Genomic DNA, 288,358 nt, shown 5'->3' on the forward strand with positions numbered 1-288,358 from the left:
TTTCCAAATATATTGCCTTTATTATCTTTCTTTCTTCATTTGTTCTTTCATTCCTTTCTTTCTTGTTTCCTTTCTCCCTACTTCCATTCATTTAATATTTATTGAACTGTATAAAAGGAATTGCAGAGTGGTTCATGTTAAGACAAAGCTCCCATCAGAAAGATCTCTTTTCCCCTTTAGCTATTTCCTCTGTTCTTATAGAGAGTATAACCCTCCTATTAGTTTTTGTTTTGGCTCATTTTTACTTTTGCCTATGTGACATGAATATGATTGTGCTAATATTAGCTGATATTTTCATATGGCTCTGGTCATCCTATGCACATCTATTAATTAATCTATCCTTTCATCTCTCCATTTATTCATTCATTCATCTGTCCATTCATTTATTACAACTTGCCCGATTTATTTGAGATTAGCTCACACGTTTAATTTTATCACTGCTTCTTATAATTAGTTGTCTTTTTATCCACAGGGTAAATAATACTTTTGAGGTATGCATGATGAAGGGCTGCCAATGCGAGTTGTTATCCTTGTCCCTCCAGGACAATCATTTTGTTAAGCTACTTCCTCCGTCATTTCTTAAAACTATAAAATGATATTTTAAAATAGTACCATATAATCACATCTTCACAAAACACTGGAAAAGAATTAGTAAACCTCTTGAAACTTGAGCCTTCATGTTCTTAATGGTTGCCCTCTTAATTAACAGCTTTGAGTTCCCACCTGCTGTCAAAATAATTGTTCCATTTTCTCACTTAATTTTTATACAACCTCAAAACCTCCCAGGTTTTTTATCCTTGGAGCTTTGTGCGGCTTTTCACCTCTCTTTTCTCATGATGTGTTTCAATACACAATTTAACCGAAGGAGGACAGGGAAGAAAAGCTGTTTTCTTTGTGAAGACACAGGAGTCTTTTTGGCAGGGAGGGGCTAGAAAATAAAGGGAGCAGGCTGTTAAAATGCGAGCTGTGCTTGAACACATCCTAAAACGATTAAATTGTCTGTTCCGGATATAAATTATAAGCTGAGTAATTTAACGCTGACTCCCACTGACTATTAAAGTGGAAACTGTTGAGTTAGGCCAGATCATAGCTTTCTGTGAACTGCCTCTTTATGAATCGCATTGCTAAATGTTCAACCCGAGTGACAGTCAAGGAAAGTCAGATTTAAAACCTGCCTGGAGGATACATGAGTCACAATAATTAAGTACTCTAGTCCTGCTTCCAGATAAAGTCAACTAGTAAATTATGGGCATATTAAATGTAGCTACTTATGCATTAACACACATTGAAGCAAAACAAAACTTGGAATATCTCCTCTTCAGCCTGACTACTGCAGTTCAGGCTGGATGACAGATACCACTCAGCTGCACCAAGAAGATATATCTATTTTTAGATGCAGCATCAATAACTACAAGCTGTATATTTATTTAAGAATAAGGCATCAGGGGCTGCAGAGATGGCTCAGCGGATAAGAGCACTCTCTTCTCCACAGGTCCTGAGTTCAATTCCCAGCAACCACAGGGTGGCTTACAACCTCTATACTGGAATCTGATGCCCTCTACTGGCAAGCAGGCACACATGCAGATGGAACACTCATACATAAAATAAATAAGTAAAATCTTTAAAAAAAATAAGTTACCAGTCTCAATACATTTCCAGGAAGACCAGTTCTTATAAAGTGCTAAATTTTCCAAAATGTCAAATAATCTATACCTCTAAGAGAAACTATCATGTGCTAACAAAAAAAGGGCAAAGGTGGCCTCCTGATATTTCATATAAATGAGAAAAAGTTAAGAATTCTGAAGAGTCTGATTTTGTCTGCTCCCACATGCTGATTAAATGTGTCATTGCTGCTTGCTTTCCTGCTTTCAGCCTTTTTTTAATTTTGAAAACCATGATGAGGAAAGGCTGTGCTCACCTTTGCTCTTTGCCACATCTGGAAATCTGAAAGGCAGTGTGCAATGCAGCAGTCTCCAGGGTGATGACTGGACGACCTGTATTACACGTCAGCTATTGCCTCCAATTCTAGCTGTGAGACCTTGAGAAAGTTGCTTAGCATGCTTATACTTCCTCATTCACACATGTAAAGTGAGACTACTAAACCAAATGGCGTGTGCAGAGCATCTCCTAAATGCTTTAAAGATGGCCCCAGAGGTGCCAACATGCATTGGTGTCACTTTAAGGAAAGTAAGCGCAGCACTTCTCTTTGGGTTACTTTGACCAAGAGTCAGCCTGTGTTTGAATTCTCCAATTTTCTCCCTGTATTTTCCATCTGTCTCTATAGCTTTTCTGCAGCCTATGTGTTGCGTGTGTCATCTCTGGTATCTGTCTCTATTGCCTGTGCCTTCTAAACAAAGAGCATTGCTCTGCATTTATTGAACCGCACAGAAAGCATTGCATGGGGAGGAATAAGGGATTCTCTCCGGCTGACCCAGCTGATTCAGATAACAAACAACACTGCAAACATACTGTTGTCAAGCCGTTCAGATTTTCTCTTCCTTCCAACGTCTGTGGAGGATATTTGTTATAAACGATTTCTTCTGACCCTTATGATTATATGGTACATGATTACCACAACACTCACACATACACACATTTACTGCTCTGAGTCAGGGCATGGATGAGTACATCAGAAATCCACAGTACAGTCTGGATAGGTACAACTCCCAGTGGTGGTATATAGCTCAAAAGCGTTGGCTTATATGTACCGCTAAAACCAGAGGAGTAGGACCTGGAGAGATGGCTCAGTGACGAGAAGTTTTAGCTCTTGTGGAAAATTTGGATTTGATTCCCAGAAACAAAAGGCAGCTCATCATCTGATCCAGGGTATCTGATTGCCTCTTCTGACTGCCAACGGCCCTTGCATTCAGTTGGAGCACTTGCACACACTTAGGTGTGTGCATGCACACACACACACACACACATCCATTAAAAAATAAAATAAATAAATAAAAACAGATAACTTGGCTTCCATTCTCATTTTCAGTGTTTAACTTTCTACTATGCCTGACCAGAGAAAACTAGAAATGGGGTAGCATCTGCTCTAGCAGACTAAACTAGGTCTTCACGCGACTATTACAGAAGAGGGTGTTTTCCAGCCAGAGTTGCAGTCTCCAATCACTCTCTCAAGTTATCTTGACTGGTGACAAACCATGGTCTTTTGACAAAGCTTTTATGTTCTGTTCTGTGTCCTGTCTTCTAAAACCTGCTTCTTCTTCTTCTTTTTTTTTTTTTTTTTTTCCTATCTCCTCAAATCTAAGTGTTCTGCCTGCCTGGGGAAACCTCACTGTCCCTCTGTGTCTGCCCAGTTCACGGGCCTTATTTCTTGCCTGTTCCACCACCCGGCGTGCCCAGTGCTTTTCCCACAGCTGGTCCAATCATTCCTAACTCCTTCATTATTAGCACTATTATATACTTTCTCTCTTCTTCATCCCTCTATCCCTCTATGTGACACTGACATGATATTGTCCTCTACAAAGCCCATGTTTCAGAATCAAGTTACCAAACAAGTCCACATTATTTTTTGATACAGAGTCATTTACTGACTCTGACAAGTGTCCATTCAGCTAGATAGCCTGGCTAGCAAGCCCCTAGAATCTACCTCAGCAGTACCAGGCCCATGCCATATTCTGCTTATTTATGTGGGTGTTCTGGATCAAGCTCAGGTCCTCGTGCTTAGATGACAGACATTTTACAAACTGAGCCCTTCTGGGTGTTTTAAGGAAGTCTATGATTCCTGTTGAGCTCCATTCATATCTACCCCTGGGACATGCAACCCATGGGCCACTGTTTGAAAACACTTAGATCTATCTATCCAACAGAGAGACAGTAGAAATTCAAATTCCGTGTAGACTAATACCTTAATCACTAGCCACACGTGATTGATGAATGCTTAAAATGTGAATTCAAATTTGATTTAATTATCACTCTGTAGTGTAGGGATTATTAAAATGACCCCCAAGAACATTAAAAAAACAGAGATTTGAAAAGCCCCATTCTTGGAGTTGCTAATTAATTGATATGGGCTTGCATCTGAGCATGAATCTTTTTGAAGTGTTTGCCAATAGATTGCAGTAAGCAGTCAGGGTATATGTAATGTTGCGCTAATCCATACCTCACATTTCTATCCTCAGTGCTTGTTTGATACCCCAGAGACCCCACAGAACAGGCCACATCATGAGAGTCAGCATTTCTTTCTATATTTACCTTCAGGTTTCTGAAATGTTTCTCTTTCATCCACTGAACTAACACGGAAAAGATAGGCCCTGGGTACAGTGTATGAGTGCACTGTTTTCACTTACTACTTCTATGTATTTGAGATAATTCATACTTCATTTTATAAGCTTTAAATGAGGCTATTCCAGTGTGTTGGTCAAAACTATCAACTTCAATCAAAGTTGCATATTTTTAAGATTTATTTTTCTTGTTTAATTTTTTTAATATTTATCTATTTCATTAGTTTACATGTATGAATTTTTTGCTTGCATGTATGTCTGTGTGCATGTATGTGCCTACTGAACTCAGAAGAGGGCACTGGATTCCTTGGGACAGGAGCTATGTGTTATGGGTCACCATGTGGGTAATGGGAATTGAACCTGTGTCCTCCTGAAAAGCACCAATTTCCCTTAACTGTTGAGCCAGCTCTCAAGCTCTAAAGTTGTATATTAACAAAAGGGTTCTGGGTTGGTCTGCTAAGCTAGAGAGGGCAAGCCTGCCACTATTTATTATGCTACCCACGGTGCTTAGTACCTAGCACGTCACAGCGGTAATAGATTAATTGCTGTTTAACGAATAATTTATTTCCAAGAATTTAACAAAAGAGTAAGTACTTGAAAATTGCCCTGAACATGATATCTGCAATTACCCTTGCAGAAAGTACCTACATTTTCAAATATCAAAATGGCCAACCTTCCTGGGATGAACTGAAGAGTGCCATGTGTGTCACGCGTGCACGCCGTGTGTGCAAGCATGCAGTGCACCATTTGCCCTGAGCATCTGCAGGAGAATCCAGGGCTGGCGGCACACCCTACCGGCGCCCGCAGCAGCTCCTGGCTGCGCGCAGCTGGGGGCCCTGATCTCCACCGGCAGCATCCTGGGAAATACGCTATGGAGCTGAGAGAGCAGATGGCGCAGGGTGTGTTCCCTGAGACAGTTTTGCCAGGAGGTAAATTTATGCTTTATAAATGTACTTCAAAACTGTGCTATTTGATTTAATCACTTAATGCAAAGACAGCTGCATACTATATTTGCCTTAACTGCGGTTATACGGGTTATCTGCCAATCTGTTAATTATAGTATTTTGAAAGACTTTCGGAGAAAAAAAAAAACAACAAAAAACAGTAATTATACAGATTGGGGTGGGGGAAAATATTTTTGAAGCCTAAATTCAGACATTTGTTTCAGCTAACATAAACTTATTGATGCGTTAGAAAACCTGTTAAGAATGTGGGCATCCATATCATGGCTTAGCTTTGAATTACCTGTGTGTTCTCACTGCATCGGTTACCATGGGTGACTGGGGTGAGATGGTGTGGAGTGATCCTGAGGCAGGCCAGTGCACCAGCCTGCCCTCTGAGGCCTTCTGGCAACTGCTCAACCCTTTCAAGGAAAGAGGAGGAGGTTCAAACTTGATTCTGCACTAGACATTCTCATATTTTCCCACACCCTGTTCTCTCTGTCTTCCATACCCGTTTCCTCTGCCCAAAGTTACAGTAATGATTAACCAGATTTAAGTAACACTGGACTGGGGAAGGGACACATTTTAAGCTTAGTCTCACAGCTTAGTCTTACTCCATTTAAGATTTATTTAAAAAAAAAAAAGAGAGAGAGCTTGCCGAAAACGCCATACATTTGCAACAAAGTCTGGCCCATTTCCCTTGCCCACTGGGAAGTCATGTTCAATGAATTCCATTGTTTGTTGATAATTCCTGTCTGTGGACAATACTGGGATAAAAGGACTGAATCAAACTGTAGATCAAAGAACTGTGAGAAAACATTAGCGCTTATATAGTCAAAGCCTCTTTAACAGGTGAAGAAACTGAAGACCCAAACTAATTTTTTCGAGGCTGTAATTTAATTATAACATTTCTGCCTGCCCTTTTTCCCCTTCAAACCCTCCCACCCACTAAAGGATTTTCAAAAATCAACTGTTATTCCATGCTTATGTGTATTTGTATATACATACACATTCCTAACTATATCCTATTGAGTTCATATAATATTAATTATATGTATTTTTTTTTTACAAGTGACCTTTTCGCACTGTAAAACTAATTGTCTTTCCTGGGGAGGGCCACCTCTTTCTTCTGCTCTCAGTTTCCCCAGTAGCCTCTGGTTCTTTCTGTAGGTTTGAGGTGTTGTGGGCTTTCACCTTCAAGTTCGGCATGTTCATTAGTGTCATCCTTGTTTGGCTCACATTTGGGTAGTCATGTTGGTGAGGCTTTATGGGTACAGCTTGTGCTGTTGTTACTAAGAGATGCAATGTCACAAACTCTCTATTCCTCTGTCTATCTCTGCCTTCTCTTCAGCAATGTTCCCTGAGCCTTAGATGGAGGAGTGAATGTTTTGTAGATGTACTCATTGGGACTGGGCTTCACAATTTAGCATTTTTATTGGCTGCGGTTTTCTTGTAATGGTCTCAGTCTGTTGCAAAAAGAAGTTTACTTAATGAGGGGTAAAGGTTACACTTATCTGTGGGTATAAGGAGAAATGTTTAAATGGTTGTTAGGGATTGTGCTGGCTTGATAAATTTGTGATTATAGATTGGCTTTCTATATCAGGTGAAGAAAAATGAGGACACAGCTCTCAGTTATTCCCTTTAATAGTCTCGATAACTGGCTGGAGCTTCCCCTTCCCACAGCTTCCAATGCCACTCAACTGAGAAGAGGGGCCCTGGGACAAGCGTCACAACCTGAATGGACATTGGCTGCCTACTATGCCTCTAACAGCTCTTCCAACCCCCCCCCCCCCCCATACTTTTTACCAACTCTCCAAGGCCCTCCTTCAGATCATGTTTAGTAATTTATGACTTGTTACTTTTGGGCAATCCTCTGCCTCAGAATTCATCTGATGAATATGTCATAGGTCTAATACACAATGTCCAACAAACCCTAGCTGGTAAGCTGATATGAGCTTAAAACAGGTCAAAAGTAAACAAATTCTACCTTCTTCTTCACAGGAGGCAGGTGCTGCCTTCGTATGAATTAAACATGGGAGCTAATGAGCCCAGAGTGTAACTCCACCTTTTTGTGTAAGCCAGATGAAAAGGATATTGGCAAATAGAATTAAAGAGGCTTCTGATGCTTCTCCAATCATCCTAAGTGATTGTTATATGTAATCTATGTGACTTCTATCTTCATTGGTACCTAATAGTTCCATGTCCTTTTAAGCCAATTAAGATCAAAGCAGGCCAGGCAAAGTGGTGCACACCTTGAATCCCAGCACTCAGAAGGCAGAGGCAGGTGGATCTCTCAGTTCAAAGCCAGCCTGGTTTACAGAGTGAGTTCTAGGACAACCAGGGCTACACAGAGAAACCTTGTATCCAAAAACAAAACAACAACAAAACAAAAGCAAAATAAATAAATAAATAAATAAATAAATCAAAGCAGAGCCAGTAGCAATCTCCTTAGGCCTTGATTTCTCTGCTTGAGACTTAGTTACATAACAAAGGCAAATTAAAATTTTTTATTAACTTTTATTAAGTTTTGTTAACCTTCTAACCTGTACACCTATGTTTAGGCACAATTTTCTTGCTTTGTGTTTTTTATCAATAGCCTTTGGATTCCATGCATTTATGCTTCCTTTCTGACATTAGTAATACTGGCAGGTTAAAACAAAACAAAACAAAACAAAAAGCCCAAACAAACAAACAAACAAACACACTAGTCACCTGCAATGAAGAGATTTAACTTCGATCAGCCAAAAAGAAAAAAATCATGTGTTGGATGAAGGTCACTGTGCCAAAACGAGAGAAAGACTTTGTGATTTCTGCTGAAATTTAGATAAGAAGTACTATGTAAATTTAGATACAAGTACTATGTACCCATAGGAAATAAAAAGCTACCAAGGGAGATCTGTTTCTTCTTCAGTGCCTATTCTGCTGTTGAAAACATAACTCTCTCCTAGAAGGTTAGGTCAATGCTGAAGAATTTCACAGCCCCACAGAAAACATCAAGGCATCTCCTGGCCTCATCCTATTCCTCAGCACTGCATAGCAACCATCCCCAAACACCATGATTTCAAATGTTTTCCAAAGAGTTCCTACTGTTATCAGGAAAAAAAAAAGTCTGTCTTTAGTTATTCTATTTTTGAGGGTGATGGAGTAAAAGAGAAAGATAGTAGCTATCCAAACAATGAAAGACCAACTTTACACATTGAGATTTTTTTCCCTATATTTCACATTATTTTTAAAATTTACAAAATGTCACTGAAGTGAAAGACAAAATATCACACTCACTCAAATACAACAGAAGTAGTAAAGTCAAGCAAAGGCAATTCAAAAAAAAAGGACAGTTATTTTTTCAATAAAAAATAATGAAAATATGTGTATCCATGTGTAAGATATAGTTCTAGACAGGATTTACACTTTTCTCAGAAAATAACCCTTAATAGGCCACAATTATAAATGTGAAATGTAAAACTGGAAAATGCTTAGAACACAACACAGAAAAGAATGTAGATGAGTTTTTACATATGACCTAAAAATAAGAGAAAAAGAAAAAAAAAATAAAACTAATCAAGATCAATAAGAAAACTATTAACATGAGGAAAAGTTTGAAAAGATATTCAATAAAGATGATGTACACATTAGCAATATTATATACAACATTAGCAATATTTTCATACATAATATATATATTTAATTTTAATTTTTTTCTTTATTAATTACACTTTACTTACTTTGTATCCCCCCTGTGGTTCTCTCCCCTCCTCCCGTCCCAATCCCTCCCTTCCTCCACCCTCTGCATGCATGCCCCTCCCCAAGTCCAGTGATGGGGGAGGACTTCTTTTCCTTCCTTCTGATTCTAGTCAACTAGGTCTCATGAGGAGTGGCTGCGTTGTTTTCTTCTGTGGCCTGGTATTTATATATAGTAATAATATTACAAATTATCAGAAAAGAAATAAAAGGAGATAGAAGCCAAAAAAAAAAAACAGAAATAAAAATATTTGCAATATGTTGGCAAATAAACATAGCAAAATTCTTTTCATATTTCATGTCATTAGAGAAATTAAAATTTAAAATAATTATGAATTAACACTAAACAAATATTAGAATAGAAAAAGTCAAAACTGCTGGCAACATAAAATATAGAGAAACAGGAACTAGATTTTATTTCTTGTGGGAATGCAAAATGATGTTGCTGCTTCAGTTTAAAATTTTTTGTTTCATATGTATATATATGTGTGTGTGTGTGTGTGTGGATATATACATATGTATATGTATATATATATATATATATATATATACATATATATATTCCACTGATTCCATTTCACTTTGCTCTAATATGCATGTTACCAGGGATGATCACTTGGGTTTAGACCAGTTTGCCCTGGGAAGAGATTGATTCTCACTGAATCGCTATAGCTCTTCATTTAGGGGTGGGACCAGGAGGAAATGCCCTTGTCCATGTTGGTATGTCAATGAGTATTGTCATTGTGCTGATCTTGTTGTGCAGCTTCTAGTAACCTTCTCTCAGCAGACTTCCCAGTTATCTGGCTCTTACAATCTTTTTTGTGCCTCTTCTGCAATTTTTCCTGAACCTTGGTTATAAGTTTGCAGTGGAACTGTATCAGTTGTGCACCTGATAGTCACTTACTCTATTTGAGCAGTTGCAGATCTCTGCAATAGTCTCTATCTACTGAGACGGGGGGGAAGTCTCTGATAAAGAGTAAGAGCTACACTTGTCTGTGCACATCAGGATAAGTATTTAGAACACAGTAAGACTTTATATTAGGAAAATGTCATGAAAAGGTTCTTCTCAAGTCAGTGACATCTCCAATCACATGTATTTGGCTAAGTTCACAATACCAAGCATGAATTTCCTCCTGTTGTGTGAACTTTAGTCCAACTAAACAACTATTGGTTACCCCAAGTTTAAAGTGGCGCTACTGTACCATTGTGGATATCTTGCCAGTCCAGGCATTCTTGTGGACCAATACCAATTGCTCTTCTCTGTTGGCAGCTTGGATAGCAGCTGTCTGAACTATGAGAGCCAGTACTCAGCGAGCAGGTTTCCAGGAAAGCTCCAGCTCAATTCCTTGAAGTCCTGTGTCTGAAGTGTGTGCTATCTTTTGCAATCTTTAACTTGTGGGATGCAACCAAGGGCAATGTCAGTATTGTTTTGGGAGTCTCTTAGAGTCCACTGACTGACCCATCCCAGGGGCAAGTTGAGCAGGGTCTACCTGAAAGAGGGAATGGGAATGATAGGGACAGAGACGTGAAGAATGGAGTCAAGACTCGTTTATTAGGCACTCAAACAGCTCTTTTAAACCAAAAAACCACAAGCAACTTTCTCATGATAACAGCTCATCTGCTTCACTTGGCAAAACATCCAAGGATTCACTCAAGGTTACACAAAGTTTGTCATCTAGTTCTCAGGCACAGAGCACCCCGCTGGAGAAGCTGCCAAGGTCAGTTCCTGAGAAACTGAACTTTAGATTAAACCCGTATCTGGGAAGGCCAAGAGGCAAAATTCCATTACCAGACACCTTCAACTGACCAGCAAATTACAAGGAGGTTTCCCATACCTGGTACCAGGTTTTTTGTTAGTTAGGCTATGATTTTTGCATAGAGTACCCTCATCACCCAAGTGGCATCCCTTTACTTAATTATAAATGTGTACAATACATACATATATGCTGTATTTGTATTTTAAGTAAACATAACATGATGTTTTATGTTTTTTCAATCACCTTAAGTGGTATTTATCCCTCTCTATCTCTCAATTTTTCTCTCCCTTTCTTTTTCACAGATAAATCCACCCCCTACTTTTTCCATTCCTGCCTTCATATCATTCATTTTCTTCTAAACCCATGCGTAGCTTCTAAGTGAAAGAAGCCAGCTTAGAATGAGCAGAAACAATAAAATTTCAATAATTCAAATTATTAAAAAACCTCAAAAGCAGTAAAAGCTTCAATGGTTGCAAGACGGGAGAAATAAATCAGTTAAGCACAGAAAATTTTAGGGTAATGAAACTACCATTTGTAATGCCATAAAGTTGAATAAATGACATTATGCATTTGTCAAAACACATAAGACTATGTAGCATATAAAATTAACTTTAATTCATTTGTAGAATTCAGTTAATCGCATTAGGATTTTATTCATTAAGTGTGCACTTGAGGGGCTGGTATGATTGCTCCATGTTTGAGGTTGCTTGTCATCGAGTTTGACAACCTGGATTTGGTCCCTGGAACCCACATTACAGAAGGAAAAAACGGACTTCCGTAAATTATTGTCTTACCTCCATGGGTGTAGCGTGGTGTGGGAAGCTGCTTCTGGCCTGGCTATTTTGGCTTGACTCCAGCTCAGCCGTTTTAGAGATCATTGCCATTTTCTTTACTAACCAAGCTTATAGTTTCTGTTTCTCTGCCAGCTAGGACTTTCCCGTATAGTAGATGACAGGCTGTTGCGTGGGAAACTTTAGGAGTTTGGTACTTGGAACTCTGCTTCCTGGCCTTGGCAGATACGGGTCTAATCTAGAGCTCCGGCACTGTCCTTGGCGGTCCTTGGGAGAGCGGTGTTCTGTTCCTGAGAGCTAGATGGTTGGTTCCGTGCAGCCTTGAGTGAATCGTCGGATACCTTGCCAATTGACGCAAATACTGATAGTGTGAAAAGATTCATTTGTGATTCTTTGCTATGTAGGTGTGTGCTTTGCCTTCTATAATCGAGACTTGATCAGACTCCTGTCTTGTCTCCATCCTTCGTGTCTCTTGTCCCAATCCATTCTCGTCCCCTCTCTTAGGGTCTCGTTCGACTGACCTGCTGACCTGCGGGACGGGTCAGCATGGCATATGCAAACACACACACACATTAAAAAATATTAAAAGTAAAAGAATATCCAGAAGAAAAGGCTCCAATTCCCTCTGCTGTGCTTGGCTATACAAGACCTATACCAGAACAAGCCAATAACATTCGAACATGGAGGGGATGGGTTTATATGGCTTCATCCCTCAGAACCTATTGAATGTTGATACTGTTAGGAAAGGGTGTCAGTTTTCTTTAACATTGTGAGCTCTGTTAGGTCCATTGTGTGCCATTAGATGCTTCTAATCCCATGAATATATGGACAGCACAGATTGGACTCAGTAGATTATAACATATTGAGAACATGAAGTTGGGTAGGTTTCTGTGAAGGGTGTTCTAGGAGGAGTCAGAAAAGAAGTGGAGGACGAATATGACTAATATAAAATGGTGTGTTTATATGAAAGTCTCAAAAATTAGGAACAATATTATATATTTAAAAGAATTAACCTCACAGAAGATATTGGCTACCATGAAATAATGGTAGAATGAGGGACAACAGAGGAAGTTAAAATAGCTGAAGTAACGTCTGTTTACATATAGAACATTTCATATTATATTAAATAACTATGTTTCCAGTTTTAAATTTCTTTGAAATGTTCAGGCTGACATTTTCTGTTAGAACATACAAACTATTCTCTGCTAAATTACAAAAGGAAAGAAAGAACAAAAGAAAGAAAGAAAGAAAGAAGTTATACATATCAAGTAACTTTGGGGTGAGACACCCTGCTGATCAGTATGCCCTGGGGGCAAGATTACATATCTGTGTTCACAAATCATCTCTTTCTCATACATTCTTCACACAGAGACATGCCTTCTGTACTTTACACTGCCCTAGACTACCACCTATGCCTGTATACAGAAAGACTTCAAATATATGACTTAGAAATGGATTAAGCCAACAAAGGCTTTACCCAGTGCATGCCTGTGGCTGTTTGAAATTCATGCTAGGGCAGAGTTTAGGAAAAGGATTCTGTCTGAGTAAGCTACTACGTGTCCAGAAGCAGGAAGACTATCAGAGGGAACATCATTCCTTTTTGCAGAGAAAATGATGCCCGGCCTGGAGTTAGAAGAACCCCATGTGTGTGTGGCTTAAAGTCTTGAGAAAGCAGCTTAACCCCAGGGCACCCCACTGGATGCTTGTGACGGAATGATGATGAAAGTGCAAGGTTCGGTACACACTCCAGACCAGGGTATATCACTGTTGTGCACTCACTGATTGTCTCATTTTTCTGCTTTTTTTTTTTTCCTTAACTAGATGAAAAGTTTTTCTAGTCAAGTGATAAGCGTAAACACTTCACAAGCACTACATTATCTTGACCACTATATGCTGAAGAAATGCTTCATGGTTTATATTTTAAGGAACTGCATATTTTCAATACATGCTCAAGCATATGTGAATACAGCTATTGGAATGCATGGTCACATGGAGCTCTGAGGGACACACATAATTTGTACAGTAGTGCTAATTCACACTTGTCTTACTAAGTCAAACGTACTAAGTCATACTGGTCTCATTTACTAAGAATAAATGACTCAACTAAAGCAGTTGAGAAATGACTGAGAAATGACTCAGAAGAGTGCTAGCTGTTCTTCTAGAGGACCCAGGTTTGATTCCCAGCCCTCACATAGTGGTTCACAACTGTCTATAACTCCAGCATTAGCACCCTCTTCTGTCCTCTCAGGTACTAAGCATCCATGTGGTACACTGATATACATGCAGGAATCAAAACATCAGGAATCAAAAATAAATAAATAAATAAATAAATAATTTAAAAACAGAATTGTTTTGCGTGAAAATTACCTACGTTAAATTAAATATGTTATAAAGTATGGTAATATATCATCATCTTAAAAGAATGATAAACCAGTTACCTGAAATGTTTCAGAAATTACAGTGATGGTGAAATTAGCAAAGATTGTAAGTAAATTATGATAAACACTAAAGCTATAAATGCAGTACAATGTCATGAAGAGCAAAGTATGAGGTGTAAGAATATTAATCCCAGAACTTAAAAATATAAGACAAAGAATTTAAAATTCAGTGGACATCATGAGCAACATGCACTGTCAAAAAAAAAGACACTAGAATTCAAGATTAGGGTAATGGAAACCAGAAAACTGAAACCAACCAACAAAAACTTGAACAGGACTCAACTATCCATGGCTTAATATCAAGTGGTTTAATGTGCTCATAGCTAGAGTCTCCCCCTTCCCCTGCAAAAAATAAATGTTATAATTACTTCCCAAATAATAACTTTTTCTTTTAAAAAGAAAAAATACTTTTTCTTTCAAATTTGGTAGAATCTACAAAAAAAAATCAAACAGTATAAATCCTATGAAATTATCAAGGTAAACCTTAATCTACATGCAGCAAAACCATCAGAAAGCATAATTCCTACCTATCAGAAGGGAACACAACAGACACACAGAACTTCAGGCACTAAAATAATGTCTGACTTGTCAGAGGCTGTGAAAGCTGTCTGCAGTTAACCTGCTCTGGCTACTGTTACTGGCTCTTCAGAGTACGTGGCTACAATGACAGAAGTGTATTACTTTGTAGTTCCGGAGGTTACAAAACATTTCTGAGGTTTTTGTTTTGTTTTGTTTTGTTTTTCAAAAAAAAAACCTTTTTCCTGTACAGTGATCATTTTCTTTTCTTAGAGTTTTCAGAGAAACCAAACAAATAGGATAGGTTAGCTACGTACAGTAAACATGCTGTTCTATCTAACATGAGGGCACACTGTGTGATTCTGTGTATGTAGGTATCCATATTGGGCATGCCTATTCATGAGCCTGTTGGCACTTTGGTTTACATGCTATGAAGAACAGGCTGAAAATCTGCTGTCCGCTTCCTGGAGTTCCAGGATGCTATGATTAATTTGTAGCTCAACAGCCTAGAAATAAGGGGAACTGATTATGTGAAACCAGGTCCAAGGACGTAAGATGAGGTGTGTCAGTTCAAGAGTAAGGCAAGGAAAAGAGAATTCCTTTCCTTCCACATTCTGTACTAACAAGGTCCGTAACACATTGTCATCAGCCATATTGAGAACAATCTACTTTACCACCTCCCCCATTCAAATGCTAATTTCACCCCGAAATATCCTCAGATACATTTTTACACCCTCACATTTCAGATTAATATACTCAATTACACCTACAATACAAAAAAATAATGAAATAGCATCTTTACTTCTTTAATATTAATTTATTCATTTTTACATCATGGTTATAGCCCCCGCCTTTCTCTCCTTCTGGTCCCACCCTCTCCCTGTTTCCTTTATCCCCCTTCCCTATTCGTCAGAGAAGGGGAGTTCCCTCTCTGACCCCCAGCATATCAAGTTGCATCAGGACTGATGTGGCCTGGACCAGTAGCCCCACCAGGGGAAAGTGATCAAAAAGCACCAAGCGGCCCATCTGCTACATCTGTGTAGGGGGCCTAGGTCCAGTCCATGCAAGGTCCTTGGTTGGTGCTTCAGTCCCCACAGGGTCCCCCTGGACCCTGTTTAGTTGGTTCTGTTTAGTCTTCTTATGGGACTCCTGTCCCCTCTGGCTCCTTCTAGTCTCCCTCCAATTCTTCCACAAGGCTCCCTTCACTCCAAAGATTGGTGGTGGGTCTCTGCACCTGTTTCCATCAGGTGCTGGGTGTAGCCACTCAGAGGACAGCTATGATTGGCTCCACTTGCAAACACAGCAGACTATCATTAACCACGTCAGGGCTTGACTGTCTCCCCTGGGGTGAGTCTCAGGTTGGGTCAGTTACTGGCTGGTTGAAGTTTTTGCGTGTGGATTGTTGTTCCCCTCCCTCTGTGAGAGTCTAGTTAGAGGGCGGCCTCTTCAGGGTGGCCTCCATGACCCCTGTTACCAGGAGTCTCGCTACAGTCACCCTCATATCCCTTCAGGAGTCTACCCTGTGAAAGGTCTCCAGCTTATCACAGAAAAGTCCCCGCCCAAGGTTTCTCTTCTCTCTGCAAGCTCCGTCTTCCTGCACCCCGCTCTCCTCGGCTCTGATATAGACCCTCATTTCTCTCTAGTGCCCTTACCTTGTCTGCTTTCTTCAACCGCTCTTGCTGTCTACTCTATTTCCACTTCTGAGTGGTAATTAAGCATCCTCCCTTTGGTCGTCCTTGTTACCTATCTTCTTCGGGTCTGTCAGTTGTAGTATGGTTATCCTCTTTAAAAAGATGAGTAAGTACAAGTTAAGACCTTTAACCTATGTTGCATGGTTCAAGTTACAAAAGTAACCAACAAAAGTGTCTTCTTCCAGAATCTTCACAAAGTTTTCTTTCTGTACCCACTTCTGTCTTCATGTAAGCACCAGTTATATTGGACTGTAGTCCACATACACAACATTATTTTACCTTAATTACCTTGTAAAAGGCTCCATATTCAAACATAGCTGCATTTTTATTACAGGAGTTAGGACTCCAATATATGAATATCAGGATACAATTCAGTCTGTAACATCAGATAATAAGAAAGCATCTTTTAAATGACTAGTGAAAATAAAGTGTTTAAGTCTATATATAGATGAAGATTTAGAAGTCTGAAGTCTAAGACTAGGTGGCCCATTAGTTTGGCCTAGCATGAGAGCATTAAGTGACTGTCATAAAGTCATGGAGAGACGTAGAATGAATTGCCACATTTCAAACAGGAATCCAGAGAGAGAGAGAGAGAGCTGGGTGAGACTAGGCTAATTGCTTATCACAGCCCTCTTGTGAGAACTGCTAGGAGAGAGCATGAAATTTGCCTTAATGATAAATACATGGTACGAGGATTGATACTGACTGGAGACCTGGCAGGATCATGGACCCCGCAGGAGCCAAGCCACTGGGCAGGCCTGTGAGAGATCAAGATTAGGTTAATTGAGGTGGGAAGACGAGTTTAAAAAGCATGATCCATCTACTTATTGTATCTACTGAGCACACACCTTATCATCAAAAACAAATGCAACCTTGGGGTAAAAGGGTGGGAAAAAAGTTTTCTAAAGCAAATGAAATCAGAAAGAAAGCTGGGATCACTATTTTTATATCTCACAAATAGATTTCAAACCAAATTATTCAGATGAGATGAAAAGGGTCACTATATACTAATTAAAGGAAAAATTCATCAAGAGGAAATTACAATTAAAGCATCTAGGCAACAAACACTGGTGCATCTAATTAAAACACACCACTGGATATAAACACAGAGTAACCGCAACCCAAATATTACAGGTGATTTCAATTGTCCACTGTCACCAATAGACAAGTAATTCTGGAAAACAGGACAAAACAAAACAGAGAAACATCTGAACTCAATGCCATCATAGATCAAAGGGTTAACAAATATCTACAGAACATTTCACCTAAAGACTGCAGAATACACATTCTTCTCAGCAGCCCATGGAACCTTCTCCTAAACAGATTATAGAATCTGATACATAGTAAGTCTTATCAAATACGAGAAAATTAAAGTATATTTTTTGTATTCTACCTATTCATAATGGAGTGTAGATAAAATCAATATAAAGAAACTACAGAATATACACAAATCCATGAAGGCTGTATAGCAGTGAGTGATGAAAATCTCATCAAGGAAACTAAGAAGAAAATTTTAAATTTCCTACAATTGAATGAAAATTAAATACAGCAAATTCAAACTATGGGATATAATGAAAGCAGCACTCAAAGGGAAGCCCATTGCTATAAATGTCTATACCAAAAAATCAGAGATTTCCGAAATAAATAACTTAAGGGCCCACTTTAAGAACTTAGAAACAGGGACACGGCTGGGATACAGAGTTAATAAAATGTAACTGATAAAAAAAAATAAAATAAAAATAATAAAAAAAAAGAAAAAAAAAGAACTTAGAAACACAAGCACAAGAAAAACTTAAAATTGATAGAAAAAAAGAATTAAGGCAGATCAGGGTAGAAATTAATGAAATGTGCATGAAAACTAAAGTAAATCAATGAAATACAGAGAAGATTCTTTTCAAAAAATGCAACAAAACTATAGCCAACACTGCAAAAATGTCATAAATATCACAATTAACAAGATTAGTAATTAAAAGGTAGCTAGTACAACAGGTGCCAATGAAATTCAGAAAGTCATTGGGATATGTTTTAAAACTTACATTCCACTAAATTAAAAAATCTAGAAAAACTGGTGAATTTCTAGACCCAAGTGATGTACCCAAATTAAACCAAGAAAAAGTAATCAACTTACAAGCAATAAGATTTAAGCATCAACTTAAAATTTCTCAACTAAAATAAACATAGCCCCAGATAGATTCACTGCTGACTTCACTCAGATTTTTAAAAGGAAAATGGCACTGATGTCCCTAGCATAGTCCATGAAGTGGATAGGAAGAGAACATTTCCATGCTCCTTCTACAAAGTCCAATAGCAAAGCAAGATAAAGATAGGACAACTGCAACAAAGGCTATAGTAATCTGATATACGATGAACACGGATGTAAAAATTCTCAATAAAATACTTGCAAATAGACCTACAAGACAGGATAAACATACTAAAATCTGTACACCTACAGAAGATAAACAAGAAAGAGGACCCAGGGTAAGATGATCAATCCTCACTTAGAAAGACAAATGGGATGGACATTGGAAATAGGAGAAAACAAGTAACAGGACAGGAGCCTACCACAAAGGGCTTCTGAAAGACTCTACCCAGCAGTGTATCAAAGCAGATGCTGAGACTCATAAACAAACCTTGGGCAGAGTGCAGGGTATCATATGAAAGAAGGGGGAATTAGTATGACCTGGAGAGGACAGGAACTCCACAAGGACTAAATATATCTGGGCACAGGGGTCTTTTCTGAGACTGTTTCTCCAACCAAGGACCATGAATGGATTTAACTTAGAACCCTTGCCCAGATGTAGCCCATTGCAGCTCAGTATCCAAGTGGGTTCCCTAGTTAGGGGAACAGGGACTGTCTCTGACATGAACTCAATGGCTGGCTCTTTGACCTCCCCCAACCCCCCACCCCTGAGAGAGGAGCAGCATGGCTAGGCCACAGAGGAGGACATTGCAGCCATTCCTGGTGAGACCTGATAAGCTAGGGTCAGATGGAAGGGGAGGAGGACCTCCCCCATTAGTGGACTCAGAGAGGGGCAGGAAGGAGATGAGGGAAGGAGGGTGGGATAGGGAGGGATTGAGGGAGGGGGCTACACCTTGGATACAAAGTAAATAAACTGTAATTAATATAAAATTAATAAAAATTTAATTTAAAAAAAGAATTCAAACTTACCAAAATGTCACTCAGCATGAATTACATAGATTCTTTCCATAGATGCAGAAATAGTTCATAATACATGTTCATAACTGTCTCCTTCATGTTGAATGGATTAAGGACAAAAGTCATATGATCTTCATAGGTTCAAAAAAGTTTTTTGACAATCCAACATTTCTTCATGATAAAATCCAGGAAGAGACTTGGGATAGAAGGGACATATTTCAACTTAATAAAGCTATATACAACAAACCTGCACTCAATCTTATATTAAATGGGTAAAAACTGAAAACATTTAAATTAAAATCAGGAACAAGACACATGTCCATGCTTTCCAGGTTTTTTCCTGTTCTTTATTTTTACTTTTATTTTTTATATTAATTACACTTTATTCACTTTGTATCCCAGCTGTAGCCCTCTCACTCATTCCCTTCCAAACCCACCCTCCCTCCCTCATCTCCTCCCTGCCCCGCTCTAAGTCCACTGATAGGGGAGGTCCTATCTGGTCTCATCAGGACTGGCTGTATTGTCTTCCTCTGTGGCCTGGTAAAGCCTGCTCCCCTATCAAGGGGAAGTGATCAAAGAGCCAGCCACTGAGTTCATGTCAGTGACAGTCCATTCAATATAGTGTTTGAAGTCTTAGCCAGAGCAATTAACAATAACAAAAAAAGAATAAAAAGGAAAATAAGACAAAGTATCCTTATGTGCAGCTAATATGATGCTCTCTATATATGACACCACAGAGACTCCAACAGAAAACTCTGAGTGCTAATAAATTCTACAAACTGGCAATACACAAAAAGCAACAGCCTCTCTATATACAAAGATCAAGAGAGAAATTCTGAAAAATCTCCCATTGAAAATTGCCAAAAGCTAAACAACATAAAAAACTACATTAGAAGAAACCTAACCAAGAAAGTGCAAGAGCTGTACAATGAAGACTTTACCAAACCAAAGGTAAAAACTGAGGAGTATGTTAGACTATAGAAGCTCTCCCCATGCTGATGGAACAAGAGAATTAACATTATAAAAATGGCTATGGCATGAAAAGTAGTTTGCAGCGTCGACATGATCTCCACAAGTATTCCAAGACCATTCTTCACGGAAATGTATTTTACAAAACTTAAGATGCATACGGAAGCACAGCTGAGCAAAAAGGTCAATGCCAGTGGTTTCACTGTCTGATAACAAGTTACACTACAGAGCCAGAGCAATAAAGAAGCATGATAGTAACACCAAACAGATCTACAGATCAATGAAACAAAACAGAAGACCAAGACATACACCCACACAATAGCCACACTAGTTTTTATAAAGATGCAAAAATATGCATTGGAGAAAAGATAGTTTATTTCATCACTTGTGCTGGGAAAACTGTATACACACAACATAGAAGAGTTAAGCTAGGTCCCTGCCTCTCATCGTGCACAAAATCAACTCCAAAGAGATAAAAGACCCTAGAATAAACCCTGGAATCCTGAAAATGATAGAGGAAAAAGTAGGCAAAACCCTTCAAAATAGAGATAGATCAAAAGCTTTCTTGACATAACTTAAGTTGCTAAAGAAACAGCACCAATAAATGACAAATGGACTTCATAATGGTGAAAGGCTCATTTTGGTAAGAGTCCCTTTGCTGTACATTTTCAACATAATTCTATTCTGAATATTTAAAGACTTCTTTTGCAAAATTGAAAAACTGATCCTAAAACTTAACTTAAAATGAACAAGGCCTAAAATAGTCAGAACATTTTGAACATTAGAACAAGGATATATTTTTGCTGCACATTTTAAAGTATAAAATAATTGAGATAGCATATTAGTATATACAGACAGAAAAATTAATCAAAATAAATAATCTTAAAACTATGCAGACAAATGAATGTCCACTAAGGCACAAACCAAAGCAACAGAGAAAGGGCAACCTTCTTAACAAGGACACTAGAGTGACTGGCATCCACAGAGAGCACAGAAGCAATAAATACTTGGATATATATCCCTCACAACATACACAGAAGTTACTCAACATGAATTACAGGTTTAAAAACAAAACTGCTATCATTTTAGAAGAAAATATTGTAACTTGGATGTGGGCAAATTTTTCCTTAGATGGTCTTCAAGTTAATGATCCATAAAAGAATAAAGCAATAACCAATCTTCAAACATCAATCTCCATTCTATATGAGAAACTGGTAGAGGAGCAGAGAATTGTGGTTTAAGCCTGTCACTCCAACTTAGGAGGCCGGGGCAGAAAGATCAGGAATCCCTGCTTGGCTGGGCTATACCCTGTTTCAAACAAAACTCCAGGACTGGAGAGAGTGGTTAGTGTTTAAGGGCACTTGTTGCTCTTGAAGAGGACTGGGGTTCAATTCCCAGCACCCACATGGAAGCTAACAACAATCCTTAACATCTAACCCTCTTCTGGTCTCCACAGGCACCACACACTCTTGTGGTACATATACATACATGCAGGCAATGCACTCATACACATAAAATAAAAGTAAATTTATATTTTAAAGACGAAAACAAAAACCATAAACGACAAGAGAATAGATACATGATCTGATCACCCTTACACACGCTCAGCAATCAAGCCAAGTTTTTTAAAGGGCAGAAGAGGTGTGGATAGCTTTACAAAGTGTGAATAGCTTTACAAAGGTAATATATAGATAGCAACAAACACAGGGAAGGAGGCCCAACAACATTGCTCATTATGACAGAAGCCACTATGCACCATTATGGTAACTGAACTCAGAGGACTGACATTACCAAATGTCAATAGGACACCGAAGCCCTCAGACTTCACCAGTGGAAATTTAAGACTTCAGTGGCACTACTGAAAGGGCTGAAAATGTCTTACAGAGTCAAAGATATATCTTTGTTCCCACATAGAAATTGTACTAGATTCGTCTAAAGGGAAGTATGGGCTACATCATCTATAAGAAAGCTTTCATGCGTTGTTAGCAGGTATATTCATGGTAACTGAACACTTGAAACAAAGGTACATTGTGCCAACGGTTGGCTCTGGAAAGTCCAGGAGAGAATCTGGGATGGGATGCAAAATCCAGCATTCGCTTTATCGCTTTTGGTTACCGAGCTGATGGCACAGGCAACTGATCACAACAGAGGACCGAAAGAAGAAAGAGGAGAGAGGGAGCCCCAGATTTCTTCTCCAGTGACTCAGGACTGGCTGAGCTGCTGCCAAGGAGAAAAACTTAAACTGACCACAAAAGAATGCTACTCAGGAGTAGATTAAGGACACGATTTAGACAATCTCCATAGTAAAGGAAACCAACGCAGATTAACATGATTTTGTGATTTAGTAAGTGAGAATTTCTTTTTCCCCCCCAGAGCTGAGGACTGAACCCAGGCCCTCGCTCTTGCTAGGCAAGTGCTCTACCACTGAGCTAAATCCCCAACCCCTAACTAAGAATTTCTAATATGAAAAATTAATCTATAGTGATAGAAAACAGCATAGCTTCTAAGTGTATCAAGCAGCCACCATGACTGAAAATGGACAATAATCAAAAGGGAATATGGGTTCTATCTGACTGAACATACATTAAGCCTGTTCAAATTGATGTTTAGGAAGTCTAGACTACGGTCAGGGACACGACTGCACAGAGAAAGCACTTGCCTGTGTTAACAAGAAGATCAGAATTTGGAATGCACAGGCTCTGTGGCCACTCATAACCTCAGTGCTCAGAGAGCAGAGACAGTTGCCGAGCATGGTAAACTGGGTTCAGTGAGAGATTGTGCCCCAATTAATCAAGTGGAGAGGAACTGAGAAGGACATTGTTGCCTATCTGCTGTTTCTAGTTCACAGGCAAAGCACACACACAACACACATGCCAAAGAAGTCTAAACTATGATTGGCTAACATCACAAAACATCAAAACAGCACAAGCAGCAAGATAAACTCAATAATCTATATCATTTGATACATTTACTAATTTTTTTATATTTCTTGTCTTTTATGAGGAAGGGAGAGATGGGGAAGGGAAAGGTTATTTACTGGAAATAAAAAAAAAGGTGTGTGGGGGCTAGAGATGTGCCAACTTGATTTCAAAACAAACATTTATATAACTAAGATTAAAATGTAACCAGCCCCTTTCAGCAAGGCAGATAAGGATCTAGGCTGCCTGAACCTGTTCTGTGCTCTGTAAAAGAGCTGAAGTGCGGCTGACCCTGGGGCGGGATCCTGCAGCAGCTCCTGGGTGAGGGCCTCTGCGGAGGACCGAAGCTGGATCTGGAGATGCTGTTAGGGCGTCCCTGCCTTTGTTCCCGGCTGGTGGCAATGACACTCTAATGTGACCTCTTGCTTCAAACATTCTTGCCTCAAACACCCCCAATACCTGTCGTGAAACTTCAACTACAGTTTTGCCCCAAATAGAAGTGTTTATCAATTTCAAAAGACACAGCCTTGTCACCTTCTTCCTATTTACAGTGGAGCTCTTGACCAGCTATTTAACTAGAAAATCATTACTTTGGTCATCTGTGGATGGATGGAGGTGGTTATTACTAGTATTTCTGGGTATTCATATCCAAAATGTATAAGAGAGGATCAGGGCATGATAAGTGCTGAGTGAATGACAGTTGAATTATGAAATCATAGTTTTTTGCAAAAAGAGAAAAAGCTGACATGCTGTAGATTCCCCCCACCCCCATACCAAACAAGAACTGGGAATCTAAAGAGGGACAGCATCACATAAAAAGGATTAATCGACTATTATTTGCAGGTCAGGTTGCTCCTTGTGCACTATAGAAGGAATCTTGGCAGCACATGCTTGAAAGTTACCCAAACTAGATTAATAGTGGATTAACTAATGTCACTAAATTTCAAGCTTCACATTGTCAGTGATCTCTTTTCCGTATGATTGTATCCAATGGACAAGAAATGGCACCTGAGAAGAGAGCTGGTCCTCAAAGAACGGCTTTCATAGTAAAGCTGCAGGGTGAAAGCTCTCTGCTGTTCTTGGGGAAGTTGGGACAGGTTTCCATTTCAGAAAAGCCACAATGCAAATGCAGGCCTTCGGCAACTGCCTCAAGACTCATGAACATTTCTTTTGCTCCAAGGAAACAAAGAAAATGTCTTTGCTGTTAACATAGGCTGCCAACCAAAGCAGATTCCAAGACAGTAGGAGCCCATGGCTGGTGGAGGCTTTCCAACGTAATTCCTTTAAGGATGCCATTGCACCTTTTAGACATGGGTACAGAGGGGTTTTGTTTATTTTTTGTTTTTTATTTGTTTGTTTGTTTTACTATGGTATTCCTGCAGTTCCCTAAAGATCAGTGTAGATTGAACCTCAGCATGACTAACAGTTGACTTACACATTCAGAGAAAAAGCTAAGCCTAGCCAGGAGCCCTAAGCTTAAAATGGGGTTTCCACAAAGCCTTCCAGGAAGTTGCCCTTGGCTAAATGTACACACAGCAAGCCTTTAATCCCTCAGTAAAGGACAGAGCACCAAGATCAAGGGGCTACCAAAGAAAAATTGGAAGAACACAGAAGGATTTTGTAGAAATGCATTATTTTTGCTGGGAACTGCCAGCACTGTTTTGACACAGTACAGTGTTCGCCATCATCTCTGTTTAAAAACCCTATCCCCAGCTGGTTCTCTGTACAGCAAGTGTCAGGAAGCACTCTGGGAGGGCGGGAGACTTTAACAAAAACTAGGCAGGTACCAGATACTTATTAATTTAGTGACCCTTGGGCTCCTACCAGACAGGGGTAATATGCCTTAGTTTTCAGAATTTACTATGTTCAGTGGATAAAAATTACCATTAAACAAAATGAAATCTACTTTGTGACCAGCATTGTTTTTGGCATATACATAGATGTATATCTCAAGAAGCAGGCTAGAATATAGACTTTCTATTAAACAAATGTTCCTCAGAGCATTCTCTTCTACAACAAGAAAAATCACTATGTTTGATCAAACGTATTCTAAGTGTCCCAAGCTAAAGATGCCAGCTAAGCTTACCTCTGTCTGTTCCAGACATGGAACATACCAACAAGATGCTGATGGGCAGAAGAGAGGGGGAGTAGCTGAAACAGCGCACACTCATCTACTGCAACTTAAGAAATAAAAAATCAACCAAATTCCATTAGAATGAGAGCTTTATTAAGAGGGCAGGAGAAGAAACCCACAAAATGTAATTTTAACGTCGTTTTTAAATTCGGTCAAGTAGCAGTAATATTAATAAAACTCCTGGCTCTGAGCATTGGCACTTAGTGTGGATTTTGTTTTAGGTTTCTTACATGGAATGTTTCCTTTGGAAGACAGTGAACTGCATTTTTAAAATTGTCTTTAGAATTGTCCGATTTTAAAATTAGACTGTCATGAAGAAGGCGTTTCTTACAAATTAGCTGATTTGGTGATTCATTCCCGCCCCCCCAAATCAGTACAAGCCTGTGGCTCTGTCCTTTTTTCCCCAAACCAAAAACCAGTTTCACAGAAACGGGAACAATGTAATCTGCAAAGTGCCTACTTGATTTCTGCTTTTGTACAAGTCTCTGGGGAAACTGTAAAATACTGGTACTTTAGAAATGAGAACGAGCACCTTTTCCGCAGAGACCCTTTAGCTAGTCCAGGCTGTGGGCCTTCGGGCAGGGTCCTGTGATGAGGGGCTCAGTGAGGAGGGGACTGTCGCAGAGCAGAAGTAGCAGGGCTCTTCTGCCCTCTAGTGGTTACACCTCAGTAGTGCAACTTCCTTAATGGATTTCTTTAATTCTCTCTCCTGGGTTTACTTTAAGGAATTTCAAGTACATTTAAACAAAGACAGCTTTCTGTAGTTATCAGGGATGGTTGAGATCTGGTCTTCAGTCACTTAGATTGTCGAGTAGAGCATGCTAAATAGGGTCAGCACTATAATAACACTGCTAAGATCTCACCTCCCTCCTTGACACACCCAAAATACTCATATTTTGCCTAATTGCCTGTATCTCTCCCCTTTGTCCACCATGAAAGGTAGAGAAGGAGGAGAAAGCATGTCTAGCGGGGCCACTGCTTCATTGCATGTGCCCAAACCAGCGATAGCTGAGGCTGGCAGTTCCCAGTGAGCCACACATTTTAATGTGGGTATAAGACTTTCTCACTTATTATTTTTATTTACTGTAGATAATTCTAACTTTTCAGTTTCCAACTTCTCTTTCTGAAACTTACATTGCAAACTAACATGAACACAGTAACAGTGTTCAGCACTGATCTTAAATTCACCCCATTCTTTGCTGTCCCTTCACTTAGTGGATTGCTTTCTAGGTACAGACACTTCAAATGATTATAGTGGACACATGTTTTGTATGCCACCCAAACCTTCAATTAGTTCAAAACCTGATGTGGCAAGGACTATTACACAAATATAAGACATGGAATCAACGGTGTGTTAGCATATCAATAGTAAACACAACAGTAATTGAAATGCCTCTTTCGTTTAGTCCCCCCCCCTCCAAGTGTCCCAAGACTAGCAGGTGGAAATACTCTGGCCACAAGAGCAACTCTGTGTCACAGACACAATTAAGAGCCTCGGAGAGAGTTGCTCACCTGCAGGGGCCTCCTCTCTGAAGACAGCAGAAGCTGAACGACCTCGGGCAGCCTCCCGGTGGAAATGTTCATATTGATGGCTGGAGGCTGGGACCGTCTGACGTCTGGACCGTGGAGAGTTCAGCCAAGCAGCTCATGACAGCTGCAGCTCCAGTACATCCACCCCTTCACCCCAGCGTCCAATGTGTGTGCTTAATAAGTCTCTTAGCACAGAACATGGTGAGATAATATTACATTATTTAATCCTTCAAAGAAATCTACTTCCAAATACTTTGGTTAAATTAAAAACCACCTGCTAGAAAGTCTGGTTTTCAGTGGCAGCTTTTACAATGGATTGTTGACTACTTTAAAGACGACTCAGTTATAAAATTAGAAAATTCTTTCTTTCTTTTTGAGACAGTACTTTGTTGTGCAGCCCCGGCTTGCCTCAAATTCATGATTCCCCTTATTCAGCCTCCTTACTGTTGGAATAGCAGGCAGGTGCCACCATGTTCAGCCCAAACTATTTATTGACTGTGAAGAATGTTCAGGCCCGACAATTACTTAGTTTGGAATATTAGCATATTTGCCTTATAGAATATAGCCAGTGTTTCGGAGAAATCTGACAATAAAGAAAGCAGAAAACTATTATAAGAATTATATAAATACTTTAATGTATACTTTAATTTTATATTATGTATATTGCACAAGAATGTACAACGTGAGAGGAGCAACACAGGGATGATCAAAGGACTAGTTTGTACCCTCACTCCAACTTTCCCACATCAATTGATTTACTTGTCATAACTTAGTGAGCAGACAAGCACTGACCCATCATTTTCTTTTCTAGTTCCCATGCATCATCAGTGTCCACACCACACTGAGGGTTTCCTTATGCTGCTCCATAACTCAGTTACTACCTTAAAAAAAAAAAGCCTGCTTTGCTGTAAACTATGTCCAGGTTCTATAGGAAAAGACAATGGCCCACCCTTAAAAAAAAATGAAAAGGAAGCATGTGTTACAGTTTGCTATGTGATTTAATTGCTCTTATTTATATGAATGCAAGGAGACCCAGTTCTTTCTTGCAGAAGCTGAGGCTGTCGGAGACCAGGACATGTGGCTGAGCATTGGATGAAACCCACAGAGGTGGTTTTCCTGAAACATAGTGCTCAGAACTTTAATCCCTTCAGAAGTTTTATCAAAGAGATTTGGAAAATGATATCTTCACTCAATGAAAAGTTAGTATGATAATTGCTGTTTGATGGTTTCCAAAAAACGCATATCTCTGTGTTAAGCCAATGTTCAAGCATTTTCTTTTTGGACCATATATAATTTTTAAAAATTTTAGTAAGCAAAAATATATCAGTATGTTGTGTTCATTATATTCTGGGTACTTTACATGTGACACACCTCATTGCATATTATTTCATTAAGCAGAGGACATTTGCAAAGGAAAAGATTGCAGGCAGAGGGTCTGAAGGAGTGACTAACAGTAGCCTGGGAAGGAAAACAGTCCTAGAGAAAGGCCGTATATGCCAATCAGGTAGTACAAAACCAACCAACCAACCAACCAACCAAACAAACAAACAAACAAACAAAAAGACCAAAGATTAAACAGAACACTCAAAGTGAAGCAATAGGTGTTCCTAATAGTAAGACAATAATAGCATCTGTTAGCCCTTCAATCAGCAGCCTAGGGCAAGTGGCAACAAAAAGTGGCAAGGCTGAATAACTGATCCCATTCTTTCTCAGGGACACACAGCAAGCAAAGGAGAACTAAGCTGCATCAAGGGATGGACTGTTAGGGTTATAAAGAGCCTCTGCACATTCACTCTAGAATGCCCACAGCCCTTCTAGATCTGCACACATGCTCTGCTCAGCCTCTTCCTTTATATGCGGCTTCCCTCAAACACATCCAACCCCCCCCCCCCCAATTCTAGCTTCTCTAGGAAGCTTGATTTCATCAGGATACACAATAGCAGTGTTTGCTATTCAATCAGCCATAAAAAAAAAAATTTAATCAATTTTCTGAGCCAACTTTTGGGGATGAGACTAAGAAGATCCAGAGGGATTCAGTAAAAGAGCAAAGGCGTCTTCTGCTTAGGAACAATGGGAGCCCCACTGCTAGTGTCAGAGGACAGGTAGAAGGTGTCGGTGCAAGCTAGGTTTCTAGCCCATATAAAGAGGAACCAAAGAGGGAGAGGCTGAACAGTTGTACCATTTCCAGAGCATGGGCAGATACTGGCCATACTAAAAAACACAGGCCATACTCAAAAATATAAAGGATGTCACGTTTCCGTGCTTGTTGAGGGCTGCTTTGGACATGTGAGGGAGAGAATGACTTTTCTTTCATAGATAGATAGATAGATAGATAGATAGATAGATAGATAGATAGATAGATATGTATGTATACACACATACACATATGTATGTATGTATGTATGTATTCATTGAGAATTTGGTAAGTGGATAGTTATGGGAAAGGGTGGCAGGACAAATAGAAGTATGTTTTACAGGTAGCACACTGGGGAAATTTACAAAGACCTGTGTGCCAGATTTCCCATGGTGCCCCTTTCTTTGAACTAATAATGCAAATTTCCACTCAAGCTCAATGGAGAAAAGTTATTTCCTTTTCAACTCCAGCTATACTCAGAACCTAGCCATTAACTATATCAGTGGCAAATTAAGTTCCAACTTCTATCTTCAACTACCATGCCCGTTGTATTAGTCAACTTTCCATTACGATAATGAAATCCCAGAGGCTGAGGACATTATAGAAAAAAAAATTTTATCTAAATCACAATCTTCTAAATTGAAGAGCATGACATCTCAGCTGTGCATCAGGTCAACATGGTAAGGAATACTAAGGACCACACAGCACATGTCATCCCAGTGGCAAAAGCAGTACATGCAAGAAAGGGAAGAGAAGAGACAGAGAACACACAAACACACACACGAGAGAGAGAGAGAGAGAGAGAGAGAGAGAGAGAGAGAGAGAGAGACTGGGTCAGGTATACTCCTTTATAAAAACCCTGTCATGAGAATTAAACATGTCTGATGAGAACTCCATCAAGTCCTTCCGAAGGCAGAGTTCACAATGGTTTATTACTTCCCTCTGTGTTTTTCCCACTAAAAGGGTCAACTATCTCATAACATTGTTACACTAGGGACCAGGCTTCCAACACATGTTTAAGTCCTAATTTGCATGAAAATACTTAAGTATTTGCACAAGAGAAAGAAAAATGGCCACAGTCCTGCTTGCCTGGCTTAGAGAATATCCCAACTGAAATGAAATGCTACCCAACTCCCAGCAGGCATTTTTAAGGCTTCATTGTTGCTGTGGTGGTTTGTTTGAGGCCCATATTTCTAGACTTTCCAGGCTGTTCTAGAACAGCTGGGCTCCAGTAGACCTCATCTCCAATTTCCCAAGTACCTGAGGCTGCAGATGTGTGTGTGCCACACACCCAGGCAGCCACACACCCAGGCAGCAGTTGAGAATGTTTTCAATGTTTTCCCCGTGTGACTAAATCCACTCAATTAATTCACTCCAGAACAGACTGTTTTCTGCGGAGTTTGTAAGTGACTGCTCTGCCAGATGGCAGGTTATATACCAGCAGTGAGGTAGAAAAAGGGGCAGAGTCATAACATCTTAAATCAACTGCAAATGAGCCCAGCAACTGGAAATTATCACTTACGGACAACTTGGGACAAGCTTTGTTCCCTAGCACCTACAGGGCAGAATTTCTTTTCTTTCCTTCCTCCCCTTTCCACCGAAAGTTCTTCTGTTCCTTCCAGATCTGTGCTTTCCCCTTCACCTTTCTGTTCTGAAATCCATGGGAGAGTGAAAGCACTTTTCAACAGGAACCCAAATGTCATACCTCTCTTTTTTCTTTTTTTTTTTTTTTTGCTAGATGCTACATTGAAATTTTGTTTCATTGATAGCTAGGAAAGATGGGAAATAGATTCTTCGATTTGAAGAGAGAGAGAGAGAGAGAGAGAGAGAGATAGCAAAAGGCACACATTCTTGTGTGAAGACATAGCCGTGAGGCAAGCCTGTGCTCTGGCTTATACACACTCACTTGTGCTTTTCCCATCTTCCCTAGCCATAAGTTTTCCAGCTTTTTTGGGGGGAGGGTGCAGAAGGGGAGGAGGACAGAATCTCACTAGGTAGCTCAAGTTGGCCTTGAACTTATGATCCTCCTGCCTCAGATTTTAGCTTTCATTCACTTTTTTGCTAAATCTACTTAACAAAAATGGTCATAGCAAAAAATGGTCCTGGTGGAAGATGAAGAGTAGTTTGTGTCTGTTACAGGTAAAGAGTAACTGCATGCCTGCCATGCAGAAGTGGCTATGGCTGTGGGAGGTTGAGGAGAGACTAGGGCAACACATGACGTGAAGAAAATGTAGTGGCGTGTCCTGAGCGAGGATGCAGTTCCACACCTCTTCTCTGAACGTGGCAACCTAAGGACATAGTAAGTGTAGGCTTATAAAGGTTTAACAGCTACGATTGATTTGATAAAGACGTAGATGCTACAGTCTTTTCCTTGCGTGTCTGTGTGAGTTTGAATTGAAATTATGAACAATGAACTTGTTATGCCTTGCTGAGAAGCCTTTGACTTTGGCTCCATGAGGTAAAGAGTTTACAGATGCAAGATTTAGGAAAAAAAAAAAAGCTAAGGTGAAAATGGATGAATAGTGACAAGCAGAAATGTACCAGTGGACACTCTTTTAGGAAACGCGCTTTGCATCATTGGCCATTCTAAAGAAAATCCAGGATTAACCAAAAATTTTTTTTTTTTTTTTATAATAGAAAATCACTTTAATGGTTATTTTTCTTTTTTTTTATTTTTTTTATTTATTTATTTTTATCAGTTACATTTTATTAACTCTGTATCCCAGCCATGTCCCGATCCCTCATTCCCTCCCAGTCCCTCCCTCCCTCCCTCAATTCTTAAGAAATTATCTATTGACTGGGCATGGTGGTTCACGCCTGAAATCCCAGCACTTGGGGAAGGCAAAGGCAGGCAGATCTCTGTGAGTTCCAGGCCAGCCTGGTCTACAAAGTGTGTCTAGGACAGCCAAGTCTACACAGAGAAACCCTGTCTTGAAACAAACAAACAAACAAAAACAAAAAAAAAAAACAATAAAGAAACAACAACAAAGAAGTTATCTGTTGGAAAACCTTTCCATAGATATATAGAACCCATAGCATAAATATGTAAGAGGTCCCCTTACTCTGTGCTTCTGAGTCTCAAAGACACAAAGTATATAGAAATACCCCAATGCTTAACCTGCAAATAACCTTGTCTACAGAATTAGAGGACCCACCCTTAGGAAGCCAATGTAAATGACAATGTTCCTGTTAGGGGGAAAAGGCACATGCCTCAAATGATAAGGCTGTACTATGCAAGCCACCGCATACTGAGTTCTCGAAGATGGTCTTTGGTGTTGGGGTGGGTGAAGGTAACTTGTTGTAACTTCTCAGGACACAGGCCCTCAAAATAAACTTGGCTTTATTCTAGGCTTGGTCTCCATGGTGTTCACTTTAAAGGAGTAAAAATCATCATGATTTACTACAGAAGATGAAAAGTTAAAAAGGAGGGGAAAAACTTCTGTGGTTGTACAATCACTTGAAGCCCATAGTCATTGGTTTCTTCTTTTGTTAAGAAGGGGTTAGAGACGGGTGAGAGTAGGAAAATTCTGAGAATGATCGGTAGTTCTCTAACTTTTGCAGTTAAACAGTGAGCTCGAACTGTGGCCCTGCCCTGTCAGCCTCCCATTTTCAGCTCAGTGGGCAATTCTTGCTTATCATCAACTAATTATACTCCACTTGCAGGAAGGGGTATTGGTGGAAGTTGTTCTCCCTATGATCAGAGCAAGAATACAGACAACCCCAGAGAGAAGCATGCTGGGATTACAAGGAAGCTACTGCAATGCCATATGAACGACATGGTAGCACAGTCTGTCCACCAGGGCAGTTTGGTTGGTGAATAAGTGTATGGAGGAACGATACTATCAGTGCTGTCTTTATAGTCACTAGTTTGTTATCTGTTTCTGGAAAATTTTGTCTAAAATGTTCATGCAAGATACAGGGGGCAAAATGTTCCTCAGACTAAATGGCTGTCAACTCAGATACAAAGTTCATTGCCGTGTATGGTCGGTATTTAAAACTCTATTTTTATTATACTTGTAGCCAAATGTACACTACAGAAATGTTAATGAGGACAGGTCAATGTGGTTGGCAGCTTAATCTCAAAAGTGTTATCTGGATAATCTAGATTTGGGCTTTACTTCACTTCTCTCATCCCACTTGCCATGAGCTTCTGAAAGTCTTTAAGTTTCTAAACCGAAGGGCAGAGGGCAATAGTGGCCATGAGCCAGTCTGGAGACCACTCTCCTACTGCACCACATCAAACTGGGCCGAGGGAGCATGCAGAGTATGGGATCTCCTTACGATCTTCATCTGAGATGAGCTCTGATGATCAATCACAAGGAAGACTGCCTCAGTCTCCATCCATTTTCTTCTGTGGGACCCATTAAAGTGCCATCGGGACAGGGAAACCTGGTTGCTTTCTTCACTGGGAGCCCCTTACACTCTAGGGAATCTTTCTCATATTTCCTTGATCAGTCTGTTTGCTCTGCTCATTCCATGTCATCATCATCATCATCATCATCATCATCATCATCATTATTATTATTATTATTATTATTATTATTCCTGGATGTGAGATATCAAACTCAAAAGCCCATGGTAGCTTTGGTGATCTCTAATGGTCTGGAACCCAATTGTCCCAAGGGAAATTCACCAAGAGTTGATTGAGGCTCTCAAAAAAAAAAAAAAAAGGATCAGACTATTGTGATTATCATTAATATTGTCCATGGTAAAGATCAAGGAGTAAATAATACCCAGATGGTAATTTCTATAACGATACCCTCTCAGTAGATGCTGCGCTTACTTTGGAAAGCGGGTTTAAGTAAGGTACACATCACACACTTATTGGTTTTATAATCAAGACCATCTTGGAAGCAGATTTAATTCAGAACAATTGCTATTCCGAAGGGCTGGAACCATGCTGCCAGCATCTGCTTACACCCGTGTGTTCACATGGAAACCAGCTGCTGGGCAGCGCTTCTGGAGTCTCTGCAATAAACAAGCAGCAGTTGCTTTCCGAAACTCAGATACTGAAGACAATGCTCATTTCCCCCGTTTCTCCACTGTGTGAGAGATACCCATGACATACCACCATTCTCTCAGTTTTCTCATAAATTAAAAAGTCTTTCCAAATAAGTAGAAGAGACAGCAGATGAAAACTATTATTGGTCCAATTTGCATTATTCTTGGATTTTTTTCTTTTCTTTTTCCACTTCCAAGTCTGTCCCCAAATGACGCCACCATATATTTATAACCTTTGACTGACATTCGTTGTTCAGCAAGTGTTTGTACAGTTAGTAATTATATGCAAGATTTTAAATTCTGCCTTCCATCAAAAATTAGAGTCAGAAAATGGGCTCGCCCAACTGGCCTAGGAAGTCCACTGGTAACTTTCAAGCCTGGGGCAGAAATCCCAAGAGTAGATTTGCCTTCCTCTAGCTTCTCTTGCTTCTCCTTTTCCCCCTTTATCCCTTTTCACCTCCTGCCACCAGTTCCACTGAGCAAAATTCTTCCTTTAATATTGTTCCTAATGTAGGAAACTGAGCTCATGATGTAGATAAAAATAGTAAAACATGTCATAAAGCACCGATATCTAAGATAGAGGATTGATAAAGACAATAGACAGGCCATACTACAGGTGGATGAGAGCTTTTTGTTCAATTGGTCACTTGTGATATTTTTTTAGAATTATATACTCATGATGAAATATTTTGTGATACTAAATATGATCCTCAAGGCTAGAAGATGGCGAAGAGGAATGAGGGATGACAGAAGTCAATCCGCTATCGCCTACTTGGAGGCTTTATTCCTGGATGCAGGTCAGAACCTCAATGTGAGCTCCAGGCCGGTGACTAGCAGGGCCACATCACTGCTCAATCAGATATCAAGGCTGTTATAATCTCAACAAATCTGCAAGCCATAGGGTAGCTTTCCTTAGGGACTGTCCTCGTCCCTAAACATTTCCTGATTCACCTATCCCACCTTTCTGCTTTATAGCCATTTGTAGATTCAAGGCAAACAATGTTTTTTTTTTCTCCCTCTATTTATTTATTTAGGTTTTGAGACAGGGTTTCTCTGTGTAGCCCTGGCAATCCTGGAAATCAGAGATCTACCTGCCTCTGCCTCCTGAGTGCTGGGATTGAAGGTGTGCATCACCAGCACCTGGCTTTCTTCTATGCAGTTTTGTTACAAAAATATGCTCAGCGCCCATGCTCGTCAGATGTGCTTCCCATGCCCAGCTCTTCTGCTGGCAGCTACAGAACCCATCCTGGGCCTGCTCCTTTCCTTGCTGGAATCTAGAAAGGGCTCAACAAGCCCATTCACACCAGAGAGCCTTGGTCTCCAGAGTTCTGGCTCAACTACTACAAAAAGTTATATTTCGCCTCCTATTTTTGCAGAATTATATGGTATGCTATTTGTCAATCACTGCACCAGCAGTAAGATTTTATTTCTAGAGTATAGAGCAGGAAAATGACAGGCAATATATATGTAGACTGTGCTTTGTCAATGTTATGATTTTTAATCAAACTAGCTATAAACACACAGTTTTATATGTGCAGTATATACATACTACACCTGTATGAGCAATGACCAATATCTACAATGCTTTAATGGACCACAGAAATGATCCCAATAATATAGTTATATGCTGCTTTCAAAGCTCACATCTCCTAGGGGCTGGAAAGATGGCTTGGTGGTCCTCTGCTCTTGATGACCTGAGTTCAGTTCCCAGCTCCCACGTCAGGGCCCTCGCAATCATCTGGAACTATAGCTCCAGGGAATCTGCGGGAACCCCTTAGGCTCCTGTGCTCATGCAAACACAGCCCCCCACACACACACAATTAAAACTAACAAAATCACATTTGTTACATAGTTAGAACTCTAAAATCTCGTGGGCTTGTATTATTCCCACAAAGAAATATGTTTAGAGAAGGCAAACATGATCTGTGACACTATTGTCTTTTTTTCCTATTAAATCCGCATGGTCTAAAATATTCTTTTGCAAATTCTTTAGCACATGAAGACTCTGAACTATAGAAACTTCACGTTAAAGAATTTCTACTTACCTTTTACTTTTTCATTTGAAAGTTGCAAATAAATGAGCCTCCTAGGTAGCAAAATCACAGTAAGTATATCATGCCTTTGCAAACTGTGGCTAGAAAGGGAAAAATTCCAAAGAATTTCATACTTCAGAAATTTGTATTAGAACTCTGACATGCACTCACATCTAGCTGCACAGGAACACAGCTGTCAGCAGGTGACTGTTCCACCTGTGGGGCATGTGCGCATCTTCAGGACCACGTATCTCTAATGCTTTGAAAACATTCTTTGTCCTTCATTGCTGTTGAGTATCTGAAATGCATGGCTTATTTTACAAATATTCACAAAACACCTGACTCCCAAGGAAGGGTCAAGACCGATTTATAAATCTAACCCATCTAGCATCAGAGCTAGAAAGGTGGGTTGTGGGCTATTTGTCTTCTGCCTGGAAAGCTGAGGATGTGACCTGCAGAGCATGCCAAGGTGGTCATCATTAGAGATAGACATAAAGTCCTCTTTACCGTTCTCTACTTTGTTATCAATCTGCAGAATAAAGCACCCTAAACAGGCACCACAAAAACCCAAAAGGCCTCAGTGTCCTTTGAAAAAGTACCTAATGCAGGAGAAAGCAGACATTTGGCAAACAGTTGGATCTCACTCAGTATCTAGAAGCCTATTAAGTCGAGCAATCTGATTTCCTCAGTCTCCCTTACTTTTGCAATGACTGTATCTAAAAAAGACATGGAAATGGATCTGTTTCTTCTAATTAATCTGACACAGAGGACTGGAAAAGCGTAATATAAATGAAACACATCACACAATTTCCTGGTTAGTTTGAAAACTAAGTATCTGGCTTATTATGTAAGTACTGACACTTCAATTATTGACAAAAAACTCTTGCTGGGTTTAAGAAGCTCCCATTGAAAGCAATTCTTTCTTATAATACTAAGGCACATTCATGCAGCCAAGGGAGGAGGGCGCACTTCTCTGTCTGGGCTTCTTTGTATTTTAGCTTCTTCCTCTTCTAAGCAGTAATTATGAAAAGATGGGACAAAAATTAGGCGAGTGCTTTGTAGGTCACTGTGAAGTCTGGGCTATAATGAATACTAGCGTTAGCACACTGCCTCAGACATGTCCTGCCATGCCATTCAGCCTATCACAGCCCTAACGCACACTGGCATTTCGGGAGTAACAGGTGCAGACATTGATTCTCGTTTGATAAAAACAAAGCACGAATGCTGCCCACAGTCCCATTTCACAGACAGGCACGAATGCTGCCCACAGTCCCATCTCACAGACAGGCACGAATGCTGCCCACAGTCCCATCTCACAGACAGGCACGAATGCTGCCCACAGTCCCATCTCACAGACAGGCAGAGCTGCCTTCTAGTAAGGAGCCAAGCCAAGGGTCAGAGAGCCAAAAGTCTCCCTCTTCATTTTACTTCTGAATAATCTCCAGTTCCTTTAGCATAAGAAATTTAGTAGGTATGCGTCACAATAAAAAAAAAATGCAAACACAAGAAGGCAAGGGTTGGGCGAGTATGCTAAGGACACCATTACTAAAAATGCTGTAATGTACAGACAGGAAAAACTTCAGAAAAAAAACTACTGACTAGAAAGAACGAAGCATCTGCAAACAGATGTGGATGATGGGTTACTCTTTATCCAAATGGTAATAACTATTATGAATTTTTATTAAATGTATAATTTAGTAAAATTAGAACTAAATGCCCTGCAAGTCTCCAAACATATCTTTTTTATTATAATTATATTGTTCTTTTTTATTATAATTTATTAAATTTTATTTTATGTGCATGAGTGTGAGGTTATCAGATCTCCTAGAACGGGAGTTACAGACAGTTGTGAGCTGTCATGTGGGTGCTGCGAACTGAACCTGGGTCCTCCGGGAGAGCAGCCACTGCTCTTAACCACTGAACCATATCTCCAATGCCCCACTCGTTCTTAAAAAGCACCACAGTCCTTTTCCGTAAATGCCTGATGGCACGTTCTCTGTTTTGGTGGAACATCCCATAAAATCCGTATACTCTTGTTAGCTGTTGCTGTGACAAAACACTTGAGCCACAGGGAAGGGAGCTTTATTTTGGCTCAGGGTCTTGCTGGTCTCAGTCTGTGGTTACTTTGCCCCACCGCTTCTGCGACTGTGCTTAGGCACAGTGACATGGTGAGAGCTCCAAAGGAAGGGACAGGTGTTGGTACAAGTCTCAAAGATATTCCTCAAATGATTTAGTTCCCTCCTGTTAGGCAGGACCTGGCTCCTACCACAGACTGGTAATCAAGACTCCATACACAGTTACTGAAAGACATCTAAAACCCAAACCATAACACTTAGCTTCTATTTAGTGCTTCACAGCTGAGTGTCTGCACGACATCTTTAATGGAGCTGAATATTTAACCCAGAACTTACTAGTGGGGTAGGCTTGCTGGCCAGTGATATCCTGAGGATCTGCCTGTTTCTGCCCCCACAGGGCTGGCACTGCCTACGTGTACAAACACACCTGCCACTTACAGGGTTCTGACGTTCTAGATGCAGGCCCTCTTGCTTTTGCAGCACTTTGTGGACAGAGCCATCTCCTCAGCTTCATCTCCTTTACTTTGAAGATGTCGGTGAACACATATATCTAATTATAAGAAAAATAAAATGGCTGAATCATTATTCTGAAATTGAAAATAGAAGTGAGTGGCAGTGTATGTGTGTGTGTGTGTGACATGCATGTGTAGATTCAATGCTCAGTCTTTTTGTAGTATCTGTAGCAAACCATTGTCTATGTACTTAATCATAATTATTGCAATATATTTTTTAGAAAAGTCACTTGTTAAAGAATTGTTTATAAACATGTTAGCAATAACTGAGTGTAGTTTAAATGTAGAAAATTAACTTATTTAGAATTCTACTAGCAAATTATTTCTTTTAGTAATAATTTGCTTGCATTTAAGCACTTTCTTACTGGCTTGAGGGAAATCATTTTTAGATACAAAACTCACAGAAAAGACAATGATTGCAATGATTTGTTTTAAAAATCACATATTTATCTCACTTAAATAACTGTTTTTTTGTTTGTTTGTTTGGTTTGGTTTTTGTTTTTTCATAAAACAAGGATTTGTATCTTGGCTGCCTCCCTCAACCTTTTCTGGAGCCGTCAAGTGAATGCTATATACTCAGCTGTGAGATTATTTTTTGTCAGTACACTTAAAAGCAGCAGGGTGCATAATTAGGAATACCTGCCTTCTGCAGCGCCCTCTAGGTGCAAGAGGGTATTTGCTTGACTGAATAGTACCATAGCATTAATTTCACTTTATTAATCTATGTCATTTGTCCTTTATTTCAAATTCAGATTGCCAAAAGTACATCAACAGATGTCATGTCCTGATCCATTTTAGTGAACATCTTACAGCGTCAACAGTAGTAAGGAACCTTTAAAGCTTGGAAATGACTGGCTAGCTTTTACCCTGAAGGAAACTAAAGTGCTATTAACATATCTTCTTTGCATTAGAACAATTTTTAAATTAAATTTTTATTTTTTAATATTAGTTACAGTTTATTTACTTTGTATCCCAGCTGTAGCCCCCTCCCCCAATCCCTCCCAATCTCACCCTCCCTTCCTCATCTCCCTGTCCCTCTCTAAGTCCACTGATAGGGGAGGTCCTCCTCCCCTTCCATCTCTCCCTAGCTTATCAGATCTCACCAGGAATGGCTGCAATGTCCTCCTCTGTGGCCTAGCTAGGCTCCTCCCCATAGGGGTTGGAGAGGTCAAAGGGCTAGCTTCAGAGTTCATGCCAGAGACATTCCCTGTTCCCCTTATTAGGGAAGCCACTTGGACACTGAGCTTCCATGAGCTACGTACGAGCAAGGGTTCTAGGTTATATCCATGAATGGTCCCCAGTTGGAGAATCAGTCTCAGATAAGCCCCTGTGCCCAGATTATTTAGTCCTTGTGGAGATCCTGTCCTCTTCAGATCTTACTCTCTCTTCTTTCATATGATTCCCTGTACTCTGCCCAAAGTTTGGCCATGAGTCTCAGCATCTGCTTTGATATACTGCTAGGTAGAGTGTTTCAGAGTCCCTCTATGGTAGGCTCCTATCCTGCTTCTTGTTTTCTCTGACTTCCAATGTCCATCCTATTTGTCTTTCTAAGTAAGGATTGATCTTCTTACCCCGGATCCTCCTTGTTTAGCTTGTACAGATTTTAGTATGTTTATCCTATCTCATAGGTCTAGTATCCACTTATAAGTGAGTATGTACCATGTGTCTTTCTGCTTCTGGGATACCTTACTCAGGATGATCTTTTGTAGGTTCCACCATTTGCCTGCAAATTTCATGATTTCCTTGTTTTTAATTGCTGAGTAGTATTCCATTGTGTAAATGAACCACAATTTCTGTATGCATTCCTCCATTGAGGGACATCTGGGTTGTTTCTAAGTTCTGACTATTATGAATAAAGCTGCTACAAACATGGTTGAACAAATGTCCTTGTTGTGTGCTTGGGCATATTTTGGATCTATGCCTAGGAGTGGTATAGCTGGATCTTGAGGAAGCAGTATTCCTGCATTAGAACAATTTTTCAAAGGCGGAAACACATCACTTTAGGTGGCCTAGGAGCTAGCAAATACAGAATCATGGAAAGAAAAAAAATACTCAAAGTTTCTTAAGTTGGGACAAGTTTCCATTGAGTTGCTGATGTCAACAATGACGGTACTTCCTTACTAAGGAAAATCAGGGCTCAACTTAAGACTGTAACTCCTAGGTATTTTCGCCTCTATTATTTGGTATTTATTTTAAGTCATGCTGACTTCTCAAAGTAGTGAGATAAGCTTCCTCTCAAGACATTTAAATTGAATGACTGTCTTAGTCAGGGTTACTACTGTGGTAAAACCATGACCAAAGCAACTTGAGGAAGAAAGTGTTTACTTGGTTTATACTTCCACATCACTGTTATCATCAAAGAAGTCAGGACAGAGATTCAGACAAGGTAGAAACCTGGAGGCAGGAGCTGAGTCAGAGGCCATGCAGGGGTGCTGCTTACTGACTTGCTCCACATGGCTTTTTCAGCCAACTTTCTTACAGAACTAGGACCACTAACCCAGTGATAGCACCACCCACAATGGGCTGGACCGTCTCCCACCAATCACTAAAAAAAAAAAAAATACTCCATAGCTGGATTTCTCGTATATATTTTCTGAACATACATGGCAAGAAGAAGGAAAGAAAGGGTCACAGAATATTTGCCAATGACATAACAGTTGAATGAACTTAAACACACTTGAGTGATATCCAAGGACACAAAATTACACAGCTGAAATAAAATGGGACAAAGATAATTCAGGTTTGGAAAACTGAATTCCAAATACTGAAGAATGCTGAAGCTGAAATGAAGATGGAATTGAAAAACTCAGTAACCCAGTTAGAAACTCAGTGGAAGGCCTTACTAGAAGCTAAGAGTATTGAAAGATACTTATAAAGCAGAGGAATTGGGCCACACAAGCAAAGAACACAAGAAACTTACACACAGGCACACACATACGCATACATGGGGGAGCGGGGGAGGAAGGGAGAAGGAGATAGATAGATAGAGAGAGAGAGAGAGTGAGAGACAGGGCACGAAGCAACTTCAGGGTACCATGAAAAGAGAAAATTATAGGTATGGAAAGTCAATGGCATGGACCAACAGGATTACAGACACTATCTCCTCAGACATAATACTGAGTATGAAAACAAGGAGAAACTTGCTCCAAAAAGACTGCCTAAAGCTGTCTAAGTACCATGCTTTAAAATACACATATTTTCAGTGGGACAATTCTGAGATTATAACCACAGAGTCACCTCTCTGATAGAATTTCTTTTAGGGCCTACTGTCAAGTTTCAGTACTTGGCTTAGAGTTAAATGATTACACAAATATTTTGTCTTCAGTCTACAATGAAGCGGACAATTTGGAATCCTTACATCTTGAGGCAAGAGAAGCTGCAATGTAAAGCACACAGAAATCACTTCAAGAATGGTTATTTTCCCTGAACTTCTTTCTCTTTTATATAGACATTTTCTTGGCACCAACAGCTTTCTTTTTTATCTCTTGAAATAACGAAGGCCAATCTAGCCTTATAAACAGCTCCCTTTCAAAGGGCAAAGTTTAACATTAATTCCTAGTAGACAAAGTGCAGGGACATCTCTGCGCAAATCAAATGCATTCCAGATCTGTCATGAACTGGAAACAACACAGCAGGGCTGCGGAAAGCATGCGATGAGAGCTCTGATGTTCCCACACTGAAAGCACAAAGCCCATTCCTTCTGTCTCTCTGCAGGCAACCTTTCAACTCCCAGCTTCACTCTGAGATCTGAAGAGGGTGGTTGGCACTCAGACAACAAACTACCTGAGCAAATCTAAACGGGCTTAGTGCCATCTACCTCAGACAAGGCAAGCGCTCCCTTCCCTTCCTCATGTCTGTCAACATTTGCTTTCTCAGGATTCTTAGGTGAAGAAAAAGACCTCTTCTTTTTGTCTTCTCCTTCAGGATTCAGTCTTCTGATACAGGCATTCCACAGACTTATTATGCCCCTCACTAGCATGTTACAAATGAAGTTAACACATCATTACTGCTATAATTATCCCTCGGCAGTAATGAGGAACAGCACCAGAAATCTGTGGTGGTTTCCAGTTTAACTTGACAATAACACTGAATTTATAGGCAACCATTGTGTGTGTTGTATCATATAAAACATTAATACTGTAAGATTAATTTTAAACTAAGTGTGTTCCTCTTCCATCACTTGTAGAAAATAATAAGAGGAAGCATGTCTTTGCTTCTTTATAGAATCTACATTCTTTTTATTTTCAGGTTTTAACTCTGATTCCTTTTCCTCATGTTTCTTGTTTGTTTTTCTTGTTGCTTTTTTTTTTTTTAATTTTTCAAAACAAGGTTTCTCTGTGTAGCCTTGGCTGTCCTGGACTGGCTTTGTAGACCAGGCTGGCCTTGAACTCACAGAAATTTGCCTGCCCATGCCTCCCTCAGTACTGTAATTACAGGTATGCACCACTGCACCTAGCTCACCTCATGTTTCTTAATAGCATCTTAGCAGCACATAAAATTAAAATAGGCCATTATTTACCTAGTGATTCCTTTATAGAGTACTGCCAACCGGTGGCTTAAGACAGTGTAAAGTTTATTTTCTCATAATTCTTTCAGTCAGGAACTTGAAATCAAGGAGTCCCCATAAAGGGCTTCATCGGAATGGACCCTTGCCTCCATAGGTTCCTTGGCTGATGTCTTTGCCTCCGTATTCATATGGCCATTCCTCCTTTGTCCCCTGTGACAGGACCCATCCTAATCCAGCCAGGCTTTCATCACACTGGCAAAGATTCTATTTCCAAGCATTACATTCTGAAATTCAAGTGGGTATGTATTCTTAGGACAACACTATTTAAGTGAAGACAGGTACATGCCTGTTCTTTTGTGTGTGTATGCGTGTGTGTGTGTTGGGGGCTGTTACTCTGACATATTGTCTCAAACATCAATTAGATTGCTTGATTTTTTCCCCAGTACTGATACTAATATTCCCCTATAAAAATCTTTTAAACTTCTAATTTGCAGAAGTAGCTAAGTTCAGCATACACAGTATCCCATGAAAGGATTCAGGCATATCTTTGTGAGAGAGGGTCATTTAAAGATGTCCAAAAACCAACAGGTTACCAGCAAACTGATTTTGTTAATCAACTACTTCAACTGACAAGGACTGACTAAAAATTTGTTGCAATTTGCATTTTGGCTAATTCCTTTTGAGGATTACATGGACAACTAAACTCACAGGATGGTTATATGAAAATATTATCTTATATTTTAAAAATTAACTCAAAGCTTTTCAGTGAAATGAGTTATCATTTTATAGAAAAAATAGTGAGAGAGAATGCACATTCTCATTAGCTAATTTGAGACAGAATCTGCAGACAAAGCTTTCTTGCTCAGTTCTCCATCCGGACTTGGCTTGTTCAGTAAGATAATTTCCATCTGATGCATTTTAGTTCTTCACAAACCTTACTGCATCTGTAACATCCCTGAAAACCAATGTGGAAGCAGAACACTTCTCTTCCTATGCCATCTTCCTCAGCGCATAAGGAACCTAGCAATCTCTGGTGCTAGAAAACACTGTGCAGGTGAAAACATGAGGTTTGCATAAGTATGTTTTCCAAATTTCTTCTAATTGCATATATGATGAGACTCAACAATTTAAAACAGTAAATCTTGAATAATAAAGCTTTTCCCCAATAAAAAGAACAAAGAAACATCTGCTTGTTTGTTGTACACCACAGAAACTTATTTATTCACTTTAGTTCTGCATTTGCACAAGAATGCTATAATAAAAGATATGTACACTACTTCTGGTACAAATACAGATAATATTTAAAGTGACTTTATATATTCTAATGTAGGAGTTTCACGCTCTAAAAAGGGATTGAACACATGATGATTCCTCACCAGTTGTCTCAGTAAACAGCTCCATCTGTTTCCCTTAGTCTTAAACTATTGTATTATGAGATGTTAATCTAAGGCAATGAAATGAAGTTGCATTAACCCCCTTAATTTTTCTGTCAATTTATTAATGGCATACAACCAAAACAATTACTAACCAATTGCGTCTTTCTATGCCATTAAGATTAATACTAATGGAAAAACAATAGCACAGTACACTAACATATTTTCAATGTTGTATCAGTCTGTTAAATCAGCATTAGAAGGTTCTGGGCTCCTCCTATGTCTTACACAGTTAGATAGCTGTTTTCTAAAATAACTGCAGCCAACACAGGATAGTATCATTATTTTACTTCATGAAACATGAAGAAACATGAAACAACATGAAACATAGCAGGTCAAAACCTGAAAATGAACACCAAGATATGCATTAAACGCAGTTTCTTTTTAAAGCTTAAGAAGACTGCTAAAAATTTTAGCAGAAAAAATACACATTACAGGGAAACACACCCAATATGCTGCAATGTTCACAATTTTAAAACATTAGACTATTAAAAATTATTGTGAATTTTTTTTTTTTTTTTGGACTGCAGGATTGGGGCACTTCTATAAAACTCAAGACGACTACTACTATTTCCTCCTCTTCTTCTTCTTCCTTTTCCACTTCTTCTTCATAAATTTTCACTTTTTAATCCTAATTTTCTGAAGCTATTTCTTTTGGTTAGCTTTGAATTATCTTGTTTCCATACTAACAAGATGAACATATGAAAATTTTGTCCATGTGACAATAAATTGTTAGATAGCTTCAAAATATAAATTGAGGTTGACTTATACAAAAATTCCTTCTCTGAGTTTAGGACCCATGAAATACAAGGGGAAAGAAAAAAAATGTTTGGTTGTCAGTAACAAATCACTAAATGTTCGTCTTCCCCCAAAGAGCACAGCATAGGAAGTCCATATGGCAGTTTCACTCTGTTACAGTCGGAGGTGAGCTGGTTCAGCTCTGACAGCCAGTTCAAGAGAGAACCATGAGGGTGACAGTGCCTTTTGTCCGCTTAAGGATGGCAACTGCCTCTTCATGGGTTACCCCTTCTAGAGTCTGCCCGTTGACAGCAATGATCTGATCGCCCCTTTTTAGACGGCCGTCTTCAGCGGCTGCTCCCTGCAATTATAAAGTAGGTTTGTTTATTTGTGAAAGAATTCAGCCTCACACAAAGAGAAAGAGCTGAACAAGAATGCAAATTGCTCTGCATGTACACACACATTGCTCCTGGCACCCCATACCATTAGGCATGATGAACACACACAAAAGACGCCTTTCTCCAAAATGGTTTTAACACTGAGATTCCAATCTGGGAGTGAATTTAGCAGTCATCAGAGTAGCTAGATGTTTTTTTGGCTGTTTAGTACAGCAGTTGGTGGCAACTAAAATTAATAAAGAATATTTGGGCATCTGCCTAGCAGGAATGGTTTCATAGAAACTAGACTTTTCTAGCCTGTAAAGAGGGCCTCTGGAAAGACAAAAGACCAGGAAGGAGCTTCATCAACAATGCTATGAGACTACAGAATCCACAGATTTGCAGAGAGAGAAAGCCCACATGGAGGCTGACCAGGGTAAGGCAAAGTGATGATTTAAAAATCATTCCTGTGCTGGGGAGATGCCACTCATGCAGTGTCTATCCAGTATCCATGAGGCTCTGAATTCCATCTCCAGCATACACCCCAGGGACAAGCTCCTTCCTCCCAACACACACACACACACACACACACACACACACACACACACACACACACTGCTAAGTGTAATTCTTTCTCAGCTTTGGAAAGAAAGACTGCTCAAGTCGTCTTGGTTCTTACTGCAAGGGTAAAGAGAGCCTTCCTATTCCTATAGGCCCTAAATAATTATGATTAAACACAGACATAGCTATTTAAAAGAGAACTAAAGGCATGCACATAGAAGATAATTATGCAATTAAATATAAGATTAAAAATATGGAAAAGTTAATGAGGAGCGTATAATGATGAAATTCTTAAAATATGTTCTAACTAGCATGCCTTAAATAAATTGTTCCTAGGCTGAGGAAAATGATTGCATGGAGCTTCTATTCATTGGCAAATGCTGTCTATATTTTTAGATATACCAATAACTTAAAAAAATCACAAATTAAGCTAGTTTGCCATAAGAACAGCACTTTAAATTGGTTGAAAATAGTAGTATTTTTCTAAATAATAGAAATTTCCATAAAATTAAAGGACCATGGCACTTAAAGTGCCCGAATGAAATCTTTACAGGCCTGACATTCACTTTGCTCTTTTAGACTGTAAAATACAAGATTCTTAGTTTTCTTCTGGAGGAAACACTGTTCGATTTTATAGTCTTTAAAAAGAAGTCTTAACAACAAAGTTAGACATGATATGCATTTCCGTTATTTTAATGATTTCATCAAAATTACAGTCTCTTTATTCTTATTCTATACATTCTTAAGATAGTTTGGTAGATTTCTACAACTATATACAGCGCTTTCTTTACAAAAGTAATTGAATCCCTTGATTGCAAATGATGCTTTATTGTAGATAGCAGGTCTGCTCACCACTCCTCGAATTTAAAATATCTTTTCTTTTCTTCAATGAAATTAAACTTATAAACACCAAACATATAAACACTTTAGTCATAATTTGGGATGCATTTTATGCATTTTTCTGTACCTACTTTTGATTTTACAGCTACAAAAGAACACAGAGGAAAACACACTAGTCCTTGACAGTAGATATATTATTTTCAAAAGATCATCATGTATGACTTGCTTTTAAATGAAAAGCACAGGCCTCATTAATTATTTCATGTTCATTATTGCTGAGAGTTTCAATTTCAACTATTTTTCTTTAAACATATCTAAACCTCAAAAATATTTAATGACATGTTTCTGCAGGGAATTTAGAAAGAAAATATCACCATTAACCATTTGGCATCACCTCAGGCCATAAACTAATAAGCCAGCTGCTGACCAGGACTAATTAATGTTTATTAGGGAATAGGATGGTTAAAAGTTGCAAGCTTACCTTTGCAAACACTGTTTTAACATAAATTGGTAAGTCTCCATGAGGGCTGCCATAGCCTCCGACAATGCTAAAGCCTAAGCCATCTGGTCCTCGGTCTAGTGTGATGGTCTTACACTGCGGAGGTCTGCAGAAAAGGGAAGGAGAAAAGAGGTTTTACACACACACACACACACACACACACACACACACACACACACACAGACACTGTTGCCTCTCTGTGCTTCATGCATTACCTGACTACAGCCAGCATATTTCTGTATGTTATTTATTGCATGTTCTCATACCACAGAAATTCTCATTCTTTTTCCAGTTTATGAGGAGAGGGTGAAAGTCCAGAAGACCATAATGGAGGGTCATAAACGGTAGTCTCAGCTTCAGACAGAACAATCAATTGTAAATAAGAGAGGGTAGCATCAAGTGAGTTGAAAATTTAAATGTGCCTCTTCTTACTCTTCCTCTTTTCTAGGGCTTTTACATTTAGTGTTGTTTTCCAATCTACTCGATGTTTTCAATCAAAGTTCAATGAACAAAAGCAATATTCCTCTCAAAAAATAATTCAAAACTGAAAACTCAGGAAGTGCAGTAGCGTGAAGAGCTGTCTATAATCTAGCCATCCCTGACCAGGCAGCTGTTCATAATCTATCTACTCATCTCTGATTAGGTAACTGTCTATAATCTATTCACCTCTGACTAGGCAGCTGTCCGTTAGTCTAGCCTTCTCTGACCTGGCAACTGGCTTAATATTTTTACCTCTAACTAGCTGACAGTTAAAAGTATTTGTGCTTTCTACTTCGCATGTCCTCTCCCATTATTTTACCTCTGTAAGAATGCTGGAAAGATAGGACAGAAACTAAAACTGTCCGGACGATTTGGTTTGAAAGTAAGAAATGATATACTACCGATAATGTACTGCTTACCCTAAATCATCCGGAAATATACTGCTTGATGCCAGCCCAGTAAAAGCAAGACAAGGACTGGCACGCTCTGGCTGATGCCCTGTGACCACACTCACGTCTCCTCCAGCAACTACCTGTGTGGGCAAAGGGAAAGAGAAAAACACACGGTCATCTAGCTCGAGAGACCCCAAAGGACTTTTCTCCAAAAAACAACGAACTTGGATTAAAATGAGTGTTTTACTGCCTACTTAGTCACAGAAAAAATATTATTAAAAAGAAAGGAATTTCACAATGCCCAGCTACCTCTTAACTGTCTAGATAGTAAAAATATCCCAAATTAAATTCTACAATTATTTTTGATGTTTTAAAATCATGACCTCATGCGCAGTTATTTTTCAAAGATGTTTAGAAGACATGATACTCATAGGGCACACAAGATTCTAACAAACGTTGGCTGCTAAGGTGCTGTAGTTTTCCCTTTAGATATAAAATGTGGAATAATAAAGGCACCAGGATGAAATGTTACAGAACATGTTTCGTAATGCTTCTTTGGAGCTCTCAATTTAATCACTGACCTTCTAGGGATATATTAAATAGAACAGCAGCAGAAGATTGAACTGTTTTACTTAGCACCAGGGCTCCTGTGTCCTCAGGCTCCCTATGTTCTGAACAGTGCTTGGGATAGATCCTTACCTGCATCTCAATGGAGCCAGAGGCATTTTTCATCAAGTTAACGGCTTGCGTATGAGTCATCCCCTCAGTGGATGTGCCACAAATGCTGACAATCCTATCCCCGACCTGCAAGACAAACAGCCGCCCTGCAGATAGATGGACAGGCTACCACAGTCTTCTCTACCACTTACACCACACCCAAGTTGCCACCAGCCACTGAAATATAACCATGGAAACCACTAGCTCAAGTCTAAGAAGCAATTACAGAAAGAGATGGCCAGGGGATTTGAAAGTTCTGGGGAAGGGAGAGCAATGAGAACAAAGTCACTCTTCCTTGGACTACTTTCCTCCTGGGTAAGAGATTACTTATTAAAACCATAAAGTACCAGTGTCATTTGGAAGCCAGATTATCTCTGGACACTATCACCATGTTAGATGAGACCATAAGTAAGAGGTTGGCAAAATAAGGGCAAGGGAGCCAAGTTGGCACAGTGCCCACTTTGGTTAATCAAATGTGGTTGGAAGACAGCATGCTTCCTTGCTTGGCTCTTTCACAGAGCAGAGCTGAACAGTCGCAGGAGAGCCCTACTCCCTCGTTTAAAGTGTTCTCTGCTGTCATGTAGGAAGTCAGCTGACCCCATGGCACTAGGGAATAACCAGTTTCTCAGTGTCCATCGTAGATGTGGAAGTGCAGGATCATTCCCAAACCTGAGGTTATTTAACTAAGGTATGGTTCTTCTGGAGGCCTTGTTTTCAGCTTGGGCTTAAGAGATTTTCCTCAGAGACAAAGCTGCCACCTACGGGGTGCTGGGCTCTCAGCGGGGTTCCAGCACAGTGCTGGACATTGAGGTGATCCCTTAGCCTTGAAGCAAATGTACATGTGTTACAGTATTTGAGGTCATATTTGCATTAAATGTGTCAGTAAAATCTATAATAAAATAAGCAAAGTTTTCCAATTTGGTATGATCAAGTCAGCATCTAAGCGGGTAAAACACGTGAAGGAAGTTTCCCTCTGTACTTGTGCTCTGAACACACTCTGTTTTCTTCTTAACGTGTTCCAAGGTTGTAATTTCCTTACAATCCTGCAGCTGACAAAGATCATGTTCCCTTCTGTTATTCTTTATCTTTATTCAAAGTAAGCCCAGCCATAGCTGTATTTAAAGGCAGATTGAAACCCACCTGGCCATTGTCTGGACTGGGAGGTGGAAACACCTAGATTATCTAGACCCACCCTGGTGAGCAGGAAAACTTACTCTGAGTTTCTGTGTTTGAGCTGCAACACCATTTGGGTGCATCATTGCAATAAATATAGGAACATCACCAAGTGGGCTGCCCACTCCTCCAGCAATGCTGATTCCCAGTGAGTCAGCAGGCCCCTGCCATGGAACAGACATATCTTGGTCAAAGTAGTATTTTAAACGGACCTTTTGTTTGTTCTTTGACACACAATATTCTGTCACCAGTTAGGACCTCCTAGGTATGAGGGTGGAAAACACTTCATTTGACACATGTGGTTTAGGGAAATAAACATCTGTTTGAGAAGTAAAGCAGTCGACACATAGTAAATCCTGTTGAGATTGACAAAAGGCAGGCAAACTCAGGAGGTGAGAAGACCAGTGTATAAAACCAGTAGGCCCTTGTTCACACTCAGGACCTTACACTTTCTAGTGCAAGGCCTGGAGCACATGCACAGCCCCAGCACAGCTCTGGGTCTCATGGGTCTGCAATGGACATGAAGCATAAAACAATGATAACATCCACTGTTAGGGAGACTGTATACGAGGTCTCAGCCATGTCCTCTGCTGCACATGCCTATCAGGCCATGTGTCCTAAATACATGCTCATTCATCAACACAAGTATGAGGCAGAGAAATAGTCTGTGTTGGGGCAGAGCGATACCATTTTTGACAATATGAAAAATATAATTAAGGATTTTTCATTATGTTTAAGAAATCTGTCAGTGATGGAATTGCATTATTTGCACTGCTTACAATGTACATATATATTTTTCAGATGGGCACTATAAAATGTTCATCAGGAAAATACAAACAAAAAGCAATGTACAAGACAGCAAATTACCTTTTTTATTTCGACTGTTCTTAATCCCTGAATTTCAGATGCTACTGTAAAGGCAAAAGTAGATAAAAATTCGGTTGTTAAGACATGTTTACGCTTACTACCGTTTTAGCCAATCCATGGAGCTGAGTGGCACTGCCAAAGGGTACACTTGGTTATCAGCAGTGCGCATGATTAAAGCCAGCACACTGAGGGCTCTAGTTCCCCAAGTGGAAAAGCATGCATGCCATCCCGTTCTTCCCTCCTGCGTCAGCTCTGATTAAAAAACTGCACAGTCCACCCTGACTGAATTAAGAACAGACTATGCGCTGGATAGAGTTGCTCACACAGCAGAGAGGAATAGTTATGGATGATTTAAAAAATCTAGAATATTAGTCACATTGCAAATGGTGACTGCCATTTGCCAATTTTCTTCAGTTTGAAAAACTTTCAACCAATGCACCAAGCCAAAAATCCTCTGTGCCATGATTTCATGTAATTAAAACGCAGGAGGATTGTGTCAATTTTTTCAATTTTTTTTTGTAACTTTATGAAAAAAAAAAAAAGAGAAATCTTTGCTTAGTGGTATTTTCTGATTGACTGGAGTTAGAAATAAGGAACAAAATCAAATACAGAAATCTCCTTGTAAGATAAAATTACAGATGCACCTATAGCTTGGGAAAAACTGTCATGGGGCATGCTTCATTTGCTCAGGATTTTGGCCAGGGCATGTTTTATATCTGCATTAGGATATGGGATGGTTTGGGGGAGGAAATGTGCTCAGTGGTGAACAATCCAAAAGAACAAAAATCAGTGTCAACATCCAAAGCAGGTAAAAGTTAAGCCAGTCTTACATGCGTTCTTCTTTGCATTACTTTCCAATGATTCTGATGGATTTATTCCAGAAAGTGGGAGAGTGAAGGATGACAGGCTACTGTCACTCACCTAAAATAATTATTACACAGTTTAAAAAATTATAGTTACCCAAAGTACAAAATATTCCACAATTCCATTTGTTTATCTCATCTAAAGAAAAACACTGTTAAATAGCCCTGGTATCTGGTATTTTTTTTTTTCTCCTGCCTCAGTTTATTGAGAGCTTTTGTTCTTCTAATCTTAAATTTCATCCTGCCCTCAGAAAGGAAAGGAGACTGAGTTTTCAATGCCTAGGTGGGCTAGGTGGGCTGTGAGGGAGCCCCATCCTCCGAGATCCAACATAGGGAAGCAGCCGACACTGAGGCTTGCAAGCCCGGAGGCTCATGAAAAGAATGAGGAAGGAAACCTGGTGGAGAAACTGTGCCAGCAAGTGGCGCCTACAGTGTCGGCCTCTGGTAATTTTAAAGACCTCTTAAGCACGTTATTAGTTGTTTTTTCTTTTTCTTTTTCTTTTTTTTCTGTTATAAGAAATAATACACCTTCAGCAAAGTGGCTGGATACAAAATTAACTAAAAAAAAAAAAAAAATCAGTAGCCCTCCTGTATAAAAAAGACAAAAGGGCTGAGCAAGAAATTAGGGAAACACCATCCTTCATAATAGCCACAAAAGACATAAAGTACCTTGGTGTGAACCTAACCAAGCAAGTCAAAGACTTGTATGAAAAAAATTTCAAGTCTCTGAAGAAAGAATTAGAAGATATCAGAGGATGGAAAGATCTCCCATGCTCATGGCTTGGCAGGATTACTATAGTAAAAATGGCCATCTTACCAAAAGCAATCTACAGATTCAATGCAATTCCCATCAAATTACCAACACAATTCTTTACAGATCTTGAAAGAAAAATTCTCAACTTCATATGGAATAACAAGAAACCCAGAATTGCTAAAATAATTCTCTACAATAAAAGTTCTTCAGGAGGTATCTCCATCCCTGATCTCAAGCTGTACTACAGAGCAACAATACTGCATGGTACTGGCATAGAAACAGACTGGTGGATCAATGGAATCGAACAGAAGACCGTGAAATAAATCCATACACTTATGGACACCTGATCTTTGACAAAGATGCCAAAACCATTCAATGGAAAAAAGACAACATCTTCAACAAATGGTTCTGGTCTAACTGGATGTCTACATGAAGAAAAATGCAAATGGATCCATACTTATCACCCTGCACAAAACTAAAGTCCAAGTGGATCAAAGACCTCAATATAAAACCAGATACACTAAACCACTTAGAAGAAAATGTGGGGAAGAGCCTTGAACTCATTAGAACAGGAGACAACTTCCTGAGCAGAACACCAACAGCACAGGCTCTAAGATCAACAATCAATAAATAGGACCTTATAAAACTGAAAAGCTTCTGTAAAGCAAAAGACACTGTTGTCAGAACAAAATGACTGCCTACAGTTTGGGAAAGGATCTTCACCAACCCTATATCTGACAGAGGGCTGATATCCAGAATATATAAAGAACTCAAGAAGTTAAACAGTAACAAATCAAGTAATCCAATTAAAAAATGGAGTACAGAGCTAAACAGAGAATTCTCAATAGAGTAATATTGAATGGCCAAAAAACAGTTAGAAAAATGCTCAGTGTCCTTAGTCATCAGGGAAATTCAAATCAAAATAATCCTGAAACTTCATCTTACACCCATCAGAATGGCTAAGATCAAAATCTCAAGTGACAACACATGCTGGAGAGGTTGTGGAGAACGGGGAACCCTCCTCCATGGCTGGTGTGAATGTAAACTGGTACAACCACTCTGGAAAGCAATCTGGTACTTTCTCAGACAACTAGGAATAGCGCTTCCTCAAGATCCAGCTATACCACTCCTAGGCATATATCCAAAAGATTCTCAAGTACACAATAAGGATATTTGCTCAACCATGTTTGTAGCAGCTTTATTTGTAATAGCCAGAACCTGGAAACAACCCAGATGCCCCTCAACTGAGGAATGGAAACAGAAATTATGGTGTATCTACACAATGGAATATTACTCAGCAATCAAAAAAAAAAAAAAAGGAAATCATGAAATTTGTAGGTAAATGGTGGGATCTGGAAAAGATCATCCTGAGTGAGGTATCCCAGAAGCAGAAAGACATATACAGTATATACTCACTCATAAGTGGATATTAGACATATAATATAGGATAAACCTACTAAAATCTGTACACCTAAAGAAACTAATCAAGAAGAAGGACTCTGGTTAAAATGCTCAATCCCCATTCAGAAAGGCAAACAGGATGGAGATTATAAGAAGAAGAAAACAGGGAACAGGTCAGAAGCCTGCCAGAGAGGGCCTCTGAAAGCTCTACTCTGCAGGATATCAAAGCAGAATGGCCAACTTTTGGGCAGAGTGCAGGGAATCTTATGAAAGAAGTGGGAAATAGTAAGACCTGGAGAGGACAGGAGGTCCACAAGGAGAGCAACAGAACCAAAATATCTGGGCACAGGAGTCTTTTCTGAGACTGATACTCCAACAAAGGACCATGCATGGAGATAACCTAGAACCCCTGCACAGATGTAGCCCATGGCAGCTCAGTGTCCGAGTGGGGTTCCCTAGTAATGGGAACAGGGGCTGTCTCTGACATGAACTGATTGGCCTGTTCTTTGACCACCTCCCCCTGATGGGGGAGCAGCCTTACCAGGCCACAGAGGAAGACAATGCAATGCAGCCACTCCTGATGAGACCTGATTAACTAGGATCAGAAGGAAGGGAGGGAGGACCTCCCCTATCAGTGGACTTAGGGAGGGGGAAGGGTAGAGAAGGCGAAGGGGTGGAGAAGGGGGAGGGAGGGTGAGATTGGGAGGGGAGGAGGGTGGGGTTTTCGGGGGCATACAAAGTGAATAAATTATAATTAATAAAAATTAAAATAAAAATATTACTCAAAAAGAAATAATGACATAAAAATTAAAGAAGAAAGGATAGTTGAAGTTGATTTTAACCTATTTAAAATGTTAGTAGTTTTCCATAAAACCTTATTCAAGACTTAATTCTCTTTGAATTTAAACTACTACACAACAGGTAGAGCTTAAAACTATTTTATATTGTCCAGTGAGCTGGAAGAAAATAGCATTAATGAAGGATGTTAGTAAATGGTCTTTATGAATACTCATGAAAATGAAATTCTGTCTTCAGAAGATAATACTGAGAAAAAAAGCTTTCTAAGAATCTTGCATTTATTATACAAGTGTGTGTGCATTTTCATGTATACATGTGTAGGGAGGGGCCCTACATGAGCATATAAGGATTCAGGAGTCTGGAGGCCACAGGCCTACCTTAGGCACCTTCCTCAGGAGGCATCCACCTTGCTTACTGAGCCAGGCCTTCTCACTGGGACATGGGGCTTGCCAATGGGGTAAACAACCAGGTCAGCAGGCACCACGCTGCCTTTACCAGCCCCGAAACGGGATGGAAAGCATCAAAAACACTGGCTTTCTAATGTGGGTTCTGGGGATTTAACTTAAGGCCCTCAAGCTAACGCTGCATGAGCTATCTCCCTAGCCCACGAATCAAATTATTTTAATATCGTGTTTCTATACAGGGATAGTTTGCAATCACCTACCTGGAACTCTCCAGTTGAATACTGACTGATGTTTGTTTGACAGTGTGTTAAACGTATGTTACCTTGACTGGATTTGCCTACCCCGACTAGAAGGCTATGTTTTGAGACTGTGGAAGAAGAATGCCAGAAACAAAGTCCCGCCCGAATTTCCAAGAGCCCCCAGTGTCCAGTGGCCCTCACTGCCAGGCTTCTCTCATTCTTCCCTGCCAAGCTCTACTCAGTTCCACACTGAGGGCTGGACCGGGTGTCTGAGACCACAGGCAGACTCTCTGGGGACATTTCTAAGCTCCCCTTTGCACCTGGACTGGTTTGCTTCATGAACTCCACAGGACGCACCTGGCTGCTTTGAGAAGGTCTCCGCTCTGAGTGGAACGGACCAGCTTTGATTCTTCCAACTTCCAGAGTTACCGTGCCTAGGGAACACTGAGGGAGATGGTTTACGGAAACGTTAAAACAAAATTCTATAATATAGCTCCAGGCTGGCTTAGGCTACATAGTGAGTTCTAGGATTGTCTAGGCTACATAGTAAGATGTTATCTCAAACACCAAACATCTGCTTCTACAAAAAAGAAACAATTCTGGTCTCTTTGTTTTGATGACTTTTATAAATAACAGATTTAATGTGTGTTCCATTAATAATTAATGATAGTGATCCAAACCACAGTGGTTAAGGTGGAGCTTCAACCTAGAAACGGCCTCTAGGAGTCCAGATTGAGAGGTACCCAGTGGCAGCAATGCCCAGCATCCCTACCAGCTGGGGAGCAGACATACTCAGGTTCATGTTCACTCAAACCAAGATGTGAGAAATAAGCAATGATAGTGTTTTCAAGTTCACGCTGAATTAAACTTCCAGTAAAAGAAACACATCAGGCAAAGAAGATGCAGTCAGTAACTCACTTATAATACGCTCTTCTCTAGAAGCTGGGCCATTCCTACCAGGGAAGCTCTACTTCCCACAGGTTGCTTTCTGGTGAGTATTCTGTAGTTCACAGCTTATTTTCAGAGATGACTCCACCCTCCAACAGAGAATGGTTCTTCACAAAGAGCTTTCTCTTGAGGAAACCTACTTCACTGTGTAAGAGGCACTAAAGCTCTAAGTCAGTGTTTTTTAACATGTGGGTCATGACCCCTTTGGGGTCAAATGACCCTTTTACAGGGGTCAAATATCAGATATCCTGCATATCAGATATTTATATCGCAGTTCATAACAGCAGCAAAATTAAAGCTATGAAGTAGCAATAAAACAATTTTATGGTTGGGGTCACCCAACATGAAGAAATGTATTAAAGGGTCCATCACAGTAAGTCCTATGCTGGTGCAAAGGGAGATTCTGTACAGAGCCCTGTTCAGTGCTGAGGGTGACCCACCTAAGAAGAGTTTTACTCTAATGTAGAGAAACGGTGTTCAGTCAGATGGGATGTAGGCTATATACTCCTGTGGGTGAAGCAGAGTGAAATTTTCCCTCTAGGGGTGGGGTCACAAGACTAAATACCAATTGTGTTGTGCCTAGAAAGAGGGTCTGGAAAGGGCTGAAAAGAAAAAGCCAGAAATTATGGCATCCTGAAATGCTGTGGGGGCTCTGATGGCTTTCGAACACTTCAGATGACAGACTTCACTTAAACCAAGTTATAAGAATAAATCCAGAAAGAAACAAAAAAGAGTGTATGCCGAGACTTTCGTGGTCTGAATATACATTCTTTTTTTAATACTCACTTTAAAGATTTGCTACTATGCATGTATTTAAGTATTCATGTCAGGAATTCTAACAGTTATTAAGCAAATATATAAAAACATAATAAAAGTTATAAATTTACTGTTTGGAAATACGGTATCACACTTGTTTTTATCTGAGATGACAACTAACATATACAATTACTATTCAAAATTAGGTTTTTCACTTGATCTCTACCTTTAGGAGGGCGGCGACGGCTTCCTGGGTGGCATTGCGGACATCTTCTCCATTCACCATTAAAATCTGGTCCCCCTGCATCAGTCTCCCGTCGGCATCAGCAATGCCTCCTTTGACAATATCTGACACAAATACTCCAGTGTCATTTCTGCAAGGAACAATGAATTTCAGCATTAAATCTGGTTCTCAGCTGCAATGATTGCTTATGTAATCAAAAGCTGATTTATTCTAAGTGAATCTCATGTCCATTTTTTAGAGTTTTTATAGTTTTGTGTAATGCTGGGGCAGCTTTACCAGAAATGAGAAATAACTGTGATTTTTAACTTAAGAGATTATCTCATAGATTAAAAGTATCTCTCACAGGCATATCTAGTCTTTTTCAGGTATGGACTCTGAACAACTGAGTACCATAATTCTTAATTTTATGGTTTACACCCCTAGAAGATGGTAAAAACTGCAGCCTGGAGTCAGGCGGTTGGGTATGAAGTGCATGTTTTTTCTGCACCACACAGAAGTTTTCTATGGACACTGTCTTGTAGTCATTTGAGCATGCTGAGGCTTTCATCAACATCATTAACATTATTTAAAATAAATAATAGCTATGTACCGCAACAAACTGAGACTCTGTTACTTACAGCTTAACCACCATTACTATGAGGTCTTTTAGGTCCTTTTAGCTAACTTTTGCATACAACAGATTTATCCAAAATAACTAAACATTAATTTTATCCCTATTGTTTCACAAAACTAAAAGCAAACTCCTGTAACAAAACAATCACCATCGATCAATTTAATCCTCAGCTTAGACACATGTTTTCTTGAAAACATTCACCAGTCCACTTTCTTAAATAGGGAAATCAGTTTGTCCCTTTTCTTCTCTAGCTACCCCAATGTGCCTCTGTTTCTCTCAATAAATTCATTTGCTACAAGAATTAAGAGTCTCTTTCAGAAGACTAATTTTTAAAAAATGTTTAAAATTTTAAATCTGTATTATTTTTAGTGTGTATGCCACTTGTGTGTGAGTATCTCCTCTGATGAGAAGAGCATACATGCCCTGGAGCTGTAGTTACAGAAAGTTATAAGCCACCTGGTATGGGTGGTGTAAAATAAATACCACTGTGCCATCTCTCCAGCTCTTTAGGATAAATTTTCTGAGGTCAGGAACTATTTCTTACTTAACTGATCCTCAAGATATAATGCATGTCTTGGCATACAGCAGATACTCCATACCAAATGGCCTTCTGCTGAAGACTATACAACCCTCCAATACCCTGACTTACAATGTCTACAATGACAGAGCATAAACTATTGATACACTCAATTCAAGCTATTATCGGTTTCAAAGGGGCCCTAGGTTTGCTCTCTCGAACCCACCTTTTGCCAACAATACTCAACCCAAGGCCTTTGCCAGGCCTCTTCTGCAGCTCAATGGTGAAAGTATCACACACATCCTCCTCTTTGTATGGGGCCTCATCCCTGTAGAGTGTCAGCCGTACTCTTTGTGGAGTCTGTCTCAGGACATTGATGGCTTCATCATGTGTAGCCTTTCTCAGGTCAATCCCATTCACCTGCAAAGAAATAGGGTGCCAATGGTGAGGAGCTAGGTGATGTAAGTGAAGGAAGGGAGGAAAGGGGAAGAAAAAGGATGAAGGAAGATAAAGCTCATCACCCGTCATCTAAATAAGCATTTATACCTCTAAAATCTGGTCTCCAGCCCACAGTCTTCCATCTTTACATGCTGCTCCCTCTTCATAAACTTCATGGATAATAATAGCACCCTAGGGCCCAAACATAACATACCAACATGTTACCATTCTCCCTAGGAATGCTAAGAAGAAAGGAATCCAAAGCCACTGTACTTTGAGAGACAGCTAAAGAAGTTCATATGTGAGCCACACAACAGAATGTCACGAAAACAACTACTGAGAAGATTTTTGTTAAAAGGCTCAAAGAAGCATATACTTTTTTTTCTAATTATTGAGAAATCTGAAAATAAAACTCATAAAATTTATAAAGCATCCATGAATATAAGAGAAATAAAGCAACACTCCTATCTACAAATGTACAGACTTTTAAATGTAAAATTTTGAGTATGTATTTCATACTCTTGTCAATATGGGGCTGAGATAACCTGGGCATAAGTGAAAACAAGCTAAACAATGCCAAGGACCAGCGGAGTGATCCAAGTATGCTGAAATCTTATGTGTAACAGAGTCTGTTAAGTCAGTCTTGGCTTAGTCAAAGTCATAATCCTAGTTTTTGATACCGATGATACATTTTTCTCAGCCTTTACATCACATTTAATAAAGTGATAGGATTCTCCTCCCCGTGGTCATGGACCACCTGACAGCTCCGGTGCTGGGATGCCTCTGGGTGAGGTGCTTACCAGCAGTGTGTCTGAACCCCCAACAATACTCAGTCCCAGTCCTGTCTGTCCTTTGGAAATCTCAATTGTTGTTTCGCAGCCGGGGATGATGGGGCAGGTGGCAGGGTCAGAAGCAAAAACTGCTGGTGTTGATGACCTGCTTGTACCTAAAAAAGAGTTTAGAATGAATGAGCCCCGAATAATAATTGTTTAGAAAGAACACATGTCAAACTCAGCACACAAATTGCCTTTAAGGATGGAGAAGGAGATTAGGGAAAAGGCAACTTAAAATCTGTCTTGAGTATTTTAGCTATTTTGTATTTAAAGTATAAAAATAGTGTGTAACTCATTCATCAATAAACTGGAGCAAGGCGTACAATTTCTTCCTTGTTTTCAATGTTATTTTGTATTTATTTTTAAGTTGCTGGAGGTATAAAGGGAGGAAAACACGCTAGAGCTGGGTTGAGCCTGTAGCTTTGATTCAGTAGCCTACACTTCACCAAAGCCAAGCATGCTTCTTATGGAAGAAGCATTCATCACACTCAGAGACCAGCTGGCCTGCACAGTCTCGTAGGCACACTCAGTGGAACAAAGCTCATCATTAATTCTGGTCATGGTGCTGTGCCACGGTTTGACAGTTTTTATTTTCTTTTTCTTTGTATCCTCAAGCATCTCTTCTTGTGTAACTGATTCTGAGCATACTTGCACATCTATAAATTCGTGCAAAAAACATTCACTTTATTCTTTTCTGATCTTTCTCCTCGAGTCTCACTTGGTAATTTTAATATACTTTTGACATCAAATCCTGCTACATACCTTTCTGAATTGGGGAGATAAGAGCACAGTATGGAAAAATAAAGAGAACAGTCCCATGACTTTTTTTCCCAAGCGTGCACACCACACGTGTAAGGACAGAGGAAAAAGCAGGTTTTAGAGAGCTACTCTTGTTGAATGTGTGTTGCAGACAAGATGTTCTCTTTTCCGGCAATCAGAAACAGACTTTGCTTTTACTCCAGAAATGGTAAAAGTGGGTGTATGATATTTTTTTTTCATTTATGCTAAGTTGTCACTGAAATTTTCATATTTTAAACACAATGCTATTTAGGATTCAACGTTAAATGAGAAAAATCTTCATTAAAATATTAATGGCACTTCAGTGAATTTCCTAGCCCTTCTAAACACAGGGTTACTGGTAACAGAGATATTTTACTTTAAGACTTTTTGAATAGGTGTATTATGAATGCTTTCAGCCCATTTTTCCTTAACAAACTATCAAATGAATGGAATATTTCAGTTTGTATTTAGGCAAAGAAAGTGTCTCCTCCCTTCTCCACCCTCTGCAGAACAGGCAATGTTTAAATTATTTCTAAGTGATGCTTTAGAGAATCTGAGTTATTTATTATTTTATTATCCTCAAGTATTCCTTTTCTAAAAAGCAAGTCAAATAATATTTTTCTCCATATATTAAATTGTCAGTTGAGTAATTCAAGAAAGCTTTGCCCCTCACTATCTCATCTGAGGTGACCTTCCCATACCACATGAGCTACCAACACTGATCTAGCACGCATGCTGTAGTAGTAAGAACTTTAAGGGTAATAGCATCCTAACGGTGAAACAATATCATTGCGTATTCACTTCATAGAATTGAAGTTAACAGCTCCTTTCTTATTCCACCAGCAGAAGTTACAAAATGGCAGCTCTGATTCCTCCTTGGATGCTGCATGTGCCCTTAACAAGAACTTGAAAGCAAAGGCCACTCCCTTGGTTTAGAGAGGAAGAGGCAGAGGCAGGCACCTGCAGTGACTTCCTGAGGTATCACAGTTGGGTAACCCATATACACAGGTCTACTGTCAGGGATCACACTTTCCTCAGTTATGCCCCCTTTAAGCAAATACTCTTTGACTTAATGCTGTTGAAGCAGTGTGTGCAGGCCTGCTCTGAAGGAAGACCCTCTATTTGGGTTGTCCTGTGTGCAGGAAGCTCATCAGCCAGCCCTTACTTGGGATGGGTTCCAGGTCCAGAGCTGGGACTGCAGGAGTCTGGGAGCTGTCTTTCCTTTCTCCATTGGCTGCAGCAACTGCTAAAGGAACAGCTTGGCAACCTGGATTCACAGTTCTAACAGTCAGCTTTACAGTTGTCTTTGCTGTCTTCATAAGGCTGATAAACTGGCCGGATATTGATGTGAAGAAGAACAAAATTGAAAGACAAATGAGCAAACATACACAAATAAAAGTCACCAGAATTTCTGGGATCTTTTTTGTGTATTTATGTGTTTAGGCATACCCATACTTACGTGTGAACATGTTTGTGTGTGCATAGGTACATACAACTGGGCATGTGGAGGGCATAGTCTTTATCACTGGTTTGGTGCTCACTGATCAGGCCCTGATGGATGTTCAGTGAGCCCCAAACAATTTCTGGTTTCAGCTTCCTTTTTAACAGGATTATAAAAGCTGTCATACCAGCATCCAGCTTTTTCTTTGTGTCTTCTTATCCTGCTCCTTCTTCTTATAACATAGACTCTTACCATTCAACTCAGGTTGTTTACTTGTGTTTTAAAGATTTATCTATCATCTATCAATCTACCCCCTTCTCTCTCTCTCTCTCTCTCTCTCTCTCTCTCTCTCTCTCTCTCTCTCTCTCTGTGTGTGTGTGTGTGTGAGAGAGAGAGAGAGAGAGAGAGAGAGAGAGAGAGAGAGAGAGACTCATGTATATAGGTGCCTGTGGAGTCCAGAAAAGGGTGTCAGATCCTTTGGAGCTTGAGGTGCAGATATTGTAAGCTATCTGATATAGATGCAGGACACAAAATTTCCATCAGCTAGATGCACTATTTACCATTGAACCCCAACCCTAGCCCCACAGATTCAGATTCTTAGGCACTTCATTGGCAGAGCTTACTCCCCACATCCAATGTTGTTGGTCTCTAACTCATATGTTATAAAGAAAGAAAGACACAAATGATTTCACTGTGGTTCCTGGAGAGTCCAAGAAAGAAATGCCTCCTCTAGTCCTTCAATTGTCCAGTGAGATTATGGCTATGGCTAACTTCTACTCTCCTTCTAGACCAGCTTTGCAAGATTCTTTATGTTAGTATAATGAGGGAGTGGCTTTCAACTTATTACATTTTTAACCACCTTTAACCTTGTGATTTTCCTGGATTCTTACAACACAGATGACACAGAACACATTTTGTCCACTTTCTTGTTCTGCAAGGTATCTGGTGCAGCTTTTACAAACTTTTCTAACTAGACAGGAGCATACTGACAAGCACATGTGAAAAACAGGGCAGCAAACATAGATAGCCACAGTATAGTGAAGGCAAATCTGAAGTAAAAATCGGATCTCTAGATTAAAGAATTCAAGCTACATAGTCATTACAAGTAAAACTGAGAGATGGCTCAGAGGTTAAGAACGCTGGCTGTTCCTCCAAAGGTCCTGAGTTCAATTCCCAGCAACCACAGGGTGGCTCGTAGCCATCTAGCATGAGATCTGCTGGCATGCACACACACATGCAGGCAGAATACTGTGTAAGTAATAAACAAATATTTAGAAAAAAAAAAGAAAAAAACAAAAGCATTAAAGAGGTTTTTTTTGTTGTTGTTGTTTCGTTTTGATTTGTTTACATAGATTTAATCTTCTTGCTGGCCAATGTAGAAACTGATTAAACCCTAGAAGAGGGCAGGGAGCTTATTATATCCCAAGGAAAACAAACATTTTTCCTGGCATTTATATACAAATACCATCACTGAAACTCCTGATAAAAAGAGGTATTCAACACCAACAGATGTCAGACATGTAAAGGCTGCATTTTCAAATCTATTTAATAGCAATTTACATAACAGCTACGTAACAGTAAACATTCATAAGGAAATATAGCCTTATTCTCAACAAGAAATGAGTTTCTGTTTAGTAGTTACAGGTTTCTCAAAAGAAACAGAGACAACATTGATTAAAAATAACAATGAAAACTGAATAATTAATCAGCCAGACTCATAACATCATTTTGATTACAAAACAAAAAAACGAGAGCAAAAAAGAAAACAGAAAACAAAAATTGAGAAACCTGAGGAAAAGCCTCTTTTTGAAAACAGTCCTATCTACGTATCTGCCCACTCTTAATTCATGTGCCCCACTTGAGCCAGGCCAAAGGATAGGTTGGCTGAGTCACTGCATTTATTGGAAAAAATACCTTTTCAATAGGACACCCAGCAACAACTTCATCATCAACAGCCAAGATTTGATCTCCAGCCTTGAGCCTTCCATCCTACAGTGAAATGTAGACCTGAGTAACATTTCAGAGCAATTCCACCCCCTTCCACCACTTTTCAAAGACAAGAAAGCTAGAGTGTCACCTTGGCTGCTCCCCCGTGCTCAGTTAGACTCTTGATGATGACTCCGTTGAGTGTTTCTTCCTCACTGATGGCAATGCCCAAACCTCCTTGATCCTACAGAAGGAAATTATACCAGTCAGGAAACAATTACAACTCTTTGTAATGACAGAAGAAATTTGTACTGCAGGCTCTGTCCCTTCGGGGCACAACTCTCAGAGTCTTTTCTCAAGAGAAGAGTCCTCATCTGCTGCAGAATGAGCACACACACCTTTGTGCCTAAACTATGCCCCCATATTGGCCATGGCTGCAGAGTCAACACCACACGGATCTACATTTTTTGACATTAAAATAAAATCAAGCTCCAAATGTATAATAACAGTGACTTTTACCTTCCTTTCTGATTACTTTAATAAAATTAAAATGGGAGTTTTGAGTTTTTGTTCTAGCCAGAGCTAGTCACTTTTTGCATTGTAGTTGTCATCCAGACAAAATTCATACAAAGTCAAGTGGAGAAAAGGAAAACATGTGTGGTCCTTCAGGGGCACACACCTCAAGCCACACTTGCCATCAAAGGGTGGGTTTCTAGCTTTGAATCTACCTTCTACCTATGCGTGTCACCGTATCTCTAATGCTCCTACTGAAGAGGAAAAATCAAAGCTTTCTTATCTAAAAAATGAAATTATAACAGCACTTTCCACTTAGTGGGAAATTGATTTTATTAACAAGGCTGGTTACTGAATACCTATTCTCACCGCACCCTAGGTAGTAATGAGTGCATTTTAATTAGCACACCTAGTTCCTCCAGGGACCAACTATACCAACTGGCTCTCACTCTTCTTCCATCTTCCTCACCTTTACTCTTTCTCTCCTCCTTTTTTTACTCCTTACTTGTGCTTTCGATGGTGACTTTAAAATACACATACACAAATCTTACTATTCCTCCCATTAAAACAGTGCACCTAGGCGGATGGGCTAGACTCACTGACTTGATTCTAATGAAACAAGTGACAGAATATAATTTCATAGCTGGGTTACAAAAGACACGAAGGTGGTGAGAATTTTGGTTTCTTAAAAAACTCAGTTATAGTATATGAATATATTTTTGTTTTAATCTCAGGTGTGGGATATGGGCCTGCTTCAGATTGACCACAGCAGCTAACCACAATATGCCTCGTGCTCTGTCAGGGGAGTGATTTGTGTCAGCTGCAGACAGTGTAATTCTGAACTTTCTTGAGAGGGTATAAGTATAAAGGAGAGAGTCCCAGCAGGGCCTGCTGCTCTCCCTGCTGCTCTCCCTGCTGCTGCTGGTTTGTCCTGCTGTGTTTGCTCTTGCATTTGCTATTGCTGCTTTTCTGGAGTGTTGTATAGACTGATGATGAAGACTGGACTCACCCCAAGGAACTACATCCATACTTAACAGGAGGTAGCCTATGGAGATCTAAGCTTCCTTTCCCCTCTAACCTTCTTTCTCTCCTACCTAGTGTTGGGAGGTTGGAAGAGATTAGGGTAGATAAGGGTTGGAAGAGAAGTAGAGGCATAAGAACCCAATACAGCAGTATAAATCAAATTTGGCTGCATTAAGGCTTGCTGCTTTCTGGTTATCTTTGATCACTATTTATGTGGGAAGTCTACTGCCATAGCAAGGGAATACTCAGATGTGCCACAGAAAGGAAAGCAGTTACTTGCCTACATTCATTCAATGAAATCACCTTGGAAGTAGAACCAATTGCCACCCACAGTGCAACCTCCCAGTAACCGACTGGCCATTCCTGGCTGTTTGTCAGGAACTATACAGGAGGCTCTAAGCCTGAACATCCAGAAGACCTGTTCCAAATTCCACATTCACAGGAACTGAGATATAGCAAATATCAGTTTTATGTTAATTGGGGTTTGTGGTAATTTTTTTATGTAAAGAAAAGTAAGTAGTTTCAAAGATGGAAATTGAGTAACGCCAGTCAATTCTATAGTTGATTCCCATAGCCATCACTGGCTGGAGTATGCACGTGACTTGGGCTGGTGGTTAGGATGGAGCTTGTGACATTCAGGGAACAGGAACTCTCACCTCTGCCCCATCACATGTCAATGGGGTGGGAGAGACCGGAACTAAGACTGGCAGCCAATCTAGGCTATAATGAAGAGCAGCTTTGGAATCAATAGACACTGGGCATGACTGTGCAGAAAGACTGGGCTCTTGATGACACAAGTGAGTCTTGGAATCAATTGTGCTTCAAGACTAAGTCCAAAGCTCTTCTTTTGAGCCTGATGGAGTTAAGATTTCTCCCGTTTGCTTCTTTTTTGCTTGTGTTTTTTGTTGTTGTTTTCAATAGTAGTTCCAAAGGAACAGAAAGCCAAACTTCTTCATGTATATTATGTCCTAACCCCACTGAGGACACTACAAAATTAAGTGCAAATATTGCAGACAAACGGTATCAGAGAAGCAGGATAACACATGCGAAGGGAGTATGATGTGCACATGCATTTTACTGCTAACTCTCCAACTCACTTCCTGCACAGCCTACGAAGTCCTTCCACAGCAGGAGAGGACATAGACACTGTCCTGAGCTAATTTCAAATGCCACCATGCAGTATGGTTCTGGAGGGATCACAAAGTTACACAGCCAGAACTGTCAACAAGAATTACAAGTGAGACAAGCTGAACAAACTACTGTTAATACCGGAGAGAGAACAGCTTTCTAACACTCAGAAGAAAAGGCTGTAACTCTACTTGAGGATTTCTGTATAAAATCATATGAATATGAAGTTGGTCTCTGGCAGTAGCTGAATCTGTTGCTTGCTGCAATGTATAGTTACTTTTCTAGGATAAAGAGTACTAAAAATAAATTTCTCGTCAGTTTTTTAATTAATTGAATGAGCACCACAGAACGCCACTGAGACTGTAGATTATATACACAAGAGCTTTATTTTATGTTTATAATCCCCTCACTTTTTAAAAGAGTAGCTTACAAGGGAAAAAAAGGTAATAGAAACAGTCAATGGTGTTTCTACAACAGAACTAGAAACGGCCTGTTATGAGGCTCCCTGCTCAAGTTCAGAATAGGGGCTGGAACGGCAGAGCACATAAACACCTCAATGAGGTGGCCTTGGGTAGGAAGACAGCAGCAGTGAAGGATGGGGCAATGATGGCAATCTTTCATGGTTATTAAGCAGTAGCTGGCATTATGAACAGAAGTTCTATTACTATTAAATTACTTTCAAAGGACAAAATTTTAAAAATCCTGGAGGATTAAGGGACAGAGGACCTAAAGTGCGCCATAGTGTGAGAAGGCTCTGGTTTTTGGCTTCCCTGTATTTCAGTCCCATGCCATCATCACAGAGTGAACTGTGCACAGGCTTGGCAGGATCTATTGTCCTTTTTAGTAAAGATCTCTACACAGGAAGCTTGCGAAAACATATTCTACAGGCCACTCATAACCTCACAGGTTTAAAAATGTTTATGAAAACAATTGTGGGAACTCGCATGGTGAGAACTGTTTTCTTTACATAAGTTATTTCACTTAACTCCGGAATAGTTTCTCCAGTATATTTGTATACCCTGTAAAGATAAGGAATGTGAACCCAAAGAACTTACTGACTTAATGTTCATAGTGAAAATCCTGAAAATAATGACTCTTTGCCTATTTGTCTAGCTTGTTTTAAAAGATTCCTAAATATTCTCTCTGTGTCCTTTGGTAGTTAATAAGAGAAAGCATTCCACTTCTCCAATATTTTACTTTACCATAAAACTACAATATAAGTGGAAGATTTTGTGGACAATGCATTGATCTTCTCCAAGGTCTTGGATTTTCAACAGAACAACACAAGGTTCCAGTCATCTCCACAGCAACCTACCCCCTCCCCCACTAAATGAAAGTTTAAAAAACATACAAACAAAAAAAGTAAACAAAACAAAGCACAGAAAACATCTCATTATGGAATAAAAAGTTTTTTTTTTTTTTTTTAAGACCAAGGTCTCTTTAAAACAATATCAATAGACATCTACGACTAAATCAGCAGAGGGGTAAAAGGCAAGATACCTTGTATGTTATAGGATGAAGGAATCTTGTTAAGATCTCTTTCAACACAGTGATCCCTTTAATCCTGGGACCTCCACTACAACTGATGATACTCCTTCACCAATGGCCACGTGGCCTATGGTGGCAAGCCTCAGCTTCTCCATGACCCCTTCAGGCTTGAGGAGCTCCATTGAGCTAAGACTGCACCTTCGCCAATGGTCTGCCCTGGCTCTCCCAATGCCAAGCTTCAGTTGGTATTCAAGACCATTTCAACCTTGTAGTTTTTAGGCCATGAAAAAAAAATCAGTGACATATAGGTGATGACTACACATAACTAAGTCTGACTGACAGCTTCAGATGCAGCCTTGGCCATCTCTGGACCACAGCTTCTGCATAATGACCTTGAGGACATCCCCAGAGATTCCTCCAGCTTTTCAAAAACAAAGCTCCAAAATGCTACAGTCCTTTAAAAAACCAACACGGTCAGATTCATGACAGCAACACCCCACACTCCTAATATTAATATTGATTGTAAAATTGACAGGATCTAGAATTACCATGGAGACAAGCCTCAAGACATTCCTGTGAGACACTACCTACATGAGGTTAGCCACTACATATGCCAGTTAGGGATTATATGTATTAGGTTAACAGAGGTGGGAATAACCACCTTAAGTGTAGGTGGCAGCATTCCACAGGCTGGTGTCCAAGACAAAATAAAATGGAGAAGCTAAACTGAGCACCAGCAGTCATTTCTCTTTGCTTCTTGACTACACATGCAATGTAGCCATCTGTTTCCTCCAACTCCTGCTCCAAGACTGACCTGAAATGACAGACTGTACCCCTAAACTGTGAGCCAAAATAAACCTATTTTCTTTAAGTTGCTTTTGTCCTGGTAATTAATACAAAGAAGCCATGTGCTGATTCACAAAATCTGCCCTAGGTAACAGCTAGCAAGGAGGAAGTCTAGGACTCTGCTGCAGGTGGTTGGGCTTTCTGTCTCTGCTCTCAGCCACTATAATGTTGTGTACCTCAGTCATCTACCATGCTCGCTTTCTAGCCTTCTTTGGCACCTGTTTATTTTAGCATACATGAAACATGAGGAAATCTATTAGAATTGCTGCAAAAAGGGGACATGCAAGACATTTACCATATTTTCAATTTTTCTAGAGATAAACATAAGCTGAAAAATTCATTCATACCAAAATTTCAGCATTCATTTAAATGCTTTCTAATTAACTATACTTAAGATATAGGTAGATAACTGCATTATTAAATAGTGGCTTTGATATTTAGAAATTAAAAAATAACTAAGCCTTGATATCTGGACAAGAATACAGAGGTCATAATCACTCTGACAGGGTAATGGGGGATTCTCAACTTAAAAAAAAATGTATGGATGCTTTCGGCAGGAAGGCAAAGCTTTTAATGACTTCTGTTTCCTCTGTCTAAAACAAAATAGTTCATAATACAAACTTCTGTTTTATACCCATAAGACCTCACAGCAGCTGTGGCTTCCTGTACAATTTCAAGCATCCCTGCATTGGTGGTGGTGGTAGTGGCTTAAGGGTGTGGTTCCTGGTATGTCACCCAGGAGGATGTGGGTGGCACAAGCTGAGGGAGGGAGGGAGGGAGGACATGAAGTTGGGATGGAAGCAGATGGTGACAGAAAGCTCTTAAAGGAATTGGAGGGAAGTGTTCCGATATACTGTTGCACATCCTCAAAAAGGTAATAAAATATTAAAAAGACTGAAGTAGCCCACCTTTGTACAGGTCTGTTTCTTTACAGAAAGAAATAAAATCAATACAATATGGATATTTTTCCAATAGTCTGGCTGTGTAGTAGGAATTATGCTATAATAAGTAATTCATTTACTCTTCATGACTGACTTAGACAAAAGTACAACTATTATCTTCAAATTACAGAAAGAAACAAGTGCAAGAAAGCTCATTTCTGGTGACGACCAGGCACTGTCCAGACAGAATGATCCAGGCTCAAAGGATCAGGCTGCCAGTGCCCCATGGCTGGAGGAAATGGGCTACTCCAGCCATCCATGTTTGCAGCATTTCCTGTATTACCCTTCTGCCACTTCCTTCACCTCCAGTGGCTGAACCCTTCCTTCTCTGTTCAAATCCACCATGTGCACTTGCTTTTCAGTATGAGCTGTCATGGGTGAAAACGCGTTGTTTTTCCTCAAACCACTTCAGTAAGCAATACTTGAACCTGAAAGTCAAACCTTTGCCAGACAAAGCTCACTGAGCATCAGCCTGTTAGCTAAACTTCTAGTTAGTTTTATGAACACTGGAGATTTTGACTTGTTTATTTTAGTATCTTCTGAGCAGGATCTCAGTAAATGAATCAAGGAGAGACAGCACATTTCCTGTCCTCGAATAACAGTAAAGCCAGGAAAAGCTGTACCACAGGAAAGGACTGAACAGCCCAGCAGTCTCCAGGCTTTACTGTGCAGTGCAATCAAGGTGGCCTATTAAAGCAGACTTCCATCCCATCCCCAAGAGCCCCTCACTCACAGAGGCCTGGGTGGATCCCAGCACTTGCATTTCTATCAAGACCCCAGATGGTACAGATGTTGCTCTCTGGAGACCCTGCTTCAGGGAGCTAGTAAACAGGACCAGTGGGTAGGGTACTCAGTCATTTAGCTCCCAGTCAAAGCAGATGTACCTTGGGAAGCTCCAGGTGGTACACATTTGTAAGTGAGCCGAGATCCACAGCTGAAGCAGAAGTTGTAATACTTGGTTCTACCTGACAAAAGAAAAATGTCCAAAAGGTAACTGTTAGCTATTTTTGTTTGCTTAAATGTAAGAGCCACTTAATCTGAATTATTTCATGTTATATGTTACTTGCATTTTAATATCTGCTGGTAGTTATGTGTGTTTTATATCAGAATGTTTGGAGCATACTCAGGTGGCTTGGCTGTCACCTGGGTTTACTCCACACTGCACTCCAGCAGCAGCCTACACTCAAAGAAATGCTGCGATGCATCAGTCTTACCCCACAAGTTATGACCGGTATTCTGAAATCATGAAATGCTTTCCCTAAAATTACTAAAATATAGTGTTTCAGGGGCAAAGTTGGTACACTGTGAAAACACAAGCTTGCCATCTATAACTTACTCAACCTTAGGTACCATGAGGAAACAGCTTGAAGCAGATAATTTCTGTATCTGTCTGATATGTATATAAGCACTCTGCTCAAACATTCCTTGAAGGAAGAATGAATTCCACCCTCATCTGCCACATGGCTCCTTTAGTTTTAAGCTCTTCTGTCTCTGCTGTCTTCTTTTATTGTCCTTAGACAAGAATCCAAAGATTTCTAAATTCAAACAAAAAAATAGCACCAAACATAATTCTTTGTTAACCTTTAGAGGCTGCCTTTCTCTCTTTCTCTGTTGTCGTTTGGCTTCTCATCATCACTGAGTTGCAGAACCAAGGACCTCCCTCTCTGCAGCATCTCAGACCATAGGATCCACTTTGAAATCCTTCGCTGCTGTCCAAGAGTGTACTGTTTCTCTTCCTCCTCGTGATTTTTCTTTTTCAGCTTCCTCAACATGTCCACATTGCACAAGCCTCCTTTTGCTTTCTTCTCTGCTAACGTTCTCTGTAAGCCAGTATTTTAGCCTCCAGGACCAACACATGCAATATGCTCCCTGGGAACTTGGGTCTAAACTTCAGAGGGCATATCTGAATGTTCACTCCATCAGGCTTCCTTACCTGCAGCCTGCTCAATGACAAAAGCAGGAAAAGCACAGCCCCAGAGAAAGTACAAGCAGTGCACACGCTGGCTGTACAGCACTTGCCAATGGGCATCCCAAAGCAGCCAGTGCTATGGTTATGAAAATATCAGCTTATCTCTTGTAGTTCAGTTAGTAAAGTAAGATATATGGAAGAAAGCCTTGTACTTCCTTCTATTTTGGCCACTGTTCGTTAACCAAATCATCAAATTACTCTAAAAATGTTGAAGAAAAATTTTACAACTCTTTTTTTCAGTAAGTACATCTGTGTGTGTGCGAATATTATTGGGTGGGTCTAAAACCTCTCTAGTGACCATTCCTTCTTCCCCTGTTGTACTGTATGTAGGTCCTCAGTGTCTTTTTTCCTGAACTGTTTCTGTTGTTTCTCACATTTAATTTCTCTGCCGTGAAATGCCTGATAGTAAGAGTCTGAAAGTGTAACTGTCATTCATTTATGTAGAGCGCACAAGGTCTTTCTGTTCACAGACAAGCACTAGCGAAAGCAGGAATGTGAAGCATGCGGGCTGTCTCTTCAAGGGTGATGTACACCTGCTTTACACCCAGAAATATGGGAGTTGGTGTTGTTAACTGCCTGGTAGATTGTACTATCTGTAGGGCCAGACTATGATGTTTACCCCAAACTCTTCCTACTAGACCTTCATCTTCAGTATTACTTCTTAGTCAATAAAACCTATCCTTAGAGATGGCGCATATACTTCATGGCCAGTGACCTCTAAACAATCTTGGTTAGAGACCACATCAGATCCTAGGTACTTAAGCAACAGAACCCTTCTTCATGGTAGAGGTCACATGTACTTTGCAAAAGAGTTTTGATGTAGTTATGCCTTAGGCTTTATGGTACACATGGATTAAGGTCACTGTTACCAGGAAACTTTCTTCGAAAATTGTACTGTACTTAAATATGCCTAAAATAAACTGGCTGGGTTCAGAGCCCAGAACTTTGAACCAGCCCAGCTAACTAAGTTGTGCTGAATTGGGTTTCCTTCTTGCCTCTTATGGTTTGCTTCTTTCCTGGCAATAATATTGCACAGACCCCGACACATTTAAAAGAGAATTTTCACAATGCTGGCAGTTGACAGGTTGGGCTTCACAGTGGTTCCTAAGAGCTGAGCACATTTTCTTTCTCAATGACCCTTTCCTGCCACTCCACATTACTTTGCCCATTCCCTTCCTTAACATTGTAGTTTCAGCAATAAAAAACAAGGAAATCATGAAATTTGCAGGTAAATGGTGGGAACTGGAAAAGATCATCCTGAGTGAGGTATCCCAGAAGCAGAAAGACACACATGGAATATACTCACTCATATAGACATATAATATAGGATAAACCTACTAAAATCTGTGTACCTAAAGAAACTAATCAAGAAGAAGGACTCTGAAAAATGGAAAAAAAAAAAGAAGAAGGACTCTGTCTAAAATGCTCAATCCCCATTTAGAAAGGCAAACAGGATGGACTTTAGGGAACAGGACAGGAGCCTGCCACAGAGGGCCTCTGAAAGGCTCTACTCTGCAGGATATCAAAGCAGATGCTGAGACTTATAGCCAACTTTTGGGCAGAGTGCATGGAATCTTATGAAATAAGTGGGAAATAGTAAGACCTAGAGAGGACAGGAGCGCCACAAGGAGAGCAACAGAACCAAAAATTCTGGGCACAAGGGTCTTTTCTGAGACTGATACTCCAACCAAGGACCATGCATGGAGATAACCTAGAACCCTTGCACAGATGTAATCCATAGCAGTTCAGTGTCCAAGGGGGTTCCATAGTAATGGGAACAGGGACTGTCTCTGACAGGAACTGATTGGCCTGCCTTTTGATCACCTCCCCTTGAAGGGGGAGCAGCCTTACCATGCCACAGAGGAAGACAATGCAGCTACTCCTGATGAGACCTAATTGACTAGGATTAGAAGGAAGGAAAAGAAGACCTCCCCTACCAGTGGACTTGGGGAGGAGCATTCATGGAGAAAGAGGAAGAAGGGAGGGATTGGGAGGGGAGGAGGGAGGGAACTACAGAGGGGATACAAAGTAAATAAAGTGTAATTAATAAAAAAATTTAAGAAAAGAATGAAAAAAAAAACATTGTAGTTGTCAGGTTCAGGTAGTTGTTGGAGTGTGTGCTCTTCCTTGCCCCATGTATCCTGGCAAAAGACTTCTGTTTCCTAACCTTCTACTACACTGTTCACACGTAACTCCTCCATAACATCTCTTTCCAGAGCAGAACCAAACATCCGTCTCCTCTCATAACCGCATATGCAGGCTTTTCAGGTATCCTTTGCAAAAGTTGTGTGTCTATTCATGAAAGTGCTGTCTGGTGATTATCTTTTAATCCCTGTAATGTTCTATAATGGTTAACTAAGTTAATAGTGATATCAATGTAATCTTCCTCAAGAAATAAAAATATTACAGTTACCTCCTTATTTTGAGGACTCTCTGAGGCTGAAGGCAAAGGGTCTGCTGCATTTCCAGGACAGACAGCCATCTGGTTCACTGCATCTTCATTTCTAAAAGAAGAATGTATCAGTCCATCATATTATTATACTATTCCCATCCTCTTACTTGAAGAGTCATAAAGACTATTAGGAACAAATTGTCTGTCCCCAAAACCATAAATCCCACAGTAGACATACATATAACTGTTTTCTTTTCATTGAAAATGATTCAAAGGTGAAATATATTCAGTAAACCAAACAGAGAAAATGCTCACCTGATAAAAATAATTTTTACTTTAGATGGAGCACATTTAATGATTGATGAAGCATTCTGATGACTTCTGCCATACAATATTTGGCCATTGATCTATGAGGAGCAAGTATCATTAGTTAAATGTAAAATTCATTACTTTAGTTTTTTATCATCCTGTCTAGCTAATAAAAAGTGAATTGCTCTCTTTATCATGCTATATACATCTTTCCTCTTCAGAACACAAACCAAAATTTGGATGATGAATATAGAAGATCTCATGTTTAAAGCTAACATTAAGATGATATACATGAATTCTGATATATCTGGACAGTCTGTAGGAACACAATTTTGACCAAATAAAGAGAGAAGACAGCCAGCTTCCTGACAGACAAGGTCTCTGTGGCCTGAGGAGAACACCCGGGTAGGCCTTGGCCATAGAAGCATGCTCTGGTAAACAGGGTGCTCAAAGTCACTCCTGTGAGCGACGTGGGGCATGGCGGCAGACTATTTTTAAGCAGCACAGCGTTCTACAGAAATGAAACTGCCATCACAGATGTCCAGTCATGGAGCCACCGAAGCCAGAGCTAGTCTAGACAGCAGAGACACTGCACTACATGGAAGAGTACAAAGGCAGTATGAAGTCCTGCTGATCCTGCCTCAGGAGGCAAGGAAAAGCAAACAAAGTCTAAACACTATAAAATATGGTCTGTAGATCTATTTTGGTTGGCAGGCTGAGATACTGCTTGCATTAGTTTTGACCTCATCTCATCTCATCTCACCCCCAATACTTACTTCTTTAGGGATTTGACCTTCAGAATGTCCAGTGGGTCAGCATCATTACTGGGGAATGCTTGGTCATTTGGCATGTCAAAAACTCGCAATAAAAATAAAGCACACCCAAAAAATGGTTTTGAAGTGTGATTTTTATTGCTATCTTGGGGAAAAAACTGTTTCTGGTGATGCGGAGTCATGACCTTAAATGTGAGTTAATGGGACACAAACTATGCTGTAGAGATTTGGTATTGAGTCAAATTTGCTGCACTGAATCAATTTTATTAGGCAACAGACAGTTTTCTTAGTCACCATACAGTGTCTGGGTGACTTTCTGGAAACTGGGGTTTCCACTATCTGATACAATAGCAAATTCAAAACTGTCTACCAGCACCTACCTCTAAAAGCTCATCGGCAATCTGTAGTCGGCCATCTCTCCCTGCTGCTCCATTGGGATCAATCCCCACTATAAACACACTCATTCTGCTTCGATCTTTGTTCCCAGCAAGACTCAGGCCCAAACCGCCATGACCTTTCTCCAGCTCAATCATGTGGAGCTGGCCTGTCAGAGTTCCATAACGTTCTTGGATATTTTCTACACATAACAAATGCATTTACAGTTAATTCACAGCCAAATGCTTTAATATAAAAGAGTATTTAGATTTATCTTAAGGGACATTATTTGCTCCAAAATAATTTCTTTGGCAGTTAAAAGTCAGACAGACTGGCTGGTCTGGACATCAGGACTGTTTTCCCAGAATAAGCAAACCCTGAGGGAATTCGCCACATTAAGGGTAAACACAGCATACTGTGAGGCTAGCCGCTTAACCGTGCTAGCAATGGGTCCAACAAAAGTGATTCAAGTTTATAAATCTCAGTAGACTATGATTAAACCAGAAAAATCAAGTAATCACTCGAAAAGGAGGGCAGAGCCAGAGTATCCACAATACTTTTGTTCACTGGGCAGCGGAAGCTTCTCCAACAGAGGCAAATCTGTCCATCATGATAGCCAGCTATCCACAGGGAAGAGACTGGTCTTCCCCAGGGTACACGGCCATCAGGTCAGGACAAGGCAATATACTTGTCACAGCTTTAAACAATCTGTCCTGGCTACATGATAACAGATCTCCTGGTCAATAGTTTGTCCTCCCACTTTAATCTGAGAGGTTAAGGACACAAGTAGGTGGTCAAAGCAAAAGCCCATGTCAGGCTCACTGAAAAGCCCAACCCTGCTGCCTATGCCAGTCAGTCATCTTAGAGAAGTAGAGCCCTGGTGAACATGTCAATCATCCCATGTAAGTGGTCATAAGTTTTTATTTTAAGCCATTATGCTTTATGGTAACTGGTTTAAAAAATAAAGGACCTCCTGTAACATTCAGATAATTTTGCTTAGGTGATCACATTTGACAAGTCACCTCTTAGAAAATTACTCCAGGGCTGATGCCCTGCACTCATGTGGACTCTTTCCTACATCAGTTAACTGAACATCTCTGGCCTCATTTCACAATCAAGCAGGGTAACTTTCATGTTCCATGCATTCTAATTTTTGTCAACTTCAGCTTCCTTAAAGCAAACAATTAGGATTTTAAAATGAAAATTTTTGAGAGCTGGAGAGGTAGCCCAGAGTTATGAGCATTTGTTGCTCTTGCAAGGAGCCCATGTTCAGTTACCAGCACCCACAAAAGTAGTTTACAACCACCTGTAACTCCAGTTTCAGAGCATATGAGGGCTCCAGGCACCCATGTGGTATAGACACATATATTCAGGTAAAAACTTTCTTCCTTCATTTTTATTGAAGAAAAGATCTTACCAAACCTAAATCCAACAGGAACCTAATATCCAAAATACATAAAGAAATCACAAACCAAATAACCCAATTAAAAAATGGGGTACAGAGAATTCTCAACAGAGGACTAGGAAATGATGGAGAAACATTTAAGGAAATTATCAACATCCTTAATTATCTGGGAAATGAAAATCAAAATTATTCTGAGATTCCACCCATCAGAGTGGCTAAGATCAAAAACTTAAGTGACAGCACATGCTGGAGAGAATGTAGAGAAAGCAGAGCACTCTTCCTTTGCTGGTCAGAGTTCAAACTTGTACAACCACTTTGGAAATCAATTTGGCACTTTCTCAGACAACAGGGAATAGTGCTACCTCAAGATGCAGCTATATATCTAAAAGTTGCTCCACTATTCAACAGGGACATTTGCTCAACTATGTTCATAGCAGCTTTATTTGTAATAGACGGAATCTGGAAACAATCTAGATGTCCCTCAACCAAAGAACGGATAAAGAAATTGTAGTACATTTACACAATGGAATACTATCCAGCTATTAAATACAAGGAAATCATGAAATTTGCAGGCAAATGAATGAAACTAGAAAAGATCATCCTGAGAGAGGAAACCCAGAATCAGAAAGACACTCATGGAATATACTCACTTATAAGCTGATATTAGTCATATAATCTACAGACCTAAAGAAGCAAATTTACAACGAGGATCTTAGGGAGGATGCTTAATTCTCATTCAGAAGGGCAAACATAATAGACATTGGAAGTGGTCGAAGAGAGGAAACAGGATAGGGCCTACCATAAATGTCCTCTGAAAGACTCCACCCAGCAGAGGATTGAAGCAGATGCTAAGACTCACAGTCAAACTTTGGGCAGAGCTCAGAGAGTCTAGGAAAGAGTGGTTAAAGAGAAGGACCCAGAGTGGACAAAGAGCTGCACAAGAGGGCCAACAGAGCCAACATATCTGGGCTCGTGGGGGCCTGCAGAGACTGATGCACTAATCAAGGGCCATGCATGAAGAAGACCTAGACCCCTGATCAGATGTTGCTGATAGGCAGCTCGGTCTCTATATGGGTTTCCTAGTAAGGGGAACAGGGGCTGTCTCGGACATGGACTCTGTTACTTGCTGTTTGATCATGTTCCCCTGGTGGGGCTCCGTTGCCAGGCCACAGGGGAAGAAAATGCAGGCAGTCCCAATGAGACTTGATAGGCAGGGATCAGATGGTAGGGGAGGAGAGCTTCCCCTTCTGAGAAATAGAGCTAAAGGGAGGGAGGGGCTACAATCGGGATATAAAATAAATAAATTGTAAAAAAATAAAATAAAAGCCAGAGGAAGCCTCATTTTAAAAACGCTTTCATCCACATAAAATCAAACACATGAATCTAAAACAATTTTTTTAAATTAAACATTCATGACTTTTGCCTCATTTTTGCATTGGACACTATGTTAGCATAACTGTAGATGTTACCCAATACAGTAGTAGTAACCTGATAAAACTGCATTTAAAACTGCATTTGCCAGATGCCCAAAGAGCTGATTTTGATAATTATAATGTCACCATTAATTTCAGAGGTTCAGGACATAATAACAATAACCATCAGATACTACAAAGAGGAGTCTAAGGCCTGTAAAGGGCAGTGGTTGTTCAAGCTAAACCCATATTGGATTTTAAGAGGATGTCTTGATGGCTGTAACTGTCATATGAGAAGCAAGAGGGCTTTATGAGAAACGTGCATTTAAAGTAGAAAAGGAAAGTGATGTCATGCCTTAACAATGCAATTAGTAATCAAGGGAAACAAACAGTAGTTCTACTTACAACTGCAGTATATATCACTAAACATGAATCATTTGTTCATACAAAATGAACCCAGAGATATTTTAATACTTGGTATAATTAAGGACATCTCAAACACACAACTTACTCCAGCTGTAACCAAACTCATCCTCTTTGTCATCATCTTCTAGGACTGCAGATGGCTGCACACAATCACTACCCATCTCTGAAGGAGAGGGGGGAGGAACATCACACAATGCAGCCTTCTCTGACTCAGATTCTGACTGGCTGGGAGCCTGTGGGGACAAGAAGAATTCAGTGGGCATGTGCCATCTCATGAGAACTTAGAAGAAAACAAATAAGAAATAATTCCAAAACCAATGGCCAGCTCTATAATGTCCTCCAAATAACAGAAAGCTTGTATGTGCACACAGAAAATGTTAGGAAGGATTTGGGAATCAGCACAATTCATGAAGGTGTTATTTGCTAATGCAAACCAATGAAAAATTCAATTTGAAGGTTTAATGACCTAAGGAAGAAATATATTCAAATTTCCCTGTTTGGGAAATAAAAAAGTAAGGATGCATGTAAGATCTTATGGGACATTTAAGGCTGTTAAAAAAAACAAACAAATAGAAAGCAAATTAACAAAGAACATATCCCTTACAACTTGTTAGTGAAGGCCACTGAGATGGCTTTTTAGGTGCAGGCACCTGAGCAAAGTCTCAAGGCTTGAGTTCAATCCCTGGGCTCCCACCATAGAAGGAAGGAACTGACTCCCACAAATTGACTTATGACCTCCACATCTGTAATGTAGACCATACATGTGCATGTCCACACACCCATACTAACAACATAAATAAATGTAATAAAATAACAACAAAACCTGTGAGCAAGACTTTTTCTGTAGACCTGGGGACTGCCCCAGGATCCTGAATATACTAGGTAAGTGTTCTTCTGCGTCACAGCTCCAGCACTATATGAACAATTTTTTGTTGCTGCTTGACTCCTCTCCCTGAGTATCTTTGAACAAATCCATAAGAAATAACACTACCCATGTAGGTTGCTGTCTCAGGACAGCCTGCCTGTCAACATAGAGCCCAAAGCCCCGGTTCTTTTGTGTGGGGGTAAGATCACCTCCAAGTTTTTAATGCCACAGGGGCTAACAAGGGATCCATTAAACAAAGCTAGGTATGACATGCCTGTTGTCACTCAGGAGCACTGCTACTATTTAAAAGTTCTTATATGAGTTATTATCTGGCAGCGGGTTAGAATTTGAAAGGCCAGTGTGTCTCATTTATTTTGCAGATGAACAAACTAAGACCTGTGAAGGAAAAATCTTGCTTAAAATCCAGTGCTAGTCTTTTTCGCAGTTCTTTTCTTTTACATTTATTTATTTCCCATATTAGTATGAGTGGGTGATTAGGAGTACGCGTGCTTCAGGGTGAGTGTAGAGCACAGAAAAATAGCTTGCTAGAGCCGGCTCCCACACCAAGACGTTTCTAGGGACTGAACTCGGACCACTGGTCTTGGTGGCAAGCACCTAGAACTACTAAGTGACCTTGATAGCCATTTTCTGTTTAGCTCTTACCACAATGCATTTTATGTTAAAGCTTGCTATCTTCTCCAGCTTCCACAGTAAGACAGTACCTGTGTCTCAAGATCAGGGACAATCAAACTAAGTACTAACATCAGGCAGTCACTCAGGTTTTCAACCTACGTATTTTTTTCTATCATTTATGCAACCTTTGTGAAGAAAATGAACTCCCACATGACCTGTTGTAATTTTTGTGTATATTTATTCTTTTCTAAAATTAACCTGTTTTAAAAGAAGACACTCCTAAACACTTCAGAATGTAGGAATGCCTTGAAACAGATCAACACCAGACTTTCACGCACTAAATACAATCTTTTTGCAAACTCAAAATGCACAGTTTACCAGCAAGGTGACAGCATTAGCCGACAGATTCAGGGCAACTGATTTTCAGGCATAGAATTTGCTGTACTAACAACGTTCAGTTTACTCATCATTGGTCAAATAAATAAAAGTTACAAGTACCAATGAAATCCCTGCTGTCTTTCAGAATGCTGTGTTATAAATCTCTCAAATAATATACAGATAAAAATGTGCCAGCACACCAGAAACTTCACTTGATCCAACCAAAATTCAGACATCATACTAACAAAGACATGTACATAAGAAGCTTTCTGGCAAAAGAGAAAATTTCTTCTCTGTATCATCAAAAAGTATTATTTGGCTAACATGAAGTAATTTAGGTCTCTGGATGTGTATTTTTTAGTTCTTTCTACAGTTGTTGTTGATATTTTACTTAATAATAAAGAAAAATTCTTCTCATTTCAAAATCTATCAGTGCTGCATACACAACACTCTGCATTTTAAATTGTAACCCAAGCCAACTGACTGATTGCAGAACTAATATTTGCCTTCTTCCTGAAGGAGCAATTAAGTCTTCTATTTGTATGTATCAAGATCATGTAAATGGCTTGCTATTGACACTTCTTAAAATCTGTTAACAAAAATATGTATTTCACAAAGGTCATTTAACTTTGTTGGTAGAAACAAAAATGCAATAGTAATCACCCAAGCTTCTGTGCACACGTCAAGTAAAATTAACATGCATGTCAAACAAAAACACTCCCACATTACACATGTTGCGTGGAGACAAACCTTAAATGGTGTGGGAGCAAAAGGGTCAGTTGGGGAACAATGGGAGATGACTGTACTTGAATGTTGTAACTCCTATAGTAACAGAAAACATATCCCTTCAGCTACAGCTTCTTCTCTTATCCATGACACAGTAAAATGAAAATCCAATGAATATTCATAAAGTGGTTTCTAAAAGAAAACTACTGACAGCTTTCTTCCTTTCTATTACCAAATTATAATAGAAAAGAATTTCATAAATTTTTGTTTTAAATTTGGTCTTATAATTTTATACTATGAAAATGCCCAAGTAAAAAGTGATAATCATAGAAACAGTTATACTTCCTGTTCTGATATTTATATAGACTTACTCTATGAATATTCAGAAAGCATTGTCATGTACACACACACAACACACAAAATTATCTGCAGAGTGACTAACTCATAGAAGAGATTTTATGATCATCTTATACAAATCTGAAGATGTTTTAAGACAATGCAAGGTTTAAGAAAATTGTATTTAAAGTATTTTATATAAATGGCAACAAAAATTTAAACATAAAAATTAAATCACGCTAAAATGCAGGAAAACCACTGAATTCTCTTTTTTAACTTCAGGTAAAAAAAAATTCTCTGGCAGAACAAAATGCTTAGAAAGAACTTGCATGTCCACTCAGAATACACACTGGTTGTTTTCTTCGTTTTTCTAACTAAATGTAGTAAACAGTGAAGTGGGACAACAGCACATTAAAAACAACAGAACATTCGCAAAGGCAACGACAAGACAATGGACGTTATCCAACCTTGTCAGTGGTGAGCTGGAGAGAGTCTGCAAATGGGTTAGTGCTGCTGAAGCTGTACTTAGGGTAAAGGCTGTGCGGCAAGGAAGGCAAGGGGGATTTCTAAAAGGAAACAGAAGATGCGCTGAAGGCACAAGAAATGTACTGCAAACAACCCAACCCCCAGAACAAAGTATTTAACTCCTTAGAGCTCCCCATGGGAAACTGAAGTCAGTCACAGTGGCTCACAGCTTCTCCTTCTTAAACAGCTACGGATAGTTTGTTTCTAATGACACCCGAGTCTAATCACTCCAGAAAGAAAAACAGATTGACGACTGACCTGACATTTCTTCCATTTTTCCTGAAGGATTTACTAACATGGTGCATCTACCCTGCCCTTGTTACACACTAGCTTCAGATTCCGGAGCATCCGCACATGTATTTTGGAAGAAAAGCCACAACCCTGATCTTTCCTTCACTTTTAGAAATGAGTGCCATGACTTTTCAATTGTTTGCATAGAATGCACATCAGTAACTTTCATTCCTTTACATTGTCCCCCATTAAGGAAATTGCCCTGGGACCAGCCAGCAGACACCGATTTAGAACAATCACATTTTTAAACTTTAAGAAGTGGAAAAAAAAAAAAAAACCAGTTCATTCATTATATTGGGTGTTCTACTCCTTACCACTTTCTGTGGAAATTTGACAGAGTCATATTTTAATAAAGGAAAAGAAAAACTCTGACAATATCTCTTACATTATTGAAGAATTTAAAGCTCTAGATAATATTTGAAGTCTGTGTTTAGTATTTCTCTTAGATTTTGTAACTTGACTGTAGTAGGCCCCTAGCTGGGACTGTTAAGGCTGAATATACATATTAAAGGCAGGAAGTCAGCCAAATAGAATTTAGCACGTTCATATTTAAAAAGAAAAAAAAAGTAATTTCCTTAGCACAATAAATTCTTCCTTTCACACCCGCTATCTTTTCCTTCTATTGACTGGATCTTTCAAAGAAAATTGCAGACATTTAAAATTCATGTTGGCTCCAATTAAATGTTCCTGTTACTTCTCTCTGAAAAAGCCCGATTGCCAGGCATGCAGTGGAGGGGCTGGTCACGTGACTCTACGCTACCCGGGAGAGCATGTTGGAGACACTGTCCCCCAGCTCCAGCATCAACGCTTATGCCACATTACCCTTTCAATGTGTGCTTCCTGCAATGTTTTCCCCAAGAGGCAAGGCAGGAAAAGATATGGGTACAATGACATTTCTGTTCCTCTCAACTTCCTCCCTGCTTTTCAGTTTAAAATGTCAACTCCTGCTTTACTCAAGAGGGGAGTGTAAGTGCCAAGAAACATGACCACTTAGTAAGATGAAAGAAATGACTGGGCAGTGCAAAACACTGGCGTCCTGGAGGTGTGGGTAGACAGTATTTCTGGTCATCAAGCGTGGCTGACTCAGGGCCTGTCCTTTGTGACTATGTGGAACAACAGGACTGACCCATGATGACAAGACCTGCAACTCCGTGAGGCCTCTAGTTTTCAATCTTCAGACCTTACAAGATTTCAGTTTGGTGCTGTCTGAGGAGGAGCAATGCACATGGAATGGTAGGTCACTTATATCAATAGGGAAATAATTATAAAACTGATAGGTTGCTAAACAAAAAAATTCAATGATAAAATTTCCCTAGGGAATTAAAGGGCCGGTGAAGGGGCCCACCCAGGAGTCAGAATGTACACAGCCCTAACTCAGTGTCACACTGAAGGGATTACAAGGGACATGCTGGGGAGTTCTCCTTGAATAGCCAAAGCACAGAGGGACAGACTGGCTTCTCAACTGCACAGCATTTTCCTCAGCCCACAAAGAGAACTCCATCCCACAGGGACTCCTTGGCAAGAGCATTTGTGGTGTTTTTCCTTTAGCTAACCAGAGGCCTGATTACTTCCATTTGGAAGTAAATCATGACTAACAAAGAATATCTCATTTTACATGCAAAATTAATTCTAGTTTCCCAAAGCAAAATGTGCCTAACTTGACTAAACATGTCATTTCTGAGCAAGATTTATCCTGGAATAATTGCTATAAAATTAGGTGTCATTATGCCTCAAATAAAAAAATAAGAATATTTTCCAGGTGTATGAGACAATATATTTCCAGCTCATTAGAAAATGTGATTGGCGTTGAAAGAAATGTTTGTAGTTTAAGTGTTCAAAGTAATATTAAGAATCACTATTCAGTAGTTTATAATATTATCCTAAATGCTATGAGTTAGAAATTAAAATAAAACAAAAAAGGGAATTAAACCCTCCCACACAAAAAAATAGCTGTAACTCAACTTAAACAGCCATTTACAATATTACCATGCTGTGTCTATGTTTAACACAACAAATGTTAACAAATGTAAGAAGATTTGTAGTTATTTAAACAAACTCAATAGCATTTGCAAAGAATACAGAGTGAGGCAGCCCTATCATTTGGCAGATTTTCTATCTGAATGGATAATTATTACCTAACAATAAACAACTGAATGGCTAAAAACTGCAGATGTGATGAGAACTGCTTATATTAAGAATTACCACATTTGTTCCACACTGTGAACCCCAGACCAGAGCCACACCTGTCTTGACAGCAAGGAAATGGACCAGTGACTTAAACCTGGGTGCTGTCTAGGGAGGCCAAAAGCCTCATTCCGCTTGTCTCACTGCCCTCACAGGTGCTGTCACTGTGCTTCCATCACTTCAATGTTAATAACATCTTAAATTCTGAATTCTCTAAGGTAAAATTCGTGCACTTTGCATTTACCATCACGTATTTTAGGTTTCACATGATGATTCTGACTGTACTCACATATACGAATATTTTTCTTTCAAAGCCAACCAAACTTAGACCTGCCAGTCAGCAGAGCTTCTGGAAATGGGTGCACAAGCTTCTACACCCAGAAACAGTCTCCTGGAGCTTCAGGAGTTTGATGAATTTCAGGAAATTAGTATTAAGAAAACCCCACTCTGAGAGCATCTGGATGTCTGAATAACTTTCTTGGGACTATGTGAAACATAATTTTAATAACTACTCCATATGAAGACACTTTTCAGTGAAGCATAAAGAAGGAATTAAAACCTACATTAAACTAGTGGCAAAATGTTCACCTTTGGCATCACTAGGGCAAATCAAACATACTAAGCTGCAGTTTGTATCCTGTCTATTGATAATAGCCATTGATGTGCTTATATATTCTTAAAGTTATTTTCATTCAGAGTCTCACTACATAGTACTAATAACATTAAATTTGTAATCCTGTCTGAGCCTCTGGACATCTATGATTGCAATACACTGACTGGCTTCTAAAATATATTTTTAAAATACTTTAACAATGATGACTGAGGGTTGAATGGGGTAGTAGGTTTCTGTCTCCAGTGATTTATGATGACCTATATATTGACTCTAGCTAATAATTAATTATGAAATAATTTGTTTATAAGCAGAATGTACTCTAAGAGCATTCTGTATCTAGCGGAATATGTTAAGATCTAATGATGTGACCACATAGATAAGAGGTTCAATTTAAAAATAAACTAAGAAAACAATGAAGTCTTTATGGATTCCAAGATACACAACCAGAAATAACTGGTGTTTAACCTATTTTTACATTATATTCCTTTCAGGAATTTGTGTATTTTTTTTAAACCAGAATGAATACTAACAAGATATCAACTTGATATAGTAACAAATTAATTCTACTTTCATATATTTTCAAGTCTTCATAGATAGAGGAGAAGAAATTTACGGGCAGCTCAATGTTTCAATACAGCATAGGAAACCTTTTGTAAACACCTTCTGAGTCTTAGGTGCAAAATGCAGACAACTTGGTCCTCACTACATTAGACTCCAAGTTGAGCGCTGTTTCAGTATGCCTACCTTGCCCTTTGTGTTTGCTTACCCTCGGTCTGTTTATAATGCTCTGTACCATAAACACTACAGGGTTGCCTGCTTTCCGAATGGCTTCCACAGCTTGTTCATGGCTTGCATCTCTGAGGTCCATTCCATCCACCTGCAATGGAAGGCCTCAGCTTAACATTTCATGAAGCTAGAGAACAAAGGAACAATTTGGATCAGGAGTTCTGAGGCTCCTTGAGATCCTGGGAGATGTGTTTCAGTGTCAAAAATAAAAGGAGTCAGGCTTGCACAGTTGTCATCCCTCCAGTGGACTCGGGCACCTGGTTTGAATGTAAATTCTGCTGGAGTCATAACCAATTGGAGTGAGGGTTCTCCTTCTGCATTCCTCATAGCACTAGCTGCTCTTTTGTGTTTGTGAGTCAGTTTTTTGGGTCAGTGTCATTAAGGAAACAGTCTAGAGAGACTGCATTCAGGGACCCTTCAAAGAAGTCCATGCTATACTGCCAATTTTTCATAAAGTGACCCACTTAAGACATGGTGGCAGGAGCAATTCTTCATGGGTTTCTCCTAGGGAAATTCAAAGAATAAACAAAATACTGATATTCAGAAAGGTCAGACTACTGTAAGGTTAGCTTTGCAAAGGAATCTGCAGTAGATGTGGCAGGAACTGGAAGCTGAGAAATGGTGTTTGTTTGTTAGTTTCTTATATAAATAGCTTGAAAAATGAAAGTCATTTTATAATGCTTTGTGAGTGATAATCAGGCTCAGCCTTTACACTAGAGGGTCAGGAGAGAATGTAGAGAAAGGCCAAATGCCAATCCTGCAAGATAATTGTGGATGGTATCACTTCCATTTACCAAGTAAAGCTCAGAGTGGACACAGTTTCATAGATGAAAACCAATCATTAAGTCCTAGCATAGAATTATATACATTTAGTTAAAAGCCTTTCTCAGGTTGATACTTTGCTGATATAACAATATTTTCCAGTTCATACTAAAATGGCCTTTAATGTCTCTAACAAGTCAATATTCATGCCTACTGTATGTCAACTAGACACCACTGCTCAAGTCCAGAGCACACTAGTTCAGGCCTGTAATGGAATCACCAGGCCTATAAAGGCCTAGGCTTCCTATTTTCTGGAGAATCTCTACATATAATGTCCTGAAGAAGCCACCACTAACCTACGTGCAGGTATTTTACAACACACACCAAAACATCCTTTCTTTTCTATTTGAAAGGAAGGTTTTAATTAGTATGGTTCATTCTTTACTAATTTTAGTTAATATTTTAATTGTTTTAAAGAGCATTTGGGGGCAAACAATACTCAATAATGTCTAAAGATGAATGCAAATAATTTTTATTTTTCTCTTTAGCCAAAAAGTACTTAATAGTTAAACATAATATAAACATCCTAGTCACAATTTGAGTTGAAACTTTTAGATGGGGTTCTAACTCTGAGAAAGAATTGCATTAATGGGGTTAGTATTTCATTTAATGAGAATAGGGCAGTATGTCCTGTTATTTGTTCTTATAGATGGTCACAGAAAAAAAGAGAGCCACAAGATGACTGTTTCCTCTCAAACTTTTTTATCTCTCATTTCTTCAGGCTCAGAGAATGAATGAATAGATGAATGAATGAGCAACCCAATTCTGAAACATTTTATGTTCGCTGTCCAGTTCTGGGGGAATTAAGCCCAGCACCTTGCATGCACTTGCGGTGAGCACCCTGGCACTGAGCTAAACACCAGGCCAAAGTAGTCATTCTAAATTATGACTGCTATGCAACAGGCAACCTTCTGAACTTAGCGTGTAATTCTTACAGACTGAGGAAATGAGACAATCACTTTTGTAAAGTAAACACAATGCCCACAACATTCATAAACATCTTTACCTCTCAGTTTCTCCTTTCTTCTTACGATGTAAGTTAGGAAAACTGGCTCAGACTCCCACCTCTCAACATTCTAACCCTTCTCTAATTTGCTTCCTTGTGGCCAGGCAGCTACAGTGCCTTGTCTACTGTGGACACTAGGTCCTGGCCCAGCAGCAGGAACACAGTGGCTGCTCGTGAAATACACATTAGTAAGTGCATGCGTGGCTCTACTGTACCTGAGGACTCTGCAAAAGATACCAAATGTTAATTAGGGATGATGTGGGATTTGACTATTTTTCTCTCTTATGTATAGCAAAGTATACACCATGTATGTGCACACAGGGCCTTCTGTGGTAAAGGGGCAAAGTGCTAAGGAGGAGGCTCCTAGCTTTTATGAAACATTCATTTAAAAAGTAATCAAGTTCTCAATAATGAAAATTTTAGAAAAAAAAAAAGACTCTCTTAGAAAAAAAACCCCATTCAACAAAGTTTATCTACATTGAAATGACCAATAAACTATTTCTTGAAATAACATCTTACTGGAAAACTTAACTGTGAGATGTATGTTTTCCCTCCCTGTGAATATATGATGTTAAGTATTTTAATTTTCTCCTAAGAGAATTTCTTTTTTAAAATTTATATTCTTTGGGACCAATACTTTTAAAATTGTTTCTCTGTATCTCTAAAAAGTTTTTACACCAAACATATAATTTGTCATCACATCCTTACCAAAAAAAAAAAAAAAAAAATGGGAAAATGCTTGAATGGCAAACATTTGACTCTAACAGGGGGCAAGGAGTGAACATAAGAATGGCAACTCTGAAGAAGGGGGAGGGAAGGTGGGACTGAGGGGGGGATACAAAGTGAATAAAGTGTAATTAATAAAAGTTAAAAACAAAAAGGAATGGCAACCCCCTTGGTAACGAGAGTAGACAATGGGGACATCTTGAACACAGAGCTCACTGGAGGTTACCTCAATTATTCTGTCTCCTGGCTTCAAGGTTCCATTTTTGCCCGCTGGACTATCTTCAAGAACATGTTTGATGAAAATACCCCTCATCACTTCACCATTGCTCAGCCGGCTCCCCATCCCTCGACCACCAACAATGCTGATGCCCAAGGACTTGCTTGGTTCTCTCCAAAGTTCCACCCTATAAAAATAAATAAATAAATAAATAAATAAATATATATATATATATATATATATATCCACAGAGAATACATATATATATATATCCACAGAGAAAACGCAAAGAAAAAGCTCCCTGAATTTTAGAATTTTCTGTAGATGATACTGTCTTACTTAGGGTTTCTTTTGCTGCAATGAAACACCATGACCAAAAGCAACTTGAGGGGAAAAAAAGTTGATTTCAGCTTATACTTCCACATTGCTGTTCATCATCACTGAAGGAAGTCAGGACAGGAACTCAAACAGGACAGAGACTTGGAGGCAGGAGCTGGTGGAGAGGCCACTGAGGTGCTTCTTACTGGCTTGCTCCTCATGGCTTTCTCAGCCTGCTTTCTTACAGAACCCAAGACCACCAGTGTAGGGATATCACCTCCCAACATGAACTACCCAACCCCACTGATCCCATTTAATTAAGTAAACCCCATTTAATTAAGTAAATGCCTCATAGCTGGATCTTATACAGGTTTTTTTTTTTTCAAATGAAGCTCTCTGCTCTCTCATGACTAACTTGTGTCAAGTTGACAGAAAGATAGCCAGTACAGACATAAAGGACATAGGCAAATTGGAGCAGTCCTGTTAGGCCACAGAGGAGGGCTTTGCAGCCAGTCCTGAAGATACCTGATAAAACAGGATCAGATGAATGGGGAGGAGGTCCCCCCTATCAGTGGACTTGGAAAGGGGCACGGTGGAGATGAGGGAGGGAGGGAGGGACTGGGAGGGAATGAGGGATCGGGACACGGCTGGGATACAGAGTTAATAAAATGTAACTGATAAAAAAAAAAATAAAAAATAAAAAAAAAAAATGAGAGGAAAAAGGCTTGCCCACAGAAGGAAAATGAGATTTGGAAGTCACACATCCAATAAAGAATTAATATCTAGAATGTATGAAAATGCATTTACATATAGATTGAAATTTAACCAAGGGTTCAAATAGACATTTAGCTACTTGTTTATAAATGTTTTATAAACACATAAAACAATGATTAACATGTGTAGAGACACAATCAATATCCAATAGTACATTACCTCACACCTATTAGGATGACAATTATTAACGAAACCAGAAAATTATTAGTGTCTGTGAGGATAGAGAGAAACTGGAACTCTGTGCATCGCTCGCGGGAATGTGACAGGTTACAGCCACAACAGAATATTAAAAATACCACTACCGTACGGAAACAAAACCAAAAGATACAAATCAGAGTTGTGAAGAGATATTTTGAATGCTTGCATCAGAAAAGCATTATCTAGAGCAGGTAAGAAGGTGATGTAAACTTTATGTCTCTTAGAAATGACTGAATAAGGGCTGGCAAGAGGGCTCGGTGCACAAAGTAGTATCTGTGTAATTCTGATTACCCAAGTTTGATCCCTGGAGCCTACAAAAGCACAATGTGTTGGCTTACATCTGTAATCCCAGCACTCCTGTACAGAGATGAGAGGCACAGACAGGAGGGCTGCTCAGAAGCCCACGGGCAGCTAGCCTGGTGTGCACTGAGCAGCAGAAACTGCAGTCATCTTGCCCCAAATAAGGTAGGAGATAAACCAACCTCCAGAAGTTGTCCTCAGACCTGCATGCACATACACACCACAGCATGAAAATAAATAATTTTTACATTTAAAAATAAGCGAAATGATACATAGCTTATTGGAATTTTATTCTGTCTTAAAAAGGAAGAAACTGCCGAAACATATTACAACGTATACCAACTCTGAGTACCCTATGCTATGTGAACTTGGCCAGCTAAATGAAGTAAAGGCCAAATGCCTATGGCTGCACTCACACAAGGTCCAGAGCAGACGTATCTGGAGATAGGACACAGAATGAAGTCTCCTCTGCGGGGAAGTGAATAGGGAGGTATTGTTTAGTGTACACATTCTTAGGTTTACATGACAAAAAGTCTTCTATAGATGATGGTACTATAGTTATAGCAAAGGTTTCAAATTGCACACTTACAAATAGAATAATATGTGTTATCACCATGGAACTCTAGTCATAAAAGATCATTGAAATACCTTCCAAATTATGTGTTTACTTGGTATTAATATTGGACTCACATTGTAGGCTAAAGTGCAAGCCAGTAAGAAGTCCCATTTTGCAGGAGTGTTAATAATACAGTCATTAAATGATCAGGAGATTCAGCTATCACTGAACAGATGGCAGCTCCCAGGTTTAGCAGCCAAATCCAGGGAAAGAACACTTTTTTCACACGCTAATCAGAAGCTTGCCTCTGTAGGAGTCTTTCTTGCCAGAGCAGACCTGGTCATTAACAGTCAGGGCATGAAGGGCAGTTGTTGAAAATATTCTACATGAAATGATCCAGCACCTTCTGAGATTCCCTTATCTGCTTTGCACCTTCCACTCCAGGAAGCACAGTGCTCCTTGCTGTTGCATAAGATGATTTCATATGCTACTAACTTGGGTCCTTATCACGTTATCTATCATCTCTTCTTATCTGTGCCATAAGCACAGAACTCACATAAATAGCTGCTAACAGCTAAAGGGTTAAGGACAGAGGCTGAGGATCTAACTGGTAAAGTGACTGGTGTGTGTGTAAAAACCTGAGTTTTGGCTGGCTCAAGCACTAGAAAAGGGAAAAGAGCTAAGGATGGATTTACAGGACCATCTTGTGAAAAGGGAGGGATGCAAGAATGAGGTGACTTTTGGCAAGGAGTGTTGACAAGGTCCTGCATGTATTTCAGAGCTCCTGGAAGACAATGATGTGGACACTGAGGACAAGAAGATGGCAAGGTCCAGTGTGTCCTCAACACTGACATCTGGGTTGTTCAATGAGAAGAACACTGGACTGCTGTCAAGGGAAAGAAGAGGCAGAAAGAAAGGCCGCTGTGCGTAACAGATGAAATGCGTGACACAAACATTTCCCCTTTGGTGAGGACGCTGTGTTAACTGTAAATACGTAAGCCTAGAAAGCTCATCTGTTTAGTTGGAAGGAATTAGTTGAAAGAAGTTGAACAATAATTTCTGTGACTATAACAAGCTAAAATATTATTCAATATTTTCTCTCTAGGAAGTTTATTAAATCAAATAAAGCAATGTCCTTTTCTATTTTTTACATTTACTGTATATGTGTGTGCCTGTATGCATATGCTCACATGTGCATGTATCAGTTTGAGGTATACACATATGCATATGTAAATGTATATGCCTGTGCCCATGCAGAGGGAAGAGGAGGGGACTCAGCCCCTCTTTGCCATTTCTTAAAGCAGTTTTTACAGTAAATTGTAAAACAAAGAAATGCAGCCAATGTATGCATATATTTTAAAAGCCAGATAGGACCCTTGAGCTCATAAGAAAAATTTAAAAATGAATGATAGGAAATGTCTCCCAAGACTGCTCACTGCCAACTGTGAGTTAGAAACAATTCCTGGAGTGACATGAGTAGCAAACTATAATAAGGGTTAGGTGTCCCAATCCCATTCTTCCAGGGAGCTGCTTTTTTTTTTTTAACTTAATCCTCATATCAAGCCTAGGAGGTACAGATTCTTTCGACCCTGATTCACCATGAAAGGAAGAATTACGGATTCAGGAACTTTGACAAACAGCACTGGGCATTCTAGCTGGTTGCGAGGTTTAAACAGCCTGTTGTGATGTACAGTCTGTGAATCCTTAAACAACGCAGAGTACAGCCAAATGATCAGAGGCGAGACGCTAGGCTGTTTGGTCCTTAGACAAACATGGTGGCTATCTCTGGGAAAGAAGGACATCTAGAAAGGGACACTTTGCGGAGCATGAGCTGGCTCTGGGGCCAGACAGCTGGGTTGTGTGAGCAGAGTCCCTGCCCTGCTTTTCTGCTATTTAATTACATGACACTAGGCAACCTACTTAGTCTCTTTGTCTCACTTATCTCAGCTGTGAAATGGAACCAATAAGAGTCTCTAATAAAATGGTCTTATGAGGAATTAATTACTTAATATATAGTTGCAAAATGAATGCTTTGGCAGCAAAGCAACAAATAAATCTATGATAATGATGATGAGAGGGCGATGATGAGGGTTGGTGGTGGTGGTCATCATGGTGGTAGTGATTTCCACAGGAATAACAGGTAGTATAGTATTCTATCCACATGACAACTGAGCAAATGGCATCCACCTCAACAAGCCTACACAGTGTCATTTTCCATCTGTTGACAGAATGCTTTAAAAAGGTTACACATGTCATTTGGAGGAAATTCATGTATTGAAATAGAAGTGCAAACTGCTATGATCACCATTAAAAGTAACTTCAAATAAAGTTTTAAAATACATATAAGTCTATAAGCCAGTAATTCTGCTTCTGAATATATATATATATATATATATATATATACACATCCTAGATAAGACCTCATGCACATACACTAAAAATATACACATTCACTGCACATAATTGGTGTAATAGCACTATTAGCCACTCAAGTATTACCTATGGCCTGAATCAGATCTTTAAGTAGCAGTATGACACGGATCTCCAAAGCACAAGCCAAAAAAAAATGTAATCAAGCAAGGTAAATAATATACGTGGAAATCACTAACAAAAATCTATTTATGCCTGTTTCATAACCTGAATTTTATAAAATGATTGCGTATATATGATGTATGTGCAGAAGCACCCATGCCATGGAATGCCTGTGAAAGTCACAGGGCAACTCTGTGGAGTTGTTTCTCCCTTTCCTCCTTTTGTACGGTCTGAGAATTGAACCCAGATTAACCAGGTCAACTTGGCTTGAGAGTCTTTACTGCTGAGCCCTTTCATCAGTCCCATTTTACAATCCTTAACACTTAGCTAACAAGTGTCCTCTATTTCAACACAAGTCCTTGGTGACTTTGTTTCCAGTGCTGGGAGGTGAGCCTTGTTTCCAGAAAGCTCTGGCTGTGCTGGTCTGCTTCTTCATCATCACCTATGGACAGTCCTTGGAGTGCTTTAGTGCTTCTCTACACAATACTGAAAGCCTCTGTGTAAATCATCACCACAGAGGGAATTCTTAGGCTGATGTAAAGACGAGACAGGAAGAGCAGAGCATACAAACTTTCCAGACCCAGGGATACATGCATCTTCTTCTCTAGACTGCTTCCTTTTGTTTAGCTACTTGTGACAAACACACAGCCTGGACCAGGTACTTACTGAGGACTGCCCCCTGCCATGTGGGGGCTGTTTAGAGGCAGAACTTATTGAGCCCTCTTCCGAATTTAAAAGATTCCACAGCTAATCCCATTATACAAATGAAAAGCTTTCACATATATCCTATTCTCAATGTGGATAATGCTGTAGAGAGGCAGCAAGCTAACTGGCTATTGAAGAAATTGAAACTGAAAACTCTTGTTAGGGAGATGCTTGGTTTCTCTGAAATGACATAAAATAGTCTTTTCTACTATTGCTATAGGTTAAATCTCACTTGTGAACAGGCAACCTCACAATGCATGGCTCCATGGTAATGGTTAATTTTCAAACAGCTTGAGGGGCTAAACCATGATTACTAATATTTGATATCCTACATTGTTCTTTGCTTCACATATCTCAAGATCTTGCCTGACCAAAGACAGTCTTACCTTACCCAGAGGCAGAATTTATGTCTTAGACTTAATTCTTGGTTATACAGCAAATTATCAACTTTGTTTCTGGGTCCTACCAAAGCCTCAGTGAACCCCATTACACAGAAGCTGACTTAACTCAGCAAGAACATGTTAGCATGTCCTCATGTTACAGTGTTTTCACCTGGCATAGGCAAGGTCACTCTTCTTTGCTGCACAAGAACCAGTGCCAGCATATGTAAGGCTTTGAACAAACTCAGCTTGTGAGAACAAAGTTTCCTGCTCACATTTCTGTCTCTCTCTCATATTTACAGTTAATATATGTGTGTGTATGCTAATATATACAATTTTAAACGTAAATAAGTATATAAGCATAATGTTAAAATGTAAACAAACATTTGGCACTGTACCCAAAACTGTTCAGAACTTATTTATTCCAACTACCTATGCATACTTTCCTCTAGATAATTGTCTTTAGTCTGCTACAAATCGTTGCATATAAGTTAGTTTTAACCCTGTATGATAAACATTATTTTCTCTAATATACATATGAAGAAATAAAGAGTTAACACTGCTTTTATAAAAAAAAGTATCTGGTGCCATAAGAAGCAATCTATAGGCCAGTGTGTAGACCATAAACCCTTCCTCTCTATCTCTCTAAGCATACAGACCCACTGAATGGGCCGAACACAGAAGCAGTCCTTACCGCCGAGGCTGACTCCAGCTGCTGTAGGCTGCATTCTGCAGTTCACTTTCTTCCCCTTCTCCTTCTTCTCGCTCTGGTAGTTCTGGCATGTCTCTGGTTAAGGAAACATATAGTGAGAATTTGGAGTAACACTTTCTTAAACAGGCAAGCTAAAAAAGCAGAGCTGTCTGAATTTTCATTGTACCTACTTACAAGTTTCTAACATTTCCCCGCACGGGGAAAAAAAAAACCTAACCGAACAACCTCACACTAGAGACGGCTGTACACAAAAGTCTCAAGAAGCTGCCGAACACAAAGTCCTGCCTGGTCCATCTGCTGACGAAACGTGGCAGAATAAAGGCAAGGAATGGGGACATTTCAACAAACACTGGTATTCTAAAGGAAAAATATTCAGAAACTATTTCTCTGATGAAAGAATTCACCATCAGTTGACTTTATAGAGCTAAAAAGGCTAAAGAAAACATGGATTCCAATTATAGCCATTCTTCACTGATAGGAATCCTGAACTCGTTCAGATTATATGATCTTCTCTTTTAAGACCAATGTCAAGTGGCCCAGTGGATCTGCACTTCAACATGATTCACAGTGCTGACAAGCTGTGTCCAGGCTCTCTACGAATATCCTTTTCTTTGACCTGAACATTGATTAAACATTGTTAAAATGTAATTTACCTGCTACAGGAACTACCAGCTGCTTTGTACTTGAAGTCCCCTTTTATGTAAACTAAAGAAGACAGATCTTAGACAAGCTGTGCTTTTAGAGTCTAAACCGGACAGTAGCCCAGAACACACAGCAGCAGTTCTACGAGGTGATTTATAAAAGTGATAGCAAGGAACCAAATGAAAAAGAGTTCAAATGAAGCCCTTATCCAGAGAACAAAAGCCAAGAAGATAGGAAGGAGATGAAGAGAAATGCAGGTTTAGAAGAAAGAGTGAGAATGTGAGCAGCTGCTGTAACCTCTACTGACAGCCATAGGTTTCTCTGCCCCATGTCTTTGGCAAGGATATCTACGCACAAGAAATGCAGAAGCAGTCCTGGCCATGCTGTACTGCATACCTGACATCTGAGCTAGAAGACAGTCTTAATCCTTTGATCCACAGACCCCAATTTCTTCAAGTGACTTTAGAGTGTTGAATCCTTTCACTAACTCATACATATGTCTCTAAATATGTCTAGTATTTGTTCTCTACCTTAGCATGTGGTTTCAGAAGCTCCAATGTCAGTTACTCTAGAGTAAAATAGAACAAGCCTTTTCTTCCTCCACTCAAGTAGCCAAGCAAGGATTTAATTGCTTTCTTCCTGAGAATTAAGTGTTGTCAATCAAACATTTCTATAGCTATCACCATTACCTGCACCCACATCTAAGTGCCAGTAGAGTTACTGGGACAACGTCACAGTGTAAAACAGTGAGACTGAACCTGAGCCACCTAGCACTTACTCTCTGTGCCACAATGTTTCTTTGTTCTATGGACTTGTGTAATTCTTCCTTTGAGTCAATGTTCAAGATCTTAAAAGTCTGACTTATTACATCCTAAGCTTGACTTTGAAACTAGCTGTGGGACTCCAGGAAGTTAAGCTCTTGCTGCTGCAGATTCCTCCCCCATAAGATGCAAACAGCTTTTTGTAAGCACCCCATTGTTAATAACAAATATGCTTTCTCCGTGATGAAACAGCTAATCACTGCAATGAAAAACAAGGCCATCTTCCTCTGTGCTGACAGTGAAGAACAGCAATGAAGACAGCTCTTTCTTTCTAAAACTTTGGAATGTTTTAGATCCCATGAACTTACTGAGGTGTTTGCTGGTCCTCCATTTGGACAAAAGAAAGATGGTTTTTTCCTGTTTTTACAGGAGGCACTGGGAAATTACAAACAACCCATGCTACAATGCCTAAGATAAGACTTCTGATGTGCACTTGGGCCAGCTTGTGTACATAGTGAGGTAATCCTGCCATAAATATCATGAGGACCAAAAAACTATAATTATCTTTCTTTTTTTTTTTAAATCACAGTTCATGATTTTCTATTCCAAACTACTCTCTGCACACGATGGCCTTGTATAATTTGCAAAGGAAGCAATGGTGCTATGTCATAATTCCTTCAGGGCTGCTGGGAACCAGGGCGTTCTGACACCCTTTGTAGAGGTAGGACTTTTCTGAGAAAGCCTCCAAATGTTTGTGAGGCTCTATGCTCTGCAGTATGCTTAAGAGAAATCTGTTATCCAACTGTCAGTGTAACTACAACCAGCAACCCACAGAAAACAGTACACACTTTCAGAGAAAGCATTCTGACTTTCTCTCCTGCTGTGAACTCAGTCAGTATTATCACCAAGCCCCAATTCTGTCTTTTTGTAAGGTGAAGAAAACTCCATTATTTAAATGTTCTTAACATACTGTATAATAAGAGCCTTTTTAACTGTATAAAAAGTTAAACACTGTTTCCTACGGTCCCTATGTACTTAGAGTCTTAGCCTATGAGTCTCCAAATAGAAGAAGTATATTTGTTAAAAAATGTTTCTGATTGAGTTGTTTGATATTTCTAGGAAAAGTAAAAATATTATATAAAACCATGAAAAATGTGCCATCTAGGTAATTAATGAAATAATATTCCTAGTTGTGGAGAATTACAAAAACTTAATGTTAAAGTGCTATAGCAGGTAGGTGAATGAAAGATTATTTTAACTTACTGATCTGAAAATTCATATATATCCCAAATTTTCAATTCCAAATAGTAACTACTTGAGAAACTGAGACAAAGGAAAACTAATTTCTTAGAATCTTCTGTGTCATTTATTGTAGTAAGATTTATCTGCTCACCTGCCAGTATATGAAGAAAAAATGTCCAGTGCCATTATACCTTCAGATTGTTGACCAAAGCTTACTCTGAACTCTTCCAAATGTTCTGCAGGCACATAAGTGATTCTAGAAATAAACATAATCCATGAAAGCAAAAGGAACAGAGTTTTGTCTATTATGGAAGCCTGTCAAACACAGAAAAAAAGTCATATTGCCCATCATGTCTGGACTTCATATGATATTTGGAATGAGCACATTCAACAGGCAGTTTGAATTTCAAAAGACAAAATACTCTACATGCAAACACAACAACTGAAATTAAAATTGTAAATGCTACTGAAAAAACTACTAATGTTGTAACAATCATACAGGGAGAGAAAAAGGATTATTCATTTCTCCAAACAAGAAAGCTAATGTAATTTTTTTTTAGATTAGGAAACTCTAAAATTTGATAAGATAGCTAGGGAGGCAGTTCAGGAGCAGAATACTTGCATGTTAAAGCTCTAAGTGTGATCCATTTACTACAATGATGAATGGATAGATGGATGCATAAATGGATGGATGAATGAATGAATGAATGAATGGGACTACAGTTATAGCTCAATTGTGGAATGTTTGCTTATCATGCCTGGGGCCTAGGTTCATTACTAGTACCACAAAATATATATGTAAGTAAATAAATATCCCAGTTAATATTTTTTGTCATAAGATATTTAGATCGCCTAGCAGACATAAGTTAGGTGTACTTTATTAAACACTAAATATCTGAAACTTATTGTTGCCCATAATAAATGGTTAAGTGTTCTCATTAATTAGCACAATCAACAATTTAGTGAATTCTAATAAATTAGAAACTTAAAAGACTAAAGTCTGAAGCTATCATTCTTAAGGTTAAGGAAATATTCATTAATGTGTACCAACTTCTTTACTTTTTTTTTCTCAAAGAAATCCAACTGTTTCACTTGAAAGTAAGTAAACTCATAAATTGAGTGTTCATCATTTAGAAGACATTTCTTGAGATGTGGAACATAGCTGTGAGCTTAGAAATCAACAAGTTCAGATTTACCACTATTCTGTAAGGCTAGTTACACCGCTGGTAAAATTTGTTAAGTAGGTTGGTCAAGATCCTCAAATTAGTCAGTACTCAGAGAAATACTTACTTGAAGTCAGTAGGGCAGACATGTTTGTGCAATTATGAAAGAGAGTAGATATAAAACATGCTCAATATAGAAATCATAATGATTCTTAAACCAATAACATATTCATTAAGATAAGTTCTCTGAGTGAGGATTGTTCATCTTACCCATGGTCCTCCTTCCTGCTTAGCTTCTTTAGGTGTACAGATTTTAGTATGTTTATCCTATATTATATGTCTAATATCCACTTGTAAGTGAATATATACCGTGTGTGTCTTTCTGCTTCTGGGATACCTCACTCAGGATGATCTTCTCTAGTTCCCACCATTTCCCTGCAAAATTCATGATTTCCTTGTTTTTAATTGCTAAGTAGTATTCCATTATGTAAAAGTACCACAATTTCTGTGTCCATTCCTCAGTTGAGGAACATCTGGGTTGTTTCCAGATCCTGGCTATTACAAATAAAGCTGCTACAAATGTGGTTGAGCAAATGTCCTTGTTGCATAGTTGGGTGTATTTTGGATATATGCGTAGGAGAGGTATGGCTGGATCTTGAGGAAGCGCTACTTCTGATAGTCTGAGAAAGCGACAGATTGCTTTCCAGAACGGTTGTACCAGTTTACATTCCCACCAGCAGTGGAGGAGGGTTTCTCTTTCTCCACAACCTCTCCAGCATATGTTGTCACTTGAGTTTTTGATCTTAGCCATTCTGATGGTTGTAAGGTGAAATCTCAGGGTTGTTTTGATTTGCATTTCCCTGATGACTAAGGATGTTGTACATTTCTTTAAGTGTTTCTCTGCCATTTGATATTCCAATCCTCTCATAAAGGCAAATGGAATAGACATCAGAAGAGGGAGAAAAGAGGACAGGAGCTTACCACAGAGGGCCTCTGAAAGACTCTACCCAGCAAGGTATCAAAGCAGATGCTGAGCCACATAGCCAAACTTTGGGCAGAGTGTTGGGAATCTTATGAAAGAAGGGGGATATAGGAAGAACTGGAGGGGACAGGAGCTCCACAAGGAGGGCAACAGAACCAAAAAATCTGGGCACAGGGGTCTTTTCTTAGAATAAAACTCAAACTGAGGACCATGCATGGACATAACCTAGAACCCCTGCACAGATGTAGCCCATGGCAGCTCAGCCTCCAAGTAGGATCCCTAGTAATGAGAACAGGGACTGTCTCTGACATGAACTCAGTGGCTGGCTCTTTGATCACCTACCCCTGATGTGGGAGCAGTCTTACCAGGCCACAGAGGAAGACAATGCAGCCAGACCTGATGAGACCTGATAGGCTAGGGTCAGAGGGAAGGGGAGGACCTCCTCTATTAGAGGACTGGGGAGGGGCATGGGAGGAGATGAGGGAGGGAGGGTGAGATTGGGAGTGGATGAGGGAGGGGGCTACAACTGGGATACAAAGTGAATAAAATGTAATTTATTAAAAATAAATAAGTAAAATTTTAAAAAGATAGGTTCTCTGATCCACTGCTTTGCAGTTAGGACAATATATTTCAGCTCCACTGATGGTACATAAAGATGTTCACCCTCGTCTTCAAAGTGCAGTCTTCTGGGTTTGAGGTGCTCTTACGGGAGCCAACACTGCCGATGCTCCCTCCACACACTCAACCACAAGTGTGCCATCTTTCACAAGGCAGCTATAAGTTATACATTACCATAGACAGTGAGGCAGGATTTTTTTTCACAGCACAGCTTGCTATACCACAGCCAGCCCACCAAAAGAATACTCAACCCCCCCTGGGAATCTCCTAGTGAAATTTCTACCCTAAGAACCAAACTTTGCACAAAAAGCACTGGTTAGGGAAATTCTCTTAGGCAATGTTAAAGCATTGCCTTTTCACTCGCCCAGCTTAATTTATTCATCTATTGAAAACAAAGAAAAAAACCTTTAGGGTGTTACAAAAATACTGAATAGTAGATCTGCTGTTTTCTTTTCAAATTTTACGAGCCCAAACTGTGTAGTATTATATATTATGTAATAATATAACATAAATATTAGTATATCATCTAAATGGTAACAGGATTTTTAAAAACCCTATTTTGAAAGAACTTTAGAAAACCTAAGTTTGTGAGAACTCATATAAATAAACCCTTGAGTCAAAATCAAGAGAAAATATGTGGGCGATGTAGCGCATGAAAGCAACAATACTAGTAACAAACATCGCCTATTTTGTTTATTAGCCATCTTGAAACCTCAAGTTGGATTGAAGAGCTGTCACCTGTATTTGCTGATTTTCTTCCATCAGAGGGTAATAAATGAGGGCTTTATAAATATTTGTTTGATATTCTGTTGAGACACCTCTATGGTCATTTGTCCCAACATTGGCAGAGGCCACCAGAAGAGGTATCCCACAATGGAACAGCACATGCAGAGCAGTTCCAGCACACAGCCAATCACACAGCCCACAAAACCTCCATATAAACCAGAAAACAGATAAGCTGAATGACAAGCTGCTGAAACACAGGGAAGCAGATTATTTGGGAACTGCATTAAAACCTTCTATGTAAACTAACATCTGGTTACACATATGGTGAAGGAAAGGAAATTCACTTTAGTGATGCTGACATGTGACAAAAGGTACAAATCCGGGTACCACGCCTGCACATGCAGACAGGATCAGCCTCACAACAGAGCCTGGAAGCTTAGTGGCTGGAAAACGGGATTTTCAAATGAGTTCACCATCACTGCAACGTGAAAATGCAGCAACTGCATAGCTCTGCTGGAATTGATGCTCTCTTATAAATGAAGAAAAAAGCCAAACTGCACACACTGAATCTAATATGAATCTATTCCTGCACTGTGATGTTATAAAAGCATGAAATGGTTTTCACAGACAAGTTGTAACACACAGCCATAATGAGCTTTTGAGTCACTGATACTCACACATAAAAGGGGGCTCGATCATCAGCAGGTGCTGTGGAGAATCTAGAATGTGAAGCATACGCCGCGGCATCTTTTTACAATGGTGTTAACAAATGTCAGTGTCTTATGCTGAATGTGAGACGCATACATATGTAGTTAAAAGTGGATGCTCCTGGATATTTCCCCCCTTTCCACCTCCCGCTCATCTACACCTCCCCCAGAAAAGCATCTGCTCTTTCCTGGTGTCTATAGCGGTGATTATTAACAAGCATGGAAAAATGTAACTGCAATCAATCTTTTATTCCTTGATCAGGAATTCATCCCACACGTTGGGTTAAGGCAGGTGAATTCTGATTCAGCTCAGTAATTATCTGGCAGATGTTATAAGCAGCTGCTGCTAAGCACAAAACCCTGGCTATTATTACAGTAATGTGTAAGAGCTCCTGGCAAGGTAGAGTGAAAAGAAACAGAATGCATTCTGGTGAGGCTTCACATCTGGCTTTCCATGGGAAACAAGGAGGCCCACAACTTAACTGGCTGTTCTTGAACTCTGGAAACTCAAATCATCACTTAGGCATGCATAAATGCACACAAACTTCATAGTTATCTATCAGTGGGAGGGAAAGGAACACACACAATGTCTCACAAGCAATCCTTTCCCTATGGCCAGGCAATTGTGTAACTGAGCCAGTGACATTTATTTATTTATTTATTTTTACACAGTTTCCACCACTCCTCATTAATAAGCAATATAGGAAAAAACTGGATAGAGCTCAGAGCCAGGCAGTAACTACAGAGATGAACTGGTCAGAGGTGGTGATATGGTTCCATTCAGAATAAAAGAATAACTGGACATCCCTTTGGGAAAATGGCCACTATGACCTCAGGGTAATTAAAAAAAATCCCCTTTTCATGAAATGGAAGTGAGCCAAGGGGGATAGAGCCAAAAGCACTTCACAGAAAACCCAAAGAACCCTGCTCAGCAGCCCTGCTCAGGGTGATTCACATAACGTGTTATGTTTCTGAAAAAGGACTGTGGGAGAATGAATTAAATTTCTACCATTTATTCGGTGACCACATACAGTCATCTGAGTTAGCAGTAGTGGCCCTTTAAGAAGAAATGGTATTTTTTATGAGCATGTTGGAGTGTGCATGTGTGTTTGTGTGCTAAGACTGCACATAAGAGACTGTCTAGCATGTCTGGTGTGTGTGAGAAAGATTAGTCAGTGTTGTATGTAAGAAATACTGGTGTGTGTGTGTGTGTGTGTGTATGTGTGTGTGTGTGTGTCTAAGACTGACTAGTGTGTGAGAAATACTAATTGTATGTGTGTGTGTAAGAGAGGGGAGAGTGAAAGACTAATGTGTGTGTGAGGAAGACTGACTAGTATGTGTGTGAGATAAATACTGGTGTGAGAGAGTATGTGAGAGAGAGTATAAGACCGGCTAATTTCAGAAGAGGACAGATTTTCTTCTCCCTGCTTTACATATAAATGTCACAGTGTGCTTTGACTTCTGAGATGTGATAGCCATGCTCAGTGAGTTAACCCTCTAGTTATCTTTCAGTTGTAAGAAAGTTGCTGCTCTCAGGGAATTGGGGGTTCTTGGCTAGATTGGTAAGAGACACAATACAAATCATTAAGAAATGGAGAAAGGGTGTTTTGACTTTAAATCTACTCAAAACTTCTCTGCAATTAAGTAATACAGAATCTACGCTTTGCGGATGTGTTTGAAGGGGAAGTCCAGCACCAAGTATGGCTTCTGACGCTTCATGTGCCCAACAGGAGTGACCCTGAACAACAGCTGAACGCTGAGTTACCAGACTATTTGCATTTCATACCATGCCCAGTCATCCTGCAACAAACCATTTCCATGTGATCTGTATCATTTACTTTTAGGCAAAATAAAGACTTGCCACAAGCAACAAGAAACAAACTGAGAAGTTGCTCCACTTGTGTAGCATAAGTACTGAGTTTTAAAATGATGTTTCCCTGTACTCTTGTCATTAAAAAATAGTTAAGAAATGGCCACATGATCTGAAGATCCACTCTACTATCAAGTCAAAAGCAGGAGCTGCTTGCAATGGGACATGCTTACGGCTTATATATGGCAGAGTAGAAACCACATGGAAACCACATGTTAAGCATACATGGTCAGTATGCTTAAACAGTGCTTATTCTGCCAACAAATGCCATTTGAAAAATATACAAAAGTAACCTCACACTAGTAATCACTACCAATTTAAGGTAAGCAGTCTTCCCAAGCTCTGATTTATGCCTTGATCCCTTGTGCAATAAGTACAAATAATCAATGATGAATGTCAGAGGGGAGAGCCACATTGGTGAGGTTTGGCAATAAAGCCTGAGCTGTATTTTATGTTGGCTCAAAGAACATCTAATGAGAAAAAAAAATATAAACTATATGTGTGTGTGTTTGAGTGTATGTGTGTATGTGTGTGTGTACACATATACACATGATGTATAGAACATTATAGACTTATAGGAAAATTCAAGCACTTCCTGGCAAAATTAGCAACAGGACCTATAAGCAGAAGTTAGCACCCAGATCAGTGACACTCCATGGGGCACAAGGGAGCTCAGGAAAGCTAAGGGTAGTTCAGACAGGTCTTGTACTCTTTAGCCCCCTTCATGACTGGCACTTTAAAGAAGTGATGCAGTTCTAGGATTCTTATGGGGGTACAAGAGCAGTATATGCTTCTTTATACTAAGTCAACATGAGACTGTGATTATAAGATGTCTGACACATAAGATATCTCTCACAGCTAGGCTTCTCAGAGAAACATCAGAGAAACAAAATCAAATATAACATCACACTGTTAGCAAAATTCAACCTTGGCAAGACTTTATCCAATATCAAGAATGATCATAGGGATACAAAGTGAATAAAGTCTAATTAATTAAAAAAAAGAATGATCATAAATAAAGTATAGAGTAATTTACATGAAATAAACATGATAATTCTGTGCATCAAATAAAAATATATATTTATTAACAAGATGAAATTCACTAATTCTCCAGAACAAATGGGTCCAGATGACACTTACTTTATGTCAGGTCCAATCAGAGCATGTCTTCTCAGCATGGCCCGTGCCTGAGCATTGGTTAAACTGATGGTTGATTCTTCGTTAATGGATAAAATGCAGTCACCAACTGCAATCCGGCCATCTCTACTAATGGCACCTCCATGAATAATGCTTCGCACAATCACTCCCAGGCCATCTTTATTAGCACTTACTGTCATTCCTACGGGAAGAAAAACATGCTGACAAGGACCAGAGACAAGATTTTCAAACTCACTCGAATTCAACATTCTCTTACAGATTTATAGATAAAAGAATATGAACCACATTTTAATTCCTAAAAAGTTTTTTTCTTTAGTCTTTGAAGTTGATTTGATCAGTCACAGCTGTGTTTGTGGCATGTGTGTGTGAGTGTGCCGTGGTGCACATGTGGCTGACAGAAGGCAACTTTTGGTCACTTCTCTTTTCCCACTATCATTTCTGGGGACTAGGCTTAGGTCATCCAGCTTGCATGATAGGCATTTTTACCCGCTGAGTCATCTTGCTGGCCCATAATAAAAAATTTTTAGGTGACTTAAGATGTTAGTGAAATAAAGATAAAATATTCCACATTTAATACATAAGAGATTAAAAACAGTTAACACTATAGAAGCAAATACAATTTGGACCATTTGATATGGTCCATCTTTCAAGATAAAAGCTCTCTTAGAGAAAATACCATAGAGCATCAGACTATTTTTTAATAGCAGTTTGTGTCTTCCACATGTAACAGAATAAACAGGATTCCAAATGAACAGCCTAAGATGGCAGTTACTATTCTGTGTATAGGTCACCCATTCATCTCTATCTCTATATACAGGTGGCTGCTATGTGCAAAATCTTACACATGTTGCTCAAGACGCTAATCACAGAGAATGGAACTCCTAACATCCCACAGTCTGTGCTAAAATCTTGACTCCCAGACTGTATCCTGTATTTGAATGTTGTCTATTGACCCAAATCAACAGAAACGTCATCTATTCCATTTTTTGTCTCCAAACTCTATCAGGTCTCAATCTGGGCATCTAATGCCTTCCTTACATGGTCCTTGCATTTCATACCACACACATCTAATGCCTTCCTTACATGGTCCCTGCATTTCATACCACACACTGAAATGTGACCTTAGTTATTATAACACTGTATAACTTCTTCACTTCCCCCGGTTTCTACAGTCTTCTTCTTCTTGGTAAAAAGGCACTGTCATCCTGTCACAGTATCCTCCATCGTTCAATGAGAAACACTGGAGTTGTTCTTCGTGTGTGTGCCTGTGAGTACATGTGTGTGCAAGTGTGTGGGGAGGACAGAGGACAACCTCAGGTGATGCTTCTCAGGCATCTTCTCTATTTTGACTGAGATAAGGTCCCTCACTGGTCTGAAAAGTCACCAGGTGGATTAGGCTAGCTGGCTAGTAAGCTGCAGGAGCCTGTTCACTCACTTCTGTCTCCTATCTCATCATAGCTGGGCTTTGGAGTAGAAGTTTTGGTCAGCTTATGTAAATATGTTTTTGTTGTAATCTCAAGTATGGGGTGTGGGAATGCTTTATCATTGTTGATAACAACTCCATGAGAGGCGACTAATCTTTGTCAGCTGGAAACTGCCTCATGTGGGGGGCATAGTTTTTGCCAGACACTCCGAGAGAGAAACTCTTCAAAGAATGCTTCACGGAGGTTGCTGCTGCCCCTGCTGCTGCTGGTGGTCTTTGTTACCACCTTTGCTATTTCTAGATTACTAGATTTTTGCCAGTTGAAAAATATCCTGGTGCAGACTCTGAGAAGGTGTAAATAGGAGCCGAGAGAAACAGACAGAAAGAGAGAGAGAGTGCTTCGCTTTGAGACACTCCTAGAGAGAAATGCTTCCAAGAATCCTTCAAGGAGGTTGTTGCTGCCCCTGATATTCTACTGTTGCCTTGTGTCATGGATCCTGTACTTGTGTTTTGGACTTCTTGGACCAGCCTCTTCGTGTACTCTAGCAATTCCTTGATGGGGTAGATGTTGGAGTGGGTCAATCAAAGCCTGGGATCTGGGCCTGAGAGATATCTGAGCTGGTCAGCCCATGGTCTCTCCTTACATTTATACCCCTGCAACCAGGGACAGCTCTATCCTGCTGTCCAGGTGAGGCGCAGGGCCCGCTCCCCCAATTGTTGCAGCTAATAAGGGACAGGACCAATTCTCCAACTCTCGTGACCTTGGGGCCAGTTCTCCTGCCTGTCATAGATGGTGAGGGATGAGGATAGAGAGGAAGGCATCTCTACCTCGTCTGTTCACTGCCCATCACACAAAAAGCAGGGACAGCTCTCCTGCACTCATACTCCTGTGGCTGATTCACCTGCAACCCCTACATCCAGGCTTGTTCTACTGTGCTGTCCCAGTGAGGTGCAGAGCCTGCTCTCCCAAGTGCTGCAGCAAGTGAGGGGCAGCACCAGCTTTCCTGCTCTGATGACCTCAGGGCCAGCTCACCTGCCTGATGTAGGTGGCCAGGGGTGAGGTGGGACATTTCTACCTCACCTATGTTCCCATGGGTGAGGTCAGCTCTCTCATACTCATGCCCTTGCCAGCAGCTCAACCACAACCTCAACATCCAGGACTGGTCTCTCGAATACTGCAGTCTGTGAGGGCCAGGGGCATCTCTCCTGCTTTCATGATTCCAGGGCCAGGTCTCTCACCAGCTGCTGGTAATGAGAGGCAAGGAGGGAGGAGGGCATCTCTCCCTTGTCCGCGCCACCAGTGGTACAGTAGACAAGTGGTAGGTCTTGCTCTCCCATGCTCATATCCTCCAGGCCAGCTCACCCACAACTGCTACCACGTGTGGACCACTCTCTTGAACACTGTAGCTGGCTAAGGGTCGGGTCAGTCTCTTTCTCTCATTCCTCCAGGGCCAGCTCTCCCAAGATGTTCAGGTGAGGGGTAGGGCCACTTCTGTATGGCCCTCGACATCAACATGTCCCTGGTCAGCAGCCCAGACCAGGGAAATCTACCTGGCCTTTGGTGGTAACATACCCCAGCTGCTTCAGGGCCACAGATCCAGATGTGTCAGCATGGTCCCAGGGGGCATCACCATCTACTGACATCAGGCCTTTCTTCACTACCCTCAAATTTCTAGTTCTGCCTCTCTTCATTGTACCCATATTCTTCTCTTTCTCTTCCATTTCTCCACCACTTACTTGCTCCTCTTAATGGCACCTAGGGTGTCTGAGTGTCTGGGGTCATCTCAGGAGTGGTCTCAGTAGAGCTATGCCTCACTAGTGCATCATTGCACCCAGAAGGGTTCATCTCAAGTGTCTGGGCCTGCCTGATGCTGGGCTGGCGGTCATCTCAGGCTCACTTTTTTTTCCCCCAGGGAATGAACCCTCATCAGATACTCCTATGAGGAACACTGAATGTAAGCACCCCCTCTCTCCTCTCTGCCACTTACTGATGCACATGAGAGAAGGCAGCCACATCTGCAACAACTCTGAGAGCAGTGTAATATTTTCTCCTCCATCAAGATTGCATGAATACATATGACAGGAAGAGATAGGACACTATCAAGTTTTTTTCTTATTCCTTATGTTTTCTTTTCTTGTTGGTTGAGTGTTTTTGTTTTTGGTTATGGTTATTTCAAGTGAAGATTTCACTATGTGACTATGGCAGGCCTGAAAGTCACTGAGCAGAATAAGCTGGCTTTAAACTCAGAGAGATCTGAGTGCTTGTTGTCTCCCAAGTACTGGGATTAGCATGCTGGGATTAAAGCCAAGAGACGCCACACCTGGTGCTTGCCATTGTAGTTGCTGTTTTCAACAGGGTTTCTCTGTGTAGCCCTGACTGTTCTGGAACTCACTCTGTAGACCAAGCTGCCTTCAAACTTAGAGATCCTGCTGTTTCTGCCTCTGGAATGTTGTTTTTTGATTTGTTTTGTTTGTTTTTGAGACAGGGTCTTACTCTACAATCTTGACTAGCCAGGAACTTGCTATGTAGACCAAGCTAATCATGAACTTATAGGAATTCTCCTGCCTCTGTAACCTAAATGCTGAGATTACTGGTGTAAACCACACCACATTGATTTTTTTTATACAGAAACTTTGAAAAAAGTAAACACTTCATTATTAGGTTATTTTCATATTAAAATGTATTTTGTTATCTATCTAAATATACAAAATCACATATTTGTATATTTGATGTATACAAAATCATATATTTTTTAAATATTTTAAAAAATGTTCCCAGTAATATTTATGTCCCAGTACCATAGGTCTGGATATGAAAAATCAATTGTTTTATGGTTAAAATACTAAAAACCTGCAAAAGAGGGTATTAAAAACTGCAAGAGAGGGGAGCCAAAGGCAGGCATATCACGGTAACACCAGATCATCTGATAGAAACATTTAAAGCCAGAAGGACCTGGAAATAGGAATTTCAAGCTTGGAAAGACCACAATTTCCAACACAGATCATTATACTCAGGAAAACTCCCTATTAAAATTGAAAGAGAAATAAAAACTTTCCATGATAAAAATTGACAAAGGGGGCTGGAGAGGTGGCTCACAGGTTAAGAGCACTGGCTGCTTTTCCGAAAGTCCTGAGTTCAATTCCCAGCAACCACATGGCGGCTCACAACTATCTACAATGAGATCTGGGGTCCTCTTCTGGGTGCAAGTATATTCAGACAGAACATTATATACATAATAAATAAATCTTCAAAAAATTTTGCCAAAGGAATTTATGAACAGTAACCCAGCTCTAAAGGGGATGTAAGAAGGAAAATTTCCATCTCAAGAGAAGAATAAACGTATCAAAGATGCAAGAAGAAATAAACAATACATAGATATTAAGAAAAAGAGATGTAGGAAAAAGCTCCAGAAAAGACAGGAATTGAGACACATCTTTTAATACTAACTCTAAATATTAACAGTCTCAATTTCTCCAATAAAAGCACAAAAAAGAACTTGTTTCTTTCTTCTGCCTTCAAGAACACAGCTCAACACTATATCACTTTTGGATAAAAGGACTGTAAAAGTTATCCCAAGAAAATATAACCAAGAAACAAGCATGTATAACTATATCACTATCTGACAAAACAGAATTCAAAACAAAACTAGTCAGAAGAGATAAGGAAGGAAGATTACTTTCTAATCAGAACAACCGTTCATCAAGAGGAGACAATTTTAAACATATATAGCATATTTCTAAACATATGCAACATATATAAACATACAACATACATTTCTAAACATATTTAACATACACAAACATATACAACAAATTTCATAAAACAAGTTCTGGGAGATTGAGAGCCACAAAGCCAGTAGTGTGTAGATTAAGCCAAACTGCAGGTATGAGCATATCTTATGGAAGCTCACTAGTTAGAAAGCTAATTTCAAAATATAACTAAAAATAAAGTTCTAAAAGAATTGCCCTGCATGAGTGGACAATACTGGCGTAAGAAGATATGAGTTATTAAAGTACAGTGCAGGTAATGAGATAACTCCACACTTGTTATTGGTCAGAGATGCCAGAGGTCTCCCAAACAATGCAGGTTATTGTCACTGCCCTTGGTTACCCTCTGTAATTACAGAGTAAGACCCTGCTGGTGAAGACGCCACACATTTACAGCACTCAGTATGAAACCGACTAGGACTTCTCTGCTTTCATACGCTAGCAGCAGACCCTTCGTGCTGCAACACTATCATGCCAAGCTATATGGGCCATTGGTACAGTAGTGGCATGATTTTCTGATTAGATTTGTGGGCTGCTTCCCAGGCACAAGGGGGTGGGATTTCATGCCTGGCACTGTAAACCTGGTCAGAAGCTCACAGCTGAGGGGGTCATGGTCCTAGAAAGAACCTTTATTGTTATTTTCCCCAAGGGTCGTGATTTTAAATTGCTTTCTAAATATTGACATTTATTCTCACAGACCTGGGCTGCTGTCAGTCTTTGTCAGAGAAGCTCATTTTTGCAGGGGGCAGTAGTTAATTGATATAGGCTTAACTGGTTAAATGCTGAGAAAGAGACTCACTGTTTAGCATCTTCGTCGCTCCCTGTCCCCACCAAGACTTGGCAGAAGGGGAGGAAGAAAGAATGTAAGAGGTTAAAGCTATGGAGGAGTGCTACGAAATTCTGTCTCATGGACATGGCATGGCGACTGTACTCATGAACGCACAGCAGTTGTGGTTACCTGCACAAATCCAGCTAGCCAGCCAAAATTCTGGGAGAGATGGCAGTCTCTCTCCTTACCCTCCTAATGAGGAGATGCTGGCAACTGCCAGCTGTTGGGGAAAGGACAATCAATTATTCTTTGATGGTGTTCCCCCTGGTGGGTCTCCCATGTTTTAGTGAATGGCCCCACACATGCACATATTGCCAGCACTAACTGGACTCAGTGAGGAAGGAAGAGGAGGAGGTGGTGGCGGCAGCAGCAACATGCATTGAAAAGGAGACATGGTGAAGGGCACGTAAGGGAGGAAATGAGAAACAGACAGGATCCTTTTTCATTGTGTACACGTATGGAAAACTGTAATAAGAAATAAATGTCTCTTTAATTACAAAAGTAATAAAAAAAAGAGTGGTGAGTGATGTCACTTGTCTCAGCACATGAAAGACCAAAAAAGGAAGGTGGTTGTAGATTTGAGACCAGTCTGGGCAGTTCCAGGACACTCAGAATTACAGAGTAATATCCTGTCTCCAAACAACTCCACATAAGCTACAGTTATATTTTATCTTTATCTAAACCAAAGCATATTGCTTTCTAAAACAAGCCCAAATCTTTCTTTAGCACATTTTTGTTGCAGCAGTTATAACGTTGCGATTCTGAAAGCTGAGACTGTAATAGCCAGAAACAGGTAGACCTGAGTGCTGACCCCACACCTTAACATCTGAGAACGACTAGACATCTGAGTCTGTCTGTGTTTCCATACCTTGTCGATAAAGGGAATGTAACATCCTCCTTTGCCTTTCAGTCCTCTAAAATGTTTACTTCTTTACTTCAAGGCCAAACACAACATAGTTAGCCAATCAACTTCAGATCTACCAAAAATCAAGATCAGAATACACACACACACACACACACACACGCACACACGTATAAATTCTAATGTCTAAGTCTGAAAGGACTAAGAATGACCCACTGGGCCTAGTGGCATATGCCTGTAATTCCAATCATGAATTTGGGGGCAGCCTGAGACCCTATCCCCAAAAAGCAGTATCAAAAACTGCAACACCAAAAATATTTTGTAAAATCAAAGCAAACTGGTGGTGAGAACTGTTACAGAAACCTGTCATTTATTAATGATTTGCTTCCGCCGTCACTAGAAAGAGGTAACCTATCCAGAGAAGAAAGGCTGCAACCCTCAGACAGGCTGCGGGCAGACTAGGGGCTGAACAAATGGTAACTGCACACCGATGAGAACAAATTCACTCTGTCAGATTTCCTACTCATCACACTTCTTGTTACTTTAGCTTACAATGGAAATATTTTCCCACATTAAATCTCAGCTATACATACTGAATTATTTTAATATTGATGTTAACATAGATTTTTTAAATGGGACTTTTTCAGGGTTTCCTTCCATGTTAGTACTGTAGAAATCTGAACATGGAACATCCCCTGTCACATGAAATATTAAGAAGATATTCTCAATATAACAATCTTGGAAATTGTAACTCTGAAAAGTTTAGGAGGCATGCTCAAAATATTGAAATTGTGTCATAACATCATCTATAACATTCACACTCAAGAACTCAACCTTCAAGTTAAAAAGTCACAGTGGAATACCTCACAATGTTGAGGTAACTTTACAATTTCACACTGGACTGTAATCACAACTGTTGCCAGTTGCACAGAGCCAAATGCGGCTCACAGACCTCAGGCTGGATACACCCGTAAGAGAACCTTGCTGACTTTCAAGGTATCAAACAACCAGGGCCTAAGCTTATAAAAATATCATGGGTATGTAGCCTAACTCTGATAGTGAAAACGAAGCAAAAATAATAATTAAATAAATAAATACCAGTACAACTGAAAGGCTCTTACACTCTGACATTGTGGCACAAGCTATAAGATAATATGCTAGGATTTCTAACATCTACTGGAGTTTACATGAATTTCCAGATATGATGAAGGATACTTTTAACCCTTACTGTTTTTTTTTTAAATAGGATCTTAAATAACATAACATTTTTAAATAAAAATTTAAAAGATACCATGAAATAAGTTCAAATGACCATCAACAGATAGAGAAAATGGAATGTTTACCTACAATGGAATCGTATTTAGTCTAAAAAAGAAGGAAGCTTCTGATATATGAGATTTAAAGATGTTCTGCTATGTGAAGCAGTTTCAAATGGTTAAGTGCTGTATAACCCCCTCCCCCCCCCACGACTTACAGATAGAGCAAAAACATAAGCCTAAGAGAGGAGGTCAATCATCACATGGCATTCTAAAAGCACTGAAGCATTACATCTGCTATGCTACTCATACACAGAACACTGAAGGTCCCTCTCTGAGTGTGGACAGAAGAAGCTACACTGTAGTATCTCTGTACAGTGAGCCCCAGATACAAGAATAGCAACTCTTTGGTGATGGAGTAGATAGATTTCCACAGTTTTATAAATGAGGTTCTTCTAATGTGAGTTGTTTCACAAGAAAAAGGCCTCTCCATTTCTATAAAAGTCAACATGCTACATTCCACTGTCACTTCTCACAGACCCACACTACACAGCAGCAACTGTTGCATGGACAGAGGATCTTACATTTGCCACATCCCAAAACATGAGGCACTGAACTTACTGAGAGCCCTGTTTAACACCTACAGAGTGAGCACAGAAGGATGGCTCCAGGAACTCCACGGAGGCAGCACTGGAGCTGCATCGAAGTCTGTAAAACCTGCTTTAGATGAGTGAACTTATTAAACATGTTTTATTGAATATGTAATATGAATATTTAATGTATTCATTGATTATATTTACATAGTATGCATGTTTGATACATTTTTATATATCCTACTTAATGTACATGTATCTTATGAATAAGATGAATAGAAATGTGACTCATGCAATTTTTTTTTTCTTTTTTAACACGCAACTTGTATGCAGTTACAATGATGCACATGGTATCCTACAATTCTCCCTCTGGCTGGTATTGGTAGGTGTCTGGCCATCACCAAACACAACAAAATCTAGGAACTTCTGGGGTTCTAGGACTCTCTTCTGAATCTCAGGTTCAAGAGGAAACCAGGCCCGGGCACAGGATACTGAAGAGAGCTTGCTGGCTGGTCACGGTAGGAAGACAGTCTTGGATGTGAGCTAACACCCGGGCGACATCTGGGCATCCTGTGACTCTGATGGCTCATTTTCCATCAGTCCTGAGCAGCAGAGAGCCTGCCTCTCTCAGTGTGGGAACAGGTGCTGTGTCCCAGCAGCTCTACCTGCTGCCACTATGGCTTCAGCAACTCAGTAAGTGTTTTGTGATTACGAACCTACTGAAGCCTATTGTGAGTGGCAGAGGACTATCTCTGCGGGGGCTTCCTGGGCAGATTTCTTCCAGGGACTGATGTAGGCTATGAATAACCTGTATTTATATTTTGGTAGTGGCACACCTGGCAGTTGTTAGTCTTTCTATGAGTGAATGAAAGAGATTAAATACAATCTGACTCTCGCATAAGTAGCAATATTCAAAGACAGTAATAATTTATTTTCTCAAAGAATTTAGAATCCCAATTGCCGACTTCTCATTTTCTAAGAATTCCTTTTATGATTTGCTACTTTCCAAACACACACAATTCATATAACTTTTACTTGAATGTAAATGAGATTTTTGAATACTTGAAATTAAGAGAATGAGGGATGTAAGCTAGTATGAAATTAACAAACCTGTCCCCATTTCAGAAAAATAAAAAAGAAGCAAAGAAGAACATTTCTAGCATCTATTATCTGCAGATAAAAATGATGTTGAAACCGCTGTTCTCTCACAGCCCGAGGAGCAGCATTGTATGGAAAGTGAACTTACCTAGACTGGAGCTGCCTTTTGCAATAGTAACTGTCCTCTCAAAACCTTCCTGGGACATACTCTGCAGGGTCACAGACTCAGCATCAGACGCCAGAGAACTCTGTTCAGTTAAATACTCGGAACCCCAGAAGAAAGAAAAGACAAAGTCACATGGGAAGAAAATTAGACTTTGGAGTGGTCATTTCAACATTACACATGTTCCCTCACGAATTGTGCTTTAGCAAGAACCTACAATCAATCAAGTTCATAGGTCACCTCACAGCCAGACCAGCACGCATGCCGAACTAGAGACTCGGGATATAATGCTTCTCTCTTCCGTCCCTATCGTCTAAGCAGTCACAACCCCAGCTGCTAGCTGCAGGATGGTACCTGTTGAGCTACAGCAGGCAGCGCAGGAGCAAGCTCTGTGGTGCGCAGGCCATTTGGCAACTGTGAGCGAGTCCACGCTACTGCGTTTGCGCATTCATAGTTCTGTTCAGCAGCATCTGCAGATGTGTAGTCGCTGACGGCAAAGTCAGGGGTAGCTGCCGTGCCCATGCCTGAGGAAGGAGAGCCAGCATGCGGTCTTTGCAGGAGGTTCTGCGTGTACAGTTCTTCCAGGGACAAATGCAGACCAAGTACTACGTCAGGACTGTCAGCCACATTCTGATGACGAACAGACAAAGCCACCAGTCAAAATTGAGGTGTAGAGCTATTTCAATTTATTTATAAGCCACTTCTTACTACTTGGTTAAAAATAAGATATACTTATTTGTTATTTTAAAGCCGTATACACAAAATTCTTCACAAAGTGTGTTTTTTCCTGCATATTTTAATTTCATATATCTTTTTATCACATTTCTTGCAAATCTCGTATCTCATGTCCTACTGAGTTACACTTGTAGACTAGGCCAAATATAAGATAATTTTAGATATAATATTTCATTCTAGCTACAAACAGAACAACTGCAAAAGAAGCAAACAACTCATATTTCCCAATCACACTTGGTGGAAGCTGCTGTATACTGACAGTACCAAGTGTGACAGCCATGGATCTGGAGTCCCAGGACCCTTTAGAAGCAAAATATTAACAGGCATCTACTGGTCCTCATACAGAAGACCAAAAAGCCTCATAATTCAGATTACTGTGCAGGAATATTTTTAAGATCCAAGAAACAATCCTAAATCAGAGAGCCATAAAAACCTATGTTCTAATCTAGTTTTCAATACTAGCATCCTGTGTATCAAAGAACCTGTCCCGATAGCTACATATTAAAATTTTTCTGCAATTACTTGAAAATTTAAAATTCTACAGACCTGTATGAATGCACCTATGTCCTCACAACAGACACAGTTTAGCACTTACACGCTTAGGACAACACAGCTGTTTTACAGACTGCTGTTAATAAGTGTACATTTCCCTTAGAGTCTCCTATCAAAGATTTTGTTTTCTTTCTGATAATACTGGTGATCAAACTCAGGACTTTACACACACTATGAAAGTACTGTACCACAGAACAACACCCATAGCCCTCTCAATATTTTTAAAGTGCAGAGGTCTTAAGAACAATCCATACATAAAAGATTCATGTTGCACAAATATATCCTGTTTATGGACAGAGAATATTATGAAAGTACTTGCTTGTTCCTGTGTCCATTTACTTCCCCAAGGCATATGTCTGGGATCACTTAGATATTTATCCACCATTTTTGTGTATTTGCATAATATTCATGCAAGTATCTTTATATACTCGCACATGAAGTTACTCTCTTATAATATAAACAGAATCATTATTAAGTGGTATTTTCACTTGTTTTTCTCCACTGTCTTTATATCTTTATTTCATTGTTTAAAGTTCACTCCATCCTGTGAGCATAACTACTGCTGAAAGGCAATGGTGGACTGGCATTCTTGAAGACTGCACTCAGATACTGGTTTACAATTAGCTCAAACTTTGGCAAAGTTCACAATGATCACCCTCTCTGCTTCTCTCACCTATTTCATGGGGAAATAGCAGATTCTAGTACAGGACTCTTGCGGATGACCTAATAAGAAATGCCCAATAGCCCTTAGTTACTACAGTGTATGTTACTCAATGTTCTTCTGCCAAACCATGCGTGAATTAGTAGCGCAACTTGCTCATCTGCGCCAGAGTTCTTGCACGGAGAGACAGCGGGGTGCCTACGAACTATTCTTACAAACCCTGGATTTATTTGAAAAATATGATCTGGAAGGAGCAGCGTACCAGGCAGAGGTTTAGCAGGGACCCTCCTGAGGATCATCACAGGTAACCCTGTCCCCTGGTGTGAATGCTCTTTCCCCACACCTTCACGCCCTTTACCAGGTGGCATCCACTGTTTGTCTTCAGAATATGAACTCCAGTAATTGAAAACAATCTACCAGGGTTCTAAGTTTGTATTGAACATGTTACCATGATAAAGTTCTTTACATAAGCAAACTTGTTATTTTAGGGGCTCGGGGCTTCATGTACTACTCACGATGGCACACAAAAGAAAGGTGGCACTTTTAGAATTTTTCTTCTACAAACAACTGCTTTACATAGCCATCTAGGATCTACTTCATATGTGGAATGAGATATGGGTCTCTTCCTTTTTTTTTTTTTTCAATGCAGTTTATTCAGGAACCTTGAACAATCCTTGGACCCTGGGGAAAGCCAGCCCACAGCTTAAATAGCCTCTGGGTAGCCAACCCCAGCGTGCCACGTGGGCAATGCAAATAGGTCCACATACATGGAAGCAAGCCAGATCCTCGGCCTTAGCCAAATGTGGAGTTGTTCGTGACAGAGAGCACTCACCATCGGGAAGGTGGAAGGCGGAAACCAGCTCCATCTTTAAGGCATAGCATTCCGCAGCTCTCTACAGTTCCCCCTTTTTGTTTTAGACACATCAGGCAAGAGTAGAGGTCTGCTCTCTGATATTAGAAATAAATTGGGACTTTGTACAGATGTTCATTTAGGTGTCATCCACCCAAAGAGCATCAGACCCGTCAGATACCTTTTTCTCAGAGGCGAGACCTGGGGCATCAACCCGCATGCAATCAGACATGCTCTTCTCTGGGTTCAAAGTGGCTGACCCTGAGTGCAGTGCTTAGCCTCGCATCCTGAGCGTATCATTTTAGCTTTTATGGTATCCAACCATGCTTGGGGAGAATGTCCTGCTTCAATGGCTGTAAAGGCCTGAATGATCATGGCTGCATCACACTGTTGTGAGACTCTAATCTTGTTTAGACAGATTTGCAGCACAGGAAAAATTCTCATGTTGTATGCTAGTGACACAAAGTCCAGCACACTTTCATTGACAGCCAGGTTGAGCGATTTGCCATAGGGTATCAATTTGCTCCTGCAAGAGGTCAATCCTCTGATTGAACACCATCAAGCTTCCTTTTAGTTGAGCATTAATTCCTTTATGTACAACTAAGGCATGAGCTCCATTGGCTAAATGATTATTCAGGGTCTGAGCAGTCTGCCCAGTATGACTGCTACTCTCGTATTTCTGAGATTAAGGCGCACTTCCTTTACCGTTGTCATATGGACCCTAACGGGCTAAGGGCAACACCTTTCCTTCTTAGGAGCCAGCAATTCCTTAACTGACCCTTTACAGTTGTCTTCAGCCTTCTGGCTCAAGTGCCTCAGTTAGTTTTCAAACATCAGCTCTTCTCCAAAACCATCACAAAACAGATGTAGCTATAGAGAGACAGTATCACATGCTACAGGATTCCACAAAGCAGAGATCTGGAGGATGCATGGACCACTTTTTTCTAAAGTGGAATCCATTAGTTGTGGTTGGTGTGTAAAGTAAACAAAGGTTTATCTAACCAAACAGACCTTCACCCTGTACTAGAACACAAAACATTTCCTGAAGAACTAGTCAGTCGAGAAAGACAATTTCATCCCTGGTGGCATAGAGCTATTAAATCTTTAACAATTGTTTCATGAGGTTATTTTTTTTTAAGCAAGGATTTTTTTAATAGAAACTATGTTGTGCATTTAAACAGATATATCAACTTTGAGTAATTTAAATCTGGACAATTTAAATTTGACATTCAATTCTGGAAAACAATTATTACTGCACTTCTGTAATGATTTTGGAAGCAATAAGAAAAATGGAATAAATTATTTTTCAAATTGCCCCCCCCCAAAACTAAAATCTATGACAACAAAAAAAGGACAATGGCTACATCTATGTTGAAATAAAAATGTACCTTTTGTTTATTTTTATTTTCTGGATTCCTTGAGACAGGCGATCACTGTATAAGTCCTGCTTTGCCTGGAACTCTAAATCCTCCTGCTAAAGCATTGACTTGCTTGGCTGTGTGGCACAGGCCTTTAAACCCAACACTGAGTGGGGATGGGGCAATGATAGAAAGAGCTCTAAGTTCAAGGCCAGCCTGGTCTACACTGCAAGTTCTAGGCTAGCCAGGGCTACAAAGTAAGACTCTAGCTCAAAACTATAAATAAATAAATACTTTTTAAAAAAGCCTGCAAGATGGGGAGGCCACCTAAAGAGAATTTTACTAAACTGACTATAACACAAATAACACAGCAATGGATAATTTAAATTTGTAACTACTAGTGAGTAAAATTGAAGTGTAATATATACCCTCCCCTGCCAGACTGGGAGACTGTGTGAACAGATGCAGCCACTCCCAGCTGCTTGGCCTGCTGCACAAAGCTCAACTCTGCTCTGAAGCTCAAGGTTTCCCCGCAGGGCAGGCACATGCTCCAACATCAGCACCTGGAGACCCCAGGGGCATACCCGGCCACTCTGGAAAGACACGTCCGCACGGAGGTGAGCGCCATTCCAGCCTCCACATACTAAGTCAAAAACTGCAAGAAAGGCTGAGATCTTAGGGCTCTGCTTCACCATTCTTACAAATGCAAGCAAGTGTCTTGTTTTTCTTCAATGCCCACATGTATGATATGTTCATATAGTGTACATAACCACATATACTTGAATAGCCGTAGATGCTAATGGCTTCTGTTTATTAATTGGAAAGTCCTGAGCTAAGCTTTCATTTTTACCAAAAGGTCAATTTTGAATCTCTTAACAAATCCTGTATGGTGAGCTCAGTACAAACAATTTTACTCAGTTTTTATAAATTTATTCCCAGTAGAGATCTAGGTACTAAAATTCAGAGACAAACAGACAAAAGCATAACACACAAAAATATCAGATGCAGAATTTAACTTAGAAAACAGAAATCCCAGAGGAGGTTTAAACAGCCTCATTATTGTCTTATTTGTTGCTTTTTAATTTAAATATTTCAGTTGTCAGGCCTGCTTGCCAAACTTTGATTCAACAAAAGAGTAAACTGCTTAGAAAAAAAAGAGGCAGACTTCAGTAAGTCAGTATGTTGTGCTGCATAGAGCCAGTGTTTGCCCCGTAAAATATATGCTTCTCAGTATGCAGATTGTGTAATCCCTGTAAGTAATAACTACTCCACTAAACAATGCAATCTGTCCCATTGGCAAGAAAAAATGTGCGATGCTACGGATTCAGATTCCCCCGAGGAGATGGAACCAGCTTCCAGCCAGAGGCAAGTCAGGGATGCACACAGTCCAGACAGGCTGCAGCCAGGGACCTCTAGTGTGCAGGCGAGGAGCGGCTGTTCACTCAAGACCTAACCTTGCAAACAAATCCAGGAGGGTGCCTAGTGGCATGGGCAAGGGGACAGCTGCACCTCAGACATAACACAAAATGATCTGCAAATGTCCTGGTCCAAACTAACTGTTGATCAGCAAAAGAAGCAAGCAAAGCCAGACCTAATGAAACAGGCTTCCAATATCCTCATGTCTGGGGCCCTTTCCCCCTGAATTCAATGAATGAGGAAAACACAGAAAAATTGTCCTCAAGTCTCTTTATCCCCATGTTCATTTACTGTATAGTTCCAACAGAGAAATTATATCCACACACCAACTGCCTAGACGCCTTGCTCGATACTCAGTCACTGTTGGACACAACAGAAAAATCAGACAGTGAGTAGCATCCAGACGCCATGGTTTTCTTCAAAGTAACATCTGTCCGGAACTTATAAGTTCCACACCCACACATTTCAGGTTTTTCTCTAATGTGTACACATACACACACACACATACACGCACATATTTGCTTCATAAATCATTTCTCAGAGATTCTAAACATAGCAACAGAATAAGCAGCCAAAATAAAATAAAAAAAATGACTGAAATAGATGTAGAAATCAATAATAAGTGAAGAACAAATGGCTAAAATACAGAGAAACACACAGTCTCTAGCTATCAGAAAATCCAAATTAAAATACATATCAACGTGCCTGTTTGTACTTAAAATTTTGCACAGGTTTTTAAAATGTTACTTTTGAATGTTCTAGGTAGGGCATATCACCAAGAAATAGGAGAGTATGAGCATGCACACTAAGAATCCGTGTTTAAGGTACAGACAGCAGATGTGTCACACGGTGACTATGATCTGCACTTGCACCCACTGACATACACATACACGCCTTCCACCACAATCTTTATGTATTCTCAGATATCACATTACAGAACTAAGTTTCAAATAGCTAGTAATTGTTAAATTACAACAAAAAGTTTTACTATCTCCTTTTGCATAACCATCAGTTAAAAAAAAAAAGGCACAATAAAGTCATTTTACGTTTTCCAAACAATCAAACAACATAAGTGAAACTGTACTCTGATCTGATGTGAATCTGTAGCTGGAGAGATCTGACATCATTAATATGTTATGTGGTTGTTTGAAGGAGAATGGCCTCCATAGGCTCACATATTTGATTGTTTGGTTCCTAGTTGGTGGACTGTTTGGAAGGATTAGGAGGTGTGGCCTTGTTGAAGGAGGTGTGGTGCTGGGTGTGGGCTCTGAGGTTTCAGAAGCCCATGCCAGGTCCAGTCTCACCATCTATCTGTCTCTTGTTTATGGATAAGATATAAGCTCTTAGCTACCACTGCAATGACACACCTGCCTGCCTGCCTGCTGCCATATTCCCCGCCATGATCATGGACTAATCCTCTGACATTGTAAGCAAGCCCCCAGCTAAAACCTTTGTCACGGTGACTCTTCACAGAAAGATAACAGTAACTAAGACTTGCTACTCCTACAATTCCGAGAAACTCTGATCTCCTAAAGGATACACACAGACATTTCTCCAAAATGAAGTAACATTTCTGTTGTACCTTGGGAGGAGATGATGGGAGGGAGGGGCCGTAGTTGATGGCATCACTACAACTGCTATCATGAAGAGATAAGGCAGAAGCTTGAGTAGAGTAGACACTGTCGTTATCGGGAGACGATGGAGACTCAAATCTTGATTCAGCTCCTGACTCGGCATCAGCTGCATCTATCTGGGAATAAAGTAGGACCAGCTGGTTACCGCACCCTATCACACATCACTGTCACAACTTGAGCTAGAAGGTACAGTTGTGCCTTTGTCTGTTCTGTTTTCCGCATGGGCTTTCCTCCTCTTAACTGCATGAAAGATGCACTGATACAGCAGCACAAGATTTCATCCCATCAACTTAAGAGCTAAAGGGAACAATTAGAAAGGGAATTAATCAACTCTAAGTTTAAATAGTTATATAAGCAAGGAAAATACATAATGTTTTATGATGTAAAGAATTAGGTTATCTTTCTTCATATTCAACTAATAAACCATCATTCATAAAGGCAGCTATGTGATTGTCTATTAGGCTAAGATGGAGAAACCAAAGAGAAACTTTATGTTTGAGGTAGAATCACGCTAACATGGAAGTGGCCAGATTCTGGACTAGTTACCGGAGGTAGTAATAAACATTTTAACACTAGCAACCTACATTACTATGAAAAGCTGTTAAAATGCTGCTAAATATTTCAAAGTGATTGTCTTAAAATATAATTCACAAGCTGATAATATATTTCAAATATTTGTTCAAATTCACTAAAAAGTCACTATGTAGAGATTATCTATACATTGTATAAAAGGATCTGGGTGATAAATACTTAGTGTGTGCTATCTAGACAGATAGTATTAACTGAAACTTATGCCAGCTTAAAATAGATAAAGGTTTGTTTTAAAGTAATACTGAAAAGAATACTCAAATAGAACTTTTTTCACTATTAATGATGCCTTTAAATCTTAAGAGATTCTAAAATTCAGTTACTTTAATTACTGTACAGATGAAACATAAGATCCCAAGAAGTTGAGTGACCAGTTAAAAAAACCAAAACAAACCAAAACAAACAAAAAACAACAACAAAAACAGAGCTCTTTAGAAAGAGTGAGGACTCTTGTGACTATTACAAGGAACTGAGCATCCATGAGTATGGAAGTAATTCTCAATTGTCATTCATTTAATGGGATTCAAAAATGTCTTCTAGACCCTAGAGAAGATATTGCCTCTTGGTGCTCTTTAAAGACAATGAATTGAGTATGACTGCATATGGCTTTAATCCCAGAACTCAAGGGCAGAGGCAGGTAGAAGGACGCCTGTGGGTTGCAGACAAGCCATGGCAACATAGAGACTGTCTCCCAAAACAAAAATGAATGAAAAAAGTGAATGAATGATATCTCTGTGTCCTGAGATGTTTCAAAATGAATTTCTATGGCAAGGTATGACTTAACATCAAAGCACCTCACAAAGTCCACATCACTCTAGATTATAATGCCCCTAGAGGGGAAAAAGTCACCTCATATTTTAAGTATGTAAAGGTATTATACTTACAGTAAATACACCCAGACTTACGAAAAATAGCTATTCAAGAACTTATAATTTTAAAACACTATCAAAAAGAATTATCTCACTTCTAAATTAGTATTGGCATAATATATAATGTCAAAGACCTACTTCACTCTCCAGTTTAAGGCAATTTTTGCACATTGAACTTCCATAAACACGGAACAAACAATTCAATAAAACTGCAGCAGAATGAGTTTTAAAAGTAAAATTTCTAAGAATTTAAAAAGAAGGCTTGATTGGTTGTGGTCACTAACCAGAGCCAAGTCGGCCCTGAAGAGGGCTTTGTCAGGCAGGCCTGGCTCCTTGCAGGAGGGTGGTGGGCAGAAAAAGGTATCCTCCTTAGCAGAAACATATCCTTCTTCTGGTGAAATCTGCAGGCATTGGTGTGGAGAATGGGTTTTCAGGAAAGAAAGAACAGCAAAGAGGGCGGGAAAGGAGAAAAGGGCATAAGCGAAAGAAGAAAAAGGGATGATGAGCCATCAAGTGATAACATATGACTTCGGTATAGAATGAAAACTACAAAGTTAAGCAAACACTGATCCCAATCATTTCATTTAAAAGGATTCAGAGGCCTTTTTCCTAGCATAACCACCAACAATTAGATGAGTATTCCTTTCTACTATTTTTTTATTCTTCTTACAAATGATAATAAAATCAATGAATTTTATAATAACTTTATGGTCATATTACTGATAAATATTCTGGCTAAATAATGAAAGGCAAAACTTAAGTATTAAGACTTTAAAACCTGCAAAATAAAGTATTAAAGAAAATCAATGCTGTGCTCTCTTTGTCAAGTGCTATTATAAAGGATGCAATTTACTTGAGAAGGAATGTTACTGAGGACACGGTGCTCTCATCCAACTTCTCTATAATGAGAGCACCTTTTCCTAGGTAGTCATTAGAATTCCTGTAAGAAACTTTGAAAACACTTAAAACAATCGCTTGCTCCCTACAATTCATGGGGGCACAACTTGTGATATTAAATCCAACACAGCTTACAGGAGGACCAAATAAAACTCAAGTGTTCAGAGGTGCCATCTGCTTGAATGCTCCTTCTGAACTCACCCTGTGAGTCAACTAAGACACTAACAACTCCACACTGGTATTTTACTTTCTAATAAAAAGGGAAAATGCCAGTTGTCTTACCATGTCACCTGGTGTTAGTAACCCATGTAGAACTTTTATACAAAAAAATATTGTATTTGCTCACAAATTTAAGATTATTATTTATTGAGCCCCACTTAAAATGACAGAAATACTCAGATGTTTCACTGCAAAGGGAGTATGAAACATCAAATATTGTTCTGGAACTATAAGAAGACTTTGACTCTAAGTGACTATTCTGTTCTCCCAGCCATTTCCTTTGCAGATATACAAGAAGTCTATAAAATCCAAGTCCTTACAGGCAAAGGCTTGGCCACTCCTATCCGCACCATCCCTGAGGGCGCTCCCTTCAGGGCTTCCACTGCCTCTTCAAGGCTGCTGTTTTCCAGGTTAATGTCATTGACAAACATGAGTCTGTCTCCAGGAAGAAGTCGGCCATCCTTTTCAGCAATGCCACCAGGTACCAGAGAACGAATGACTATCACGGTGCTTGCTGGGTCGATGGGGTCCTAACAGAGCAGGATGGGGAAGAGCCGTCAGCTCAATCAGACACAAGAAGTATATTTTACAAGTTGCCCCCTCTAACTGCTTCAAGTGCATTAAGGTTTTCATATGAGGTTCTAACAAATACTTAGGACAAGCTAGTATCTATTTCAATTTAGAAAGGTCAAAAGAGTTCAGCAGAAACAATGGAAGACTCATTTACTACTGTTGTTAAATAGACCTCTAGATAAGGCTAGATAACTTCAAGATGGAATTTTAACTTTCGGACACTGCTAAGGTTTTAAGCTACAACTTGAAGCTAGAGGTCAAGGGCATTATTAGTAACAATAGCATTTGAAGAGTGGATAGTTGCACTTTGAAGTAGGTCTTCTCCTTTAGGTATGAATAAATACAAAAAGAAGATATACAGCATTTGTGCTACAAGCACATCGTCTGGAGTCATCAGAAACAGCTTGTGTTCAGAACTTTTAAGAGTAATACCTGCGTTCCATCAGACAGCATTTAGCATTTCCACATTTGCCCAGCAATAAATAGATAAATATATAGATATATAAATCTCTCTCTCTCTCTCTCTCTCTCTCTCTCTCTCTCTCTCTCTCTTTCCATGGAAGGGTGAGGCTGCACTGAGCCAATTTATAAACAACCACGGATTTAGTAAAATGACAGGAATGCTATGGTATTTATGGTATATCCAAGTATACATTCATCTACATATTACATAAAAGAAACAAATAGCTAATATTTCATGGCTTGCCACTAAAATGAAAGCCACAAATTAAGAACATGGAAATAAAAGATTACCCAATAACAGAGAGAACCCACTGTATTATGATACTCATAAAATGTATTCTGTGGTTTCCTCAGTTTCTCAAATTGAAACATAAAACACATTTCAATTAATACAATGCTAAAACAAATCTTTTGTAATAAAAAGAAATCACACTGATTACATTATTATCCTGAGCAATTAATTTGAACAAAAATGTCATTACTAACTATAAATAATATTTTACAGTTGCTAGCAACAATTTACTTTTAAAATATGGTATCCTTTCAGTAATTTAAAAGGGGGGGGGATAGTTACCTGATAGTCTAAAATGCTGAAGCCAAGGCCTCTGTTTCCTTTCTCCAGCTCTATGCACTGAATGCCAGCCTCCCACATGGCCAGCGGTGTTTGGACCTCCTCCACATTCTGATCCACATCAGGCACGGCCAGCATGGTATCCTCTGTCTCGGAGGACCCGATGAACTCTCCTAGATCGATATGAGGCTGGATGACAGAGCAAGCGTCTCTTATTTCAGAGGGAAGAGCTTTGACACTTGTAACAGCACTGCATGAAAAAGGTTGGGTTTCTAGGTCTGTACCAAACAAGGTATTCTCAAAAACTCAAGTCGTAACAGGCATTAAGTAAGAATCTTTATAAGCATATTCAGTGGTTATATAAATACAACGCAATTTATGGGTTACTTCTTGTATAAGTCTGAACCAACTCTATACAAAGAATTTTTTTAAGTGTGATGTTGTTACTAACTAAAAAGAACACATAATGAGTAAGATAAATTCAAGCAAAAGTGGCTATGTGTATCGTTTTATATTATATGCAAATAAGGCCCCCAGAGTGCACAGAATTATGTGGATTACACTTGACACAGGAACTTGGCTTCAAATGTTAGCTCCTCTCAAGAAAAACATATCAAAGTGAAAATAGGCTAATCCAACCACATTTATCTGTATGAACATATTAAATTTAAGAAAAATGTCAGGCTAAAATTCTTTTATTGCTTTCAATAATCTGTTACGCTGCCTAGAGCCACGGACGCAAATGTCTCCCCCCCGCGACCATCCCATCAATACCACATGAACATGTGCGTGCACAGACCTGGCTCAGCCTTGAAGTGGCACACAAGTAGGATTATGTTTCCTGTTCTGCCCTATTATGACACCCATGTGGATAGTAAACTATGCACTTTATCCTTTTAAGTTGCAAAATTATTCGACCGTATTTATTCCCTCATCATAATGTAAAGGAAATCCATTCCTCATGAAATCTGACTAGAGTCCTCTGCTAAATGTGTACAGCACATCTTCCAAAAAACCTGATTAGCTCTGGTTTTGGACATTGTGATTCAAACAGATAAGAATAAGCAAATAGCTTTGATCACCTCCCCCTGAGAGGGGTGCAGCCTTACCAGGCCACAGAGGAAGACAATGCAGCCAGTCCTGAGGAGAACTGATAGACTAGGATCAGAGGGAAGGGGAGGAAGACCTCCCCTATCAGTTGACTTGGGGAGGGGCATGGGAGATGATGAGGGGAGGGTAGGATTGGGAGGGGACTAAGGAGGGGGGTACAGCTCAGACACAAAGTGAATAAACTGTAATTAATAAAACAATCACAATTTTTAAAAAGGCAAAAAAAGAATAAGCAGATAGGAAAATGGACATCACAGAAAATCATTTGATGAGTTATGAGTTAACTTTCTCATATCCTCAAACTAAAATGCACAAATAAATTAATACATACACACTAAAATATAACTTTACATATTCTAGCTATTCACTAACCGGTTAATTGCAAACCAGACATGGCTGGATAGGTATATGGAAGTATGCTTTTCCATCTGTGTACCACACATGCACTGTTTGCATCCTCCGCCAACTGGGACAGAACCAACGGGAAGGCTGCAAACACACAGTGTGCAGTGTCACCCACGGTCAAGCACACAGGGTGCAGAGGTACCCACGGTCAAGCACACAGGGTGCAGAGGTACCCACGGTCGAGCACACAGGGTGAAGAGGTACCCACGGTCAAGCACACAGGGTGAAGAGGTACCCACGGTCAAGCACACAGGGTGCAGAGGTACCCACGGTCAAGCACACAGGGTGCAGAGGTACCCACGGTCGAGCACACAGGGTGAAGAGGTACCCACGGTCAAGCACACAGGGTGAAGAGGTACCCACGGTCAAGCACACAGGGTGCAGAGGTACCCACGGTCAAGCACACAGGGTGAAGAGGTACCCATGGTCAAGCACACAGGGTGCAGTGGAACCTACTCTCAAGTGTCCAGTGTGGAGCAGCACTTACTGTCAAGCATACAGTGTGCAGTGAAACCTACTGTAACTACCTTCTCCTGTAGAGAGTCTCCATGAGATGGGCATTCTCCTTCCCTACATCTCACAGAAACTGACATTCAGAAAGGTAAGGTGACTTAATCAGGGTAAGCATCAATTTTTATTCAACGCCAGGCTGCCTGACTAGAAATTATGTGAAAAAAATCAAGTATTAGGAAAATAAAACATGGCTTAACATTCTAACACTACTAAGCCTTGCCATTATGTATTCAAATTAGTCTTGTTTCTGCAAATACGATACCTTTTCTGTTAGTTCAAGATCAGCTATATCCAGGCTATCCAATTCTGATGAGGTGCTGGGTGGCCCAGTTCGACGGCAGCACACCATTGTCACATCTATAGGCAATTCTTTTAAAATATTGACCACATCTTGATGATTTTCCCCAAGCAAATTTATACCATTCACCTGCAGAGAAATGCACATGGTCCACACAAAGTAAGTTTCATAACACAAAGGTATTGCTTGTATTGTACTGCTTTTCCACAATTGTGTATTGGGAACATGGGTGCACCATTTTTCCAGGAACATAAATTTCACTATGGTAATCACTGTGGCTCTACCACAACTGGAACTGAAGTTAGACTTGAATATTACTAAACGGGTCTATATGAAAGTTTGGAATCTGGCTGTAACTGGGGCTTCTCAAGCACTCATGGCAAAACTTAGCCTCTCTCTAGCTTTGATCTGCATCTGTACAGTAGGAAGACAGAATAAAAATATGTCCAAAGGATGCAGGAGAAAAAAAAAACTACAAAGAATTAGCATTTAATGAATTTACTAAGAAAGACTAGAAATGGCATATATAGTATGCTAACGTGTTTTTAAAACTGGGAATACTTTTTTTCATTTTTATCTTATTTCTGCATTTAAAAAACATTGACAGATTGCAGAGAGACAAATACCAGTAGATAGCTACTGAGTGACAAGAACTGAGCGAGTGGGGACAGAAAAGACACACTCACTGTTTGTCATTATTCTCTATGGAAGCATATGAAGGTGTTGCCTATTCTGAGAACTGAATACACATTAAAAAAATGTCAAAGAAAGTTGCACAGTCTTGGAAGCTACAACAGCCTAAAATACAACAAAACAAAACCCACTAAAAGGGACATATGGAACTGGATCTGCAGCTCAGTAGCTTTGGTACGCCTGTTTTGGGATAACTTTATGACTTAGTTATTCACAGCTACTCGTCCTCCAGCGGCCATTCCCATCTTGCGTCAGCGGCAGAGAAAAGGCACCCGGAGCCCCTTACTTCCAGTAGTTCATCTCCACTGAAGAGCTTCCCACTGTGTCCCACGGGGCCTTCCGGTAGAACAGAGCGGATGAAGTGGTGGCCCACGGTCGCCTCCAGACTGATCCCCAGCCCACTGTTCTCACTAAACTTGTTCACATGAGCCACCTGAAATGAGACAATCATCACAGCTAACATTCCTCTCTTGTTTTTCTACTCATGTACATATTGTAAGTTCATCCAAAAAAAAAAAAAGTCAAACTTCTCATGATAAGCTTCAAAAATCGTACTGTAAGCTGCCTGTCACTGGAGAGTTGCCTGTGGGAAATCCTGATGTCTAATGGTTTCACAGACTGAGACTACAGGGAAATGCCCAGCCATGAGTATCCAGGAGCATTCTCAGAGCCTACTAAAGCTGATAGCTAATTGGAGGTAGGAAAAAATTATTGTAGACCTGAGCACAGCTGACTGCCTGGAAAACTGCATACCTGGGACTTGTAGTTATGCATATTATGGGGTGTCATGTGTCATTCCCCATAAACAAATAAATCTACCAAGCAAGACCTTTCATATCTTAATGGCAGCTGATGAAAGGCCAGTATCATAGTGAAGTCACCTGACTCTGAGCTGTGACACTGGGCAGCATTCCTCTCATCCCTGTAAACCCAATTTAGAGCTCAGTTTCTCTAAGAACCAGCCAGGTCCCCACTGAAGCCACCAGCCATCTCAGCTATACCACCCCTCTGTAATTATATGAATGCTTCCAAGCACACAACAGGCAAGGAGGAGGCGGAGCTACTACCCTTTACCTGAGCAAGAATCACAAATGAGGTGGTCTCGTATTACAACTCACTTCTGCTCTTAAGAGAGTATGGGGCGTATCATCCAGACAAGGGGTACACAGGGGGCATTAAAGGTTCCATCTTGGTTCTGATATAGATAAAATGGCTTTTCAGGGACTCCCCCCATTCTATTCCAACCTAAACAGCAGGTATCTGCTGTGTATGCCAGCTACGTTACTCCCACCCACAAGGTCAGTGCTAAATTCACCACTCTTCACCTGGATCCCGTTGTATTCCTTCCCAAGTTAGAGTTACAATGCTCATGGCTATACTCGCTCATTTTTTATTTGACTGTTAACCGCCTGGAGTTTTTAAAAATAGGTATTGCCATGCAAATGAACTGCAAGCATGCTTAGCCATGAAGGTCAGTGCTATGTAAATGTTATCTGCTTTCTTTCACCTCTTCTAACCCAGAGTACAAGAGTATTACAAATATGAAAAAATACACCGAATATAGTATTTTACTTATGCTTTTGAATTCCCTGATATTTTAATGATATGTGTCAACTTTGTTACTTTTTATATTGAAAGCCATGATACACACTGTTAATAAAAATCAAACATTGCTGTAATTGATAGGAAAAGTAAAGCAGAATCAATATATTAAAAAAGCTAAGTACATAAGAAGGATAAAGGGAGTGACAGTTAGGAGCATGGTGTACTCTTGTATGTCCAACTCTAGGAAAATGAAAGCAGGAGGATCTGGGACTTATGGTCCTCTTAGTCTATACAGAGAAACTGAGGCCAGCCTGGGCTACATGACACTTTGCCTTAAGTGGCTTTTTTTTTTCAATAAGGAAAGAAGGACTGAAGGAAGGAATGTAGACAGGAAAGGAGCCTACTGTCAGAGGTCATGATAAGATTTAACTTATTCAATGTAAACTGATACTCTGTTCTGGTTCTTGGTATAAATCACATGCTTAAGAATCAGGAAAACCTCGTATATATGTAAGTAATATATATATAAACATATATAAATGTATACGTATTTACATATAATTTATACCACTCCCAGAAAAAGTAAAGTATGATGACACATGAGTTCTTAAACTTGCAAACCCTGTATTTCAGGCCCTTGGCTATCATTACAGCCTTGGAAGAGCTCTAGACATTTAACCTCTCCCAGGGCAATTTCTAGTGATTACCTTCATTTTCACCAAGAATTTCCTGATCAGACATAGGTACAAATCAGGAAACAGAAAGAAGAAGCTAACCTACCACTATTTCATAATTAATTCCCATAATCCGCTGCCACTTTGTTAGCAGAGCAGCCTCTTGCTGCACATCTTCAGCTTCTTCCAGCTCAGCTGACAACAAAGGGTACCCTGAAACAGTTTAAGTAGTGAAATTAGTGCCAGCACATAACACTCACCTTCTACACCAGGAAGACAAAGCATAGTTTCTCTCATATTTTATTGAACTTTGATGGTCTAATTTAGACTAATGCTTGCATACGCAACAGTATCCTTTCTTAGTGGACACCCTTTAAACTTTAACTAGTCTTTCTACTAAAGTATCCATATATTATATAAAATTCATTAAAAGAACAAGGACTCTGGGTTACTTTCAGACCCATGAGCTAATCTACTGGTGATAGTACAATAAAAGTGAGGTCAAGAGAAAAGAGGGCTATGATATAACCTCCCACACAAAACAAATAAATGAATAACACACAACTCCATGAATGATGGGAAAATATAAATAAGAGTATAAAACAATGAAGAACTGAGAATGTATATTAAAATAAAAACCTATAGTTAGAATCCCACTAATTTGCCAAAAAAGAAGAAAACCCATCAACACAGTGACATAAATATTCCAAATGCAGAAGGTGCCTCTGAAAGCTAGGACTGGTGAGGAGCACTACTGTGTGTCTCTATTTCTATAAGACCTCTTCCACTGAGCTACAGCCCTAGCCCTACATAAATGTCACTTGGTGCTTACTCATAAAGGTTCCTCTCTCTTTAGACCCTCTGTACCCCACAGTCTTTAAATTAACCTAAGGAATATTCCAAAATTCAGATTCCTACCAGTAGCCTGCTCTCTCCTCCCAGGCTCATCATGCTTTAGTTAATGATTCTGATTTTGTCTTGAGAAGCTGGACAAAGTTGATACAAGTACTTTGGTAATGCGCAAAGTCCTAGGTTCAATCTCTAGCTTACAGAACAAAGCAAAACAAGACTGGAAACTATCCCTGCGAATAACGTTTTCTCTTCAAATTTAAGTTTAGTTATTGGGGGATAACAGTCAGCAGTGAGTCAGGCTCATAAGGAATCTTTACATCTAATTCTGGGAGCAGAGGTCATTTCTCCCGGTTCACCTTTAGTCATTCCTTTGTGTTCATACAGCTCAACAGGAATATATTGGGGAATTATAAATGGAACATGGGAAATCAGGTGATGTCTGAGATTCATATTTATCCAGCAAATCCAAGACCAGGACATTCTTATCTCCCAGACTACATTTCAGAAATTTAAAAATACAAGCAAGAAGCTGCGGAGCCCTGTTCTCCAACACCGGCGAACAGTGAAGTGACCGTCCTCCACTGAGTCACCTTCCTGAGGACGGGCAATGGCATCCCACCCTGGAATGATGGACAGAGTAGGTACACTGGAACCATTTCCAGGGTTCTTCTTCATTTGATTTTTGTAAATAATTCAAGGGCTCCTGGATGTACATCTGGAGGTGATGACCCCAACTATACTTCCATACACATAGGCAAATTTCTCATATTAGCTGCCTTTTCCATAGCAAAATAGATGATTCTGAATTTACAACAAAGCCCCTTGTGCCCATCTTAACTTCCTATTTCAAGATAAGTTCTTAGCAGTTTCATCCTTTCCCCCTTTTCATGATATTCGTGTTAGCCTAAGTATTTTCTTTACTAATTAGTGCAAAAATGGCAGAATGTAATTAATATGTATGAACCCTACACATTTTTCCCCAGGATAATATTACGTATACAAATCCTCTTTATACAATAAAAGTAAAGTACAACCAGCAGCAGAAGAAATTTAATAATGAATCCACAAACACAGGAAAAAGGCTTCTGTGTACTTACTGAAGAGTGAAATTCACACTACCGGAGAAAAATAGTTTTCCACTTGATCAGGGGCTTTAAACCATGAAATATCCAACAATGGGACAGGGGAAAGAAGCAGGAGGCACATGGTATAATAAGAGGGCATATTTGGTGTGAAATATGTTAAAACAATAGATCCTAAAAACCTACAGTGAGAAGAATTCTTAGACGGTCTTAGCAATTTCTCTAAAGAACTGCTACCTAACCAAGTTCCCAACATTAAATATCAAAAAAAGACAGTTTTACTCAGAAGTGGTAATGCATGCCTGAAATCCAGCACTCAGGGCTCAGCCTGGGCCATATAGCAACACTTTGTCTCAGAAAACAATCCTCACAACAGAAAACATATTTTTATTGCTAAATATCTAAAAGAGTCTGCATGTTTGTTTTTAAATACTTTATATTTTACTATTAATGTTTCACAGTTGGGTAGAGACATGAAATATATATATATATATATATATATATATATGTATCTCAAGGTAAAATTATATGTGTTACTAATAGATACCTCAAGAGTAACTCTAGTGCATATGTGCATGCATGTCTGCAAGTGTGTACATATGTCACAGAACAGACTGAGTCAGCAAGAAAATTATCTATCATGCTATAACTTAATTATTTTAATCTAAAAAAAACACTTAATCCTATTGACAAATACGGATTTATTGATCTCACATTTCCTAAGAGCTTAGCAATGTCTATAATGGTTTTCTTAATTCACAGTCTGTCATAAAGGCTTAATCTTTTTGCAAGTATCCTGTCTGAGACATAAGAAAACCAGAGCTTGGCTCTAAGTGTTACCTTCTTCTTCAATTGGCAGTATGCTGGCATTTCTTCTCAATGATAAAGATTCTTCATCTTTTTCATGATTTTCTTAAAGATAAAAATATTTTAATAGCTATATCTACAGGATAATAAAAGCAAGTAATTTTTTCTAAACCCATTTTATTTGTTTGAACCACCGATTAGAGGCAATTTTGAAAAGGCAAACTCCACAGTAGCCACATGCACTTACCGTCTTCCTGTAAGCAGACTAGGACTTTCCAGAAACCTGCCCCCCATCACATAGGAATGCATTTCATAATACATGGCCCAAAGCTCAACACTGTTAGAAATAAAACACCTTTCCATGCAACAGCCATGCACTGCTGATTATTTCAGTAATCTACAGAGATATTCATGGAACATTCCCAGAAGCTTGTGGGACAGCTAGCTGGGCCAGAAATAGTGGTAAAAAACAAATAAGCTAAAAGACAAAGATGGACACCTGAGACCATCCTCTGACTGCCACATATGTCATGGCACACACACATACATGTACACACACATACACACAACACACACACACACACACACACACACACACCATCTATGGCCCCGGCACATACTTTATAAGAGTATGAAACAGAACTGCACTCCTCCTGCCCCAACAGAAAACCTTGATGACACCTAACTTAAGGTAGGGAAAGAAAGGAAGAGGAATCTATCTCCAACTGAGAAACAGTAATGGGGAGACTCAACAGCCCACTCTAAAGTAAATGCACAAGTCTGTGGTTCCAGCTAATACAAAACAGTTTTCTACATAAACTACTGTAGAGTTAGAAGAAAATGCTAAAATAACACAAGAGTCTCTACCAGGTGGGAGGTCCACATCTTTTGAGGTGTCTTCTCTGGATGTGATCTCCGCTTCCTGTCTTGTTCCCTTCCTCATCAATGTCAGGCGCACTGTCTGTCCTGTATGACGTAACACCTCTACTGCTTGTTGATTGGTGAAACCCTGAAGGTTAGTACCATCGACCTGTGATAATAAGACACATTTAAAAATCAAAAGCACTTTTGCATTACTAATTCACAAAATGCATATTTATAATAAAGTACTGAGAAAAGGGCAGAGAATGGATAGTTCTCTCACTGGGAAATAGCCTAGCACACACTTAAGTGTCCAAGAGTAATGGTGGTTTGCTCAGAACTTTTCTAAATGTTACATTGTTTCAGTGTGTGCCTTTTTTGTTGTTTTTTTTTAATTTTTATTTATTTTTTAACTTTTATTAATTACACTTTATTCACTTTGTATCCCCCCATAACCCCCTCCGTTCTCCCCTCCCAATCCCACTCTCCCTCCCCCTTCTTCATGCATGCCCCTCCCCAAGTCCACTGATAGGGGAGGTCCTCCTCTCCTTCCTTCTGATCTTAGTCTATCAGATCTCATCAGGAGAGGCTGCATTGTCATCTTCTGTGGCCTGGTAAGGCTGCTCCCCCCTCAGGGGGAGGTGATCAAAGAGCAGGTCAATCAGATTATGTCAGAGGCAGTCCCTCTTCCCATTACTATGTAACCCACTTGGACACTAAACTGCCATGGGCTACATCTATGCAGGGGTTCTAGGTTATCTCCATGCATGGTACTTGGTTGGAGTATGAGTCTCTGGGAAGACCCCTGTGTTCAAATTTTCTGGTCTATTGCTCTCCTTGTGGAGTTCCTGTCCTCTCCAGATCTTACTATTTGCTACTTCTTATATAAGATTCCATGCACTCTGCCCAACAGTTGGCCATAAGTCTCAGCATCTGCTCAGAAGACCCAGAAATAAACCCACAAAATTATGGACACCTGATCTTTAACAAAGACGCCAAAACTATACAATGGAAAAAAGATAGCATCTTCAACAAATGGTACTGGTCTAACTGGATGTCTACATGTAGAAAAATGCAAATAGATGCATACTTATCACCCTGCACAAAATTAAAGTCCAAGTGGATCAAAGACTTCAACACAAAACCCAACACATTAAATTGGTTAGAAGAAAAAGTGGGGAAGACTCTAGAACTCATTGGTACAGGAGACAACTTCCTGAACAGAACACTGACAGCACAGGCTCTACGAGCAACAATCAATAAATGGGACCTCATGAAACTGAAAAGCTTCTGTAAAGCAAAGGACACTGTCATCAAAACAAAACGACTGCCTGCATTGGTAAAGAATCTTCACCAACCCTTTTTTCTGACAGAGGGCTAATATCCAGTATATATAAAGAACTAAAGAAGCTAAAAAGCAACAAACCAAGTAATCCAATTAAAAAATGGGGAACAGAGCTAAACAGAGAATCCTCTGTAGAGGAATATCAAATGGCAGAGAAACACTTAAAGAAATGCTCAATGTCATTAGCCATTAGGGAAATGCAAATCAAAACAACCCTGAAATTTCACCTTACATACATTAGAATGGCCAAGATCAAAAACTCAAGTGACAACACATGCTGGAGAGGTTGTGGAGAAAGGGGAACCCTCCTCCACTGCTGGAGGGAATGTAAACTTGTGCAACCACTCTGGAAATGAATCTGGTGCTTTCTCAGACAACTAGGAACAGCACTTCCTCAAGACCCAGCCATACCACTCCTAGGTATATATCCAAAAGAGGCTCAAGTACACAATAAGGACATTTGCTCAACCATGTTTGTATCAGCCTTATTTGTAATAGCCAGAAGGTGGAAACAGCCCAGATGCCCCTCAACTGAAGAATGGATGCAGAAATTGTGGTAGATCTACACAATGGAATATTACTCAGCAATGAAAAATAAGGAAATCATGAAATTTGCAGGTAAATGGTGGACCGGGAAAGGATCATCCTGAGTGAGCTGTCCCAGGAACAGAAAGACACACAGGGTATATACTCACTCATATAGACATATAATATAGGATAAATCTACTAAAATCTGTACATATAAAGAAACTAATCAAGAGAGAGGACCCTGACTAAAATGCTCAATCCCCATCCCAAAAGGCAAAGAGGACGGACACCAGAAGAAGAAGAAAACAGGAAACAACCTAGGAACCTGCCACAGAGGGCCTCTGAAAGGCTCTACCCTGCAGACTATCAAAGCAGACGCTCAGACTTATGGCCAACTGTTGGGCAGAGTGCATGGAATCTTATATAAGAAGTAGCAAATAGTAAGATCTGGAGAGGACAGGAACTCCACAAGGGAAGCAACAGAACCAGAAAATTTGAACACAGGGGTCTTCCCAGTGACTCATATTCCAACCAAGTACCATGCATGGAGATAACCTAGAACCCCTGCACAGATGTAGCCCATGGCAGTTTAGTGTCCAAGTGGGTTACATAGTAATGGGAAGAGGGACTGCCTCTGACATAATCTGATTGACCTGCTCTTTGATCATCTCCCCCTGAGGGGGGAGCAGCCTTATTAGGCCACAGAAGATGACAATGCAGCCATTCCTGATGTGATCTGATAGACTAAGATCAGAAGGAAGGAGAGGAGGACCTCCCCTATCAGAGTACTTAGGGAGGGGAATGTGTGAAGAAGGGGGAGGGAAAATGGGACTGGGAGGGCTGAAGGGAGGGGCTTATGGAGGGATACAAAGTGAATAAAGTATAATTAATAAAATAAAATTCAATTAAAAAATAAAAATAAAAAATAAAAAGAAGTTTCATTAAGAAAAACTTTCTACAAAGGATTCTGTTCAAACATAGAAAAAAAAAAATGTATTTGCTTTTGTTTCCAAAACTTGGTAAGTTGAAATTTAAAATGTATCTATTGCCCAAATATCACAAGATGATATCAGCAATGAAAACCCACTATAATGGACTAGATTTTAAACTATAATTCAGCTAAGATTCTTAATAGTCACTCCATAACCTGGAAATAAGGCACCAAATTTACCAGAACTCCAATGCATGCTGTACTAGGACCCATGGAGGCTAGTACTAATAGAGTGAAAAGGTAAATACATAATCCAGTATTCATGGGAATGTATAATTTATAACAAGACCACATGTAAATCCCAGCCAGCAAACACCAATCCAGAAACTTCACTTAACTACAGTCCTGACTGCAGGAGAGCTACATGGTGTCAGCGCTGACTCAGTGATATCACACAGAGAAGAGCAGCAGAAGTAGGTACAAGAAAGGACAAAGGCAAAGTGCCTCTGCTCATCAAATGAGTACATCTACTATCTTGTTATCATGCAATACAGGTGCCACTGTTGGCAGGATAAATTACAGAGAAGAAATAGCAGTTCCACAGTAGAGAAAAACCTGCTTTCTTAGCATATTCCACATGGCTTGCCAAGCCGCCCTCCAACAACCTGCATTCACTCCCTAAAGACTGAGAATCCATTTCTATCACAGAATATGAAAGGCAGCACATGACATTTCTCATTATCAATCATAACTCTATGCTGCTTTTAAATATGTGTCACTAAACAGCTAATAGGTATCCTGATTTTATCTGTTGACAAGATTAGCCAACATTTTAAGAGAAAAGAAGCCCTTTATCAAATGATTGTTACACAGAGTGCCACCATGGAAGAGGGCCTGGGGGGCCACTTGCACTTTGCTACCCCTGTATTGCACAAAGCGAAACACTAGGGGTCCACAGAATACAATCTGTGAAAGAAGAGCAAAACAGGTTAAAACTATAAAATAGATGCTTCCTCAAAATGGTAAGTAATTTCTTAATCTTCTCAGCACCTCAATAAATACAAATTAAAAATAGACCATAGCTCCAATATATCCTGTCAAAATAAAACCAGAAGAAATAAAGACTACAGTTGTAAAAATGCAGCTAGGAATGAAGGAAATATTAAAAATTTATGGGAAAGCCACAAGAGGGTGATACTTTGCAAGGAATGAATACACGGTCAAGAGCTCTGCACAATGCTTCCCATGGGTTAAGGCACTTCAAAATTTGCAAAGAATGTTGCTATAAAGTAAAATTAGAATATGGGTGACGGTGAAGACAATCTTATTAAAAGCAAGAGGGAACCTAGGGAAAGTACCCCTCCCCTGTGTGACTACATTTCTTTTATCATTGAGCTAAGAGGAAGTTATCTTTGAGGGTCACTTGCATAAGAATAAAGACAAGGAAAACCTGAAGGGAAGCTACTGTGACACTTTAAATTTGGTAATAAATCTACTTCCTCAGTAAATAGTTCCCTAATTAAAATAGACCAACACAGCAAGTCCTGTACCAGGTACATAGAAGGTCTCATGTTGTTCTCTTAAGGGTAATTCAAGGAACATTATATTCTGTCCAAAGGTAATGCTTGCCAAAGGATGATACCAATGGATATGCCAAAAAGGACTGAGAAAAACCCATGAGCCTCAATCCCACACAAAGAACTATAGGTTAGTGAGAAAAGCTGGAATAGGAGAGGTGGCCTTCTCCAGGGAAAGCACACAATAGGCTGTCCAGTACCAAATGGCCATCCCTGAGAACATACATACAGGTAGCAATGTACAAGCTAAACAGATTATATTGAGGGATATGTATGTATGTGTGTGTCTCTATATATATACCTATATGCTTACAATAATTAGTTTTAAAAAGGTATGAATTTAAAGGAGAGAAGGGAGGGGTATATGGAAGGGTTTGAAGGAAGAAGGAAGAGGATGGAAGAAATGAAATAATTAAATTACAATCTCAAAAAAAATGTTAAAGTTTACTAAACAACTAAACACAGAGCAATCAATCTTAGTTTGCTAAGATCTAGTAACTCCCCTCACTATAAAAATAAAAGTGAAACTACATCCTCACATAAATGGCAGACTGTCAGAACATGGTCCAAGAATAAAGTCCTGCAAGGAGAATTCTGAATGCTTTGAGAACACTCTAAGAAAACCAGGGACAAAAGTCATGTGACCTCAGTTTCTCCAAAACATGTAATTGTCCATACAATGTGTTTTTAAGCTCTGCCAATAGGAGTAAGTTTACTTCAGATACTCATTATTGCTTGCTTCTGGTATTCTATTAAATGTTTAAACTATCCTTTATATGCATCTGAGAGACCAAAAGATTAAAAATCAGCAGCTATTATTAATGTTTAAGGCCTGAACTAGCTGGGTGGAAAGGTCCAGTAATGCCCTGAGGGGACGAACTCACCTTACTGCATTCTCTCCCCACCCACTAGAGAGACAGTTGCTAGGAAACTGGCCCATCCCCCTAGGGAGGGACACCAGATCATTAATGGTTTGGGGACCTTCCTATAGCCAATCAATTCAAAATGCAACATTCCTTTTGTGTTTCGACCAATAGATGCTTGCCAGGCAGGAATCGCCCCTGGTTTGGGCATGCTGGGAGGTACCGGAATCTTTAAATCACCCAATTAACCTGAGCAAGAGGCTCTCAGTTCTCATAACTTCTGCAGTGGGGGTGTGAGCCCAGGCTGCAGCTTGTAATGATTTGTAATAAAAAGATCCTCACGTGTTTTGCAATGGACTCGACGCCTGGTGGTGGTCTTTTAGGGTATCACAATTCGGTCACAACACATCTTTGGAAAAACATGTCTTTGTCACATGTGACTTGTCCTTGTGATCACAGCTTGAACTCATGACAAACTTACATAATGATCTCAACTCAGGGAGTACAAACTGTCTGATGCTCTGAATAAAGTTGAATATTGCATGAGACTTCAGTCAGCCTCGTCACTGGCTCCAATCTCCGAGGTCCACCTTAGAGTGGTAAACACTCCCCAGTTTGCTTTTAGTCATGGTGTTCTGTCTAGAGCAATATTAACCCTAACTAGGACAACTATACATGGATTCACACTGTTTATTCATTCTCTCCATTACTCCCTATATAAAAAGGGTTCAGTGGCTCATTTCTACTCATGGTAAGATAGAGACACCCCAAGGAAGTCTTCCCAGCTGATACCCAAATTGTGGAAAGCTCAACATGACCTTTCAATAAAGTTTTTTTCAAACAGGTCTTTCACTTGCTCGGTTAGAGTCACCCCAAGGTACTTTATGTCATTAGTGGCTATTGTGAAGGGTGTTGTTTCCCTGTTTTCTTTCTCGGCCGTTTTGTCGTTTTGTCTTTGGTATACAGGAGGGCTTCTGATTATTTTTGAGCTGATTTTGTATCCAGCCACTTTGCTGAAGGTGTTTATCAGCTGAAGGAGTTCTCTGGTTGAATTTTTGAGGTCGCTCATGTATACTATCATATCATCTGCAAATAGTGAAACTTTGACCTCTTCCTTTCTGATTTATATCCCCTTTAAAAGATCATTCTGAGTGAGGTATCCCAGAAGGAGAAAGACACACATGGTATATACTCACTTATATAGACCTATCAAACATGATAAACATTATGAAATCTATACACCTAAAGAAGATAAACAAGAAAGAAGACTCAGGGTAAGATGATTAATTCTCACTTAGAACAACAAATGGGATGGACATTGGACGTAGGAGAAAACAAACAGGACAGAAGCCTACCACAGAGGGCCTCTGAAAGATTCTACCTGGCAGTGTATCAAAGCAGAAGCAGAGACTCATAACCAAACCTTTGGCAGAGTGCAGGGAATCATCTGACTTAAGGGGGAGTTAATATGACCAGGAGAGGACAGGAGCTCCACAAGAACCAAATATATCAGGGCATGGGGGTCTTCTATGAGACTGTTTCTCCAACCAAGGACCATGTATGGATATAACCTAGAACCCCTGCTCAGATGTAGCCCATCATAGCTCAGTAACCTAGAGGGTTTCCCTAGTAAGGGGAACAGGAAGTATTTCTGACATGAACTCAATGGAAGAAGGCTCTTTGACCTTCCCACCTACCAAGGGAGGAGCAGCCCTGCTAGACCATAGAGGAGGACTTTGCATCCAGTTCTTAAGATACCTGATAAACTATGGTCAAATGAAAGGGGAGGAGGTCCTCCCCTATTAGTGGACTTGGAAAGGGGCAGGGAGGAGATGAGGGAAGGAGGGTGGGATTCATTATGATCATAATTCAAATACATCAGAAATTATAAAGAAAAAAATTCCATTTTAGACTTAAGAAAACTAAAGCTTCTATCCAATGTCCCATTTAATCTGAAAATAATAAAACAGGCACTTATAATGATAGGCTCAAGCCACTAAGGTTAGATTAAATTAGTAGCTCTGGAGTTGGGGAGATGGCTCACGAGGTGAAGTTCTTTCTGTGCAAGGGTAAAGTCTGACACTGTGATCATAGCACCCACTTAAAAGACTGAATATGGTGGTAAATGTCTATCACCCCCGTACTAGGGGAGGGAGACACAAAGATCCCAGGGGCTCAGCCTAGGAAACTGAAACAATAAGACCTCAAAAATAAATATATACCACAAATACAAAAAAAAAAACATTAATGTCAATAAATGTAGTTCTTGACTAGGTAAAATCAGAATGTGTGGTACACAGCTCAGTGGGTAAATTGAGTCACAAGCATGAGGACTTGAGTTCAGATCCCCAGTACCCACATAAACCCCTGGCATGACAGGGTAGTCTTTAACCTCAACAAGGAATAGACAGTCAGGTAGATCCCAGGAAACTCATTTGCCTGCTAGTCTATCTAACCGAGGAGCTTCAGGTTCAGTGAGAAACACTGTCACACCCCCACACACACCCACACACCCACACACAGACACCTATAGAAGAGGACACCCAACATTGGCCCCCAGCCTCTGGCACATATGGACAAGTGAGCACATGTGCACGCACACACACACACATAAACACATGCACACCATACACAGATAAATAAGAATTATACATAGATAAATAAGACAAATACACAGATAAGAGAATTATAATAGATAATTATTTATTTTAAGATTTTATGTCTATTTACATGTATGTGTTTAGGTGCGGTTCTAGGAACAAACTAAGGTTCTCTGGAAAAGCAATCTTTCCACAATACCAGAGAACATAATTCTTAATCATGAAAACTGCAAAACCTATTATTAAACATGTAACTTACTGCTATAATTTGGTCTCCAATTTGGATTCTTCCATCATGTTCCACGGCACTGCTTTTTGTAATGCTTTTCACAAAGATTCCTGAAGGTTCTAAGATTAGAAATAAGTAATTTTTAACTGTTTATAAAGCACACACAAAGAATAGTTATCTTCTACCTTCCAAATAAAATCCTAATTATGAATATGTAACAAGGCACACAGACATCTAGTGGAAAGAGTAAGGCAATTGTTTTTTTTTTATTTTTAATTTTTATTTTTAGTAAGGCAATTGTTTAGTCTGTCATAGCACAGTCACCTATACCAAATTATTTCTAAGAAGCTGTCAACTCCTTTATTTAGCAACAGAAAACCTATAATGATTGAGTATCTCATAAGACAGATATTGGAGGCAACTGGAATGTTTAGAATATATTTAGGATTTAAAATTACCTAATTTTTTTTCTCCAATATAACCAGCAATGGTAATTCCTAATCCTTGAACGTTTTTAGTGAGTTCCACATCAAACGTCTCACTTTCTTCACTTTTCTGAGTAGATGCATCAACCTAAAGTAGAATCAATAAAAAAGTCTTTAGATAAATCAACATGTAAGAAAAACAAGTCAAATTGAAAAGTCAAAGACTCAATTCAAGAGTAATCTGGCATAACCAACCTTACTATGGAATTGAGCCCTTACATCCTCTGACAGTATAGACTGAGCATGGCGTTTTCATGCAGAAAAGAAAGCTGAACCTCTCCTTATCAAACAAACTTACTATATACATAGAATCTTAAAGACTAAATAGTTTCTTATTAACCAAGTATCTTCAGACATGGCTCATCTTCATTTCTAAAGGAGTTGGGATGTTTAAAGTTCAAAGAAGTCATGTTTTAAGCTGATGTCAAAAAGTTAACATCTAGTGTTGCCATTTAATCATTTTAATCATCACTTTCTGGACAACCACCTACCAAGAAGAGAAATGACTAGCTGCCATTTACTGAGCAGTTTGATCGTAATGTACTTGGCATGCCTTTATTTCCTATTCCTTATAATAATCTAGAGTTCCCTACATCATTTTAAGCCAGTAAGCTAGGTCCAACTGTCTCACTTTCTCCTTGGGGAGGGCAGCATATAAATATTTCCAACAACAAACAGCTAACATCTGGAGAGGTAGAACTCAAATCCCAACGGTGTGGTTGCAGGGTTCCTTTTTGTAAATGACGAACAGTGTGTAAGACAGTACAACACACAGACACAGCCTCCAAAAGAGAGCTCCTACTGTTAACTACAATTTGTAGTTGATTCTAACACCGAGAATATGAGTGTGTATCTCCTGCAGCCATGTTAAAAATAGGCTGGGGACTTATTATTGAAAGAAGTGAATGACACCAAGGAAGTTTTTGTTTTGTTTTGTTTTGTTTTGTTTTTTTGTTTTTTTTTTTTACATTTTCCTCTTATTTGTTTTGTAAATTAAAGATATTCATGAAGAAAGTGTGCCTCTCTACACTGTCATCCCCCTGCTCTGGAATTGTGGTTGAAAAGGTATTTCTTGGATCCAGTCTTCTCTAACACGTATTTGTATTTACAGTTATTATTAATTGTATGTCGGACCATAGGTAAGGATTCCCTAAATTAAGGAGAAATGAACTGGCACATGATGTTATCAATAAGCCATTGGACCTACACATTGGTGTGATGTCAGACTCTCCAGTCAAGCCTAGAAAAAAATCAAGGCAATGGGCTTTAACAGGCATGCAGGATAGAGCTGATCATTAACATTTTCTGCTCTCTGTTAAAGTAAACAGTTATCTCGCTGACAGTCCACCTAAATGAAGTATAATTTTACAAGTAAAGTTAGATTTATTTTTTTCATTGCACATAATTATCTGTGCAAACTTAGCAAAAGTTTAAAGTTTCGATAATTACAAGAAAATGACAGGATGAAATCTGCTTCAATTGAAACAAATGTGTTTTCTATTTTTAATAAGTTATTCGAGTGCTATTTTAGAGGGTGGCAATTTGACTATCGAATGGTTTTAAACAGGGCACAAGCTTCAGAAATGATGATATGCAGAGAATAGACACTGTCCTAAGCTTTCATTACATCAAGTAGTTTTGGTATTGCATTCATTTATATATTGCTGAATAAAATGTTTTGTTTTCAACAAAAGAATGCCATCTAAACACTTCCATAAACAAGCTTGCTTTCTTCTTTCCCTCTGTAAAAAATAGCAACCAAATTCAGTCCTAAAAACAACAGAATCATGGAAATTTCAAGTGTTCTAATAAAGTTTTAAAAGGCTTGTGGAAGAGGCTAGGTTATTAAAAAAAAAGAACTTGCAACAACTGGTTAGAGCAATTTCAATAAAGGAAAACACAGATATTTTACATTCATGAGAAATGGATAAAGCACTGGCATATGGTAGAAAATTTGTCTAAAAATGGGTAGGATTTGCTTCTAAAATATGGATTTACTTTATTTTAACCACTGTAGTTTTAGGACATTAAACCATTATACCAAATTGGAAATTTTGAAAATTTCCAATTTTTTTCATGTCAAACTTAGGACAAAAATGGGACACTGAACCAATGAATTATGCTCAGCTGCTGCTGTTTTAACCAAATATTTACAACAACAACCACGCATCACAAATCTAGTAATAGTCCATAGCTTGCTTAGGTTAAAACAATGAAACAGAGGTTCTTACACCTCATTCATTCCTACCATACTGGCTTCTGCCACACATAAGAAACTTCCTAAAGAAAAACTGTTGAAAGGCCATGATTAGAATGATGGCCTGGTTTACAAAGGGGCTCCTAAGTAAAGCAAAGGCAGACTTAAATATTTGAACAACACAACCCTAAAATCCCATATGTGCTTCAAAAGATGATCCTTACAAAAAGGATGTTTACAGAAAAGTGTGAAATGATCACCTAAAATCTTTAAGCAAGTTATTCTCAACCAACGAAACATTAGCATCTCTACACATGCTTTTTCTTTTAATACTTACAGATGGGCATTAGCAAGTCTAACTTTTTAATAAATGTCCGAAAGCTATCTGCTTGGACTGTTTTCAGCTACTTACTCGCATCTCTGGTGCAGGAGACGGGGAAGGGGAGAGGGCGATGGCCAAGGAGGAGGGCGCTGCAGACTCTTCTCTAGCGCCTCTGGCAAGCAGCAGCTTAACTTTATTCCCACACTGCCTGAGGACTTGTGCTGCTTGTTCGCTGCTCAGGCCTGCCAGGTCGGTGTCTCCAATCTTTAGAATGTGGTCTCCACTGCACAATCGCCCATGCTGAATTTAAAAAAAAGAAAAAAAAAAAGATGTCACATAAATATGATACTTCTGTTGTAACTGCACTGGAGAAGTTCAAATGATCTAAAGACAATAATAAAAATAACAATAATCTGACCTATGCCAGTCATATGAAATAAATGTGTAATTGTATTATTACCTGTCTTCTGAATCATTGTAGCACTATTCAATGTTGTGAAAGCAAACGAAATTCACAGATAATTTCTTAAATTAATAGCTAGTTGTTGGTTTTTTTTTCAGTTAGATTTAATTTGTAGTTAAGAATTCACAAGAAAAAAAAATAAAAAAAAAAAGAATTCACAAGAAAAAAGATGACTTTGTGTGAATTTTGGTTTTGAGGAACAAAAAGAAAATGTCATTAAGCATAGATAAAGTATAAAGTCACTATGCAAACACAGCCCATAGCAATTAGAATGTGATATGAAACACAAGAAAGCACTGGAATGCTCCTACAGTTTCTGTATGGCCATTTCAAACATAAATACCACAAAGAATGCATTTACAGATAACATCCTAGTGAAAGGAAAATGCAGACAGATGAGAGATATGAACAGGATCAAAAAAAAAAAAAACAAACAGCAAACAAACAACAACTCTGAAATGACAGACTGCTCTACACTGTCCTGCACAACAGTTACTAGAGACATGTGGCTGAGGAACACCAGATGTATGGTCAGTCCAACTAAGGAGTGATCGTGTCCATTTAATATTAGTGGATTTAAAAGTGACAGTGACGGTATTTCTATTTTCTGTGTCCTAAGGAAAATACATAAATGTCCTTCCTTTTCTCTTGAGCATCTGAAGCTCATTTGCTATTGCTAGGGGCTGGCCAGTACTTGAATGTCATGTTACTATTAATGCCACTATTGAGAGAGGTGCTGTTTAACTAGGGCTATAATTTATGAATATGAGAACAAGTGATGAACTCAGATTCCAATGTTAAAGTTCAAATCCATGAATGAAAGCAATAGCTTCATAATTCTATGAAGTTGAAATATTAAACACAGATAAAATCCACATCAATTTCCACACACAAGAAATGGCAAGTTTCATAAACAACAACAACCCCACAAGCTAAACAGAAAACAGGTTATGTCATGTATAAAGATGACACCAGGGATCCAGCACTAAAGGGAAAAGATGGTTGGTTTTACCTCAACAATCACTTTTTTCATAGTGTGTGTGTGCGTTTTTAATACACAAAATATTTTACTATTATGGTGTGGGGAAGGACACAAGTTACAGTACACATGTGGAGGTCAGAGGTCAACTTTGTTTCCCTCCCTCTGCCTTTCAAAGACTGAACTCAGCTGGACAGGCTCCCATCTAGTCTTTCCCTCCCTCCATTCTTCCCAGTACCCCCTTTTCTCCTTCCTCCACTCCCTCTCCTCCCCAGAAAAGGGGTGCTCCCTCTCCCATATCAACCTTCTCCAGCACATCAAGTCACATCAGGAATGAGCATTTCTTCATCCCCTAAGCCAGGCAAGGCAGCCCCACCAGGAGGAAGTGATCCAAAAGCAGGCAATAGAGTCCATGTTAGAAAACAGCACCCCACCCTCCACTTGCACCCCATATGAAGACCAAGCTTCCCATTGCCTACATGTGTGCAGGGGGTACCTAGGTCCAGATCATGCATGCCCCTTAGTTGATGCCTCAGTCTCTGAAAACTCCCATAGAACTAGGTCGGTTGTCTCTGCTGGTCTTCTTGTGAGGTTCCTGTCCCCTCCGGGTCCTTCCATCTTTCCACCAACACTTCCACGGGAACCCCGGAGCTCCACTCCGTGATTGGATGTGGGAAAAATGGAGGTGGGAGGGGAGAGGGCTGGGAACAAAAAGGGTAACTGAGCAGGGACATCTCTTGGTCAAGCTGGAGGCCTGCAACAGGGTAGGCTCCTGGGAGGTCATGGGTGTGACTCTAGCTGAGACTCCTAACAGGGGAGGACATGAAGATTGAAGTGACCCCCTCCTAGCCAGGCAGACCTAGTGGAAGGAGGAGAACAACAACCCACCAACAAAACCTTTGATCCAAAAATTACCCTGCCTATAAGAAGTTCAAGGATAAAGAGAGAACAAAGATTGAGGGAAAGTCCAACCAATAACTGACTCAACCTGATACCCAACCCATGGTAGAGAGACACAGCCCCTGACTCTAATAGCAATATTCTGCTATGCTTGCAAACAGGCACCAAACTTGACTGTCCTCTCGGAGGCTCCAGCTAGCCCCAGGACAGATATTCTGACTTGCAGCTAAACATGGGGTAGAGCTTCAGGGGTCCCATTGTGTGGTTTTTAAACAACTGTTAGGTTTACAAATAGAGAAGTATCAAATAAAGGGTAGATGTTCTTTTCTATAGGGATTGGAATCATCAGCCTAGCTGAGTCTACAATTCTGCGGGGTCTTCAGTGCACTGCCTACAACTGCATTTTAAGTAAGATCCATATCCACTTTCAAAGTATTCTCTTCTAAGTCTAAGCAAGTACTTGAAAGTCAATCTAATAAAATTAAAGCCTCTTAGTTGATAAAATTTTCCCAATGAAGCCACAGTTTGGGTGAACAGAAAAAAGAACTATCATTGTAGCTCACCTGGTCTGCTACTCCTCCGGGCAGAATGGTCTTGACAATCACACCAGTTGCTTTTCCTCCTATGATGCCAAATCCCAGACCGGATCCATCATTTACCAGTTCTATAGTTTCCACGTGCTGCCAGTGAATCTAAAATGAAAGGTTTTTGATGAGTTGTTGCTTTGTTTTGTTTTGTTTTTTGAGTTAAATACTGAGTTCGTATAGAAACATGAGTGCTAACCAAGTCTGGCTTTTCCTTTGGTATACTTCCCTTTCAACAGCCTACTTCCACTCTTGGTAACATCTTTCTTACAGTTATCAATACATCATTATAGTGACTGTATTTAACCTATAGAAACAGGCTCTGTTTTTTTTTAAAGATATTTGTAAAACTTCCTTGAAAAGATGTTCCAACACAACAGCTGCCCTAGATTAGTAAAGTTCTCTGGCTAATCATTCCTTGAGGCAAGATGCTAATTTGTATAAGTTTATACCTTCACTGACTGCTAACTATAACCACATAATGAAAGTGGCACACACTTGCAATCCTATCACTCAGGAGGCACAGGCAGGCAGATCTCTGAGAGTTCAGGGCCAGACTGATCTACACTATGAGTTCCAGGCCATCCATAGAGAGATCACTCACAGGCATGCAAAAGAAGAAAGGGAAACAAAGGGAAGGAAAAAGAGAAAAGGAAGAGGAAAGAGAATAAAGAGGGAAGAGGAAAAAGAGAAAAAAGAAAGGAAAGGAAAAAAATGAAAAAAGAGAAAATGAAATAAAGCAAAATAACTTTTATCTACTTATAGGTAAAGTAAATTTTACTAAGAGACTCCATTTTTATTACTGTTGTCAAAGAATCATGCAAAGTTAAAGACTATTCTCAAAATCTGAAATTTAATCATAGCTCAAAAATAAATATCCCGAGTAGGAATACACAACAAACATAATAGTAATAAAAGTCCCTAAAAATTTAAAAGCAAGTAAACAAACCCAAGAGACTTATAAGGAAATGACAGATATTGGAAAATGGGCGCAGCTGCAAAGGCGAGAAGTGGTGCATTCTGTTGCTGTGTACTCACGGGATTTGAATGGGCTGAAATTGTACTGGCTGCAGAGGGAGAGCGGGAAATTTGGGGGCTGGAGATCTGAGGCAAGGAGCCTCTGGCGATAACCAGCTGCACAGTGTCTTTGGCCTTCTGCAGGATACTGATGGCCTGCTGGTGTGTGATTGTCTGATCCAGGGCCTGGCCATTGATGGCGAGGATCTGGTCAGTCTCCTTAAGTCTGCCATCTCTAATGAGGAAGAAAATGAAGTAATGAAAGATACGAATGTTCTCAAGGCTCTGACAGCACCTGTGGCCTGAAGAGTTCAGGTCACTTTAATCCTACTGTAGAACATACATATTTTACCTGAAACTTTTACCTGAAACTCTACTTTTACAAATGCCATGATTTGGCTCCAGCACTTGTGGCAACTCCACTGAACCACTGTCAAAGGTCTCTTTTTCATCAACTGCTGACTAACCCTAGCACTCATTAACATACAGTCCTTTATTAAAGGAAAACACGTATTTCTTTCTGCTCTGAGTATATTAACACACAATTCAAACAATAATGGGTCGTTCTGGTGATTTTTATTCAACATGAGCTCCAGTATACTCACAGGTTTCTTTCCATACTAAACTGCAATTAGTTTATGGCTATTTAAAAGCTACTCTCTATTTTATGTGTGTATAAGCATGCACATGGCTGCTTGTGCGCCTGTGTAGGGAGAACACAGGTTGACAATGAATGTCTTCCTCTATTGTTCTGCACCTCACTTTTGAGACAATCTCTCAGAGAGTGCAAAGGCCATCTTCACTGGTAGGCCAGCCAACACTGGCTTGTGCCTATCCCTCCTACCTCAGTGCTGGGTTGGAGATATGTGCCTCCTCATCTGGCTTTATTTTTTTTTTTTATGAGAGAATGTATTGAGGATCCAAATTTAGATCCTCACACTTGCAGAGCAAGAACTTCAGCCGCCTCAACCACCTTGTGACTCACTTTAATGGACTTGCCTTATAATCCCCAAATATTAACACCTTCTAAAGTTGGTTAATATCGGGTCAATTCAGCTTTTTGTTTGCATTCATTTCCTCCTCTAGTAATCAAAACTCTTCTGATTGTTAACATCAAGAACAAAAAAAAGTTGCTTTGACAATCTCACCTGTGGGCCACACTGCCCTCTTGAATCTCCTGTACAAATATCCCCAGCTCTCCCCTGTTTTCACTTCTGAGGCCAACAACACTAAACCCAAGGCCTCCACATGGAGGCTTGAGCAGCTCAAATACTTCCACATGGCGACCCTATTCAGGAAACAAAACAGGAAGTAAAATTAAGACTCAATTACTAGCTGGTGGCAATGGTGCATCTTTTTAGTCTCAGCTCTTCGGACAAAGACAGGAGGATAAAGAGTTGTATGCAAGCCTGGGCTACAGAGAGAAAGAAGCCCAGCCCAGATTCCATAGCAAAATAAAAATTAAACTAAAAAAAAAAAACAAAACTCAAATCAAACTAAAACAAACAACAAACATCATATAACAGTCATCTTACAGGGGTATTACTTTGTGTATCAAAAAGAAGGAACTAGAAAAAGATCAGTTTCGCACTCATCACCTAGAATAGAACATCTCATTTTTCCAGAAGAGTATTTCTGGATTGCGGCATAAAATACTCAGTTTAAAATATGATCATTTCCCCAAATGATCAGCCTTGAAAACATAAACATGCAAATGACATTATACAGACTAAGCAGGTTATATTTATGTATTTAGAAACACACACACACACACACGCACAGTTCAAGCTAACTTGAAGCAGTGTAGATGGTCGATCCTAGCCATAAATTTATGAGGAATGCAACTTTTTATCTACAATTATGTGCCAGAAAGATTCATCAGCGTTTTGTCCAGATCACCTGGCCCCTAGAGGTCAGTCTCTCGCTCCCTCGCTCCAGATATGTTGACATCACTGTACCTCACTCAACCGAAGTGCTCACACTAGGAGCTAGGTAAAAAAAATCCACATTTACACCTTTATTTCATTAGTGTCCACTCAACATATATGTGTGGGTGTGGGTGTCTGCTGTGTGTAATTTAAAAAAAAGAAGAAAAGAGACCATGAATTTGAAAGGGCTTGGCAGGAAGAAAAGAAGGTGGAATTGATGTATTATAATCTCAAAAAAATAAATAAAATGTAATAGAAAAATCTGAATCACACAAATTTCCATAAAATTCTATTTTCATTCCAGAATTATTCAGGTATATAAACGCTATTGCATTTTTAAATGGATTACTTGGTTTTTTGAGTTCTTTCTATATTCTGTCAGATATAGGGTTGGCTTTATATTGAGGTCTCTGACCTACTCCGACTTTACTTTTGTTCAGGGTGATAAACATGGATCTATTTGCATTTTTCTACATATAGATACCCATGTTAGATCAGCACCATTTGTTGAAGATGCTATCTTTTTTCCATTGTATGGTTTTGGCTTCTTTGTAAAAAATCAAGTATCCATAGGTGTATGGGTTTATTTCTGGATCTTCGATTCTATTCCACTGATTGGCCAGTCTGCTTCTATGCCAGTATCACAGTGTTTTTACTACTGTTGCTCTATAGTACCTAGACCCCCTGCTCAGATGTAGCCCACGGGCAGCTCAGTCTCCATGGGGTTCCTTAGTAAGTAGAGCAGGGGCTGTCTCTAGCATGAACTTGGTTGCCTGTTCTTTGACCACCTCACCATGGTGAGGTGTTCCTATTAGGCCACAAAGAAAGAGGATTCAGATAGTCCTGATGAGACCTGATAGGCCAAGATCAGAGAGTAAGGGAGGAGAACCTCCCCTATCAGTGGACTAGGGGAGGGACATAAGAGGGGGAAGAAGGAGGAAGGATGGGAACAGGGGGAGATGAGGAAGGGGGCTACAGCTGGGATACAAAGTAAATAAATTGTAATAAAGAATAATAATAGTAATAATAAGAATAATGAAAAATTAAAATTTAAAAATAAATGCTACTTCATTCCTTCAATTTTCCAGGACTCAGACACCTTCTTAAAAACATCCAGTGCTGATTCACCGGAAGAAACACTCTTACCTGGGCCATGTTTTTGATGAGCTGATCAAGTTCATCACAAGCAGGCTTCCCATCCATGACAGGTGGTCCAGAAATTGCTTCCAAGTTCCCATTATTTGGAGACAGCAAAAGTGATTCACTTTGCAGATTAGCAGAGCTGAGCTGAGGTGTGTGGGCGTGGTCAGCATTTGTAGTTGCCAAAGTAGCAATGTTTACCTAGGAGGACGCAGAGCTTATTAGTGAGGAATCTGCTTAAGTCATCTGCTGTAGTTCTGCACTGGTGTGGGAAGTGAGGATGGCCTTGCAACCATTGTTCTCTTAGATTTTGGGTTAATGATTCTCAAACAAAACCTGGCAATCTGACGAACCCCTGCTACCACAGGAACAACAACACCAAAAAAGATTATTTCATTTTGCAAAACAGAACATCACAATGGCTATTACATGCTCCAAACAAAAATACCTGAAAGCAGTGTATGCAGTCAGTCCTAATTGTGTAACGTAGACACTCAATCCTTACTGTGCAGAGTCAGTCCTAATTAGACACTTCTACAAAGTATCAAGAACACAAAATTTGTTTACAGTTATGTGTCAGAAAGATTCATCAGTGTTCTGTTCAGAACAAATCTGTCCCTGTTCCTCACTACCTTAGCTTTAGCTGAGCTAACCAATTCATTGTATCTCACACTGCACCAAGGGGCTCCCCACCTCCAGCCAGATAAAAAGATTTACATTCCCTTCTTCATTTTATGCATGTCTACTCCACCTTACCATGAAGGAGTCGTCCCTGAAAACCTACCCCAGAAAGGACCCTTGTTCTATTGGTGGCCCTTGCACTGCTTCTCTTCACAGCTCTATCCTAGTTTCATTCAGTTGCTGTGATAGTAAAACACTCTGAATCAACACAACTTGGAGAGAAAAGGGGTTATGTGGCTTACAGCCAGGTCAAATCCGTCTATGAAATAATGGCAGAAATTCAAGGCAGGAACATGGAGGCAGGAACCGGGGAACTTGCCAGCCTAGTCTGTGGCTCACTCTGTCACAGGCTCATGCTTAGCTACCTTTCATTTACAACTCAGGACCACCAGCCCACAGAATGGTATTTCCTTCACTGAACTGGGCCCGTCTACATTAACCACCAATCAAGAAAATGGTTCATTGATATGACCGAGGGCAGACTTAATAAAGATAAGTACTCAGTGGAGACTCCTGTTCAGTGGACTCTAGGCTGTCAAACTGGCATTATTGCTAACTAGGACTGCACTTCCATGCTGTCGATACACACCCACCGTAGCAGCACTTCCATTCCAGCCACTGGATGTTAACTATAACGTAAAACTCCCCAGGGGAAGGATCCAACCATTCTGTTTACTTGTAGGTCTCTGTACTCTAGAAGAATGTCTTGCTCACGACCTTCAATATATATTTGCAGAACGCATATCCACACAACTACTCCCCTAGCATCAGCACCAATTCACGGATGATGGGATTACACAGAGTCATTTACTTAATAACAAGGTGTGGTCAAGATGCTCTTTCATCATGTTGCTATTGCCAATGTGTGACACACAGAATACAATCACTTGAAATATCACTCCTGGATAAAGACACAAGGTAAACAGCATCCAATGATGAACTCTATAAAAATATTCGTACAGTGCTTCTGAAAGGTAGGAGAGGCAGTGCAGAGAGAAATGAGGGTGGAGATCAGACCTGGGGAGAGCAGGCAGGAGGACAAAGGTACTGCAGAGAGAAAAGAAACCATGGGCAGAGTCATCTGGAGGCCTACAACAGGGAAGACTTTTGGAAGGATATGGGGGTGACTTCAGCTGAGACTCCTAAGAGTAGTGGTCATGGAGACTGAAGAGGAGACCCTGTAACTAGACAGGACTCCTAGTGGAGGGAAGGGAACACCAACCCACTCAAAAAACTTTGAACCAAAATTACCCTGCCTACAGGATGCACAGTAATAGAGATAAAGCAGCGATTGAGGGAATCCAACAATGCCTGGCCCAACCTGAGACTCACTCCATGGGAGAGAGCCAATCCCTGACACAATTAACTATTCTCTACCATGCGGGCCGACGGGAGGCTCGCAGAGCTGTCCTCTGAGCGACTCCACCCAACAGCACCCCAAAACATGTGCTGAAACTCACAACCAAACATTGGGAGAAGCGTAGGGAGTCTTGTGGAAAAGTGGGAGAAAAGAGAAAAGGACCTGGAGGTGACAGGAGCTCCACAAGATAACTAACAGAGCCAACTAACCAGGGCCCACAGGGGTTTGCGAAGACTGAAGTACCAACCAAGGACCATGCATGGCCTGGATCTAGATCCCCTAGATGTAGCAGATGGACACCTCAGGCTTCATGTGGGTCCTCTAGGAAGGGAAGCGGGGGCTGCTTCTGACACGGACTCTGTTGCCTGCTTTCTGATCACTTCCCCCTGGTGGGGCTGCCTCACCAGGGAGAAGAGGCATGCCCTCAGTACTGATGCTACTTGATGTGCTGGGGTGAGTTAGTGGGTGGGCAGGTCCCCTTTTCTGAGGAGTAGGGAAGGGGGTATAGGGAGAAGAGGAAGGATGGGACCAGTAGGAGAGAAGGGACGGAGCTATGATCAGGATAAAAATGAATAAAGTAATTAATTTTTAAAAAGTTTGTTTCTCATCCTGAAAAATAAAGCAGGAAACTTATCGAGTTACCGAAGTTACCAAAATTTTACCATTATATTATCTACCTCTAGTCACTCATGAAAAAGAGGAAAGAAGCTTCTGGGAAGTCTTTCAAATGCCTATTTTCAAATCTGCAGCAGGCATGATCAGTTATTATTTTTTAAAAGCAAGCTTCTTTTGCCAAGAGTAGTTTGTTGTTCCTTTTTTTTTTTCTTTTATCCCCCGCCATGGCAACTTCAGCAAAGTCTGCCGGAAGAAGTTACACTGCTCAGGTTGAAGCAGATGGCATAATAAAATTTGTGACAGGCTGAAGATCCCACATACCAGGACCTATGGTATGTTTGCATATTGAAAAATATTTGGACTTCAGCTACAGTAAGCCAGAGTGAACAAACCCCGTTCCAGGAATAGATGGTCTTTCTATAAGATGGTCTTTCATAATCACTGAAGTACAAGCTCTGACATTATGGAGGACCAGGGCCAAGGGCACTGCAAGAGTAAAATCACTGGAGTGCAAGCCTCACTGCAATGTCAGGATCATCCGTTAAGGGTCCAATGGGCATTGCTGACTTCCCTGGACTCTCGTCTGCTCCTGAGGTTTCATACAAGTGGAGTGCCACATATACACTCTTAAAACAGCCCATGTATTTTAAAACTGTCATTTAATTAAACCAACAAAAGACTTGTTTTTAAGTGTGGCATGTTATATTCTTAGGAAAAAGCACAAAGGCACATTTTGATTTGGTTTCAACTACTAATGTAAATAGTTTTCTAACCCAGGCATTGGTGCACACCTGCACTCCCACCCAGCTCTCGGGAGGCTGAGGCAGGAAGATCTCAAGGTTGAGACCAGCCTAGGGTAGCAAGAATGTCCATGTCCAAAAAATAGTATGAAGTTAAAATAAAGATGTTTTCTGTTATGTAATCCAAGTCACGGGAATTAACCTTACTTGTTAACTCCTGGCAGGTTATTTGAGTCTCCAAAGAGCTTCTCTGTGCCCAATAAAAAAACACCTATAAATTGAAGAACTCCAGTTAATGCTGCTACCTTAAATAAAACTTAAATGAAGATTGTGTACACTTTAATTGAAAAGTTTGCCCACTGTACGTGCCCGGACAGGATCTAGCATGGTTCTAGTCATTAGAAGTATGAGAATCCTTCTTACAAGACATTCTAAATCACTACATATCCTTCCTCAGTTTTAAACTTTCATCAAATATAACCAATCCACCATAATTAATTTATTCAGAAGAATTTTAGGTTTCCATAGAAAAAAGTTTACATCACACATATAACTTCATAAAATTATAAAATAAACATAAGTGGCAGACTGTCAAAACATGGTCCAAAGATGGAGTCCTCTCAGGAGAACTCTGAATGCTTCTGAGAAAATGCCAAGAAAAACGAGGTAAGTCTTGTGACCTCAGTTCTTTCAAAACACAGAATTATTCCTGGAAGTGTTATTTGTGTTCCTCCCAGGTATAGTAGATAGGAGTGAGTTCACTTCAGATTATTCATTACAACTGGCTATTCGTATCTGTTTATATGCCTATATAGAAAAAAGGACATGGTTTTGCCACATATGGATTGTCCTTGTGATTGCACACACTACTCAGGTGACTTTTCTTAACCCTCAGAGTACAAACTGTCTGATGTCCTGAATAAAATTGGTCATTGCATGAGACTTTAGTCTCCCAGGCCCCACTGCCTCTAGAGAAGTAATAGCAGATAGCTTTAAAAATATATTTAAACAAATCTACATGTAGCTGATAAGAGCCAAAGATGTACACAAACTAGCACAACTGGGCAGCTGAAGTACTGTGGCTGCCAGAGCTCAACGTGCTTTACAGAATAATTGGGCAGCATCTATATCAGGTATGTCACTCAGATGTAGCTGTGCGGGGATCTACCATACAGCAGGATCCCAAGAAACAAAGAACTCACTTTAGCTCAAAATGCAATTAAGCTTACCTTCTGGGAATGCTTACATGAGAGATCCCCTTATCAAACCAAACAACTAGAAGGCAAAATAGGCAAAATATAGTATAAGAAAAGAAATGAGGAACTCTAGCCTCCTTGGCCATTGAGAAACAGAGCAGTAGTTATAGGCCACAGTGAAGAAGAGGGGCATATATAAAAGCCAAGACCACTGCCATCTATCTCCTTTAGAGGATCCTGACTACAGCACATCACAGTGACACAGCTCACATCGTAAGCAGAGAAAATCTGAAAAGCCATGAGAGCAAAGCCTCACCTTGTCATGAAAGAAGGAAAAAATCCCTTCTCAAGGAAAAAAAAGGCCACAAGTGAGATGAGTAACTATAAACCAAGATATAAACCAGAGGAGACGGCATATGCCGAAATAGACAAGAAGATCATGATTCAAGGGTCTCTGTCTTCAAATAAATAAGTAAATTATAAAAAAATAAAAACCTTAGAAACTGGGAATAAATTCCTATTGTCTTCACAACACAGGTATGGAAACATACATTAACTTAGATTTGAAGAAAAAAAAATACCAGAGTAAATTTGGGTGCAGAAAGAGCCTAATCTTAGATGGAAGGTCCAAAATTAAAGAATATAAAAAAGGGTTTAAAATGTGAGTGAATCAATACCAATTACTGAAAACACTGGATCTTATGAAGCTGTGGACTCTGGAAGATCTATGAGATCCAGTGCATGCAGCTACACAAAGGACAGCAATGGGATAAACTGCACAGAAGGGTTTTAAGTTCTTCACGTCTTCCAGGTGGTAACAGCATTGATTGAATGAAGTGAATCAGTGACACATCTGACAGGACAAGAGGCCAGTATACAAAATATATTAGAAGATTCAGAAGTCATTTACAAATGAGAGAAACCAGGAACATTTCACTAAATAGGAAACAGGACTGGAAAATAGGCACAAAAACATGTTGAGCTTGATGAGGAAGAATCAACTAAAAGCATAAAAATTATCATTTTATACCTCCTGAAATAGTGAGGATGTAGAAAAAGCATAAATACATTATTACTGGCAAATAAATTGGTAGTTTTTGGGGAAAATATGCATGAATTAGCCATGCAACCTCCTGAGCATTATTTAGTAACAAAATCCTAGGCTGAAAACTAGATATGATAGTACCTGTCAGTGATACAGAAGGCTGAGGTAAGAGGATTGTGAATTCAAGAACAGCCGATGACATAAAGTGGAAATCTGCTTCAACAACAAAAACACAACAACTTCAATCTACATTCACAAGAAACTTTACATAACTATTCACAGTAGCAACTTTATCTGCAATAGTAATAATACTGGAAACAAATAAAACTCCCTTCAAAAGATACATCCAAACCATAGGTCAGTACTTAGTAATAAAAAGGAACAAAATATTAATACAATTGGATTAATTTCAAGAGTTTTATACTATGTAGGAACATAGGCTCAAAATGTTCTATCTATATGAAATGATTACTTGTTTAAAAAAAACTAAAATCTACCAGATTTATTAATTTAATAAACACAGTAGCTTACTTGAAAAAATATATCAGTAGTCTTAATATACACCAACAATGTACTCCCATAAAAATAACACAAAAGCTTAACTATTTTGAAACTGATCTTACCAAAGAGAAAGACCCCTATAACGAAAACTTCATGACAATGAAAAGGGAAATTAGAGACCATACCAGATATGGAAACATATTCAGTGCTCCTTGATTGACAGATTATTAGAATGACTACTATCAAACTTTATCTACAGCTTTAATTCAATAGCTACCATAATTCCTATTGATATTTTACACATTTAGAAAAAACAATACACAAATTAGATAAAACAACAGTTGACCACAAAAAAAAAACAATTCTAAGGAATAAGAATACTGCAACACATTTCCCAACATCCATCCTCAAACTACAGTACAGAGCTATAGTGATAAAGGCAGATGACGCTGGGAGAAAAGCAGATGAGTAAACACCAGAATAGAACAGAGGACCTGGAAATAAGACACAAAGCTAAAGCTACTTAATTTTTGACAAAGTGGGCTAAACACATGTTGTGATTAAAAGATAGCCTATTCAACAAATGGTGCTGGCAAAACTGGATATCACCTTATAGAAGAATGAAACTAGATGTATATATTACATCTTGTACAAAAATAAATTTAAATGAACCAAGAATCTTAATTTAAAATTTTAAACACTGACACTTCTAGAAGGAAACATAAGGAATACTTTTTAGGACACTGGGATAGACAAGAACTTTCTCAATAGAGCATAACACCTATCCCCAAGTATCAACAGATGGAACTCAGTGAAAATAAAATGTGTTTGTACAGCCAAGGAAACTATCAGCAGAGCAAACAGACACCAACAGAGTAGAAGAGAATCTTACAAGTTACAACTTCACACAAAGAATTTCAGAAATTAAATCAAATAGCAAGGAAATAATACTTCCAATCAACAAATGGTCTAATTAATTGAACAGAGGTTTTTAAAAAAAATAAAACGCAAAAGGTGTATACCTATATTTTAAAAGTGCTAACTAATCAGAAAGGAATAAGTCAAAGTATCACTATTTGCAGATGATATGATAGTATACGTGAGCAACCCCAAAAATTCCACCAGTGAACTCCTTCAACTGATAAACACCTTCAGCAAAGTGGCTGGATACAAAATTAACCCCCCCAAAATCAGTAGCCCTCTTGTATACGAAAAAGAAAAGGGCCCAGGAAGAAATTAGGGAAACTACATTCTTCACAATAGCCACTAATAACATAAAGTACCTTGGTGTGACTCTAACCCAGCAAATGAAAAAACTGTTTGAAAAAAACTTTAAGTCTCTAAAGAAAGAAATCAAAGACAACTTCAGAAGATGGAAAGATCTCCCATGCTCATAGATCTGTAGGATTAACGTAGGGAAAATGGCCATCCTGCCAAAAGCAATCTATAGATTCAATGCAATTCCCATCAAAATACCAACACTTCTTTACAGAACTTGAAAGAAAAATTCATAATTTCACATAGAAAAACAAACAAACAAACAAAAAAACAGACTTGCCAAAATGATCCTGTACAACAACCGATCAACTGGAGGTATCTCCATCCCTGATCTCAAGCTGTACTACAGAGCAATAGTAATAAAACCTGCATGGTACTGGCATAGAAACAGAATGGTGGATCAATGGAATTCAATTGAAGACCCAGAAATGAAGCCACACACCTATGGATACTTGATTTTTGACAAAGATGCCAAAGCCATACAACAGAAAAAAGACAGCATGTTCAACGAATGGTGCTGCTCTTCCTGGATGTCTATATGGAGAAAAATGCAAATAGATCCATACTTATCACCCTGCACAAAACTAAAGTCCAAGTAGATCAAAGACCTCAACATAAAAGCAGACACACTAAATCGGATAGAAAAAGAAAGTGGCAAAGAGTCTAGAACTCCTTGGCACAGGAGACAACTTCCTGAACAGAACACCAACAGCATAGGCTCTAAGATCAACAATCAATAAATGGGACCTCATGAGACTGAGAAGCTTCTGTAAAGCAAAGGACACTGTCTTCAGAACAATATGGCAGCCTACAGGCTGGGAAAGGATCTTCACCAACTCTATGTCTGACAAAGGAATAATATCCAGAATATATAAAAAACTAAAGAAGTTAAAAAGCAACAAATTAAGTGATCCAATTAAAAATGGGGTACAGAGCTAAACAGAGAATTTTCTCCAGAGAATATAAAATTTCAGAGAAAAACCTAGAGATGTTCAACATCCTTGGCCATCAGAGAGATGCAAATCAAAATGACCCTGAGATTTCACCTTACACCCAGCAGAATGGCAAAGGTTAAAAACTCAAGTGACAACACATGCTGGAGAGGTTATGGAGAAAGGGGAACCCTCCTCCATTGCCGGTGGGAATGTAAACTGGTACAACCTCTTTGGAAATCAATCTGGCTGTGGCACTTTCTCAGACAATTAGGAATAATGCTACCTCAAGATCCAGCTATACCACCCCTAGGCATATACCCAAAAGAAGTTCAGGCACACAACAAGGACATTTGCTCAACCATATTTGTAGTAGCTTTATTTGTAATAGGTAGAATCTGCAAACAACCCAGATGTCTATCAACGGAGGAATGGATACAGAAATAGTGGTACTTTTACACAATGAAATACTATTCAGCAATTAAAAACAAGGAAATAATGAAATTTGCAGGCAAATGGTGGGATCTAGAAAAAATCATCCTGAGTGAGGTATCCCAAAAGCACAAAGACACACATGGTATATACTTACTTATATAGACCTATAAGATAGGATAAACATACTAACATATACCTAAAGAAGATAAACAAGAAAGAAGACCCAGGGTAAGACGATCAATCCTCACTTAGAACAACAAATGGGATGGACATTGGACATAGGAGAAAACAAGGAACAAGACAGGAGCCTACCACAGAGGGCCTCTGAAGGACTCTACCTAGCAGTGTATCAAAGCAGATGCCGAGACTCATATCCAAACCTTCAGGGAATCATCTGATTTAAGAGGGAGTTAATATGACCAGGAGAGGTCAGGAGCTCCACAAGGACCAACTATATCAGGGCATGGGGGTCTTCTATGAGACTGTTTCTCCAACCAAGGACCATTTATGGATACAACCTAGAACTCCTGCTTGGATGTAGCCCGTGGTAGCTCAGTATCCAAGTGGGTTTCCCTAGTAAGGGGAACAGGAACTATTTCTGACACGAACTTAATGGCTGGCTCCTTTACCTCCCCCAGACCTGAGGGAGGAACAGCCTTGTTAGGCCACAGAGGAGGACATGGCAGCCAGTCCTGAAGATACCTGATAAGCTAGGGTCAGATGGAAGGGGAGGAGGACCTCCTCTAGCAGTGGACTTGAAAAGGGGCAGGGAGGAGATGAGGGATGGAGGTTGGGATTGGGAGGGAATGAGGAAGGGGGCTACAGATGGGATACAAAGTAAATAACCTGTAATTAATATAAAAATAATTAATAAAATTAAAAAATAAAAAATTAATTAAAAAAAGTGCTGGCTAAGCCTAGTCATCACTGAAATGCAAATTAAATCAACCTTAACACTACAGAACTATAGTAATAAAGGCAGATGATGCTGGCAGAAAAACAGATGGGGGAAGCAACAGAATAGAACAAGATCTGGAACTACCTTACCCCTAAGGAGAACACTCCTCCATTGCTGGTAGGAGTGCAAACTCTTAGAAACAACTATGAAATGAATCTGGCACTTACTCAGAAAATTGGGAATCGCTCTACCTCAACGCCCCACTATACCACACCTAGGCATATACCCAAAAAATGCTGTACCATAAAATAAGGACATTTGCTCAACTACCTTCATAGAAATTTTATTCTTAATAGCCAGAATCTGAAAAGATCCCAGATGTCCATCAACTGAAGAATGGATAAAAAGTCTTAGGTAATCACACAGTGGAATACTACTCAGCTACTAAAAACAAGTAAATCATGAAATTTGCAAACATATGGATGAAACTAGAAAATATTATCTTGAGTGGTGGCCCAGACCCAGAATGACTCACATGATATGTGTTCACTTATAACCAGATATTATCCATATGGTACAGGATATCCACACTACAATAGTTCACAAACCCAAAGAAGCTAAGTTAACAAGGAGGGACCAAAGAAAGATGTTTGAATCTCACTCAGAAGGGTACGTAGACTAGACAAACTAAAGTGGTTGAAGAGAGGGAACAGGATAGGAGAGAGAGTGCTAAGGGAAATTAGGGTGGGGATCAGATATGGGAAGAGTGGGGGATGGGAGCAGGAGGACAGAGGGCTTGCAGAAAGCACAGAAATCACAAGTAGAGCATCTCTGAGACAAGGTGGAGACCTACTACAGAATAGGCTCCTGGGAGGATATGGGAGTGACTCTAGCTGATACCCTAGTAGTGGGGGTCATCAAGACCGAAGAGGACACTAACCAGAAAGGACTCCTAGGAGGGAGGGGAACACCAAGCCACACACAAAAGTTCAACCCAAAATTTAACCTGCCTACAAGATGTGCAGATAGAGTCGAGATTAAAGGAATATCTCACCAATGTGGGTCCAACCTGAGACCAACACCAAGGGAAAGAGCCAGCCCCTGACACTATTAATTATACTCTGCTCTGCTTCCAGACAGGAGCCTAGCATGGCTGTCCTCTGAGAGGCTCCACCAAGCACTGGATGGAAACAGATACTGAGACTCACAACCAAACATTGGGTAAAGGTAGGGATTTTTATGGAAAAGTAGGGGGAAAGATAGAAAGACCTGGAGAGGACATGAGCTCATCAAGAAGACCAACAGAGCGAACTAACCTGAGCCCAGGGGCCTTGTGGAGACTGAAGCACCAGCCAAGGACCATGCCTGGATGGGATCTAGGACCCCTCCACAGATGCAGCTGACAAGCAGCTCTAGCATCATGTGGATCTTCTAGTAATGGGAGTGGGAGCAGTCTCTGCCATGGGCTGCTTTTCTTTCACTTCCCCTGGCAGGGCTGCCTTGCCAGGCCACCGAGGAAGAGGAGGCTCTCGGTCCTGATGTGACTTGATGTGCTGGGGTGGGTTGGAGGAGGTTCTCCTTTTCTGAGAGGTAGGTTAATGCATGAACATTAATGGAAAGAAGCCTAGAACAGCTCGCACACTATCAATCAAGTAAGCATTAAGGTAAGAGGGGCACATGGGTAAAGTAGGACAGTGCCCTCAGAAAGAACACTAACTGGAATAAAAACTCAAGCAAACTTTGTTGGGAAATTTAACTCAGAACTTCAAAGAAGAAACGGGCACACTGACATTCAAAATTCTACATTATGACACATTTCTTGTGGTGATAGAATAGAAAAAAATCCATGTGAGGATGACTGGAATTTTGTTCTCACTAAAGTTGACGTAACTGACATTTATAGATTGAAACCAACAATTTCTGAATACATTGTTTTGAAGACTGTGAGGAATATTTTCTTACAGATTATTAGTAGAACATAAAATAAATCTCAGCAAATCACAAAGAACTAATATTAAACACAGGATATTTTCTGAGCACTGAGTTGAATTAAGTTAGAAGCCAACAAAAGGAAGATTCTGTAGGACACACCATCAGCCTGCTATGCAATATGTTTCTACACAAACCTATGAGGCAAAGAAGAAACAACTCTAAACACTATTTTATGAACATTATTCCAAACTATACAATCTAGTAAAGAAAATCTTAGAATCTTCTTATGGAGTTAAATGGGTATGTTTGGGGAAACTTAGGAGGTAACATGTTAAGCATTTCAATTCTCTATAATGAAACAGTAAAACCCAGAAATATGTTAGACAAAGTAAAAAATAGTAAGAGATGAGAAACGAGAACACAAATCTAATGTAAACATGAAACAAATATCCTTATGCCATAAAAGGTTTTAAACTATCTCTAATGAACAAATATTCCAAAATGTTGGTAAAAATATCAATGAAATTATTCTTCCTCTTCACCAAAAAATAATAGCTCTAAATGCTTTAAGTGAAAAGTTTTTCCTTTTTCTGTTTCTTTGACTAAACTAAATTATGCTCGACTTTGAGGGTATCTCCACTTTGACACCAAAACCTAACAAGAACTTCACTAGAAAGAGATGCTACTGATCAATCTCCTTTAAACAGCGATATAAAAATACCAGGCAAGAGCACTCCCCCACTACATCAAAAGACGATGGCAGAGAACAAGATGACATTCTAGAAGTGCAAACTTGAACTAACTTTTGCATTTATTAACTAACATTAATTCACGATGTTAACAGAACAAGGGAAAAAATTCAACTGATAGAAGGTAGAATAAACACATTCCAGTGTATTCCACAAAATGGACTATGAGCAGGAGCTACATATTCATACAACATGAATGAACTTCAAAGGCACAAAGTTAACATACAGAGGCCAGCCATGAAACATACAGACAACATAGACTGAAAGGTTACATTACAGAAAACTGAAATTCTTCCATAACATAGAAGTCACAATGATTCCTCTGGAGAAAGGGTTTGTCCTAAATGAGAGGGGGTACAAAACACATTGAGGATGCTGTCAACTTCCTGTAAACTGATTCATCTTAACTATATAAATACACAATGCAATTGAAAATATGTATTCAATTTGTTTTAAAAAGATGTAAAAATTTTCTATACTGCTATTTATCAATTTATCAGCATGAAACCTAAGATTGGTGAATAAAATCCAGTGCTTTCCAAAGCACAGCATTAAGGAGCAGTTTCCTTAGAGAACACACATGGTAGTGACAGTTTCTATTGTTCAAGCTACTCCTGCTCCGACTGTAATTATTAATCTACCTACAATATAGGGATTAATAAATAAAATAAAGAGCATGGGAACTGGTTACCTGAAGCTGAGTTGAATGCAGACCTATGATGGATTTCCTCCTTAATGGCTAGGAACTTTTATTTTACACATGTAAATACATAAAAACTTGTACAAATTTTTAAAATAATGTATTTTGATATAAAACATAGTTTTATATTTTTACCCTCAAGCCTTTTGATCCACCTCAACTCTGATACATGAGATTTATTTCCATCTTTTTTTTCCAGTAATGAAACCAATGGCATCCCAAGGTCACTTGAAGAGAACAATGTTAACTACAGTGAATACATAAGCATATGATGCCCTTAATTACAACTCAACTTCATACTTAAAATATATGTGGTTTCATTCAACCATCAGCAACAAATTCTCAACATACTGACAACTTGTATTTTATAATTTCTGGACTGTTAACTGAAAATGAAGTTACTATTATTAGTTCTGTTTTAATGGTTTTCATTATCCTTCCAGAAATACTGTAAAATTATGACTTTTAGATCAAACAATTTCCCTAATAATCCTTTGCAGATTCTTGAAATGTATTTGTGTTCTTACTGTTTTGCTTTCTTTTGAATGTGCAGCGTAACTGTAACAATAAAGTGACCAACACAATTGCACTTCTGTTAGTCACTGTGTTTCTGTCATCTGAATGCTAAGATATATATATATATATATATATATATATATATATATATACACTCTGGTAGATTTCAGAAAATTTCTTATCAAATGTCAGTAGTTTTCCATTTGTTGCTGCTTAACATAAAAACAACTCAGAAGTCAGGCTCCCTACGGACTCTGCCTTACCAGGTGCACCTCTTAGAGAGGCAGGCTTTAAATCTGCACTTTGCCTTTTCTTTTGACAGAGAAAAAAATGTATCTATTTTTTGTGAATTTACAAAAAAAATGTGTAAAACACTCTCTGGAACTGATCCCAAGTATGAAATGCAACGGTGGAGAGAAGCTGAGGCTTTTCAATGAAATATACCACCTGAAATGACAGCAAGGAAAGGAAAAAACATAACAGGACTCTATTTCAAGCCTTGGGCCTTGTGAGGCCTCTCTCCCACACATCTTTCTGAGTGGGGCTGATTACAGCCTATCTTGTTGCATTATTGAATAAACTCTGAACAGAAACTGATGTAAGAACAACAACTTTTTATTTTTAAAATAATTTTAAAGCCAATTAAAGAAATTGAGTTGTGTGTTCAACAGGGAGACATTTGTGGACGAAATGAATTTATGCTTCCATAATTTTATGAAATACAAATGGAATGGGATGTAATTGCATGGGAGGACAACATTGTCACATCTAAGCACAATTTTACATGTTGGCTGAGACCTTCCTTTCATTCATTTAGATACTCAATAAGCATCAAATTATATGATACTGGGCAGTGTAGGGGCCATTCCGCGACAAACTTCTTCCCCAAGTCACTATGTTAAACAGAAGTAAAAATTTATGTTTAAAATTAACTATAAAACTCCTCCAAGCATCTTAGTTCACTCTACTGAGATGGATACCTTTCTCAGCTATGAAGTCTTACAAGCAGAGTAGACAGTGGTCTAGAACCTGTAATTTAGATCCTCAAAGTAGATTCTAACTGCCTTTGACTGACAGACTTAACAAATGAGAGGATTTCATTTGGAAAATAACTCCTTACCCTAAGAGCACAAGGAGTCAGTCTGAGTGCTGAAGACGTGAGCGCTCTGCACCTGCTCCTCTTACGTCTGAGTGTGAACTTAGCGCGGGCTTCTCATAGCACTCCCTGTTCTAGCAAGCACAAATCACGAGCGACGAGACTCAACATGGAAGGCAAAGCACACTTAAAGCCAAGAGAAGGAAACGAACTGAAGAGTATGTAAGACTCTTGACTTTTCCTTTCTGGCATTTAGTAAGTATATACAGATAATCAATCACTAATCTATCCAACTCAACGCTGATTAGCGAGTTAAATGACATCATCAAGTGCAAAACTGCAGACTCGGCATCCATGCAATGTGAATTAATTCAAATGAATGGCCACTTCATTATTATTTTCTAACATTTTAGTTTTCACTCAAAAATGTATTTACAAAGATTTTTATTCATTCCTGAAACTAAAAAATAATATTTATTTATTTAGTTAGTTGCTTGTTTATTTATTAAAATCCAGTCACCAGACACAGGAAACAAAACTGTGCTCAAGCACAATTCAATATATTCCATCTGACTATATAAATTAATATCTGAAGAAAGCCTCTAAAATCATTTTAAAGGACTCTCAAGTGAAAAAATTGGGACTCCCCCCCCCAGTTTCATAACACATGTATAAATAATTTGGTGAGCTTTGTGAAGTTTGAAGAGTCAAATCTGTGTTTAAAACCCTTTTCATTGCTGTTATAAAGGAAACCTGAGATTTACCCTTTAAAGCCATTAAGTTCTGGAGCCTGTGAAATGGCTCATCAGGAAAAGAAGGGCACTTTCCACCAAGTCTAATGACCTAATGACTCTGGGCCCAGAATAAAGAAAAAAAAAAAATCACAAGTTTTTCTCTGATCACCACATTCAAGTTATGGCCTGTGTGTACGCATTTGCACATGCAAACACACATATCCAACCAGTCAATATAATGAAATAATTAATTTCTATAATTAACTGATATTTAAAGGGATCTTTTATCTAGTCCTTTAGATTCTAATTTCAAAAAGAATAATTCTCCTTTGGATTTGCCAGTGTTTCACTTCTGGGCACAGGCCATGCCAGGCTCAGGAACTCCTACATCATGTTCTATTCCCAGTCCTGCCCTCATCCACTTTGATGGTATCTCTACTTCTGTTATTCTTAATGAGTTGTTGTATTGTGATATACAAAAATAAAGATGGCCACAAATACTTTCCGCTCCTCCACCAAGAGTAACAGTCTCCCTCCTCACTCTTTAATCACTTTACAGAGGTTTTTTTGTGGAGTGGTCTTTGTTTCTTTCTTTGTTGCTTGCACTCACTTTGGATTTTGGAATCAGAGTCTCACACTGGAGCCTTGTTGTAAAGCTCAGGCTGTTTGTAAAATCACAGCACGTCTCCAGCCCCAGCCACCCAAATGCAGATAGGAAAGATGGTCCAAAAGTTCCTGATGTAGTGGTAAAAAGTCCTTTTTAAAAATCTTACCTTTGTCAGAGACGGCCTCTGTTCCTATTATTGGGGAACCCTCTTGGACACTGAGCTGCCATGGGCTACTTCTGTGCAGGGGTTCTAGGTTATCTCCATGCATGGTCCTTGTTTGGAGTAACAATCTCAGAAAGACCCCTGGGCCCAAATATTTTGGTTCTGTTGCTCTCCTTGTGGAGCTCCTGCTCCCTCCAGGGCTTTCTATCTCCCCCTTCTTTCATAAGATTCCCTGCACTCTGCCCAAAATTTGGCTATGAATCTCAGCATATGTTTTGATACCCTGCTGGGAAGGGGAAACAGCCTTATCTGTCCAGAGAGGAAGACAAAGAAGCCAGTCCTGATGAGATCAGATAGACTAGGGTCAGATGGAAGAGGAGGAGGACCTCCCCTATCATTAGACTGGGAGAGGGGCATAGGAGAAGAAGGGGGAGAAAGGGTGAGATGGGGAGGGGATGGGGAAGGAGGCTATAGCTGGGATACACAGTGAATGAACTGTAATTAATAAAAATAAAAAAAAAATTAAAAATCTTACCTTTAGTTTGTCTTTTTCTTAGTGAAGGGATCAAGAAAAATTACTACTTTTGAGTTGCAAACTGAAGTTTTAATGTGAAAATCTGAAAATATGACTCAAAATCAAATTATGATTATGTATTCCGAGTATAGAAGAGACAGACACTTCCCTAAAAATGAGCAAAATACAAGTAAAATAGCTGACTATAGTTGTTACCAATAAAGAAATTTGAGATTTCAAGTATAAGTTAAAATTTTAGAGCAAATATCTGCCACCCTGAGCTTGACATCATTCCATATCTAAGAGGTTTGGTTGATATAATCTCAAATGTTATTAGCAAGTACTATTTTTAATTATATAATTAAGTATAAAATTTAATTTGTCAATGTCCACATTTTTCAAGTGGCCAAAGTAGCAAAATTATGCTTAGGTGATAGAAATAAATAAAAAGTAAGACAGACAGCTAGGTTTTATTGCAATGGAGTATGAAATACTCTTGAGGTAAAGGATCTATATTCTACTTAACCATTAGGAAAACAGCACAGCTCTGGCACACTATAAAAGAAGAACAGCAGGGGCTGGTGATATGGCACAGAAGTAAAAGCATTTTGTGCTCTTGTAGGGGACTTGAGTTCAATTCCAAACACCCACAATACAGCTCACATCTGCCTGCAACCCTAGTTCCAGGTGATCCAAGCTCTCTTTTGCCCTTTGTAGGTACTGTATACACATTCACATCCCTACACAAAGACAGAAGTACATAAATAAGAATAATAAATCCTTTAAATACAGGAAGAATGGCTACAATTTTCTAAAGAGCTATTTTCATTTTTCAGTTCATACAACTATGAAAGGCCAATTTTTCCATATACATTAGCTAAAATCATAAATTCAAACAAATTGAAAAAAAGCAGGTAAAAGAGTCCAACTTTCTTCTCTCTAGTATTAGCGTTGAGAAAATGTGCAACACTATAAAACACTCCCTTCATGAATTTTGAACATAAAATGGACTGTCTGTGATTATATGAATTAATAAATATTTAAAGCATTTCTCAACTTTAACTTTAATTATGGTCAATATTTGAGGAAATTTAAAAAACTTTTTGTAGCTCTTTATCAATAGTATTAAAGGTTTCCTTATGTGTGTGCACCAGTCTGTGAAAGAATGTGTACCTTTGTGTGCAGGGCCCTGCAAATTTGGGACAGAGGAAAGAAAAAGGCATCAGATCCATGATAACTGCAGCCACAGGCATTTAAGGATTCAGGGCTTGTCATTCAAGTGCTAAGACACAAACACTCTTAACTGCTGAGCCATCTCTGTAACCCAGCTTTTATTAAATTTTGAAAATGAAAGTCTTATATTTTTGGTTGTAAGCTTAGCCTTTAATGGCTGAGCCAGCTCTCAAACTAAAGTCCAACTGGATCAAAGAGCTCAACATAAAACCAGACACACTAAATCTGTTACAAGAAAAGGTAGGGAAGAACCTTGAACTCATTGGCACAGGAGACAACTTCCTGACCAGAACACCAACAGCACAGACTCTAAAATCAACAATCAATTAAAGGGACCCCATGAAACTGAAAAGCTTCTGTAAAGCAAAGGGCACTGTCATTAGAACAAAATGACAGCCTGCAGACTGGGAAAGGATCTTCACCAACCCTACATCTTGTAGAGGGCTAATATCCAGAATATATGAAGAACTCAAGTAGTTAAACACCAACAATCCAAATAATCCAATAAAAAATGGGATACAGAGCTAAACAGAAAATAATCAACAGAGAAATATCAAAGAGAAACACTTAAAGAAATGTTCATGCTCGCTTTGTAAGCACATATACTAAGATTGGAATGATATGGAGATGAGCATGTCCCCTATACAAGGAAGACACACAAAATTTGTGAAGCGTTACACATTTTTTCTACCACTGGACTGGGGGAGAGGCATAGGAGAAGAAGAGGGAGAGAGGGTGGGATGGGGAGGGGATGGGGGAAGGACTACAGCTAGGATACAAAGTGAATAAAGTGTAATTAATAAAAATAAAATAAAAAATTTTTAAAAGAGAAATGCTCAATGTCCTTAGTCATTAGGAAAATGCACATCAAAACAACCCTGAGATTTAACCTTACACCCATCAAAATTCCTAAGATCAAAAACTCAAATGACAACATATGCCAAAGAGGATGTAGATTAAGGGGAACCCTCCTCCACTGCTGGTAAGAGTGCAAACTTGTACAACCACTTTTGAAATCAATCTGATACAATCTTAGAAAATTAGGAATAAAGCTACCTCAAGATCCAGTTATGCCACTCCTGGGCATATATCTGAAAGATGCTCAACCATACAAGGACATTTGCTCAACTACATTCATAGCAGCCTTATTAGTAATAGCCAGAACATGGAAACAACCTGGATGCCCCTCAACCAAGAAATGGATACAGAAATTATGGTACATTGACACAATAGAATACTACTCAGCAATTAAAAACAAGGAAATCATGAAATTTGCTGGCAAATGGATGGAACTAGAAAAGATCATCTAAAGTGAGGTAACCGAGAAGCAGAAAGACACACATGGTATATACTCACCTATAAGTGGATATTAGACATTTAATATAGGATAAACATATTAAAATCTACGGTCCTAAAGAAGCTAAACAACAAAGGAAGACCCTAGGGAAGGGGCTTAATCCTTATTTAGAAGGGCAAACAGGAGAGATATCAGAAGCAAGGGAAGACAAGGAACAGGACAGGAACCTACCACTGCAGGCCCCTGAAAGACTCTACCCAGAAGGGTGTTGAAGCAGATACTGAGAATAATAGCCAAACTTTGGGCAGAGTGCTGGGAATCTTATGAAAGAAGGGTGAGATAAAAAAGACCTGGAGGAACCAAGGACGATTGATGGAGATAACCTAAAACCCCTGCACAGAGGTAGCCCATGGCAGTTCAGTGTCCAAGTGGGTTCCATAGTAATGGGAACAGGGACTGCCTCTGACATGAACTGATGGCCTGCTCTTTGATCACCTCCCCCTGAGGGGAAAGCAGCCTTACCAGGCCACAGAGGAAGACAATGCAGCTACTCCTGATGACACCTGATAGACTAGGATCAGAAGGAAGGGGAGGAGGACCCTCCCCATCAGTGGACTGGGGGAGGGGCATGGGTGGAGAAGTAGGAGGGAGGGTGGGATTGGGAGGGGAGGAGGGAGGTAGCTACAGAGGGGATACAAAGTGAATAAACTGTAGTTAATAAAAATAAAAATTAAAAAAATACCTGGAGGGGACAGGAGCTCCACAAGGAGACCAACAAGAGTCAAAAAATCTGGGCCTAGGGGGTCCTGCAGAGACTGATGAATCAACCAAGGACCATGGAGAGAACCTAGACCTCCTGCTCAAATGTAACCCATGGGCAGTTCAGTCTCCACGGGGGGTACCTAGTAAGGGGAGCAGGGGCAGCATAAACTCTGGCATAAACTCAGTTGCCTGCTCTTTGATCACTTCCCCCTAGTGGGGAAGCCTTGCCAGGCCACAGAGGAAGACAATGCAGACAGTCCTGATGGGACCTGATAGGCTAGGGTCAGATTAGTAGGGGAGGAGGACCTCCCCTATCAGTGGACTAGGAGAGGAGAATGGGGGCGGGGGGAGTGGGAAGGAGGGTGAGACCTGGAGATCAGGAAAGGGGCTACAGCCAGGATACAAAGTGAGTAAATTGTAAATAATAACAATAATAAATGACATTAGCCAAAAAAGTAAGTCATCATGAAATCAAAATGTTTGAAAACTGTTGCCTTAGAATATTACATTTCAGTATGAAAGGTTGCTAATAAAAAAGAAGGCTAATGTTTACTGAGTGCTGTTAAAGTACTGGGCTTACCCTTTGGGCCTTTCATTTCATTTTGGTCCCATTATTTAAGTAAAGAGAGAGAAGGGCTCAGATAAGTATAGAGGTGGCTGTAGTAGTGATGATGGTGGTGATAGTGGCTGAAGTGGAGGTGCCATCAAAGCCAGTTTGTGTATGTGTGTGTATCATAGGATTAAAGTCTTACTATCCCTTACTTAAACCTATCAGTAACAACACGTATCTCATTCTGTTTCTCTCTAATGCAAAATCACATCACAACAATCTGAGAATAAGAAATCCTAAAATGCCCCCAAGTCATGCTCAATAATTATGCAGTCAATAAAATACGAACAGTGATATGAACAGTTAGGACTGGGGTCCTGGCTTCAGCCTGCTGGCCCAGAAGCCAGGCCTGCTGTGTAAGCTTACTGTACTTCCACATCCTCCTCAGAACATGAGCAACATCCTCTCTTCTACTTTCTAACAATGGTGTGATGATGACACAGAACTGGGCCTAGAGTAAGTCCTAGCACAGAAAATGTCTCTAACAGTTAATTGTGATGCCAGTGGTGATGAAACAATGATAGATAGTTCTTCAATGACGTTTCTACTCAAAGAAAGTACAGGATCTCCAAGGGTACACTGGTTACTCGTCTTTCTTTATTAAAAATTCATCTCTTGGAAAGGAATCATACATAGTTAACACACACGCTTCTGAATGTTTAAAAGTATTTAAAAGTTAATTAAGCATCCATCTTTGAGTTTAAGTATATACACGAGGCACAAAGTATTCAAAGAGAAACAAGGCACAGAGCATGAACTTCCAGCCAGCCTCAACTCTGACTAACAGAGCTCCTCCTGGCGCCTGCTAGCACCAACTCAAGTATCACAGCTCCCAGTGGCCTGTGCGCGTGCTTATGCATATCTCAGGACAGCATTTATTCACTTCAATCTCAAGACCTGTGTTTTCTCAGGCGAACTTACAAGGGGAAAAATTCGAGGAATGTAGCTTGACAGAAAATATTACCATCAAAGTGTGATGAAATTTTCTACATCAAGGCAACACAAGATGAAGGGAATTGATCCACTGCCATACCAAGACAAACAGGAGTTTAGATAAGACATTAGGGTTTTACGGTGATTTTTTTCCATCATTCTCACATATCCAGAAGACAAATGACACTGTTACCTGCTCACAATATGCTTAGCAAAAGAAGACAAAATAACACTGTGGACATAGTACAGCTGGGAGTACAGAGCCATAGGGAAATCAACAGCATTCTGCCTCACTATCCCTCTGTCCCAGAATTATCTTAACAAAGTTCATTTAACTGATTGGAAGCGTGACTTAAATGTTGAAAAGAATTTCATAGTAAAGCAAAGGACACTGTCCTCAGAACAAAACGACAGCCTACAGATTGCGAAAGGATCTTCACCAACCCTGTATCTTACAGAGGGCTAATATCCAGTATATATAAAGAACTAAAGAAGTTAAACAGCAAAAAATCAAGTAATCCAATTAAAAAATGGGGTACAGAGCTAAAGAGAGAATTCTCTGCAGAGGAATATCGAATGGCAGAGAAACACTTAAAGAAATGCTCAACTTCATTAGCCATCAGGGAAATGCAAATCGAAACGACCCTAAGATTTCACCTTACACCCATCAGAATGGCTAAGATAAAAAACTCAAGAGACAACACAAGCTGGAGAGGTTGTGGAGAAAGAGGAACGCTCCTCCACTGCTGGTGAGAATGTAAACTTGTACAACCACTCTGGAAATCAATCTGGCGCTTTCTCAGACAACTAGGAATAGTGCTTCCTCAAGATCCAGCTATACCATTCCTAGGCATATATCCAAAAGATTCTCAAGCATACAATAAAGACATTTGCTCAGCCATGTTTGTAGCAGCTTTATTTGTAATCACCAGAAGCTGGAAACAGCCCAGATGCCCCTCAGTGGAGGAAGGAATGCACAAATTGTGGTATATCTACAAAATGCAATATTACTCAGCAATAAAAAACAAGGAAATCATGAAATTTGCAGGTAAATAGTGGGATCTGGAAAAGATCATCCTGAGTGAGCTATCCCAGCAGCAGAGGGATGCACACGGTATATACTCGCTCATATAGACATATAATATAGGATAAACCTACTAAAATCTGTACACCTAAAGAAACTAATCAGGAGGGAGGACTCTGACTAAAATGCTCAATTCCTATACAGAAAGGCAAAAAGGCTGGAAGTGGGAAACAGTAAAATCTGGAGAGGACAGAAACTCCACAAGGAGAGCAACAGAACCAAAAAATCTGAGCACAGGGGTCTTTCCTGAGACTGATATTCCAAACAAGACCATACATGGAGATAATTTAAGACCCTTGCACAGAAGTAGCCCATGGCAGTTCAGTATCCAAGTGGGTTCCATTGTAATAGGAACAGGGACTGTCTCTGACATGAACTGATTGGCCTGCTCTTTAATTACCTCTCCCTGAGGGGGAAGCAGCATTATCAGGCCACAGAAGGAGACAATGCAGCCACTCCTGATGAGACCTAATTGACTAGGATCAGAAGGAAGGAAAAGAAGCCCTCCCTTATCAGTGGACTTGGGGAGGGGCATGTGTGCAGAGGGTGGAGGAAGGGAGGGATTGGGAGAGAACCACAGGGGGGATACAAAGTGAATAAAGTTTAATTAATAAAGAAAAAAGAAAAGAAAAACATCACCCAATAGCATCTTTTAGATCACAAAAGTCAAATTAAGTAGAAAATGCTCAAGCACCAGGCTAATGAGATGCTCCTGTGGGTAAAGATGTTTGCTGTACAAACCCAGCAACCTGAGTTTGATGCCCAGAACCAAACAACAGCAGCAGAGATATAACACACACCGTTATATGACGTGTGTGTATTCTTCAGGGTTAGCAAGATAGTTAAGACATTAACTCTCACATCTGGTAACATGAGTTAAATACTCAAAAACCACATAAATATGGAAAGAGAGAGATGACTTCACAAAGCTACCTTTCTCACCTCTTCACATATGCCATGGCAAGTACACATACCTGCTCTCATCCCAGACTAAAAAAAATTTAAATGCTCAAGTACCAAAATTTCTCATTTCTCTTTTGATTAAAAAAAAACAATGTATATGTTTGTCTGTGTGGATTTGATATGTATACATGACTGTCCATCTTCATCTCTCAGCTTATTTGAGGCAGTCTTATATTGTTTGCCACTGTGAATGCAACTGGCTCATATGCTTCAGGGGCTTCTCCTGTCTCCTCCTTCTACTTCCTCAGAAATGCTGAGATTAGAGACATACTGCATCTAGTTAGTATGAAGGTTACGGGGATCCAAACTCAGGTCCTCACAGTTGAGAATCCAGTGATTTGTTCCTTGAGTCATCTCCCAGAATCCTCATTCACTGGTCTAATGTGTAAAAAGTTATCAGGGCTGATGATGGTGCAACTCAAAGGCACCATGTCTCCACATCTGGACATGAACTTGATCCCTCAGTCTTACAGGTATCTACGCAGACTAGCTCCTCAGGGATGACTGTGTTCATGCCAAACAATCAAAAGTGACTCTATGAAGTGCACTTGCAGCATTTGCCTTTATCTCTGCAGTGTGACTGCATATGTTCTTCATCAGAAAGGCCACCACTACATTAAGACAGGTTGCTGCACTCCTGGCATCAGGAATATGAAAAATAGTATTCCTCTGAAGAACATTCATGTATTCAAAATTATATTCAAAGTTGTTATCTATCAAAATGTTACTGAAACATCTTACCTTAATTTTGTTATGGCTAATAACACAAAACAACAACAACAACAAAAACTGTGGCGATTTCTGCTGGAGCATTTAGGGCAGCACTTCTCAACCTGTGAGTCATAACCCCACAAAGACCATCAGAAAACACAAATATTTAGACTGTGATTCATAATAGTAGCAAAAGAAGAGTTACGAAGTAGCAATGGAATATCTTTATGGTTGGGAATCACCACAGCACAAGGAACTGTATAAAAGGGTCACAGCATTAGGAAGGGTGAGAAACACTGGTTTGGCGTCTTTCATGTAATCATATCTGTTAATAAGGAAGCTTTAATGTATTACCTTTTTTAAATTTTTTCTTTATTTCAGTTATTTACTTTATATCCCAATGGTAACCCTCCCTCTTCTCCTCCCAATTCCCTCTTCCCCTTCCTCCCCTCTTCCTCTATCCCTTTCCCCTGAGAGGAGGCTGGCTCCCCTCCCCCTGTATCAACCCTCCCCAGCACATCAATTCAAATCAGGACTGAGTATATCCTCATCCACTGAGCCCAGACAAGGCAGTCTTTTTATTTGTATCCCTTCCCCCATCTTTTCCTTCACTTCTTATGCTCTAGCTCAGACTTCAAGTGCTATGCTGAACAGGAAGTAGAAGAGTAGATACCCTTGTCCTAGTCTTCATTTTGAGTTTTTCTCCTTTTGAGATGATGCTGACTATATGCTTGCTATAAATAGGCTTTATTATGCTGAGATATGTCTCCAGTATCACTATTCTTTTCAGTACTTTTATCATTTAGGAACACTGGTAAATACGTGTACACATAGCAACTCTGTTCCAAGGTTTCTCAATCAGAAGACTAGTAAACAAACCAAATCCAAGTTGGAGGAAGGCAAGCATGTGCTAGACACTGATGGACATGTGACAATTTCCCCAAGCTCTACCCATCACACAGCAATGGCAGCTCTGCTATCACCAACTAGGACAAGCAAAACTGATTGCAGACAGTACTCTCATTTGAAAAGCACTCTGTACAAACATAATTATTCTTCCTTCCACCTGACACTATTCCCTCACCTCTGCCGAAAAATACCCATTTTTCATCATCAATTTTAAATATTGTGCCTTGTAGTTGGGACCAGTCCTTAAGTCAAAGCTAAGTAATTCTTTCCATTGCAGCACTTATCATCTTGTTTTCCTGTGTTCTGTTTTCTCCCTGAAATAATAAGACATACTCACTTGGTTTTCATTGATTATACATGTTCAGCAACAAAAGATTTATAAACACCTATAAATGATCCATAAAACTGTTAGTGTGCTAAGTAACTTTCATTGCCATGAAAAATTTTAATTCAATGAATGTCTCACAATAAGAAATTTATAACCCCCAGTTCTTTTGTCATTTGGTTTGGTTTTGCCCCAATATTCAGAAACCAAAATTAAATAATATGAATTTCATAAATCAAGGTCCTTAGGTATCCAGAGATCTACTTCTGTAGTATTTTGACTGTGTTTGTATTTGTGTTCACTTTTGTTCATTATTCAAGTTGTTTGTCATCAGGAGTTGTTTTGAATGTAACCAGGTAAAACTTATAAAATACAGAATTATGCAAAAAAGAGAAGCATACAGAAGGTACTTCAAAAATAAGTTGTTTTTTTAATGATCTAAGTATTCTAACTGCCAACTCTAATAATATGTAAAACCTAGCATCATTTCAGTTATTTCAAAATATTATAAATTTTCAAAATGAAGTCTAGCTTTTATGTAAGTGTGTATATATGTATATATATATACATATATATTATAAATTATACTTCCAAATAAAGTGTGTACACACCAGCATGTTTTTTGAGGAGGATGGCGGATGAACTAAGAACCTGGGAACATTAATCAAACCACAATACAGCAGGATACCATTTGCCACAGATGCTGGAGTTTCTTAACAAGCAGACCCTGATATTCCTGGTTCAAGGCACATTTCCTAGGGAAGCATCTTTGGTAACCTGTGCTAGCCATTTATTTTCTCTGATCTTAGAATTAGTCTCTGTTGCCACGATTTAAAAATAATCTTTCCAATATCAATTTCTAAATCTTGGTTGTAAATTTCTATATAAAATTAATAATTGTAATCCACATTGTTCCTACAAGCAACATAGGGGACTGATTTAGTGCCTGTGGTCATTCATAAAGCAATTATTTAACCAGGAAAGCACCATCCACATCTATACTGGACTGGGGCAACTTCACCGATTAAATATGCAAATCCGATATGCTCAAGGCTGACAAGTTTCTATTATTAAACTGCTAACGTGTTTATTTCTCCCACAATAGCTAGATTTTTGTCATGAATACGCATTAAGCCACGTAGTTAATAGCTGTGATGACTAGGTGACAGTGAGGACACTACTCGAGAACCTGCATTTGACAGATCATTGACACACAGTCGCAGCTCCTTTTCACTTAATCGGGAATAGTGCAATAGGAAATGAGCTGGAACGATTAGAGATTATTCAGGTCTAATAGCATACATCCTTTTAGCTGGCGTTAGAACAATACACAATGTGGCGGAGTTAAACAGAGGCATCAATTACACTCTCAGAGCTGCTAATATTTTTGACAATATTTAAATAGCACATCCCTTCAGGGCACGGCTCTTTTGCCCTCTCAGTTACACACCTGTCAAGTGTTTAATTTGCCAAATGGAAATAGTTTGATTTCTAAGGGCAGTCTTAATACTGGAGAAGCAAATTGGAAAAAATTAAACATTATTGAATAGAAGTAATGAGAAGGATGGGAGGGGAAAAATTGCAGGTTTAATTCAACAAGGCATGTCAGCATCTGTCATTAATGCAACAATATGATCATGTTCTTTAGCATGCTGTATACACCTCGAGCTTACCAATTATTCACTTCCTCTGCTTCTCTAACAGACAGAGAATGATGCTGGGCATGGTGGAGGAAAGGTTGAAGATAGTTAAAAAAAAAGGTGGAAGCTGTAATCTCCACCTGCTGTGCACATAAAATTGTATGTCAAAACTATAATATAGGTATAAGCTAACTAATTAGGACTAGCAATGTGTAATTTAGATAGATACTGGATTAAGAGCATGAAACAAATTTTATTCTTTATATAAGTTATTAAACTATAAACATTAATAAATTAACATTTTAAAGCTAACATGATAAAGTCTAGAAAATAATATGAAATAAAATTTGAAACTTTACTAGACTCATAAAAGAAATAAAATTGGTTAGTAAAAGGAATTGGTAAAGAGTGGCATCCACCTATATTAGATTAGAGAAACTTCACAGAATACACATGCAAATGCAAAATTTCAGTGTCCTGGGAAAAGACATTAGCCTTTGAGAGATGCATAGATGTCAAGATTATCATTGAAAGAAACAAGAAATAAAAGCTCTAAAACAGGCTGCAGATCCCAAAGGCAGTAAAGAAACCAACACCTACTTGTAGCTCTGCCTTATCACCTACCTTCTTGTACCACTGTAACAAACAGGGCAGAGCTGCACATACTCTTCCATTTCTACTTTTGTTTTCCTTTTTAATTTATTTAATGTTTTTTATTTTATGTGCATTAGTATGAAGGTGTCAGATACCTTGGAATTGGCATTACAGACAGTTGTGAGCTGCCATGTGGTTGCTGGGAATTGAACCTGGGTCCTTCAGAAGAACAGACACCGCTCTTAACCACTGAGCCATCTCTCCAGCCCCTACTTCTGTTTTCTATAGGTCAAATATCCAAGCAGACTAAAATCCAAAGATATTTAAGACATGGCAGCAGAATTCGAGGGCCTCACAAATCATCAACATATATTCTAAGAATTTAATGATAGAGTCCAGCTGCTGCTCAGAACACAATATTATGTAACAGCTTCCGCCTTTCACAGATAACAACCTACCCACACTGTCTCTGAGTCCCTGGTTAATCGACTTCCTGGTGCCAGGAGTTTCCCATCAAGAGGGAAGTTTCTATCAACTGAGGCATTGGTGACACACATCCTGCTTCTACCCCCTAGCCTGCCTCCTGCCTGGGAATTCAACAGCCTGACTGCAGACTTGTACTATGAACCATTCCCTATCATCATAAAGGTCATAGAAGGCCCATGTATATCCTAATTTCCTCTCCTCAGAGTCCCCTTCATGCTATCTATTTCTCTTGCTGAAGCCTGGACTCGTCTCAGAGCTCTGGCCATGCATGTCTGCTGATCTACCTATGGAGTTAAATAAATCTTAGACCTTCGTGGTACACTATCTTTCTCAGTGTCCTCTGCAGTATCAGAGACATTCCTGTATCAGTAATAAAAATCAAAGCAGGCTACACTTTATGAAGTTCCCTACAACACTCAATAAATTTCCCAGAAGGCTTCATGTGAATCATGTAGGTCCACACAGCCTAGAGCTACATCCTATTTCCACTCCACTAGGAAACAACAGAACCAGTGCAACCTGTAGGCCCATCTGTGTTCTTTCATCAGACACAGTGAACAAACATCTTCCCTGCAGAATGCTGGCTAACAAGGAAAGATCCAGCTACTAGGCTTGACTAACCAGTGTATTTTTACATACCTGGTATACAACTTCATCTTCCCCTCATTACAACTACATGTTCGCACGATACACTACAGAGACTTCTGCTCGATTTCTTACACTCTTGAAAAACAAACAAACAAACATAATTTCCCATGCCACGTTTATGCTTATATTCTAGAAACTGACTTCTCCAAAACGTTATCAGTCCATCAACATTGAAAACCAATCTTTCCAATAATTTACCAAGAAGAGAAACACATACACTCAACAAAATCTTTTTAAATTTACAACTATGACTTTTTAAATCATTAATCTGAAACTTAGTAAAGAAAAATAGTTTGTGGGAGTGTATCTGTGTGTCTGCATGTCCCTGTGTGCAGGTATATATGCTTGTAGGATCCATTTGTTTCTCTCTCCTTAGCACCACTATGCCCAGCTTGTATTTGTTGTTGTGTTTTCATTTGTTTGTTTGTTAACAGAGGGTTCTGGGGATGAAAAACACTGTTGACTGAGTTATTTCCTCAGCCCAAAAGAAAAATATTTCTGAAGATTCTTCTTCTCACTTCTGGGGAATTACAAAAGTGCATAGGAATCTGGGTTAAGGTTGGAAGACAGTAGGCATTCTCCTCTGTCTTTCTGTTGGCATCTGGAACATTCATCCCATTAGAACTGCTCATTCACTGAATTATGAAAGTAGTTTTCAAGTTTTATTTTTACCCTTTTAATGCAGAATATCTGCTAGCAAGTCATCCATAATCATTAAATTAATTCTAAAAACATGAGAACATAATTAAACTGACTTCGAACCTTGAGAGGATAAGAACTGTTTTAAAAATATTTTTAAATCCTGCTAAATGGTGATTAAATTAAGTAAGTTCAAAGAACATTTGACTTCGGTTTTTATTCTGTCATGTGATATGCTTTCAGTTTTAATATAAATGTTCAAACTTTTTAATGTTCGTAATTTTTACAGGGAATAAAACATGGTGTTACATTTAGAAATCCTAATGTTTATCACCATCTGATGCTGTCATGGAAGCGAGTGCTACTTGCACAGTCTTAAGAAGTGAGAATTACAGTTCCTTTGACTGATGACAATGTAATTATCCTTTCACTGTCAAAACAGAGGTGACTTCCCTTCCTCGCACACATGATTAAACATACAAATTCATGCTACACGCTGAATGTCTGAATCTGAATGAGCAAGATACAGGAACAACACGGCTTAGTGATGATCAAAACCAAGTGTGCAGCCGCTCAGTGCAAACATTTTCATCAGCCTTCCTCCTGTAGAAGCTCGTGTCTAAGCATCCACACGAGCTTTCAACATAATGTCATATCATCTGCAACAACGGGTACAGAAATAACCAGCAGGGAAAAGCCACAGAGCACAAATGTCTGTGGGTAGTGTAAATGACTTTATTAATGCATACAAAAGCCAGCCTTTGGAAAAGTACAAGCCTCTTTGCACAAGATCTTTGGGACACTCCCAGGGCCACCTTAGGTGATGACATCCTACCTGGTCTTTCAGCTGTTGCAGGGAAGTCTGAAGGTTCAGAATCTGACTGAAGAGTGGACTCTGCAGGACAGACTTGAGGAGGCTCAGTTTGTCTTCATTCGCTACATCCCCACGTTCCTTCAGCTTGCTTTGCAAGCGCTCTGCTGCCTGCAGGGCACGGTTTTTATCTATTCCAAAAAGAAGCATCAGTCAATAACAGGAGTCAAAAAACTAGTCAACTCTATGATGACTCTGTGCCTTTAGAAATCCTAAAACAATCTCCCAAGTGCACAGTATTGTCATATTTGAACTGTGTGCAAAGCTATACAAGTGTACATATTTTTAAGTCCGTGTAAGCACACTTAATAATTTAAAGATTTTTTTCTCAAAATTGAATAGTGTTATTTGCATATTCTTCAAAACAACCCTGCTACTTATTGACATTTAGTACCTAAAGGGAGACTACAACCTCTCCTATAAGTCTCCTATAGTCGAGTTCATTTAAAAGCAGGAGCAGTGTTTAGTACATACTTAGGCAAACAGTTGTAAAGTCACAGAAACTGATGCAAATGATGTGTAACTGAATTCAGTGTCAGATGTTTTAACCTTAAAAATCTGATCTCTTCTTTTTAAAAAAGATAAATAAAACATGTTTACACATAAGAAAAAAAGGGATAATTAACTCATTAATAAGTGGATGTGGATGAGACTGATGAATCACATCCAAAATACAAGAGGCCTATAGAATCTGAAGCACTAACCCAAGGACAATGCATGGTCTGGACCTAGGTCCTCTGCATATAAGTAGCTGATGGGGATCTTAGGGTTCATGTGGGCCAACTTGGTTAGGGGAGGGGGGATATCTCTGACATGAACTATGTTCCCTGCTTTTTAATCATTTCTCCCTGATGAGACTGCCCTACCAGACTACAGGGGTGGAAGATGAACTCAATCCTCATGTGAACAGCTAAGCTGGAGTGTGTGGGTAGGGAGGGGTCCCCTTCTGAGGATAGGGGAGGCGGGATGTGGGAGGGAGGATGGGACTAGGAGGAAAAAAGGGAAGGACTATGGTCCAGATGTAAATTTAATTAATTAATAAAAAATGAAAAATAAAGTATTCTATACTTAGTAACTTAGCAATATTAAATAATAAATATTTCAAAAATATTATTTCAGCCCTTGGAATATTTTCCCCTAAAATTAAATAGCATATTTATAAAGTTACAAACCAAAATAATTCAAATAATTATTAAAACATTTTGAATCAGGTACCTTATGAAAGTGAGAATTTTAGTATGCCCTTATAGTTCTAGAAACTTACATATAGCTTCTACCAGTGAATTTCAGCATATTCCTACATTATACAAGCATAGGTTCTTAAACTTTGTACTTCAAATTTGTTTTTTTTTTTCAAATGGAGATTGTTCAAATATGTCCTAATACAGTCATGAGAGCATGTACATCTATTGCCAACCACAGTAATCAGAAAAATGGGATCGTAACAAGGGACAGTGCTTATAGAACCATATCTGGCATGCCACAAACACTCGCAATCAAATATAAAGTCATGTTGATCATGAGAACATAAACACAAATAAGCTGAAATAAACAGTATTCTTCCTGAAGAAACTCTAATCAAAGAATGATAAAGATACGCATGAAAATTTTGTTTGTTCTGTGTCAAATTTTCCATGGTAAGTCAGAACGCAAATCTATCACTAATGTGCACATCAAATCTTAGAAGATATGCTGCTTAGTAACAGAATAAAATCCAGAAAGCAACGGTTCAGTGAGAGCCAGACTCTCCCTTTTCTTCTCCTACACTGTTCTAACCACCTATGATTCAATGAGGACTGAATTATAGAAAATCTATCCACACAGAATTTTCTGATTAGAGTAGGAATGGATCCGTATTTAAAATATCACAACAGCTCTCTTTCCTTTTATTGTCCCAATCCCTCAAAAGGGGCAACTGTGGAGGTGTCATCCACATGCAAGAGTGAACTGCATGTCCCCTTCAGTATGCAGGCTTCCAAGAGCTACCTCCCAAAGGCACAGTGCTGACATGTTGCAATCTGCAGTGTCACCACACCTGCCAGCCAATTGTCTCTAACACTGCAGTGCAGTGTGGGAAAGACTGTAACACAGAACCAGGGGAAAGCTGATCGCTCAACCAAAATTATGTCTTGCAGAAATTAAACAATTTTAGTAAATGAAATTGGAGAGATGATTACTGTCCTATCAGGCAGCTCTTTACGTATACAAACACAAGTGAGAATCACAATCCTGTTTGAGAATTAACTTATGTTCAGCTTTTCAGTGAAACCCAAAAGCCATAATTGGGTTCATAAAATAGAGCAAAACTTCTATTAACTTATTAAAACTCATAATATGCAGACTCTCATGTTTACTTATTATGAATTATTTGGTTTATACATCCATGTGGATAAAATTGCACATATACAGAAATCCACCACCTGGTTCAACGATCCTGGATAAAGAAATGTAAATCTAAGTTACTGTAACTATGTAGAAGATGACATCCTGAAAAGCAGTAAAAGCATGTTCATTTCTGACAAAAACTGGGAGAAAAGAAAACTCTTACCTATGGTTTCCAACATCTTTTTCAAAGTTCAGTGTTCTCTATAATGATACAAACCACCAGCTAAAATGAAACTCTGAGGAGAAAAGAAATAAAATGGAGTCATTATATTTTAATAGAAACTAAAGACTAAACAGTGCTTACTGTTATTATAATTCTTTTATTAAAACTGTATTGACAAGTGCAACAGTTTGCATCATATGCAGCAAAGAAATAATTTTAAAACTTTGATAATAGCTGCAATAATAATAAGGTAAAAGTTCTGTTCTAGACCAGAGGACGAAGTCTCCAATGCATTTCCTTTGCAGCCTCTCAATAAGGCCAACTGTCATCATTTGTTTGTTTGTTTGATTGTTTTGAGACAGGCATTTTTAATTACAGACCTTCATGCCAAAGAACAAGAGAGTCACTTGTGTGTGCAGAAGAAATTCTGTGATCAAAACCATGAAATGCTGTGACATTACCCCAAATGTCCACAGCCCTAACTGGGAAGACAATATACATGCCACTGAAAATAAACTGTGACATGGTCATAGGCTCAGAAGAGGAGGCAGAAGGCAGAAGCAGAGGGATGGATGACTCCAATGACAGAGCATCCTCCAGACACAACAGTACCAATGCACAAACGAGCTCACAGAGACAGTGCACCACACAAACGTCTGCACAGGTTCAAACCAGATTGGGAGGAGGGGTCAGAGAACTGAAAGAAAGAGTGGCTACAGGCTCCCACCTCATAACAAAAGGCTAGTTATAACTGATAGCTGCTGGCAAAGAACAAAAATCAGTTTTCTCCAGTGGAGTATCACTGGGAATATGAACCACATGTCAGGGTAGGCCACATGTCGAGGAGTAGTTGGCCTACACAAAATGAATTTCATTGTTTTTGTGTACTTTTTGATTCACTGTGCTTTGTTTTGATACTTTTTTGTCTTACTGGTCTTTTGCTTGTTTACTTTTTGGTTTGTGGTGTCTGTGTGTGTGTGTGTAATATAAACTTGGGGAGATGGGGAGGGAAAAATGATCTGGGAGGAGCTGCAGTATGTCAAAATATACTGTATAAAACGTTTAAATAAAAGAATATATAATAAAATAAATTTACCTTCCCTTCTTAATTTACTTATCTATTCTGAATCTGAGTATATTTAGAAATAATACTAAAAACAAGTTTTGAAAAGAAAAATGTTGCTGGTATACACAATAAATTCTATGTCAATACAGGTTCCCTAGGAAAACTCAGACAGATGGACAGTGTTAAGGACATGCTTAGAAGCTTGCCGGCTTGCAAATAATCTGCAGAGCAGATCTCATCAGAGAAAAACACTGTTGCCCATAGTCAGCTACAAGCCAGTTATGTAGAAATAGACTCTCATGTTCCCCCTCTGCTTACCATAAGGGTCAAAAAAAAAAGGAAAGAAAAGGGAAAAGGAAAAAGGAAAGAAAAGGAAGAAGGAAGGAAGGAAGGAAGGAAGGAAGGAAGGAAGGAAAAGAAAGAAAGAAAAGAAAAGGAAAGAAAAGAAAAGGAAAGAAAAGAAAAGAAAAGAAAAGAAAAGAAAAGAAAAGAAAAGAAAAGAAAAGAAAAGAAAAGAAAAGAAAAGAAAAAGCCAGCTCAGTGGCAAGTCACAGACAGTAATTTCCAGTTGAGAGCATTACTCCTGCAGATTTCAGAAATTTAAAGCAATACAAAACAAAAGAAAAAGCAGTTCCACAGTTTGCCCAGTTTGATGTGCCTAAAATAAAAGCATAACTTTCAGAGGTTTCCATAGAATTTACATATCAACAACTGTGACAGGACAAGAACATATTTTTTAAGTTGTTCATTTCTATGACCTATACCCTATCCCAAAAATTCAAACTCATAAGTACAGACCTGTGGGAAAGAAAAAAAAAATCAAGTCTACTGCCTCCAAACTACTGCCACTAATTCTTCTATTCACCTCCCAATTCTTCACTTTTTACACCTCAACATTATATGTAACCGTATAATTACACAGGCAAGTACAAAGCCCCCAATACTCTGAGCAGCGTTCAAAGCACATTATTCAATTACTCTCTTAATCCTCACAGCCCACTCCCACAAGAGGAACCAGACAAGTCTCTTGACTCAGATGACATCACCAGTATGAAGACAACATCTGAACACATATGGTCTGGCTCCAGAGTGCACAGTTCAAATACTATGAAATGCTGCCTCTCAACAGGAGAAAACTTCGCCCCGTAATTTTTCTCCTTTTCAATGGTAAAATCGCCATGAAAACCATTTCCTTCTCTCCTACTTTGCTCTCTGTTGGTCTGATAAAACCCTGACCATAACCAACTTGGGGAGAACAGAGTTCTCCGTCACTGAAGGAAGTCAGAGCAGAAACTGAAGCAGGAACCTGGACACTGAAACTGAAGTAGAGGTCATAGAAGAATGCTGCTTACTGTTTGCTCTTAAGGCTTACTTAATATAACCCAGGACTATCTGCCCAGGGGTAGCACAGCCCACAGTGGGTAAGACCCTTTTATAGCAATCATTAATCAAGGAAATGCTCCACAGATTTTTGTACAGGACGATTTAAGGGAGGCATTTTTCAACTGGGGTTTTCACTTCCTAGACGACCCTAGTTTATGTCAATTTGATAAACAAACAAAAAACAAAAGAAAACCAACTAAGCAGCACATCTAGACAAGAGTAAACCAATGAAAAAAAAAGCTATTCTCAGTATAAATGAAGTAGAGTAGTACAGACATTCAACACAGCCAACTGTCCACACAATCTGATCCAGTTGGATCTATGTATTTTTAGAACCTGTTAGTAGTCCTGTCAACAAAAGATAACATTTATCACTTATATGATGTTCATCTATTTTAAACAAATCAATTTTAAAATGCAATATTTTAAGAAAACTGCCTAAGATAAAGTAAGCCTACTTATATTAATGTACAAAACATGGCTGTTGCATTGCAAGGGTTAGGACTAAATCCACCAACACAGGGAGAATCACAGAAGCTGTGGCTCCCCACTAGCAACCACCCCTGTGTCCTGTGTCCTGCTTATAATCATCTGTTATAAATGAACCTAAAGTCTGTTCAACAAACATGCATTCGAAGCCTGGGATACATCAATCGTCACCCAGTGGATTTTGCATTAGGAAGATACAGCATCTTGAGGGCAAGGATTGTCACTCTCTTGCCACCCATGGTACCCTTTGGTGCCCTACAGAGTGTTCTCCTATCTTCCAGACAAGAAGGGTGTGAGGGCGTCACAAAATCACAGAGCTCTTAAGTGGGGGAAGCTGGACTTGAAATTCCCTCTGCCTGATTTCCAAGCCCACAATCTTATCATACTGCCCCTATTTATTTAAACAGTCTCATTATATAACCTAAGTGGTATTATATAGTCCTTCCTCATGCTCTTCCCTCAGCCTACCAAGGATAAGAAGTATGAGCCACTGAACTAAGCTTCTATCTCCTATTTTCCATATTGTCCTGAAAATAAAACCACATGGTAGAGGAATCAATTTTTTTAAATAGAATGGTATAAGATATTGTATTAAGCTGCTACTACCTGTATTAAATAAGAGAATATAAAATTCATTGTAGGTAGAGATTACTAGATACATATTTTTAAAAAGCACAGACATGCATATTTATAAAAACTATCCATGGCTTTTACAAGAATGCTCACAGTGAAACATGGTCATGCCAGAGAGGTGAAGAGGAACCACTGCACACTGCTTTCTTTAATTTTGCATCTTAATTGAGCACATCCAGATTGAAGCAATAAACACAATGCCTACTCAAGTTTGAAATATAAAAAATGAATAATTTCTTAATGTATATTTCTTAACAATATTTCAGAGATAGTTATACTAAAGTCTAATTAGATGTATATCCAATATTGAAATTTAACTGAGCATTTTATTGACAATCTTATCATCTCTGTATTTGTTTAGGAATGCAATTTTAGTTCTGTGTGTTTTCTGTAAATGTTCATGATAATGGCAGTTTCCAGACCCTTAATATATCTGAAGAATTTCCCTGTGACCAGATGATTGCCCAACAATGGATTGATAACACTATTGTTTTTTTGCAAGGAATGAAAAATAAACTGAATATGTGGTTTTATTGAGGAGCAAGCACTAACTGGCCACTTTGCTCTCCAGCAAGCTGTTCTGGAAGCAGACAGCACAGGCCTTCTACAGCAGAGAGTCAACGGTTCGCACAGCAAAGCATTCTGAATGCTCAGGTCTCACGGCAACTAACATGTAAAAATGCTGTTCTTTCACTTCAGTTTGCTTTCTACTTGCTGTGATAACAGGTGATCAAGAGTACGTTCTAGAGAAAGGGTATATTTCATCTTGCAACCTCCAGTCCACCATGAAAGAATGCCAGGGCAGGAACTGGAACAGAGGCCGTAGAAGGATGGATACTTCTTACCGACTTGCTCTTCAAGGCCCACTCAGGCAGCTCTCAAGCAATCCAGGACCAAAGGTGCCATCACCCACAGCAGGCTTGGCCCTCTGGCATCAATCATCAAACAAACAAAACTCTACAGGCTTGCTTACAGGCCAGATGGACAAAGGCATTTTACAGCTGAGGTTCCTTCTTCCCTGATGACCCCAGTGTGTGTCACGTTGGCAAACCCCCAAAATAAACAAACACCGCATCAGCACACATAGAAATAATTCTCTGAAGAGGGGCTAAAGGAAATGCACATTTTTTCTAATTATTACACTGAATTTTTACTCATAAATAAATAAACAGTAAAAGCTCATTGTACTGGTTGTGGCCTACCAAAGTGGCTCAGCATTTAAATTTATGTCTCTGCATTTAAATTTAGCATCTGGCCTCTTGAGGGATGCCTCAGCACTTCCTGAATCTAGCAGACAAAAGCTAGGATATAATCCCCCACAGGGAGTTTGCCCTACCTGCAACTGTTCTGAGAGCATAACTTACATTTTCAGTTATAATTGCTGCTTTGCAACAACAACACTGAACTGCTGTCCCCAAGGCAGGAACACAGCAGGGACACAGCAGGGCATCTATCACAGCACAATGGTCCAGTAGCTATGAGCAGCCTCTGACCAGCATCCTGAAGGAGGTTTTTATTCTCATGTTCACATGTTCACGGTTATAAATCTTTCTGAAGTCCTACAATAATTCCAGATTTTATTGATTCTAAACTTACTCCAAAGTCAAATAAATTTAACTTTATAAACTAACTCACATACTGATCAATATTCTCTCTTATTCATACGTGCTCCCTTTATAAGGCTGTAGGGTAAAATCTCTCAAAAGTGAAAAGACTAACTTTGGGGTTACTGAGTCAGCCAAGGCGCATAGTCATGCTCACGTGACTGCCACGTTGTCAGGTGGCAGAACAGAGAAATGAGGACAGTCTAAGAATTCAATGGTAAGTGAATGGAGAAATAGTAAACAACAACAAAAAGAAAAACACAGAATGAGAAGCAAGAAAAAGCGTCCTGGAGATACAGTCTTCATACTGCTCACAGAGTCTTAAATAATGGGAGTTAGACCTGATGGTGAGTGCTACCTATGGAAAGGCCATGCGCCAGGCACCTTCTGAATACAGAAGTTTCTTACCTTTGACAGACATACTGAGGCTGGGGGTACGTAAATACCAAATTATTGAGAGTTTGGATCCCATCGGAAGTTTATTTTGGTGAAGCATGTGATAAGATCAGATTGTATTTCAGAAAGGTAACTCTTAATGGTATAAAAGATATGCAAAATGCAAGGGAAACTAGAAATGAGATCATGCAAGAGCGATGTTCAAAACACAGAAGAAAATAAAAATAAATGAGAATGGAAAACAGATCCAACAATCAGTTCAGAGCTGAAGCCACAACACTTAATAATACAAGTAAAAGCAAGTACAGGATGGATGCCAGCATTCCTGCATGTATTACTGAGGAGATGATAATAACAGTCATCAAGACAGAGAACACAACCCAAAGGGCCAGGCCACTGCACACTCACTATGGAAATAAAAATGTATCCTGGCCAACCGATGCAATGGCTGAGTAGTTCCAGTTCCTCTGGGTGTTGCTAGGGACTGAACCACAATCCCTCTATTAATGATTTTGCAGCCAGGGCATCTTATAAAGCAATTAAGGTTTGATCGGCTCAGAAGAGCGGAGTCTAATCTGGTTAAAACTGGTGGCATTTTTGAAGAGTGATCTCCCTAAAGGTACAGAGAAAGACCTTATGTGGAAATAGCCAGAAGGAGATTTTCAACAAGCCAGGAAGAACCCTCACCAGAAAGTGAGGCAGAATGTCATAACAGACCCTGAACTTTCCAAATCCAGAACTCTAAGAGCATAAATTTCTACTGTCTAAGCCATGAGCTTAATGTATTTACTGGATATTTGCTTACATAGTACTTATTAAGGTTCATATTTTGGCCAATATAGAACATCTATTTCAAAAATATGCTACTACACACTATGCTCTGTCCCTCTCCTCCAACCACTACCAGAAAACTGAGATTGAGCTCCTTGCACAAAGGAAGTCTGCTGTTCAAAACTGTGAGATCAGGTTAACACACATCAGTGACCTCAATGAAGCCGCAAGATCAAACCATGCAAACAGACAATAAAAACATTTCTGCTTTAACAACTGCTTTCACAGGTAGATTAAAATGTTCTCATTTCAAACAACATCAGAAAAACAAACTAAATTTGTGTATGAGCATGTATCAGTAAATTAAGAAAATAATCTATATAATTTATATGCCCAGTGGAAAACTATAAAGCACACGGTATTCCTAGAGACTGGAAACAAAAGGAAAAAGAAGCATCAAACAAGAAACACAAATCAAGGGACTGAAATAAATCTATGAACTAAAATTCACAATAACTATGAGAAGGTTAAACTTATTTATTAAAGAATAGACTAATAGTCTTGTTTTCAAAAATTAAATTGAGACCCACATAAGAGTTTAGCTCTTTTTAAAAATAAAAATACTACTATATTTTATATGTAACTATGCATACAGGAACTCAAGTCTTACCCATCACTGGGTAAAAGGGTGCAGGGGTGAATAAACAGGAATGGTAGCATCGAGTCAGGGAATGTTGAAAGGGAATTTGGCTTTCCTTCTTTCAAGGAAGCTAAACTTTATTTTTTTAGTATTAACACTTACTGATAAATAGTGCAATGTTTGGGATTTGTTTCAAAACAGTGAAAATGAATATGGAAATGCTGAGAGTAGAGAAGAAACAAGACCAGCGAAAAGCTGAATGACTTTTCTCTTTCCCTTCCCTTCATGTATTATTTGAAATTTTTCATAGTAAGAATTAGAAAAATAAGAGATTGTTAACAATGTGAAAATGTTAATATTTGCTTTGAGAGGACTGTTTGGGTTTTTTTTTTAATTACTGTATTTTTCAAACCTTCCCTACCATCCTTTCTTGTCAAAAAAAAAAAAAAAAAGTTACTTTAAGCTCCTAAATTGCTTGTAAATACTGTCACCATTAGTAAGTGCTCCCATACATGTAACTTCATTCAGGCTGCATGACTAAACTCCAGGCAGACTGCAACAATTTTATGAACTGCTTTGCTCCAAAGTCAGTATTTCCTGAAGGACTTCTGTCAGCTGCTCTTAGATCTAGACTGCTTCTAACTCACCAAGCTGCTTTATCTCAAAGGCTAAGAACTAGCTTAGGTCCTGGTCAGCCAGCTGCGGGTCAGGAAGCACCAGACCAGAAGAGATGGGAAGAGGCTGCTGCATCTTTACTTCTGGTGTGGATGCAACCCAAGACATTTAAAAGTCTCATCTTAAGAAGCGAATGGTAGGACACTGGAGAGATGGCTCAGAGATTAAGAGCCGAAGGTCCTGAGTTCAAGTCTCAGCAAACACATGGTGGTTCACAACCATCTATAAAAAGATCCGCTGCTCTCTTCTGGCATGCAGGCACAACTGCAGACAGAACATTGTATACATACATACATACATACATACATAAATCTTAAAAAAAAAAGCAAATGGTAACCTAAACATAAATCTGTCTCAGTTAAAATAAATTTATTTTCTCTCACAGATATTCAAATGACAAAGCAATATAATGACTTTACAATATAGGATGATACCAAAGATAGGAAACTATAAAAAAGCCCAGTCACATAAACAAGCTCATAAGCAGAAACCATTGCTTTAACTGGGAACCCACTTGCTTCAAAGAAGTTTGTGCTATGTGGTGTTGGTGCATAGCTTTAAACCCAGCATAGGAGACAGAAGCAGGCAGATCTCTGAGTTCAAGGACAGCCTGATCTACAAAATGAGTTCCAGGACAGCGAGGGCTACACAGAGAAACCTGTCCATTCATGAAAATAAAAAATAAAACAAAATGAAGTTTAAATAAAAATAGTATTATTTTATTTTATTTCTTAAAATTCCTATTTTTATTGACTTTCTTTCTTTTCTTAAAATTTCCTCCCTTACTGATACTCCAACTAAGGACCATGCATGGAGAGGACCTAGACCCCTTGTTCAAAGAAGTCCATTGGCTGCTCAGTTTAATAGTGGGTTCCCTAGTAAGGGATACAGGAGCTGTGTCTTACATGAACTTAGTGGCTGGCTCTTTGATCACCAAACCCCTGGGGGTGCAACTTTGCCAGGCTACAGAGGAAGACAATGCAACCAGTCCTGATGAGAAGTGATAAGCTACAGTCAGATAGAAGGGGAGGAGAACCTCCCCTATCAGTGGACCAGGGGAGGGGCATAGGGGGAGAAGAAGGAGGGATGGTGGGACTAGGAGGAGATAAGGGAGGAGGATGCAGCTGGGAAACAAAGTGAATAAATTGTAATAAATAAATATATAAATAAAATTAAATTTTAAAAAATGTCCCCCCTTTTTAGAGGGACAAAGATTCCAACAGGAAGAAAAATATATGGAAAATAAAAGTTTAAACATTTTATTAGTTATGGATATATTTATATAAAAATACATTCAAACTAACAAACAATACTGACTTCACTGTGGTTTTCAAAATTACTTTGATGCAATAACTTTGAAAATTACCTTTACTTTATTTTTGTTTTCTATGGAGGGTATTTGGTCTACTAGTATGTCTGCATTCATTCTTTAGATTGTTGCCTGGAAGAGAGATATTCTTATCCCTTCAAAAACCTATGTATTTCCTCTCTAAATTACAGATCCCCTCCAAAATACTGGTTTTTATAGAGACTTAATATCTACTTCCTCAGTTATACATTTTAAATTATAATCTGTAATGTTTTTGCGTTAAATTCTTTCATTCCCTGCTGGTCCTCCACTATGATGTCAGTTCTAGAGCGGAAAAGAGCTCCAAACCACTTGTAGCTGCCAGACTATGTACTCTCTGGGGCTGGCCCACATACATCAGTGGTTTCTGAGCTTGTTACTTAGAGCCATTGCTATCTTCCAACTATCAAGCTGGTGGAACATTTTTAAAGAGTATTAGATAAACAATTCTGTATAGTTATTCCATTATTTTATGCCCCTCCTTCTCCAAGTTCATCAAATTGTTTTTTTTTTCTCTTAGGAATCGAAAATAAACACAAAATATGGTTCTGATACCGTGTCTTTGGCACTTACCTCACTTAATTTCCACCCACATCCTTGTATGACAGGACCCTGCTCTCAAGTCAACTCCCATCAGCATACTGACTCAGGAAACGATGATGCCTCTAATGAAGATTTACTCTCTTCTGTTCTCTCCCTCCCTAGTGAAAGTCAGAGGAATTTGGGGGGTTGGGCAGTTTGCCCCTGTTCACCACCATATTTTCAGTGTTAAGGGCCAAGATACCAGATGCCACACATATTTCTTGGACAGAACCAAGCGCAGGGATTTCTCCAAGAACGACTCTGGCAAATAAATATGTCAATACAAGGAGATTCCAGATGCATCCAGGAACCCACAAAACACTCCCTCTGACACTGTCTTTTCTTGAGAGACCTCAGACAAACAGAAGGAGAAGCCCGGTGGCACAGAATTCCCAGGTGTGATTCCTGTACTGGAAATGGATTCTCTAGAGAAGTTACTTCTGGCTCTTGCTGTTTGTCCTTTTGCCTGCCTGGAACGAGGCAATTCCCCAGTGACCCTGGGCACATTGTGTCTTTGGTGCATAAAATGCATGAAGACTCAGCCATCCCCATGGACACAGAAACACAGCTCTCAGTTAGCCTGCAAGAGTTTGTAGCTGCAGGAGGAGGGGCTGGTACCGAAATGTCTGTCCTTCCCTGGCCTCCTACTCAGGCACAGGATTTCCATTGAGTTGGTGAGATGGAGGAGCCAATCCTGAGCAGAACAATATGTGGCTTTGTTAGCTCTAACTGAGAGATTCCTTGGTGGGAGTCTGAAAAGTAGTGAATAGAGACAATATTTCCTTCACAGGAAAACACCATGGAATTAGCAAACTGGGAGGAGTTTGGGAGGCAAGGCTCTCTCTGTCTAACTACCTCAAGTTTATACAAAATATACAAGTCTCCCAAGGTCATTTTCTATGGTTCCCTTCTAGCCCCTAAAAATAATTTTATTTCAAACACCTTCCCTTACTTTTTACAAAGTGTTTCTCCAGTTCTTGAATCTTTCCTTCAGAAAGCAAGAGTGTTGTCTACCATATAGCCTATGTAGTTGCCCTGAGTTATAAAACACTGCATGTAATTAGGTATTTTCATCTTTCCTCATCAATCAGTGCTTCCAAATTCAGTTTGTGGCTGCCCTGATTTCCCTTTGCTGAATCCGAACAGGAGTAAAGAGAAAGTTCACAGATCAACTCCAGAAAAGGCAGGCTCATATTTCTAATCAGACATCGCCTGGTAAGAAAACAGCACATTAGAGTGATAATGGCCACTTTCTCTCCTGTACTATGCTTGTGGTGATAATGGCTTGTGAGCACGGTTAGTTGGGTTCCAGGTCCGTTCAGAGAAAAGCCATGCAAGGACTGTAAGGAAGCTGAGCGGCTGTGAGTGAACATACCATGCCTTTCTAAGCCCATTCTTCACAATGGTTGCCAAGGAGCACTTCAAACCCTCAAATTCAGCTGGTAGAAAGCAACAATACTTTCTTTCACAATTATTAATGCTTAATTATTTTAGAATAGTAAAATCTGAAAGTTTTCTCTCTAAGCCTGCAAACAGCAGATCTTAGAGACAGAAGCACAGCACCCAAGAGTTTAGTGTAGCTGTCATTATGAGCCTTTAGATACTAAACATCACATATGAAGACTTTATATACCAAAACATCAAAACTTATCTAAAATCAACTCAACTACAAAAGAATTTGGAAATGGAGAAAAAGGAAGGCAGGAGGAAGGATTAAAGCCTTGGCCATATTCCATATCACTTTCCTGATTCAGACACAATCTACTATGAAACACTCCCTTAAATATATTACCACTGAAACATGTAAAATGCAGGGTGAGTTGTAATCTACTGATGAAAGCAACAGTCTGGCTTTCTGCAGCTTTTAAGATGTGCTGTTCACTAACCGCTCTTAGTGCAATTGTATCTCGCCAGACATGCAAGTGCACACGATTAGTCCCAGCACTTGGCTGTTTAGAGGCAGAGGGATCTCTGAGTTGGAAGCTTGGTCTACCTGGAGAGTTCCAGGACAGCCAGGACTACAAAGAGAAACCTGTCTTGGAAAATATGCAAACAAAATTGTATCTAAGTATTGTCTGCTATTAAATCTACTGAAACAATGATTCTTCCTGAGAACAAAACTGTGTACACATTGTTCTTACTGTAGGTAATAAAACTATCTGTGAAATAGCTATCTATGTCCCTGTTCCCTTCACCTGACGACATGTACTTTCAACAGATGCTTTCAGAGCCTCCACTTTTCAGACAGATGCTCAGGGAGTCAGTGTCTTCACCATGCAGCCAGCCTATGAATAACAGGGCCAACGTGTAGATCCAACCTGGGAATCAACAGACCAAAGGCAAGGAAGTCCCCTGCACCAGGTACAACTTCGGGGTTCTAATAGTAAGGATGTTGGACAGGCCATAGTAATATGCTTTCAGATTAAATAGTTCATGTAGCTGAGCTTTTAAATCTTCATAGCTGCATTTTAGATTATTCTCTTGAATAAACACTCTCACTTTCTTAATTATGTGATCTTAGGTTGAATACTGACCTCTTTGAGCTGTTCTAACCACTTGGTAAAGTCAGCTATAACTAACATTTGCAAAATGCCTATGAGCAATAGACATAAAAAAATGATTTTGATTACTAGTCATATTCTATGAAATATCTATACATTAATCTGTTTTTGTATTTCCAACAGTTATCAGAATACATACTTAATTTAACCAAAGTTACTCAATTCTGGAGTGATAACTACAAATCCCATTCTTAATTACCTATGTAGAAAGCGCAAGATGTTATGACATTTTTCCATTTATTGAAAATTCCTTTTTATATATGTACTGATGACTGGTATGATATGTGTATGTGTGTGCGCGTGTGTCTTCACATGTACATAAGAGTTCATGTGTGCCTATGTATCTGGAGGCCTGAAGTTGACATTAGCTGTCATCCTTGACAGATCTCTGCTTTTTTCTTTTCTTTTTTTATTGATGTAAGGTCTCGACCTGAACCCAGAGTTCATGACTGCCAACCAGTCTAGTCACCCAATTCTGCCTCTGCCTCCCAGCTGTCAGATTAAAGGAAACCTCCAATCCTGCCTGGATTTTTCACATGGGTGCTGGGAATCCAAACTCTGGTCCTCATTCCTGCATGGAAGTACTTTATCCAATGAGTCATTTGGATTTGGAACACCTTTTACAGTACCTAAGGTTTCAAAAAATGTCCCCCCGTGGGGGCTGAAAGAAGTAGAAGTTAAGGCGACAAATTTCAAATTCCAAAATTCAGTTTACTCAAACTTCTGACACATAAATTGTGACTAACCAGAGAGCTCAATGGAAAGAGCTTGGTTCTGATGCACAGCAAGACTCAGAAAAGCAACTGTAGGTGAAGGAAGAGCAGGCGATAGAGTGCCTACCTGAAAGACACAGGAAAATGGGAGATGACTTAGAGAGCCCTGCAAATGTCCTCATCATTCACCAAGGCAAGAGTAGGCCCAGCCAGGTGCTGGGAACTGAGTGATAGATGTTTGGGTAGGAACCAAATCATTTCCTCTGCGAAAGTCAAATCTGGTCTCAAAAGAAAAACATGATTCTATTATACTCCACTAACCATGGAGCAAAGAGTATAGCTTGGTTGTTAGAACTCCTTAAGAAAAACTGTGAATGCTGAGAAATCCTGCAAAGGTGTCAGAAATTACGAATACAATATTAACCATATAAAATTAATTGATGTTATTGGTTGCTTTAGAAAATCAGCCACAAAAATAAAATTATACATATTAATCTAGAAACGTGCACATTGACACTTATTAACAAGTTGAAAATTAACAACTGTATCATTTCATCAAGTATTAACTAGACACTGAAATCTTCTTGGAGATGGGGCACCAGGAGAATCAGCAACACGACAAGCTCAAGATCCAGTGTTCCTCCACTCTCTGCAGCTGGAGACCAGCTCCAGCACACAGCGTGAAGCACAGTGGGTTGCAGTGCCTGGCAATGGCCAGCTGATAGCTGGTGTTTCTCTCTACACATTAACTCAGTCTTTTAGACTGGTCGCCTTGCTATTCCCTATATACACTTTAACTCTTAAACTTCCAGGCTGATAGTCTTGCTATTTGGAGCTCTCTCTATGTACAGTTTAATTCTATAGGTACAGTTTATCTCTATATACAGTTTAACTCCCAGGGGCCACTGGTCACGAGAGCCTCTAAAGGAAAAGACAGCAGAGGGCCTTAATCAGTTAAGCCAGCTTGTTCATTTAATTCAGAGTACAAGCGGCTGCAGCTCTGACAGTTTCTTGTTGTAAATACAAAGGGTTGTAAAAAGAAAAACCTTAGTTCCTTTTAACTTATTGGCTCAGCAGTGAACAGTGGCTTGCTGGAAGGCAGAGTCCTAATTAAGAAGGACAATAAAACACTCTGGACTGCTTATCACTTACTAAACTTATTAACTCAGAAACAAGCAAAAAATGTACACATTTGGCAGACAAAGCAGATATTTATAAGCCTCACACACACATGCACACATACACTCAATAGATAAAACAAGGGAGCTCCCAAAAAATACCAGTCATCCACATATATGTAAACATACAGATATAAATATACATATATACAGTATATACAGACAATTAAACTGACACATTTTTGAAAGATGTGGGTGACATCAAGCAATGTTTAAGTGTCTTGGGTTCCATACGAAGGTTCTCTATGTATGGAAAAAACTACAACATTCAAAAATAGATACATTAAAGGGAAGTTATGTATCTGTTGATCCTTATATCTATCTATATACTTTGTTTATTGTAAGTTTAGAGCAGTGGTTTTATCTATATGCTCATTATGAGTTCAAAGCAGAAGTTTTATCTTATTTCAAATGTACATTATATGTTCAAAGCAAGTTTTTTTCATGTCAAGATTTTTCTAAGAAAACAAGTATCTGTCTTGTCTTATATAGCTAACTATTTATTCTTTGTTTCTACAGTCATATGGTCTTTCTTATCGTGGTATACACCTGGGACTTATCCTTGGACTAAACCTAGAATGTCCTTGATTATTTGTTTCAATTTTGTTTTCCCTCTTAGTGTAAATCAAGTGCTTGACATAGGGAGGTCAACAAAGCTCCTAGCAGTTTTTGTTATTCTGCAAGAGAATTTTAAAATTACTTGACTGAAGTCAGAAATTCTTTAAAATCATCATCAGGGATTATGAAATTATCAATTCATTTAAACAGCACTATGTCATGAAGGTACATCTTCAAAATAATCTGCAGAAAATCTGCCCAACAGAGTGAAGCCATAAGCAGTGAGGGTCTCTGCCATGCCAAATAAATGAGAAAAGCATGGAAAGGCAGTATAGCAACAATAAGGAGTCTTGGGGCACAATCATTGGGGCCTTGCCCACACAGCCAGGGATACATAAAATCATCAGCCAAGCAAAAACAAGCAGGCTGCCTCCAGGAAGCTCACTTCTGACAATCAGCAATGCAATTGCTCCCAGCACTCTTCCAAACAACTACTTTATCCCATCCCATCCTCTCCCCCTCCTCTCTTCCTTCTTTTGGTATTTCAATATGACACGGAGACACTTTCTTTTTTCCTCTTAAGTATGACAAGATACCTTAAAAGACAGCTCAGAGAGAAAAGTTTCTTTCAGTTCACATTTCAAGGGTCCACTTAGTCATTGCAGAGAGCTTGAAGCATTATGTCCAAACTCAGAAAGCAAAGAGCAACTGGACATTTGTGCTCAGTTCACTCTTCCTTTATTATACAGTGTCCGATCAAACCCAAGGAGTGGCCACATCTACTTTTAGGATGGTCTTCCCACTGTGGTTCCACTAAATCAAGAAAATACCTCACAGGAGTGCTGAGAAGCTTGCCCTATGAGCAAGTCTACATTTTGTCAAGCTGACAACCAACAGGAACCATCACTCAGGGCCTTACACATGCTAGAGAAGCTCCCTAGCCACAGTCCTCACCATCAAATAAAATAAAACGGTGGTATTGTTCAACATAAGCAAGCACGAATGTTTATTTTGCTAACATTTTCACTGGTAGGATAATTCTTTCTTTTCACAACTTATTCATTATATATTCCAATTGAAGCCCCTCCCTCAACTCCCCCAGTTCCACCCTCACTCCCTCTTCCCTTCATCCTCTTCCCCTAGTCCACTGAAAGAGAGAGTTCTCCACTATTGTCATATGCCCATAGCTTGTTAAGTCTCATCAGGACTGCTTGGATCCTCTTCCTCCATGACCTGGCAAGACTGCATCGTCAGGGGTAAGTGATCAGAGAGCAGTCAACTGAGTTCATGATACAAGCAGCCCCTGGTCCCCCCTCAGATATCCACATGGAGCTCCCTAGAAAGTTGGGAATAGCACTACCTCAAGATCCAGCTATACTACACTCCTGAGAATATACCCAAAAGATGCCCCGCCATACAACAAGGACATTTGCTCAACTATGTTCATAGCAGCTTTATTTGTAATAGCCAAAATCTGGAAACAACCTACATGTCCCCCAATGGAGCAATAGGTACAGAAATTGTGGTACATCCTCACAAAGGAATACTACTCAGCTATTAAAAACAAGAAAATCATGAAATCTGCAGGCAAGTGAATGGAATTAGAAGAGACAATCCTGAGTTAGGTAACCCAGAAACAGAAAGACAGGCATGGTGTACACTCACTAATAAGTGGATATTAGCCTTATAATACAGGACAGCCATCTACAGACCTAAAGAATCTAAACACTAAGGAGGACCCTAGGGAGGATGCTTAAATCTCATTCAGAATGGCAAACAGTATAAACACCAGAAGCAGTACGATAATTCTTAAACATCACAGTACATTTTTAAACACTCATGTTTCCAACCTTAAGATTCTTTCTTTTCCATCTGTGCATTTTTCATCTCCTTTTTCTTCATGAACAATTTAGGAACCAGTGTTTACGTATTTTCATATCTAATTTCAATCTTTTTTACTTAAGAAAAATACCAAAACTCTATAAAAATCTTCACTTGCCTGTCACTGTCACTGAAAGTACAAGAAAGGCAAAGAGTAAGGACACAAGACTACCTTCTGAGCCCAAGTGGAATGGATATTACACCATCATACTGTGATGAGCTAGGCACCCTACATTATCATCTGGAGTTGATAGGAATCTGGGGATGAGACACATGGACCCCTCCCTGGAGGATGAACAGAGAAAAGAAGGCACCCATGAGGAGGAAAGGAATCTTTCTGAGGAAAGGATACTTGCTAACGTAAAACAAACAAACAAAAACCATAAAGAACTCAAAATATCACATGACAGTATGGCAATAGCTCTCAGTAAGGTAAGAAGAGGAGCTAGGAAGCAGCACCTCCACAACTTGCTTGGGACTGCCCTAAAGGCAAGGAAGAGCATACACAGACCTAAGGGGAAAGTCAGTGAAATGTGAGACCTTAAAACTATGAAATGGGTTGGAGAGATGGCTCAGAGGTTAAGAGCACTGGCTGCTTTTGCAGACTTCCCGAGTTCAATTGCCAGCAACCACATGATGGCTCACAACCATCTTTAATGAGATCTGATACTCTCTTCTGGCCTGCAGGCAGAACACTATATACAAAATAAATAAATCTGAAAAAAAAAAGAAGAAGTATGAAAAAGAAAAAAAACAATTTTGGTAATAGGGGGTAAATAATTTACCAGAGAAAGAAAAGAAACAGTGGTGCTACAACACCCAACAGAAAGACAAAACAAACAAACAAAGACCACTGGGAATCCAGCACAGGAAAATAACAAGAAAAAATCAGAAAAGACAGACATCTTCATTAGAACAATTCAAAAGGACTCAGTTTAATACAGGAGCAGATCAAGATCAGCCAATGCCATCAACAGAGGCTAACTCTCCCAGTGTTTTTAATTTGAGACACTGGATATACTGTGATATTGTTAGCTGGAAAAAAAATGGCAGCAAATAGAAATTTCACAGCTTTCCAGACTGCTGGAAATGTGTTCCTTATAGACATACTGAATTTGAAATGGTTCTAGAAAATGTCAAATAGTAGAAGATAAGTTGCAGTAAAGTACAATTCGTCATTTATTTGTTTTCTTTTTCTCTTGGAGATGTTTTCTTTTTCTCTTGGAGACAGCAGCCAAATCCTTCACAAACGTGCTGAATGATATACAGAGCAGACACTGCACAAGTATGCTGAATGACACCCAGAGGACACATTGCACAAATGTGTGCAGATGACCAATTATTCAGGAAAATAACCTGAGACTGCAGAGACAGTGATGAAGAACAAGCACTATTTTTGCAGAGGACCTGGATTCAGTTCCCAGCACCTACATAGTGTTTTAAACCATGCATAACTTCCATTTCCGGAGGTCTAGCACCCTTTCTGACCTCCAAGGCCACCACACACACACATAGTGCACATATGTACATGCAGTCAAAATACTCATACACATAAAAGTTTTTTTTTAATTTTAAACAAAGAAAATAACATGATGACATCAAGTAGATAATCAGTGGTGTGTAAACTGTTACTCAACATAGAGACCAATGAAGAAGGCAAAGACAAAAAAAGAGAATTGAGAATTAAGTTTAGAATTAAGCAAAGAGAATTGATGTTAGAAGTAAGCAGAGAGAGAGAGAAAGACAGAGAGATCTTGAGACACAGCTCTAAATGGGTTTTCTCTATCAGCTCCCTCCCCTCAGAGCTCAGAGAATCTGAGGGGATGGAGGACACCAGGAGAACGAGGCCCTCTAAATCAACCTAGCAAAGTTCATCTGAACTCACAAAGACAAAAGCAGCATGCACAGGGCATATATGGGTCTACATCAGGTCCTCTGCATATGTATCATAGCTTTCAGTTTAGTATTTTCTATGGGATTCCTGAGTGTGTCTCTGATTCTTGTGCCTTCTCTTAGGGCTCTTTTCCTTTTGTTGGTTTGCCTTCTCCAACTTTGATGTGATGAGTTTTGGTTTATCTTACTCTATTGTTATCTCTTAGAAGCCTGTTCTTTCATAATGAGAGGCAAGAAGGGTATGGATCCAGAAGAGAGGGAAGGTGGGGACAAACTAAGAGAAATAGAGGGAGGAGAAACAGTAATCAGGATATATTTTATGAGAAAAGAATCTATTTTTAGTAAAAGGGGTACGAAGCTGAAGTTAAAAACCCAAGATAAATGGATATTTGAAACTATAATGCTACATGTAAGCATTGACCAAGTGGTAAAACTGTTAGACGCTTTGTTTGAACATGCTAAACAGACTGATTTGTAAAACATTTATTACTACCAAACCATAGCAAGATGGAATATTAACATTCAATTAAGGCAGGTCTCCTGATACATATCACTAATCTCCACCACTTTGGATAATCAAAAGTTCAAGACCACCCTAAGCAACTCAGATATTCTTTGTCAAAGTAAAGGTGCAAGGTGGGTTTGGGGAGTGGGTTGTGGTTCATAGTAAGCAGTTTGTTGTTCAATTACCAGGAATGCAAAAATATATACTTAGTTTATACCATTTTATAATGATATACTAAATTTGACTCATTTGATAGCACTTTGGTTCCTGAATTAATTAATATATATATATATATATATATATATATATATATATATATATACCAATAGGAGATAATCTTAATAATTAAAACCCAAGTTAAAATTAGAGGGAAATCAAAGTACCTTAAATAAAAAGTCAGCCATTTAAAGGGTAAATTTAATAATCCTACCAGAATAAAAATATATTCCCATAAACCTCAAGATGGAATAGAGTTCACATATCATGAAATGAAACATATCTAAGAAAAAATTCTGCCATGATCCTACTCACTAAACCAAAGCCGATTTACTTTTGGATTTTCTTAATTATATAAGTACACACCCAGGAAGATCAAAATACTACAAGCATTTTCCATGCTCTGTACCAAACAATTGCTAGAGAGAACCCAATACTACTCTGAGAGCAGAGATGCTTTGCCTAAATCGGCAATAATTAGCTCAGGCCTTAGTGGAAGGAGGGTCAGCAGAAGGTGGCCATGCATCGCTGGCTGGCAAGGTTCCAAGTAGTTCAGATAAGGAAAAACTTATTTAAATTATAGGGTAATACGACCCTAAACATGAACCTTCAGTATGTCAAGATAAATTAGCATCAATTCAATTCCCTAATTACTGATTCACTAACATGATAAACTACACTATTTAGCGAACAAATGCAGTTCTCTAGGAATCTTGCAGTTCACCTTGACAAGTGATAATTGTTCTCATTTTTTTTTTTGCTTTTTCAATAGACATGTTTCTTTATTTAAATAACTCATCTACTATTTAACAGTATTCATTAACTGTATTTTACTAACACTCAAAAGTGCACAGCTGATATTAAAATGCTGTCTGTTGTGTTTTCTATCACATGTTCAACTAAGTGGTCAGAAAGTAGAAACAGCACATCAACACTCAAAATGACCAAGCTGGACAGGTGACCTAGACCTGTCTTCCTTCTTTCTAAGGACGAGAAAGAAGGATCTGATACCCTCTCTCAAAAAAAACAAAGACATAGATGATCCAAAAAAGGCTCAATGGGTGCAGCCAGCAGAACACTTTTTCCAGGCACAATGAAGCCACCTTTTTTGTACTGCATCTTCCTAACAGCTCAGATGCATGGCCTGCAGGGCTGTTGACCAATACGGTAGCCAGGAGCCAGCATATCTATTTAGCTTCTGATATATAGCAAATACTAAATGATGATATTCTGTGTATAAGATTTAGAGATGACTTCAGAGACATCTTTTTAAAAAAGCAAGACATTTTATTGCATATTTAAATAATATTTATTTAAAAATGGACTAAACAAAACATACTGTTAAAATAAATTTAATCTGTTTTTTTTTAATTTCGCTTTATATTGTTCTGAAGATTTAAAAAAATGTGTGTTTTAGAGCTGAAGAGATGGTACCCGGTTAAGCACACTTGCTGATCCTGCACAGCACCAGATTTCTATTCCCAGCACCCATAGCAGTTGGCTCACAATGCCTGTCACCCCAGATCCAGAGGATCAGATACCCTATTCTGCCCTCTGAATGAACCCATGCCTCTTATATAAGTTTTCTTATGAAAACAAATTATTTTTAAAATACTAAAATTATGCAAATATATAAAGAGAATTTGGCATGAAGTCTGGAAATAAAATAGGGTTCACTAGGCAATCTGCTATACTGAGACCTTCGTAAGGAAGTATTTCTTGAATTATTTACTTATTTATTCTGACTTATTCACCTCATTATTAAAAGTTAAGTACCTTGGATCCTTTTATTTTAAAATTTCCAATAGTGTTTTTAAATCTATTTGTTACAGATCTTGAAACATCAAGTAACATCTAATAAAGACACTGAAATTCCACGACTACCCAAAAGGAGCCTAACCTTAAGAAGACAGAAGACACACTGCCAAACATAAAAGTCTGGTGCACACTAAAACACAGGGATCAGAATACGCTATCCTAAAATATGCTCCTTTGGCACAAGGAATATTTTGATCTGAAGGCAATGAGTACCAGAACACAGAAATACTCCTTTCCAACCCAAATGAAGCAAAAATTTCCTCTTGTTAAAAATAACATAAACTGTTATAATACACATACACTTTGTTACTAGTAAAGATGTTAGCCTTTCCCATGCCAACAAAAGAACAATTCCTACTGTAAGACACACACACACACACACACACAAATGCACACACAAACATAGGAACACATGGGCCCATCTGTCCCCTCAATCTGACCACTTCAGGTGTTCATCTTTCTGTGTAGCCTTGTTGCAAATAAAATTACAAGCAATGATTACTGGCCTTTTTGCCAGTCAATCTGTCTTTTGTTTTAATTCACAGTTCTAAATTATAGAACCTAAAAGGGCAACGTTTCTACTATCCACAAAGAATGAATATAGAGAAGAATCTTAAAATATTAAAATCTCTTAAGGGTATATCCATATTCAATGAACTAGCAGTGGACAATAAACAGAACTAAGTTGTGACTACAGACAACTTTAAATTATTTTAGATTGAGCTCTAAAATGATTACATAATGAAAAAGGTGGAGCCTCTTGTACAATCAACCTACTGAGGTTAGTCAACTTCTGTGAGTGCCAGCTCATGTTCAGTGATAAGAGAGTGAGTTGGTGGTCCCTGAAGAAGGGGTATGTGTAGGTAAAGGAGGCAAAAAAGAAACACAAAGGGTCATAAGGCAACTTTTTTAGGGCAACAAATATGTTTAGCAGCCTCGTGCTTCCCTCGGAAAACAAGAAGTCTAAACCTCCTGGGTTAAGCGAATATTCATGCTAGATAGCAATATTATTCAGCCCCAGACAATCTACTGTTGTCTCCTATCAGCCACAATACAGACTGAAAATGCTGACTGAGCCTAATCTGTACTCAGCAGCCTACATAATAAGCAGCATTGTAATACTGTACATGTGTGCATGTACTTACACATGTAAGATGCACATACATGTTCCTAAGTATGCTTGTCTGTGTGGGTGAGTTGCATAAGCCTGTGGAAGCCAGACGTGTGCCTCAGGTGTTTTCCTTCCTCACTCTCTATATTTGGGACATGGTCTAAGCTTGCTGGCCAATAACCTTTAGGGACTCTCCCATCTCCACCACCTCTACACTTGATTGGACGTATGGCCCTGCTGGTATCTGTTACATGAGGGCTAGGGATCCCCGACTTGGATTCTCATGCTTAAAGGGCAAGCACACTCAGTGTTCCCAGGAAAACTGTAAACACTGTAGAGAAAGAGGAGGTCCAGGCAATACTCTACTGAACTCCACACACTCAACTAAGCTACCACCTGTATTCACATCTATTACCCTCAAAGAGAAGTTATGAAAAATAAGTATTTATATATGCCCCTATATAGCTGTAAATGGCAATCAATAGAAAAAAAAATGATCTATCCACTGTAAACTCAAAAATACCAACCAACTGTAAATATTCAACACAACCTGTGTTTTCCTTAAAACGATGTGTGTGTGTTTAGTTTATTATATGTACTTTTCATCTTTCTTACAATTGTTGCCTTTCTCACTTTTCTCTCATGCATTTATTTATAGTATCTATGACCTGGAGATAAAATAATCTTATAAGAGTAAGAATATTAGATAAAGATAAGAATTTCCTAAATCCAACAAATCTATCTAATTCAGGCTAAAAGACAGGAAGGAAAGAAAATGTAAGAATTTCAGTCTCCATTTACTCTTTTGTTTCATTAGTTTTCTTCACCCAGATGGCCAGAACTAGAAGAATGGTTTTTGCATGTCTCTAAATCCTCACATGCAATTTCAACATCCAAATGAGAGCTTTTGTCATTTGATTACATATGATTACTCTGCCTTCTGAATCTTTTTTATTTTTTCTAAAAAGGGGGAATTTTCAAAAGGGGAAAGCTTATGACAAAAAATAGACCACAAAACATACATGGGCCATAGTTTCTAAATCAATTCAATTGTGCTAGGTGTGGCAATGTGCTCCTACATAATCCGACACCACAGAGTGGAAGCAGAGGAATCAGGAGTTCAAGGCCAACCTCAACTACATAGTTAATCAGAGGTCAGCTGAGTTTACATTAAAGCCTATCTCAAGAAGCACACAGTTACAAATTGTTTTTTTTTAACCAAACACAAAAATCATCATGCTTACATTAACAGTTTTCTTCTTTAATGAATGTTTTACTATTTTTTTAAGGCCTAGAAAATTGTGCTTTCATAAAACACTAAAAAGAACTGCTGTGCTATCTAGCTTCAAAAACATAAGGGCCCTCGACATGCAGACATGTTCCCAGTGAACACTTAAGGGAACAATATCCTTGGTCCAGAGATAAAGAAGCCTTTCCTCAAACAGCATGCTCCCTTTCCTACAAAGCATCATATTACCACAATAATGCTAGGACTACCCAGCAGCCTCCTCTGTGGCCTCCCTCCTTCACCCTGGGCCAGCCTATTCTTCTGGTCCTAATCAGCTTACAGGCTGGGTTTCTCCATTAACTGTTTAATGCATCTTCTTCCCACAAATTCATGGGAAAACCAAATCCTTAGTACCTAAAATTATGACTATATTTGGAGAGTTTCTTTAAAGAAATAATGATGAAGTGATTTTTTTTTCCTTTAAAGAAATAATAATGGGGTGATTGGTGGGCCTTAATCTAAAGAGACTGGCCATCCTCTTAAGAAATTAGGTCAATACACACATAGAAGACTATGAAAAAAAAATACAGAGAGAAGTCAGCCATCTACAAAGCAAGAAGATAGAAACCAACTAACTAAATGCCACACTTGTTGATGGCTGCCCCTGAGAACTAGGGATATCACTTCCTGTTGTCTCCAGCACATGCATCATAATTCTTCAGCTGTCAAGTCCACTACAAGATGATAATAAGATGCCTTTGATGCATACCCAAAGTGACTGTGGAAGCAAGCAATAGGTAGAATCCAGGAGTGCTTTGAAGCACATGAAAGGAGAGCCTGGACTGCTGGTAAAAACACAGACATTTGGGTGACTTTCCTGAGGTCACAGATGGAAACGAAAAACACTGGGAATAACAAAACTCAGCCTATACTTCCATGCTTCCTACCACTTTTCCTTCATCATCCAAACATTTCCCCTTGACACAAACCTTTAATTTAGAGTTATACAAACTGATATCCCCTCCAGCTCTTGCCCCCCAGCTCCTTCCCAACCACTTCGCCTACAGGTCTACGCCCGTTTCTCAATGAAAATTCATTAACTTATGTGAACAGCAGCATCAGCAACAAAACTGCATCACTTCATCATGTCCAGACTCCTAAGAGCCTTTGGGTGCCTCTTTTTTTTTTTTTTTTTAATGAATTTCAAGACCACCTGTAAGAACTTTTGAATTCTCCCCTGCCATCAGTGAAGTCATCAAGTAAGCTTCCAGAGCACTGTCTTACATTTATTTCTTGTATTTATTTCGTATGGCTCCTTCTGTCCCGCTCCCAACCCTGCCAGTGTCTGATACAATGCAAGTCTTCAAATCTACCTAATGGCTATCTAATTGCCAGCTTCTATGAACTACCTTAAATATTGAAGGCAACTGGTTAATTAGCACTAACTTCTCCTGGCTACCTTTAAATCATCTAATTACAATGTAGCAATTTGCCACACTAGAGCTTCTCAATTTTGTGTAAACAGTCTTGAGTATGCAAAGCTTAAATTTTCAGGAGAACATATCTTTCTTATCAGCAAATTGATGCTTCAAACAATGTTAACTATAACCAATGAAATTCTACCTAAGGCCAAATGTCTATTTTTCCAAACCCATAAAAGTAGGGCCTTTATCATCTTTTCTCATGTACCATCTAGCAATCCCGAATTCACTGAGAACTCGTCTGTTTCTTCATTCTTGAGAGCGAATCTTTCTCTGACAGATGGGGTATTTATTCTACCATATTTGGAGGCATATCCAGTCCAGTATGTCAACTTTGCCTCAAAATATTTGATGAAATTTAGAGTATGTTGGCCATATTATGAATGTAAAAAGTGGAACCAGTCTGCAACTTAACTCCAGTCAAATTTATGATGACAGACTTGCGAAGTAATCTGTAGAATAATCTTTCTCTCTCTCGGGACCGTTACCTTCACAGCAACTCACTGTTGCTCAGCAGCGTCTAGATCCCCTAATCTTAGCTCCAGATCATGCATCCAAGCTCTCATTTGTAAACCAGTTTGCCTACTTGAGTTAAATGTGCCAGCCAGCATTGAATCAACGCAAATTTGCGTTTATGAAATTCTCTAGTAACCACCAACCTGCAGAGAAGTGTGCAGTATAGACAGCTTTGCTCCCTCATGGTACCCCGTTGAAAAAATATCTGAAATTCAAAGACACCTCCAGGGACCCAGTAGATAATTTTCTGTGTGACAGGAATTTGGAGCACCCTAAAAACAAACTTAACTCCCTCACCAAGCCATTGCCAAGGTTCCGCGGTAAAAGAAGAACATGGTAAAGGAAGAAAGAAAACCAGATGAAAATAGAATACTAGGAGAATCCAAGGAAGAAAGAAACGTGTGAAAGACACAGCGCTGATATGAGCTATTATCAACATGTTGAAAAAAGTCTCATCAATTTTTGTTTATTTATTTTACAAATGAGGTGAGGAAGAGAAGTTAAGACAAGTTACAGGGCATCCCAAATTAGCTTTACGCGGTTCGGGGACACACAGCAGCCCAGGCACATTTATCCAAAACTTTGTATTACAAGTTCAAATCGAAGGCAGATTGTATTAGGGTTTTAAATGCAATTGTTTACCTGGATTTTTATCAGCCTTAGACCGTAATAAATTAAATTGGATTATTTGCTCTTTACAAAAATCTTCATTATCTTTGAACAAATTCTACACGTAAAAACCTCCCAAATCTCCAGAACCAATACCCCCTCTGTTCCCAGATTACTCATTTTATAAAGGGCATCCTACATGAAGGTCTGTGCACAGAGAAAGGTGATGTCGACAGCACAGCTATCTATTCTCCAAAACAGGATGTGGTGGCCTGGGCTCAGGTCTCAGATTCATCCCCTCAGGACACGAAAATAACCCGCAGTGGGGTTTTCCCTCTGGCTGCTGAAGTCACGGTCCTCGCTTATCTGATGCTAGAAGGAAACCCCCGCCTCCGCCCGCAGGCCCGCGTGCCCGCGGCGACCTCCCCGCGCGGGGCAGCCCCCTCGCGCCCGCCCGGGCTGCCGCCGCCCCCTTCTCGTCCCCGCCGCCCGTGACCCGGGAAGGACCTGCCCAGCCCCCGAGCCCCAGGAGAATGCCAGCCCAAGCGCACCATCGCGCCCCGCGCGGCGCGGCTCCGACACAAAGCGTCTCCCGCACGCCGACCCACCCCCGACCAGGCCTCGGCCCTCCCGCACTCCCCGCACCGCGCACAGCAACAGGCGCGCGGCCCCGGCGCAGGCCGCGGGGATGGCGCGGCGGGGCGCGCAGCCTGGGAAACTTCCAGAGCCCCGGGGGCAGCGCTCGGGCGGGGCCGCTTACCCGGCTCGGAGGCCCGGCGGGGACTCCCGGGCGGGGCAGAGCGCTCCCGCTCCTCTCCGCTCCGGTCGCTGCCCTGGCGGCTCGGGCTGGGCGCGCGCGCTCACGCGGGGCCCGGACACGGAGCCCGCGGCCGGCCAGCCTCGCCGCGCGCCGACCGAGCTCCCGGAGGCCGCGGGACTGCGGGAAGCGGTGACGCCGGCGGGGCGCGCTGGCCAATCAGGGGCGCGGCCCAGCCGCCGCCGGGATGGAACGACCGGCGCCCGGGCCTCCCGGCCCGCGTGGGTGACGGTCAGCGCGAAGGCGGCAGGGCGTGGGTCAGGCTTCTAAATGTGACTTCCAAAGGAAATGCTTTTTTTTTTTTTTTTTTTTTTTTAGGATCAGTATTTCCAAAATATTACGCGGGAAATGCTTGTACTAAAATGTTGCTGATGTTTTATCAGAAATTGGAATTCGGCTAAGAATGCAGTGTGTGTGTGTGTGTGTGTGTGTGTGTGTGTTATGCTCCCAGGCTCTTGCACTGGTAACCTCTAGGCTGCCCTCTTCACTAGTGGGCTGCGGTGGCCCAGGGAAGCCCTTTCTTGAGAAGTTACTTAGCCCGTCACAGTGCATTCTTAGCCCGGCGAGCCAATTAAAAGAAGAACGGGTGGGGGGTGGGGGACATGGAGAAGTTTGCTGCTGCAAAGAGGGGGTGCTCCTTTCTGTTTCACAATTGTCTTTCTGTTGACCTCAATTCTGGAGTTCCACAATCCACCCCCAATCCATACCCACCCCCCAGCCCCGTGGAAGAAAGTGTGATTCTTCTTTTAAGTCTAATATTAGAGTGTGCAATTTAAAACTCTCAGAATTTAAAATATTTACAAGACTTGCGTTTAACGCGGAATAAAAGTATACTATTATTCCTTGGCAGACTTGTAATTTTGTTTTGTCTACTAAAAATCAATTTGCATTTCCTAACCTTTACTAAATATTTAAGGACAAAGGCAGCACATAAGATACACCAGGCTGGGAATGAAACCGATGCCCTCCAATGGATACTTCTGCCTGCTAATGGAAGTTGAGTAAGAGAATTCACTGTCCTGGGTGGAGAGAACACTTAAGCCAAGACCTTGGCTCCACAACTATGAATCAGCATAGTTTCCCAGCAGGAAAATACAAAGTGGATGGTTTCAGAGTTTATGTCTATGAATCAGCTCTGGGTTTTTTTGAAAATGAAAACATAATTAGGGTGACGGCTAGTTCATTCCATCTTCCCCAGTGTGTCCATCTACTTACCCTTCCCATTGGTTCTGTCAGGCCTCCCTTTTGACAACAAAGACAAAAGGAGAAGCAGGAGGGGGTTCTCCCCAAAGCTCTGTCTCCACCTAGAGTGCTCTTGATCACAGCTGTGGAAGAGACCCTGCCTTCTGGGTACAGCACCGCACTGACATTTGTCTTGATGAAGGCACAGCCCGTCTTCTACATCCATGGGACACATCTTTCATCTCCTAGCTCCCGTTCTCTCGTGCATTCACAGTGGCTGACCACTCTCTTCTTGGAGACCCTGCTTCTGTCCCTCTTGTACTCTGTGTTCCCCACTTCTGATTCCATTCAGTCAAACCTTCTTTGGTTTCGTTCCTTATTTTCGGGTGCAAATGCGCAGGCTTCAGTGGTTCTTTATTAAGAAACAGAAATAGCTGTAGAAACTTTGAAAAAATAAATGGCTGTGTAGACCAGCGTTAGAACTCTTAAGTAGGAGCTAGACTGTGACGCTTCCTTGTCTTCAGGTACATCTGCCTGACTTGAGGCCACCCTTCTCTGCCACCTTTAAATACTGGACTTCCTCAAGATGCAGATATGGATCCTCTTTCTGTTTTAGGTGTACCTCTACATCCATTTTCACTTCTCCCTTGTCATCACATGGCCAAGAACTTGTATGCTCGTTTCAAGCATATCTTGAACACCCCTGTTTGCCTGTCTCAAACATTACCCACCCAAAATGGAACTGCAACAACTCTGCTACATCTACAACGTAGAATAGACCCATTGTAATAAATTCTCACTGTACACTACTTTTTGCTTCATCATATGCATCTTTATGATTGTAGATTTACTGTTATAGCTGCTTATGCAAGGCTTCAGTATCTCTGTTCCTTCTTAATCCATCAACTCCATAAGAGCACAAATCAAATCACCTCATAGCCTCAGAGCCTAGCAAAATGCTGGGGTTCAAATGGCAAAGGATAAATAAATGATTGCAAGAGTGAACATTCATCAATATAACTAACTTAGAAGCTACCCCATAAGTAGTCAGTTTTATATCACCATAATCAATGCCTGCATCAATCAACTTTGAAAGCATGGAAGTTTATCTCAACTTATATTTTGGGAAGTTTTGGCCAATGATGTGTTGGCTCTGTTGTTTTGGACCTTTGGCATCGCGGCACAGCGTATGGGAAAGTATGGCAAAGCAAAACTGCTTACCTGATGGTAGGAATGAAACAGAGGAAGGGAATGGGTCCACTGTGCTCTTCACGGTCATGAGCCCAAAGACCTATAACGCTTCCCACTAGCATTCACCTTTGAAAAGCCCCTCTACATGCCATTATCACCAAAGGAGGAACCAAGTCTTTATAAAATGTGGGCCCTAGGTTAGTGTTGACATCAGGTTTCAAAGTGCTGCAACCCACATTGTTGCTCTCATGTTATCTTGTGCTTGGTTCCTAGAAATAATTAGTTACTCTAGGATGGCATGTTACATTAGCTTTTTTTTTTTTTAATTCAAGAATTTGAAGTAAAATCTAACAGAGGAAGACAAAGCACAAAGCAGATACGACAGAGTTGCCATACAATGTGATTATACTTTATGTTAGATGTAGACCCAGGAATCTGAAAGCAAAGGATGCCTGGCATTCCAAAACCCGCATTCCAATGAGACACATTGAGGTTCTCCACAACCAGCCACTTTTCTTAAATCCAAATAATAGCTTAAACCTTCTTGTTTGTTTTTTTTTTTAATTGAGAGTGTGTTCACTTTATTTTGATCATATCATCCTCATACCACCTCCTGAATCCTTCTAGATCCACTCCTTCCCCTACACCCTCTCAACTTAATATCTTCTTTTTAAAATGTTTGTTTGTTTGTTTCGGAGCTGAGGACTGAACCGAGGGCTCTACCACTGAGCTAAATCCCCAACCTCTAAAATGTTTAACAGCCTATAAATTCCAATTTATGCCATGCATAAACTTCTGGATATGAGAACATCCCAGAAGCATGTTTGGCCTACCTGGGTCCACACCTTTAAGTTAAACTGACTCTCTTCCCCCGGAAGCCATCAACTGTAATCAGTGCTTCAGCTAGGGTTAAGGGCTCGTGACCCTGTTCCCTTTCCAGGGTGGACTATTGACCGCCTTGATCTTGTACCCGAAACTACCTGAGAGCTCAGTTGTTCTGGCTAGTTTTCTGTCTGCTTGACAGTAGCTGGAGTCTTTTTAGGAAAAGGAAGCTCAACTGAGAAAATGCCCTTCCTCAAAATAGGTGGTGCTATCCCTGGGCTGATGTGACTCTGTGGTGGAAGTTTTGGTTGTGTAGTGTGGATATGCTTTTGTTGTAGTTCCAAGTGTGTGATGTAGGAATGCTTTGTCCTTAGCTGATAGCGGCCTCAAGAGAGGTGAGAGAGCCGAGTAATCTTTGTCAGCTGATAGCAGCCTGATGAGAGAGTGTGTGATTCTTGTCAACAGGAAACTGTCTCCTCTGCGGGGACATGGTTTTGACAACCTGAAAAACATCCTTGTGAGAACTTTAAAAAGGTATAACTAGGAGCCCACAAGCAGAGATCACATTGCATCACAACACTTTGCTTCACTCCTAGAGAGAAAAGCACCAGGAGAACTCTTCATGCTGCATCTGAGGAATCCTGCGGATGCTGCTGTTGTTGGACCTTGTTGCTGCTTTTGTTATTGCTGGTTTCCCGTTTGACTGGACTGCTTGTACACTAATGAGGAAAAGTAGAATCATCCCAACGAACTTCTTCTAAAAAGGCCCATGTCCCCCATTTCTATTAATTTCTTTCCCTCCTACCTGGTGTTGAGGTATTGGAAGGTATTGCAATGGAAAAGAGAAAAAGGGACATAAGGAACCTCGAACAAAATAGGTTTTAAAAAGTCAAAGTCTACAGTACTAGGTGCTTAAAAAAAAAAGAGGTTGAGCAAACCATGAGGAAGAGTCTAGCAAGCAGGACTTGTCCACAGTGCCAGCCAAACTAAGGCAAGTATCATGTCAGGAAGACACTGCGTTGCTCCGTTCTTCTTTGTTCTCCGCCTCTGACAATCTTTATGTGTCCCCTTTTGTGATAGTTCCTCAGGCAGCAGGAAGTGAGTATGATATAGATGCTCTCTATGTGTGGCTTAGTACTTTACAGATACTTATTTACTATACATTAAAAATTGTGAGTTTCTGCAATAAGCACCGTACACTGCACAAAGAGTTTTCTATGAGAAGGTCTAAGAGCTATAATGATCTACAGGTAGAGAGATAGGGATTTAATGGGCAATTTGATACCATGCCCAGTTAGCAAAATCAAAGTAGTAGGTCTGTGTGGAGACGAAATTGCCTGTTTCTATTCTGCACGATGGGTTTCTTGAAAGTTGTCAAGAATAAGACCTACTTTAAGAGACACCAAGTAAGATTTAGAAGGCAGCGAGAGGGTAAAACTGACTACTATGCTAGGAAATGACTGGTGACACAGGACAAAAATAAGTACAATACATCCAAACACAGGATGGTAGTCCGTGTGACTAACAGAGACATCATCTGCCAGATTGTGTATGCCCATATAGAAGGGGACATGATAGTCTGTGCAGCATATGCACATGAACTGCCAAAATGTGAGAGTTGGCCTGACAGATTGTGCTGCAGCCTGTTGTACTGGCCTGCTGCTGGCCCACAGGCTTCTCAATAGGCTTGGCATGGGCAAGATCTACGAAAGCCAAGTGGAGGTGACTGGAGATGAACACAATGTGGGAACATTGACTGTCAGCCCGGTGCCTTCACTTGCTGTTTGGATGCAGTTCTGGCCCGAACTACAACTGGCAATAAAGTTTATGGGGCCCTGAAGAGAGCTACGGATGGAGACTTGTCTATCTCTCATAGTACCAAATGATTCCCTGATTATGCCTCTGAAAGAAGGAGTTCAATGCAGAAGTACATCGGAAACACATTGTGGGGTCTACCTATGGTACCTAATGGAGGAAGACGAAGGTGCACATAGGAAACAGTTCTTTCAGTACATAAAGAACAGCATACCTCCAGACATGACGGAGGAGATGTACAAGAAAGCTCATACTGCTGTCCGAGAGAATCCAGTCTCAGAGAGGAAGCCCAAGAGAGAAGTGAAGAAGAGGTAGAACCATGCCAAAATGTCCCTTGCCCAGAAAAAAAAAATCTGGTTACTCAAAAGATAACAAGCTTCCTCAGAGCTCAGGAAAGGGCTGCTAAAAGCTAAAGCAATTTTCTATGAAGATGTTCTTCATAAAGACAATAAATGTATTGGCCAAGCAGCTATTTCTGTGTTAAGCTTTTAATTATGAAACTGTGGGAGAGGCTGGAGAGGTGGCTCAGTGGTTAAGACTACTGTCTGCTTTTCCAAAGGACATGGTTTCAATTTGCAGCACCCACATGAATGGCATCTCACAACTGTCTGTAACTCCAGTTCCAAGAGATCTGATACCCTCACACCAATGCATTAAACAAATTATTAAAAAACAAAACAAAAAACAAACAAACAAAAAAAACAACTGTAGGAAACAGCATGAAGTTACAAGAACAAAGGAATGAATAACTTTATTTATTTATGGCGAGAGAAAGAGAGAGAGAGAAGTGTTTCACTGTGCATAACCTCTGGCTGGATAATCTACCTGCCTCCACTGGAATAAAGAGAAGTATCACCACACCTGACTGAGTTTTTTCATCCCACAAAACAACAAGCTTAGTTTTTGTTGTTTTGTTTTTGTTTTTCCAGAAAAACCATTTTACATGGGTCCAAGCAAGGTTCCCGATCTTTTCTTGGGTTTCTAGTCTTTCATGGAATGAGTTATCCTTCAGATTGTTGGATCTGGTGAGCAGCAGACCCATGACCATGGGAAATAATTCTCCCGTCCATGTATTACAACCAGAGGGTTAGTGCAAAGAAAGTGCCTCAAAGTCGATCTTGAAAACAAACAACTTGTGCCAACCCAGGGCTTTAAGATTTGAGAGTGACAGTGACGTGCAGATATGAGCTTGGGTACAAAGGGCAGGGTGTTTCCTCTGTTTCTTTTTAGGCAGATGTTGAAAGGTACATGCCAGACCTGAATATACACAGGGAAGTAACTTGAAAGAGGGGTCAAATGTTAAACCTTGCACATCAGGTTTACATGGGAAGGTACTTGGTGATCCATTTATGAATCCTAAGGAATAGTCCTTCATCCCACAAGAAGCAAAAACTGTCTTCTATAATTTAGTCTAATCTTAATTGTCTGTGTCAGCGGAGATTGTGTGGGTTTTGATCACCTCTGGCCTTAAAGTGCTACTGCATCTTAGCATATGCCAGATAAACAGTTACTGTTTATCTACATCCCCAGCCTAAAATAATGTCCATAGGCTGGATGATACTAAGATGAACCTATCAGATCTTCAGGATAATGAAATTTCACCTAATTTCAGTCACACTCTTAACTACATGTTTACATGGGATACATGCTAAAGCAAAATGCTACTCAGCAGTTTCTTCCATCTGAGGTTAAAATATGTAAGTATAATAAAAACTATTAACTGTGCCCCCCCCCAAAAAAAGTAGTAGTTTCCTCCAGGGGACATGTGAGTTTCCCAAAGATTTGTTCTTGGCAGTCTCACAGTTTCAGTCATGAGGAGTAGGCTTTCAACCCACTCAGATAATCCTTTGACTACTCAGATAGCATTCATGCCACTATTGCACACTTGGCATATCTTGGCACACAGATAATAATTGCAGCTAACAGTGGTCACAAGTAGGTAGATCCACGGAGGACATTTTCCCACCAGCAGTCTTCATAGCAACTCCAGGACTGTGAAATCTAGCTACTGGTGAAGAGCTTCTTATCAGCACCAAACTAATGTTTCCACGCCCTGCAGCCAAAGCATATGCTGTGTTTGGAAGAGAGTCTTACTATCAAGTTCTGAATAGCATCAACAATATTCTATCTTGTTTTGGTGCTCTCTGGAACTTTTCTGATCAACACCTCCAAAAGAGCTAACACAGAACTGACCTTTTTTGTCAGCCAGTGACTTCTGGCTAACTTCTGGGGTGACTCCAACTAATATATACTTGTGTGCATACATATGTGTGTGTGTGTTTGTGTGTGTGTGTGTTTAAATATGTGTGTGTGTTTAATTGGCTATGTATCTTCTAAAATAGGTTCCACGTAGCTTTAAGAAACCTCTTTGGGACTAATATCCAGTATATACAAAGAACTAAAGAAGCTGAAAAACAGCAAACCAAGTAACCCAATTAAAAAATGGGGAACAGAGCTAAACAGAGAATTCTCGACAGAGGAATATTGAATGGCAGAGAAACACTTAAAGAAATGCTCATCCTCATTAGCCATCAGGGAAATGCAAATCAAAACGACCCTGAGATATCACCTTACACCCGTCAGAATGGCCAAGATGAAAAACTCAAGTGACAACACATGCTGGAGAGGTTGTGGAGAAAGGGGAACCCTCCTCCACTGCTGGTGGGAATGTAAACTGGTACAACCACTCTGGAAATCTATCTGGCGCTTTCTAAGACAATAAGGAATAGTGCTTCCTCAAGACCCAGCTAGGGAAGAGATAAAAAAGCAGGTAACATTGTTCATGTCAGATACCGGCCCCATTCCTATTACTAGGGAACCCATGTGAAGCCTGAGCTGCCCATAGGCTACGTCTGTGAAGGTGGCCTAAGTCTAGTCTACGCATGGCCCTTGATTGGTGCTTCAGTCTCTGCAAGCTCCTTTGGGCCGGGTTAGTTGGCTCTGTTGGTCATTTTGTAGAGCTCCTGCCACCTCCACGTCCTTCCATCCTTCTCTGTTTTTCATAAGACTCCCTACGCTGTGAGTCTCAGCATCTGTTTCTATCCGTTGCTGGGTGGAGCCTCTCAGAATACCGCATGGCTACCTCTATCATTTCAAAACGGTGGTTCTGCGCTCCTTTCAGGGGTGTCCAGACGCTGCCGTGAGAAGAATGAAGCAGTCTGGAGCTGGTGGAATCTCAGGGTTTCCAGGTCCATCTAGGAGTATGGGGAGTGGGAAGGTGAGGAGAAGGCCTTCTCCGAGGAGTGTTACAGCTCTTTTGGGGGCCTTTATGACCCTTTGCTAAGAGGGATGAGAAACCAAGCAATCAGGTGGCCAGTTCATGGGCAGCAAGGCCACCTGGTGGGCAGGTCTGAGGATCCAGCCGTGAATGTCCAGAGAGAGCTGAGAAGGTCCTCTCTGAAACAGCCCTGCAAGTGCTCCAGCCCAAGTGAAACAGAAACTCTGAGATGACCTTTGGTGAATCAGCCTGTAACCCATTTATTACTGAAGCAGCTCGAGTCCATTTATTTCATGGTGAACAAGTACTGCATAAACTCTGGGGAGTGGCGAGGGGTTCTTTGGGTGAGTACCTTCCATTGGCTGTGGCAGGCAGACATGGTGGTGATGCTCTATTTGCATCTAGAAGCCAGCTATGTGTCTATTGTGACCTCTTTGATAGTTGGCGGTTGCCAGCCTACATGCCCCAGGGAGGGAGCAGTCCTACTCCTACTGGCCTCAGGATGAAATTTTCAGTTTCAGGTTTGAGATTTGGGGGGTTTGGACATGTCTCTGACATCACTCTAGTCCCATGCCTGTTGTGCCCGATAACCAAGCCTGCGTGCACCACGATAAAACAAATGAAATGTCTACTGCCGTCAGCTGAACAGGCACATTACAGACAGTACATTTTTGATCAAATGAAGATGAGAGGTTGCTTTTAGGTGCTTCCAAATACAGCCTTTATTCGGCCTTCCTAACAGCGGTTGTTCACATGCAGGTAGGTGTTTCTACTGGACTCTAAGGTTTACAATTTTCTGTAACTCCAGATCCAGGAGACTAAGGCCACCATCTGCCCTCCTTTGGCATAAGGCAGAAAGTAGTGCACATTTCTTCCCTAGGATGCATTCTTTGAGCTCCTAAGTTCTTTGTCTCTAAGAAATATAAGCAATAACACTAGCACAAAGGGACTCTTATGTTGTATAGCATCTTTCTTAGGTAAAAATCCTCCTTTGGCAAAATATACAGGGCTGGGCTGGAGAGATGAAGTAGTGGTTAGTAGTTCTGGATGTTCTTTAGAGAACTCATATTTGATTTCCAGCACCCAGATGGTGGTTCACAGCACTAGTCCATCCTAGGGGCCATATAATTCAGGAAGTATTCCCCTTATAGTTTCCCAGTATGATTCCTAGTAACAATACTTGGATTAAGTGGAAACTAGATGGCATGCTTGCAGCTCCCTCTGCCTAAGGGTAACTAATGTCGAACACATGTGCCGTTCTAGTTTATTACAATTTGCAGAAACATTTTTAAACCTCATCTATTGGCTGGATGATTTCATGGTTTCAATTAGTCTCTAGTTTCTCAAGGAAAGGAAATAGAAAATAGTTTATTTTAAAATAAAACATTTAGATAATCTCTTTTTTCCCCCTTCATTTGAAATAGACAAAATTAGAAAAAAAAGAAGGCAGAGATGAAAAAGAATAGTGAGTGTACATGAGCAAAGGAGAAAGCCATTGGGGGAGAAAATGGGACAGAGAAACCCAGGCATGAGAAAATGTAAAATTTATTTCTCATTTGAGAAGGTTTCTCTCTCTTTATATCACAAACTGCTTATAGCATACATGCAGAGGCTCTGAAACCATCAGTGTGTCCAAGTGTGTGTAAATCTCTGAAGAAAGAAAAGGCATTAGGAGGCCATGACCTTTTGACCTTGAATTCAAATTCTTTAGGACCCACATCATTCTAGTGGGTAGGATTATTCTAAAGCATTGGGATGAGGTATGTTTTGAGGAGAAACATAAACACTATTCCCAGAATCTCTGCCTTGAGCTATGCTTGAGACCATGACATTTTGGAATCCATCTGTACCAAACATTTCTTCTCCACCATGCATATTTTGAGGCCGTAAGTGTTTTGTCCCGGAAAAAATATGCAGTAACAATAGCAGAAAGGCACTGTTTATGTTTTTTTGTTTTGTTTTGTTTTGTTTTGTTTTGTTTTTTAGGTAAAAGTCCTCCTTTGGCAAAATAAACGCTTCTGGGATTGGAGAGAGGTATATAGATGTACCTGCAGGCAAAAACACGTGTGCACATTAAAACAAACAAATAAATAAGATAAAATAAATAAAAAATTGGAGAGATGGGTCAATGTTTAATAATTCTGGATGCTCTTTGGAGAGCCTATATTTTATTTCCAGCACCCACAGGGTGATTCACAACTTTCTGTAACTCTAGATCCAGGAGACCAATGTCAGCAACACTAAGACAGCTTGTTTGATAGAGGGAACAAAGGCTACTTAAGCCTTTGGGGGTGGCTAGGGGCTTTCAGGGTGAATGTATATCATTGGCTGGGGCCAGGGTGCTGAGGATGCCTCATTTGCATGAGGAGGAATTCCAGATGTTGCTAGACAGACATGGCCTTATAAGGGGAGAAGAAGTTTAACCTGGCTGTGAGGCTACTTGACCTCCTCCAGGAGAACAAAAAATGGGGGCAGGAAGGGGTCACCCAGGACATGCAGGCCCAGGGCAGGAGGCAGTGGGGGAGAGCCTTTCTACTCCTACTGAACTCAGAACAAGATTTCCGGGATTTGGACGAACCTTGACCTGACTCTTATTTGGGGCCAGTTTCCCGGTCCCCCAGGGACCTGAACACACATATCACACCTCTTCCGTGGATGCTGAATATATATAAATTCCTATTCTTATCTTCACACTCACCTGCAACATCTTTACCCACGTGGCTGTCTTCCAGGCCACTAAAACTGGGTTTATGAGAGCATCATGGGGCCATTGGATCACATGGATTCAGTATTTTGAGAGTAGAGGGGGCCTTTTTACTATGGGCCAGCTGTGCTTGATCTAAGGACATAGAGTGCTGGATATGACAGGCATCAAAAATACACTCTGACAATGACTCTCATGAGTTTTATCTCATGCCTTTGAGAGTTAATGCTGTTGACATTTTGTAGGGGCAACTGAAGCAGACTTTATTAAGGAAACTACGAAAAATTAAATTAATGAAAGATGAGAGAAACTCACAAGATATATTCAGTTTAGAAGGAAAGTTAAATTCTCAGCTCCAGAGAAAAGGATCATGAGCCGATTGCAAAGGCTAGTTGATACCAGGGAATTTTTATCGGGTTGTGGCCAAAGACTGAGGAGGTTACTAGTTGGCCATATAGAAGACCCACATTCAACGAATGCTCTCTGGGTCCAACTCTCATGTTCACTTCCTTCTCATCTGCTCAGGGGAGGTGAAACTCCTCATTATCTTCCTCCAGCTCCAGCTGTTTTGGTTGTTGCCCTTGACTGTCTGCTAGCAGTTTGTTTCTGCCTGATGTTGCTGATGCTGACCTTACAGACTTCTCAATTGCTGTTTATTATCTAATCTTCTGTTGTTTCTGCATCTACTAGAAAACTAGTTATTCTTAATATTTGTTAACTATCTATGGAGTGGTCTGGGGGGTTTCCTTCATGAAACAGGTGGAGGCCATCTTAGGAACTTTTACTATTAGCTACATTTGAAGTAAGACTGCATAAGAGAGTGGTCATGCCCAGCATGTGTTTCCCAGGAGGTGAGGTCTCTTGGAAGCCAAACAGCTGTGCCAATGACACAACTCTTCTCAGAACACATCTGTCCTTTATAATATCTCCTTTTCTGTCTCACTTTTTTTTGCTTATCATCCACAGTTGTCCTGTTCTCTCACTGTGACATGTTCTCTCACCCTGACAGGTCTTTAATTCCAAAGCTGGTTCTCACTGTAATATAGTGAGGCACTTGGTATCAACTACTGGCCCCTGTCTTTTTCTGCTAGTTACATTAAGCTGACTCCTGTAACTATTACCTCAAATCTACTCCATCTATTCTCTTTCCATTTATATAAGTCCATAAATCTCCTTTCATTCCTAAGCTAGTTTGCACTGGATTTTTTGCTACTTGAAAATAGAAACATTCATACTGAGGAAATACACAGAGTAGACCATTCATAATGAAATAACAGGAGAAATCAGTTTGGATTTCAAGAAACACAGTTGAGTCTACCTCAGCACATGTATGTTTGTAAAAAGGTAGTTAGGAAAAACAGTGAAACAGGAGCCTGTCAGTGAAGATCTTAGTGTCACCAAGAAATGTGGTACTTCTCAAGTGACACAGAAGCACAGAGGCAGACTGAAAGGCCTTTTGGATGACAGAACTAGAGACTAGGTTTTGTTGTTGTTGTTGTTGTTGTTTTTTCTGCCAGTTTACGACAACACTGGTAATTCCATCCTAACTCTAATATTTATACTACTGTTTCTTTGTATCTTGCCTTTCTTATAGTCTCCAAATGTGTTTAAAAATTGTGTAACTATTTCCTGGGAACGGAAACATTTCCCTGAGGGAGGAAGGATGCTCATGAAATGCAGGAAGTAAAAGATGCACAACTGAGGAAACTGAGACAGTGACAAGACACACAAAAGTCCCTTATTCAGGCTATATAAACAGCAATAATTGCTGCTAAGAGAAAGTTCTGCCGAGGTGGGTTGCCCATAAGCTAGTAGGGGGCTGCAAGGATGCAGCTTTTCTGAATTGTTACCCACAAAGGGTGGATTTTTGTGATACTACTGTCTTTTGGTCACCCTTGTCCCTGTAAGTACCCCTAATAATCCCACTGTAGAATTCTCTTTTGGTCTGTTGTCAGCCCCTTATCTGGAGTTAATCAATGATTATTTCTGTTTCCTGGCAAGAGTCTTACTGGTCTATTTATGTTTGAAATGGGATATATCCAATTGAGACTATTGTGCATAGGGTGACTTGTTAATTTTGTTGATTTCCAGTGCTTTATTTTGATGAAGGAGGGTCATACCATGGTGCCTTAATTTTTTAGGATGAGAAAGTCTGCCCTGCAGCTGAAGCTACAAGTGTGTCCTTAGGACATTTTTAGGTGATATTTTTTTAGGAAAAGATGGATGGTTGTTGGAACTTAATGTAGAAGTTGCAAGTGTGTGTGTGTTTGTGTGTGTGTGAAAGAGAGAGAGCACAAGCCGACATTTTCTTTTCATTCTATTGTACTTGGTTTTTAAATGTCTCCTATCTCTCTGGTTGTGGTAGCTAAATTAGCTTCCTCCTTCACTGTAGCACTCAGTCTGGGGCAATGCTTCTCAAACTATTTGTGAATAATCAGGACTTGGGGACGGTTGTTGTTTTAATTTGTTTTTAATTCTGGTGTGTTTGGATATTTTTTTTCTAATGCTAAACTGCTACAGATACTTGTAAAGGTTATATTTTAATTTCTCTGAGGGCCAAGCTTTAGAAGCCGTGCTCCATATGTCACCTGTAAGGCAGAGACATCCACATGGATATCAGGCTAGTTACCGAAGCACAGTCCCAGTCAGGCCTGATGACACATACCTGTAACCCAGCAGGAGGCTGAGGAAAAGGACCTTGAATTGAAAGCCATCCTGAACTACATAACAAGCTGAAAGTCAGCCTAGGGAATGCATCAAGACAACCGGGAAAGAGCAGAAAAGGGGGAGTAAAGGGGAAGTGGGGAGAAAAACACAGGAGCTGAGGCACCACACCAGGCTTACTACCAACCAGCATCTTTCATGTTGACCACATTCTAAGGTGATTTATTATCATTTTAAAGTACATAGAGAGTTTCCACCTCTTCATCTTTGTTTTGTTTTGGTTTTGCCTTCCAGGAATGTGCTACGGTCTTTAACAAAGCTTTTTCTTCACGGCTTCAAATGACTAGAATCGTCTCATCCAGGCCCTGGATCAAGTGTCACCTCTGTAGACTTCTCTGCTCTCCAACGAAAGTAGTGGCCTCTTGAGTTTCACATTACTTTATACTATCTTTGTATCATTTTCCAGTATCTAGGATTACTGCACTCTTGTTTCCCCTGCTCTGCCTTCCCCCAGTCGGAGACTAGCTCTGGGAGGGAGAGCAGAGGTGTTTGTTTCCTTCTTTATCCCCTGCAGGCTAGCACCCCACCTGAGAGGCAGTGGCACTCCAAGGCCCCTCTCCTCTCCTGTCTTTCTAATGACTTCTGCTCCCTGCTGGTTGGTGCTGCTGCATTGTCACTGTTGCCTTCTCCGTACAGTGGAAAGACCCATTTGATCTGACTTATAAAAGTCAAAAGGCTGTCAGCTATGTATCTCAGAGGGTTCAGAGTTAAGTGCAATTATCAGATATAGTTCAGGGACGGTTCTTGCCTTCATGCCTGCCTTGTTTTCAGTTCTATCTCTGCTTCACACCCAGGATGGCAACCAGACAGCCATGGCAGTTTCACCTATCACATCACACAGAAAAATGTATAGAGACTGCCCATGGCAACTGTCCTTCCCTTCAGTGGCCCCCTGAGGCATTTCTCAGCCTGAACTGGGTCCTGTTTCTGTTCTAAACACTTAGGCAGACTGTAGGTTTATAAAATAAACCTAAAATACACGGATCTGAAGCATGCCACCCATAGCTGACAGCAACATATGATGCCGTGTCTGTCTCCAGCCTCCACCACTCTATCTTTTCCTTGTTTTGATCTCTGCTTACCCTCTCTTCACAGTAATCTGAAGTAATCAGAGGCAGCCTGTATGATTCATTGGGGGCAGCCACAAAGGCTTGCCAGGTACCAGGAGAGGGAGCATAAATTCTAGCTCTGAGGTTAAAAAAAAGTATCAGAAATGCAGATATGCTTTTAAATTACCGTGAATCCTTTTGTTTTTCTAGCTGTTTGTGGGTGGTAGAGCATTGCCTTCAACTGTTAAACTATTAGACATTTCTGCTTTAACTATGAGCTCCTGATGCTTCTGACCCCACTTCGAAAATGCTGAGATTGCCAATGTTCACTCCCATACCAAATCTCCAAGCTGTTTCATTTTAAATAATCATCTAATCATCATACATTCTGTTTAAAGCAAACCTACCTTGCCCTCATGGTCAGACTGATGAGCCAGCTTTATCCCCAACTTTTCTATTTACTGCTGTTTCTGACGTCTCCAGCATTGGGGTACGGATCTGCAGATGATAAGAAAAGGAGCCAAAGTGCCTCTATCCTCTGCTGGATGACAAAAATTTCCTTCAATGGCAGATATCCAAGGCTGGCTTTATCTGTTTCCCAGTGATTTATTGAGTTATTTGGAGACCTCCTCCACTCTCTCTCCTTGGATCTCTCCCCATTACGGGAATGATGTATGTTCCCACTGACCTCATAAAAATGCCCTTGAGCTTCTACTTTCCTGTGACATCCTCCATGACACCTCCTGTCAGGGCCCATACATCTAAGAAGGCAGAGCTCAACATGGTAGTTTAGGCTTTAAAACCTTTCAGGAGCCATAGAGAATCTTAACACATCCAAGTCTGTGATCTGGGACCCATGTCCATGTAGACTTCCATATTTCAGCTTGTCCATGGAGAGCTAGGCACTGGTCTCCTTAGCCCCTAAATTCCAGGGACCCATATCAAGTCTCCAACTTTCTTACTATGTTCAGTTTTAATAGCTACACCATGAAATATATGTGTAATGGATTTTACAGTTCAGCAAGTATCCAGATAACATACAAAGTGCCTCTCATTTAGTAAAACATCCAGAATTGCTGAATAATTCTTTTGAAGATGCCCTGGTTTTATCTAGGGAGATAGTGAGGAAGTAAGACCTTGCCCATTAGAAGGAATGGCACAGCTTACCAAATACACAGTTTTTCCAAAGAACTTCTCACTCTGAAAACTTCCTTTGAATTTCTACTTTCAGTATAGCCTAGAAGTGGAGGAAAGGTAGAGGGGAGTACCCATATTGAGACTTTATCCATCTCTTCTACTTAGCATGTGGCTCAAGTATCCCTTGGGCCTCCAGGTTTAGCAAAGTTTTTAATTTATCCTAATTGAAATTGAAGATGTTTCTGCAGAGTGTATTATTGGGGAAACAAACCTGTTTCTCTTATTTCATATATCACATTGTATCACCCAGGTTTTGTTGTTGTTGTTTGTTTTGTTGTTGTTTTTTATCAGGTCCCAGAGAAACTCAGGACAGATGGCTAATTGTGGTGCCTTATAGCATACCAAAATGTCTGGTTAGCTTCTAGGCTTGCTCAGTACCTGTGGCTCCTCTCCGAACTTCTTTTTTTTTTTTCCATAACATTTTTTAATTTTTTTAAAATATTAATCACAGGTTATTTACTTTGTATCTCAACTGTACCCCCCTCCTTCATTCCCTCCTAATCCCACCCTCTCTCCCTCATCTCCTCCCTGCCCCTTTCCAAGTCCACTGATAGGGGAGGACCTCCTCCCCTTCCATCTAACCCATTTATCAGGTCTCTTCAGGACTGGCTACAATGTCCTCTTCTGTAGCCTAGCAAGGATGCTCCTCCCTCTGGGGGGGTGGGGAGTGGGTGGCGGTGAAGAGCTCACCACTGAGTTCATGTCAGAAATAGTCCCTGTTCCCCTTAATAGAGAATCCACTTGGATACTGAGCTACCATGGGCTATATCCAGGCAGGGGTTCTAGGTTATATCTGTACATGGTCCTTGGTTGGAGAAACAGTCTCATGAAAGACCCTTGTGCCCTGATATATTTGGTCCTTGTGGAGCTCCTGTCCTCTCCAGTCTTACTAACTCCCCCTACATGGTATATACTCACTTATATAGACCTATAAGATAGAATAAATATACTGAAATCTATACACCTAAAGAAGACAAACAAGAAAGGGGACCCAGGGTAAGATGATCAATCCTCACTTAGAAAGACAAATGAGATGGACATTGGATGTAGGAGAAAACAAGTAACAGGACAGGAGCCTACCACAGAGGGCCTCTGAAAGACTCTGCCTAGCAGTGTATCAAAGCAGATGATGAGACTCATAACCAAACCTTGGGCAGAGTGCAGGGAATCTCTCCGAACTTCTTAGGCCATCCCAGACCTTAAACTTCCCAGCCTAGGAGCTTCCCTTTTCTTAGCCCAGCTTCTCTTTCCTTTATAACCCTTCAGTTTAGGCCATAGGCTCCCTTTGTTCTCTTTTTGGTTTAGCTCCTCTCTTGACTTGTTCTTGGTTCTCTTGGTCCGTTTCCCCCTTGTCTTTTCTCTTCCTCTCTCATTCTCCCACCCCCTCTCCTTTCATCTTCTGGTTCAGTCTGGACCCTTCCAAATGCCTCTGCTTCATACTACAATAAAAACTGTCCCTCATCTCTACTCTCCCTCATATCTACAATAAAAAATTGTCTCCTAAGCCATAGCTTCGAGAGGCCATGTCCCCGTTTTCATTCCGTTTCACTTTTCATAGCCCTATAGTATGTTTTTAAAATAATTTTTATAAGAGTGAATGTTTTGCCTTCGTGTATGCATTTCCACTTAGCCTGCGAACTGTTTGGAACTGGAGTTACAGAAAGCACCGTGTGGGTGCTGAGTACGGAAAGCAGGCCCTCTGTAAGAGCACGAAGTGCTGGCCACCCCCAGGCGAGCACCAGCTAGGAACTCCCTGCTGCGGATGGTCTGCAGGGTGAACGATAAAGAACAGACATCTAGAACATATGCCCAAATCCTGCCTCCCCCCTCCCCATGTTCCTCTCCTTCCACTGGCATTCAGCCTTTGCCCATGCCGCAGACAGAAGTGGGAAGATCAGTGAAGAAGCTTAGAAAGGGCTTACATGTGGGTGGGTGGAAGGGCAGAATAGGTGAACTCCCTCATTCAGCTAAAAGCCTGCCAAGAAAACCATAGAGGGATGACTGGTCCTGGAAGGAAAAAAAAGTCTTTGAAAGGTCTGCTTTCTGCCTTGAGTGTGTCTTAAAACCTGCCCCCCCCCATCTACAATTGTGGGAGAACTGGCAGGCTGACCAGTTTATCTACCACGCAGGCCCAGATCCAGGGCTTTGAGTTGGCCCATCCCAACATCTATCTCTTTAGAACTGCTGGAATATGTGAAGGGGCCTGTCTGCCAGATGGAAAGCTGCAATATCTCCCAGTGAGTCACCCGAGGAGTCACAGTGAGCATCAGGTATGGATTGTGTGAGGAGGAACCAGAGGCTTCAAACCAGAACAGTGAAGCCTCTGGCCTGAACATTTGCAAGAAAAGATGTTTGGGTAAAGATTAGAATGGGTGACATACCACAGCTTCCATTGGTGCATTTTTTTGTTTGTTTTCTTTGGAGGGGGAGTTTGCAAAGGCAGAGGGTAGATATGGGGGGATGGGGAGATGAGTGGGATTGGGGTGCCCAATTGAAATTTATGAAGAACCAATAAAAAGTAAACTAAAACAAAACAAAACAACCCGGCTGGTGCTGAGATGCCAGTGAAAAATCTCAAGACAGGCATTGGTTTGTTTACTGTGAAGACATCCTGGCTGATTTCTAACAATGCTGTCACAGTAAAATGTGCTAGAAACTACTCGACACCACCACAATTAATTTGGCATCATATTTCTGCCCAAGTTTTGAACTCCAGGTATGTAGTTAGGGCACTTAGAATTGTGGAGGACAAGCATCTGCATTGTAACTCAATGAACTGCATAGCGGCCAGAATCTCTGTATAAATACTGACAGAAACAGTCCTCATTTGGTGTTCATCCTGACCCGGGATCTGAAGCGGCTTTCTGACATGTGTCAGTGCAATTTCTTATTTTTAAGACCGTCTCATAGAGCCCAAGCTGACCTTGAACTTCTGATGCTCCTTCCAAGAGCTGGGATTATAGCACTGCCACTGCATCGGATTGATGTGGTGCAGGAGTCCCCGGTTTCCTGGATGCGGCTAGGCAGGCAAGCCAGCAGCTGGGCTGTATCCTGGCTGTGTGGGCATTTTTGCTGTTTCATTCCTTTTCTTTTAGAGAGTAACAGAGCTTCTGGGAATTTTTGTTTCAGTTTGTTGACAAGTCTGAAAAAAAAGGGGGGGGTGAGAGATATATGCCACTTACAGAATCTCTGGCAACATTTCCTATGGTGTACTGGCTATTTAAGATTACTCCCAGCTGGGATTTCTTAAGGATGTCTCATCTGTGTTTGGGATTCTAACTGTAGCTTCAGACTTTGTTACTCTTAGTAAAGAATTCATTCAGGGTTAGTATTGTTTCCTTTGAATTACCACAGTCTTTTAAAAATCAATCCCTTATAGTTTTAGTCTTGAAAACTACCTAGATTTTGAATTAGAAGTCCACTTTTTCAAGATTTCAAATTTATTTCAATAGAACAGCAAATATTTAGATGCATATGTACATATATACATATGGAGAGATTAAGATACAAAGAAAACATAGTAAAATGCTAACGTTGGAATCTAGCTAAAAAATGTGGAAAAGTTCGTTGTACTGCCTGGCTACTTTTCTATAGCTTTGGGATTTTAAACACAAGGACCCAGATTTCAATAATCACATAAAGCTAACTTACAGTGTTTACAAGTAGAAACACTGACAATAAAATAATAACTCAGGTCTATGGAATTCTGGGAAGGGCAAACTTAAGAGGGAGAATCTCGCAGGAGCTTCTGATAGTGTGAGTGTTTCCACTTGAGTATGAATGATGGGTTTTCCTTTCTCATTATTAATTATATAGTCTACATGTTTTCTTTTCCTGAGTATATGTTTCCAAACTAGGAAAAGGTAAAAAAAAATAGAATAAAGCATATAAATTTTTAATTTTTTTATTGATTCTTTGTGAATTTCACATCTTACACCCAATGTCTCTCATCAACCTTAATAACTGTTCATCACCCTTGCATCCTTCTCCCAAAATAAAATAAAATAAAATAGAATAGACTAAAACCAAAACGAAACAGGAACAACAACAACAAAACCCATCTTGTCATGGAAGCTGTAGTGTCTTGCAGTGTGTCACACAGCATACCCTTTTGTCCACACATTTTTTTACTTGCAAATGTTCCTTACAATGAGTCATTTGTCTGGTTCAAGCCCTCTGGCTTCTCCTACACCATCAACACTGAATCTTCATGGGGACTCCTCTCTGATATCCTGTTGCTGCCCTGTGTTATGGAGACCCTGCACCTTTGGATCTTCAGAACCAGCCCTTTCACATATGTTAGCAGTTCACAGATGGGGTAGATGTTGGGGTGCGCCAACTCAAAGCCCTGGAACTGGGCCTGGAAAGTAGCTGAGTTGGTCAGCGCACCAGGTTTCTGTGCCTACACCACCTGGTGAGGTCTTGGAGCACTAGCTCACCCAATGCTGTAGCTGGCAAGGGGTAGGGAAACAAACAAACCTTAGGAAACCTTAGGAAACAGCAAACCTTAGGCAGCAAGAGGTGAGGCTGGGGGAGGGCATCTCTCTCTTGCCCAAGCCATATCACAGCAGATGAGGGGCAGGGCCAGCTCTCCCAGGCTCAAACCCTCAGCAGGTTCACCCTTAAGATTCACCCACAACCCTGCCACTACAGTGAGCTCTACTGTGCTGTCCAGGTGAGGTACAGGACCTGCTCTCCTGAGTGCTGCAACTGGTGAGGGACAGACAATTTCCCCAACCTCATTACCTCTGGGCCAGCTCTCACACCTGCCTCAGGAGTGGGGAGAGGATCACTCCCTTGAGAAGTCCAATTTTTGTTTTAATTGTAATATTTTTCTGTATTGAGGGAGAATTAGGTGAATTTAGGCAAATAGGGAAATCAAATGCAGCCTCTTTAGGAGGGTTGTTGCTTGCCATTTGAGGGGGAAAAAGCCCTTACCACCATCCCAGCAGGAAGAAGGCACATGCCTAAGGGAGGGTACCCACATGGGACTAATAGGGGAGAAGTAAGGGAGAGTCAGGAAAAGGGAGGTTCCAGGGCCCTATAAAACACCCATTCCACTTCCAGCTCTGGGGTTCCTCCCATTTTTATGGGAGCTGATGCTTGTTTGAAAATCTGCTGCTTTTGCCTCCGCCATGTTGGTCTTCTGCTTTGTCAGTCAGGTAGGTTGACAATGATATCCCTCTGTTGTCATCAAGAAGAAAGAAAGTGAGCAGTGGTTGAGGTCCACATCAACTCCTGGTATCCATAAGTGAGTACACACATACCTGCCTACCCATGCAAGCACGCATGTACACACACTGAGCTGTTGGTATATCAGAGCATTGAGACATTTGTCTAGCATTAGTCATAGCACAGTGTGTGTGTGTGTGTGTGTGTGTGTGTGTGTGTGTGTGTGATGTGTGTGGGATATTGGCTATCTAGAGCTAGTTGTAGAAGCTGACAAAAAGTAGTAAAGAAAACTGACGCAGAGAATCAGGTTTTTTGAAGTGCCTGCTACGTCTGCATGGTTGCTCAGCCCTTTGAAACGCTTTGCCTTCCAATTTACCACATGTAAGTTTCCCCAATAACTAATATCTCTGAAACTGGGGAAAAAGCTAACAGAAAGGAATGACTTACTCTGCAATGTCTCTGTTGTCTAAGAAGCATGGGACTGCATTTTCTGAAGAAGAATTCAAAATGAGTTGAATGTGTCACATTCTTAGAAGCCTTGTTTAGTGTGGACAGCAAAGTGGGACAGCAGGGAAATGCAGTTGCTATCAAGCCTGAGGACCTGAATTTGGGCCCCAGGAGCCACACAGTAGCAGGAAAGAAACAAACGCATCAAGTTGTCCTCTGACCTCTACATACACAGCATGTCGTGTGTATACATACATACATACATATTCCATATATATTCAAAATAAGTAAATAAATTTAAAAAAGGAAATTTTAGTTCAGTAAGAAATGAACTGAAAAACTGAAATGAATTGAGTGAAAGTTTGAGAAACCAGTATCATCATTATGAGGGACTTTTTACCTTGTTACTGTTGAGAGTTTGGCCTCTTCCATGATCTCTGGGTTCAGGCTCTTTACATATGCAGTTCCTGCCATATCTCTATGCGATATTTCAAATTGTTAGGATTAGATAGCATGATGAATAATGTACAGTTTAATAACATATATTGGCTTGGCATGCATAATAGCATTTCTAGTTTTCTTTTTTTTTAAAGATTTATTTATTTATTACTTATACATGATCCTGTCTGCCTGTACATGTGAAGTTCAGAATGAGGCATGGATCTCATTCTAGATGGTTGTGAACCACCATGTGGTTGCTGGGAATTGAACTCAGGACCTTTGGAAGAACAGCCAGTGCTCTTAACCCCTGAGCCATCTCTCCAGCCCCATCTAGTTTTCAACTATAGAAAAATTATGTATGTGTAATACACCAATGTTCTGAATGCATTTTTAAACTTAGGTAAAGTTGGGAGAAAAGAAAATACCTGGACTGACTAAGAACTGATATATTTTCTTCAAAGACTACTGAAATTTGTATCTAGTAGTCAATATCAGAGAGGTCAGAAAGAAGTATGTGACACCTTATTTTAATAAAGGCATCCATGTGCTCTCTAGTCTGCTGTTTCATTACTCTTATGTAATAGCTATCCTTGGGATAAGGATAATAAGGTAATAAGACACTTGCCTACTCCTCATTATTAAATGACTGATAGTTGAGTACGTGGTAAGAACCAGGCACTAAAATAATCTCACAAACTAAACTGAGGGCCCACGTCCTACTCCAAGATACCCACACTGGGAAGAAGAAAGCAAAACAGTGGAAGATGGCGTTACAGAAGAGCTGGTGCCCAAAGTCCATAACAAGAAAGGCCCTGCGAGGCATTATAATACATATGCCTGTATCCTATTATGATGCATGACGTCTGTACTTTCTGTACAAAAGGCTGAGGTAGCAGAGTTGTGTGTTGGAGCTCATCCCAGGCTACACAGCAGGATCCTATCTCAAAAGCAAGCAAATAGAACCTTTGTTACTACTTTTATATTATATGAAAATACTTTTGCCTTCAAATACTACACTCTGGTTGCAGCAATGTCAGATATTTCAATTTCAATTTTTTTTAATGTTCAGATTCCCTGAGGAATATGAAATTTGTTGGGACATAACTTTGGGGTACTCTCTTGAGTGGGATGGCTTAAAAAACTGGAATTGGGTAAAGGGAAGCACTAAAAGCTATTGAATGTGACAAAGGCATCAGCAAATCTCACAGTATGATATGAAACTACAAGGTCCTGTCTTGAAGTAAGAGTCCTGGCCTTCTATAAATCTAGGAAAATTGGACTGGAGGGATGTTATAGGGAGGCATCTCTGTGGTTAAGTACACTAGCTGTACCTACAGAAGACCCGAGTTCAGTTCCCAACACCCATACTGCGCAGCTTACAACTCGTATAACTCCAGGTCCAAGGGTTTCACTTCTGGTCTCTGTAGGTAACTGACCTCATGTACAGGTACCCATACACACACATACAATTATAAAAAACAAACAAACAAACAAAAAAAAACAAAACAAAAAAACCCCAAATCTTTAAAAGTCAGTCAATCAAAGTAAGTTGCATAACTCATAAGATATTATTTTCTAGTATTGCTTTTCACCCATTTTTTTAATCTTTGTGGATTTTGCTGAAATATTTTTCTAATATCATTTGATTTTTTTCCAAAGCTACATTGAAATTTAATTATTTTTTGCTTTGATCATTTGATCTTAGGTTATATAAAATGCCAACTGTAGCAAGACTGAGATGAGTCTGCTCATTTAAGAGTTCTCAAATAGACGACAAAGGTGAGGAGAAGTTAGGCAAGTACAAAGGCAGAAGCAGGCTCACAGCAGAAAGAGCCCCCAGGTATAAGGATCAGACCAGAAATCAGAGATGGGAAGAAAGGGCTGAGGAAGATGATGTTAGAGCAGAGCAGTTGCTAGGACCAACACCTGGGAACCACAGTTTGCCCATACTGGTCATTTAGCATTGACTTTCTAGTAAATAGACTTGTCATACATCTTGAAAGTATATAAAAGACATGAAACAGTCACAGACTCTGGACTATTTCAAGTGTAATAGCATAAGCTAAACAGAAAATAAAAGTTGTATTCATTTTACGCAAAGCATAAGACGTGTGATCTATCAAAGTGGGTCCTGGATTTAGTATACTGGTGTTAGTATACTCCAACCAGGTAGCAATTAATCCCTGAAGTAATTTGCTTAACTTTCCTATTTGCTTCCTAATCTGTGAAATGGACCCGACAACAAAATTGTTCCATGGGGATGTGGAGTCAGAGAACTAATCTTTTGGAACTATAAACACAATTCTTACCATGGCTTGAAGGAGAAATGTCCGTCCCCTCCCCGGCCCCCCTTCCACCCCATAGGCTCATGTTTTTGAACACTGGATTCCCGTTCACTGTGAGGCTTAGGAAGGTATGGAACATTTAGGAGGCAAGCCCTTGTTGGAGAAAGTATGTTAATGGGGTGGGATTCGGAGTCATACAGCACGACCCACCTTCTGTCTTCTGTTTATTCTCGTTCTTTCTCTGTCTCTTTCTCCCTTCCTTTTTCTCCTCTCTCTTGCTCTCTCCCCCTTCCTCTCCCTTACCCCTCTTGCCTCTTCCTATGGAGGTATGAAATGGGCTCATTTTGCTTCTTGAATGCGAAGTCAGTCTGGTACATCTGAGTTGACAAGCTTCCCCTGTCACCATGGAGTTAATCCCCTGTGGAATCGTAAGCTATAATAAATAGTTTTTCCCTCTACATTGCCTTTATTTTGTCAGGGCACTCTATCAAAACAACAATAGAGTAACTGATATCTAGTATGAAGTAAGTGGCCAATAATAGGTAGATAAAACAAACATGCAAACATACAAACAACAACCAAACAAGGAACCTTGATATGGTCAGTGCTCATAAGCAAAATACTTTTTTCCTGACAACAATACTTTTTTCCTGCAGGTCCTTACCCATATGATAACTGTGGAAATGATGAAAATGAACATTTACCAGCAGAACTTAAGTACTGATGGCCTAGAGCAGTGGCCATCCTCAACCTTCCTGATGCTATGATCCTTAAATACCGTTCCACATTTTTTTTATTTATTTTTTATTTTTTATTTTTTTTTCAATGCAGTTTATTCAGGAACTTGAACAATCATCTGACCCTGGGGAAAGCCAGCCCACAGCTTAAATAGCCTCTGGGTAGCCAACCCCAGCATGCCATGTGGGCAATGCAGATAGGTCCACATACATGGAAGCAAGCCAGATCTTCGGCCTTAGCCAAATGTGGAATTGTTCGTGACAGAGAGCACTCACCATCGGGAAGGTGGAAGGCAGAAACCAGCTCCATCTTTAAGGCACAGCATTCCGCAGCTCTCTACAGTTCCCCCTTTTTGTTTTAGATGCATCAGGCAAGAGTAGAGGTCTGATCTCTGATATTAGAAATAAATTGGGACTTTGTACTGATGTTCGTTTAGGTGTCATCCACCCAAAGAGCTTCAGACCCGTCTGATACCTTTTTCTCAGAGGCAGGACCTGGGGCATCAACCTGCATGCAATCAGACATGTTCTTCTCTGGGTCGAAAGCGGCTGACCCTGAGTGCAGTGCTTAGCCTCGCATCCTGAGCATAACATTTTAGCTTTTTATGGTAGCCAACCATGCTTGGGGAGACTGTCCTGCTTCAATGGCTGTAAAGGCCTGAATGGTCATGGCTGCATTACTCTGTTGTGAGACTCTAATCTTGCATTTTTACCACAGGCAAACCAAGGAGACCAACACCAGAAGGCCTGCTAACGCTCCCATGCCCGCCCATTCCTTCAGATGATTGATGGCTGCAGCAATCCATGATGATAATCCTGTGGCTAGTCCTGCGTCCACTCTGGTAGAATTTACCGTGACAATGGCCACTCACAGCTGCTCCATCGTAGTATCGAATTCTCCAGTCCAATTACCTAAAATATAGCTAGACAATTGTTTAGACAGATTTGCAGCATGGGAAAAATTTTCATATTGTATGCTAGTGACACAAAGTCCAGCATACTTCCATTGACAGCCAAGTTGAGCGATTTGCCATAGGGTATCAATTTGCTCCTGCACGAGGTCAATCCTCTGATTGAACACCATCAAGCCTCCTTTTAGTTGACCATTAATTCCTTTTTGTACATCTAAGGCATGAGCTACATTGGCTAAAATATTATTCAGGGTCTGAGCAGTCTGCACAGTATGACTCATGGCTAATGCCCCGGTGGTAGCTCCAACAGTCGCCAATGAGATGGCAGTAACAATGGTGGCTGTAGTTCCAAGATCCCTTTTCTGTCTGAAGAGAGTCATAGCGTGAGGGGCATCAACGGGCACAGGCACCCAGCAAGGCATGTGAGTAACTAGGGCATACCTAAATTCACTAGCATTCCAGCACTGGGCAAAAAAGCAAGTATCATTACCACAATTACTTGGTTCTATCTGGCTAATAATGAATAAAAATGGGGGATATAAACAAACAGGTGTGGGCTTATAGGAAATATTATGAGAAGCCTTAACCCCCTCGTTGGAACATCCTGCATCAGTTCTAGAACTAGCAGTGGTGGAGTCCGAGGTCTGAGTAGGTTCAGGAGACCATTGCCCCCAGGGGCGAGACGTGATCCATGCCAATTGACTAACTCCATGTTTTCCTCCACTTTTGAAAGTCCTTTAAGGTTCTTAAATTATTTTTTTCCCTTTTTTTAAAATTTTTCATCAATTACACTTTATTCATTCTGCATCCCCCCATAAGCCTCTCCCTCCTCCCCTCCCAATCCCACCCTCCCTCCTCCCTCTGCTTGCATGCCACTCCCCAAGTCCACTGATAGGGGAGGTTCTCCTCTCCTTTCTGATCTTAGTCTATCAGTTCACATCAAAAGTGGCTGCATTGTCCTCTACTATGGCCTGGTAAGGCTGCTCCCCTCCAGGGGGAGGTGATCAAAGAGCAGGCCAATCAGATTATGTCAGAGGCAGTCCCTCTTCACATTACTATGTAACCCAATTGGACTCTGAACTGCCCTGGGCTACATCTGTGCAGGGGTTCTGGGTTATCTCTATGAATAGTCCTTAGTTGGAGTACGAGTCTCTGGGAAGTTCCCTGTGTTCAAATTTCCTTGTTCTGTTGCTCTCCTTGTGGAGACCCTGTCCTCTCCAGCTCTTACTATTTCCCAGTTCTTACCTAAAATTCCATTCACTCTGCCCAACAATTGCCCATCAGGCTCAGCATCCGCTTTGATAGTCTGTAGGGCAGAGGCTTTCAGAGGCCCTCTGTGGTAGGTTCTTAGGTTGTTTCCTGTTTTCTTCTTCTTCTGATGTCCATCCTCTTTGCCTTTCCAGATGGGGATTGGACATTTTAGTTAGGGTCCTCTCTCTTGCTTAGTTTCTTTAGATGCACAGGTTTTAGTGGGTTTATCATATATTGTATGTCTATATGAGTGAGTATATACCATGTGTGTCTTTTTGCTTCTGGGACAACTCACTCAGGATGATCCTTTCCAGATCCCACCATTTACCTGCAAATTTCATGATTTCCTTATTTTTCATTGCTGAGTAATATTCCATTGTATAGATGTACCACAATTTCTGCATCCATTCTTCAGTTGATGGGCATCTGGGTTGTTTCCAGCTTCTGGCTATTACAAATAAAGCTGCTACAAACATGGTTGAGCAAATGTCCTTTTTGTGTACTTGAGCCTCTTTTGGATATATGCCCAGGAGTGGTATGGCTGGATCTTGAGGAAGCGCTATTCCTAGTTGTCTGAGAAAGCGCCAGATTGATTTCCAGAGTGGTTGTACAAGTTTACATTCCCACCAGCAGTGGAGAAGGGTTCTCCTTTCTCCACAACCTCTCCAGCATGTGTTGTCACTTGAGTTTTTGATCTTGGCCATTCTCATGGGTGTAAGGTGAAATCTCAGGGTTGTTTTGATTTGCATTTCCCTAATGGCTAGTGAGGTTGAGCATTTCTTTAAGTGCTTCTCTGCCATTCGGTATTCCTCTACAGAGAATTCTCTGTTTAGCTCTGTTCCCCATTTTTTAAGTGGATTACTTGGTTTGCTGCTTTTCAGCTTCTTTAGTTCTTTATATATACTGGATATGAGTCCTCTGTCAGATAAAGGGTTGGTGAAGATTCTTTCCCAATCTGTAGGCGGTCGCTTTGTTTTGATGACGGTGTCCTTTGCTTTACAGAAGCTTTTCAGTTTCATGAGGTCCCATTTATTGATTGTTGCTCTTAGAGCCTGTGTTTTTGGTGTTCTGTTCAGGAAGTTCTCTCCTGTACCAATGAGTTCTAGGGTATTACCCACTTTTATTTCAAGCCGATTTAATGTGTCTGGTTTTATGTTGAGGTCTTTGATCCACTTGGACTTCAGTTTTGTGCAGGGTGACAAGTATGGATCTATTTTCATTTTTCTACATGTAGACATCCAGTTGGACCAGCACCATTTGTTGAAGATGCTATCTTTTTTCCATTTAATGGTTTTGGCGTCTTTGTCAAAGATCAGGTGTCCATAAGTGTGTGGGTTTATTTCTGGGTCCTCTGTTCGGTTCCATTGATCCACCATTCTGTTTCTATGCCAGTACCATGCAGTTTTTCAAACTGTTGCTCTATAGTACAACTTAAGATCAGGGATGGAGATACCTCCAGAAGATCTTTTATTGAAGAGGATTGTTTTAGCAATTCTGGGTTTCTTGTTATTCCATATGAAGTTGAGAATTTTTCTTTCCAGGTCTGTAAAGAATTGTGTTGGTAATTTGTTGGGCATTGCATTGAATCTGTAGATTGCTTTTGGTAAGATGGCCATTTTTACTATGTTAATCTTGCCAAGCCATGAGCATGGGAGATCTTTCCATCTTCTCATATCTTCTTCTAATTCTTTCTTCAGAGATTTGAAATTTTTTTCATACAAGTCTTTGACTTCCTTGGTTAGGGTTACTCCGAGGTACCTTATGTCATTTGTGGCTATTGTGAAGGGTGTTGTTTCCCTAATTTCTTCCTTAGCCCTTTTGTCTTTTGTATACAGGAAGGCTACTGATTTTTTTGAGTTAATTTTGTATCCGGCCACTTTGCTGAATGTGTTTATTAGCTGTAGGAGTTCCCTGTTAGAGTTTTTGGGGTCACTCACGTATACTATCATATCATCTGCAAATAGTGATAATTTGACTTCTTCCTTTCCAATTTGTATCCCCTTGATCTCCTTCAACTGTCTTATTGCTCTAGCAAGGACTTCCAGCACTATGTTGAAGAGATATGGAGAGAGTGGGCAGCCTTGTCTTGTCCCTGATTTCAGTGGGATTGCTTTAAGTTTCTCTCCGTTCAGTTTGATGTTGGCTATAGGCTTGCTGTATATCGCCTTTACTATGTTTAGATATGTGCCTTGTATCCCTGATCTCTCCAATACTTTGAACATGAATGGATGTTGGATTTTGTCAAATGCTTTTTCAGCATCTAGGGAGATTATCATGTGCATTTTTTTCCTTCAGTTTGTTAATATGGTGGATCACATTGATGGATTTCCGTATATTGAACCACCCCTGCAAACCTGGGATGAAGCCTACTTGGTCATAGTGGATAATAACTTTGATGTGTTTTTGGATTTGGTTTGCAAGTATTTTATTAAGTATTTTTGCATCAATGTTCATAAGGGAGATTGGCCAGAAATTCTCTTTCTTTGTTGAGTCTTTGTGAGGTTTAGGTACCAAGGTGACTGTGGCTTCATAGAATGAGTTTGGTAATGTTCCTTCTGTTTCTATTTTGTGGAATAGTTTGAAGAGAATTGGTGTTAGCTCTTCTTTGAAGGTCTGGTAGAATTCTGCGCTGAAGCCATCTGGTCCTGGGCTTTTTTTGGATGGGAGACTTTTGATGACCGCTTCTATTTCTTTGGGGGATATAGGTCTATTTAGTTGATTTACCTGGTCCTGGTTCAGCTTTGGTAAGTCAAATCGATCAAGAAAATTGTCCATTTCATTTAGATTTTCAAATTTTGTGGCATATAGACTTTTGAAGTAAGTCCTAATGATTGTTTGGATTTCCTCAGTGTCTGTAGTTATATCCCCCTTTTCATTTCTGATTTTGTTGATTTGGGTGGTGTCTCTCTGCCTTTTAGTTAGCTTGGCTAAGGGTTTGTCGATCTTGTTCATTTTCTCAAAGAACCAGCTCTTGGTTTCATTGATTCTTTGAATTGTTTTATTTGTTTCCAATTGATTGATTTCAGCCCTGTGTTTGATTATTTCCAGCCGTCTACTACTTCTTGGTGTGTCTGCTTCTTCTTTTTCTAGGGTTTTTAAGTGAGCCATTAGGGTGCTTGAATGAGCTGTCTAATTTCTTCTTGAAGGCACTTAGTGCTATGAACTTTCCTCTTAGCACTGCTTTCATTGTGTCCCACAAGTTCGGGTATGTTGTGTCTTCTTTTTCATTGATTTCTAGAAAGACTTTAATTTCTTTCTTTATTTCTTCCCTGACCCAGCTGTCATTTAGTAACAAGTTGTTCAGTTTCCATGTGTGTGTAGGCTTTCTGTTATTTCTGTTGTTGTTGAGGTCCAGCTTTATTCCGTGGTGATCAGACAAGATACAAGGGATTATTTCAATCTTCTTGTATCTGTTGAGGCTTGCTTTGTGACCCACTATATGGTCTATTTTGGAGAAGGTTCCAGGAGGTGCTGAGAAGAAGGTAAATTCTTTTGTGTTTGGGTGTAAAGTTCTGTAAATGTCTGTTAGGTCCATTTGATTCATGACCTCTGTCAGAGACAATGCTTCTTTGTTTAATTTCTGTTTTGTTGACCTGTCCTTTGTTGAGAGTGGGGTGTTGAAGTCTCCCACTATTAATGTGTGGGGATCTATATGTGCTTTAAATTTTATCAATGTTTCTTTCACAAATGTGGGTGCCCTTGTATTTGGGGCATAGATGTTCAGGATTGTGATGTCTTCCTGGTGGAATATTCCCTTGATGAGTATGAAGTGTCCTTCCCCATCTCTTTTTATTAATTTTGGTTGAAAGTCTATTTTATCAGATATTAGAATGGCTACTCCTGCTTGCTTCTTGGGTCCGTTTGCTTGGAAAGATGTCTTCCAACCCTTTACCCTCAGGTAACATCTATCTTTGTGTCTTAGGTGTGTTTCTTGTATGCAACAGATTGCTGGGTTTTGTTTACGTATCCATTCTGTTAATCTGTGTCTTTTTATTGGAGAGTTGAGTCCATTGATGTTGAGAGAGATTAATGACCACTGGCTGTTAGATCCCTTGATTTTGATGTTGGCTGTGGTCATCAGGTTGTGTGCTTGGTTACTTTTTTGTTTTACTGAAGTAAGGTTATTTATTTCCTGTGTTTTCTTGGATGTAGCTAGTTTTCCTGGGTTGTATTTTCCCTTCTAGTGTCTTCTGTAATGCTGGATTTGTTTGTAGGTATTGTTGAAATTTGTTTTTGTCATTGAATATCTTGTTTTCTCCATCTATGAGGACTGAGAGTTTTGAGGGTTATAGTAGCCTGGGCTGACATCTGTGTTCTCTTAGGGTCTGCATGATATCAGTCCAGGCCCTTCTGGCTTTCATAGTCTCTGTTGAAAAGTCAGGTGTGATTCTAATGGGTTTGCCATTATATGTTACTTGGCCTTTTTCCCTTGCAGCTTTTAGTATTTTTTCTTTGTTCTGTATACTTACTGTTTTGATTATTATGTGGCGGGAGGATTTTCTTTTCTGGTCAAATTTGTTGGGTGTTCTGTAGGCCTCATGTATTCTAATTGGCCTCTCCTTTAGCTTGGGGAAATTTTCTTCAATGATTTTGTTGAAAATATTTTCTGGGCCTTGGAGAAGGGAGTCTTCTTTTTCCTCTATACCTATTATTCTTAGGTTTTGTCTTTTCATATTGTCTTGCATTTCTTGGACGGTCTGTGACAGGAATTTTTCGGATTTAACATTTTCTTTGACAGATACATCTATTTCTTCCATTGTATCTTCTACACCTGAGATTCTTTCTTCCATCTCTTGTATTCTGTTGGTTATGCTTACTTCTGTAGTTCCTGTTTTCTTCCCTAGATTCTTTCTTTCCATTATTTCTTCCATTTGTGTTTTCTTTAATTTTTCCAATTCTATCTTCAGGTCTTGAGTTGTTTTGTTTACTTCCTTCACCTGTCTGATTGTACTTTCCTGTTTTTCTTTTAGTTCCTTCAGCTCTGTTTCTTTTATTTCATTCAGTGCTTTAAGCATTTCCTTTCTAATGGCCATAAACTGTTTGGCTGCAGCTTCCTCTATTTCTTTACGGATGGCAATATTCTGTTTGAGTTTATCTTCCTCTATGTCTTTACGTATCTTATTTGTTTCCTCTGTTATCATCTTCATGAGCAAAGTTGTTAGGTCATCTTCTTGGATTTCAGTTATGCTGGGGTGTCCAGAGCTACTTGCCCCTGGGTAACTGGGTTCTGGAGATGCCATATTGCTCTGTCTTTTGTTGCTTGAGCTTTTACACTGACCTCTACCCATTGTGCTATCTTAGGTGTTTGGGGTTATTTTCTGGTGGTTCCTGGGGATCCTCTGGTGGAGAGAATCCCCTTTGCAGAAAGCTGGTGTTTCCTGAAGGATGTCTTCTCAGCTTTTTGGGTATAGTCCCTGTATGGCTGGTGTTTTTTCAGGAGTTGCTCACCTCAGGGATATAGACCTGAGTGGTAACTGTGGTCTTTGTTAGTCGAGAGGGTTCTCCTCTCACCCAGGGAAGTCCTGAGGGCAGCTGCCCTGTTTCTGGGTTTCTTGTTGTATATTTAATGATCAGCTGCTGTGACCCAGTTGGACATCAGGCGTGCAGCAACTGTTTGTGCCTGTGTCTGGAGCACAGCTGAGTGCTGGCGCCTTGGCCCCACTAGACTGCTAGACTTTTTCTAGGGAAGGATTGGGTGATTTATGTCAGTACAGTTTCCTTCCTTCCCTGTGGATTCTCTGGAGACATGGACTCCCAGTGTCTTTTTTTGCCCTGGTGCACACTGCTCAGTGTCCGCCAGCTGGCTGGCTGCAGAAACTGCCTGTGCCTGGAGCACAGCTGAGTGCTGGCGGCTCAGTCTCTGCCAGCTGTTTGGTACGCAGAAACTGCCTGTGTCTGCCTTTGCGGCTTTTGGGAGCCTGGGTGCCTCCCTAAGCTGGGTAATTTTCCAGGGACCTTTTCAGGCTGGGGGTGTCGGCTGAGTGCTCTGAGATCAGACCAGCCGTTTCCCTCCCTGTGTGTTTGCACCAGACAGTGAAACTCATTTGCTGGTGCCCTGGTGCCCACAGTTCTATCTCAGGTGGCGAGTCAGGCGCGCAGGCAGGCAGGGCTCAGTGCTGGAACCTGGGTCCCAGGCTCTGGCTCCAGGCTGGCTCCTGGGGTGCCCGTGGACCCCGAGTCTTTTCCAGGGGATGTCTGGGTGACCTAAGGCCTGTCCCAGTCGTTTCCTGTACCCTGGGGTTATCTCTCGACTGAAAATTCCAGTCTCTGATAGTGTGGTGCCCAAGGTCCAGTCTGGGACCGTGACCAGAGACACTGGCTTGTGGCTCAGGGCTGGGGCTGGGGCTGGGGCTGGCAGCGGGCAGCCAAGTGTCTGGCGGAACCGGGATCTCTTCCGTGGTTTAGCCGGGTGAGTTAAAAGCTGATTGAATCCCCCACCGTGGGGTATCCTCTCACCTGGGAAACACAATGACTGTGTTTTATGGCTGTGAGTTCTGATTACTGGTCACTGTGCTGATCTTGCTGCTGCTGCTCAGAATGAGAGTCCTCCTGGCGCCGCCATCTTGCCCCTCCCCCCACCGTTCCACATTTTATGGTGACCTCTAATCATAGAAAATTATTTTCTATGTTGTAACTGTAATTTTGCTACTGTTATGATTCACAATGTAAATATCTGACATGCAGATGGTTTCACAGGTGACCCTGTGAAACAGTCATTCGACAACCCCCCCACAAAAAAAAGGGGTTGCTGGCCTATAGAGATGAGTTAATTGAGCTGGGTCCAGTGTTGGAAAGGAGAAGGGATAATGATGACTTCAATGATGGAGGCCACAGAAGAACAAATGCAGCTACATTTTTCTTCCCAGGATTTCTCATCTCTGATCTGTTCATCAGAGGGTGCCAGTCCCTCTGAGGGAAGGTCTTCCCCATTTAGTTAATTCTCTTTGGAAAGAAGTGTCTGCCCAGAATACCCTTCTGCACAGAAGTGTCTCCTGGATGATTTCAGATCCCATCAAGTTGACCATCAACTTTAATCAAGATTAACCACTGCAAATGTGACAAATTGGAAACTTTATTTCCCCAAAAACTTAGACATTTTGTAATCTTTGGGGTAATAAATTGTTGTTACAAGTGCCAGCTAGAAATTGTTATCCCCCTCCATCTTATACCCTATTTTTTTCTAGCTAGTATTTATTGAACAGATGAGCTTTTATTTTTTTCACCTGTGTTTTTTACATTGTTGTATGGATTAATTAATTGAATCCTTCTTTTGTTTCCTTATTATTTAGTGGAAGAGAATGGAAGAGAGAGAAGGCATGAGCGGAGGGAGGAAGGGATGGTGGGGTGGAGCGGGGAAAGACATTGTTACATGCTAGCTCTCCTATGAGTCTGTTTTCTCTGTCAAGTAAAGAATTATAGGACAAGAAGTTTGTAACCCATCACATGTGCGATTTATTACAGCAGAGATAGCATACATAGCACACAAAGCCAGAGCCCTGAGCATAACATAGGGACAGAGTGATATCTAGATAGGAAGTACTGTCTGCTCCACGTTCTAGGGAGTCTGGGTGTACATACGTTTTCATAGGATATGGATCAATAGTAGACTCTATTATTTCTTCAATTGAACCTGGCAGGATGCATTTAATCTGTTTTGTTCATCTTAAATAAGAATAAGGACCGGACTGGGTTAGACAGGGGTGGCAAAGAAGAAAGCCTGAAGCCACTTGGCCTTGTTATCAGTGGCTTGCAGCATAGCTGGTATGAGGAGGGAGTTAGAGTGATAGCTGGAAGTTAGCCCAGGGGCCTGCCAGAGAAGAAAAGAGGCCCCTCAAACCAAAGGCTTCCTTCTGGACAAAGATCAAGGAGCAAATCCTCTTGGATCAGTTTGATTTGATGCAGGACCTCTCTTCCTAGCTGTTTACCTATTAAGAATGAACTATCTCCTATCGTTTCAAACTATGTGAGTTGAGGGAAAAAGCAAGGCAACAAATAATAGGCATTTCTTTATGGTGGGAGTGTTAGGAACAGCTAGTGCTCATGTTGGGTTGCTTGTTTAGTTTAATACAGTTCTTTCTATTCTGCCCAGAGTTGTAAGTTTTTCAAGAGCCTGCACCAGTGATTAGCATGAATGTGTGCTGTGGATGTGAACATGTGCAGACTGTGAAAGGACCACTTGCACAGAGTGGTCATACAATTGACAGTGACTAGCACTAGCAGTAAGTGGGAATCAGATCAAATGCTAGCCAGGAACTTGCAGAGATTCACATGCAATGAAGTTAACACTTAAACCAATCTGGTGTAGATCACAGGGTGAGTAGGTCATAGGTGACTCTTTAACCTCTCAACAACTTTAATACAGTCCTTGCAATACACATTCATTGATAGGCAGTAAGTTACAAAGAAACAGAGTTGCTTGTCTTAGTACATACAAAATTAACATGATTAAAGAATTCGAACTGAGTGATTTTCATTTCTGTCCCCAGTTTCACTGAACAGAAGACCTGATTTGCACACAGCAGGCATAATCTAGATTGGTTTCTCAGAGAGAACTGTATACATTTCTGATCTTTATTGCTAATGATTTTAGCCAGTATATTGTTTGGTACGGATATCCTAATGACTTTAGTTTGGGATTTCTTCTTTAAGGCATTGGCTGGTATATAGCGTTGACAACATGGATGGTGCTGATACGGTGTGTTTAGGGACGGCGGCACTGAACTCTTCCAATAATCATTGTCAATGCCCTTGAGTACTCATGCTGACTGTGCTCTCTGTGGGCTACTGCTGTGTTTCACACATAAGTTCTTTGCTGTGGCCAGCTGGCTTGAGAATGCCCTGCGTGACTGCCCCGGACAGAAGGAGGAATTCTTTTCTTAGGTCTTCTTGCCGTTTCTGCTTACGTCTTTGTTCTAAGAAGGTGTGTTGCACCTGATGAGAGATCACTGCTGAGACATCAACCTTCTCAACACTTTGGGAGGCTGATCAAGACCTGGATTGCAGTAAGCATCACTGAGCTGTCTTCCTGTGTCATGAGTAGGTTCACTTCTTTCTTCCTTCCTTTCTTCCTTTCTTTCTCTCTCTCTCTCTCTCTCTTTCTTTCTTTCTTTCTTTCTTTCTTTCTTTCTTTCTTTCTTTCTTTCTTTCTCTCTTTCCTCTCACCCCATTCCTATTCCATTCTCCGTGGCAAGTGTTCCGTGTAAGCTGAGTGCTGGCCAAGGACAAGTAAGTTTGAGATGAGTTATCCTTAACATTATTCGAAACTCTCTTATGTAGACACTAAACCACATAATGAGGCTAGGCGTGGAAGGAGACACAGCCATGCCAGGATAGTCAACATTTTTTTTTCTCATTTTCAATGTGTAAGGAAAATAATATCTTCTTACAGAATAAAGGAAAAATAAGCACACAAGTTTCTTGCACCAAATGAATCTCCTCATAAGTCAAAAGATATTTAAGGAAAAAAGTATTCTTGCAATTACTGTTCTCAATGCAATCTAGCCAGAATTTTAAAGTTTCCTATTTTTATACAATGGAATGTCTATTTTGTTCTACCGGACCTGTACTTGGATTTTTGGTAAGAGATTAAAATTATACCTTAGTTAAGCTTAGAGTTCTTGACATGTATTAAGAAAAGCTTATTCAATGAGATTTTGTTAATGAAGTGTCTCAGGGTATTGCTAACTTTTAGGAAGCACTTAATTGTGTTCTCCGAAAATCAAGTTAGTGGCATTTGGGGTCAGAGGGACTATTGGGAAGGCCTCTTGACTCTCGTATCATCATTTTAAGTAGAAAAGCATTTGTTTACAAAATCAGTTGTGTTGTGGAGCAGTGTTGTGGAGAAGAGTTATTTGAGGAAAAACTCCACTTATTTTTTGTAAAGCCTGGAAATGCTGTGCTGGAGAAACACCACCCATGTTATATATGCACTTGAAATTACGGAACTTAATCTTAAGTTACTCCTTGGAATTCATTTGATATTTTTGTAATTGTATTTGCAAGAAGAGAAAATTAGTTTTACTTGTGATGAAATGTGTTTTGGCATGCATTTCCTATTGTAAGTAATTTAAAAAGGTTATATTTTCCCTGAGTACACATTTCCACATACCTATTATTACTATCCTACTTTATGCATTAGTGTCCTGGGAAGAATTTGCTCCCTAATGTAGAGCCAGGGATTACAATGTTATCATCTTTGAAGTTTTTTTAAAACAACTATTAAGAGGATGCTGCAATTTCAACACATTAAAATACTTCTACTGCTGTGAAAAATAATCTTATAACAATTGCATCACTTTCACTAGAGTAAATACAGTAAAACTTCTGATGATCTATATAGGAGGCTAAATATGAACAGATTATCTTTTTTAACTTTTATTTTATTTTTTTATTAATTACACTTTATTTACTTTGAATCCCCCCTGTCGTTCCCTCCCTCCACCCCTCCCAATCCCTCCCTTCCTCTTCCTTCTCTATGCATACGGAGTCCATTGGTAGGGAAGGTCTTCTTTTCCTTCCTTCTGATCCTAGTCTATCAGGTCTTATGAGGAGTGGCTGCATTGTCTTCCTCTGTGGCTTGATAAGGCTGCTACCCCATCAGGGGGAGATGATCAAAGAGCAGGCTAATCAGTTCATGTCAGAGACAGTCCCTGTTCCCATTACTATGGAACCCACTAGGAGACTGAACTGTCATGGACTATATCTGTGCAGGGGTTCTGGGTTATCTCCATGCTTGCTACTTGGTTGAACTATCAGTCTCAGGGAAGACCCATGTGCCCAGATTTTTCGGATCTGTTACTCTCCTTGTGGAACTCTTGTCCCCTCCGGGTCTTACTAACTCCCACTTCTTTCATAAGATTCCCTGCACTCTGCCCAAAGGTTGACCATAAGTCTCAGCATTTGCTTTGATAGTCTGCAGGCAGAGCCTTTCAGAGGCCCTCTGTGGCAGGCTCCTAACTTGTTCCCTGTTTTCTCCTTCTTCTGATGTATAAGTGGTCATCAAAAGTCCCCCATCCACAAAAAGCCCAGGACAAGATTGTTTCAGCACAGAATTCTACCAGACAGACCTTCAAAGAAGAGCTAATGCCAATTCTCAACAAACTATTCCACAAAATAGAAACAGAAGGAACACTACCAAACTCATTCTATGAAGCCACAGTCAACTTGGTACCTAAACCTCTCAAAGACCCAACAAAGAAAGCGAATTTCAGGCCAATCTCTCTTATAAACACATAATCTGATTGGCCTGCTCTTTGATCACCTCCCCCTGAGGGGGGAGCAGCCTTACCAGGCCGAAGAGGAAGACAATGCAGCCACTCCTGATGTAATCTGATAGACTAAGATCAGAAGGAAGGAGAGTAGGACCTCCCCTATCAGTGGACTTGGGGAGGGGCATTCATGAAGAAGGGAGAGGGAAGGTGGAATTAGGAGGGGAAGACAGAGGGGCTTATGGGGGTGGGGATACAAAGTGAATAAAGTATAATTAATGAAAGTTAAAAAAATAAAAAAAATACTATCTGTAACAAATTATGGTTAGGTTCTTTGTTAAGTTTTTTCTTTTTTTTTAATAATCAAATCTCGATTTCCTTTTCATTTCGAGGTGATGTAAAATAATGGGCTGTGAAGCAGTTATATGCTACATACTCCACATGCATTATGTAACTAGCTAGGCTTCAATTTCAAGTTCCAAGACACTTTAGAGTGATGGATGTTTTTCAAAAGTATAACAATATTTTTAAAATTAGCTCAGCAAAATCCCTCCGTAGCAACAATATTATGCCTTATCCTGATAGCTACCAGAATAGATGGCTCCATTTCCTCCCAGTGAAGGAAGACTACCTACTATGATGGTCCATAGTTATCCACTGAAAGAGGCAGAGGTTGAGGAGAGGCTTATTAAAAACATTTAAAAGCGTCCTCTAATTCCAGTTCCTCAGTCTTATCCCCACCCTTTTAGCAGACCACCACTTAGGCCTCTCCTTCCTCTCTGTCCCCATTCCCAGGAGATCTTGTACAGACTTCCTCTCTCATCTTACACATTTGTTAAGGCAAGTGACAGAGGAGGTGAAGGCACTCTATCCTGGAAACTTGCTGATCACACCCAGCCTGAGGATCTGGTAGGCAATCTTCAGTCTCCTTCCAGTCCCCCATTTCCAATTCCCTAGTTTTATCTTCAGCCCAGTAACAGACCACCTACAGCAACCTGTTTTCTTTATTTTTCATCTAGTCCTGGGGGATGCCACATATCCTCATGACAGACTCACTCAGCATTCCCCCTTCTGTAGGCCCTCTTTGCTGCCAGCACCCTCTCCCTACCATCACTGCACCCTTCTAACCCATCCCCATTCCTTCATGTTCTCTCCAAATAACTAGAAATACTTTCTACCAGGACCATCAGTGGTCATGCCTGGCAGAAATTCAGAAATCCCTTCCAGCCAACCCACATTCATGACACTCTCTTAAGATCCAAAGAGAGCAACAGAAAGCAGGGAATGGAAAGCCCACCCACCAAAGGCAAGATCAGATATCAAGACTTAGAATTACAATCACCCCAAATTCCTAGACAACAGTATAAAAACACACTCAATAACAGCCAGGACAATATGTTTCCACTAGTGCTATTATAGTATGTCTTGAGAAATGCAACATAGCTGAAGCACATGACAAGGACTTTAAAAAAATGCCCATAATGAATATTTTCAAGGAACTTAAAGAAGGTGTGAATCTATGAAAACACAAACAGTGGAATAAAATGAAGCAAACAGTTCAAGACATGAACAAACACTTCCATTGCCACTGATGTCAAGATCATGAATGTTGTTGTAAACAATGATGAAAATCCCAACCATTCTATTTTACCAATAAAGACTTAGGAGCCAAATGCTAGGGTGAAAACCTGCTAGCTCAGAGAGGCAGAGAAAACACCCAGCTGACCTCCCCTCTCAGCTCAAGTCCTGATAGGAAAAAACACAAAAGGCTCACTAGTACAACTGACAGCTCACAAAAAACCCAAGGCCAAAGGCTTGCTAGTTCAAAGCTCAAAAAGCTGAGGAGCTGAAGCCTAAGCTAAAGCCAGAGCTTAAGCTAATGGCTCTGCTTCTTCTACATGCTGTCTTAAACACCCTTCAACTCTTAAAGTCAACTCTTAAGTCCCTTCTACTCTTTAAGCCCTGTCAGCTGGTTTCTTGCTCTACCTCTTGACCTACAGTTAACTTTATTAGATCTGGTATACAGAGAGCTCTTGGATTAAAGGTGTGGGCTAGGGCTCAACCAAATCAAACAATAAGCAGGGTTTTACAGTTCACAATTTTGGGATTTACAAAGGAATCAAATATCCTACAACACATGGAGATGGCTCCATGGCTGCATTCAACTTAGAACTCAAGGTAAGACAGCCCCCTCTGGCTCTTCATTACCTCTAACAGTTGGTGTTAGCTGGTGCTTTATTAGGCACCTTGCTTTTCCTTAGATGTGGCTATGCTATTTGTGAAATCCTTCATTAGTACTATGTATTAAAATGGAATGTTTTTTAAAATAAAAAAAATAAGTTCTAAAAGATAAAAAGTAGTGGTATAAATTTTAAATCCTCTTTAAAATTAAGTTGAAACCCACCAGGAGATAAAGCACAAATCAAAAAGAAGAAAACAATCAAGAAAAAACAAAAAAAAGGGGAGGATCAATCTGAGAAACTCAAACTTTCAGAGATTCAAATATAGAGAATAATGAAGAACACGTAGAGAGGGGAATTGTTAGGTAATTAATTCAAGAAGATTCTCTGTAACTAAATATATTGAGTTTTCTGACTTCAAAGTCTGATGATAAAATGGGTTGAAATAGATGGAAACCAAAGAACATTGTTAAGAACTCTCAATCAACTGGGAGAAGACGTTAGCACCTACAAGACACTAAACGGAAAAGATGATTTCATTAAAAACTGCCCAGAACTTCAATAAACTTAGCACTAGCAACGTTGGGAGTTAGAAAATAAAGCTGTGTTTTCCTCAGATTCTGACAGAATAAGATTTAGTCGTCAGAATGTAGCTTGAAAATTCAAGAAAAATAAATTGGAATGAAAGAAAGAGAAAAAATATTTAATTTGAAACCGAGAAATGTATTAGTTAGGGGTTTTATTGTTTAATGAAATATCATGAAATAGCACTTAGAGAGGAAAGGTTTTATTTGTTATACATATCATTGAGTGAAGCCAAGACAGCAACTCAAACAGGGCAGGAGCCTGCAGGCAGGAAACAAGAGGCAGGTGCTGATGCAGAGGACTTAGAGGGGTGCTGTTTGCTTGGCCTGCTTTCCAGGGCTTGTGTAGCCTGCTTTCCTATAGAACCCAGGACCATCAGCACAGGGGTGTAAACACCCACAATGGAGTGGTCTCTTCCCCCCTAGATTAGTGATTAAGAAAGTTTCCTAGGGACCTGCCTATGGCCTGATCTTATGCAGGCATTTTTCTCTATTGAGGCTTCCTTCTCTCCTATTATTCTAGCTTGTGTCAAGCTGATGTAAAACTAGCCAGCACAGGCAATAATGCTCACAGTTTTACTCCCCAAATTTATTTGAAAATATTGTGCACAATAGAAGATATTAGCTATGTATAGTTCAGTTGCAAACACAATGAATGCTTTTTATTCGTGTTCGTGTGTAATTATGCTGATTACAAGTTAACTATATAGCTCCTTGTTTGCAGTGCTGAATAGGTTGCCAGCGTAGCTCTTCTGGAAATTGTCCTTTCACTAACGCAGGCTGTACCTCGGGAGAGGGGCTTGAAGAGAAATGAGAGGCAGCTCTGGTGGCTTGGCTTTGCTGAACAGGCAGTATGGCTTTGTGAAGAATATGGTCCAGAGAGGAGTCTTCATAATTTTATTTTCTAGCTTATATGATTAGAGAATTAACATTCACACATGGAAAGAAATCGGGAAATTTTATGGCAGTCACGTGACACACCTGTGATTTTTGCCGTGTAAAGGCAGCCACTTTATATACATGTAACATACAAAGGCAGTTTCCTTTCAAAGGCCCTTTCATGGTCTGTGTGCATATTCTCAACATTTAAAAAGCCCTCTCTCTCACCTCCCCTTCCCGCCTATGGCCCAACTCAGTCTGGATGCTTCTAAATGCCTCTGTTTGTTCTCTTCCTCACATCCACAATAAACCTTTCTCCTCAATATCTTGGAGCAGTAATGTCCTCATTTTCATTCAGCTATTAGGGCTTTTACAGGCGTTAATGATCACCGTAAGGGCCCAAGGTCCTATTCCTCCCTTCTTCTCATCCAAACTGTATCACTAATAAGGTTCCAGCTATAGCTCAATCAATGACAGAGAATTTGTGATGACATATTGGTGGAATCTGCCTAAAATTTGTCCTATAGAGTGTCAAGGAAAGGTTCCATGAGTCTTGGTGGTGTGGCGTGTGGTAATCATAGGAGACTCTGCTACCAAGAGGAGCTCAGCAGGAAGAGGGCCAATGATGCTGGTTACCCTGCTTTTAAGGATGGCTGGGTCAGATGCAAGGAAAGCCACCCAAACCAGAAGTAAATCTTCTGCAGCTGTGGGTCTCAACCTTCCTAACACAGTGACCCTTTCATATAATTCCTTATGTTGTGGTGATCCCCCAACCATAAAATTATTTTGTTGCTACCTCATAACTGTAATCTTATTACAGTTATGTAATAAACTGCAATGTAAGTGTCTGAAATGTAGGACATTTTATAATACACTCTTTTGAAAAGATAACATGATACCCTTAAGGGGTCACGACCCGCAGGTTGAGAACCTCTGCACCTGAGGCGTTCCGACCATTGCTCTCACCCTAAAAGCTTAAGATTGCTCCACATAGAAATGAAAAATACCCAGAAAGCCTGCTTTCATTTTCACAGGGCAGGAAAAAAAGAAAAGGGTGAATTTGGCCCTGAGAAAAGTCGACCTTGTAAAACACTGAGAAGGTGGTGGGACATACAGAAAGTGCTCAAGAGCTATTATTATTGATTCAGTCACATATGAACACGAATGTCCAAGAACAAGACCCATTTTTGTACCCTGAAATGTAACATATTTTGACAGTTTTTATTAAACTTTCTTGGCAATCTTGGTTTGACTTTCCCATCTATATAATTATTCAATATAAATAACAATTATGTGTAAATAACATAATTCATTTAGTAGTTAAACTGTTACATATATTGGAACCAATAACATAATTGATCATAGAGAAAATGCAAGCTAATACCCCAATGATATTGCCTCAAATATGTGTACAATGGCTCTTATCAAAAAGAAGAAACATAAATGTCCAGGGTATGGGAGGTAATGGAAAAATCCTTGTACATTTTTGGGAGAAAGTAGATTGTCATATTGGAACACAGTATGGACGTTGCCATAAAACTGAGAGTAAAACTGTCACAGGCTCTAGAAACCCACTACCAGATGTGGACCTACAAGGATGTATATCTGCACTCTGAAGGTCATTTCAGCATTGTTCACAATAGCCAAACTTTGTATAATCTTTTCCTGAAACAACAAATTTCTCTTCATACTAGATAATGCCAAGTTCAGCATGGCTTGGTGAAATGACTACATTTAAATCTAGTTTTGTGAAACAGTGAGTTTAAATAGGGTTGCTTATACTGGTAGTGGGTTAGATAAAGAAGCATGGACAACTTTTTGTTAGCTACACCACTGAAGAAAGTATTTCACCTTCAACAACTATTAGAGTATATAAATCATTGGGAAGGGGTATGGCCTTTCCATACCCTTTTCCTCTAAAACTATTTTCTAAAATAGTTTTACTTTCCCCTAAAAACTATTAATTGCACATAAATACTTGGGAATAGGCTGGTTTTCTATGAGATCCTTCCCTTGCCATGACAGAAAGTTAATGGGCCTAAATTTGAACAAGTCTTCTTTGGGTAATCACAGCGTCTCCAAGTTCAGAAGGACAAAGCCATGTTGTGGATAGAGGGCAGCATTCTGGAACACAAAGTATTGAAGCAGCCTAAGTGTCCATAGATAGATAGGAGATAAAAACGATATATTTACACAATGGGAAATTTAGCAAAAAAAAGGAAATCCTGTCATTAAAAATTAAAGGAAACTGTACTGAATGAAAGTTTGTTAAAGCTAAAATCTTGTTGACAAAATTGATGTCCAAGGAATATCCATTTTTTTTCTTTCTTTCATGTACCTGTGTGTCTACATGGGAGTGCACAGTCAAGGGTGTTCAGTCTGTAGGCTGGAGGCAGACTTCGTATTTCTTCCTCAACCACTTCTCTCCATCTTATTTACTGAGGCAGCTTTTCTCAAGTGAACATAGAGCTCACCAATTTTGCCAATCTAGCTAGCTATCTTGCTCTGGGATCCCCTGTTTCTGCCTCCTGAGTACTGGATTTTCAGGAGAGTTGACATGCCCACCTGTCATGTATGTAGGTATTGGAGACCCAACCTGCTGTCTCCATAGTTTCATGGCAAGTGTTTAACCTTTACCTAACTTCCCTAGACCCAAGGCATATTTTTATTATTGAAAAACTAATAAGTGAGTAGACATATTTTATTTCACTATTATTCACACGACCCAAGACATAAACATAACCTCAGTGTCCTTAATGGATGGATGAATGAAGAAAATGTGGTCTGTCTACACTCAATGTTTTCTTCTCAACTCAGGGATGAGGCAAGGATCTCCACTCTCACCACTCCTCAATAAATTGCTTTAAATGTTAGCTAAATCAATAGAGACAAGTAAAATAAAAGTGATGTTATTTTTTTTAAAAAATACTCGGTTTATTTCTCAGTTTCTCTCTTAACGTGGCTATCACACAAATAATTGAGACTTTTGTATTTGTTTAATAATAAGCTTCACAATACAATAACTGAGTAGTCACTACTCTATTTTTTAAAAGGTTTATTTATTTATTATGTATACAATGTGTTTTCATGTACAACTGCACAACAGAAGAGGGCACAGAGGGCCCCAGATTTCATTTTAGATGGTTGTGAGCCGCCATGTGGTTGCTGGGAATTGAACTCATGACCTCTGGAAGAGCAGCCAGTGCTCTTAACCTCTGAGCTATCTCTCCAGCCCCACTATTCTATTTTTAACCCTTTAAGCTAATTATCAGAACAAGAATTGCAACCAGATATGGAGGGGAAGGGTACAGAAATAAGTATATGAATTACACAGTAACCTTATGCCTACATGAAAGTGATACAAATAAGAGAGAAACCAAACTAACTCTATTTGCAGATGATACAATCCTATTTTTAAAATTAATAAATTTTTTATTCATTACAATTTATTCATTTATGATCCTATTTTTAAACGAGCCTATAGATCCCACTAGAAAACTCTCAGTTTGATCAACAATTTCAACAAAGTAGCAGGATTAAAAAAAATGACATGCAAAACTCCATATGCTTTCTATAAATCAATGATAAACCTGCTCATCAGGAAAATTATTTTTATTGGAAATAGGCTCTAACTAAATAAAATACTTACCAGTGAATTTAAATAAGGAAGTAAATGAGTTCTCTAACACAATCAGTAATGAAGAAACAAGGATGATAGAAGATGAAAAGAGCTCTCTGGCTCTTGGAGAAGCAGAATTGAAACTGATGAAATGGCTCCATTTCCCAAAACAACCTACAAGTTAAATGCCATCCCCATCGAACTTCCAATGCCATTCTCACAAAGATAGAAAATCAGTCCAGAAACTCACATGGCAACAAACACACACAAAACACCCTTTGAACTAGCGTGAGCAAAAAAGTAACACTGGAGGAACCACAATACCAATTTTAAATAATACTAATATGTCCTGGTAACAAAGACTACATAAAAATAGCACAAACACAAAAAAATAAGGTGTGGAGTCTATTCACAGTGGAGGGTTGGTCAGCCACAAATAGAAATGAAGTCATGCCTTTTCACCAAGACTGTGCTGAAAGCCAATAAGGAAGCTCCTACCCCTCCCAAAGTTGAAGCCAAAGCTAAGGCCTTGAAAGCTAAGAAGGCAGTGTTGAAAGGCATCCACAGCCACAAAAAGAAGATCCATATGTCACCCACCTTCCAGTAGCCCAACACCCTGATGATTTCAAACATCCTTGAAAGAGTGCCCGCAGGAGGAGCAAGCTTGATCATTATACCATCATCAAATATCCCTGGACCACCGGGTCAAACATGAAGAAAGTATAGGACAACAGCAGACTATGTTCATTGTGGAGGTCAAGGCTAACAAACACCAGATCAAACAGGCCATGAAGAAACTCTATGACATTGATGTGGCCAGTGTCAATAACCTATAAGGCCTGACCAAGAGAAGAAGGTGTATGTTTGGTTGGCTCCTGATTATGATTCTCTGGATCTTGCCAACAAGACTGGGATCATCTAAACTGAGTACACCTGGAAAATTCTAAATCTACACTTTTCCACCATAAAAAAAGAGAGGAAATTATGTCATTTGCAGGAAAATGGGTGGAACTGAAAACTCTAATCTCACGTAAAATGAGACTCTTTAAAAGACCAATATCACATGTAGAACCTAGATGAAAAGGATATGAAATGAAAAAGCAGCCAGAGAGAACAAGGAAAAATAGAATATGAATATGTCTAAAGTGCACTTTATATATCTATGGAACTGTATTAGTAAAACCCATTATATTGTACAGTTATTAAATACCAGTAGAAAACATTAAAGAAATATTCTGTCCATCTGATCTGTAAGATAGTATATTTTATCATTGAATTTATTTTTAGTTTACTTAATGTTTCAATTGAATGGGCAATTATTCCCTTAATAACTTTAATAAAAGTAATCATAGCTTTTTTGCCAGTTATCTTTAAATCAAATCTTAAAAGAATTTCATTTAAGATGCTATGAAGTATTTAAATGGTTAGGTTAAGTCTAAAATTGATTTTGGAAATAATGATATTTTATCTTTTCAACTAAGGAGTATATCATGTTGGTGAAATCCTGTTTTATAGTACTTGCAGAATGCTTTCTTGCTATAGCCCCTACACATTGTTAAGGATTGCTCCTATGTGTTTTATAATTTAGGTATCTTTATGTAGTGACACATATGTTCTTTTTTCTGTTACTGAGAATAAAATTAATCTTCCCTTTATATAATCCACACAGTGATTTCAGGGTTGGGGAGAAGTAGAATGAAGCAGGAGTTAGAAACCCAGTCTGTAGCCAGGTTGCCCCATCTGTCTGGATTGCACGTGTTGCACTAATTGATTGGCTGAACATCAATTGATTGCCTTTGACTCCCCAAGAGCTCCATTCCTGCCCTCTGTCCCACCCTTGTCAGCCAGTGAAAGTTCTGACCAGAAATCAGAGGGGGAGAAACCAAGAGGAGGGATTTCCTTCCAGCCTCCTTCTCTGCTTAGCTGGTCTGAGGACTGTGTCCATCCAGACGCCTGTGTCCTTCCAGAGCCCAGATGTTCCCCTAGCTGGTGCATCCCTCCTCTCATTGTGATGTGGGTGCTGCAGGAGCAACCAGGGCATCTCTGGCCCACACCTATGCTTGAGTAACCTCCCCATTACACACCATACAGCTTGTGTCTCCATCACTTCCCGCTAGGATCTTGACTGAAAGCAAACAATATGATAAAGATCTTGATCAACGTCTTGACTATGATAAACATGACATTCTTGTGGATGCCTCTTGGCTTCTAGTATTGATCTTGGCAGTTGGCTTAAATATATTATGCACAGTAGTTTTTAATCCTCTTTGAGATATTCTGAGTTTTATTCAAGTATTATTGAAATTTACCACCTGCATTTTAGCATTATATATGTACGTATATAACTTGATTTTAAATTTGAATTGCTGACCCATTGTTGCTGACCTTTTGAAAGAAACCCATTGTTTCTTTATAATTCTTTATTAAACTATCATTTCAAGCCTAGAATAATCTAATAAAATTACTGTTATTTATTTGAAGTGAATGATGGACAAGTCACACCATTTGAAAGAATAGTCTTACACAAGAAACTAACGTACTTGAGCTGACACTGCTTAATTATTCAAGGTGTATTAAAACTGTCTTTTAAAATGATACTTCCCACAGTTTTATTTTTATTTTTTAATCAGACATAACTGGTAACTGTTGTGAATATGAACATGTTTTTGTTTTAATCTCAGGTGTGGGATGTGGGACTGATTTAGATTGTCCACAATAGGAAACTATTTGTCCTGTGCAGGCTCTGAGAGGAGCTCTTTCCCAGCTGCAGAGAGCTTAAATCTGAGGACTCAGAGGGAGACAAATGCCAGAACCCAGAGTGTGGACTGGTGAAAGAGCAAGGCTGCTGCTACTTTCCCTCCTGCAGCTCCTGTTGCTATTGATGGAGCAAGACAAGAAGTTGTAGATCTACTGAAACAAGGGTTGGACTGGCTCCAAGGAACCTGACGACCCTAATAGGCCAGAAACAGCTAAGGGAACTGTGCCCCCTCTCCCACTAACCCTTCCTCTCTCCTACCTAGTGTTGGGGTGTTGGAAGGGACATAGTGAATACCTTTCCTAGGAGATTAACTGTATATTACATCTAAAAATTGGGACACCAGCTTAAAGTAAATGGTAATTTCAGTAATCCATCCTTACTGTACTTACTGTGCTGTTTATGGCACCTAGAATGGATTTGTTGTTTTTGTTTCCCATCAGTTAATTCTGGCGTGGATAAGAGTAATCTAATTGAATGTCTTTATGAACGTTTATGTGTTCAGTGCCAATAACTTGAAATTTTAGAGTCATAACATAATTGCCAAGCCATTGACCTAAAAAAAACAAACACTGACATTTAAATCTAACACAGTAGTGTTAGTCAGACATTGAGAAAATAAGGCTTCAAGGGTTGCACTGTTACTTTAGAAAAACAGTCAACTTCATTTGATGTGATTCCATAGGACAGAACATGAAAATGCTAAATTTAATGTTTTTCATTGAAAAGTTGACAGAAAACAATCATCAATAATAAAATGCCATTCCCTACCAAAGAGTTAAAAATATTTAAGGAGATTTAGGACTGGCTTTCAAGTGGCTAGTCATTTCACTCTGTGGTGCAGTTTAATGTTGAAGTGTTTTCTTGTTAACCCTCCTTGATTCTCACCACCCTGGCTAAGGATGCTTCCTCATTCTTTTTTAATTAATTTAAAGAAATTATCATTTATTACAATTTATTCATTTTGTATCCTGGCTGTGGCCCCTCCCTCCCTCTTCTCCTCCTATGCCCCTCCCCTAATCCACTAATAGGGGAGGTCCTCTTCCCCTTCTATCTGACACTAGCCTATCAGGTCTCATCAGGACTGGTTGCATTGTCTTCCTCTGTGGCCTGCCAAGGCTGCACCCCCCAAGGGGAGGTGATCAGAGAGCCTGTCACAAGATCCGGCTATATCACTCCTAGGCGTATATCCAAAGTGTGCTCAACTATATAACAAGGACATTTGCTCAACCATGTTCATAGCAGCTCTATTCGTAGTAGCCAGAACCTGGAAACAACCTAGATGTCCCTCAGTAGAGGAATAGATACAGAAATTGTGGAACATTTACACAATGGAATGCTACTCAGCTATTAAAAACAAGAAAATCATGAAATTTGCAGGCAAATAGTGGGAACTAGAAAAGATCATCTTGAGTGAGGTAACCCAGAAGCAGAAAGACACTCACTCATAAGTGGATATTAAACATAACATAGGATAGCCATACTATAATCTATAGTCCTACAGAAGCTAAACAACAAGGAAGACCCTAGGGACGATGCTCCCTGCTCCCTCACTCTTAAAGCAGCTGGCATGTGAGAATTCCGTTCCCACAGCAACTTGTTTTACGTGCTCTGACTTCTAGTATTTGTGTGTGGTTTAGAGCAGAAGCAACAAGCGTGAGAGCACGCAGGCTCTACTAAAGGCCAGCATTATCGGACAAGCTCGTTAAACTCAGTGGGAATTGCAGACTCCAAAAATTAAAATATCTGAACATCTGTTAAAGCTCAGTCTGTCTTTCTTTCTTCTTTTATTTTTGAAGAAAAAAAATCTCTGATCAACTTTTGATACAGTTTCTTAAAAGAATAAATAAAGAAGCTTGATAAGTAAATTCATTTGGCTGAAAGTTCAATGAGTTAGAATCTGGGGTAGTTCTTGGAAAAGTTCCTTAATGTATTTTGAAAAGTAAACCCAGAAAATTCCCAAGCAACAATATAGGAAAGCTGGGGAATTACATTTGCAAACCACATAGGAAGAGAGGAAACAGCTTAAAAAAAAAATAACTGATCCATGAAGACAAGAGAGAAAAGTCAATTCCCAGCTTTTTTTTAAAAAATCAGCAGTATTTTAAGTTATCAGGAAGTTTAAAATTCTTGTTTCTTCATTCCCTTTGAATTTACACCTATACTTAAGCTTTACTTCTTTTTTATTTTTATTTTATTTTTATTTTAAATTATTTGTATTAATTACAGTTTTAATAAGCTTTATTTCTTGTGAAACCCTTTTTCCTACCCTAAGATAGGAACTTATGGAATTGGCTGTTATTTTCTCTTTTGTTTCCCATCTAACTTATAGTTGGCTTTTCCTAACAATAGCAAAGTGAAACTTTTATAGAGCTTGTTCAAACCTTAGGTTTCTATGGCATCATGTTCATGCAAAATCTTCATGCATCCCAGGGTTGCCGTAAGCTGTGCAGTCAGCTCTGTCCAGGAACACTAAATTCCCAGGTCATCTGTTAAAACAATTCATCACTGTTTACTCTATAGTCACCAAAGTGGGATTTCTTCATCCTCTTCCAAAAATATTTTTAATTTTTTATGACAACAAATTTTAAAATAATAAGAAGAACCCATCAACTTTATGTTAGGGGATATGATTTCATTATTGAAGCCATGGCTTCCATAGCGTACACTGACAGAATGTCAGACAATATTGAATGCATCTGTATGGCTGACTGCCATGTGCTGGGATCCTAGGACGGTACCTCAGCTGCATACCCGCACGGCTCCATGGCTACACTTTCATCTCTGGCAGAAACACTCAGGGGAGGTGGATGTTCATAAGACCTAGCTTGACTTCCATTTTATATTCTTTGATATAAAATATTACAAATAAGGCTTTTTGGTATCTAGTTTTAAGGCATCTGTTCTTCAAACTTCCAAATATTGTTTTTTTTCAGGTACATCTCAACATTTCACGGAAGCATCTGGAAATCTCAATACAGCGAGCATTCAGCTACGAGCAGCAGCTTTCTCCATGGCAACCAGTACTTGCTCGCTTTTTCCCAGAGGCTGTTTCCATGCTGCCCATCTTTCCAGTTCCTTGTTCCAATGCTGTCGTATACACTGGCGTGATCTAGACACTGCTTCCTGGTGAGGGTTAGGACTGAGAACATGGACAGTCTCACAGACCTCCCCATTCCTATCTTCGCTTACACATTTACCCATTTATATTGCTCTTGCCCCACTGCCTACTCAGCTTCGGCTCCTCTTAGCCTCTTCCTTGTAAGGTTTTCCCAAACACCTTTTTACTGTAAGATAATAATGCAGACATGGGCATTGGATACCTGTAACATTTTAATAGGTGATCTTATGAATTATTATTTTAAAATTAATTTTATATAATGTAATTCATTTTCAGGTTAAAAACATAAAGTGAAAACAGGATACTAAATTAAAATTGCACTTTCTTTTCATTCTTGATTCTTGTTCATGTTTGTCACCATAGAAACGTCTACCTGTGGCCTCTGATGCAACGTTTCAGAGGCTTAAGATTTGCACACCCAGAAAGACATATTTGTGGTTATTTTTCACAAAGGCTGGCATGCTACAGATACTCCTTTACATCTTATGTGTTCATTTGGATGAATATGGTCCCCGTAGGCGCATACATTTGAATATTTGGTCCCCAGCTGGTGGACTGTTTAGAAAGGATTAGGTATAGTCTTGTTGGAGGAGGCGTGTCACTGGGGGTGAGCTTTGAGCTTTCCCCGAAGCCCACACAGGGTCCAGTCCTGCCCCCTCTCTGCCTCCTGGATGTGGATAAGATGTAAGCTATTGGCTACTGCTCCGGCTCCATGCTTTCCTACCTTATGGCTTGCTTCCTGTCATAATGAGCATGAACCAATCCTCTAAAATTGTAAGCAAACTTCCAGTTAAATGCTTTCTTTCATAAGTTACGCTGGCCACAGCTTCTCTTTGCAGCAATAGAACAATAACTAAGACACCTTTACTTTATATTATGTGAACTCCAATGAAGATGATTCCATAGCAATGCCACAAGTCTCTTACTGGTGTCAGAGCATTTTACTTTAGGAACTTTGATGATGCTCAGTGCTGTTTCTGGCCTACCTCACAGCAACTTGTAAGTCACTGATTTCCCCAGCTTATGCGTACCTAAAATTTTTTCAAGTACTTTCTTTTAAGTATATGGGTGTTTTGCCTGCATGAGTTTCTGTATACGTCTTATATGCCTTTTGTACATGGAGGCCAGAGTGGGTGTCAGATATCCTGGAAATAAAATTACAGGAAGTTGTGAGCCACTATGTGAGTTCTGAGACTCTACTTCAATACCTCTAGAAAAGTGGTACTATTATATGCATTTTAATGAAAATTTGTATCTTTGTAAATCTAATAGATGAACAGTTTTAACTGTGGGTCACGACATCCCTGGGGGTTGCATATCAGATATTTTGCTTGTAAGATATTTACACTATGATTCAAAACAGTTCTCAGCACCCAAACTGTGCATCTTGGAAATGCCTGTAAATGCAGCTCCAGAGGATTGAATGGCTTCTTCTGGAGTACAAACCTTAAAAAAAATGCTGGGAAAGTATACTCTTGTACTGAGATTAATGTAATATATAAACTGATAAACTCTAGCCCTGGTTTCTATAGTCATTTATAGATTTAGTCATTGAATCTCACTGATTGTAAAACCAAAATTTCTCCTCAAGAGCAGCAGAGTGAAAAAAAAAAAAAAAACTAACAGACTCACGAAAATCCATTTCCTTTTCTATAAAGGAAACAGCCTAGCTTTCTTTTAGTCATATGAATTACTTGCAGATAATGATATTTTTGTCATTTTATTCTTGACTAAATTGCTTTTGTGTGTGTGTGATGTACATGCTTATTGTATGTGCAGGTGTGCGCCTCTGAGCATCTGCCTATAAACATCATCATCTTTTTCTATTGCTCTCCACCTTATTTTTTGAGCCAGGATCTCCCCCTGAGCCTGTAGCTGCCTGGTCAGCTGGAGTAGCTGACCAACAAATTTCTGGGATCTTCTTATTGCTGCCCAGGGCTGAGATAACTAGTGTGCATACTGCCACACCTAGCTTTTTACATGGTTGCTGGCAATCAGAACTCAGGTCCTCATGCTTGCATGGCAAAAACTGAATTATGGCTCCCCACCCTTTAGTTGCTTCTTTGTGTATAATTCAGCGTCACCGAGATAGAGTCTTTTACCCCACTGTGGCACCTTTCCTATCTCTTTCTTAAAGCAACTCCTGGTATCACTGCAGAGATTTCCAGGCTTTATTTTCATAAGTCCACTTGCATTTTATTTTGCAATTTGTTTTCTATTAATCAGGAATTCTGAGATCTATGTAGAATTGTTTAGTCCTTTGAATTGTAACTAAATCTGTCCTGGTAGGGATTTAAGGAACTTCCAAATTTTACTATTATAAACTATGCTGCCAATAAACTTGGATAAGTACTTTGTTTTGGGAGAATATTTACCTAGATCCCAAGTTCCTAGCCACAATGAATTTATTTGTTGATGAGGCCTCACTCATAAGAGACTTTATGTGCACACACACCCACGTGCACACACACCTTCTCATTCCCCATTTTAATATTAATTTCAGGTGTTCTTGGTTCTTAATGCATAAGGCTTGCATCGTGTTTAACTCTGCTTTTCTGTGGTTTCTAGTAAGAATGAATATCTCCATGCTTTTGGAGTCTCCTGAGTTTCCTGTGTGATTTGATCTTCTTTATACTGGATGATTTGTCTTCTTACTGTAGCTCATCACCTATGCCACCCACATCTGCTGACTGTTGGTTATGCTGTGCCATGCTTCATTTGATATGCGATTTTGGCCTACTGTTACATAATGGTTATTTTTTTTTTTCATTTAGATGTTTAACATTTTTGTGTGTACCAGTGTCTTTTGTGGTGACTAAATTACATATAGTACATGTAAGTCTTATGGGTGTATATACACATACATAGTTCAAATGAAGCTCTCCCACTTGAGCTGACAATGCCCCACCCCCACCCCCAGAGCCATAGACCATCTAACAAAAACAAATACAAACCTCCTTTCAGTTACTGGTCAAGAGATTCCCCAAATAATGCAGGTCATTGCTGTTGCCTTTGGTGGCCCACCAGAAATTGAGGCTAAGTCCCTGTTGCTAAAGACACCACATACATCAGACACAAGACATTGGAGCTTGGAGCTGAGTCTGACCTAAACTCCTCCTCACTGAGGACTAGCTTCCATAGCACTGGAAGGTGCCACAAGCCTCCAAGGCAAGAAACAACAACAGTCCTACTCAGTTGTGGAGATGATGAAGGACAATGACGACCTGCTGGCACATGGCCCTAAGGCACCATAGTTGAAATCGTATCTTGGTGATAACCAACAGCTGTGTAATTGGACTTAAGGTCTGATTAACAGGAGGGAAATCATGCCTAGAAAGCTAGCCAACCACTAGGTCTAGGATAGTCATGAATCTTAGAATGGGTATACGTTTCTTTCTTTCTTCCTTTAAATTTTTTTTCTTATATTTATTTGTTCATTTACTTATGTAATGTGCATGTTAGAGGGGACACGTATCTACTAGCACAAATTCAGAGGTTATAGAGCAATGTGGGGGAGTTGGTTCTGTTCTTCTACAGCGTGGGTCTCAGTAATTGAGCTTGGCCATTCGGTAGACTTGGTAATAGTTGCCTACATCCTCCGAGCATCCCACGACCACCCGCATTCTCTGTTCTTACCGCTTCCTAATTGCATGGTCTTGGACAGGCCACTTTACACCCCTTCACACCTCTGTGCGTACATGTCAGCCACGGTGCACATGTGGAGCTCAGAGGACAATTTTGGAAGTTGATATTCATCTTTCACCTTGTTTGAGACAGAGATACACACTGCTCTCTACTATGCATTATAGGTCAGCTGACACCACGGCTTGTGGAGAATCTCCGGGCTTCATCATTCCCCTCACTGTGGGAATGCTGGGATTGCAGACCTGAAAACTCTGTCCAGCATTGTATGGCCTTCAGTGATCCAAACTCAGGTCCTTACTCTTGTGTGACAACTGGATCTCTGAGCCATATCCTCAGTTCCATTTAATTTCTTGAACTTATGGCTTTGCCATCTATGAAATGAGCAACTTACTATTTCTTGTTATAATTTGACAACTAAATGAAGCCATGGTTGTTCATCAGTGTGTTCATCTAAATCTTGCACTTGTCCAAAGGACAAGAATTTATTATCTGTCTTATTGTCATTATCCTGACAGAAGTAATAATAATTTTGAAATCATGATGTTTATTTCATAACTAGTTACTGATCAATTTGGATTTCAAAGAAAGGTTGATTATAGATGATAAATGTTGATATGATATGGCTCACTCAGCCTTAGGCTAGAATCATATTTAATTAGCTTCTCTTAGTTCTACTGAAAGTTAAAATTTAAAACATTAGAGTGAAATATGTTTGTGTTTATTGTCTAGGTATGTAATGGACAGACTGTCAGTCTGTTGAATGCCTAAAGCTCCTCAGAAAACAAGGCACTCACAGCCATGTTACCATGCCTAACTTTACTGAACTCTCTGCTTCTCCTCAAATACCCGCTCAAGGCAAGACCAGAGTTTTAAGTTATGTGTGCAGTGGGTGGGAGGAAACAGGAGTAGGTGGGGAAGACTGATCTGGGTAGGAGGTAGGCTGATTGCCAGATTCCCCAAGGTAATAGAGTAAGCTTTTTTTTTTAATATAATTTAGTAGGTCTTTTGCCAAAAATGTTTCCATAAAAACACATGAATGTTGGTTCTTGTTGAAAAATGCAAATCAGATGGTTGTAATGTTTTAAGCCTTACTTGGAATACCTTAAATAACAAGCACAGACGTTTATGTGTGTACATGTATACAGTTAAGTGTATACCAAATTAGACACACAGAAAACATATTTTAAATGGCATTAATAGGCCCCCACCAGCACCCTGACATCAGGCTGAAATGCAAACCCACTGCTGTGGCAACCCTGTAGGCATCGTGGGAACTTTAACTGCCACAGTACACACTCATTAGACCTTCCTTTAGGTTGTATTTAAACAATCACAGCCCCAAACACACTGAGCCAAACATCTGGTCTTTCTAGCTGTAGCATTCCTATCCCAAAGTATTAATCCTTTACTTAGAGCCCTTCAAAACAATATCAGACAAATAAATATGCTGGGAACGGACCAGAAACCTGGCTGTATATCATGTGGAACTGACCTTAGCCCTCGCCACTGCTCAGGTAAGTTTTAGAAAAGTCTCACAGATCTAGGCTGCTCCTGTAAGTTACTGAGACCAAGGACATTTGGATTCTACTTGATTGATGTAGACAATAAATAAATACAAGTTTCTTTAGTAATATTTTTTCTGATATAACCAGTTTCTAAGCAATGGTGGCTAATTTAACTCCAAATAATGTATTCTTGGGATAAAAGGATGGATTCTAAGACTACTAGTTGATCTAATGAATTGCAAAACTTTCTAAATATAGAGTAGATTGATGTATATTTCATATTTGAAATCCTCATTTATTTTTATATAAATAAATAAAGAAAATATTTACAGTAATACTGTTTATAAGGATTATCATGTTTTTTGTTCCTGTTACAAAAGTCTTATCAAAAATATATAATAATAATAAACCTCAGCAATGTAGCTTGAACATTGTGTAGTAGCAAAAGGCTTTGTAAGAGAATCTGGTTTTTCCCTTAAGAAAAGAACTTCTTAATATTGGCTGATGCACAGGGAGTCTTGTGGAAAAGTGGGAGGAAAAAGAAATTTACCTGAAGGTGACAAGAAGACCAACAGAGCCAACTAACTAGGGCCCAGAGGAGCTTGCTGAGACTGAAGCATCAACTGAGGACCATGCATGAACTGGACCTAGGCCTCGTACAAAGATGTAGCAGATGGGCAGTTTAGGCTTCATGCGAGTCCTCTAGAAAGAGAAGTAGGGACTGCAACAGGGACAACTCACTTGCCAGCTTTTTGATCACTTTTTCCTGGCGGGACTGCCTTGCCAGGCCACAGGGGAAAAGGACATGCTCAGTCCTGATGCAACTTCATGAGCTGGCTGGATGGGGAAGGGAGCTCCTCTTTTCTAAGGACAAGGGGAGTGGGAGGGGAGAAAGAGGAGTGGGGCTACAACAGGATGTAAATGAATAAAAAAAGAAGAAAGGAAAAAAAAAAGAAAACTTCTTTCTGTTGGGAGGCAACTCACCATTATCCCAAAATGAGATACTTAATAACATGACATCTCACAGCTCTCAGGTGCTCCTGTGGTTATTTAGAATGAGGTAAGATGCCCCCAAAGAGAACTACTTTATATGACTGTCTCACAGTTCAAACTTCGATCAAGAGTCAGATAAATTGGCACCCCCCCTTTTGTCACTAGTGCGAATAATATTCTAGGTTCTTATTTTAATATGGGGAATAAATAGCTTTAAATCTCTAGGCATACTTCAGAATCTCAGGAAGGTAGGTAGGGATTACATTTTCCACATATAGTATTTTCTACTGAGGTGTGTCACGCACTAGCTAGGTGGCAGAGATGAATAAGGCATATCGCCTGCCATCTGATGATGTGAACTTTGGTTGGTCTCTTTAAGAATATGAGTTTATGATATTGTTTTGCATAGTATCACAATTATCATTATAAGAAGGAAGGCTGAAGCTGAGGTGGCACAATAGACATGACCCCAGAATGCTTGCACAAAGAGAAAAACCTCAAATGGCTGACTTCCCAACGGTTTCTGAAATAGCCCTTCCCAGCTCTTAGCAGCCAGAGGACCAGCGCACTTCAGAGACACAGGAGATACTAGCACAGCCATTTTGAACCTGGGATGCACATGAGAATCATCTGGGAAAACAAACACCTGAAAGTCCAAATGACTGGCTTCAGAGATTCTAAATTAATTGCCGGGATCAGCCATCACCAGTCTCTAAAAACTAATGGACTTTATTTTTAGAGCAGTTTTAGAGTCATAGTAAATTTGTGTAGAGGTCTCACGTGCTTTGGCTTCCACACATGTACAACCTCCCTTACCACCAACATTAAGAAGAGTGTTGTGTTTTTCATCTGAATCTGCCCCTACACAGCTGTACATTTAGGGCTGTGGACTAGATCAGGGCTTCTTATACTCTTTTTTATCAGGACCCCTTTTTGCCAAAGACTTTTAAAATTTTTTTGTACAAGTCAAATACTTGCTGATAACATATTTAAAACAATTCTTTGCCCTCCCTCCCTTCCTCTCTTCCTCTCTCTCTCTCTCTATATATATATATATATATAATCTATATATATATATAATCTATATATAATCTATCTATCTATCTATCTATCTATCTATCTATCTATCTATCTATCTATCTATCCCTACTTAATAAAGATGAAAGAAACTCTGCACCCTAGTGATGTGGGTAGGCTTGGCTATTTTTTACCTGAAGGATTAAATTTTGACTGAATATGTGATGGAGCAGAACACAGAGCATCTTCAATGCTTTTCAGAGTTTTGAGTTTATTATTATCAGTGCTGAGAAAACCACTCTTCATAAGTATGTAGGACAAAATGGCAGAACTCTGTTGAGGGCCATACGGGAAATCAGAAACTCTGTCAGTCCCGTCAAATCTCATCGAGTAATCTTTTTAAATATTTATTTTGACTAGTTTTATTTATTAGATTTTTTATTAAACTCTAGAGTTCTACTCTAATGTTAATGTTAACATTTCTTTTTGAATCTATTTTTAATTTAGCTTATTAAGAATTTCATCCTTTTTCTACCTCCAATTCCTTCTGTGTCTCTCCCTCAGGCCTCAAATTCATGGCCTCTCATTCTTTAATTATTATTGTCACACACACACACACACACACACACACACACACACACACACACACCCTGTTGAGTTCATTTAATGTTGTTTATATGATGTATTTAGGGCTGACTTCTTGGAATTGAATAATTTATCAGGATCCTTGTTTCTGGAGAAGACTGATTCTTACTTTCTCAGCAAATGTCACTGCCTGGATCTCTTCATCTAGAGGTGAAGACGTGAGAATTTCACCATCCACATTGGCATGCCATTTGGTGGTATTTTTTAGGTCTTGTTTAGGCAATCGTATTGCTGCAATTTCTGGGTGATGCTTCCCTGTAATATACAGCAAATGATCCATCCTGGTCTTTTGGCTTGTAAATCATTCCACCCCTCTTCCTGTTCCCAGAGCCTTAGGTACAGTGGCTGTATTGCAGGTGTATCAACCAAGGACTGGAATGCTGTAATCAGTTATTACCTGCATTTTAAACAGTTGTGGCTTTCTGTGGTAGTTTCTGTTTGCTGCAAAAAGAAGCTTCTTTGATGAGGAGTGAGAATTACATTTATCCTTGGGTACAAGGCCATCATCATTTTCCTAAATCATTATAGTTTACAACTATATTCTAACTATATTCTTGTTATAAACCATAATGTTTAGGAAAATGATGGTAGTACATTCTCCTTTAAGGTTCATGACCTTAGAGTAGTAGACCATGGGTAGCTGGGTAGGTTTACAGTACCCAGTGTGAAACCTCTTCATTTCAGAGGTCCTCAAGTCTAACTTTACAGCTGTTGGTCCAGATATAAGTGTCACTATTGCACCTTTCAGGGTGTTGTGCCATTAGGTCATGTTGTTCCTAGTCTTTACAGCTGAATAGGATTATTTTTGGTTGTTTTTCTCCCGTGGCAGCTTGAATAGCTCATTCTAATTTTAAGAGAGTTATTCCTTCAGAAGGATGCTGCCAGGTCAGTTCCAGCTAAATTTCTCCAAGTCCTGTGTCTGACACTTTTTTTTTTAAATCAATGTACAGTATTACTATCAAGTTCTTGGAGACAACCAAAGGCAACAGCAATAGGCTATGTTGTTTTTTAAGAGTCTTTGGGATGTCTCTGACCAATAACTTGAAAGGAGGTTTCTTTTGCCTAGTACTAGGGCTTTTCTTAAGTTGTCTGCAGCTCTTGGAAGGATCATTGTCACCCCAAGTGGTATAATTTCATTTCTATCTATCTATCTATCTATCTATCTATCTATCTATCTATCTATCTATCTATCTATCATCTATCTACAGACACTTTCACATATATAATTTAAGTAGACATAAAACAATACAAAGTTGCAGTGAGGTCCTGAGCTCCAACCCCGACGAGTGCTACCACAAATATCTTGGATTCACTCTGTGCTTGACTTTGAATTACTTTTTGGTTGATGTGTGTTCAGAAGCACTTTACTGTTGTCATTTGCAACCCTCACCTTAATTTATGGCCATGTGGCTCATAGTTTAAGAAGCCACTGCTTAAGTGACAGTTTTCTCTTGGTTTTAAGTTTAGCAGATTTGGACGGTTTGCTTTAAGGTTCTTTGTACTAGTAATGCAGGTTCACAAAGACCCACACAGTATCCAGGGATTGTCATGTGATACTTTCTGAAAAATTATCTTAGGTTCCTTGTCTGCCAGAACTCTAACTTTTAGGTGAAAGAAAAATACGTTCAATCTTCTGCACTGGAAGCACTGACTTTCCTAATTGATGTTACTAGAGAAAAGAATGGGAGCAGCTTGTGGAGAATGGAATGTTGCAACAGTCACTAGAGGTGGAAGTTGGCTGGAAAGACGTTGGAGATACTAAGGTATATATAGTGACATCATCCATCTTATTTTTTGAAAGATAGTCCTTTGCTGAAGCCTGATGGCCGGACAGCAAGCTCTGCCTGTTTGCCCCAGCAGCAGCGGTTATAGACATGTGCTATCGCTCCAGGATTTAGATTTGGGGAATCAGAACTCAGGTCCTGACGTTCTTTCCATAAATACTTTACCAAGTAAACCATTTCTCCAGTTCCCTTCTTATGAATTTTTCATTTTTATTGTGTTTTGTGTTTTTCTTATTCTCTCTCTCTCCCTCCTTCTTCCCCTATTGTGTGTGTGTGTGTGTGTGTGTGTGTGTGTGTGTGCTTGAACAACCATGAGCCCACATGCCATGGTACTTACATGGAGGTCAGAAGACAACTTGCAGGAGTCAATCCTCTCCTTCCACCCTGTGGGTTCCAGAAATTGATCTCAGGTCATCAGTATGGGCGGTAAGCACCAGTGCCTGCTAAACCATGTTACGGCCCCACAGGAAATTGTTGTTTCTTCAAGACAGGGTTTCTCTGTGTAGTCTTCACTATCTTGGCACTTGGCCATGAACTCAGAGGCCTCCTGCCTTGGCCTCTGAATTTCTGGGATTGAAGACATGCTATGCACCATCATGCCTAGCTTCCTTATAATTTTTAATAGTGACTGTATATAGAGGAGTGAGGACTGTATATAGAGGAGTAATTTTTAATAATGACTGTATATAGAGGAGTGAGGGAGAGAAGAACATGATCAGTGTAAGAAGGAGGCACACATGATAGGAACACAACTGTAGCTGGCTGACTTTAAGGCGAAAGATTTATATGATCTGAAGAGAAACCAGAGCATGCTGGCTGACTTTAAACATGGTCATAGCAAAGGCGTAGTCTTAGGATGAATCAAAGGTGTTTTCATAAGGAACCCTGCAAAAAGTCTGCAGAGCTGGGATGAAATGTGTCAAAGGCTCTCAGAGATGATGGTACTGACTGCCTTCTACATCTGCGGTTTCTTCAAAAATACTTCTTTTTCCTTTATTTTCTTCCCGACTTATCAGCACTACCATATCTCAAGGGCATCTTGGCTAAGAGGAGGCATCTATTCTTAAGTGAGCATAAATTAGATGATTTGTGGCAACCTGTTACCAGCCAGCCAGGCAGTTCTTTATTGCACTCACCCAAGATAAGACAAACAAGATAAATGTCATTTTTATGTATTTCATTATGAAAATAAGTTGCTAAAACTAATCAGCCAAGCAGAAGAGTTCTGGTGAATTCAGGCTTGGAGAATGAAACATGAACCTCGGACTCCACTGTTTAGAAGAATCACACGTGGTTTTTTTTACCAGTAGATGTCACTGCAAGCATTACACACAGGCTATTTCTAGGAAACTTTCTCCATGAACGTTGGTATGATTTAATTGTTAGAACACAGTTATGATAGACATAAAGGGTATTTATTCTGAAAAGCCATATATTTTATCATGGTCATGAACTTGTAGAAACATTGGCTTTAGGAAGCTAATGCGTGTGCTTTAAATGGGCTTTTATACAATATATAGCATAAGTAATAGAAACTTATGAGGTTTTAAATAGATATAGTGGGCTTTTCTGGATGTGATCAGATTTGCTTTTCAGCATTAGTCTATAGGATCTTATTCATAGGAAGAATTTAATGAGAATTCACGGACCTAACTTCTACCCTCTAAAACTTTGTGCAATTGGCATTTTAGTCTTTCAAACATTCCTTGTAAGTTTTCTTAGAGAAAGAAAAAAAGATCTGGCATAACATCAGCTCTCCTATTTAGGCTTTCTCTGGCTGCTTAAGCATAGAGTGTCCTATATCAGAAAGTTAAATTGCTAAGTCTTTTAGAAAAGTTCACTTTAATGGTGCCTGGGGAACTTATGCAGAGAAATAATGGCCACTAGGAAACAGATCTCTGTTGCTTTTCTCTTGTAGTCTCAGCTGACTCCTTAATGTAGTTAAACTGGCAAGGTTGAACTAAACTGTTGTGTGAAGCATTCTCACTAGGAATTCCTACATTTTGAACTGTATTTACTCTTTGGAGGTGGTGATGACTCTTATGCATCACGTAAGGGCAAGGTGTGTGAATGCTCCCAGCCACACTAAGACTGGCCCTCTTTACGAATCAGAATTTAAAGTGGCCATAGAGTTTTTCAAGGTGGTTGGAAGAAAATATAATTTACCTAAGATGTTCAATGATGAACTTAATATTTATTATAATAAATTAAATATTGATTTCAGTTTTCAAACCAGAAATTACACATATTATATGCCTCTCTCGATGTGGGTTGTTCTAACTATGCCTATCTCCACCGAGTTCATCAAGAAAGAGAAAACCAAAGGCACTTGAGTTTATCATCTTCCTGATGCTGAATTAGTTTAGAAATGGTATGCTCCTTTTTTTTTTTCTTTTCCATACCAGCAAGCAGGGCTTTGAGAGTTTCTTTTCACCCTCAATGCTAGGATCCTGTCTGGTTTGAATCGGTGCAGGTCCTGTACATGCTGCTGCTGTCTCTGTGCGTTGGACGTGACTTTTTTGATATTACATCCCTGAGCCATCGTGACAAGACCAAGAATGGAGTTGGTGTGGAAGAAATCATGTTATTGACAAAAATATCAATGTCTGAGAAATAGTTAGGAAGCACCTTAGCAGAGATCAGTGGGTCTCCACAGAATGAACAATGTGATGGCTGTTGCAAAGCCTGCACTGTAGACCTCACAGTGAAGATACAACCATGACTTGAAGGTTTTTTTAGCAACAGTCGTATGTGAAGTCTGGTGCGTAGTAGTTAACAAAGGTCAGTCTAGTAGATCTTTCAGACTTTAGATTGGTATAAAAATAGACCACCAACTGATATCCTTCAAGCGCAGTGGCTAGAAAACATTCCTTTTGCATTAATTAATTTTCCCAAGTTATCTTTGCTTTTATTTGAGACCATTATAAGAAAGGGGTTAATGGACATTGACTATTTAGAGAGTAAAGCCATTACTGAGCTTGATATCTAGTTTTCACAGTGCTCCAAATTTCAACCCTTGAAATAATTATGACCTGCTGTTTTTTTTTGAGATTTTTAGAGTTCTTTACTTTTGAGACAGGAAATCATTTTATAACCATATTTCCTTCTCCACCACAGCCCTCCAACTTTGCTCCAGAAAGGCACAGAGCCAGAGTGATGGTCTGAAAGTAATGGTTTCCAGTTTTATAACAGCCTCACCATTAAACTCTGTTGGCTTGCTTTCTTCTTTCTCATATACTTCTTCTCTGATATTCTATACGCTTTACATGAGACTTTTTAGAGAAAGTTAAAAAGGTATACAAATAAATAAAAATTCATAAAAATGAATAATAAACTTTTCTAGGATAGAAACATATCCTTCCTAAATTTTTCGCAGATTACTACAGTCTATATCCTACATTTATGATAAGACGTGAAAGAAAGATAACACCTTTCTCACTTTAATGGAAAATAAGCAGCACTCTATTTCACCACCACACTATATTTTTATACTATATAGTATCATGATCCTAACCATGATCCACCATATATGCTGGGGTGGTGAAATTCATTGAGTAATTATACTTTTCAGTTAGTCTGAAACTCAACATTAATCTCATAATTCACATAAAGACACAGGTAAAGCTAGTAAGGAAACTGGATGGGAAATGATAATCAATTGGCATGCAGGAGGTAGGCACAAATATTTTTATTATGACTCTAGCCAATGAAATAATGATTGATTAGGAACTGGAACTCAAGGTATCTAGAGTTATAAAAGCAAGGACTATTATTTTACCAGAAAGGATTCTGTTTCCTAAGTGCAGAATATGGCTTGCTTGTGGACTGGGAGAAGCATTTGAAGAGAGGAGATGAAGGAAGGCCAGGGTGGAGAAGAAGAAACAGACACCGGGTTGGGTTAGGGGAAAATGACTCACTGAGGTCCATTTCAGAATCATGGTTTTGCTATTTGATTTTGGACGCACGGTATTTTGGCAAAATACAGTAAAGCTGAGACAGGAAATTAGTCTCCATTTACAAAGTATTTGGATGATTTTATAAATGGGAGAGATACCATTAAAATTGAGGGAAAAATCTTTTCATTTTAATAAAAAATGAATAGTAAGAATGATGGCTAAGTAATATCTTAAAATTCAATCTTCATTCAATATTTATGGCTCCATTGACACACCATATGATTGATTGATAGGAATTTTCATTCCAAAGTAGGATTTATATGTTGCTTCAAATCCCAATACTATTATGTAACCAGTTTCCATTTTTGTCTTTATTTTACAAATTTCCTGAAAAAATTTTAACCCAGTCTATACAGCTTTCTTCAGAAAAGATAAGACATTAAAAAAGGACATAAGCATTTGAATTAATTTTTATAACAGAGAGTAAAAGAATGTGATTTATGAAGATTGGAGAATTTCTTCTCAGTATGGCCTCACTTGTTTCCCAGATGTGGTCCTGTGAAATACAGACGAAAGCTCATATTTACTACTAAGAGTTAGTTATCCAGTGGATCCCAGAGAAACACATTATTTTAAATCTGGGCTTGGCTTGAAACGTGCTTATCCCTTTGACAGCGGAAGGGTTTAGTCGTTACAATTTGTCATCTCAGAGACACAAGCGCTCGTTTAATTTGGAAGCCATGGTTTTCCCAAATGACCAAGAGAAACTTTCTGCTTTGTAAATGAGAAACTGGAGTCTGCTCTAATGAAGTGACTGAGACACAGTCACTCACTAAGTCTGTGGTGGAGTTAAGTCAGCGTCCATCTGTCTCTTTGAGTCTTACAATCTCATCTCAACTCGGTGGTAATTACATTTTTAAATGCTTGTGTGTCCACAACGTGAGAATTTGCCATAAGGTGGTTGTAATAAGACACTGGATCTGGACTCTGACTTTCCTCCTTGTAGTTGTGAAACCTGGGGAAGAATCACTGAAGTTTCTGCATTTCATCTCATCATAAAGTTCTAAAGAAAGCCACGCACGAATATGCACAAAAGATGCCTGCAAAGTTTAAATTCTAATCAGCTGGTAGTTTTTGCTGTTAGGCTCCCCAACTGTGATGGCCACAAGAGAATGTTACACTTTCAATTGAGAGTCACCATTTTTGTGACATTTTTTTTTTTAACAGAAGTGAGGTGTCAAAAGTCAAGCCACACAGGGTGTACATTTGAAATTATATGTTGCTAATTATGTATAGGCATATCATGACCATAATTTGCTCAAACGATTTTGCTTTGCTTCCAATCATAAAGTTTTCTACAGTTAGAAACTTAGGACTTATGAAGTAATTACAAGGCTTTCGTTGTTTCATAATTGTATCTGGATTTAATTTCATGATCTGGACCGAAAAGGCAGAGAAGTGGGAAAATTGTGTAATTGTCTCACATCCTTCAAAGGGGTCTCAAGATGTATAGTTACATATAACTTCAAGAAATACCTCAGGACTGGCTTTTAAAAATATAATTTGAGCTGTTAATATTGAAAGAATAATACTTAGGGCAATGGTAGTTTAGCCTGCTTTCTAGATTGTTTAACTTCGTTGTGGGTTTTAGAAAACACCCCTGCAACCAGCGTACACGCGGCACCGCCATCTTCTCAGGGCGACATGATTAGATAGCATTTCATCTGCGTGGCGAGCGACGCAAAGGCCCTGCCTCGGTTCTTGTTGTTCTGTGTTCTGAGGGATTCACAATATCATCTGAAGGGATGAAGCCGTAGATTTATAGCAGAATGTTGCATTTTTTTAAAGAATCTGAAGATGTGAAGACCATGCCAAGGGAAAAAAAAAGATATTTCTAGACCCATTAATCTTAAACATCTCCTGTTAACTTCAAGTCCAAGGACTTTCACTAATACATTTTGTATTGATAGGCACTCTAAATTGTTTTCATATGTGCACTGTGGCCAGTGTCTGTCCTTCAGCAGTGGTGGAATTTTAGTAGTAAGTGAAAAGAAGCTTTTATTTTTATCTCTATTTTGAGGATAACTGGTCACCTTGAGAATTAGAGGGTTTTTGTTTCGATTTATATATATATATATATTTAAGTTTTGTTTTTTTTTTAAAACTGTGGTTGTTTCTTTGTACCACACCTCCAAGACTCAGCTAGTCTTGTCTTTAAAATCAAGATTATTACCAGCCTGACAACAAACATGACGGAAGTGCACTCAGCAACGACTGATTCTTAGGGTGCGCAACGACTGATTCTTAGGGTGCGCATCAGCATCTGCACCACATGAAACACTGAAGCTTTTCTTCCATTTTCCCCACCTCTAGACAGCGCTCTCTTCTCTCAACCATCACTTCTTGAATGGAGAAATTAGATGACCTCTGGGTCCTTCTGGGGTGATGCTCTTTGAGCTGGTTTACCTTTGTGTACTTATTCAAGCATTTCAACAAAAGCTTCTTGAATTAATATAAAATGAACATGCAGGTGTTTGGCACCATATGGCCAAACATCTGGATAGGTACACTAAAAATTTTCAGTTTCTGAAGATATTTAGTTTGTTAGAGATGTTATGTCTGAACTTTTGATATGATTCTAGAAAGGTAGAATGCTTATGTTAACTATTGGGTAAACAACATTTTTTACATGAGCCATGTAGAATTGACAAATCAGAAAAGATGTCAGCCACCTTTCCATAGCTCTTTATAGCAAACATCTAATGCTGAGAATGAAGGATAAGTTTCATTACTTGTTGATTTTCTTAACATCTGCTCTCTCTCCACTTCTTACCCATCATTGTCAAAAGGTAACCATGGAAATGGGAATCTGGCTTTTATTAACAGAGCCAGGGAAACCTGTGCAGTAACAAGGAGGTGGCCCACCTCTCACTCAGCAGTAGTTGTGAGGCTGAAATACCTTAAAGGCTTTTTCCTTTACACTAAAGTTCTTTTTCTAGTACACATAAACAGGCCTGCATACCAAAAACATGCAGTCACTGCCTACATTCACTAGATGAGAATTGGGCCTGCAGCCATACCACCAACAGACTAAGAATTTGCCAAGGCTCACAAAGAAGAGTCAGGCCAGATTCTCTCTGGAAGAATTAACTCAAAATATCAAGTCAGGAGAGTAATGGGGTGTCAGTACCTACTCTAGGAGACTTCAGGATATAATCAGATCCGAGGGGCTCAGTCTGGGGCATGGCACCACTGCATTAGTCCTTGCTAAACTAATGTTTGGACAGTGGATTCTCTGTGACCTTCAGCAGGGTCAATATTTTAACTGTGTTTTGGTTATTCCACTTCCTTTTTTTCTTTCTTTTCCCAAGACACTATCTTAAATCTTAAAAAAGGGGTATTTGTGTTTGCTTAGTCAGTCAATCAGTAATAATCTCTCCATTCCATGATATTCTCTTTATTTCTTACTGTAATTCAAGCTTTTAAGACCCTTTCACTCATGTGTTTCTTACCTGGTACTTCCTGCTAAATTTGGCTCCCAGTTCTGAAGCTTTTCTGAAGGCTCCTCATTTGGAGCTAGTGTGCTTAGTTTATCCAAGCAGTGACACAGGATTCCATGTCCAAATTATCTCAGAGCCATTGAACATTATATTCAAGAGAAAATTCTAGAGAGCTTTACCCAAAATATTCTAACAAAAATTATATTCAGATAAGATTTGTCAATATGCTGAGTTTTCATACATATATCTGTTTTAAACCTGAGGACCATTATCTATATGACTCTATCACCTCTTCCATTCCTTTCATTTTTCATTATGTTTGCTCCATGTCTGACTCTTCTTTCCAGGAAGTGAGATAGTCTTCAGATTGGTTTCCCTCTGCTTTCTTTTTTCCAGTACTGCTGTAGCAAGTAATCATGCTTCCCCATGAACATTCACACATATTAGTTAATATGCTGCTGGAACTTTCTGGTTAGTACAATAGTGGCTTACTGAGTGATATCCACAATGTAATTTCCAGAATTGGTAAATTTACTGGGTTGGCTCAAACTGATTTATATAGATTCTTACATCAAGAGTGGACTTTTCCGGCGGCATTAGAATGAGGCACAAAAGTAGAAGGAAGGTCAGAGATATATGAGTGTTCAGGCTTTACCGAGAGGAAGGCAGTCACAAAGAATGTGATCTCCCACAGGTGATATAGTAGTGTTATTTAAACTACTGACCTTCTGATAAATCATTAACAGCAGCAACAAAAACAAATGTACCTGGGCTTAGATTCCAGAATTTACTAAAATGATCAGAAGCTGAGAACATCAGAACATAGGGCATTTAAAGGTCTAGTCCAATGGTAGGATTGCTCTCCCAGGCTAAGCTATCTCCTTCAGAGGCTGAGATACTGCCTAATTAGTGTAACAAATGAATATAGACTAACATGCTAATCAGCTTTATCCCGCAAGCTTAGAGCATTTTCAAGTATGACAAAAATAAAATACTTAACAGAGATTTGAGTTCACTGCTTAAGTGAAATAATTAAATTGATGTGGAGAAACATAAAATCAATGATTAGGTGCCTTATACATACAAGCTGTTAAGTGAAAATTTGCTGGTCGAATCTCTATTTAACGTATTTTTTAAGATAAGGCTCAAAGATACTATTCACTTAACAGCACTGCACAGTCCATTAATTCACTCATGTATTTATTTATCCAATAGCTCTTAAGTACATATTATCAGCCATAAATAATTAAAGGCAGGTGTAGAACTGTACACTCTATCTGGCTCAAAAGCCTTACATGACGGAACAGAATTAATTCTCTGGAGCTGTAGTTCTGAAGAAGAGAACACAGGCCTGTAGCAGAAGGAGCACAGGGCTTTTATAAAGGGAAGAAGGGAAAGACATGCAGGAGCCACTGAAGACAGCTTCATATAATGTCTGAAGCTTGCAGTTGCCCTTCAGAGAGTACATAATCAGTTAGGAGTATTAATTCAATATAAACCTTGTGCCAGGTGGGGCAGGGCTCACAGCACAGGTCAAGTGGGTTATAGCCCTTGCTTCTGGAGCTTGCTAGTATTCTGCTTCTCAAGGAACACAGACATTGAACAAGTAATTATGTATTAAACTAAGGCTAAAAGGATGCATGTGCAAATAGGGCCTAGATGAAGAATCAGAGATTTGAGAGACCAGTGAGATACCTCCAGGGCTAAAAGCTTTGCCACCAAGCCTGACAACTGACAACATGGTGGAAGGAGGGAACTGAGTCCTGCAAGTTTTCCCCAGATTTCCACACTCACACTGAGGCTCATGCACAATAAATATACAATTTAATAAGAGAATAAAAGAACCAGAGATGTTTGTAAGAAATGCTGTTCATGAGGACCACAGCAACGCAAAGAAGGAGTCGGTGTTTGATTTTTTTCAGAGATTGTTGGCCCGAAGCCCCCCTTTTCTTATCAAGGGCTGCTGTTCTTAATGATTGAATTAAACACAGCTTTCTCTGTTTGTGAAATTTAGATAGAAGAGTATAGGGTGCATGATTTTAGCAGTTTTCTAAATTTGTCAAGAATCCAGGATTATTTTTAACCTTTTTCAGCCATCCCTAGAGGTTGGCCTTTCTACCCTGATTAGAACAGCCATGACATATCTGTTTGAACTTGGGAACATGATGCTCCTCAAAGGCAGGGAAGGAAGGGGAGACACAGTCCTTCTAAATGTACCCTTCATTCCATTTGGAAAAAAAGAATCTGCAGGAGCATCTCATTCTCTGTCATTCCTCTGGGACTTTGCCCTTCTCTGGACAACCTCAGCTGAGGACACATGATGTGTCCTGAGTAAAACCTGAAAGTACAGAACAATGTTACAGCAGCGAATTGCCTGGGCGGTGGCAGACATTTTAGGACCAGTGTGGTTTGTTTCCCAGTATGGCATACACCAGGATGACGTTTGCACATTCTTGGCTCCTGAAAATGCATGGACATGTTACTCCATAAGTTGTAGCACTGAGCACTGACACTCAGATAGAGTTCAGCAAGCTGCACACTTACTCTCTGGCATGTTTATCCAGACCTATCACTTATACCATTTGTTTTGTAACTCAGTAGGAAATCAAGGTGAAAACAGCTGAAGACTTTGTGTCTCTCCAACGGCCCATATGTGCAAGGCTTTCCCACTGGGTAGTGGTGAAAATTGATGAAGTAGTCCTACCAGAAAGAAGCTAGGTCATTAGAGTGTGTTCTTGAAAGGGATACAGGACCCTAGACCTTCTCTTCCTTTCTCTTTGGTTCTTAGCTGTGGTGAGGTGCATATACCCTCTACCATGTACTGGCACCATAATGGCCTGTGCTGTCACAGATTCAAAGGCCATGATTCTAGTCAACAGTCGACTGAAAGATTGTGAAATAGCAAGTCAAAATAAACCTTGCTTGCTTATAGGTTGATTTTGTCAGGCAGTTTGTCATGGTGGTGGGAAGCTAACATAAAGTCCAAACATTTTACCATTCTTATAACCTGGACAAGTCTTTTGTCATCTGGCCCAGCCTTGCTTATTCTAAAAACATAGGCTCTTTAAGATACAAAGAGATCAGGAGAATGATTATCCCCTGATAATGTCAAACAGGATAGACACCAGAAACAGTGGAAGAGAGGAAACCGGATGGGAGTCTACTACAGAGGGTCCTCTGAAAGGAGTCACCCAACAGGGGGATCAAAGCAGATGTTGAGACTTAGGGCCAAACTTTGTGTAGAGCATAGGGAGTCTTATGGAGGAAGAGAGAGGTGGGATTAGGGAAACATGGAGGGGACAGGAGCCCCACAAGGAGATAAAAAAAATCTAGAAGATCTGAGCCCAGGGGGTCCTATAGAGACTGATGCACCAATGGAGGACTATGAAGGGAGAGGACCTAGACCCTCTGCCCAGATATGGCTGATTTGGAACTCTGTCTCCATGTGGATCTCTGAGGGAGGGGACTAGGAACTGCCTCAATCATGAAATCAGTTGACTTCTCTCTGATCACTCGCTCCTGATGGTGCAGCCTTGCCAGGCCCCAGAGGAAGAGGATCCAAGCAGTCCTGATGAGACTTAAAAAGCTGTGGATAGATGGCAATAGTGGAGAACTCCTCTTTTCAGTAGACTAGGGGAAAGTGATGAGGGGAAGAAGGAGCGAGGGTGGAACTGGGGGAGTTAAGGGAGAGGGCTTCAATTGGAATATATAATGAATAAATTGTGAAGAAAAAATTACAAAAATGAAAAAAAATCTGTTATTTTTATTTTTATTGGAGGTAGAATGGGACACGTGTGCCTTGGCATTATTGTGGAGGTCAGAGGGTGAGGCAGACTGGGGTAGGGTGGGGAGAGGTGAGACAAGACATCTCACCCAGCAGTAACTGACTATTAGTAATTGACTATCATATTTCTTTTTCTATATTGATTAGGCAAATAGCAGTATCTGGTAATACGTATACATTTTAGAAATTAAGGAACATTATTCACTTGATCCCTACCCTGTTATCTTCCCTGGCCCCTTTTCCACCCAGTTCCTTCCCTCCATCTAATTCAGATGTCTATTTTATTACCTCTTCTGGATGAGATTCGGTATCCCCCTTTGGGCCCTTCTTGGCCTTTTTTAGTCTGTGGATTGTAGCCTGGTTATCATGTACTTTTTTTTTAATTTTTCATCAATTACACTTTATTCATTCTGCATCCCCCCATAAGCCCCTCCCTCCTCCCCTCCCAATCCCACCCTCCCTCCTCCCTCTGCATGCATGCCACTCCCCAAGTCCACTGATAGGGGAGGTTCTCCTCTCCTTTCTGATCTTAGTCTATCAGTTCACATCAAAAGTGGCTGCATTGTCCTCTACTATGGCCTGGTAAGGCTGCTCCCCCCCAGGGGGAGGTGTTATCCTGTACTTTATGTAAGTGAGTATATACTATGCTTCTTTTTCTGGGCCTGGGTTACCACACTTAGGATGATATTCTCTAGTTTCATTGATTTGCTTGCAAATTGCATGATGTCTTTGTTTTTTGTAGCTGAGTAGTATTCTATTGTGTAAATGTACCACATTTTCTTTATCCATTCTTTGGTGGAGAGATGTCTAGTTTGTTTCCAGTTCCTGGCTATTATGAATAAAACTGCTGTGAACATAGCTGGACCAACATAATGATATAATGAGACAGATTGTGTTATAAATAACAACACTTACTTTTAGTTTTATACTTTATTTAGTGTCTATTAAGTAAATTCTACATTATCCAAATTCTTCCCAACTCCTGTGTCTTGCCCAGAATGCAGTGGTATCACCTAAGCTCAGAGAGACACCTGCCATTGAACCTTATTGTTAAGTATCAGGTGAACAATCAGATGCCGTTAGAAACGACAACAGAACAAGTTGTATTCCTTTGGCATTTTGATTGGTGCATGGTGTTTGACTAAACTTAACTAAAGTAAAGTATAATTGTAGTGGAGTTTAAGACAAGTTACACTAAGTATTTTAAGCTCGAGATTTGGGAAAATCATAATTAGAAGAATAGTCCCTCATCTCCCATTCTTCTACCCTGAAGTAGGTCCTAGAACTTCCCGTGAAGCAGATCATATGATTCACATTCAGGAGTTGGTTGCACTCCACACTCTGGACAGGAATGTCCTTTTATAATACTGGGCTGTGGAGAATGTGGACAGGGAGGCCTTGCTGTCTTCTCCTGTCTCATATCATTTAGTCACATTCCCTTTTGTCCAATATTATCTATGACTATCCACATTCATCATCAGATTTAGCATAGAAATGCATTGTTTACATGTTTCTTGGGAATTCATTTTCTTGTGGAGACTCCTATGCCATATGAAACTTAAAATTGATTGTTGTTCACTTGGCAATTCTCTCTCTCTCTCTCTCTCTCTCTCTCTCTCTCTCTGTAGAGGACTCAATCATGAATAAAGAATAGGGGAGGGAAAAATACTTTTCCTCGCCTTAAGTACATTCGTAATTTTGAGTCAATTACAGTCCCAGAAAAGGGTACACAATAATCCTATAAGATTTGTGATGGGATTTTAGCAAGCATATATTATGGTTTTGGTTTCTTCTTCTTCTTTTTCTAAATAGTACTTTTAAAGTATGAATGTGTGTAAATAAATCAGCATAAATGTTTGTGTAAAGAATTTTGTCACTCACGGAGTCCAGTAAGTATGAATAATTACTGACTAAATGTAATACTTAATTGAAAGCCAAGGCTACTACTGTTTGCTTGATTGCTCTGATGTGTTGCACTCATTGCTTCATCCCTGGGCACACCGCAGTGGCACGGAGGAAGATGAAGAAAATGCCAAACAAGAAGCAGGGAAGTCAGTCAATGTAGAGACCTTTCCAGTAGTTTCATAGTCAGTGGAGTGTGCTGGTTATCTTCTAGCCAAGGGACAAAGACAAGGTGTGGGTAGTAACTATGGAGTGCCTGGTAAGTAGGATCCCTTTTAAGAAGGGAAGCTTGTCCCTTCTGTCCTGTGTAGAAATGGAGCCATCCAAGGTGTTTTGTAAATGAGCTCTTGACTATGTCTTGGCTTTACATTCTCAAGTTTAGGTTTTAACATATCTTGGCATTCAACAGCGAAGCAGAACACTTTTATTTGGAAACATACTTGAAAAGGGTTCCAGAGAGCCCAGGCTGTGGGAGATGTTCACTGTTTCTGTGTGCTCTAACTAGCTGGCAGTTTCCCAACTGAAATTTCGACTTACCATGAACTATAGGTTGTTGCTGCTTTTTTCCTTTATTTCAGTGCACAGTGATCTTTTCTTCCAAACCTAACTTCTTTCACTGTTGTTCTAAGTTTTAACTTTTCATATGCTCTTGATAGTCTCTGATTATCTTTAAGCATGCTCAAGCCCTTATATGCCTGTGGTTGGAACAGAGCT

The 288,358-nt window shown here is 39.8% G+C and overlaps 1 protein-coding gene, 2 non-coding genes and 1 pseudogene across 6 annotated transcripts; 2 read left to right on the forward strand and 2 right to left on the reverse strand.

Annotated features, from left to right (window-relative positions):
- Positions 1 to 44,267: 44,267 nt before the first annotated feature.
- Mpdz (multiple PDZ domain crumbs cell polarity complex component) lies at positions 44,268 to 213,562 on the reverse strand. Of its 4 annotated transcripts, XM_021642664.2 has the most exons (47): positions 213,427 to 213,562; positions 186,812 to 186,884; positions 184,228 to 184,394; positions 153,873 to 154,067; positions 151,947 to 152,086; positions 150,820 to 151,033; positions 149,761 to 149,889; positions 146,946 to 147,155; positions 144,310 to 144,424; positions 143,882 to 143,970; positions 135,785 to 135,947; positions 134,951 to 135,022; positions 132,283 to 132,389; positions 130,244 to 130,390; positions 129,229 to 129,393; positions 126,942 to 127,127; positions 125,653 to 125,862; positions 124,501 to 124,617; positions 122,708 to 122,875; positions 115,908 to 116,183; positions 115,539 to 115,653; positions 105,544 to 105,742; positions 98,489 to 98,593; positions 95,675 to 95,767; positions 89,227 to 89,404; positions 86,427 to 86,537; positions 82,515 to 82,613; positions 79,195 to 79,342; positions 75,872 to 76,068; positions 74,725 to 74,816; positions 74,431 to 74,521; positions 70,933 to 71,013; positions 64,261 to 64,353; positions 64,098 to 64,172; positions 61,908 to 62,073; positions 59,930 to 60,075; positions 59,238 to 59,321; positions 58,918 to 59,111; positions 57,544 to 57,691; positions 55,971 to 56,057; positions 51,985 to 52,075; positions 51,155 to 51,198; positions 50,329 to 50,451; positions 49,097 to 49,201; positions 48,425 to 48,537; positions 47,508 to 47,631; positions 44,268 to 45,609 (listed from the first exon to the last, which is right to left on the reverse strand). In XM_021642664.2, the coding sequence occupies exons 2-47, from the start codon at positions 186,825 to 186,827 to the stop codon at positions 45,463 to 45,465; spliced, it is 6,135 nt and encodes a 2,044-aa protein (XP_021498339.1). In that variant the 5' UTR covers positions 186,828 to 186,884; positions 213,427 to 213,562; the 3' UTR covers positions 44,268 to 45,462. The 4 variants fall into 4 exon arrangements, with proteins under 4 accessions (XP_021498339.1, XP_060221758.1, XP_021498342.1 ...); XM_060365775.1 differs by lacking the exon at positions 86,427 to 86,537; XM_021642667.2 differs by lacking the exon at positions 82,515 to 82,613.
- LOC132646915 (small nucleolar RNA SNORA17) lies at positions 108,890 to 109,022 on the reverse strand. Its single transcript, XR_009585247.1, has one exon. It is a non-coding gene; the product is annotated as a small nucleolar RNA SNORA17 (small nucleolar RNA).
- On the forward strand, positions 172,373 to 172,477 carry LOC132646957 (U6 spliceosomal RNA). The gene has a single exon (XR_009585279.1). It is a non-coding gene; the product is annotated as a U6 spliceosomal RNA (small nuclear RNA).
- A 4,447-nt stretch (positions 213,563 to 218,009) lies between the features above and the next one.
- Positions 218,010 to 218,906, forward strand: LOC110551837 (large ribosomal subunit protein uL18-like; annotated as a pseudogene).
- Positions 218,907 to 288,358: the final 69,452 nt, after the last annotated feature.

The sequence above is a fragment of the Meriones unguiculatus genome, chromosome 12 (genome assembly GCF_030254825.1).
Source record: "Meriones unguiculatus strain TT.TT164.6M chromosome 12, Bangor_MerUng_6.1, whole genome shotgun sequence".
Taxonomy (NCBI): Eukaryota; Metazoa; Chordata; class Mammalia; order Rodentia; family Muridae; genus Meriones; species Meriones unguiculatus.

Bases quoted from the DNA above. Each gene is read 5' to 3' on its own strand.
- Mpdz (XM_021642664.2), bottom strand. The intron at 71,014-74,430 runs GTAACTGTAATA...TTCTTTTGTCAG, and splicing joins AGAGTCCTCAAAATAAGGAG to GTAGAACCAAGTATTACAAC. The intron at 57,692-58,917 runs GTGGGTTCGAGA...TGTTCCTTGCAG, and splicing joins TTGAGTATTGTTGGCAAAAG to AAATGACACTGGAGTATTTG.